This window comes from Pelophylax lessonae (assembly GCF_965119305.1).
Source record: "Pelophylax lessonae genome assembly, chromosome: 5".
Lineage (NCBI taxonomy): Eukaryota > Metazoa > Chordata > Amphibia > Anura > Ranidae > Pelophylax > Pelophylax lessonae.
In genome coordinates this window covers 314328234-314616591 of record NC_138772.1, presented here as the reverse complement: position 1 = coordinate 314616591, position 288358 = coordinate 314328234, and the positions used below count along the sequence as shown (strand labels likewise).

Below are 288358 nucleotides of genomic sequence, written 5' to 3'. Positions count from 1 at the left end.
GTATCGCCATACTTAGGAGGAATAGCAGAATGTATTTTGGGGTGCAAGTTTTGCTATGTACATGCGATGTGTTAGAAATATTGCATAAATGGACAGCTTTGTGTAAAAAAAATGTGTTTTCATTTTCTTTCCACATTTTCCAAAAACTTGTGGAAAAAAATGACATATTCAAAAGACTCATTATGCCTCAAAAATTATACGTTGGGCTGTTTGCTTTCCAAAATTGGGTCATTTTATGGGGGTTTCCATTGTCCTGGTGCTCCAGGGCCTTCAAAAGTGCGATAGGTTGTCAGGAAATGATATGTGTAATTTGTGCTCCTAGAATGCCGGACGCTGCTACTTGGATGTTAGGCCTCCGTATGTGGCCAGGCTGTGAAAAAGTCTCACACATGTGGTATCACCATACTCAGGAGGAGTAGTAGAATGTGTTTTGGGGTGTAGTTGCAAGTATACATGTGCTGTGTGACAGAAATAACCTGTTAATACGGCAATTTGTAAAAAAAATAAAAATAAAAAAAAAAATCTTCATTTTGCAAAGCATTGAGGGAAAAAATTACAACTTCAAAAAACTCACCATGCCCCTTATTAAATACCTTGGAATGTCTACTTTCCAAAAAGGGGTCATTTGGGGGGTATTTGTACTTTCCTGACTTTTTAGTGTCTCAAGAAATGAGATAGGCCTTCAGTACATCAGGTGTGATCAAGTGTGATCAATTTTCAATGATTCGCACCATAGCTTGTGGACTCTATAACTTTCACAAAGACCAAATAATATACACTTATTTGTTTTTTTTTTACCAAAGATAAGTAGCAGTATAAATTTTGGCCAAAATTTGTGAAGAAAAATGACTAATTTGCAAAATTTTATGACAGAAACAAAGAAAAATGCGTTTTTTCACGATATTTTCAGTCTTTTTTTATTTATAGCACAAAAAATAAAAAACCCAGTATTGATCAAATACCATCAAAAGAAAGCTCTATTTGTGTGAAAAAAAGGACACAATTTTTGTATGGGTACAGTGTTGCATGACTGAGTAATTCTCAGTCAAAGTGTGAGAGCGCTGAAAGCTGAAAATCGGTCTGGGCAGGAAGGGGGTGAAAGTGCACTGTAGGCAAGTGGTTAACCTAACTATGTAAGGTACGCTATTCAGCTGCAGCACTGATCTGTTTTGACAGCAACAGGGTTTGCTCTCCCGATACATAAATCTGTGACTCCAGCGTGATTTCACCACCGCAGTTAAAAAAATAAAAAAAGCATATATGCCAGCACATAGGGGATGGGGTGGACACACTGGGCAGATCTTTTTATTCACTTTTCTTGGCAGAGATTTCTTCATCCTCGTCGATCAATTTGAATGGAAAAAAAACTGTGCATGTATGCCCATCATTAGAAGTGGATGGCTGCAGGGCGGTATTCTAATGATGGGTATACCACCAATTGATACCAGTACGTTGCTGGACATTTGAGTGGTTATATCGGAATGATGCCTGCAGGTTTAGACATCTTGGAATTGTTGTTTTTCAGCCGGTGGTCGGTTTTCATGTAAAAGTAATCCTAGCGGCTAAAGCCTCGTACACACGCAACTAATTTCCACCGACCGGTCGTCTGTCTTTTGTCCATTTTGGTGTCTGTTGGTTGGAATGTGCTCTAGACCAGTGGTTCCCAACTCCGGTCCTCGGGACCCACCAACAGGCCAGGTTTGCAAGATAACTAAATTACATCACAGGTGATCTAATTTGCTGCTCAGTGATTGCAGTATTCTAGTCTGCATCCCCCAAGGTAATACTTAAAATCTGGCCTGTTAGTGGGTCCCGAGGACCGGAATTGAGAACCACTGCTCTAGACTGCACACAAATTTTCCTGCACGACAGAATTCTACTTCAGAAGTGATGTCATGTGTTGGATTGCTTTCTTTGTGTTCTTTCGTCTCTGAGCATGCCTAGTCTTTCTCATAAGATTTTTCCCCATCGAAATCTGTACTATTGAGACGAAAATCGGACGTTTTTTGACGGTCGACAAAAATTATGTAGCCTGCACACCAGGATTTTTTTGGCCGAGGAGTCGGTTGTCGGAAGCACCATACGAACAAGCCGAAAATCGGCAGATCGGTCATCGGACGAAATTTCCCGGCCGAATTTCTACTCATGTATACGGGGCTTAAGTAGACGCTGGCCTGCCTTTACAAGCAGTGGGAGGGGACATTCCAGCCCCCCCACCACCTTCCATGGTTTTCTCTGGCTCTCCTGTCCCACTGGGGAACCTGAGAATGCAGCCGGTGATTCTGCCAGCTGACCATAGAGCTGATCGAAGACCAGAACGGCTCCAGTCAACTCTATGGCCTAAGAAACCAAAAGCTACGAGCATTTCATTACTTCAGTTTCCCGGGATATAAACAGTGTCATTGGGAAAGCATCTTATCAGACCGATCTTGATGTGGTCAGATGCTTTAAGGGCAGAGGAGAGATCTAGAGTCAAACACCGAAGATCCCAATTTTTTTTTAAAAAAGAGTACCTGTCACTGCCTATTTCTATCATAGGGGACGTTTACATTCCCTGTGATAAAAAAAAGATGGAACAAAAAAATCTAAAGGGGCAGTGTAGCTTTTTTTTGCAGCTCATTTGTTTTGGAAAAAGAAAAGGAAAATTTGTATTTTTTTTATTTTTCACTTTTTCAAAACTTTGTGACAAAAAGCAAGCTCTGTAAAATACTCAACATGCCTCTCAGCAAATAGCCTGGAGTGTCTACTTTCTGTAAAGGGGTAGTTTGGAAGGGGGGGGGGGCGCTGTCTTGGCATTTCATGGCCTTCAAAACTGTGATAGGTTGTGTGGACTGAAATCAACAATTTGCGCCCTTAGCCTGAAGACAGTAATTGGTTTCCAGGGTCCTGTACGTGGCTAGACTGCAAAAAAGTCTCACACATGGTGTCCCTGTACTCAGGAGAAGCAGCAAAATGTATTTTGGGGTGTAATTCACATGTACCCATGGCATGTGAGAGCAATATAGCATTTAGATGACAACTTAAATCTTTTTAATTTTCCTGAAACTTGTAGCAAAGTATGAAATATTCCATGGACTCAACATGCCTCTCAGCATTTGGTTGGGGGGGGGGGGGGGGGTGCGCTATTTTAGCATTTCATGGACTCCTAAACTGTGATAGGTAGTGAGGAGTGAAATCAACAATTTCCGCTCTTAGCCTGAAGGTGGTGATTGGTTTTCGGGGTCCTGTACACGGCTAGACTGCCAAAAAGTCTCACACATGGGGAATCCCCATGTTCTCTTTCTGCTGATAGGTACCCTCAACCTTGAGAGGATCCTTTAGTGGTGCCAAAAGATAGTTTTATGTGCTACAAGGTCATCTTTTCCTTTATGGAGCCTCAGGGTCACATCATCCCCCAATGACCCCCTCAAGGAGGTGGCAGGTCTCTCTGAACCCTAGCTTCCCATAGTTGCACTGACAGCGGTCCTGCAGTCCTAAGTGTCCCGGGTGGAAGTGGTGAGTGGGCAAAGACCCAGGAGAAAGCGTCCCCTGCTCAGGCTATCTCATCTGAGTCTGATGCCGCCGTGGATGCGGCCCGTCCAGGGGGACTTAATATCACACCCCCTGATCCATGCGATAGTGAGGATGATTTCTCCATGGTCTTAGCATGGCTGTGGCACGCAGCATGTTTGCTATGGCTGGTTCGGCATCATGGCCCGTGTTTGCCTCACCCCTGGTGTCTCAGACCCTAACTGAATGGGCCAAGCTTTTGCGCCAGGGCCTGGAGAGGTGAGCAGGGCCCCGCTGCCTATGTTAATTTAGCGGACCAGTTGGTCCATAGGCTGCAGTTTTTGTGGTGTAGCTTTGGATACAGCTCTTGTACTGTCCAAACATGTTTCAGCAGTAGTGATTAGGCACGTGCTGTGGCTTAAGAATTGGTCCACAGACCAAGCCTCTAATAAAGCTCTCATTGATCTGCCCTTTAGAGGAGATCGCTTGTTTAGGGGTTCCCTGGATGACGACATTAAGGGTATCACGGGGGGGGACCTTCCTGCCACAGTCAAGGAAAGGGAAGGAGCCTCGCTACCGTCGGCAGCCTTCCTCCTCAGCCCATAGAAAATGATTTCATGCTTCTGAGACAGGAAATAGAGCTTTTAAATCTTACCTGGGAGGTTCCAAGCAACCTTGGTCTGGTAAGCCTAGAGCTAGCTTCCTGGGACCAGCAGACAAGATTCATTCAGCATGAAGGTCTGCCCTCATCCATTATTGGGTTGGGGGGAAATCTTCGCTGGTTTCCGGCCCCATGGACTTCTTTTGCGCGTCAAGGAGATCCGCAGAATGTTTCTTTTGGGGGTGCCCAGAAAGGGGGAAAAAGCTTGTCCTTTTTAGGTCCTCTTTAGGTCCTGAGTCTCCTTGTGCGTATTCAATTCCTGGAAACGTTCAGGTGATGTCTGAACTACCTAAGGTCCCCCTATCCCTGTCCAGGGAATTGATTTACCTAGATCCAATTCCATTTCTGACAAGGGTGGCCCTTCCTCTGCACAAGCTTCAGGGACCACAGGCCATGATTCACCAGCTGCTGTCACACAGCTAGTTCTCTATCATTTTGCATACAGGTTCTGAGTCTGATGGTATCCACCGTCAAGACAGTTCTGTTTGCACAGTCTTGCATGCAGCTTCTTTAGCAGGTTTGGCTCCACAGGAGAATACCGAAGTTTATGGCGAGGTTACAGGGTCCTCTGACAAATGCGGCAGGCATCCCAGGGCCACGGTAAGGCCAGTATCATCCTCTGCTAAGGCTTCTTCCGCAATCCCTACGAGGAATCAAGAGCGAGGATCTTCCAATCATCCTTGGAGGCTTCCTCTCAGAGAAGACAAGTTGTTTCAAGGGCTGATCTATCAACCTGCTTTACAGTTGCTGGTTTTAATGGCTTAGCTATTGAAAGCCAGATACTGAGGGATAAAGGTCTGTCTGGATCAGTGATCCCTACTATGGTGAAGGTGATGAAGTCTTCCAGCAAGATATACCATCGTACGTGGAAAGCGTACATTTCTTGATTTCTGGCAGTCAGCTCTCCGGCGGTAACGACCGATGCAGCTTGGGAGCCGCCTGATCGTTACCCTGGTGAACGGGAGGGGAGGCGGCTTTGATCGGGTCTCCAATGACTGACGTAACCCGGAGGTGGCGTCCATGACGTATTCAAAAATGCCATTTTCTGCGTTTTGAATACATGGAAGTTTAGTGGAGGGGTCTAGGGGCTTTTAGACCCTCGATCCCTCCATAAAGAGTACCTGTCACTGCATATTGCTGTCACAAGGGATGTTTACATTGCTTGTGACAGCAATAAAAGTGATCAGATTTTTTTTATTTTTTTTTTTTAAAAACCTGTTAAAATTAAATAAATTAAATAAAATAAATAGGAATAAAAAAAAAAATTAGTCGCCCTTAGCTCGCGCACGAAAGAAAACCTATATGGAAGTCGCGCCACAAATGAAATCGCTGTTCAAACCACACATGTGAGGTATCGCCAGAGCGTGAGCAATAATTAAAAAAAAAAGAGCTACACTCTCACTCTAAACTGGTAACCATTAGAAATTTTAAAGAGTCGCCTATGGAGATTTTTATTGACCGTAGTTTGTCACCATTCCGCGGGTGTGCGCAATTTTAAACCGTAACATGTTGGTTGACATCTTTCACAATATACAAAAAAATTGGGCTAACTTTACTGTTTTTATTTTTTTAAATGCAGTGAAATGTGATTTTTTCGCAATTTTTCCAAAAAAATGGCGTTTGAAAGACTGCTGCGCAAATACCACGTGACAAAAAATATTGCAATGACCGCCATTTTATTTTCCAGAGTCTTTGCTAAAAAAATATATATAATGTTTGGGGGTTTCAAGTAGTTTTCTAGCAAAAAATACTGATTTAAATTTGTATACAAAAAGTGTCAAAAATGGGCTTAGTGGTAAAGTGGTTAAAGGTCAGGTCCCACCTTTCCCTGTCACGGCGCATTCTACTCAGGCACTGAGTACTCCTTCGGTCATCAGGCTTCAATATCGCAAGTTTGCAAGGCAGCCACTTGGTTGTCCATGCATACCTTCACAAAATACTATAAGGTAGATACTTTGGCATTTGCGAATGCTTCTTTTGGCCGCAAAGTTTTGCAGGCTGCTGTTTAACCACTTACCGCCCGCCGTCATATGACGGCGGGTTGGTGCGGCTATTATCCTGGGCGGACGTCATATGACGTGACCCAGGAAATGCAGGGCGGGCGCGCCGCCGTGCACTGCCGGTGTCGGCGTGTCCCCGAGACACAGCCGGTCACCGGCAGGGGGGAAACAGCCAATAGGCATGGCTGTTTCCCACGTGATCGGCTGTGTTCCAATGACACAGCCGATCACAATGGAGGCGCCCACAAGATGAATGCGCATGCGCGATCGGGAGCGCGCAGCGCGGTCATGTCGGTGGCACTGTGTTCCGTAGGAACACAGCTGTCACCGGCAGTAGTAAACAGTCACTGACAGTGACTGTTTACTATGTGATCGGCTGTGAATCCATTCACAGCCGATCACAAAATGTAAACAAAGAGCAGTAACTGTTACTAGCTCTTCTCTCCTCATACAGTTTCCAGTATGAGGGGAGAAGAGCTAGAAATAGTGAGTTACTGCTCTGTACACCTGTAAAAAGTAAAAATCACAAAATAAAGGTCCCCACACAGTCCTCAGCCCCCCCAATGTCACCTGTCACCCAACAGTCACCTCATTAGTGCCCAGAAATTGACACCCATAACGTTCACATGTGAGCACAGCGATCGCGGGCAGAATCACTGCGATTCTGCCCGCGATCCGGAAATCATTGCAAATTGCGGGACGCCTGTGCGTTGCCCGTTTTTTGCAATAGCACCCCAAACGCTGTGCGATGTTGCCGCCATTTCCGCCTGCCGAATCGCGGTAACATCGCGCAAACAACGCATGACGCCCAAAAAGGTACAAGAGTTTCTTTGGGGCGTCATGCGTTGTTTGCGTGATGTTACCTCGATTCGGCAGGCGGAAATCGCAGCAACATCGCACAGCATTTGGGGTGCTATTGCAAAAAACGGACAACGCACAGGCGTCCCGCAATTTGCAATGATTTCTGGATCACGGGCAGAATCGCAGTGATTCTGCCCATGATCGCTACGCTCACATGTGGACATAGCCTAAAGTTCACCGGTCACCAGAGACTGCCATCAGTACCGCCGTGCACCATCGCCCGTCACCTGTCACCCATCAGTGACCATCGCCCGTCACCTGTCACCCATCAGTGACCATCGCCCGTCACCTGTCACCCCATCAATCACCGTCACCTGTCACCCCATCAGTCATCGTCATCTGTCACCCTATCAATCATCGTCACTTGACACCCCATCAGTGATCGTCACTTGTCACCCCATCAATCATCGTCACATGTCACCCCGTCAGTGATTGTCATCTGTCACCCCATCAATCGTCACTTGTCACCTCATCAATCATCGTCACCTGTCACCCCATCAGTCATCGTCACCTGTCACCCCATCAGTCATCGTCACCTGTCACCCCATCAGTCATCGTCACCTGTCACCCCATCAGTCATCGTCACCTGTCACCCCATCAGTCATCGTCACCTGTCACCCTATCAATCATCGTCACTTGACACCCCATCAGTGATCGTCACTTGTCACCCCATCAATCATCGTCACATGTCACCCCCGTCAGTGATTGTCATCTGTCACCCCATCAATCGTCACTTGTCACCTCATCAATCATCGTCACCTGTCACCTCATCAATCATCGTCACCTGTCACCCCATCAGTCATCGTCACCTGTCACCCCATCAGTCATCGTCACCTGTCACCCCATCAGTCATCGTCACCTGTCACCCCATCAGTCATTGTCACCTGTCACCCCATCAGTCATTGTCACCTGTCACCCCATCAGTCATTGTCACCTGTCACCCCATCAGTCATTGTCACCTGTCACCCCATCAGTCATTGTCACCTGTCACCCCATCAGTCATTGTCACCTGTCACCCCATCAGTCATTGTCACCTGTCACCCCATCAGTCATTGTCACCTGTCACCCCATCAGTCATCGTCACCTGTCACCCCATCAGTCATCGTCACCTGTTTGCCATATACATGCAATCACTTACTGACCGCCTAACGACTATATGCGTCGGCCATTAAAAGCTAAATACTGGGGTTATGGCAGCAGATAGCCCCCATAACCCCGGTATTTTTTTGAAACGGCGGGCGGTCGGCTTTCAGATAAGGGTGGTCCCAGTGGCGGATTCGCCGCGGAATTACCCTTACGGTGCAGGGGAAGAGGTGCCCCCCCCCCTCCCGCCGCGTCCCAGACGTTTTCCCAGCTTACCGGACCCGCCGGCAGCGGGGAAAACTATCCGGTCCCGGATCCTCAGAGACAGGAAGTCGAGTGAGGGCAAGATGGCCCTCACTCGACTCTATGGTCTTGGAGGACCGGAGCTACGTCAAAAGACGTTGCCTAGCCACCGGTTTAAAGGGCCGCTTTTTTTTTTTCCTCTTTCAACAATTTTTTTTTTTTTTTCTTTTTTAGTGTAGTTGTGAGGTGTGAGGTCTTTTTGACCCCAGATCTCACAATAAAGAGGACCTGTCATGCCTATTTCTATTACAAGGGATGTTTACATTCCTTGTAATAGGAATAAAAATGATCAAAACATTTTTTTTTTTAAACTGTGTAAAAATAAAAAAATAATAAATAAATAGGAAAAAAAAAAATTAAAGCGCCCTGTCCCCGTTAGCTCGCACGCAGAAGCAAACGCATACGCAAGTCCCGCCCACATATGTAAACGGTGTTCAAACCATACATGTGAGGTATCGCCGCGATCGTTAGAGCGAGAGCAATAATTTGAGCCCTAGACCTCCTCTGTAACTCTAAGCTAGTAACCTGCAGAAATTTTTAAAATGTTGCCTATGGGGATTTTTAAGTACCAATGTTTGGCGCCATTCTGTGAACATGCGTAATTTTGAAGCATGACATGTTGGGTATCTAATTACACGGCGTAACATTATCTTTCACTTAATGGAAAAAAATTGTGCTAAATTTACTGTTTTCTTATTTTTTAGTTCAAAAAAGTGAATTTTTTTCAAAAAAATCGCATTTGGAAGACTGCTGCGCAAATATGGTGTGATAAAAAATATTGCAACGATCTCCATTTTATTCTCTAGGGTCTCTGCTAAAAAAAAATATTTCTCTTACGTCCTCCGACAGTCGCCGCCTCTCCATATTCGTCACTATGGGGTTATTGACCTTTGCTCCGTAGGAGTAGCTAGGCAACAGAATATGTCAATATTAAAAGCTTTTAGCATATCCCACCCCCAGGGGGTGGTCCCCTCAGTCAATACCCTCCTGCTTCCTGTATCCATACCTCAGTTTCATTGTCTAGCTATCAGGAGTAGCAGGCTGTTTCTGTGCTGGGGCTTTTTGTCTCAGCCTTTATCTTTTTTCGATTTTATTTGAGTTTTTTCTCTCTCTTTATTTAGCTGTTACTTTTTTCAGCATTAGTTAGTTCTGATGAAGAGGATCGTGCGGGCTGGGTCTCGGGCTGGCCCCCCTGGTCGCAGGTTGTAGGCCAGTGGCTTCCCAGCCTGCCATCGAGCGTTCAGTCAGGTTTTTTCCTGGCATGTGTGAACGACCCATCCCTGTTCGCTGCAGGGATGCTGCGGTGAGGTGGCTACCTCACTGGACGTCATGCGGTTTCGCACCGCAGTTCTACTGCGTCCTGGCTGCGACTCTCCCTGTCTTTTGTGCAGCGGCTTGATCGCTTGGGCGGGCTCCCCACGCCGTTCGCAAGGTAAGTGTACTCTGTGTGGGGACCTGTCTGTTTAGTGGGTGTCAGTCTGGGACTGTGTAACCCTCCATTTCTGTACACACTATTGGGCTCCCTGTCTGGTTTGCTGCTTCTGTGGGCTGCAAGGAGGGGGGCCATCCTGCACTGTGCTGTGTTGCAAGCTGTGTATTTTCTCTGTGTGACAGGCTGTATGCTGTGGGGCATGATGTGAGACATGTTATGCATACATGCGGCGGCCACTGCTGCGGTCCGCCATTTTTTTATTAATTGCAATATGCTGGCCATTACTGTGTGAGGAGAGCGGCGTTTTTGGCGCCAAGCGCCGCCATTTTGGCGGCGATCGCTCAGACCACATGTCAGCGCTGCATGCTCTGCCTTTACAGTCCCCCACCGGCGGCCATGTTTGTGGAGCCTCCCATAGGCTTTATAGGAGCGGTCTGTATTACATCACTTCCTTTGCACTGAGACCAGCGATCGATGCAGCAGCCTGAGGGATCTCTCCAGGTTTACCTTCCTTATTCCTGTATTCCTTGCCTAAGTTTGTTGTACTTCTCCCTGTGGGGGTCGGTGTGTGCTGTGTGTGTGCGGTGGGCTATGCTGCCGCGCTCTTAAAGGGACAGTACCCCTTTTTTTCCTGCAAACTTCTGGGGCTTGGTTTCTCAGGAAAGCAAATTTCCTCCCACTTTACTGGGGGGCCAAGGGTCTGCTGCTTCCCCCCAGGGGGGCGATTTGGCTACCATTGTGGCTAATCTAGCTGCTCAGGTGCAGATGCTTGTGGCTGCTCAATCCACAAAACGGCCCAGAGTTTCAATTTCCTCTGATTCAGAGGGCGATGGTGATGGGGCTGCTATGGCTGGGGTTCCCTTATCGGGGTCCCGTTCGTCCCTGGTCTTTGTGGGGTCGGAAGGGGAGGCAGAGGTTGAAGGGGTTGATGATTCCCCCCCTGGCTTGTCTGAAGAGCTTGCAATCATGGATGAATTGGTTGCTTCTATCAAACAAACGCTGCATTTGCAGGATGAACCATGTCCTCCTGCCGTCCTGGCCTCTTATGGGACGCAGCGGAGACGCAAATCTTCGCAGGTTTTCCCTTGCACTGAGGATTTTCAGCGCGCTGTTAGTGAACAATGGCGCAATATAAAGAAGCCTTTTGCTGTGCCAAGTAGGTACAAGCTGCGTTATCCCTTCACACCCGCCACTGATGAACGTTGGTGTGTGCCGCCTCCGGTGGATCACGCGGGGGCGGTTTTGAATAAATCTACTGCGATTCCGGCGGAAGATACCCCGGTGTTCCGGGACCCCACGGACAGGAGACTGGAGTCTCTTGCCCGCCATACTTACTCGGTTACCAGTTCCATGCTAAAAGCTATTTTCTCTGTCGCTCATTGACAGACGTAGTCTTCTTGATTCACAAGAACTGGGTTATGTTGTCTCCGCAGGAGTAGGACTAGGCAGAAAGAAAATACGTTCTGGCGCCACCCTAGGGGCAGTCCCAGAGGGTATATCCTCCCTCTCTCTGCTACAAGGCATCAATTTTTTTCTGTCTAGTCAGGAGTAAGGACCTAAGTTCCTTGCTGGGATCTCTGGTCCTGGCAAGATTTTTTTAGAAAAAATATTTTTTTTAGGTAGTTTTCTCCAGTGTTTTTTCCTGTGAGATCTTCAAGCAAATATGCCGGACTGGGCGACACTAGTGGTCACCCCAGCCGGCCTACGAGCGCGCGCAGACCATTGCATTGCGCTTGGTCGGCCGCGACACATTCAAGTAAGTATGCGGGGCCGGGCGACGGGCTGGATGTTGAGATCCAGTGGTCACCCCGGTTTCTGCCTACGAGCGCGTGCAGACCAGAGCTCCGCGCTGGGTCGGCCGCGACGGAGTCCCATTGGAGGGACTGACCTTGCGAGTTAAAAGTCTCGCTTGGACGCCAGGAACCAGAGAGTCGAGGCGTCCGGAGTGGTCCACAACCCCCCACCCCGGTGGAGAGGGTATTGTGAAGAGAGGGTGCCTGTCGGTTCGGTATGGTGAGTAAACGTTCCCTTTTTTCCTCGTTATGAGGCAGTATGAATTTTGGGCCCCTCCATACATGGTCAGTATCTGTCTGACACTAAAAGTCCCCCTTGTAAATACAGCATGTGTTTGGTGGGAAGTGGACTTGGTTTGAGAGCTAACACTCTACCCAGCAGACTGTAGTATTGCAGCAGACATAGGAGGTATAATCCTACCTTAATTGTAGTGTACCTCCTGCAGATCGATAAACCGCCATTTAGCAGAGATGCAGGTGGATGTGCTGGGAAAAACGATTTCGGCAGTCCGCCGCCATTTTGCCGTAGACCGGGTGCATGAATGTCCTCAGGTCACGCCGGCCGCCATGTTTTTGGAGTCTATTGTCTCCTGTATGGGGGTGGCCATGTTTGATGAGCCCAGCTACCTCGTGGAGAGCTGGGAACGCCGGAAGGCGTACACAGGGGGCGGAGCCACGTCCTTCTACCCGGGAAAACTAACACAGCTCTTTCCAGTCTGTAAAAGACAGACGCTGACTGCAGTTGGTTGGAAACTTCTCTGCATCGGGTGGTGAGCCTTGAGGGTCCCTCTCTCTCTCTGTGGGGATCGAGAAGCAGGTACTCTGAGGGGCGCTATTGCGCTAGGGGGATACACATAAAAAAAAAAAGAGGTATTTTTTATTTAAAAAAAAAAAAAAAAAGAGAGATGTTTTTTTCTTTTTTACTGGCAAAGTGTCCTGGATTAACATGGACCCTGCCACTCATGTATCTCCACCAGATCCCTTCGAGGGGTCTGCAGGATCCTCCAGCACCCGACTGACAATTGAATCATTGTCGGCTATTATGGAAACTTTTGTGTCCCGGGTGGAAGTGGCTTGTCAGGGACAGGGCGCAAGCCCCCGCCTAACCCCATATTATCTGAAACTTCGGATTCAGAATCTGAGCCTATTTCTGCAGTTGCAGGTACCTCATCTGGGATTGGTGGCTCGGGTACTGTCTCTTCAGACAGTGAGGAGGATGTTTCGGCATCAGCCATAGCCCGAGAGGAAGCGTTGGTAAACGCACTCATTGTATCTGTTCAAGAAACCTTAAGATTACAGGGTACTCCATCAGAAATAGCTGAAACTGAAATCCCCTTTTGGGACTAAAAAACGCATCAAAGTGGCGAAGGTTTTTTCCATTGCCCAAATGTGGATCGCAAGATAGAAACTATGTCTCGCACCACGTTTTTCCTTGATTGGATCAGCTTTCAGACCAATAATTGCTATTGGGCTGGTTTTGCAGACTGTAACCGAATGGACCAAATGGTTACGCCGGGACTTAGAAGAGGTCCCCCAGGCGGTATCAGATTTGTTGGAACAGATGATACAGGGGTTACAGTTTTTGTGTGATGCGGCGTTAGACGCCACTCCATTTTTGGCGCGAGCAACAGTTTCAGCAGTGGTTCTCAGGCGTACACTGTGCCTAAAAGGTTGGTTAGCCGACCAAGGTTCCAAAAAAGCATTGGCTAATATCCCCTTTTTAGGAGAGCGTTTATTTGGAGCCAACTTAGATGAGATCATTAAGGATCTCACGGGTGGAAAGAGCACCTTTTTACCGCAAAATGCTAAGGGTAAAGGAACTCGTCAAAGACGAGGGCCTTCTTTCTCTGCTCACAAAAAGTTTTTTCGCCCCGCGGGTGAAAAAATTAAGTCCTCCAAAGCTCCTTCAGGAGGCTTCAGGGGACGTTGGTCGGGCAAGCAAAAGCCCGCCCCCTCCAGACCTGAAGATAAGTCGACCAAAGCCTGAAGGTGCGCCCCCACCCATAATTGGGGTGGGGGGACGTCTTCGCCGGTTCCCGGATCCATGGCTTTCCAGAATCCCGGACAAGTGGGTTTGCGAAATCATAAGATCAGGGTACAAGATCGAGTTTCGATCTCTCCCACCGGCGCGATTCTTCCCTTCCAATATCCGACTATCCCCGGATCGTTTAGAAGATCTGCGGAGAGCAGTCACGGATTTACTACAACAAGGAGTGGTAGTCCACGTTCCTTGGACAGAACGTTTTTTCTAGGGTTTTATTCAAACCTATTTACAATACTCAGGAAAGAGGGCAAAGTGTGTCCAATTCTGGACTTAAGGGCACTCAATTCCTTTCTCAACATAAGAAAATTCAAAATGGAATCCAGTAGCAGCCTTCCTCCATTCAGGGGATGTCCTAGCGTCCATAGAATCTAGGACGCCTATCTTCACATTCCCATTTTCGCAGGGAGAACCACTATCAGTTTGTGGCGTTACCTTTTGGTCTCGCCACGGCTCCTCGGGTCTTCACGAAGGTGTTGGCCCCAATGTTGGCACTACTGCGCCAAAGAGGCATATCGATTCTAGGTTACCTAGACGATCTCCTGCTTCATGCAGAGTCTCTTCAGACCCTGCTACAAAACCTAGAAATTACTATAATTTCTTTACAGGAATTCGGGTGGCTGGTGAACCAGCAAAAGTAATTTCTGGTTCCCACCCAGAGGCTCGAATATCTGGGTCTAATTCTAGACACGTTCAGGACAAGAGTTTTCCTTCCGGTAGGGAAACTCCGGAAGATTCAATCAGCAGTCCAGTTGTTACTATCCAACAGCTGGTCTTCCCTTCGGACTTGCATGAGGGTTCTGGGTTTGATGGTGGCTTCCTTCGAAGCAGTCCCATTTGCCCAGTCCCATACCCGAATTCTTCAGCAAGAGATTCTTCTCAGATGGAATCGGAATCCGGAATCTCTGGACTATCGGATCCGATTGAGCAAACAGACCAGAGAGTCTCTGGTCTGGTGGCTTCAGTCTCCGATACTCAGCCAGGGAAAGTCATTTCTGCCAATATATTGGACGATAGTGACCACGGATGCCAGCCTATCCGGATGGGGAGGAATTCTCGGTCTGTTATCCGTTCAGGGACTTTGGTCCCCGGAAGAATCCAGGTTACCGATAAATGTGTTGGAACTGAGAGCGATCAGACTTTGTCTGATTCACTGGACCGAGCAGCTCCAGGGCAGCCCGGTTCGGATCCAGTTGGACAACGCCACGGCCGTGGCTTATGTCAATCACCAGGGGGGCACCAAGAGTGTCCGAGCGGCCAAGGAAGTGGCTTGCATTCTTCGCTGGGCGGAACGATTTGTTCCAACTATCTCTGCGGTGTTCATTCCGGGGGTGGAAAATTGGCAGGCAGATTATCTCAGCCGTCAGACTCCGGATCAGGGGGAATGGTCCCTCCATCCAGAAGTTTTCCACCAGTTGTGCCTACGTTGGGGCACCCCGGATGTGGATCTGTTGGCATCACGATTCAACAGAAAAAGTACAGAGATTCGTGGCTCGCTCCCGCGATCCTCTAGCAGAGACCGCAGAAGCACTGGTCACCCCGTGGGGGCAATACCAGCTAATGTATGCCTTCCCTCCTCTTGGGTTACTGCCAAGACTTCTTCGCAGGATAGAGGAAGGAATTCCAGTAATCCTGGTAGCTCTGGACTGGCCTCGTCGAGCTTGATACGCCGACTTGGTCAGACTGGTGGCGGACGTCCCGTGGAGACTTCCTCTCAGGGAGGATCTACTGTCTCAGGGACCGATCTTCCATCCTGCTTTACGATCGCTGGTTTTTAAACGGCCTGGTTATTGAGACCCAGGTGCTGAAGGACAAGGGATTGTCAGCTTCAGTTATTCCTACTCTAGTTAAAACAAGGAAAGCGACTTCCAGAAAGATTAACATCGTACATGGAAGTCTTATATTGTGTGGTGTGAATCCCTTGGGTTCCATCTACATCTTTATTCGGTAGCCCGAATATTGGCTTTTCTGCAACAGGGAGTTGAGCAGAAGCTGGCCTTGAGTGTTATCAAGGGTCTGGTTTCAGCATTTGCTATCTTCTTTCAGAAGCCTTTGGCTACTTATTCCTTGGTGCGGAATTTCATACAGGGGGTGCGACACCTGGCTCCGCCAGTGCACGCGCCGTTACCATCCTGGGATCTTAATTTGGTGCTGTCGGTTCTTCAGACACCTCCCTTTGAAAATATCAGGGAGATTCCCTTGCTTACTTTATCCCAGAAGGTGGCCTTCTTGGTGGCTATCACTTCTGCACGCAGGGTGTCAGAACTGGCTGCATTATCCTGTTGTTTCCCAGATCTGGTGGTTCATAGGGATAAGGTTGTTCTTCGTCCGAATCCATCCTTCCTTCCTAAGGTGGTTTCAAAGTTTCATTGAATGAGGACAGTGTATTGTCCTTCCTATGTCCTTAGCCCGATCATCCTCGAGAATTTGCATGGCATTCCTTGGATGTAGTTCGGGCGATCAGGATATATTTGAATACTACGGATTCAATTTGTAAGACGGATTCACTGTTTGTGATCACGGATGGCCCTAAGAAGGGGTTGCCTGTTCTGCTGCGACCATCTTTAGATGGATCAGACAGACGGTGGTATAGGCTTATTTTATCTAAGGGTCGGGATCCCCCGTTCCCTGTTAAAGCGCATTCTACTCGGGCGCTTAGAGTTTCCTGGACCTTCCGCCATCAGGCGTCAGTGGTTCAGGTTTTCAAGGCGACTGTTTAGTCGTCGGTTCATACCTTTACAATATTGTATAAGGTTTATGTGATGGCATCGTCAGATGCCTCTTCTGGCCGCAAGGTTCCTGCAGGCCACTGTTTGAGGAGACTGTTGGTCTACCTCGAGGATTTGTGGGGTAGGTCTCATCTGTTTACTCGATGAGTCGTTTGATACTTCTGGTTGGCTCCGGTTGGGCCTTCTAGATTGGATTTTGATTTCTGTCAATCCCACCCCTCATTTGTGGCACTGCTTCTGGATGTCCCAGTTCTTGTGAATCAAGAAGACTACGTCTGTCAATGAGCGACAGAGAAAATCGGATTTTTGTAAGATCTTACCGTAAAATCCTTTTCTCTTAGCTCATTGACAGACGTAGTACCCGCCCCTCTATCATTGAGTTGGGTTGGGTTAAATTCTCTGTTGCTGCTTTGTGACAGAACTGATGCCTTGTAGCAGAGAGAGGGAGGATATACCCTCTGGGACTGCCCCTAGGGTGGAGCCAGAACGTTTTTTCTTTCTGCCTAGTCCTACTCCTGCGGAGACAACATAACCCAGTTCTTGTGAATCAAGAAGACTACGTCTATCAATGAGCTAAGAGAAAAGGATTTTACGGTAAGATCTTACAAAAATCCGATTTTTGCTTCCCTTATGGCAGCTCAGGCTGTCGCGGATTGGACGCAGGTGCTCAGGCGCGTCCTGGTGGCTGATTCTGCCCCGCCGACAACGTTGGCTATGGTGGATCAAATTCATTAGGGTGTCATGTATTTGTGTGATGCGGACTTAGATGTAATCCCTTTGGCTGCACGTGTGCACAGCGTGGCGGTGTTGACACGCCGCTTGATTTGGCTAAAATGTTGGTCTGTGGACCAATCTTCTCGCAAAACTTTAGCTAATCTACCTTATACGGGATCTCGCCTTTTTGGCGACTCCCTGGATACGCTGATAAAGGGGATCTCTGGGGGTAAGAGCACGCTCTTGCCCCAGTCTCACAAGGCTAAGGGTGCTCAAGGTAAGAAGCATGCTTCGTTTAGATCCTCTCAGGGGTCCTTTCGTGCCTTTCGGTCGCACTATAAGGGCAAACCCTTCAAAGGTCAAGGCTCCCAAAAGAAGCCGTGGACAGGTAAGCAGAAGTCCGGCCAGTCCGGGTCCGCTGTCCATAACAATGCGGCCTGAAGGGGCGCCCTCACCCAGTTCTGGGGTGGGGGGACGTTTGCTCGGTTTTCTTCAACCCTGGCTGGCCCGCGTTCGGGACAGGTGGGTTCAGGAGATCGTTCGGTCCGGTTACAAGATCGAGTTTCTCTCTCGACCGGCAAGCAGATTTTTTCCCTCAAATCTTCAACTGTCTCCGGAGCGTTTGCGAGATCTGCACCTGGCGGTGCGGGACCTGCGGGCTCAGGGAGTGGTGGTTCCGGTGCCTCATCGGGACAGATTTCGGGGGTTTTATTCAAATCTGTTCACTGTGCCCAGAAAGAAGGGCAAGGTACGTCCGATTCTGGACTTGAAAGCTCTGAACCGCTTTGTGCGGGTTCGCAAGTTCCGCATGGAATCCTTGCGCTCGGTGGTGGCTGCCCTGGTTCCGGGGGAATTCATGGCCTCCATCGACTTGAAGGATGCGTACCTTCACATCCCCATTTTCGAGGGTCACCAGAGGTACCTTCGATTCGCCATTGCGGAGGATCATTACCAATTCGTGGCGCTGCCTTTTGGTCTCGCTTCGGCTCCGCGGGTGTTCACCAAGGTGCTTGCACCGGTTCTGGCTTTGAGAGCCCAGGGTATCTCGGTCCTGGGGTATCTGGACGACATTCTGGTTCGGTCTGCGACCAGTCAGGGTCTGGTGAAGGACCTGTCCGTCACGATGCAAACTCTACAGGAGTTTGGTTGGACGATAAACTTCCCAAAATCGACGCTGTGCCCGTCGGTTCGTCTTCCCTACCTGGGAATGATCCTGGACTCTGTTCAGGCGAAGGTCTTCCTGCCGGAAGACAAGCTCAGGACACTTCAGGAAGAAGTCAGGTCCCTCCGGGACGTTCCGTGCTCATCCCTCCGGACGGGCATGAGGTGTCTAGGTTTGATGGTCTCGGCTTTCGAGGCGATTCCCTTTGCCCAGTTTCACACGAGGGGTCTCCAGGCGGAGATCCTGTCCAGGTGGGACGGGCATCCACAATCTCTGGATCTTCAGATCTCGTTGAGTCCTCGCACCAGAAGGGATCTTCTGTGGTGGCTACAGTCCCCGGCGGTGTCGGGGAGCAAGTCTTTTCGATTCCCTTTCGTGGACGGTGATCACCACGGATGCCAGCCTGTCGGGCTGGCGTGGTGTTCTGGGCGTTCTGCCCGCCCAGGGTACTTGGTCGGAGGGGGAATCCTCCCTTCCGATAAACATTCTGGAATTGCGGGCGATAAATCTCTGCCTTCGACGTTGGACGGACAGGCTTCAGGGCCGTCCGGTTCGGGTGCAGACGGACAATGCCACAGCGGTGGCCTACATAAACCACCAAGGGGGCACCAGGAGTGCCCGAGCGGCTCGGGAGGTGGCTGATATTCTGTCTTGGAACAAAATGAGGTTGAGGGATTGTAAGAGGTGCATGAAAGTCAGCCAGCCCCCAGTCTGATGTACTCACCCTCCAGTCTGTCACCAACCAAAAAAAACCCGTCTCTTGGTACAAAGAACAGGGGTTTAGTTGACACACATTTGCAAACGCATGTGAAAGCTGCAGAGCCACTTCACGGCACCCTGTTTAAATCTGCAGTCCTACACTCTTAATTTAGTGTCCTCACACTGGAGGCACATGGCCGCTAATGGGTGGATGGGGAACAGGTGAGAGGGAGACAGCCCAACCTCCCCCAACCCATCCCCATGCACGACTGGCTGTTGTCTCAAAAAGCTCAAATAATTAGGTTATAATATAACCATGGTGCAAACTGGAAAAGACCAGCTGAAAAGCATTACACCTCCATCCCCTTGGTGGATGCAGTATATGGATAGGAAGGGATTTTATGTATGGGGCATGGCCTGTAAAGCACACTGCCTTTGAAATCCCTAATTTCCTTTGGGACTTTATATGAGACAAGCAGGTCATGCTATTGGTCTCCATCCCTGTATACGGAAAACACTAGGGTCAAATCAAAACTGCATCCACCAAAAACGCACGAAAATCGCACGGTGGGACTTTAGATGAGGCACCAAGCTGTAAGCAAGGCGTCTCCATCCCTGGTTGCTTTAAACATATTGGACTAGGTGGGACTTTAGATGAGACCCAAGCTGGTGTTGCCCGGCGTCTCCATCCCTATAACGAGAAACAAAATGAGGTTGAGGGATTGTAAGAGGTGCATGAAAGTCAGCCAGCCCCCAGTCTGATGTACTCACCCTCCAGTCTGTCACCAACCAAATAAAACCTGTCTCTTGGTACAAAGAACAGGGGTTTAGTTGACACACATTTGCAAACGCATGTGAAAGCTGCAGAGCCACTTCACGGCACCCTGTTTAAATCTAAAGTCCTACACTCTTAATTTAGTGTCCTCACACTGGAGGCACATGGCCGCTAATGGGTGGATGGGGAACAGGTGAGAGGGAGACAGCCCAACCTCCCCCAACCCATCCCCATGCACGACTGGCTGTTGTCTCAAAAAGCTCAAATAATTAGGTTATAATATAACCATGGTGCATGATATTCTGTCTTGGGCCGAGGCGCACGTCCCGGCGATCACGGCGGTTCACTTTCCGGGGGTGGAGAACTGGCAGGCGGATTATCTGAGTCGCCAGACCTTGGACCAGGGGGAATGGTCGCTCCACCCGGATGTCTTCCAGATGTTGTGCGCGAAGTGGGGTCTCCCAGATGTGGACCTGTTCGCGTCTCGTCTGAACAACAAGGTGGGAAGGTTCATGGCAAGGACGCGCGAGCCTCGGGCAGACGCGTCGGACACGTTAGTGGCTCCGTGGCATCAGTATCGACTGATGTATGCATTCCCACCGATTCAGTTACTATCCAGGTTCCTTCGCAGGTTGTCCTCGGAACCGCTCACGGTGATTCTGGTGGCGCCAGACTGGCCTCGCTGGTCTTGGTACGCAGACCTCGTGAATCTGGCGGTCGACGCTCCATGGCGTCTGCCTCTTCGAGAAGATCTTCTGTCTCAAGGACCGATATTCCATCCTGCTTTACAGTCGCTGGCTTTGACGGCCTGGCTGTTGAAACCAAGGTCCTGAAGGATAGGGGTCCCCCCCCCGGAGGTCATTCATACCTTGATCAACGCTAGAAAGGCTTCTTCAGGGAAGGTTTACTACCGTACTTGGAAGGCCTATTTTGCCTGGTGTGAGTCTAGGGGGTTTTCCCCTCGCTCATACTCGGTGTCTAGGGTGTTGTCTTTCCTTTAAACGGGTGTGGACCAGCGTTTGGCGTTGGCCAAGATTAAGGGTCAGATTTCTGCGCTGGCCGTTCTTTTTCAACGCCCTGTGGCGTCTAATTCTTTGGTTAGCACTTTTGTTCAAGGGGTGCGACACCTGGTCCCTCCTAGGAGGGAGCCTTTGCCTCCATGGGACTTGAACCTCGTTCTGTCCGTGTTGCAACATGCTCCCTTTGAAAAGATCAGGGAGATCTCGTTGCTTCTGTTGTCCAAGAAGGTCGCTTTTTTGGTGGCGATCACTTCGGCTCGCAGAGTGTCAGAGCTGGCAGCCTTGTCCTGCAGGTCTCCCTACCTGGTGATTCACTTAGATAAGGTGGTCTTCCGACCTAACCCTTCTTTTCTTCCGAAAAGGATCTCGGAATTTCATCTCAATGAGGACATTGTCTTGCCTTCACTTTGCGCGAAGCCTAAGCATCCGAAGGAGGTGGATTTACATTCCTTGGATGTTGTTCGGGCGATCAGGGTTTACCTGTCAGCGACTAAATCTTTTCGCAAGACGGATTCTCTTTTTGTCCTTCCTGAGGGGCCTCGGAAGGGCTTGGCGGCGTCGGCTTCTACCATCGCCAAATGGATCAGACAGACTATTGAGCAGGCATATGCTTTGAAGGGAAAAGTTCCCCCTATGCCTGTGAAGGCGCACTCTACCAGATCTCTGAGTACGTCTTGGGCCTGTCATCATCGGGCCTCTGTGGCCCAGGTGTGTAAGGCGGCGACTTGGTCGTCCGTTCACACCTTCTCAAAGTTCTACAAAGTGGATGTTCAGGCATCGGCAGATGCTTCCTTTGGCCGCAAGGTTCTTAGTGCGGCAGTACCTTAGGGTCCCTTATTTTTGGGCCCTTGGCTGTTTGGGATGTTTTTATCCCTGGGTTATTTGTTTTTCCTGGGTTATTGCTCCTGTTGAGCAAAGTTTTTTCATGCTGCCCAGCTGGTTTCCTTCCTTTGGTAAGGTTCCTTTCTCTGATGTGGGTCCGGCGTTGCCTTAGGCGCGGCTGCGTTTCCCACCCCTCATGTATGCACTGCTTTGGGACGTCCCCATAGTGACGAATATGGAGAGGCGGCGACTATCGGTGGACGTAAGAGAAAACGGAATTTTTGTAAAATCTTACCTGTAAAATTCCTTTCTCTGAGTCCTCCGACAGTCGCCGCCCCCGCCCCTCTTTTGGGGTTTGTTTGTGTACTCTACTGCTATTCTACTGAAACTGAAGTATGGATACAGGAAGCAGGAGGGTATTGACTGAGGGGACCACCCCCTGGGGGTGGGATATGCTAAAAGCTTTTAATATTGACATATTTTGTTGCCTAGCTACTCCTACGGAGCAAAGGTCAATAACCCCATAGTGACGAATATGGAGAGGCGGCGACTGTCGGAGGACTCAGAGAAAGGAATTTTACAGGTAAGATTTTACAAAAATTCCGTTATAATGTTTGGGGGTTCCAAGTAGTTTTCTAGCAAAAAAAATGATTTTAGCTTGTAAACACCAAGTGTCAAAAATAGGCCCAGTCTTAAAGTGGATAAATGGACAACTTTGTGTAAAGCGCTACTTGGATGTTAGGCCTATGTATGTGGCCAGGCTGTGAAAAAGTGTTACACATGTGGTATCGCCATACTCAGGAGGAATAGCAGAATGTATTTTGGGGTGCAATTTTTGCTATGTACATGCTATGTGTTAGAAATATTGCATAAATGGACAGCTTTGTGTAAAAAAGTGTTTTCATTTTCTTTCCACATTTTCCAAAAACTTGTGGAAAAAAATGACATATTCAAAAGACTCATTATGCCTCAAAAATTATACGTTGGGCTGTTTTCTTTCCAAAATGGGGTCATTTTATGGGGGTTTCCATTGTCCTGGTGCTCCAGGGCCTTCAAAAGTGCGATAGGTTGTCAGGAAATGATATGTGTAATGTATGCTCCTAGAATGCCGGACGCTGCTACTTGGATGTTAGGCCTCTGTATGTGGCCAGGCTGTGAAAAAGTCTCACACATGTGGTATCGCCATACTCAGGAGGAGTAGTAGAATGTGTTTTGGGGTGTAGTTGCAAGTATACATGTGCTGTGTGAGAGAAATAACCTGTTAATACGGCAATTTGTAAAAAAAATCATTTTGCAAAGCATCGTGGGAAAAAAATTACAACTTCAAAAAACTCACCATGCCCCTTATTAAATACCTTGGAATGTCTACTTTCCAAAAAGGGGGTATTTGTACTTTCCTGACTTTTTAGTGTCTCAAGTACATCAGGTGTGATCAAGTGTGATCAATTTTCAATGATTCGCACCATAGCTTGTGGACTCTATAACTTTCACAAAGACCAAATAATATACACTTTTTTGGGTTATTTTTACCAAAGATAAGTAGCAGTATAAATTTTGGCCAAAAATTGTGAAGAAAAATTACTAATTTGCAAAATTTTATGACAGAAACAAAGAAAAATGCGTTTTTTTAAACGATATTTTCAGTCTTTTTTTATTTATAGCACAAAAAATAAAAAAACCAGTATTGATCAAATACCATCAAAAGAAAGCTCTATTTGTGTGAAAAAAAGGACACAATTTTTGTATGGGTACAGTGTTGCATGACTGAGTAATTCTCAGTCAAAGTGTGAGAGCGCTGAAAGCTGAAAATCGGTCTGGGCAGGAAGGGGGTGAAAGTGCACTGTAGGCAAGTGGTTAAAGAGGAGCTGTTCCCTCTTGAGGGGTGTTTTTTTCTTTAAAACTTTATTTTTCAAGACTCTTATATTTAGCCTTGGGTTATTTTCTCCACCCCTCATTTTCCTTTTGGCACTGCTTTTGGACGTCCCACTAGTTATGATTTATGGAGCGCTGTGTCCATCGAACGAAAGAGAAAATGGGATTTTTGTACTTACCGTAGAATCCATTTCTCTGAGTTCAACGGACATAGCACCCACCCTCTATGGAGTTCTGATACTTCTAATACTTCTAATACTGCTTGCTACTAAACTGATTACCTAGAGCAGAGAAGGTTATATACCAGCTGAGGACGGCCCATGGGCGTAGGCACGTGTTTTTTGTTCTGCCTAGTCCTACTCCTATAGGAGGCAATATAACCCACTAGTTATGATTTATGGAGCGCTGTGTCCGTCGAACTCAGAGGAATGGATTTTACGGTAAGTACAAAAATCCCATTTTACTGGTAGGTCAGAAATCCTATTTCTCTGTCGCTCAATGACAGACGCAGTCCTCTTTGATTAATATCAAATTGGGTTATACTGCCCTCTACAGGAGTAGGACACTAGGCAGAAGAAAACGTTCTGGCCACACCTTAGGGGCAGTCCCAGAGGGTATATCCTCTCTCTCTCTGCTACAGGATGTCAGTTTTTTTCTGTCTAGTCAGGAGTAAGGACCTAAGTTCCTTGCTGGGATCTTTGGTCCTGGCAAGATTTTTTAGAAAAACTTTTTCTTTTTTAGGCAGCTTTTTTTCTCCAGTTGTTCCTGTGAGATCTTCAAGCAATTATGCCGGATCTGGGCGACGGGCTGGATTTTGAGGTCCAGTGGTCACCCCAGTCAGCCTACAAGTGCGTGCAGATTCCAGCTCCGCGCTGGATCGGCGGTGACACATTTCAACAATTTTGCTTGAACCGGGACGCCAACGACCAGTTGGAAACTGAGTCGCGGCGTCCGTATTGGTCGACAGCCCCCCCACCTCAGGGAGAGGGGTTCTGTTAGGAGTGGGTGCCCGCCGGTTCCGGTATGGTGAGTAGTATGTTCCCCCTCTCCCCTGTCGGGTTTTGGGAATAGACACGGGCCCCTCTGTGGATGTTTGGACCCTCTTGATCCTGGGTCCCCCCTCTATCCTATAACATGTGTCACAGATCTCCCTCTTGAGTGTGATTTGGTGAATAAGAACCAGGAGGCTTGGTTTGGGAGCTGACTATCGGATAGTCACTGTAAAGAGACCATGACTGAGGTCAGGGGCTGGCATTACTATTTAGGATGGCCATGTAAGAGGGTGATATGATCCTACCTTATGCATAAGGTTGCAGTTACCTGGACTACCGCCATCCGCCGCTGCCATCCTCCCGCAGGCCGCACACCTCCCGCAGGCCGCACAGGCCGCTGCCTTCCTTCCGCAGGCCGCACGTTTTAGCAGGCCGCCGCCAGCTTTCCACAGGCGCAGGCCGCCGCCAGCTTTCCACAGGCGCAGGCCGCCGCCATCCTCCCGCAGGTCGCGCAGGGCCGCCATCTTGGCGTAGCCTCGTGTCTCCTGCATGGGGGCGGCCATTTTGGAGACACCCAGCTACCTCGAGGAGTAGCAGGGGCAGCGCTGGAAGGTGTGTAAAGGGGCGGAGCCGCCTCCTTTACCCGGGAAAACGATCCACAAGACTTCCTGTCTGTAAAGGACAGCGCTGAGAGCAGTTTGGTAGAAGCTTCTGTGCATCAGGTGGTGAGCCCTTGGGGTCTCTCTCTCTCTCTCTGTGGGGGTCCGAAGCAGGTAACACTGAGGGGCGCTGTTGCGCTGGGGGATTACAAAAAAAAAAGTTTTTTTCTTTTGCAATTTTTGTTTGCTGGCAAGTGTCTTGGATTAATCATGGACCCTGCCACACATGTATCCCCACCTGATCCCCTCGAGGTGGCCGCAGGACCCTCCAGTGCCCCACTTATGATTGATGCATTGTCAGCGGTTTTGGAGTCTTTTGTATCCCGGGTGGAGGTGGCCTGTCAGGGACGGGGGGCAAGAAAGCGACCCCCGCCTACCCCTATTTCATCTGACACTTCAGATACGGATTCTGAGCTTGTCACTGCAGCTGCAGGTCCCTCTTCTGGGGCTGCTGTCTCGGGTACGGTCTCCTCAGACAGTGAGGAGGACGTTTCTGCCTCCGCCATAGCACAAGAAGAAGCGTTGGTGGATGCACTAGTTGTGTCTGTCCGGGAAACCTTAAGTCTTGAGGTTACACCGGCAGAGGTAGCTGATACTGAAATTCCTTTTGGTACTAGCAAGCCTACCAAAATGGCGAAGGTTTTTCCCTTGCCCAAATGTTTTGGTAATCTAATTAAAGAAGAATGGGGTCATCCGAAACGAACCCCTGCTATTTCCAAACGCATTGCTAGGCGCTATCCGTTTGAGGAATCCCTCCTTAAAAAATGGACGGTATTACCAGTGGTGGACTCGCCGATTTCCAGACTAAATAAAGCCACTGTTATCCCGTTGGAGGACGCTCCGTCCTTTAGGGATCCGGTGGATCGTAAGGTGGAAGCGGAATCCCGCTCCATTTTTTCCCTGATAGGGTCAGCCTTTAGGCCAGTGGTTGCCATTGGTTTAGTTTCACAAACTTTGACAGAATGGACCAAATTGTTACGCCGTGACCTAGAGGGGAGAAGTATCCCCCCGGCAGTATCAGATTTGCTGGAGCAGAAGATACAAGGGCTACAGTTCATCTGTGACGCCGCCCTGGACGCCACTCCATTGTTGGGGCGTGCATCGGTTTCAGCAGTGGTCCTCAGACGCGTGTTGTGGTTAAAGTGCTGGTCGGCGGATCAAGGTTCCAAAAAAGCTTTGGCTAATCTCCCCTTTCAAGGGAATCGCCTGTTTTGGATGAGATTATAAAGGATCTCACTGGGGGCAAGAGCACTTTTTTGCCACAGACTGCTAAGGGTAAAGGACCTCGTAACAGACGAGGACCTTCCTTTTCCGCTCATAAAAAGTTTTTTCGTTCCGCTGGGGCGGGCGATAAGGCGAAGCCCTCCAAAGCCCCTGTAGGGGGTTTAAAAGGGCGCTGGTCGGGTAAACAAAAGTCCGGCTCAGCCAAACCTGAAGATAAGACCAATACAGCCTGAAGGTGCGCCCCCACCCATCTCTGGGGTGGGGGGACGTCTTCACCGGATCCATGGCTTTCCAGAATCCCGGACAAATGGGTTCGCGAGGTCATACGATCGGGATGCAAGATCGAGTTTCGATCACTTCCACCGGTGCGATTCTTCCCTTCCAATATTCGACTATCCCCGGATCGCTTAAAAGCAGTAATGGACTTGATGCAACAAGGAGTGGTAGTTCCCGTTCCTTGGACAGAACGTTTTCAGGGGTTCTATTCGAACCTGTTCACAATACCCAGGAAAGAGGGCAAGGTGCGTCCAATTCTGGACTTGAGAGCACTCAAGTGTTTTGTCCGGGTACAAAAATTCAAGATGGAGTCCATCTGAACAGTGGTGGCCTCTCTGCATCAGGGGGATTGCCTGGCGTCCATAGACATCAAGGATGCCTATCTTCATATCCCCATCTTCGCAGGACATCAGCATTTTCTTCGCTTTTCCCAAAGATCATCCCTGGTTCCCACCAGGAGACTGAACTATCTGGGCCTAACTTTGAATACATCCTTGGCAAGAGTGTTTCTCCTTGCGGAGAAACTCCAGAAGATTCAGTCAACGATTCGGATGTTGCTGTCCGTCAACTGGCCTTCCCTTCGGACTTGCATGAGGGTCCTGGGACTGATGGTGGCCTCCTTCGAGGCAGTACCGTTTGCCCAGTCTCATACCCGAATTCTCCAAAAAGAGATTCTTCTCAAATGGAATCGGAATCCCGATTCCCTGGACAATCGGATCCAGTTGAGCGAGCGGACCAGGGAGTCTCTGGTCTGGTGGCTTCGGTCTCCGATGCTCAGCCAGGGGAAGTCATTTCTTCCGATAGAATCCAGGTTACCGATAAATGTATTGGAACTGAGAGCAGTCAGACTTTGACTGATTTACTGGACCGTGCAGCTCCAGGGCAGCCCTCAGGGACCGATCTTCCATCCTGCTTTACAATCGCTGGCTTTAACGGCCTGGCTATTGAGACCCAGGTGCTGAAGGACAAGGGATTGTCAACTTCAGTTATTCCTACTCTAATTAGAGCAAGGAAAGCGACTTCCAGAAAAGCCTATCATCGCACATGGAAGTCTTATATTGCGTGGTGTGAATCCCTTTGATTTCCTCCACGTGCCTATTCGGTGACCCGAATCTTGGCTTTTCAAGAGACAAAATAATGCGCCAGTGCGTGCGCCTTTACGGATTCACTTTTTGTGATCACGGATGGCCCCAAAAAGGGGTTGCCTGCATCTGCCGCGACTATCTCCAGATGGATCAGACAGACGGTGGTACAGGCTTATTCTATTAAGGGTCGGAATCCTCCGTTCCCTGTTAGGGCGCACTCCACTCGGGCGCTTAGTGCTTCCTGGGCCTTCCGCCATCAGGCGTCAGTGGTCCAGGTTTGCAAGGCGGCTACCTGGTCGTCGGTTCATACCTTTACAAAATTTTATAAAGTTGATGTGATGGCATCGTCGGATGCCTCTTTTGGCCGCAAGGTTCTGCAGGCCGCAATTTGAGGAGACCGTTGGTCTACCTCGGGTTTTTTTCTGTTGGGTTTTCAGTTGAGTCTCATCCTTTTGTCTGATGAGCCTTTAAGATTTCTAGTCGGCACCGGTTGGGCCTTCTAGATTGGATTTTGATTTCCCTTATCCCACCCCTCATTTGTGGCACTGCTTTGGGACGTCCCAATTTGATATTAATCAAAGAGGACTGCGTCTGTCAATGAGCGACAGAGAAAAATTAATTTTTGTAAGATCTTACCGTAAAATCCTTTTCTCTTAAGCTCATTGACAGACGCAGTACCCGCCCCTCTATTTTTGAGTTGGGTTGGGTTAAATTCTCTGACACTGCTTTGTGACATAACTGACATCCTGTAGCAGAGAGAGAGAGGATATACCTTCTGGGAATGCCCCTAAGGTGTGGCCAGAACGTTTTCTTCTGCCTAGTGTCGTCCTCCTGTAGAGGGCAGTATAACCCAATTTGATATTAATCAAAGAGGACTGCGTCTGTCAATGAGCTTAAGAGAAAAGGATTTTACGGTAAGATCTTACAAAAACCCATTTTTTTCTGGTTGGCTTGTGCCTCATCCACTATCTGACTGTTGCCATCCTAAAGCTTAGAATGTGTTAAGGATTGTGTGTGTGGAAGATATAGATCCCATGGTAGGTTTCTATTGCAGAAACACCACTGGGGACTGGAAGAAATGGGTATTCTCTGCAGGGGACAAATTGCAAAAACACTTTTTTTTTTCTTCATTTAAAAAGGAAAGATTTATAACCTCTTACCAGCACCAGAAGTCAGACAGTAGTAATAACCTGACAAATGCTGCCCTCATTGTATTCTTACTGTCAGATCGTCAGACAAGAAGTGAGGTGAAATCTATACTACAGTAATCCCCCGCTACATCGCGGTTCAGTTTTTGCGGTCCCGGTAATTCGCGTTTTTTTTTGTAATGTTATTTTACTATATAAATCATTAATGAAATATTTTTGTGTTTTCCATAGCTCTTGCTCAGTCTCTTAGTATCTTTTATGTGTTTAAATGAGTTTCTATTGTTTTAAAAGTGTGTTTAAAGACCTTAAAATGCTTTTACACGTACAGTGACAGTAAAATAAACATGCCTACAATGCATTTTAATAGGGTTTTTCTATTTCGCGGAATTTCACTTTTCGCGGCTGGGTCCGGAACGTAACCCCTGCAATGGAGGGGGGTTTACTGTATACACAAAGTTTCCAGAACTCAGTCCTCTCAAAATACGAAGTAAGCTGTTTTATTGTTTAGTTTCATACATCTGTAAATATGAAGCCACACTGTCACTTTACGCTCAGCTGCAAAGTGTAGTCACTAGTCACTTATCAGAGCTTCCAAGCGTAAGTGTGTGTGTGTGATATATTGTGTTAACCCCTTGGAATTAACTGTTTTTCTGCATTAATTTTCCATTAAGTGTTATCTGATCCTCCTCTAAATCACAATAGACAAACACAATGTGCTTAGACATCTTTCCTACAGGTTGTAAAAAAAAAAAACCCCAAACATATTTTTTTTTATCTCAAGCCCTAGAGAATAAAATGATGTGTGTGTGTGTGTATATATATATGTATATATATATATATGTGTGTGTGTGTGTATATGTGTGTATGTATATGTGTGTATATATATATATATATATATATATATATTTATTTATTTTTTCCAACAATATTTGTGGAGTTATTTTCACATTGAAGACATTTGCCGGCTCTAAAAAAAAATATCTTAGTCATCGCTTCAGCGATGAACAAAATATCAACCTTTCCATCCAAGGATGTATGGGTACATCCTTTTGGAGTATGTAAAGTGGAACTTTATGTACAAAAAAAGGCAAAACCATTTTTATTTTAATACAGAAGAGACATGCTTTGTCTCTTCTGCAATAAAACGACCCACCCACCTGCCTGTCCGCCTCTGTACAGTGAGCTGCCGACGCGCAGTTCATTGTATAAATTCAGCAGTGCTGAAGCTAATTGCATTCCTGCATGGTAGTGATGTCCCTTTTGGCCCGGCTAATGAAAGCAGCCAGCGCTCAATACCCTGAAGTCAGCTGCTGGATGTCAACAGCCGGCAGGGAGCTCCAGAATGCTGCATTGCTGAAGCCAAAGTGTGTATAGTTATGCTTTAAGCTGATAACACAAGCAATTCTAACTTCTCAAGTCTTTATTTGACACACCTATTAAACATTCACATTTATTGGAGGAAAAAGTGAGCCCATAAACAAATTACTTCAATGAAAGCTAATTTGGGTCAATAGTTTGCACACCTAGAGTCCAATTATTGAAATGAGTTTGGAGGTGTGGTTTAGACCTACTTTCAAAAGGCACTCAAACATTTTATCCTGTTGGCGCCGAGCGCTCGCAAATATGTGGCATCTCGGCAGCCAGGCTTTGGCACCAAGTGGCCGCATATTTGCATGCAATAGCACCAACAGAGCTGTGCAGAGAGCCCGTGCCTTGCGTGGTCCTGGCAGCTCATGGAAAGCTCCCGATCCCTGCTTGCCATCAGTTTGCCGCCATGTGACAGCTAATTATGGTGGTCACATGGCAATAAGCCCTGCACCCTAGTAATCCAAACCCCTTAAAGGGTTGGCCAGAGCCACCTCCAAGGGGTTAAGATTGCTGTTCATAAGAAGCTTTTGCGGATGTGATCTATGCCTCTCAGAAGCTTTCTGAAGGCATACAATCAAGAATAGTTGATCTGCATAGTGCTGGAAAGGGATACAAAGCAATTTAAAGTCTTTAGACATTCATCAGTTGACAAATTGTCTATAAATGGAGACAATTTAATACTGTGGCTACTCTTCCTTGTAGGGGCTGGCAAGCCAAGATGATTCCCAAAGCACAACATCATTAATGAGGCAAAGAACAGCCCACCAGTAACAGCTAAAGGCTGGAAGACCTCACTGGAACTGGCAAACATACAGATCTACCATGATATAAAGTCTTCAAACAGGCAGAGTGTCCATGGTAGAATTCCACAGAGTAAACCAGTCCTTTAAAAAAAAAAAAAAACATTGCTGCGAACCTGAAATTTGATAAAGAGCACCTTGGCAACCCACTACTGGGAAAATGTTTTGTGGACTGATGAAACAAAAGTTGAATTGTTTTGGAAGAATACTCTGCACTATGTATGGCGCAAAAATTGCGCAGCTTACCAATATCAAAACCTTATACTAGTGGTGAAGGAAAGTGGCGGTATCATGATTTGGGCTTTCTTCGCTGCCTCAAGGCCTGAACCACTTGCCATCATCAAGAGGAAAGTGAATTCCCACGTTTACCAAAATATCCTACAGGATATGGTCAGGGGGACTATTCACCAACTGAAACTTAGTAGAAGTTGGGTGATGCATGATAGCAGGATAATGACTCCGCTTTAGTACACAATATAAAAAAAAAAACTGGGCGAACAATGGTCAGGCTTTCGTCAATGTTTTACAGCAAATCAAAACCGAGGATGGTACTAATTGTGCGAAAATTCTCAAACAACAAAGGCTTTTTTTTTTTTTTTTTACCTATTCTTGTTCATTGGTTTTAATCATGTGCAGTGTTTTGTGTCCGATTTTTCTCATATGAAAACAGTACACATCAAATGAACATGATTAGTTCTGGTGAAGTGCGAGAAAAATTTTGTAGTTTGTACCGTTTGGAAAATTTTTCTGAAAGTCTGAATCAGATGTTGAAAGTTGTGTACACACTATACCAAAATCGAACGATCGTTACTCGTATGCAATTTTTCTTCTGATTTTTCTCATAGTGTGTACCCCACTTAAGCATCAAGATTAATCCACCCCAGACTGGCTTCAGAAAAAGAAAATGCCCTTTTTAGAGGAAACCCATAGCGATGCTGTGGAATGACCTTGAGTGCTGTTCACACCAGATGCAAAAGAGGAATGGTCAAACATTCTCCTGAATGTTGTGCAGGTCTGATTCAGAGCTACTGAAAGCAAGCACTTGCCTGGAGTCTTCTGCCAAAGGAGGCTCAACCAGCTATTATCTCCAATGTATCACTTACTCTTCCCTCTATAACTTAATGTTAATAGGTGTGTTCAAAAAAAGATTTAAGAAATTAGAATTGTTTGTGTTAGCTTAAGCACAAGGATCAGATCACATTTTATTGCAAACTACTACCGAAACCAGGTAATTACAAAGGGTACATACTTTCTTTTTTTGCTACTGTAAATCTGTGTATATAATGCGCACAGGTATGCCCTAGGACAGTGATGGTGAACCTTGGCACCCCAGATGTTTTGAAACTACATTACCCATGATGCTCATGCACTCTGCAGTGTAGTTGAGCATCATGGGAAATGTAATTCTACAACATCTGGGGTGCCAAGGTTCGCCATCACTGCCCTAGGAGGTAGGTACTTAAATGTACAGCAACATAGCAGAAGCCCTTACTCCCTCATAGCCGCAAAAGACTCTCAATATGTTTCTGTGCAAGGTCCAGAAAAGCAAAAAAATGGCAGCTGCTTCGATCAGTTTAAAACTAGAAAACATTTAGTACAATATGCTGAACAAAGCAAATATATTTTTAAGTTTAGTCATGGAATGTAACAAACGTTTGACAGGTGTACAGTATTTAATATCTCTAAGGGTGCTGGCGCATGTACTGTGTGCAGGAGGCATGCATTTTTGTATGGGTTCCCCCCCCCCATGTACAGGCAGCCTATGGTATCGGGACACACACACAGAGGTTGCACACACAGCTGCATGTATAAATTTGCCAGGTTTGCAGGAGAGAGTGCTTGGCCTTAAACCTAGGCATTGTTTGTTCAGGGCCATGTCCCTACTCCTGTATGGCTGTCACATTTTGACACATGGCCGTTCATTCACTGTCTGCATCTGCCTCCATAAACTGCATGCAACTGGGAGCAGATGCAGGCGCCAACATGCAGTATGGGTGCTAGCACCCATCTGAAGAAGGCTAAAAGGAAATGGTTTTGGCTGGAGTGGGGCTTTTATGCAACAGGTAGCACCTTCTCATTGTTTAAATGTTTTGGTATAGTATGACATTCATATATTTACAGCAGAGTTTATAGAAGATTCAGTGAAGGTGTGAAGTCAAACTAATGTGTTTTGTATCATGGAAAAAAAAAAATTCTACATGTCATACAGAATTTGTTTCTAGTACTTGCTCCAGGATATATGAACAGAGAGAGCTGCTTCAGTCAAGAATAGTAGCCTGGATGCATTGGGTTATGTGCTTTGTTGTGACAGCAAGCCAGAGGTGTGTATTTTTGTGACAAGGAATGTTTCTGATGCACATGCTGATGCCTGGGACACACAGACCCATGATATAAAACAAGGGGGTTTCCAGGCTACCCTGATGTATTCATTGGTGACATAGTTTGCAGAGGGCCCCTGTACAAATTTGTACCCCACCTATCTCTATTAGCTTAAAATACAAATGCGTGGCCAAACATTTTGTGTGTGTATACATACATTAACCGCTTGCCAACCCACCACAGTACATATTGTGCCTGTACGACCTACAGTATAACATACCTGTATTTTGTGACTTTCTTCTGGTTTCAGGATTCACCCCTGCCCCGCCAGCTCTGCTGCAATTTAACACAGCGGGACTTTGTCAACACAGGGCTCTGGGCTGTGATTGGACACTGCTCACTAACAACACAGGGCTCTGTACAGAGAGAATGATCTGTTTCTCTGCCTGCTGTTACAAAGCGATCTTTAGTAAAAAGCAGTAAATAATACATACATTAACCACTTCAATACAGGGCCCTTTCACCCCCTTCCGCCCAGTTAAATTTTCAGTTTTCAGCGCTGTCACACTTTGAATGACAATTGCGCGGTCATGTTACACTGTACCCATATTACATTTTTAGCATTTTTGTTCACACAAATAGAGCTTTATTTCGATGGTATTTAATCACCGCTGGATTTTTTATTTCTTAAAAAGAAAAAAAGACAGAAAATTTTGAAAAAAAAAAAAGTTTTTCTTATTTTCGGTCGGTAAATTTTGAAAATAAGTACTGTAATTTTTCTCCACTGATGTGCGCTGATGAGGCAGGCACTGTGGGTACTGGTTGGCATTGGTTGGTGTGACTTATGGGCACTGTTTTTAATTTTCTGTAATCAGGGAATTGATGATCAGTGCCCTGATTACCTTTCCTAGACTCCCCTTTGAGGGGGAGTCTCTGATCGGCTCTCCTTGCCACACACTCTGACAGTGTGAGACGAGGAGAGCCAATAAACGGCACTTCCTCATTTACATGTGACCGGCTGTGATTGGACACAGCCAATCACATGGGTAACGAGCCACGTCTTTGGCTCTTTACCAATATCAGGGTCACGCCGTGTTCTAGCAACACGGCGTGGCCACAATCGCTGTACTGCACGCCTGAGAGGCTGTTCCGGGGCACCGTCCTATGATGTCGTCCCAGAACGAGAATCGCACCGCTCCACCGTGTGTGGGCGGCAAGTAGTTTAACATTGTTAGGCATACACTTAATGCCTTGATTACCCCGAGATGTTAACCTCTTCACAGCCAGTGTCATTAGTACAGTGACAGTATATAGTATTAGCACTGATCATTGTATTCGTGCCGCTGGAGATGTCAGTTAGCCAGTTCCCACAAAGTGTCAGATTGCCTGCTGCGCTATCACAGTCTATAAGTCGTTGATCAAAAAAAAAAATTATATACACCATTGTTTGCTATAACTTTCACACAAACCAAATAATATATGCATTGGGATATTTTTTTTTTTACCAAAGACTTAGCAGAATACATTTATATAGAAATTAGATTTATTTTTTTATTATTGGGTAGGTTTTATAGCAGAAAGTAAAGAATATTGTTTTTTTTCAACAGTTTCAGTCTTTTTTTTTTTTTTTGTTTACATAAAAAAAAAAACCCAGTGGTTTCAAATACCACCAAAAAAGAGCTCTTTGTGTGAAAAACAAAGAATATAAATTTCATTTGTGTACAATGTTGCATTACTGTGCAATTGCCAGTTAAAGTAACGCAGTGCCAAATAGCAAAAAAATTGTCATAAAGGGGGGTAAAATCTTCCTGCGCCCTAGTGGTTAAACAGACAAGTGATCATAGGACCTCTGTTTTCAGCTGCATAAAGGGCATAGGTTGCATTCTTATTTTGCAAACACGTGCAAAGCTGTGCTGTGTCTTTGGGCCATGTGCATGGGATAGCTCATGTACCTTTTTTGAGTGTCCGGCTTTTTGCATTTTTAATCACGTGTTTTTGCCACACCACAAACACCCACCTTTTTGGATGCAGGTAGGGTGCCATTAACAATGAATGGTAAGTGTGAATTAAACCTTAAAAGAGATGGGGGTAGAGACTTTGTAATGATATGGGGGGGGGGGGCAGGCAGAATAGCAGCAGCTTGTACTGAGCACAGTGCAGTGTAAAATGCAGGAGGGTATGGTATGTAAGCAGAGGCAGAGCAGTATACTGATCTTCCCAGTAAATGCAGTGCATCCAGAAAGTATTCACTACGCTTCACCTTTTCCACATTTTTTGTTACAGCCTTATTTTCTTCAAAATGCTACAAACAATACCCCATAATGACGATGTGAAAGAAGTTTGTTTTAAAATCTTTGCAAATTTATTAAAAATAAAAAAATAAAAAAAAAATCCCATGTGCATAGGTATTCAAAGACTTTGCCGTGACACTCAAAATTAAGCTCAGGTGCATTCTGTTTCCCACTGATCATCCATGAGATGTTTCTGCAACTTGATTGGAGTCCACCTGTAGTAAATTCAGTTGATTTGGAAAGGCACACACCTGTCTATATACGGTCCCACAGTTACCAGTGCATGTCAGATCACATACCAATCCATGAAGCCCAGGGAATTGTCTGTAGACCTCTGAGACAGAATTGTATTGAGACACAGATCTGGGGGAAGGGTACAGAAACATTTCTGCTGCATTGAAGGTCCCAGTGAACACAGTGGCCTCCATCATCCATAAATGGAAGAAGTTTGGAACCATCAGGGTTCCAGCTTAGAGCGGGGGGGGGGGGGGTGTGGGGAGAAGGGCCTTAGTCGGGGAAGTGACCAGGAACCCAATGGTCACTCTTAATAGAGCTCCAGCATTTCTCTGTAGAGAGAGGAGAACCTTCCAGAAGAACGACCATCTCTGCAGTACTCCACCAATTAGGCCTGTATGGTAGAGTGGCCAGATGGAAGCCACTCCTCAGTAAAAGGCACATGACAGTCTGCCTGGAGTTTGCCAAAAGGAACCTGAAGGGCTCAGTCCATGAGAAACAAATTCTCTTGTCTTATGAAACAAAGATTAAACTCTTTGGCCTAAATGGCAAGCATCATGTCTGGAGGAAATCAGGCACCGCTCATCACCTGGCCAATACCATCTCTACAGTTAAGCATGGTGGTGACAGCATCATGCTGTGGAGATGTTTTTCAGTGGCAGGAACTGGGAGACTAGTCAGGATTAAGGGAAAGATATAAGCAGCAATGTACAGAGACATCCTTGATGAAAACCTGCTTCAGAGCGCTCTGGACCTCAGACCAGGGCAAGGGTTCATCTTCCAACAGAACGACCCTAAGCACACAGCCAAGATAAAGGAGTGGCTACGGGACAACTCTGGGCTTTGGCTGGGCCACTCAAGGACATTCACAGACTTGAACCCAATTGAACTTCTCTGGAGAGATCTGAAAATGGCTGTGCACCGATGCTCCCCATCCAACCTGATAGAGCTTGAGAGGAACTACAAAGAAGAATGGGGGAAACTGCCCAAAAATAGATGTGCCTACAATTCCCATCATGCCTAGTCATGTTGGTAAATGTTAGGGTTTTACATTGCCTCATGGGACCTGTAGTTCCTCAACAGCTGAGATGTTCAAAGCTTGGGATATTTTTTATATAACCTAACCCTGCTTTAAACTTCTCCACAAGTTGATCCCTGACCTGTCTAGTGTGTTCCCTGGCCTTCATGATGCTGTTTGTTTACTAAGGTTCTCTAACAAACCTCTGAGGGCTTCACTGAACAGCTGTATTTATACTAAGATTTCTGAAGGCAATTGGTTCCACTAGATTTTTGAAAACCATTTATCATTTTTCTTCCACTTCACAATTATGTGCCACTTTGTGTTGGTCTGTCACATAAAATCCCAATAAAATACATTTACGTTTTTGGTTGTAACATGACAAAATGTGGAACATTCAAAGCAGTGTGTGTGTGTGATATATAATATATACTCCCAAAAGTGAGTACACCACTCACATTTTTGTAAATATTTTATTATGTCTTTTCATCTGACAACACTGAAGAAATTACACTTTGTTGCAATGTAAAGTAGTGAGTGTACAGCTTGTATAACAGTGTGATCAATTTTAACTATCTTCCCTTTCCCTGCTGAAGAAAAGTAGGCCCAAACCATGATGCTGCCACCACCATGTTTGACAGTGGGGATGGTGTGTTCAGGGTGACGAGCTGTGTTGCTTTTACGCCAAACATAACGTTTTGCATTGTTGCAAAAAGTTTGATTTTGGTTTCATCTGACCAGAGCACCTTCTTCCACATGTTTGGTGTGTCTCCCAGGTGGCTTGTGGCAAACCTTAAACGACACTTTTTATGGATATCTTTAAGAAATGGCTTTCTTCTTGCCACTCTTCCATAAAGGCCAGATTTGTGCAGTATACAACTGATTGTTGTCCTATGGACAGAGACTCCCACCTCAGCTGTAGATCTCTGCAGTTCATCCAGAGTGATCATGGGCTTCTTGGCTGCATCTCTGATCAGTCTTCTCCTTGTATGAGCTGAAAGTTTAGAGGGACGGCCAGGTCTTCGTAGATTTGCAGTGGTCTGATACTCCTTCCATTTCAATATTATCGCTTGCACAGTGCTCCTTGGGATGTTTAAAGCTTGGGAAATATTTTTGTATCCAAATCTGGCTTTAAACTTCTCCACAACAGTATCTCGGACCTGCCTGGTGTGTTGCTTGTTCTTCATGATGCTCTCTGCACTTTAAACGGACCTCTGAGACTATCACAGTGCAGGTGCATTTATACGGAGACTTGATTACACACAGGTGGATTCTATTTATCATCATTAGTCATTTAGGTCAACATTGGATCATTCAGAGATCCTCACTGAACTTCTGGAGAGAGTTTGCTGCACTGAAAGTAAAGGGGCTGAATAATTTTGCACGCCCAATTTTTCAGTTTTTTATTTGTTAACAAAGTTTGAAATAATCCAATAAATTTTGTTCCACTTCATGATTGTGTCCCACTTGTTGTTGATTACAGTTTTATATCTTTGTTTGAAACCTGAAATGTGGCAAACGGTCGAAAAGTTCAAGGGGGCTGAATACTTTCGCAAGGCACTGTGTGTGTGTGTGTGTGTATATATATATATATATATATATATATATATATAGTCAGATTCATAAATATTGGGACTTCGACACAATTCTAATCTTTTTGGCTCTATACATCACCACAATGGATTTGAAATGAAACAAACAAGATGTGCTTTAACTGCAGACTTTCAGCTTTAATTTGAGGGTATTTACATCCAAATCAGGCGAACAGTGTAGGAATTATAACAGTTTGTATATGTGCCTCCCACTTTTTAAGGGACCAAAAGTAATGGGACAGATTAACAATCATAAATCAAACTTTTACTTTTTAATACTTGATTGCAAATCCTTTGCAGTCAATTATAGCCTGAAGTCTGGAACGTATAGACATCAGCAGACGCTGGGTTTCATCCCTGGTGATGCTCTGCCAGGTCCAGTTCCTGCTTGTTTTTGGGGCATTTTCCCTTCAGTTATGTCTTCAGCAAGTGAAATGCATGCTCAATTGGATTCAGGTCAGGTGATTGACTTGGCCATTGCATTACATTCCACTTCTTTCCCTTAAAAAACTCTTTGGTTGCTTTCGCAGTATGCTTCGGGTCATTGTCCATCTGCATTGTGAAGCGCCGTCCAATGAGTTCTGAAGCATTTGGCAGAATATGAGCAGATAATATTGCCCGAAACACTTCAGAATTCATCCTGCTGCTTTTGTCAGCAGTCACATCATCAATAAATACAAGAGAACCATTTCCATTGGCAGCCATACATGCCCACGCCATGACACTACCACCACCATGCTTCACTGATGAGGTGGTATGCTTTTGGATCATGAGCAGTTCCTTTCCTTCTCCATACTCTTCTCTTCCCCTCACTCTGGTACAAGTTGATCTTGGTCTCATCTGTCCATATGATGTTGTTCCAGAACTGGGAAGGCTTTTTTAGATGTTGTTTGGCAAACTCTAATCTGGCCTTCCTGTTTTTGAGGCTCACCAATGGTTCACATCTTGTGGTGAACCCTCTGTATTCACTCTGGTGAAGTCTTCTCTTGATTGTTGACTTTGACACACATACACCTACATCCTGGAGAGTGTTCTTGATCTGGCCAACTGTTGTGAATGCTGTTTTCTGTGGGAGGCACATATACAAACTGTTGTAATTCCTACACCTTTCACCTGATTTGGATGTAAATACACCCAAATTAAAGCTGAAAGTCTGCAGTTAACCACCTACGTCACCAGACTCTCCCCTCTCTCAGCGGCGCGCGCACGCCGTTGGAGGCTCTCTCCCGCTGTATTCAGACACAGCGGGAGTCGGGCCAGGGGAGGAGAGGTGGTGATCATCGCCGCTCTTCCCCGATCGTCTGGGATCGAGTGAGGAAATCCGCCCGCTTTGTTTACACATCTCTCCTATGTGACAGACAGGGACAGATTACAGGATTCAGCATAGCTGAACCTGCGATCTGTGTCACACAACCCCCTCCCCCCACACACGTCAGTAAGCATGAGGCATACGTTTAACCCCTTGATCACCAATAGTTAACCCCTTCCCTGCCAGTGTCATTATTACAGTAACAGGGCATATTTATAGCACTGATTACTGTAGTAATGTCACTGGTACCCCCAAAAGTGTCAAATGTCAGGGGTCTGATCTGTCCGCCGCAATGTCGCAGTCCTGCAAAAAAATCGCAGATCGCCGCCATTACTAGTAAAAAAAAAATAAACAATAAAAATGACAAATCTTTCCCGTAGTTAGTAAACGCGATAACTTTTGCGCAAACCAATCAAAATACGCTTATTGTGATTTTTTTTTTTACCAAAATAATGTAGCAGAAAACAAATTGGCCTAAAATGTTTTATATAAGATTCCCCAAAAAAATTTTAATTTATCAGAATGTAAAAAATATTTTTTTTTTTTTCAAAATTGTTGCTTTTTTTCAAAAATAAAATTTTTTTTCTCTTTTTTTATTAATATCCCAAAAAATGAAAAGCGCAGAGGTGATCAAATACCACCAAAAGGTAGCTCTGTTTGTGGGAAAAAAGGATGTAAATTTCGTTTGGGTACAGGGTTGCATGACCGCGCAATTGTCAGTTAAAGTCGCGCAGTGCTAAGTTGCAAAAAGTGGCCTGGACATAAAGCAGGAAAATCCTCCGGTGGTAAAGTGGTTAAAGCACATCTTGTTTGTTTCATTTCGAATCCATTGTGGTGGTCTATAGAACCAAAAAGATTAGAATTGTGTCCCAATATTTATGGACCTGACTGTGTGTGTACACATACACCTTTTTCTTTTCGACTCTGAAATGTAGCAGAACAAATTTTAGGCTACATTTATGAAGACAGGTTATTCAAGTTCTTATATGTTTAAATTAAGAACAGCTTCACTATGGATTGTTTCACAGTGCATTCTAGGAGGTACGGGCTCTTAAAGTGGAGCTATACCCAAAAGTGGAAGCTCCACTTGTTTGCCAAACACAAATACAACCTCAAAACCCCTAGGCCCCCTTTACTCTCATTTATGGGAGATAAGAGATTCACACCAGCATTTACTTCTCCCAATAACTATAACTGGTGGGTACTAAACTCCCTAAACACACTGTACGCATTATCCCGGGGGTCCCAGTTTTGTACCCTTGCATACCTCCAAGAACAATACAATATTCCAAGAAGCTAATTTTACAAGTACCTCCACATCAGACACTTTTTCGAATCCCTATACACCTTAAACGCAAGACCTAAATCCTCCGTTTTTGAATCGATATGTCACAACTCCTCTAGAGATAGAGTAATATCGAGGCTATATGGCTACCTAAATGGACTATACCTACCTGAGAAATCCTCAGTCATGAGCCGATGGGAGACAGACATAGGACAAATGTTCTCCAAGGAGGAGTGGTCAGATAGGCTTTTGAACATGCATAAATGTACACGGTTCATGTCCCTGAAGGAAACGGTGGTGAAACTACACACAAGGTGGTACCTCACCCCAGACAAAATCCACAAGTTTTACCTGGGTGTGTCTGTGTCCGGATATCCTAAAAGTACCTATCAGGCACTATACGCCATACATTTTGGAGCTGTCCAGCCCTCAAACCAATATGGAAACAGGCAGCAAATAAAGTCGCACAAATAACAGGGACTCACATTGGCAGGGTTAGGTTAACATGTTTGCTCTTTGCCCCATTGCCAGAGGCACCAGCACCAACTCAAAAACGTGCACATATACTCTTTTGCTCAATCCTTTGGGCCATTGTCCTTAACTGGCGTTCAACGTCAGTCCCTTGGGTCCAAGTACTCCAAAGGATGGTGTCTATAAAGCTGATGGAGTGAATCTACCACACCATTTATGACACCATGTATATATTTGACTGTAAATGGGAGAATTGGACATCCTGTGGGATAGAGGATTACAATACCTAGGATATATTGCCGCATGGCAAAATAAAACTGCCAATTCAAACTAGGGATTACGTAACCCCCTATGGACATAAGTATTTGGGATTAGGCCTTTCTTTAACATTACCTGATCAGGCCTGCGCTTGGTGGTCTTTTTGTTTTCCCCTCCCACTTTTGTTTTTCCCTTCTCTCTCTATAAAGTTTAGTTGTGTAGGATGCACTCAGATACCATAAGGACACCTTACCTATCTGCAAGCGTAGACAAGCATAGTTTATATCGTACTATTGGAGAGTATGCTTTTTTTATATGTTATACTCTGCACTGTAATTTGAGGACTGGTTGAAATGTTAGCCCATACTCTATACAAATTGCCAAGTCTGTAACACAGTTGATATATGTAAACATACTGTATCCTGCTCACAAAAATTTACTGTACTAATTTTATAACTCAATAAAACATTTGTATTAAAAAAAAAAAAGACTGGTTTGACCGTTTTTAGAAATTGTTTAAAGCTGCAGATCAAAGCAGATAATTTTTTGTTATATTAGACTCCAAATTTGTTTGTGTCACAATTACATAACTTGTGTATATGAAGAACACTGCATTACCAGCCCAACAGAAGTGTGAAAACAAGTGTAGGATGGCCTCGGCCAGTACTGCTCCACAAACCACACCCCTCTGATGTTTCACTCCGCCCACCAGGGCTTAGTCATAGAGGTGGGAGCCAAGAGCAGGACATGTTATGCATCATCAGCTGCTGAAAACATAAAGTGTGTTAATAAAGTTTGTGAGGTGTGAGAATGGGAATGGGAATGTGTTATGTGAAGGAATACGTAGAATGAAGTAGGAATATAGTAAAAAGAAAATGAAAAAGGGAGAGCCCTTTTTCTGCACCCCAGTTCCTATGTTTTTGTGCATAGGTAGGAACTGGGGTGCAGAAAAATGGCAGCTGGTGCTCTAGACTAATGAGTCAAAATTTTAAATATTTGAAATATCTTCAGTGTAAAGAAGATTAAGGAGTCCTGAAAGTGATGGTTTGGCCCCCGCAGAGCCCTGATCTCAAAATCAAAACTGTCTGGGATTACATGAGGAGAGAGGTTAGTTCTCCAGGATGTTTGGAACAACCTACTGCCGCGTTCCATTAAAAACTGTGTGCAAGTGTACTTCGAAGAATTGATGCTGTTTTCAAGGCAAAGGGTGGTCACACCTAATAGTGATTTGACTTTCTCGTCTGTTCATTTACTTTCCATTTTGTTAATTGATAAAAAAAATAGAAAATTGCTGTAAATTAAGAATGCTTCCAAAATTAGAAATGGCAAGTTTATTTTTTTCACACCTGCCAAAGACTTTTGCACAGTACTGTATATACAGTATATAATCTGTTTTTTTTAACTCTTTTTATTGCAAAGTGTGCAAATACAGTTTACAAAGCAATTAATATTTAGTATCAATTACATAGGGATCTATAATCTCAGTTTTAGATGCAAAAAAAAAAACTTATGAAACAGTGCCATCTAGTGATCTAAAATGGGTATTAAAATATATCAGGGATAAAATATTGGATATTTATTTTTTGTTAGTAAAAAAAAAAGACATACATGACACATTTGTTGCAGAGTAGTCATCTGGGTTTCTCAGTAAAGAGGAGTCAGGGTTAGTGGGTAAGTCTTACCCCTAACATTAAAATCATTTTTAATGTCTGTGGGTTAAAAAAAGTGATGGAAAGAAGCAGGAGGGGTACAGTGGAAGTTTTAAATCCACCTAGAAAAGAGGATATTTATTTTTATTTATTTATTTATTTTCACTTGCAGTTGGGAGGACAGTAATATAGGTTGTTGAACTGCATTTTTTACCTAAGCTTCAGCAAAAAACGATACCTCCTTCAAGTGAATGAAAGTCACAGTTGCTACTTTTCAGAGGAACAGCAAGGTCTGCTACATGTGTAAACTTAGCATTAGTCCTAGTACACACGGGCCAAATGTCGGGCAGCATCGTGTGCTGTCGGCTTCTGTCGATCGGCGCTCTGACCAGAACACATCAGCACAGGAAGGGAGATTGCTGTACTAACATTGCATAGTTAGTACAGCGGCTCCTCCAGAGCTGTCCGTTTTTTTCTGTTCAACCCAGCAGGGCTGAAAAAAAAAAAAAAAAAAAAAAAAAAACTAATAGTGTGTACCAGGCTTTATTCATTTGTGATCTGTCTTGACTGCCTTACAGCAATGTGGCTATTGTGAATAAACTTAACCAAGAAGCATTTTGGAGTTAACTTGCTGTGTTCATTTATAACCTGAGCTGTTAGAATGAGTGGCAAGCACATCAAACAAGTTTGTGTTATTATACCTTCTGTCTGAGAAAGTGACCATTCGTCATGAAAAACATGATTGGCGTTTTAATAAATATCCTAATAAAAATAAGTCCATGTCTATTTAAAGTACAACTATAGGGAATTTTTTTTTTTTTACATTTTGGATCGAAGGGAGGGTTATATCCCTTGTCTAATTTATATATTTTTTTTTTTCTCGTCATCTCTGTCCCTTTGGGGAGATTTCCTTTCACTTCCTGTCTCATAGCCAAACAGGAAATAAGAGGAAATCCCTGCAAATTAAGGGAATTCCTTGGGGACCCTCTATTACTTTTCTGGGGCCAACCCAAAATTTGGAATTTTCTTTTATTTTCAATGATCAACACAGGCTGCAATAAAAACTAACAAGTGTTCTAATCCCTCTGCACTCTATCCAAAACTAAAGAAAAGTTTTGCCTTTAAAATCTTTAATTTCTTTATCGATTTTCATTTTTTTTTTTTGCACAATCACAGATATCAGGGGACTAAATTTACATAGGAGTGCCTCTGCTCTCATAGATATCATCCAAAACGTAAAGATCACATCACAAAGGACAAAGTGCAATGTTTTTGAGCTGCGCAGGACCCCTTCCTTCATCAAGCAGGTGATAAGGTGCACACTGTGCTACAAAAGTATTTAAAGTGCAATCCACCAATCAGAAACACAGAAAAGGTGACACCCTCTGTCCTCTGACATCAAAATACTGCCAAAAAAACTGAATAACACATCATATACAGTGTAAGGCATAATAACAGATCACTGTGCATCACATATAACCACCATAATGGCTAAGGAGAGTACGGAGGCCCGCCATATCAGGACCAGATTATGTCCTGTGTATGTCGATCGATGCATGTAGCTAGCGGGGCCCGGCGTCCCCACTGGCAAGGTAACCCCATTCTTGTCCAATTGCTGACAGCCTTGTTGCCCACGAGTGCGATAGTGGTAGGCATATTATAGCTCCCAACTGTCCCTGATTTGGAACAAAGTCCCTCTGTCCCCTTCATTTGTCCCTCATTTTGGTCTGATCTATATAGTTGTGTATAAAATGCACATTTTATCTTTCAATAAGTGTTTCCCAGTGCTAAACCTTTCATCCAATTTCTAAATTGCTGCATTTGTAAATTTTAAGAGCCAATATAGAGGAATAGTAGTGGTAAAAAAAAAAAAAAAAAAGCTCTTGTGGGTTTACTTAATCCATTATTTATTTATTTTTTTGTATAATTCTCTTAAGGGGGTGTGTCCTATGCCTACATACTTTTGCTAATAGGTGTCTCTCATTCCCATTTCAAAAAGTTGAGAGGTATGATATTATTGCTGCTGCTCTCTTCCCACCACCGAATGGATTTCCTGCATGCTTTGTGGCTTCTCCTCTGCTCATTTCTTTGGTTTACATTTGGCTTCTAAAGCCCCGTACACACGTACCGATCGTCAGCCGAAAAGCTTCGGCCGACGACCGATCTGCCGATTGTCGGCTTGTTAGTATGATACTTCCGACAGCCGTCAGCGCACATTCGGCCGAAAAGAATCTGTCTTGCAAGCATTAAAATTTTTGTATGCCGACACCAGAGCGGCCGATTGTTCGCCAGTCAGTACAGAATTCGGCCGACAGACCGCAGATTTGCAAGACTGGGCATGTTCAGAGAAGAAAAAACACACGGAAAGTTAACCATTACATGACATCACTGCTGTAGTCGGCGGACAAAATTCATGTGCTGTCTTTGCACTTTTCAACAGACACCGACAACCCGGGAACAAAAGACGGCCGATCGTCGGCCGACGATCGGTACGTGTGTACGGGGTTTAAGGACCACATATTTCATGGTACCTTGCTTGCTGCAAGCCGTGATTCCTATACTGGTTCCACCTCCTGTAGACAGGATTCCTATATTGGTTCCAGCCTCCTGGAGACAGTAGGTTCTGGGAAATGGGTGCCACAGCAGTGCACAGTCACAGGGCATAGTGAGTATGCGTCACAATTTAAGGAAGTGTGTGGGATTCTTCACAAAGTAAATTTCCAAACTTCAAGACTGTTCAAATTAATAGACGTAGGCTAGAGTTTATTGCATTTCAATGTGGAAATAAAAACTTCACATTAAATTTGAATTATAGTTACACTTTAAATCGATACCTAATGCCATCTCTTTTTCCAGGCAGTGTGGTAAACATTGCCCACTACCTAACATGTAATGCATGGTATGTGTGCATAAACACTTAACTAGCCCCTATTCACCACTGCTGGTTTTGGGTCCCTCAAGACCACTTCTCCAACTTCCATTTCAGTGAGAACTCACCCAAAGGGAACAACACAGTTGCCAGCAGCCAATCAGCTTGAGAAAGAGGAGGGGGGGGGGGCTGTAGCTTGCACAAGCTGTGTGTTGAATGAGCGCTTGTCCATTCAGCACTTGTCTCAGGTGTTAGTGCGCTTACGCAAGGGTGTCTTCAAAGAACCCTTCAATTGGAAGTAAACACCCTGAATCCAGAGATCATGGTCAGTACTGGAGAGACTAGCTGAAGCAGCCAGGGAGATTGTTTGAAATAAGAGCCAACATTATAGTTAAGTATTCACCTTAGGTGACTTTAATTTTAAAAAGGTTTCCCTTTTTATATCAATATCAATTACGATGACCGACATATTATGGAATGTGAAGGTAAGCATCCTTTGATGTGGGGATGCCATTACTGTAAGAATGGACTCCATTTGGAATTTCCATACCCGTACAAGCGGTTCAAAGCCTTGAGGCCCAGGATTGTACATAACTTGCCTTCCTTCCTGGGAACTGTAAACAGGTTTGACTAGAAACCTTAAAACTTTTTTTTATTTTGGAACCAGAACAATCACTCCTTGTAGTAGAAAGTGAGAGACCCCCCCAAAGGTAGTCTGGGGACAATCGCAGATTGGGAGGAAAACCCTCACTGGAGACAAGACCAAAACTCGATCTTGTAGCCAGACCGGATAAACTCGTAGACCCACCTGTCTTGAATCAGGGAGGTACATGGGTCTGGAAAAAAGCTCAGATGTCATTGTGTTGCAAGCAGTGACAGAAAAAAGACCCCATAACTCAAAAGTAGATGTTACGGTAAGTTTACAAAAATCCAGTTTTATCTATTGTTCGACAGACGCAGCTGTGCTTAATCATAAACTATAGGGATGTCCCAAAGCAGTAAAAACATGAGTGATAGGAACAAAAAACCTGAATGCCCCAATGGCCAAACGCAGCCCATCAGGTAAAACAAAGCTCAACCAGAAACTGGACCTACCCTGAAACAAGGAACCCTCAAAGAGAAACCAAAAAAGGGGCTTCTCTCAAACTGCAGCCTGCAAAACCTTGAGGCCAAAAGAAGCTTCCACTGATGCCAGCACATCTACCTTGTAGAATTTAGTAAAGGTATGCACAGACGACTAAGTTGCCGGCTTGCAAACTTGTAGCACCGACGCCTGATGGCGAAAAGCCCAGGAGGCACCCAGCGCTCTAGTAGAATGCACCTTTACTGGAAAATAATTAATCTGACCCTTCAGTAAAAATAGGCCTGTACCACCATCTGATCCATCTGGAAATGGTTGCAGCAGACGCAACCAGTCCCTTACGAGGTCCATCCGTAAGGACAAAAATAGCGTCTGATTTTCTGAAGGACGCAGTGGTCTCTAAAGCCCCGAACGATCGGCCGTCTTTTGTCCGGTGCTGTCCTGTCGGTTGAAAAGTACTAAAGGCTGCACACGAATTTTGTCGGCCAACAACAGCCGACTGCAGAAGTGATGTAATGTGATGGTTAACTTTCCGTGTGTTTTTTCTTCTCTGAGCGTGCCCAGTCTTGCTCATCTGCTGTTTGTCGGCCGAATTCTGTACTGACTGAGGAACAATCGGCCGTTCTGGTGTTGGCCAACAAAAATTTAAAGTCTGCACGCCCGATTCTGTTCGGCCGAAAAGTCGCAGTCGGTTGTCGGAAGCATCATACTAACAAGCCGACAATCGGCCGATCGGTCAGTGGCCAAATATTTACGGCCGACAATCGCTACGTGTGTACGGGTCTTAAGTAAACCCTGATAGCCAAACAAGGTCAGTCTGGAGCCACCAGAATGCTTTCCCCCCTCTATCCTGCGGTAGAATTTTCAACAGAGGAAATGCATAAATCAGCCGATACTGATCCCAAGGACCCACCAGGGCGTCTGTGGCGTCGGCCAGAGGATCTTGAGACCTGGCTAAAAATCTCTGCACCTTCGTGTTGAGACAGGAGGCAAGCAGATCGACCTCAGGGGTCCCCCACCTAACACGCAGTAGGCGATACACCTCCGGGTGTAGGGACCACTCCCCTTGATACAACACCTGCCTCAGGTAATCCGCCAGCCAGTTTTCCACACCTGGGATGTGTACAGTAGAGAGGGTTGGAACAAATCTTTCTGCCCAAGTCAATCTCAGCCACCTCCTTGGCCACCAGGGCACTCCTGGTGCCCCCCTGGTGATTGATGTAAGCCACAGCCGTGGCACTGTCTGGTTGAACCCGAGGCGGACAATCGCGTAGGCGAATCGTCTAATGACTCAAAGTTTGATCACTCTGAGTTCCAAAACATTGATCGAAAATTTTGACTCTTCCACTGTCCAGGTACCCTAAGGATAGAGCTTCCCCAGCACCCAGCCAGTCAGGCTGGCATCCGTGGTCACAACCGTCTACAACGACATAAGGAGAGACTTGCCGTGGCATAGTGCTAGAGACGTCATCAACCGCAACAGAGCAGACTTCGTGGTGTAGCTCAACCAAATTAGTTCAAGGACTTCGGATCCTTGTTCCACTTCACCAGAATCTCCCTCTGCAAGGGTCTTTTATGGAACTGAGCAAACGGAACCGCTTCAAAGGTTGACAACATCAGACCCAAGGCTCGCAAACTCTGAGGGAAGACAGCTTGTTGTCTAACAACGACTGAATCGCCCCCTGCAACTTTTGTAGCATGTCCGGGGAAAGAAAAACCTGGTGGGCAAGGTGAACAGGTTTGAATAAACCCCTGAAAGCATTCCAAAACAGGAACCGGCGCAATCACCCCTTGCACTCCTTTCAAATCCTTTAACCTGGCTGGGGACAATAGAAGATTGGACAGGAAGAACCTGTCCCATGGATGAGACCGGAATTAGATTTTGTATCCGAAACTGATCAATTCATGAACCCATTTGTCCTGAATCAAGGAAGTCCAGGGTTCCCAGAAGAATCAAACACGTTCCTCCACCCCAAACTCGTGTGAGAGCGCCCCTTCATGCAGACGAGGGCTTGTCTGCGGGTCCAGATTTGCCACCCTTGGACTTACTGGACCCATGGCTTCTTAGACCCTCCGAAGATCTAAACAGTTTAACTTTTTCCTGTGACCCGGAGGTGCGACAAAGACATTTATGAGCAGTAAAGGAAGGCGCGGCCCCTTGCCTTTAGAGGATTGGGGCAGATTAGTGCGCTTACCCCCCGTGATACCTTTGATCAACTCGTCCAGAGAGACTCCAAATAGCTTCTCCCCCATAAAAGGGAGATCTGCAACAGCTTTTTTAGAAGCCTGGTCAGCCGACCAGCATTTCAGCCATATCAGTCGTCTAATAGCAACCCCCCACGCTGCTGACGTCCTGGCCACCAATAAGGCCAAGTCGAGGGACGTATCACATAGGAACACCAGGACTTGGACCAACTGGTCTAACAGTTCCAGAACCGCAAGGGGAAGCTGTGTCGTTTCCAAGTTACTCTTTAGCAACTTCACCCATTCAGTAACAGTCTGTGCTATGAGACCGTTCAAAAAAATTAGCTTTTAACATGTGACCCGTTCCTACATGTACATGGCGGGATAAGGATTCCACCCATCTATCCACAGGATTCGAAAAGGTCGGCGACTCTTCCACCAACACCAGAGCCGCTTTATTCAACCTGGCCACCGGGGAATCTACCTTTGGTGGTACAGCCCACCTGGTATCCACCACCTCCGCAAGTGGCTAACGGCGTGCAAAAACACGTGGGCACCACCAGCATGTGCCTAATGCGTCGCCATTGTTTATCCACAATAGAGTGAAACAAGTCAGGACAAGGAAATACTTTACCGGATTTGCGATATTTGTGGGAGCCAAAAAACACCTGCGTACCTGAACGCTGTGGGGTCATCAGCCATTTTAAGAGTTTTCTGCACAGAAACGTTCTTGTGCGACAGCGAAGGGGGTCAGGTCGTCTTCACCGTCAGAATGTGAAGACACCGACCCCTCAGGGTGGTCTGCGTCTGCAGCAACCATATCTGTGTCAGAATCTGAAGATCCTGCAGATGGAGGGGAGGGCAGAGGACGTTTGCGGTTTGCAGCACCAGAACAAACCAACTGCACTTTTGATATCAGGCTTTGCAGAAAAAACGCAATCTCTTGCTACAACTGCAAGCCAGAGGGTCCTGCAGTCCATTCCAGGGGGTCTGCAGGTGATATTTTATCCTGGGACTCCCCGTTATTACTGCAGACCCCAAAAACCTGAGCAATGTCTAAATATAGCAGAACAGGAGCGGAAAACCTACAAGGGACCCCCAGAAACGTTGCCAGCCCAGAAAGAAACGTGCAGTCCTGGTCAGTGTCAAAACGAAAGTAAGACAGAAGAAACAGGAAGAAGAAGCAACTCTGCCTCAAGTAAAGAAACAAACATGCTGCATGCCAGTCCTGCCATCCTGCCACAAGAAAATGGCTGCTATACATTCTCAATGGTGAATTCCAGAAAATGGATGCCCATACAAACTAATGGGAACACAGAAGTCATGAACCACGGCAAAATGGCGGCCCCTCATGCACACCATGCGGTCTCTGGGACCCCCAAAAGGGGTCCCAGACCAAAAGGCAACCAAGGGTCCCCATTCAAGGACCCCCCCGCAAATATGTGCCGAAAACTGGCCGCATTACCTCTCCCCCCCACGGTGAAAACCCACAAGGGGGGAGCAAGGGGGTATGCCAGTTAGGCTTCCGGGGTGCCAGGGAACAAGGGGAGCCCCTAAGGTCCAACCATTCCAGGGAGGGGCCGTGCCCACCCTGCGACCTCTAGGGATAGTGGGGGGACATGGTACTCACCATACCGCGGTACCAGACGGGCGCCACTCCGAAACAGATCACCTCCCACCCGGGATGTGGGTGCTGTTAGCCAAGGGGAGGCTGCAACTCAAGGCGTTCCAGGTCGTCTGCTTCCCGATGAGATGATCCACCCGCAGGCTCGTCCCCATCCATCGGGGCACTGTTGTGGCAAGGCCTAGTACTGGACTATAACCTGCTCACGCTCGATGGCCAGGCTGGGAGACCTTAAGGATCTATATTATCCAGTGCGAAAACCACAGCCTCAGGAACTAACTAGAAAAATTTTAAAAAATCACAAACTTTCCCTGTTACAGCTAAGACCGAAGTCCCAGCAGGGAACAAGGTCCTGTCACTAGGCAGAACAAACTGAGTATAGCAGAGCCTGAGGGGGTATACCTGCTGGGCCAGCCCCTATAGGCGTAGACAAGTTTTTTCTGGCCTAGTGCTTATGCCTAGTGGGAGGCGCATAACCCTATCATTTATAATTAAGCAGAGCTGCGTCTGTTGATGAACGATAGAGAAAATTTAATTTCCATGTACTGTGGGAGAGCCGATCTAGTGAATGTAGAGTCCTGGATTTAGTAAAAATTTAAGAATCATATAGGGCAGACATGATTGTTGTATGCGAGATAGCGTTGCGCAATGCAGAACTGCTATTGATGAAATGACGAATATAAAATTACTAACACACATGAAGAACACATGAAGGCTAGAAGACTGCCTGAAAAATATATTCTGCTCTTCAATGCAGTATCAGTACAGAGAAGTCTGCAATAGTTAAAGAACTTGACTGCCCTTGGCAAAGAAAGATATATTACAATCTCAGAGGCCAAGTCACACACAGATCACAAGTTACCAGAACTGCATGAGACTACATCTCATTGCACAACATCTACCAGACACACTAAAAGATCTTCAAAATCATCCCACTCAAGATATTCCTTGCTTGGTGAACAACTGATAAAGGCTCCTATAGAGGTAAAGGAAACCAGCGTGCAAGCTGTCTGCAAAATGAAAGGCAGATTCTGCCCACAAGGCGGCAGACATGAAGGTAGAAACCGAAGCAGTGCAAAAGAAATGTGACTTCGCTACAACAAATGCAAGGTTAAGTGATGGCGCAAGCTATTACTTCAAACGAGTTAAACAATGCTAGTCTTGAAAATACAGAAGATCCAAAGCAATGCACTAAGGACTTTAAAGCTAGAGCAGCAGATTCTCAGTCAACTATGATGCTCCTGACAAGCTTGACATTACTTCAGAGCAACCACCTCTTGTGACTACTTATGAATTTGATGAAACCGCTCTTTCTTACTATCAAGCAGAACCTTCAGGCTATACCAGACCATCTGATCTACAGGTTACAGAAAGTCAATCAACTCAGGCGTCATCAGTCAAGCATAACCACTGCCACCTCATCAGGTTAGTGATCTCTCTCCTAACTGCAACATTGCTCTAGACTAGTCTTACCCTGCTATAACCTACACTTTGCTATGACCAGTAGAAATCCATGTACTGAATTTTCACAAGTAAAACTACGCTGGATTAAAATGGTTCTAAAGGCTGAAGGTTTTTTTACGCTCATGCATTCTATGCATGAAGGTAAAAACCATCAGTGTGCAACTTCCCCTCTTATACTTACCTGATTCCAATCTCGATGCAGCGGCTCTCCGGGTCTCTCAATCTTCACTGGCTGAGCCAGTTGACTCCAACTGCTGCCAATCACAGCCAGTGAGGAGGGAGTGGGGGGGGGGGCAGGGTCTTAGACACAGAGCACACATGACTCTCTCCCCCCCCCCCCCAGAGCAAGCAGCTTCCTCGGGGGGCACTCAGCACCGGGGAGGGGCAAGGAGAGACCTGAGCAGAGGATTGGGGCTGCTCTGTGCAAAACCATTGCACAGAGCAGGTAAATATGGCATTTTTTTTTTTTAAACCTTTAGTATTACTTTAAACTAACATGTCTTACTGGAGAGTTTAGCTGTCTGGAGAAGAACATATTTATTAAGTGATCATACTGGCCACATGGACTAAAGTATAATAAAAGGTACAGTATCTCACAAAAGTGAGTACACCCCTCACATTTTTGTAAATATTTTTTTTATATCTTTTCATGTGACAACACTGAAGAAATGCCACTTTGCTACACAATGTAAAGTAGTGAGTGTACAGCTTGTGTAACAGCGTAAATTTGCTGTCTCCTCAAAATGACTCAACACAGCCATTAAGGTCTAAACCGCTGGCAACAAAAGTGAGTACACCCCTAAGTGGAAATGTCGAAATTGGGCCCAATTTGATGCAGTGTGCGAGGTATAGTTTGAGCACTGACAGGCTGACCCCCACCCCTTCAAACTGCAGCAATGCTGGCAGCACTCATATGTTTATTTCCCAAAGACATCCTCTGGATAGGATGCTGAGCACGTGCACTCAACTAACTTTGGTCGACCATAGCGAGGTCTGTTCTGAATGGAACCTGTTGAGTTAAACCGCTGTATGGTCTATGCCACCATGCTGCAGCTGAGTTTCAGGGTCTTGACAATCTTCTTATAGCCTAGGCCATCTTTATGTAGAGCAACAATTCTTTTTTCAAATCCTCAGAGAGTTCTTTGCCATGAGGTGCCATGTTGAACTTCCAGTGACCAGTATGAGACAGAGCGATAATTACACTTTGCTAAAATGTAAAGTAGTGAGTGTTCAGCTTGTACAACAGTGTAAATTTGGTGTCCCCTCAAAATAACTCAACACACAGCCATTGTTGTCTAAACCGCTGGCAACAAAAGTGAGTACACCCCTACGTGAAAATGTCCAAATTGTGCCCAATTAGCCATTTTCCCTCCCCCCGGTGTCATGTGACTTGTTAGGGTTACAAGGTCTCAGGTGTGAATGTGGAGCAGGTTTGTTAAATTTGGTGTTTCTTCAGTTTTGTCACATGAAAAGATATAATAAAATATTTACAAAAATGTGAGGGGTTTACACACTTTTGTGAGATACTGTATGTTCATGAAAGAAAAGTGGAGTTTTTTAGGCCAAGTAATGAGATGATCAGAATATATGACAGTTTGTTTAAAAAAGCATATTTATTAAACAAAAGAATCTTTACCATAAAAAGGCATGTGATGACATGCTCTAAAGCCTAGTACACACGCAATGATTTTCCACCGACCGGTCGTCCGTCTTTTGTCCAGAGTGGTGTTTTGTTGGTTGGAATGTGCCTAGACTGCACTGGACTTTTGTCGACCGACAAAATTCTACTTCAGAAGTGATGTCATGTGTTGGTTTGCTTTCTTTGTGTTCTTTCTTCTCTGAGCATGCCCAGTCTTGCTCATAAGATTTTTCCCTGTCTAAATCTGTACTGACTGCAAGAAAATCAGCTGTGTTTTGACGGCGGGCAAAAATTTTATAGCCTGCACACCAGATTTTTTTCGGCCGAAAAGGCGGAGTCGGTTGTTGGAAGCATCATACTAACTAGCCAAAAATCGGCAGATCGGTCGGACGAAAATTTCCTGCCGAATTTCAAGGCGTGTGTACGAGGCTTTAGGACGTACATACATATACAAAAAAAACACAACAAAACACAAAGTATAAGAAAACCAAGTGGTGGGTCTCAGTATGAGATGATGGAGAATGGTCCCTGCAGAGCCAACGCATTTCACTTGGTTTTGCTTCCTCAGGGCTCAAGAGACCAAAAACCAACTAGTATTCCTTAGTGTGTAAAATCATTAGGTGGGCGGCGGTTACGTGAGCAGACACTGATCATGGGGCATGTGTTATCTTTAAGTGCAATTATACGTGGAAATGTACATATATCCGGATGTTGTATAATACCAAGTGTGGGGGCGCATGTGCATACATATATTAAGCACACCCTATGTTTTATGCATTAAAGTACCCCCACACAACCCTAATGGTAATATTAGATCAAATTCCAAGATTATTGTGTCCTTTCCACATAGGCAAGATAGTATATTTCATCCTCACTAGGGGTCCTAAGCTTTCACCAGGCAGATGCTTATAAAGGTATTAATTCCGAGCAGACCACCAGTCCCTCAATCAGAGGAGGGGGGAGGGGGGAAGAAAAGGACACCACAGGGAGTATCTGTAAGCTCCCTTCAGGAGACAGTCCTGTATGTGCCCGTGCCAGCTGCTCATCTGCCTTAATGCAAGCACTGGGCTGTCACAACCCAAATGCCTGAAATGCCAGGATGTTGACTAAGAGGAGATTCCTCTGACTTCCAAGCCCCCAACAGTCTGCAATGTTTGCAAGTGTCTGTGCCGACTGATCCCTCAAAAGGAGGTCATTCAAATATTCCACTATAGAGATACCTTGAGAGCAAAACGGAGCAAGAACAGGGGCTAGCAACTTTATGAAGACTGAAGGTGCATTGGACAGACCAAAGAGAAGGGCAACAAACTGGTAATTTGTGCGCACAGAAAGCGCAGGGAACCTGATGTAGGAAGATCAAGAGATGCAAGGAGATGTCCACAAAATGCCTGAATATCTCTTGACCTTGTAGAGTCTATGAGGAATTTTTGTACCCAGAGGCAGGTATTTAGAACCTATGTATCCAGAAAGGGGCAGATACCCCCTTTTGCTTAGGGATGGTGAACAGGTTTGAATTGAAACCCTAGAACCTCTCTTTCTGGAACAATGACCATGGGCTCTTGTGAGAGAAGCCAAGCCAGAGCTGTGGCGGTCTACAAATCTTGCAGAGATGCTGGCAAGTTTGGCAACACAAAGCATGGTGGAGGCAGAGACCGAAATTCCAGTATGTAACCTTGAACGTTCTGGACCCAAACGGCTGCAAAGGCCAAACTGACAAGTAGGATTGCCCCCTCACCGATAGGGGGACTTGTTTGCAGATTTGAGGGGCAGGGCCTTACAATGAAACAGAGTTCAAGGCTTTGCCTTGGAGGCCTGAGAGAAACAAAAATGGGATTTTTACTTACCGTAAAATCCATTTCTCTGATGTTCATAGACGAACACAGCTCCTTATCTTCTTGACCATTGGGTTATGCTGCCTTCTACAGGAGGACACTAGGCAGGAAAAAGCTTAACTATGCCTATAGGGCAGTCCCAGGGGGTATACTCACACTTTCAGTCATAGGCAGTGTCAGAAGAAAGCTAAATCCACAGAGAGGTGGGTGCTGTGTCCGTCAATGGACATCAGAGAAATTTATTTTGTTTGATAAGTCATAAATCCTATTTTCTGTTTCATTCATTGACAGACACAGCTCCTTATCTTCTTTACCATTGGGACGTCCCAAAGCAGTGTCAAACATGAGGGGTGGGAACAGCAAGAAAAAATTCCCAAAGCTAAACCATAGCCAACCAAGTAACATGAAGCTCAATCATAAACAACTGAAGCCCACCTGAAGGGAAAAAAAAAAAAGAACCATACACCCCCAAAGAGGACCAGGTCCCCTAAACAAAAACCTTGCAGCCAAAAGAAGCATTCGCAGATGCCAACACATTCATCCCATAAAACCTTGTAAAAGTATGCACAGACAACCAGATGGCTGCCTTGCAAACCTGCGTCACTGATCCCCAAAGGCGGGAGGCGCAGAAGGCACTAAGCGCCCCAGTAGAGGGCACCTTGATAGGGAAAGGAGGAACCTGACCCCTGATGGATAAAGCCTGAACTACTGTCTGTCTGATCCATCTGGACATGGTCGCAGAGAAAGTGGACAACCCTGTTTGAGGTCCGTCCATGAGAACAAATAGAGGGTCTGATTTCCGGAAAGACTCCGTAGCTGCTAGGTACATCCTAATTGCCCGGACCACATCCAAGGTATGCAAAGCAATTTCCTTTGGAGGTTTAGGCCTGGGACACAGGGAAGGCAACGCAATGTCTTCATTCAAATGAAAAACAGACAACCTTTGGAAGGAACGACAGACAGGGCAAAGAACCACCTTATCCCTGTGAATCACCAGATAAGGTGGACAGGATAACGCTGCCAGTCCCGACACCCTGCACACAGAAGTGATAGCCACACGAAAAGGCCACCTACTGGGACAGCGTAAGCAGGGGAATTTACCAAATATTTTCAAAGGGAGGCTTCTGTAGAGCTGAAAGCACCAAACTGAGATCCCAAGGCAGCAACAGAGCCAGTCCTGGAGGGACCATATATCAGACACCCTAAAGAAAGGTACGCACCAGGGAATGTGTAGCCAAAAGGTCAGAGGAAGAAGACCGCCATAGCCAACACCGGGCCCTTGATGGTACTCAAGGCCAACTTCTGTTCAACACTCCCCCCCCCCCCCCGATAAAGTTAGGTTAAGATCCAAGCCTCAGAGGAGTGAGGATGAACCCCAAGCGACTCACCATGCAATGTACATCTTCCTAGATCTCCTAGCTTTCAACAGTGTAGGAATCACTGATTCAGATAAACCCCTATCCTTCAGCACCTGGCGTTTAACAGCCAACCCGTCAAAGCCAGCAACTGTAAAGCAGGATGGAAGATCGATTCTTGGGACAGCAGATCCTCCCTGGGAGGAAGCTTTCCCAGGAACACACCAGATCGGTGTACCAAGCCTGACAAGGCCAGTCCGGAGCAACTATGATGACCGGAAATCTTACTGCCTCAATCCTACGTAGAGGTCCTGGCAGAAGTTCGAGAGGAGGAAAGGCGTAAATCAGCCGATACTGACCCCACTGGGCCACCAGCGCGTCTGATGTCCGCCAGAGAAATCCCTTAACCGAGTCCACACCGGGGGTGCCCCAGCAGAGACACAGCACAGCAGGGACAAAAAACATCTTATGAACTGAGAAGGAAGGCCCATGTCTGTGACGAGGTTCCTTGCCCTTAGTAGCCTGCGGAAGAAAAGTACTCTTCCACCCTATGAGACCTTAAATGATGTCATCCAGGGTAATTCCAATCAGGCGATCTCCTTGGAAAGGAAGATCAGTCAAGGCGTTTTCTGAAGTCTGATCCACAGACCAGCACTCGAGCCAAAGACACACTGAAGGACACTGCCAAAATAGAGGCGCAGGCCATCAGAGAGCCACATCCTAAGAGACATCACAGATAAACTGCAGCCCCTGGACCAGGTGTTCCGCCAGCTCAGCAAAGGCAGGGGTGAGCTGTTCCCTCTCCAGGTCACAGCATAATAGCTTAGCCCACTTTGTCAGAGTTTGCCACACTAGGGCAATGGTGAATACCTGCCTCATTGCTGAACCAGCCAGAGTGTACATATTGCGGGCCACAGCCTAAATCCCTAAAGGCCGGGAACTCTTCAACCAGACTCATGGTTGCCTTGTTCAATCTGGAAACCGGAGGGTCCACCACCGGTGGCACAGTCCACATCTTAAGAACGGACTCCTCATAGGAGTAATGCCTAGTAAAGCGCATAGGAACCCCACGCGGACGCTTTGGTCGTCCCCACTCTTTTGCGACAATTCTGTCAAAATAGGCAGGGAAAGCAAACACTTTTGCCGTTCTGGATGGCATGGGAGTACCAAAGGGTACCTGCAACTCCGTCAGCTGCATTCTCCATCTTTGGGGTCTCACGCAGAGATACAATCAGTGCATCCACCAGCGCCTTTTTGTGCGCGGATGTGGAGGAATCCTCACTATCAGGAGGATTCCAGGCGCGTGGTTGCAGACCCAGCAGGGTGATCCACGTCCGCATCGGCCGAATCATATTCTTGATCTCATGAGACAGAGGAGGCAGGGGAAGGGGGGCGCTTTTTGCTAGCCCGCCGCCTGAAGCCACCTCCACCTGGGACACCAGGACCGCTGTCAGTGCATGGGTGGACGGTTGGGACCCAGAGGGACCCACAGCCTCAGAGGGGGTAGTGTGCTTCAGGGACTCCATTAGAGAATAGGGAGACCCACACAAAAAAAAAAGTGCATAGCACCGCTAGGGACACCCCCACCGCGCTGATGGCACCACAGGGTCCAGCACAGAGCACTACCACTGCTATAGAGAAAACCCCACAAAAACACTCACCACCCCCGATCAGGCACTTACAGCAAACTGCACACCATGCGGCGATCAGGAAGAGAAAGATCCAGGAGTCAGCACTAGGGGATGAGGAGGGGCTCCCACCGCCAAAATCATACAGCTTCAAAAACACGGCCTTTGCTATTTACAATGAAAAAAAAAAAACAAGAAAATGGCCGCAGAGGCTACACAAACATGGCCGTCGATCTACAACACAAAAGGCTACAAGAAAATGGTGGCGCCAGCAGGAAGGGGGGCCCTGGCAGGAGCCCTCACCAGGTGCAGCCCCCTCCCAAAGGTTGATCATCCTGTTGTACGCTGCGCGCTCCCCCCCACCCCCATCGCCAGCTCGACACCCCAGACCAACCTAAAAGGTATGGCCACCCCATGGAAGGGATTGGGTGGGGTGTGGGCAGATTGGGAGGGTAACAAGTTTGCAGAGGACCACCGAGAATGGGGGGGCGCTGTGTGGGAAGGAGGGGAACCCGAGGGTCCAACTGTCCCAGGGAGTCCAGGAGGAACGCTGCGACTCAGGCCGAGGCCAGGTCGTATGCACCTTCGTGAGCCATTTAACTCGCAGACCAGGCCTCGCCCAGTGGGGCTATGTCCCGGCCGACTGGCCAGCTGAGGCCTGCGCATGCTCACTGGCCAGACTGGGGGGACCCTCTGGATCTAGATTATCCAGTCCATTGCCCAGTCCGGCAATTGATTCTCACAGGAACAAAATAACAAAAAGATAGGAAAAAATTCCATTTAAAAAGGAAAAAATTGGCAGGACCGAAAGAGCCCAGCAAGGAACTAATCCTTACTACTGACTAGGCAGAAAGAAAACTGAGTGCCTATGGCGGAGAGTGGGAGTATACCCCCGGGGACTGCCCTATAGGTAGTCAAGCTTTTTCCTGCCAAATGTCCTACTCCTGTAGTTGGCAGCATAACCCAATGTTCAAGAACATAAGGAGCTGTGTCCATCAATGAAGAAAAGGGAAAGGAAGTTTGTCAAAATTAGAGGGTCTACCATATGGTGGTTTTGCCTTTTTTGGGGGTAAAAAACACTCTTCCACAGTTACCTCCTTGAAAAGGCAAACCATGAATTAATTGAACAAAGAGGCTTTTCCCATCAAGATGAATATGCAAGAGGCATTCCGTGCACTGATGCTCCACCGACCCAATGTTTAAAAGAGCTAAAGGATCCTCTGCATGTATACCAAAAGGAGGCCCATTAGAGATATTTGGAGTATAATCTTAGCTAGCCTGACGACAGAGTAGGACTACAGTCATAAACTCCAGTAGATCGGAGGACAGAAGGATCCTTTAGGATAGATCCAGAGACATATCCTTGAACAAGACAGCTAAAATCTGGCACATTAACATTGCAGCAATAGCAGGGCCTGCAAGGGAAAAAAAAGGCCTTAGAATGGGTGTCCAGCCTTTTATCCCACAGGATCCTAAAACACCAGGATGTCCTCTACAGGAACAGTCAGAATCTTGCTAAGGGAAAGGAAGACAGACTTTAGCTGGATTAGACCAATCACTATACAAAACTAGTTACAAAAGCACAAAATTCATACCACTTTCACTAGTCTTTGCTCCTCCAGTGGATACATTCACGCTGTGGCTGATTAACCTGTTAACTAGTGATCGACCGATATCTTTTTTTACCGCGGATATCAATTTTTTTTTTTTTTTTTTAATGTCTACAGGTACTGTGGTGGAGGGATCTGGGGGTCTAAAAGACCCCAAACCCCTCCTCTGCACTTAAGCATTCAAAACTCCAAGTTTGGCTGTTTTGAATGCTGTAAGTTTTTTGAATTCGGCACTGCCAGTACCCGGAAGTGATGTCATCACTTCTGGGTACGCGGCAGCGCCGAATTCAAAGAAATGGAGACCTGGGTCAGACGGCGGTGGTGAAGGTAGGATTCCTGGGTCTCCCGGTGGGACAGGAGACCCGGGCGAGCCGCGGAAGGCAGAGGGAGGGGGGCGTCCCCTTCCCGCTCCTTAGAATGACAGTCGAGCAGCTTCTTAGCCGCATCGGTTGTCATTACTAGACAGCCGGCCGTCCACTATGGACACCGATGCCGGGGTAATGCCTCTTAGCTGCAGGTATTACCCCGGTACAAGCACTTTCCCTGAAATATCAGGAATATCCGTAAATACAAAGCCAATTCCGATATATCGGGGAAGGTCCATATCAACCCTCTATATATAGGCTTTGCCGATAATCGGTCAATCTCTACTGTTAACTACTTCAATGCCAGACACTTTCACCCCCTTCCTGCGAAGGCCAATTTTCAGCTGTCACATTTTGAATGACAATTGCACGGTCATGCAACACCTACACACAAAATACATTTTTATCATTTTTTTTTCACACAAATAGAGCTTTCGAGAACAGAAAAAAAAGACTGAAAATGTTTAAAACAAAAGTTTTCTTCATTGGTTATAACATTTTGCAAACAATCTTTCTTCATAAACTTAGGCCAAAATGTATACTGTATACATTTCTTTGGTAATAAAAAAAAAAAAAACCCCCATAGTGTATATTATTTAGTCTGTAGAAAAGAGTCCACAAACTAAGGTATTTACAGTATATCTAAGATATCCCCCAACTTACCCCTTTTTGGAAATAGTGCAAGGTATTTAGTAAAAGACATGGCGAGTTTTTTGAAGCTGTAAGCTTTATTCACAATTTTTTGGAAAATGAACATTTTTTTTTTTACCACTTCCCTACCGGCGCACTGTAAAATGACACCGGCAGGGATGCTTCCTTCTCGACGCTCTCCCGTGCCCCCAGGGGCGCGCAGCATTGCCATCAGGGATGATGCGTGCCCCTCAGCCCATCCCCGATCGGTGTAAAGAGCCAATAAAAAATGTCTCTTTCACAATGTGTACTATCACAGCCGGCCACATGCACTGTCCTCATGCACGCCGCTTGTGACCGCCCCCAGGGGCACGCAGAGTGGCAATCGGGGATGGAGAGTGTCACTCAAACCGTCAATCCCCGATCAGGGTAAAAAGCCAATGAAATTGGCAAGCGCAGCATAACCCATCCCTCAAATGAATATTTAACGCTGTGTCCGTCAACGAACCAAAGAGAAAACTTATGAGCCGAGGAGGGGGATGACGACGAGATTCCTTGCCCTTAGCAGCCTGCGGAAGAAAAGTACTCCTCCCCCTGTGAGACCTTAAATTATGTCACCCAGGGTAGCCCCAAACAGACGATCTCCTTGAAAAGAAGATCAGTCAAGGCTTTTTTTTTTTTTTTTTTTTAGAAATCTGGTCCACAGACCAGCATTTGAGCCAAAAGACACGCTGAAGGACCACTGCTGAAACAGAGCCAAGCTGCTAGGGGAGCCACATCCAAAGAGGCATCACAGAAACTGCAGCCCCTGGACCAGGTGGTCCGCCAACTCAGCAAAGGTAGGGGGAGCTGTTCTCCCTCCAGGTCACGGCGTAAAAGCTTAGCCCACTCGGTCAGAGTTTGCTACACCAGAGCAATGGTGAATACCGGCCTCAGTGCCGAACCAGCCAGAGTGTACTTATTGCGGGCCACAGCCTCCGCCTTCCTGTCAGCAAGATCCTTAAAGGTCAGGGACCAGAATCATGGTTGCCTTGTTCAATCCGGAAACCGGAGGGTCCACCACCGGTGGAACAGTCCACTTCTTAATAAGGGACTCCTCATAAGGGTAACGCCTAGAAAACCGCTTAGGGACCCCCAAGGGGACGCTTTGGTCATCCCCACTCTTTAGCCACAATTCTGTCAAAATAGGCAGGGAAAAGGAACACCTTTTCCGCTCTGGATGTCTTGCGCCTCACTTGCAGCCGCATCCTCCAATTTCAGGGTCTTATGCACAGAAACAACCAGTGCGTCCCCCAGGGCCTTGCGCGGTTGCAGATGAATCCTCATTATCAGAGGATTCCCGAAAGCCACCTCCACCCAGGACACTAAGGACTCCAGGACCGTCGTCAGTGCATCGATGGATGGTTTGGACCAGGAGGGCCCCGCAGCCTCAGAGAGGAACACAAAGCACCAAACGCTTCTCTGGAGAGAGGGAGAGAACTCCACCAGACTCCCCACGCAGCAGAAACAGTCACCTGCAGCCATTAGGATAATCTGCACTCCACGAGCGGCGATTAGGAAGTGAAAGGATCCAGGAGTCAGCACCAGGCTCCCACCACAAAAATCACAGGGCTCCACTTTCATGGCCGGCGCTACTTTTAATGGTAAACCACAGCAAAATAGCCACCGGACTACAAAAACATGGCCGCTGCGCATAGAAAGACATGAGCTACAGCAAAATGGCGGTACCACAAGGTTCCAGGGACCCAGGAGGGATGCCTAGGCCTCAAGGACAGGCCCAGGCAGGATGGGGGCCCTGGCAGAAGCCCCCATAAGGTACAAAAACCCCCCGGACAGCCGATCACCCAGTCACCAGGGGCACACCCCCTGACCCCCCATCGCCATTATAGTGCCCTGATCACCACACACAGACCCAGCATATGTGGAGGGGAAGTAGGATGAAAGGGGGGTGCCTGCGGGAAGGAGGGGAACCCGGGGGTCCTACCGTCCCAAGCAGGGGCCGACGTCCACCCCAAAACCCTCCAGTGGGAGAGGGGGGGGGAACAGCTATTCACCTTACCAAGAACCAGGCGGGCACTGCTCCAGACAGAACCCTATGCTATCGAAATGGGGGGGGGGGGCTGTCTGCCAGAAGGAACGCTGCTACTTAGGTTGTATGCGACCTCGCGAGGCGTTTACTCCGCAGGCCAGTCCCTGTCCAGTGGGGCTATGTCGCAGCCTGCGTGCGCTCGCTGGCCAGACTGGGGTGACCACTGGATCTAGAATATTCAGCCAGTCGCCCAGTCTGGCAGTTGATTGTAGGTCTTACGGGGAAAAAAACAGGAGAAAAAATTTCTACCCAAAAAGAAAAAAAACTTGCCAGGACCAGAGATCCCAGCAAGGAACTAGGTCCTTACTCCTGACTAGGCAGGGAAAAAACTTGAGTACCTACAGCAGAGAGGGAGTATACCCCCTGGGATTGCCCATAGGTGTAGCCAGATACTTTCTGCCTAGTGTCCTACTCCTGTAGTGGGTAGTGTTCGTCAATGAACAAAAGAGAAATCCCATTTTCGCTTTTGTTCGACAGACATAGCGCTCCATTAATGACTACAGGGACGTCCAAAAGCAGTGCCAATAGGAAAATGAGGGGTGGGGAAAATGCCCAAGGCTAAACATAAGAGCCCTAGCCGGGTCACAGGAGCCCCATCTGAAATAAAAATTTGAAGAAAAACACCCCTCAAGAGGGAACAGCCCCTCTTAAGCAGCAGCCTGCAAAACCTTGCGGCCAAAAGTAGCATCCACAGATTCACTAAGTTCTACTAAGTAGATATTTTTGTAAGTATGCACTGACGACCAAGTGGCAGCCCTGCAAACTTGAGATATTGACACGTGATGACGGAAGGCCCTAGAAGTACTAAGCGCCTGAGTAGAATGCGTCGTGACAGGGAAAGGAGGAACCTGATCAGGCAGGCCCTTGAATTGCTGGTGTACTCAAGGCTACCCCTGTCCTAATGGTCAGGGGTTAATACTATCCATTACCCTTGAATAGTGTTTGGAATGTATCTGGGGATTGCCTGCCTCATACTAACAGTGGGTCAGACTAAGTATTTGTCATCACCACTGGTGCAGAGTCAGAGGGATTTTCCTAATATAAGCGTATTAAGCTGTAGGTGTACTGACACCCTGAAGATGAATGGAATGTAGTTTTGATGCACACACTTATGGTCATTTCAACTTGAGCCTCTTATCCTGGTCACCTTAGCTGGTCTGCCCGTCAGCATATTTGTTAGTCATGGTCTCTGTCGCAGTGGGAAATATCAGTCTGTCTTGGTCTCTCTGGCCTTGAGGAAGCCTTGCTGCGAAACGCGTCGGCTTGCTGGGGACCCTTAGACCGCACTACCTAGAGACCATACCATCTTTTAATACAAAGTATCGGCATTAACATATGTGTATTTCTACACGTGTCTTCTTTTATATGTCCCAATGGAGTATATGTCTGTATGATATACATTTATTATATTTTTTTTGTTCAATAAAGATGTACTTTTTTATAATTGTGCGATACCTGTGATCTTCCTCTTTCCACTGGCCTTTGCAAAAGCCCCATCTTTTTTTCTTTGGTTGTGTGTCATATTTAGGGGTATGGGCCCGGTATGGTAAATTGTTAGTATCTTTAATAGAATAGGCCACAATCTGTCTAGAGATGGTAGTGGAAGAAGCGACCAACCCTTTCCTTGGTACTTGCGTAAACACAAAAAGAAAGTCTAACCTCTGAAAGGACTGGCTGCCAGGTACACTTGAATCGCCCGCACCACATCCAAGGTATGTAGAGCAAATTCCTTGGGATGAGCCGGCTTGGGACACAAGGTAGGAAACCTTGTCCTCATTCAAGTGGACGTCAGAGACAACTTTGGACAGGAATGACAGACAGGGACGAAGAACCACTTTATCTCTATGAACCACTAAATAGGGAATACGACAGGATAATGCCCCCAATTCCGAAACCCTATGGGCCGAGGTAATAGCCACCAAGAATGCCACCTTTTTGGGATAATGTAGGCAAGGGAATCTTCCAAATATTGTCAAATGAAGGTTTCTGGAGATCCAAGAGCACCAAGTTTCAATACCACGGCGGTAAAAGAGACCGTACAGGTGGAGCCATATATCGAACACCCTGAATGAAGGTACAAACTAAAAAGTGTGTGACTAGGGGTCACTGAAAGATTACCAAAGCAGACACCTGGCCCTGGTACTCAAGGCCAACTTCCGCTCAACACCCACCCCATTGAAGAAAAGCCAAGATCCGAGCCACAGAAAAGCAGCGAGGATGAGCACCAATCGGCTCACACCAAGAAATGTACGCTTTCCACGTATGGTGGTATATTTTGCTAGAAGCCGACTTCCTCGCCTTAAACCTAGTAGGGATCACTGATCCAGACAAACCACCATCCCTCAGTACCTGGCTTTCAATAGCCAAGCCATTAAAACCAGCGAATGTAAAGCAGGATGGTAGATCAGCCCTTGGGGCAAATGGTCCTCTCTGATAGAAGCCCCCAAGGGACATTTACGACCACTAGAATGATTGGAAGACCCTTGCCCTTGATTTTTTGCAGGAACCGCAGCTTGAGCCAAGGATGATACTGGCCTTACGATGCCCCCAGAACTTCTGGGACATCTACCAGAAGAACCAGTGACCGCGGTATCCTCCTGTGGAGCTGAACCTGCTGAAGGAGCTGCATACAGGACTGTGGAAACAGAACTGTATTGATGGTGATCACCACTAGACCCAGAACCTGTATGTTAGTTGGAAGAGAAGACTGACAGCAGCTGACGAATCATGGCCTGTGGTTTCCGAAGTTTAACAAGATGACTCAATTTCCTGGGCGGGGAAAGGAGGGACCTTGGGTAGTTCAGACGTCTCCTGAACCTTTGCAGGAATTATATCCGCACAATGAGACTCAGGGCCTAAAAACCCAGAAAAGGACAAACTCTGCCCCCCTACCTTGGTACCCCCAAAAGGATCATTTTGTAGATCCCCTTGACGCTCATGAAGGAGGTCCACGAGGCCGGAAACGAGCGAAGATGTTCCCCCACCCCAGTTATGGGTGAGGAAAGACCTTCATGGCTGAAGGGGTCTTGTCTGCAAGTTCAGAACAGCCAGCTCTAGGCTTACCAGACCCCGGGGAAGACTTGGAACATCTATTTCCCTAATCTGCAATCCCAGAAGCACAACATTTTCTATGAGCTGATAAGGAGGGCCCACATTTGCAAAGAGGCCCTTTCCCTTTCCTAGGCTGTGGCAGGAAGGTACTCTTCCCCCCGTGAGACACTTAATGTCATCCAGAGTAGGCGATCACCTTGAAAGGGCAGATCAATGAAGGTTTTCTTGAAGGCTTGGTCTGCAGACCAATTCTTAAGGCACAGCACGCGCCTAATCACCACTACTGAAATGGAGAGTTTGGACAGTACTGGAGCCTCATCCAAAGATGCATCACATAAGAACGGCAGCCCCTGGACCAACTGGTCCACCAGATCATCGTAAGCAGAGGGAACCTGCTCATTACCCAGACCCTGATGCAAAAGCTTGGCCCATTCAATTAGGGTCAGACACATCAGGACTGAGGCCAAGGCTGGTTGCAATGCCGAACACGCCATAGTAAACATGATGCGCGCCACAGCCTCGGTTTTCCTGTCAGCTGGGTCTTTGAAGGATAGGGATTCCTCTATTAGATTGCTTTATTCAACCTGGAAACCGGAGGGTGCACCACTGGTGGACTAGTCCACCTTTTTAAAACGGATTCCTCAAAGTACCGTACTGAGAAACGTTTGGGGACCACAAAGGGTTGCTTTGGTTGCCCACACTTTTTTTTTTTTTAGAAAAAACTGTCAAAATAAGGGAGAGAAGGAAACACCTTAGCTGTTTGAGGTGAAGTGTGTACCAAAAAGGACAGCCAGGTCCATGGCCAAATCCTCCATTTTTTAAGTCTCACGCACTGCAGCAATAGGTGTGTTCAGCAGCGTTTTCTCGTTCGCTGCTGGAGGAGTCATCCACACTATCAGACGGATCGGGGGGGCATGATATCAAGTCCTACTGGACGTGCTACGTCCATGGCACCACCAGGCTCAGAATCCGATGAGACAGACTGAGCAGAAGGCTGGAGGATGTTTCCTCCAGGACCTTTGCCCACACACCTCTTCCACCCAGGACACCAAGGGTTGTAGGACTGCCGTCCGCGCAACAGTGGGGAGCTGAGGTTCCGAGGGACCCGGCACCTCCATGAGGGGTTCAGTGGGGGAGATGTGACCCTGAAGCTCCAAAGGATAAGGCAGACCCCCGCAACACAAAATAGTTTTTGGCACTACTATGGATCCCCCACACTCAGGGCACCTATTAGGGACCCCCAAGGACTCACCACTACCAGCTGGAGTAGCGCGGAAATTCAGACCCAGTAACTTCCATAAGTGCCATCAAGTTCATATATCCCAGGAAGAAAGAGGAATAGCCCAGGCACCACTGTGCGGCACCGACCGTCTCCAGCGTCACAGGGAAAACGACCACCGAGACGCCTCGACTACACAAACATGGCTGCCGGCCACGCGGAACGCTAGATACAGACTGTCAGGAGTCTCCCTGTGCCCTGCGCACAGGGACCCCAAGGTACTGCACTTCATACTGCTTACAGCAGTACATACACCCAGGGGACTCTGCTGTACCTAGGCAGAGTCGCGTAACGGTACGTCACTTGCCTGGGAGGAGCTAGGGGGTGAGCGGGGAAGCTGGCGCATGTGTCAGACGGCTCCGATTGTCGCCTGACACACTCGATCTCTCCCCGCTGACAGGGGACAGCTGAAGTAAAGACAGCCGTCTGTCCTTCTGCCTGCAATGATCATAGAGACCATGCGATCCTGCTATACAGGATCGCATGTCTGATCATTTCACAAGCCCAACCCCTCCACAGTTAGAATCAGTCCCCTAGGATTACATTTAACCCCTTGATCACCAACAGGGTTAACCCCTTCCCTGCCAGTGTCATGATTACAGTAACAGTGCATATTTTTAGCACCGATTACTGTAGTAATGTCACTGGTACCCCCAAAAGTGTCAAAAATGTCAGTTAGGGGTCCGATCTGTCCGCCGCAATGTCGCAGTCCCGCAAAAAAAAAAAAAATAAAAAAAAAATCGCAGATCGCCATTACTAGTAAAAAAAAAAAAAATAAAAGTGACAAATCTTTCCCACAGTTTGTAAACGTGATAACTTTTGCGCAAACCAATCAAAATACGCTTATTGCTATTTTTTTTTTTTTACCAAAAATATGTAGCAGAAAACAAATTGGCCTAAAATGTTAAAACATTTTGATTTTTACATTTTTTTTGAGAATGTTATATAGCAGAATGTGAAAAATATATATATTTTTTTTTCCAAAATTGTCACTTTGTTTATAGAGAAAAAAAAAAAAAAAAAAAAAAAAAAAAAATCGCACAGGTAATCAAATACCACCAAAAGAAAGCTCTATTTGTGGGGGAAAAAAGGGCGTCAATTTGATTTGGGTACAGCGTCGCACGACTGCGCAATTGTCCGTTAAAATAACGCAGTGCCGAATTGCAAAATAGGGTCTGGTCATTAAGGGGGAAAGTCCTCAGGTCTGAAAAAAGGATAAACAAAGTATTGAGCCGTACAAACATCTTATCAGGATGTTTGCCGTCACTGTAAAGGAAAACTGAAAACAGCTGGTGCAGCTATTAAGGGAACGTTTATAAATGTACTCCTGTGGCCCAAAAGAGATATACCCAAAAAAAAAAAAAAAATAAGTGATCATCGCTGCGACACATGTTCAGGAAGCTCCCGATCGCAAATATGCATTAGGAGCTTACCGATCCCCGCCAGCTACTGTGCTGGGAGTGTGGAAAGAATACGCTCAGCATGGTAAATTGTTTACACGGGGCCGCATACATGTGGCTGCTTGGATTTAAGGCACACCCACCGAGTGGCCACATATATGTTTACTGTCTGCGCCAAGGTCCTTAAAAAAAAAAAAAAATGTTCATTACCCTTGTGATCATTAATCAATTTGTGGAGTAGACCTGCAGGTAGGCATTTTGGATACAATCCTGAAGAGAGCACAAGTAAAAAGATCAGCCAATTCAGGCTTCTCTGGTTTAGAGGGTCAAACTTTTTTCTGTAATTGGTTAGATGCGACACCCGAAAGAACACGTATGTGGCGTTTTTCACGTTTTGAGCAGGTTTATCACATCCACACGCCTGTGGCACAACTAGTGTATTTAAAGGAAGGCCTGCTTGTTTATTGTGGATGTTAATTCATATTGTTACATAGTCTGGTTGAAAAAAAAAAAAAGACAAAAGTCAATCTCGTTCAAACAATAAGAGGGAAAAGGAAAAACCAAACATTTTTTTTTTTATTTTACAATCCTATATACACAATCCCATACCCACAGCTGATCCAGAGGAAGGCAAAAACCGCCAGCAAAGTATGATCCAATTTGCTCCAGCAGGGGAAAAATTCCTTGCTGATCCCCCAAGAGGCAAATCCGATATTCCCTGGATCAACTTAACCTATAAATGTTAGTATCCAGTTATGTTATGTATATTTAGGAAATAATCCAGGCCTTTTTTTAAAGCAATCATAGTTGTGTGGACTCTTTTTGTAGTGCTTTTGTTATGCACTTTTGAATTGTTTCAGGTCAGTAAAGCCAAAGAAATGCCGCTCTAGGTGAGTGACCGACTCTCACACGTTGTGAACAGGAACCCAGGGTGCTGCACAGCTCATCTGTGAGATTCAGACATGTAAAGATCCAGAATATTGCTGCACTCTTTGGTAACTTTATTGAAGTATTGAAATCACATCAAAGGTATGACACGAACATAAAAGGCAACGCGTTTCACGCTAAAGTCAGCGCTTACACAAACCTCATGTGGTTTGAGTAAGCCCTGACTTTAGCATGAAACGCGTTGCCTTTTATGTTCCTTTCATACCTGTGATGTGATTTTAATACTTCAATAACGTTACCAAGGAGTGCAGCGATATTTTGGATTTTTACATGTTTCTGAATTCCACTATGTAATTTTTCTTTTGCCCAATTTGGATAGTAGTACTTTTTTTTTATTCTATGTGGACAATATGGGCAATGATATGTAAAGCTGTGCTATCAGCTTTTGTTGATTTTTCCCAGAAGCTTGGTCTCACCCTTTATTTAAATTCAGACTGCTATGCCTTTTTGCATCTAGGCCGTGTCTTTTAAAACATGTAAAGCAATACTGCACATTTTACTAACAGGCAACTATGGACACTAAATATCTTTACTGCAGTCTCAATGTTTACAAATTGAACAGTTTTTTCAACACATATCAATGGTCAATTTCATTCCACATCAGTACACTGATGGCTAATTACTCATTTAAAGTAAACATTTTAAATGACAAGCACACAGTCAAATGCAAAATTTAAAACATTTACAGTATACTGTATGCAAACTGTTTTACCTGAAAGGGAAGTTGTAATAGTCCCAGATCTTCCTGCAGATTACACAAGCTAAATACAGCTTAGTCTAGGATCCACCCCAGCCCATGACATTAGAAGAGCCGATGCATGCCAATGTTCAACCCTTAAAGTATGCTCAAGCTGAGCCAAGTACTAAGAGTAGAGCCCTGATTTCCCTCGATCAGTGGTCTCCAAACTGCAGCCTGTGGCCTGGATATGGTCCTTTGCATGCCTTTATCCGGTTGGGGCACTATATCTTCCACTGACACCAACAATGGGGCACTATTCCTTCCACTGACACCAAAGATGGAGCACTATTCATCCCACTGACACCATAGTTGGGGCACTATTCTTCCCACTGATACCAATGATGAGGCACTAATCCCCCCACTAATACCAACTATGGGGCACTACTACCAATCATAGGGCGCCATTTCTTCCACTGATACCAATGGGGTACTATTCCCCCAACTAATACCAATAATGGGGCACCAGTTCTCCCACTGACACTAACAATGGAAATTATTCCTTTCACCTATACCAATTATGAGGCACAGTTCCTCCTCGTACTGCCCACGTCATTTTTTTCACCCCTTCTGATCAAGTCTGAGGCATTTTCTACACCCAGTGGTCACAATATGGCCCTCCTAAAGTCTGAAGGACAGTAAACTAGGCCTTTGACTAAAAAGTTTGGGGACCCCAGCCCTAGTGTTGACTATCCCTCTGCCACTCTGCTGTTGAGGATTACAGAGCCAAGGCCAATATGAAGAGACACTTGTAATGATTTTTCATGCAGTACATAACTTTTTTTTTTTTTTTTTTTTAATACATTTGCCTGACATTTAGCTTTAAAGCCCTACATTGTGACTCCCCCACCCACACCCCCAAGTCTGACCGGTTACAGATCAACTTTCAAATATAAATGAATAGGAAACGTGCACAAAATGCTTTTCTGTTTTTTTATTGCTGTTAATTCAAGGAAATAAGTTTGCATAAAATTCAAAATCTGTTCTAGAAATATAAGTAACCTTTCCAGTACATAATTGAAATATCAAAGAATATGGTAAACATACAAATAAAGAGAAGGTAACACCTCACTCTTGAAGTATTGTAGAATCCTCCTATCTCCTTTTTGCTGCTTTAACCCTTGCTGCTTAGTCTAACCGAAGAGGAATCTTGCACTACACCTTCACTGTGTTCAATCATATCCAAAATAATTAGATCAAATAAAATATTTATAAGATTTTCTTCTTCCTCTTAAATTAAAGCTTTTTTGTGAATTTTTTTAATGTCATCTATACATTTTGCCTTCCTCAAACATCATATTTTGATGCAGTATAGCTGGGGAGGACAAAATAGTTTAAATCAAGATATCATCTATATATATATTTTTTTTTTTTTTCAAGTTTTGAAATTCATGAAGCAACTTCTTGTAATAAGATTTTGCAGTTTAAAAAAAGTTCTCTATGGTCTTAGTTACCATATTTCCATTTTAAATGTTTTTATTAAGCCTACATTTACCTGTTCTGAAAGAATGTAATTCGGACCTAAAAAAAAAAAAAAAAAAAAATACGCATCTGAAAAAATAAAATAAAAATAAAACAACTTCTCCAGCGAATGGAAGTTAGAGGAATGCGCAAAAGGAAAAAAACAGTAATATAATGCTGGTAAATGGCTGCTGTTTGACACAGAATACACACCTATCTCCCAGATAACCTCAGTGCACAAAGGTATGTCAAGCATTACCTGGAATCAAGAAATTGTAGTGCATATATTGGCTTTTTTAAAAAATATATATATAAAATGTAAAACAGCAGCAAATGTCTAAGATGACATGACACTGACTATAAGGGCAAGGACAGATTAGTGTCTTTGCACACTGAATTTCTTCAGTGAAGACCACAATGTTTCCTCACATTAAAGAAAAAAAACAGTACTGTGAGAAACATGAAGGCTGCCATTACTGACCTCACCTTCTGAAATTGCTAGTAACCTGCTGTTCATGCTGATTCAATGGCTTCATAACCTTTTATTACAGACTTGTAACACTATGCAGATCAGGAATTCTGACTATACTCCAACTTTCATATCTCCATGATAGTTCTGGGACATTTAAAACACATGGAAACCAGAAACAGCCAGGCAACTGGCATTTTAGGAAGGCAGCTCCTATTTTTCGATCACTACAGGTTTCCTTTAATCTGATCATTGCTTTAGCAGTTAAATGGGCATACATGGGAAAACACCATACACCATCATAAAAGTGTGTGTGTGTTAACTAAGAAGTGGCATTTAGCTTTTGTTGTAAATATCTCTTTTGTGATAGGGCAGGGTAGTTTCCCACACATACTGATAGAACAATTTTCAGACTAACATGGACCATGCAAGTAGCGGTTTTCAGTTTAGACAACTGACACATATAAAAATACCACCTTAAACCACCCTTAAAGAACACAAAAATAATCATCTTCACATTATGAGATATGTTCAGTGGTAGATTTTATGAACAGAACAATTAAATAGTTAACTCTGTGCTACTCTTGCCAATTAACAAGAATAGTCTTCAAAATAAATGACTGAAACTTCTCATACTTAAATACTGTAATACGTCTTAAGCGTTAAAAATAAATTAGGCTTGGATATGCCTTGCAGAGGCACCACTGTGTTCTGCCACAAGGATAACCCATAGCCTGACTGCATAGACAGAACATTTCTGTCTAAATTCAACAGCAGTCAGATAAGTTTAAAGAAAACCTATAACATAGGTTATTTTGTTTTCTAGAAAATAAAAATACTTATCAATCAAACGTCAAACTGTTGCAGTTAACATAACAGCAGATGCAAAGGGGGGATCTCTGCATCAACAAGATAACTTGTTATGAGATGTCTTCCAAGTCGTCATCTGAAACTAAATATTCAGATATTTCTCTAGCTTTTGACTTGGAGGTGTTAGCGCTTACATTTTATAGGCATGGTTTTACCCAATACATAAAACTCAGAAGGGCGAAGAGAACGTATGTTCAATACAATTGCAAAATCAAACTTTTTTTTGTCTTCCTGTTACACACACCAAACCTCTGCTGTGACTTTTGAGTCTACAGCTGAGAGCTTTACATAATCATACACTGTGCGACAGACAGAAGATGCACCACAGATTCAAAGATAAGTCACAGGAATAAACAAAGTAACAGGTCATTGAAATTTCGGGAACATTTACATTTTTGCAAAAGATTAGGTTTCCTCTTCATCTCGGTTTCCACCACACTGTAGATCCAACCATCCTAGGCATGTTTTTTAGCCACTGTTCTTCATGTAAGGCTTTGGCCTGTTTAAACAGGTATGCTATATACACTTCTTCAGTTCGAGGTACACAATTCATGGCACAGTAATGGGCTTCTTTTCATCTTGAAGTTGTAAACATTCTAGCTCCTAAACCCATCATGAAAAGGAAAGTGAATTTTCCATATGGTAACGTTACAAGAAGATTCAACGTACATGAAATAAAATTTTGTGGACTGGTGTCAGTCAGCAGAATCCAAAGAATCATGAGAGGGATTAGGGAGAGGTGCATACCTCAGCCTGAAAGTGCCTAAAACAGGAAAGAGAACTTCTGAGTCAATGTTTACAAACTAGAAAAAGTTCAACAAAATATTTATGGGGTAAAGAAGCACAAAATCAAAAAGGCACTTTTTCAGTGGGTGATTTGAGCATCACACAGTTGCTATAGTAATACATGTTGGGACCCATTAAACAACTTAAATAAATGGCTTACTTCTTAAGGGGGAGAGGGGGGGGGGGCAGTTTTTTACATCCCCAAATATTCTCTTAATTTCTTCATTTGGCTACACAAGTTACACATTATAAATTTGCAATACAACAGACAGACATGGAGTTACAGAGGCACAGGAGTTTTAAATTATTAGACACACAAAATACAAAACAAATACAGAGGGACTTTACTAGCTTTGTTTTCGGTTTTAGCCAATGGTCAGAAGGATTCATTAGAATGATCTACACCATTGCAGCCAGCAAAGTGGGAAAACTGGGGACACGCGTACGCACATACACACACGCACACACACACATCCACACACACCTGAATACCAATCATGTTGGAACAGAAGAAACAAGAAAATTTAGAAACAAGTCCTCTGGGAAGAATCACGATTACCTTGCTGATTGGCCTCCATAGGTGGTTGCTTACAGTCCTGTGCATAATGACCAGCTACCCCACAGTTAAAGCATGAGATATTGCCATTTTTCTTAGCCACTGATCCATTAGTGTTGCCTACTACATTGGTTGCTGGGTAGATTGGGTACAACCTAGCAAACCCTGCCATCTGCTGCATGCCATAGTTGGCCTGGCCACCAAGCACAGGTTCATGCATTAGTCCATTGGTATAGGGAGGCTGATGCAGGAAGACAGGATAGTGTGTTCCATTGCTCTGGTGTGCTTGATTGAGGTAGGTGCTATTGCAGATTGATGGTATAGGAAAGGGAAATGGAACTCGAGTGAACATCTGTCCAGGGATTGGGTTAGGATAATAGTAACTGCCCATCGGTACTCCACAACCACATCTACGTCCACAAGAGCCACATGTCCCAGTGCTCATTTGCTGTGGTGATAAAAGCGTCCCATTTGTGCTAGTATTTCCAGCTGCAGCACTAATGAAAGAAGTGCTATCACTCTGTGCAGTACTGTGTGTCAATGCAGGGCTTGGACTAGGTGCAGGACCAGGGCTATGGGTAGGAACAGTAAGAGGAACGGCAGATTGCACCTGACCCATACCATTATTAGTTGGCTGAGCAGCATTCAGCACATTGGTGTTAGGTGTAGGTAACACTCCACTTGGAAGTGATGGTCCAGAAAGAGGGTACGGGACAGTTGAAGGTGCTGGGGTCAAGTTAGTGCCTGAAAGAACCAACTTCACATTGGTAGCAGGAGATGCAATCCCCAAATTTCCATCCAGATGAGGCACTACCTGATTAAGACTTGCTACTTGTGAAATAGGTTTACTGAGAGGTTCTGAAGCAGTCACAGGAGAAGCTGTAAAGCCTCCATGGTTGTGAATTGAAATAAATCCAGCATTGGCAGTTCCCAAACCCATATTAGTCTGTGTTGATCCATTAACCGTACAGGCCTCCGCTGACCCCTGAGTAGGTACTTTTAGCCTTTGAACTGGCATTTGCAAAGCGGGGCTGCTGGGCGAACAGTTCCTTGGAAGAAAAGTGGAAGGGACAGGCATTGGGGATGTCAGTATATCAATGCACTTCCCTGGTTCCCCTATGGCAGAGGCTACAGTGGCAACACCAATACCAAGGGAACTCTGGTGAATCAGCTCCCTTACAGGGGGCACAGAAACTGGGCTAACTATCATACCCAGAGTTTTTCCTTCTGTCGGAAGTGGATGCCCAGGCTCCATCTTCTCTACGTTAGTTGGCATCATGCAGTGCAATGTAGGCAAAAGAGAAAACTGTGTAAAGTTGCGACTATTCAAGGATTCATCAATACTTTCATTACTAGTAAGGTGGTCAGATAACTTGGCTGATGATGTATTTACTGCTGAAAAAGTTCGGAATCCAGGAACATGTTTGCCAGAATCCTCTGAATTGCTGTCTGTGTCTGTTAAATGAAAAATATCAAAACCAAAATTAAACTGGGAAAAGTTGATAATAGGATTATTAAACTAAAAAATTTTGCAGTTATAGATTTTAGAAACAAAGTAAAGATACTACGAGAGTTACCAAACAAATCAAAAGTGAAGTAATTTTTTTTTTACCTTTGATCTTAAACCTCAGCTGATCTTAAAGTAAACCTGGAGTGATGGCACCTCTAATCATCATGCGCTTATTTTCGATTAATTTGGGTCTGTGACATGATTACTTTAAATAAGTAAGATGTGGTGCGCTGGGAGTCGGACCTGAACACCAAATTTACGGAAGCCCAAAAATAAAAGATCCTCCATTTTGCACAAAAATCATCAATCGCCACTAAGGTACAAGAAACTGGCTACAAGATCCTCACGAGGTGGTAAAGGGTGCCCTCAATTTTACATATTTTTTTCCCCACAAGTCTCAAACAAATGTTGGCGTTGTGATCTTGATCAGGGGACCATGTACCATATTTTTTGGGAATGTCCACAAATTAAACCATTCTGGTGAGCAGTGACCGACACCATCAACCACTTAACCAATGTAGACTTCGTAGACGACCCTGCGGAATGCCTGCTCCATCTCACTCAAAGGCCAATAAAAAAGTATAAGGCATCCCTGACTATCCAGCTCTGAAAACGCAGACAAGGTGTGTATACCCCTTTGCTGGGGGATCAGCTGTTCCACCCATGAGGTCTCTTTGGTTCTCCAAGGTTAATGAATTTAGGGACATGGAGGATATGTCAGCCACTCTATACAATCGTGATGGCCTCTTCCATGACAAATGGGGACCATGGCAACACTTTACCCTTACTGATGACTACCTACGGGAAATTTTGCAACCTGGCTGAGGGATGGGGGAACACGTTGGGCTGGGTCCGGGGAGCCTTCACACACTTTTTTCCCTGTCTTTCATCCCTCTCCCCATTTCCCTTGCATTTCTTTCTTCATACCCTGTGCATTATCACTAGAAGATCGTCCTTGAATATCATATACAGTACCTACGTTACTTGAGAACTTTATGATCACTACATCCCCAATTTTATAACCTATATTGACCAATAACTCTTTTTCTAAAGGGGTTCTGCCCGCCGGTTGACACGTTTGTCGTCGGCCAACTTAATACTTCAATTGTCATGTTTATTGTTCTTGTAAATGGCATCTCTGTGAGGTGTACACTATCAAACTCTATACTCCCTAAACAAATATATTTAATGTTTCCTGCCAAATCTTTGTGCTCTGCGGTTAACCAAAGAAGTTATTCCTTAAAGTGGAGTTCCACCCATTTTAGTCACTTTAGATGTATGTAATCCCCTTTAAAACGACTTTTACCAATGGAAAGTTTTTTTTTTTTTTGTTGCTAGTAAATACCTGATTTTCTGCTTTATTTATCCTCTTCTCACTTCCGGGTCCGGTCGGCGATTACGTCATTCGGCGATTCGCAGTGTGTGCTGGGATTTATCTCAGGGCATGAAATCTCGCATTATTACACAGGAGATGAGCTGTACTGTGTGCTCTGTCCTCCTCTCAGTGTAGCTGTATGTATGTAGTGTATTGAGGCCGTGCTCCGCCCCGCCTCCTCTCAGTGAGCGAGGACTGAAAGCATTATATCCTCACTGAGCTCACTGAGAGGACGCGGGGCAGAGGCGGGGTGGAGCACAGCCTCAATACACTACATACATACAGCTCACTGAGAGGAGGCGGGGCAGAGCACGCAGTGCAGCTCATCTCCTGTGTAATAATGCAAGATTTCATGCCATCCCAGCACACACTGCGAATCGCTGAATGACGTAATCGCCGACCAGACCCGGAAGTGAGAAGGATAAATAAAGCAGAAAATCAGAAACTAGCAAAAAAAAAAAAAAAAAAAACTTTCCATTGGTAAAAGTCGTTTTAAAGGGGATTACATACATCTATGTAATCCAATTAAAAATGGGTGGAACTCCACTTTAAACTGTACTGTGTCATCTTTTATGTTTTGTATTGCAACCTTTGACTAAATAAAGAAATTATATATATATATATATATATATATATAAAAAAAAAAAAAGATGGGCTCTGAATTTCTAAACTTTTAGATACCCTGGGTGAATGATTACCTCTTAGTGTTGTTGTGGATGGAACAAAAAGTCCATAATGGCAGTTTATACACCTCAACCATACATTAAAATAATGATGTTCCAAAATGACTGTTCTCAAGCAGTTTTTTCCATTCTGTGCATAATTAGGTACAGTCAGCAGCATTTGCTAACCGGCAAGAGGCTGCAGCTGACATCTTAAAAGGGTTCTAAAGGCACATTTAAAAAAAAAAAAAAAAAAAAAAAAAAAATTGATTTTTGTCTTACCGTAAAATCCTTTTCTCTGATGTTAATTGACAGACACAGCTGCATATCTTTATTAGACGGATGGGTTATGCTGCGCTAACTAGGAGTAGGACACTAGTTGGAAATGGGTTAACAAGACATAACTACGCCCACAGGGCAGTCACAGGTGGTATATTCCCACTTCCTGTTGCAGGATCTAAGTTTAGTAACAAGCAAAGCAGTGTCAGAAGAATACAGAACAACTCCACAGAGGGGTGGGTGCTGTGTCTGTCAATGAACATCAGAGAAAAGGATTTTATGGTAAGACAAAAATCGAGTTCTTTCGTTCATTACCGGACACAGCTTCATATCTTCATTAGACGGCTGGGACATCCCAAAGGAGGGTCAGTATGAGGGGTGGGGAACACCGCTATAGACACATTCCCAAAAGAAAGGGCTAAACTCAGCCAATCAGGTAAAACCGCAGCTCAATCATGAACTGGAGCCCACTCACCAGAAAAAAAACACCCTCAAGAGGCAGAGGACTCTGCCAGAGCAGCCTGAAAAACTTTGTGGCCAAAGGCAGCATCAGCAGATGCAATAACATCCACCTAGTATAACTTGGTGAACGTGTGTACAGATGCCCAAGGTGGTCGCTTTCCAAACTTGGACCACTGACGCCTGATGCCGAAAGGACCAGGAGGCACAAAGTGCCTTTGTGAAATGCGCCTGAACAGGGAAAGGAGGGACCTGACCCTTAATTGAATAGGCCTGCACCACCGTTTGCCTGATCCATCTGTAAAATAGTCACTGTAGATGCAGCCTGCCCCTTACAAGGGCTATCCGTGAGAATAAACAAGGAATCTGATATCGCTAATGGCTCGAACCACATCCAAAGAATGCAAAGCAACCTCTTTTGGATGCTTTAGCTTAGGAGAAAGGCAACACAATGTCTTAATTTAAGTGAAACCCCGAAACGACCTTAGGAAGGAATGACTGACAGGGACGTAGCGCCACTTTGTCCCTGTGAACCACCAGGTAAGGCGACCGACAGCACAACGCAACCAGTTCAGACATCCTGCGTGCAGCGGTAATAGCTACCAGAGAAGCCACTTCCTGTGACAAGGTAGGCAAAGGAATATCACCAATATTCTCAAAGTGTGGTCTTTGAAGGACCGACAGCACCAGGTTAAGGTCTCATGAAGGCACCAGGGATCGCACCGGCGGGGCCAGGTGGCAAACCCCCTGCCCAAAATAATTTGCAGCCAACAGCCTTTGGAAAAAGATCGCCAAAGCTCAAGTCTGGCCCATAATGGTACCCAGAGCCAAACGCTGATCAACACCTCTCTGGAGGAACTCCAGTAGACGCGATACCTAAAAGGAATGGGGGGGGGGGAACCCCCTTAGACTCACGCCAAGTAATATACACTTTCCAAACTCAATAGTAAATCTTCCGAGAAGTAGATTTCCTAGCTTTTAACAAAGTAGGAATTACTGATTCCAACAACCCCCTCTCCAACACCTGGCTTTTAATATCCACGCCGTTAAAGCCAACGACCGTTAAGCAGGATGGAAGATCGGTCCTTGGAACAGAAGATCTTCACTGAGAGAAAGCCGCCAAGGGGCATCGGCTACTAGTCTTACCAGGCTCAAGAGGCCAGTCTGGAGCCACCAGAATCACTGGAACCCCTTCTGCCTCGATTCTGCGCAGAAGTCTCGGCAGAAGTTGTATTGGAGGAAAGGCATAAAATCAGACGATACCAACCCCCAAGGAGCCACCAGAGTGTCTGCGACATCTGCCAGAGGATCCAGAGACCTTGCGATGAATCTCAGAACCCTCCGGTTGAACTGAGAAGCCAACAGGTCCAAATCGGGGGTCCCCCACCAAAGTGAGTTGTAGGAACACTTCTGGGTGAAGGGACCATTCGGCCGGGTCCTAGAACCTGACTGAGGTAGTCCGTCTGCCAATTTTCCACCCCTGGAATGTGCAAGGCAGGGAGCGCTGGAACAAACAGTTCTGCCCACCTTAGAATGCTGACCACTAGGGGGGATGTATGCCCCCACCGTGGCATTGTCCGATTGATTCCTCATCGGACACCCCTGCAGACGATCCATCCACTGGGACAGACACAACCTGATCGCTCAAATTTCCAGGATGTTGATTGGAAGACTGGATTCCTCCCTGGAGCAGAACCCCTGGGCCGCAGCTGTGCCCAGGACCCCTCCTCACCCGGACCGGCTGGTGTCCGTGGTAACCATTGTCCAGAACAGGGGAAGAAAGGATTTTCCTTGACGAATCGCTGGGGACTGGAGCCACGGGGAGCGGAGCAACCAAAGTAGAGATCCTCTTGCACCCCGACTCAACAGGATCAATGTGTCCAGAGACTGGGAATCCTTGTCCCATTTGGTTAGAATCTCTTTTTGAAAGAGTCTGGTATGGAACTGTGCGAATGGAATAGCCTCAAAGGAGGAAACCATCAGGCCCAGCACTTGCATTCAAGTCCTGAGAGACGACTGGCAGTTGGACAGTAAAAGCTGAATCACATGTTGCAATTTTAAGAGCTTCATTTCTGGGAGGAACACCCGCGCTGAGGCTAAATCCAGAGCCAGCCCCAGGAAGTCCAACTTGGTAGACGGAATCAAGGCTGACTTTCAAAAATTATGAGTCCAGCCGAACTCCTGCAGAGTTTTCCCAGTGATGTCCAGATCCTCCTGCATTACAGAAGACTATTCCACCCTCAGAAGATCATCCAGGTACCCCAGTACCGAAATCCCCCGCTGTCTGAGCAAGGCTAGCACTGGGGCTAACATTTTCGTGAAGTGGAGCGGAAGCGAGACCAAAGGGCAACGCCACAAACTGATAGTGCTCCTCGCCTATGGCAAAACGTAGAAAACTTTGATGCCAGACGTGGATCGGGACATGAAGGTAAGCGTCCTTGATGTCGATGGAGGCCAGAAAGTCCCCTTGATGAAGAGAAGCCACTACCGTACGGAACGATTCCATTCTGAATTTCTAAACCTGCACAAAGTGGTTCAGGGCCTTGAGATTCAGGATTGGTCGAACCTTCCCCTCCTTCCTGGGTACCGTGAAAAGGTTTGAATAAAACCCCTGAAACCGTTCCCGACAGTGGAATCGGGACTATTACCCCTTGCAACCACATTTCCTGCACCGCTCCTAGAAGGCCTTGAAGCCGATCGGTGGAGCCTCAGATTGGAGGGGAAGAATCTTGCCCTGGGCAAGGATCGAAATTCGATTTTGTAACCTGATTGAATCAACTCGAGCACCCACTTGTCCCAGAAAACCGAGTTCCATGGGTCCAGAAAGAACTGAAGATGTCCCTCCACCCCTACAAACGGATGAGGGCATCCGTTCAGGCAGAAGAGGTGTTGTCCGCGGAGCCGGAAGACCACCCCAGGGTCTCTTGAAACTCCCTGAGAAAGGACGAGAAGATTGACCCTTTGTTCTGCGACCACGCGGGACGAAAAGGCCGCTTGTGAGCAGAAAAAAACAGGAACACGCTTGCAGCAGGGCTCTCCGCTTTTAGAAACCTGTGGAAGCAAGGTGCTTTTGCTTCCTATGAGCCCATTATTGATTTCTTAAATTAAGGCTCCAAACAGACGGTCCCCTACAAAAGGAAGATCTGTCAGAACCTTCTTGGCAGCTTGGTCCGCAGATCAACATTTTCACAATATCATGCGGCGTCAAGTCACCGGCGTCACTGACGCTCTGCAGGCCAACGGGGCTGCATCACAAATGTATTGCAACCCCTGTATCAACTGGTCCACCAACTCCACCATTTCATAAAAGATGCGGACCCTCCTTCAAATCCTGGTGTAAGAGTTTTGCCCATTCCGTCAGGGTCGGAGAGACCAACATTATGGCAAACACTGGTCTTAGGACAGAACCCGCCAAAGTGAAAAGATGCACCCGCATTGTCCTCCATCTTTAAAGTTTCTCACACTGAAACAATCAGTGCTTCAACCAGCGCTTTCTCGTGCGCAGAGGAATCATCCTCACTATCCGAGATGCGTGGACGCAGACCCTGTGGGATGACTAACTTTCGCAGCGGCCATTTCAGCTTCAGAGTCTGAGAAGGAGGATGAGGGAGGTGAAGGCGGAGGGTGTTTTTTGCAAGACCAGGTCCACTTTATTCACTAACAACTATAAAACATGGCTGAGTGAGACCCCCAAGGATCCCCCGACAGTGGGTCTGGAGGGGAGATGAGTTCTGCAGGCTACATAAACTCTGTTACAGTGCCCCAAAAAAATCTATGTATATCTGCAAGTATACAGCTATAAGTTGAAGTACCCCACAATACAGACACCCGTGGGAAAAAATGTTCCAGCACCACTGCCTGCGAGTTACAGAGCGGTAAATACTCCCATGAAATGGGAGAGAAAGAGCGCCAGCCGCAGCACGCCGATCCAGGAAACGTCAGAGCCACCAGTAGAGGTCGCCACCCCCTCAATGATCGTCGTGGCTACAGCAAAATGGCAGTCACCCGCAAAACGGCCGCTGACCCCGGGAACATGGCGCACACACATGTCCCACTCGCGGGCCAGTCCCTCTATGGGACCCGGTCACGGCCGACCTAGCGTGGAGCTAAGGCCTGCAGGCGCTGGCTGGCCAGACTGGGAAGACCATAAGGATCTAGGATACCCAGTGCATCACCCAGTTGAAGTTCTCACATGCACAACTTGATTGTAGAAAAAAAAAAAACACTATAAAAAGAAATTGTGTGTTTAAAAAGGATGCCAGGACCAAAGATTGCAGCAGGGAGCTAGGTCCTTACTCCTGACTAGGCAGGGGAAAAAAAAAACTGAGATCCTGGAACAGGAAGTGGGAGTATACCACCCCGGAATGCCCCGTGGGCATAGTGAAGTTTTGTTACTTTTTGTTAACCCTTTTCCGCCTAGTGTCCGACCCCCTAGGAAGCGCAGCACTACCCATCCGTCTAATGAACATATGAAGCAGTGTATGTCAATAAATGAAAGAGAAACAAATAAAAAACATGCTATACCTACCTGCTCTGTGCAAAAAGTATTGCAGAGTGCTACCTCACCTCCTCTTCTAGAGCACCCCCCCTTCTCAGAGTGCACCCTCAGCAAGCCGTGTGCTGAGGGGGCACCTGTGCGGGCACGCTCCCTAGCCAGGCTGTGTTCATCAATAGACAACATGCCATGTTCCCCGTTCCGTTCAAACTGGATTTGACTGACAGCCTATGGTTCCCGCTGCTGCTTGTGTCATCTATGAGAAGAGGAAGAGTGGGGGGGTGGGAGGGACCGAGAAGTTGGACATTTGTTACCTTAATGCAGGGAATGCATCAAAAGTAAAAACTGGATGTTTGTTAGAACTTACCGTAAAATCCTTTTCTCTGAAGTTCGACAGATGCAGCTCCATCTAGTCAGAGACTATAGGGTTATGCTCCTACTATCAGAAATAGGCACTAGGCAGGAAAAAAAGCTTAACTACACCTAAGGGGGCTGTACCTGCAGGCATAACACCACACACACTGCTTCAAACAAACTGTTTAGTTGCAAGCAGTGTTTAGAATAGAAAAAACACATTCACTCAGAAGTAGACAGGCGGGTGCTGCGTCTGTCGAACTTCAGAGAAAATAATTTTACGGTAAATTCTTGCAAAAATCCAGTTTTCTATCTTGTTCATCGACAGACGCAGCTCCATCTAGTCAGACTATAGGGATGTCCCAAAGCAGTATATTCATGAGGGGTGGGAAGACAACGCAAACGGAAACGTAACTCCCGAAAGGCTAAACTTAGCTAACCAGGTAACAGAGCTCAACCAGGAACAACTGGATCTCACCCAAAAAACACAACACACCCTCAAAGAGAAACAAACAAAAAAAAAAAACAGTTCTCTTGAAACAGCAGCCTGCAAAACCTTGCGGCCAAAGGAAGCATCTGAAGATGCCAACACATCTACTTTGTAGAATTTCGTAAACGTATGCACAGGACCACTAAGGTGCCACCTTGCAGACTTTCAGCACCGACGCCTGAAGGTGAAAAACCAAAGAGGCACTCAGCGCTCTTGTAGAATGCGCCTTCACCTGGAAAGGAGGAACCCTTCAGCCTGAACTACTGTCTGCCTGATCCATCTGGATATGGTCCCCGCAGACGCAGCCAATTCCTTACAAGATCCTTCGGTAAGGATAAAAAGAGCATCCGATTTTCTAAAAGACTATGTGGTCTTCAGATAGACCCTGATCGCCCGAACCACATCCAAAGTGTGCAACGCAAATTCCTTAGAATGTTTGCACTTAGGGCAGAGTAAAGGCAACACAATGTCTTCATTCAGATGAAAATCAGAAACAACCTTAGGAAGAAATGACTGATTAGGTTGAAGTACCACTTTATCCCCGTGTATCACCAGATAAGGCGAGTGTCAGCACAACGCCGCCAGTTCAGATACTCTGCGAGCAGAAGCGATAGCCACCAAGAAGGCAACCTTCTGGGACAGCGAAAGCAGAGAAAAATCCCGAATGTTCTCAAAAGAAGGGTTTTGAAGAACAGATAATACATTTTTCCACCCAGGCCAGAAACTCGGCCACCTCTTTGGCTGTCAAGACACTCTTGGTGCCCCCCTGGTGATTGATGTAAGCCACAGCCGTGGCGTTGTCTGATTGAATCTAAGCCGGACAACCTTGCAGACAAGTCGTCCAATGGCTCAGACAAAGCCTTATTGCTCTGAGCGCCAAAACCTTTAAAAATCGGTAGCTTTGACTCTTCCATTGTCCAGGTACCCTGGGCACAGAGCTTCCCCAGCACTCCGCCCCAGCTCGATAGGCTGGCGTCCTGGTCATCACCGTCCAAAACAAAGGAAGGAATTGCCCTGGCATAGTGCTTGAGACTGGATCCACCGTAACAGAGCAGACCTTGTGTTGTGGCTTAACGGAATAAAAGAGTCCAAGGACTTTGGATCCTTGTCCCATTTGACAAGAATCTCCCTTTGCAAAGGTCTGGTATGGAACTGAGCAAACGGAACCGTCTCAAAGGTTGAAACTATCAGACCCAAGGCCCACGTGAAAACTCAGAGGACAGATTGTTCGCCAACAACTGAATTGCCTCCTGCAACTTTTGAAGCTTGCCCATGGGAAGAAACACCTTGGCCAAGGCTAAATCCAGAGTAAAGCCCAGATAATCTAGTCTCAAGACAGGTGTCAGCGCGAATCTCTTGAAACTGAGGTTCCAAACAAAATCCTGCAGAGTTCTGATAGTGACCGTCAGATCCCCCAACAAGACTGAAGGAGAGTCCACTCTCAACAGGAGATTGTCTAGATAACCCAGTACCGCAATCCACCGCTGGCACACCAATGCCAATACCGGAGCTAAGACCTTGGTAAACACTCTGGGAGCCGAGGTGAGACCAAAGGGTAACGCCACAAATTGATAATGCACCTCTGCGACCATAAAGCAAAGAAACCGTTGGTATCCAGCGTAAATGGGGATATGTAGATATGCATCCTTGAAATCTATGGAAGCTAAGAAGTCTCCCTGGTGCAGCAACGCCACCACCGCGCAGTTTCCATCCGAAACTTCTGTACCCCCATGAAGCGGTTCAGGGCCTTGAGATCAAAACACTTAGGCACCACTAACATGTGCTTAATGCGCCACCATTGTTCATCCACAATAGAATGAAACAATTCTGGGCAAGGGTTTACGGGATTTGCGGGAGCCAAAAGACATGCATACCCAGCGCTGTGGGTTCATCAGCCAATTTTAAAGTTTCCCGCACTGGAAACTATTAGAGCTTCCACTCCTCTTCACTGTCAGAATGCGACAACACCGACCCCTCAGTGTGGCCTGCGTCTGCGGCGGCCATGTCTATCTCAGAGTCTAAAGACCCTGCTGATGGAGGTGAGGGCTGAGGGCGTTTGCGGCTGGCAGCTCTAGCAATAACAAAATCTACCTTAGACATCAAATTTTGCAAAAAAGCTGCAATCTCTGGCTGAGACTGTGAACCAGAAGGTCTCGCAATTGCTCCCAGGGGGTCTGCAGGTGAAATATTATCCTGGGACTCCATGTTAAAACTTTTTAAAATAATTGGGCAGTGTCTCTATAAGACCGCCAAAAATGCGGTCCCACCCATATAAGTGCGGGCTCACAATGCCCGATTATAAGATAATAGCAGAATGAATTTAGAAAAACCCACAGGCAACCCCAGGAAAACGTTACCAGACCACAGAGGAGACTGCCAGCACAATCTGTGCAAAAACTAAACTGACTGCACAGGAAGAGAAAACTCCGCCTCTATATTTAAAACAACCATGCCGCATGCCTGTCCAGCCTATGGACCTCAGGAAAATGGCTGCTCATACATTCTCAATGGGGAATTATAGAAAATGCCTGCCCATATAAACTAATGGGAATATAAAAATCATGATCCACAGCAAAATGGCGGCCCCAACGGTGCGCCATGCGGTCACCAGGGCCCCCAAACGGGGGCCCAGAACAACAGGCATCAGAAGGTCCCTGCCCAAGGGCCCACACAGAAGAAGTTCCCCCCCCCCTCAACTAAGCGCCACAACAGCCGCATTATTACCCCCCCCACGGGGAAAACCTGCTAGGGGTTGGGGAATGCCGAGGGATACACAGGACTAGTGCTCCAAGGTGTCAGGGGAACCGAGGGAGCCCCAAAGGTCCGACTATTCCAGGCAAGGGCCCATGCCCACCCCGAGACTGCCAGGGGTTTGGGGGGGGGGGGGATTTACTCACCATACCACGGTACCATTCTAAAACAGATCACCTCCCACCTGGGATGGAGGTGCTGTCAGCCAAAGGAAAGCTGCGTTCCAGGTCGTGTGCGTCCCAGTGAGACGGTCCACTCGTAGGCTCGTCCCCATCTGACGGGGCACTGTCGTGGCGAGGCCTAGTTCTGGACTATAACCTGCTCGCTGGCCAGGCTGGGAGACCTTAAGGCTCTAGATTATCCAGTGCAAAAGCTCAGCCGGTTGTTGCTTGTTGTTCCTCTGGATCTTGGTCCTCCGGAACTAACTAGTGAAAATAAAAAAATCACAAACTTTCCTATAATAGCTAAGATCGAAGTCCCAGCAGGAAGCTAGGTCCTAGTCCTTAAACTAGGCAGAAACAAACTGTTTGAGGATAGCAGGGTGTGTGGGGTTATGCCTGCAGGGACAGCCCCCATAGGTGTGGTTAAGCTTTTTTCCTGCCTAGTGCCTATTCCTGATAGGAGGAGCATAACCCTATAGTCTCAGATAGGTGGAGCTGCGTCTGTCGAACGATAGAATAAAAAATGTTTTGACTTTAGAACCACTTCAAGATGCTTTTATGTATTCGAGGAACAGTTATTTTGAGGTCATAAGAAAAGAAATTTTAAACCGGTGCACCCTATTGATTGTGTTAGGAAGGAGTGCTATCGACGCAAGTGTGGCTAGGTTAGAAAAAAAATCATGACTAGTCACTAAGACTAGACAGATAAATGTTTAATAGGTTTTAAAAAAAATTGGATTTTTGACTTACCGTAAAATCCATTATGTTCCTTGACAGACACAGCTCTTAATAAATCTTAACCATTGGGTTATACTGCCTCCTACAGTAGGCAGGAAAAAGCTTGACTACGCCTATGGGCAGTCCCAGGGGGTATACACCCACTCTCAGCTATAGGCACTTAGTTTTGTTATAAGAAGTGTCAGAAGAAAACCAACTCCACCGAGGGGTGGGTGCTGTGCCTGTCAACGAACATCAGAGAAATGGATTTTAAGGTAAGTCAAAAACCCCATTTTCTCTTTCGTTCATTGACTGACACAGCTCCTGATTCCTCTTAACCATCGGAACGTTCCAAAGCAGTGTCAAATATGAGGGGTGGGAAAACAGCAGAAAAAAATTCCCAAGGCTAACCATAGCCAACCAGGTAACATGGAGCTCAACCATACACCCTCAAAGAGGACCAGTTCCTCTAAACAGCAGCCAGCAAAACCTTGCGACCAAAAGAAGCATCCACAGATGCCAACACATCCACTTTACAAAAAACTGTGTAAAAAGTGTGCACCGACAACAAGGTGGCCGCCTTGCAAACCTGCGTCACCGACGCTGGATGGTAGAAAGCCCAGGAGACACTAAGCGCCTTAGTAGAGTACACCTTGACAGGGAAAGGAGGAAACTGACCCCAGATGCAATAGGCCCTAAACCACTGTCTGATCCATCTGGGTATGGTCGCAAAAGAAGTAGACAACCCTTTGTAAGGTCCGTCTGTGAGCACTAATAGAGAGTCTGATTTCCTAAAAGTCTCCGCAGCTGTCAGGTACACCCTAATTGCCCGAACTACATCCAAGGCATGCAAGGCAAGTTCCTTCGGATGTTTAGGCCTGGGACACCTTGGGAAGGCAACACAAATGTCCTCAGTCAAATGAAAATCAGAGACCACCATAGGAAGGAATGATGGACAGAGGCAAAGCACCATCCTATCCTTGGTAATCACCAAAAGGTGGACAGGATAACACCGCCAGTTCAGACACCCTGCGTGCAGAGGTGATAGCCACCAAAGAAGGCTACCTTCTGGGGCAGCGAAGCAGGGAAACCTGAATATTTTCAAGGGGAGGCTTCTGTAGAGCTGAAAGCACCACATTAAGATTCCAGGCCGGCAACGGAGCTCGCACTGGAGGAACCAAATGTCGGACACCCTGAAGAAAAGGTACGCACCAGGGAGTGTGTGGCCAGAGGTCTTTGGAAAAAGACCGCCAAAACCCGATATCTGGCCCTTGATGGTACTCAAGGTCAATTACTGTTCAACCTCTCAGTGAAGGAAGGTTAAGATCTGATCCACACCGAGAAGGAGCGAGGATGAACCCAAAGAGACTCACACCACGCAATGTATGTCTTCCACGTACGATGATGGATCTTCCTAGAAGTAGATTTCCTAGCTTTTAACAGTGTAGGAATCACAGACTCAGACAAACCTCCATCCTTCAGCACCTGGGGTTCAACAGCCAAGCCATCAAAGCTAGCGACTGTAAAACAGGATGGAAAATTGGTCCTTGAGACAGCAGATCCTCCCTGAGAGGAAGTCCCCAAGGAGCATTGGCGACCAGCCATACCAGATCGGCATACCAAGACCAGGCGAGGCCAGTCTGGAGCCACTAGAATGACCAGAATCTCTTCTGTCTTGATCCTGCACAGGAGTCGTGGCAGAAGTTTGAGAGGCTGGAACGAATCGGGTCAGCCCACCTTAGAATGCTGGCTACGTACCAAGCTGTCAGGACACTTCTTGTGCCCCCTTGGTGACTGATCTAGACCACGGCGGTGGCATTGTCCGAATTCCTACCGCACCTCCCTGAAGACAAATTGTCCAATAAGCCAGACCAAGTCTGACCGCTCAGAGTTCCAGTACATTAATCGGCAGTCCGGGCTCTGCCAGAGTCAGGACCCCTTGAACACGTCTGTGCTGAGGACGCCTTCCAACCCAGACAGGCTGGCATTTGGGGTGACAACCATCTAGTACAGGAGGAGAAAGGATTTTCCCCGTCTAAGTGCCGGAGAACTAAGCCACCTCAACAGACAGTGTCACGATCCTCTGCTGACTCAAATAATGCTGGGGGCCAACAATCTTATGAAGTCCTGAGGAATGGAGGCAAGACCAAGGTCAACGTAACAAACTGATAATACTCCCCGCCCACGGCAAAACTGAGGAAGCACTGGTGGCACATACTAGAATGTGCAGGTAGGCGTCCTTCATGTCACTACCGTGTGAATGGATTCCATGCGGAACTTCTGTACTCGCATTTTAGCGCCTTGAGGTCCAGAATTGGACATACATTGCCTTCCGTCCTGGGGATTTTCACATAAGGTTTATGTCACTTAAGTGACGGACCCTTGCTTCACACCATTTTGGTTTGTTTTTATATTTTTGTCATTTGTTTGATCAAGAGTACATACAGTGCCTTGCGAAAGTATTCGGCCCCCTTGAACTTTTCGACCTTTTGCCACATTTCAGGCTTCAAAGATATAAAACTGTAATTTTTTGTGAAGAATCAACAAGTGGGACACAATTATGAAGTGGAACGAAATTTATTGGATATTCCAAACTTTTTTAACAAATAAAAAACTGAAAAATTGGGCGTGCAAAATTATTCAGCCCCCTTAAGTTATTACTTTGTAGCGCCACCTTTTGCTGCGATTACAGCTGTAAGTCGCTTGGGGTATGTCTATCAGTTTTGCACATCGAGAGACTGAAATTTTTGCCCATTCCTCCTTGCAAAACAGCTCGAACTCAGTGAGGTTGGATGGAGAGCATTTGTGAACAGCAGTTTTCAGTTCTTTCCACAGATTCTCGATTGGATTCAGGTCTGGACTTTGACTTGGCCATTCTAACACCTGGATATGTTTATTTGTGAACCATTCCATTGTAGATTTTGCTTTATGTTTTGGATCATTGTCTTGTTGGAAGACAAATCTCCGTCCCAGTCTCAAGTCTTTTGCAGACTCCATTGGGTTTTCTTCCAGAATGGTCCTGTATTTGGCTCCATCCATCTTCCCATCAATTTTAACCATCTTCCCTGTCCCTGCTGAAGAAAAGCAGGCCCAAACCATGATGCTGCCACCACCATGTTCGACAGTGGGGATGGTGTGTTCAGGGTGATGAGCTGTGTTGCTTTTACGCCAAACATAACGTTTTGCATTTTTGCCAAAAAGTTAGATTTTGGTTTCATCTGACCAGAGCACCTTCTTTCACATGTTTGGTGTGTCCCCCAGGTGGCTTGTGGCAAACTTTAAACAACACTTTTTATGGATATCTTTAAGAAATGGCTTTCTTCTTGCCACTCTTCCATAAAGGCCAGATTTGTGCAGTATACGACTGATTGTTGTCCTATGGACAGTCTCCCACCTCAGCTGTAGATCTCTGCAGTTCATCCAGAGTGATCATGGGCCTCTTGGCTGCATCTCTGATCAGTCTTCTCCTTGTATGAGCTGAAAGTTTAGAGGGACGGCCAGGTCTTCGTAGATTTGCAGTGGTCTGATACTCCTTCCATTTCAATATTATCGCTGGCACGGTGCTATTTGGGATGTTTAAAGCTTGGGAAATCTTTTTGTATCCCAATCCGGCTTTAAACTTCTCCACAACAGTATCTCGGACCTACCTGGTGTGTTCCTTGTTCTTCATGATTCTCTCTGCGCTTTAAACGGACCTCTGAGACTATCACAGTGCAGGTGCATTTATACGGAGACTTGATTACACACAGGTGGATTCCATTTATCATCATTAGTCATTTAAGTCAACATTGGATCATTCAGAGATCCTGACTGAACTTCTGGAGAGAGTTTGCTGCACTGAAAGTAAAGGGGCTGAATAATTTTGCATGCCCAATTTTTCAGTTTTTTATTTGTTAAAGTTTGAAATATCCAATAAATTTTGTTCCACTTCATGATTGTGTCCCACTTGTTGATTCTTCACAAAAAATTACAGTTTTATATCTTTATGTTTGAAGCCTGAAATGTGGCAAAAGGTTGAAAAGTTCAAAGGGGGCGAATACTTTCGCAAGGCACTGTATTAGTTTAGCGCACCTGCTTTTTCACTTCATCACATTCACAGGGAGGTGCCAAGCTGACCAAATGGCCTAGCAGGCCGCTGCCCAAATTTGTGGAGGTCCAGCCGCAAGCGCATGGATCTTCAGCCCAAGAAAGATGCAGATGCCCAAGAAAGAGCGAGGGATTCAGTTAACCCCCCCCCCCCCCCAAGGCACCCAACTCGGCTGCATGGCCTAGTAGGCCGCAAAGCCATAGCCTAAATCTTTGTGGGCACCCAGCCACTTGAACACAAGCCCCAGCGGAGCCAACCACCCAGGGGCAGTGAAGGGGAAGGCAGATGCCCAAACCGGAGCCAGTGGTCTCCAGCCACCCTCACAGGTGCCACCTCACAAAGTTTCAAACATAGGCCGCAAAGCCGCAGCCTAAATTTTAGGCCGGATCCGGCTGCGTGAGGCGCGTACCCACGGATGTTAAACCATCCACTTCCCAAGCACAACAACCGCCACAAGGAACCCAGAGAACATCCCTGCCCTAGTCAACAACTCCCAGGATGGCAGGGAACCCTGCTTAACCCCCAGTTGCGTACCAAGAAAACCCTGTCACCTTATAACTTAGTGGGCCCACCTGTCCTGTACCAGGGAGGTCCATGGATCCGTAACCAGCGAAGATGCCCGCCCCAGAAACGGGGGAGGGCACCCCCTGCATTCAGAGGTAGCCTTGTCCACAGGTCTGGAAGAGCCCGCTCATGGCTTGCTGGTGGAGGCCCTGACTTTTGATCCCTTTAGCAGCAACTCCAACCAGCCCCTCTTAAGATCATGTGGCAAAAGCCAGCTCATAACCTCACCCAGGGAGGAGGGGGGGGGGGGGTGTTCCGAAAGATCCACAGTGATCATCAAAATTTTAGAGGGGCTGGGGGGGGGGGGGAGGAGGGGAACCCAGGGGTCCCACGTCCACCCCAAAACCCTCCAGGGGCATCGCTCCAGACAGGACACCGCTCCATTGTAATGTGGGTGCTGTCGGCCAGGAGGAAACGCTGCGACTCAGGCCGAAAGCCAAGTCGCATGCGCCCTCGCGAGACGTTTAACTAGCAGGCCAGCTCCCCTAATGCGGAGCTGCGGTCTGCAAACGCTCACTGGTCAGACTGGGGGGACCCTAAGGATCTAGATGATCCAGTTCGTCACCCAGTGCGGCACTTGATTGTAGAGCACGGGAACAAAAATAATAAAAAAAAGGAGGAAGAGAAATTCCATTTAAAAAGAAAAAATTGCCAGGACCAGTATACCCCCTTGGAATGCCGATAGGCGTAGTCAAGCTTTTTCCTGCCTAGTGTCCTACTCCTGTAGGGGACAGTATAACCCAATGGTTAAGAAGAATCAGGAGCTGTGTCCGTCAATGAACAAAAAAGAAATATATAATTTTTAAAATGCCTTTCTTAGCTTAAAGAAATTAGGGTTGTCAGTTCAAATCCCAGCCACAGCAATACCTGTCTGGAGTTTGCATTATCTCCCTGTGCCTGCTTTGGTTTCCTCCAGGTACTCCAGTTTCCTCCCACATTCCAAAGACATGCTGGTAGGTTACCTGGCTCCTGTCTAAATTGGCCTTGTACAATATGTGTATGTATAGGTTAGGGACCTTAGATTGTAAGCTCCTTGAGGGCAAAGACTAAGGTGAATGTATAATACAGTAAAACCTTGGTTTGAGAGTAACTTGGTTTGAGAGCGCTTTGCAAGACCAGCAAATATTTTAAATAAATTTTGACTTGATATACAAGGGATGTCTTGATATACAAGTAGCCTTTAATGTCACAACTGAGTATAAAAGAGAAGAGAGGTCCCTCTAAGTGTAGCAATATTGTTACATTTAATGAAGGTTCAATATTTAGCAGCTCACATGGTTGATGATTAAAACAGGAACATCTAAGTATGCAGGCATCCGGGGTAAAGCTGTCCATATAGACCATCCTCCACACTGCCATCTTCATCACACCCTTCCACGCTGCGCTCCACGAGCGATTCAAAGTCTCGCTTTCAGATCACTCTACTGCAGGGTAGTCTTCCCAATCACAATTACAGACTGACATCTGTGAGAGCCAGTGGTTCAGAGGATGGTCTATGTGGACAGCTTTACCCCGGATGCCTGCATACTTAGATGTGCCTGTTTAATCATCAACCATGTAAGTTGCTAAATGTTGTACCTTCATTAAATGTCCCCATACTGCTGCACTTAGAGGTACCTCTCTTCTCTTTTATACTCTGTAGCTCCTGCTGGATTTTGCTTCTAATCCCCTGGTGGAGGCGCCATTTGTGGATGGACATTTTATGATGACACAACCTATCACATTGCTATAATCTTTGTATATAGACTATAAACTGAAGGATTTATGAATAAATGGTTGTGGAACGAATCATTCGAGTTTCCATCATTTCTTATGGGAAAATTTGCTTTGATATAAGAGTGCTTTGGATGCCAAGCATGTTTCCGGAATTGTGCTCGCAATCCAAGGTTACATACTGTATATGTAAAGCACTGCATAAATTGTCAGCACTATATAACTACCTATAATAAATAATATTTAAAATTTGTTTAAAAGTGCAGATTTAGAGAGGTGTCAAATAGGAGAAGAAAAGGATACAAAGAAATAAAATGAACATTCCAAAAGGAAGCGATTAAAAGACGAAAGAACAACCCAACCTATCGAGTGAACTGAATTCATTACCTAAATACAGGTATGAAAACACTGAGGGCTGCATACAATCAAGGTCTGATTTGAAGGATGATACAGAAGACGAATTTGGCAATAAAAGATACAATAAAGTTCACGTCTACTGTGGCTGTCTGTACCATTCATCAAAAGAAAACTTGTGGGTTGCAAGCTTCAGAGCGTTTAAAACTGGGCGCCTATAGGTAATTGTTGTTAGATCAGTCATACTACTAAAATCATCAGCAATCACTAGCCATTGGTGAACATAAAGCAACTGGACACACAAATTTAGAGCATGATGCGATTAGTGGTTAATTGTTCCTAGATGCTACACTTCACTGTTTCTTCTGCATAACAATCACTAACAGATTATTAGTAGCAAGATTGTACTAACAAAACTGCCTGTGTTTCAATCATTAATACCGTAACAATATGCTAACAAAAAATGTACACAAAAAAATGGCATTTTCAACATTGACCCCTAAGTCTGCAATATAAGTTCTAAACCTGACTGTACTCCAGTATTACACTGAATCAATTTTCCCATGCATACAAGCCACCCCTTTTGGTGCCAACCTCTTTCTTTCTCTTCTTCACTTTCAAAGCTCTCCCTCCTGTTATGGCGGGGGCTAGGTGGGGAACTGTAACTCTCAGAAGAGGTCTCTCCACACGTTTCATGCCCTGACCCAACTTCCAGTGTTGGATCTAAAAACAAGAGACAGAGAAATGTTCTTTCAAATATTGTTGCCTACAGAATAGCTATAAATTGAATAGAATAAGAACTAGAAGAAAAAAAAAAAAGCTATCATTGAAGTTGGATTTGAATTACTGATAACTGACAACTGATTTTGAATTACTGATAACTAAAATTGCGTGAAAATCTAACTACAGTCAGTTCCCGGGTTACAGACATCTGACCTACAATCGACTCCTATTTACAAACGGAGGGAGACAACAGGAAGTGAGAGGAAATCTACCTCTAGGAAGGGAAATTCATTCCTGTAAGAGATCTCATGGGAAAAAGGTGTCTCCGCTAAAGCTTTTTCACCAATCCTTGTATGCACAACAACCCAAAATTTTCAAAATCCCATTGTTATAGGGACAGAAAGTGAGGTGAAATCTGAACAGGCGCACAGACAGCAAAACAAACATTACAGGGGTGGTAACCCTTCCCTATGCTATCCAAAAAATGTAAAAAAAAAAATTTTTGGGCTGGAGCTACACTTATAAAATGTACCTGTTCTGACTTACAAATTCAACTTAACAAACCTACAGACCCTATCTTGTTCGTAACCCGGGGACCTCCTGTATAGTAATTAACAAAGGGGAACTTCTATGCTGTATCTGTCAAGAGCAGATTGGTGATGCATGAGGAGATGAGAGTAGTGTAAAAATGACATCCATCTACATTGTCTCAGCTATTGTGCCTGAAAGAAGTGGCTGAGATACAGTATCTAATGGAATTTGAGGGCTGTGCAATTTCTTTAGGGGGTGTTTCACACTGCTGAGCTGCAGTTTGGCAACGTAGGTGTACCCATGGTTTTCCATACTCCATTAAATCCCACATTGACGCGTTGTCTGAAAGCGCACCAAAAGTCCTGTATGCTGCATCTTAACATGATGGAATGTCTATGGGAAACCACGGGTTAACCAAACGAAAATCGCAGGTACACCTGCGCTAGCAGCCAAAGCACAGCACAGCAGTGTGATAATGCTCTTAATGTTAGATTTCCCTTTTATGTATCCAAACATTTGCTTAGAGTAGACAGAAGCAAAGAAGAGCAAGTCCCCCAATCTGCCCAAACTTCAATCAAAACCTAAACAGCAATATTTGTTTATGCTTATAAACAAAAATACATTTCCAGTTACTGCATCAAGTTTACTGAAAGCTCTAAGAATGCTTTCAAAAATAGAAGTGTCAATAGTTTATTTTTATAAATTAAGGCTGTGGTAAACTCCATAAAAAAAAAAGAAGAAAAACAAAACTCCTGCAAGGCAATGTTATAATGTTCTAGTATGCATTATGTAAAACTTCCCTTAAAACAAAGCCCTGCAGTGGCGCGTTGTAGCCGCTGACAGGGCTTCCATCTTCACCTGGTCTTCCTTCTGGGTTTGTGGGCTCCAGTTCTTTTGCGATAATGTCACTCCCATGCATGCGTGCGGGGGTCGCTGTTAATGGCACAGGGCTCTGAAGGAACGGCACAGGTATTCCGCGCCTTCAGAATACATGCAAGTGAGGTCACTGGCAGCTTCACAAATAAATATCTCCTAAACAAAGCACATTTAGGAGATATTTACTGTACCTATAGGTAGGCCTTAATATAGGCTTACCTATAAGTAAAAATTACTGAAGTAAATTTGCTCCAACTTTAAAAAAATGGAAAGTAAACGAACAGAAAAGAAATCCAAATCAAATCACCTTTTGCCTTGAAAACAGCATTGATTCTTATAGGTATACTGGCACAGTTTTGAAGGAACTAACCACAGATCTTCTGTAGATGTAGGCTACCTCAAATCCTTCGGTTTCTTCATGTAATCCCAGACAAACTCAGTGTTGAGATCAAAGCTCTGTGGGGGCCAAACTCACTTCCAGGACGACTACTTGTTCCTACGCTGAAGATTCTTAATGACATTGGCTGTATATTTAAGGCTGTTGTCCTGATGCAGAATAAATTTGGAGCCAATCATATGCCTCCCTGATGGTATGGCACGATGGAGAAGTATCTGCCTGTATTTCTCAGCATAGAGGACACCGCTGATCCTGACCAAATCTCCAACTCTTTTTGCAGCAATGCAGCCCCAAACTTGCAAGGAACCTCCACCATGCTTCACTGTTGCCTGCAGACACTCATTGTACAGTATCTAACAAAGGTGAGTACACCCCAAACATTTTTTAAATACATTTTTATAGCTTTTCATGTGACAACACTGAAGAAATGACACTTTGCTGCAATGTTATGTAGTAAATGTGCAGCTTGTATAACAGTGCAAATTTGCTGTCCCCTCAAAATAACTCCACACACAGCCATTAACGTCTAAACCGATGGCAACAAAAGTGAGTACACCCCTAAGTGAACAGGTCCAAATTGGGCCCAATTAGCCATTTGCCCCCCCCCCCAGGGTCTCTGCTTAAAAAAAAAAAAAAAAAACACATACTTTCTAAGTAATTTTCTAGCAAAAAGTACTGGTTTTAACTTGTAAGCAACAAATGCATGGTTTTTAAGTGGTTAAACTGACTTAATTTACAGACCGAAGTCCATCCCTGTGATCTAAAGAAAGGAAAATTATACGTTTGTTTTTCTCTCTTTCTGTGCTAAGCAAGGTTGTGATAAACTTTGGCTGTTTCTCTCCCCCCCCCCCCCCCCCCCTTTTGACAGCTCTTTGCAGAGAACTGATCTGCACTGTTACACGATTTGTGGAAATGATAGATTAAGATCGTGAAGGGGGTTAAAACGAGATTGTGATTTTGTAATGATTATTCGTGCAGCTCTAATGCCATACCATCAGGGCGGTGTGCGATAGGCCCAGAAGTGATTCTGCAGGACAACAACCCCAAACAAAGAGGTTTGGCCTCCAGTGCCCTAATCTCATCATCGAGCCTGTCTGGGATTACATATGGAGACAAAGATTTGAGGCAGCCTACATCCAAAGATCTGTGGTAAGTTCTCCAAGATGTTTGGAACAACCTACCTGCCAAACTCCTTCAAAAACCGTGTGCAAGTGTAACTAGAAGAATTGATGCTGATTTGAGGCCAAAAAGGTAGTCACAGCAAATATTGATTTGATTTTTCTTCTGTTTGCTCACTTTCCATTTAGTAAACTGATAAAAATAAATAATTAAAAAATATATTTTCGAAAGCATTTAGTTTACAGCATTTCTTCACACCTGCCTAAAACTTGTGCACAGTACTGTATATGTTTTTGAGAATATATATATATATATATATATATATATATATATATATATATATATATATATATATATATACATACATATATACATACTGTATATATACACGTATACATACAGTGCCTTGCGAAAGTATTCGACCCCCTTGAACTTTGCGACCTTTTGCCACATTTCAGGCTTCAAAACAAAGATATAAAACTGTAATTTTTTGTGAAGAATCAACAAGTGGGACACAGTCATGAAGTGGAACAAAATTTATTGGATATTTCAAATTTTGTTAACAAATAAAAAAACTGAAAAATTGGGCGTGCAAAATTATTCAGCTCCTTTACTTTCAGTGCAGCAAACTCTCTCCAGAAGTTCAGTGAGGATCTCTGAATGATCCAATGTTGACCTAAATGACTAAGGATGATAAATAGAATCCACCTGTGTGTAATCAAGTCTCCGTATAAATGCACCTGCACTGTGATAGTCTCAGAGGTCTGTTTAAAGCGCAGAGAGCATCATGAAGAACAAGGTACACACCAGGCAGGTCCGAGATACTGTTGTGGAGAAGTTTAAAGCCGGATTTGGATACAAAAAGATTTCCCAAGCTTTAAACATCCCAAGGAGCACTGTGCAAGCGATAATATTGAAATGGGAGTATCAGACCACTGCAAATCTACGAAGACCTGGCTGTCTTTCTAAACTTTCAGCTCATACAAGGAGAAGACTGATCAGAGATGCAGCCAAGAGGCCCATGATCACCCTGGATGAACTGCAGAGATCTACAGCTGAGGTGGGAGACTCTGTCCATAGGACAACAATCAGTCGTATACTGCACAAATCTGGCCTTTATGGAAGAGTGGCAAGAAGAAAGCCATTTCTTAAAGATATCCATAAAAAGTGTCGTTTAACGTTTGCCACAAGCCACCTGGGAGACACACCAAACATGTAGAAGAAGGTGCTCTGGTCCGATAAAACCAAAATCAAACTTTTTGGCAACAATGCAAAATGTTATGTTTGACGTAAAAGCAACACAGCTCATCACCCTGAGAACACCATCCCCACTGTCAAACATGGTGGTGGCAGCATCATGGTTTGGGCCTGCTTTTCTTCAGCAGGGACAGAGAAGATGGTTAAAATTGATGGGAAGATGGATGGAGCCAAATACAGGACCATTCTGGAAGAAAACCTGATGGAGTCTGCAAAAGACCTGAGACTGGGACGGAGATTTGTCTTCCAACAAGACAATGATCCAAAACAAAGCAAAATCTACAATGGAATGGTTAACAAATAAACATATCCAGGTGTTAGAATGGCCAAGTCAAAGTCCAGACCTGAATCCAATCGAGAATCTGTGGAAAGAACTGAAAACTGCTGTTCACAAACGCTCTCCATCCAACCTCATTGAGTTTGAGCCGTTTTGCAAGGAGGAATGGGCAAAAATTTCAGTCTCTCGATGTGCAAAACCGATAGAGACATACCCCAAGCGACTTACAGCTGTAATCGCAGCAAAAGGTGGCGCTATAAAGTATTAACTTAAGGGGGCTGAATAATTTTGCACGCCCAATTTTTTCAGTTTATTTGTTAAAAAAAGTTTGAAATATCCAATAAATTTTGTTCCACTTCACGATTGTGTCCCACTTGTTGATTCTTCACAAAAAATTACAGTTTTATATCTTTATGTTTGAAGCCTGAAATGTGGCAAAAGGTCGAAAAGTTCGAGGGGGCCGAATACTTTCCCAAAGCACTGTGTGTATGTACATACACATACAAATATACATGCACACATATACACACAGTATCTCACAAAAGTGAGTACACCCCTCACATTTTTGTTAATATTTTATTATATCTTCATGTGACAACACTGAAGAAGTTACACTTTGCTACAATGTAAAGTAGTGAGTGTACAGCTTGTATAACGGTGTCAATTTGCTGTCCCCTCAAAATAACTCAACACACAGCCATTAATGTCTAAACCGCCGGCAACAAAAGTGAGTACACCCCTAAGGGAAAATGTCCAAATTGGGCCCAAAGGGTCAATATTTTGTGGGGCCACCATTATTTTCCAGCCCCTCTTGCACATGGTGTTCACCGGAGCTTCACAGGTTGCCACTGCAGTCCTCTTCCACTCCTCCAGGACGACATCACAGATCTGGTGAATGTTCGAGACCTTGCACTCCTCCACCTTCCGTTTGAGGATGCCCCACAGATGCTCAATAGGATATCAATACTGTGTCTTGCCTACAGTCAAGCATGGTGGGAGTGTCATGGTCTGGGGCTGCATGAGTGCTGCCAGCACAGTTCATTGAGGGAACCATGAATGCCAACATGTACTGTGACATACTGAAGCATAGCATGATCCCCTCTCTTTCGGAGACTGGGCCGCAGGGCAGTATTCCAACATAACGACTCCAAGACGACCACTGCCTTGCTAAAGAAGCTGAAGGTCAAGGTTATGGACTGGCTAAGTATGTCTCCAGACGTAAACCCTACCTAGCATCTGTGGGGCATCCTCAAAACAGAAAGTGGGAGGAGCACAAGGTCTCCAACATCCACCATCTCCATGATGTTGCCATGGAGTAGTGGAAGAGGACTCCAGTGGCAACATGTGAAGCTCTGGTGAACTCCACGACCAAGAGGGTTAAGGCAGTGCTGAAAAATAATGGTGATCACACAAAATATTGACACTTTGGGCACAATTTGGACATTTTCACTTAGGAGTGTACTCACTTTAGTTGCGAGCGGTTTAGACTATAATGGCTGTGTGTTGAGTTAATTTGAGGGGACAGCAAATTGACACTGTTATACGAGCTGTACACTCACTACTTTACATTGTAGCAAAGTGTAATTTCTTTTGTGTTGTCACATGAAAAGGTATAATAAAATATTTACAAAATTGTGAAGGGTGTACTCACTTTTGTGAGATACTGTCTATTTATTATATGCCACATATGGTACGTGGAAGCGTAAATACATTGGTGGTGTTTATTATATTCCTGGAATTAGTTTGTTGGCATCCGTAAAAGTTTGTATTGTAAACCTTTTTGTTAACCGTATTGGATTCCGGAGGATTAGCAACCAACATTATGTTTATATTGGATTTCCTGCTGGCTTCTTACTTGCAAGGCAGAGTCAATTATCTGTTTACTGTTATCATGGTAACGTTTTTGCCTCCACAAGTTAAGACCGCATTCACACTGCAGCGGCACGACTTCTGCACGACTTAGGGGGCGACCTGTGAAGTCCCGTGCACCGCGACTTCGGCGCGACTTGCACGGACTTCATATAATGAATGTCTATGCAAGTCGCTCTGAGATCGCCCCGAAGTAGTACAGGACCCTTTTTTAAGCCGGAGCGACTTGTGTTGCTCCTATTAGAACGGGTCCTGTAGCACTGCATGGACCGCGACTTGTCAGCCTGACAAGTCGCGGTAGTGTGAAGGGAGCCCAAGAGTCTTTACCTATCTTTGATTAAGTCTGCAAGGATGCAATGCATCAGGTGGGCAGGATGGTATTAGGATCTGCTTGCTGGTTTACAATAGCAGTACTTAGACTGGTTTTAGGATATCCTTGTGTGCATTGTTTACATGTGAGTGGATTACTAAGGATTAATTAATTTATTTTAACATGGTATGCACTATGAAGCTTTCCATGTGAGCATCTAAACCCTGTGTGGGCGATAAGAACTGTGGAGTTGATCTCTTAAAGCGATGAGACCTATTTACCAGTGAGGTCCACCACTGGAGGTGAGGGCACATCTTTTAATGTACACTTGTGTGACAAGTAGAGAAGATTTCACAGGATTGCTAAACTACCATTATATTTGTGTTCAATGAATGGAGGTTTTGCTGTGATTCACATAAGAGTGTGGGTCTTTTTTTTGGACTGACACTTTCTTTGCATTAAGCAAGTTTTTCTTCATACACATTTATTTACTGATTTATAGGTTTATTCACTGCATTTACCTATAAAGTAAGGATTGATTGTTTTGGACTGATACGATTACACATTGGATGTGTTTGCACATTGAAATATTAAAATTGCATGTTTATTATAGTAGTTTGAGCGCTTTACTATTTTTCATTGCTCATTCTATTTTCGTTATTGTGACTGCACATTTTAGTGGGGGCTGCTCCACTGGGTTTTCTTTCCATGAATTTTTTTTTTTTTTTTTTTAATGGTAGCAGATATTTAATTATTTTTCTTAATGATTATGAGCTGCTAATCTACTGCCCAATTTGCCATTATAATCAGGCTGCTGCTAAAATCACTGCATCTGTAGATACAGCTGGGTGTTCTCTTGTAAATACAGCGGGGGAAATACATTTTTGATTCCCTGCAGATTTTTTAAATTTGTCCACTTACAAAGAAATGAAGGGTCTATAATTTTTATCATAGGTGTATTTTGATAAAGACAGAATATCTACCAAGAATCCAGAAAAAACACATGATACAAATGTTATAAACCGAGTTGCAGTTCATTGAGTAAAATAAGTATTTGATCCCCAAGCAAAACATCACTTCGTACTTGGTGGAGAAACCCTTGTTGGCAAGCAGAGGTAAGACATTTCTTGTAGTTGGTGACCAGCTTTTCACACATCTCTGGAGGGATTTTGGTCCACTCTTCTTTACAGATCGTCTCTAAATCCTTAAGGTTTTTTGGCTGTCTCTTGACAACTCGAAGTTTCAGCTCCCTCCATAAATTTTCTATAGGATTAAGGTCTGGAGACCGACTAGGAGACTGACTAGGTCACTCTATGACCTTAACGTGTTTCTTCTTGAGCCACTCCTTTGTTGCCATGGCGTATGTGTTGGGTCATTGTCATGCTGGAATATACATCCAGGACCATGTTCAGTGTTAAGGCTGACACAAGAAGGTTCTCATCCAAGATTTTACAATACATGGCCTCGTCCATTGGCCCCTCAGTGCGGCAGTAGGCCTGTACCTTTAGCAGAGAAACAGCCTCACAGCATCAGGTTTCCACCTCAGTGCTTGACTGCAGGGATGGTGTTCTTAGGGACAGTCAGCATTTTTCTTCCTCCAAACATGGCGAGTCGAGCTAATGCCAAAGAGCTCAATTTTGGTCTCATCTAACCACAGCACTTTCTCCCAATCCCTCTCTTAATCATTTAGATGTTCACATGCAAGAGTGTACATGTGCCTTCCTGAGGAGGGGGACTCTCCATGTTTGGAGGAAGAAAAATGCTGACTATGATCCTAACACCACCATACCTACAGTTAAGCACAGAGGTGGAAACATGTTGCTTTGGGGCTATTTCTCTGCTAAAGGTACAGACCGACTGTGCCGCATTTGAGGGGCAAATGGATGGGGCCATATATTGTAAAATCTTGCATGAGAACCTTCTTCCCTGAGCCAAAACACTGAAGATGGGTCATAGAAGGGTCCTTCTGCAAGAAAATGACCCAAACCATACTGCCAAGGCAACAAAGGAGTGGCTAAAGAAGAGGGACATTAAGGTTATTGAGTGGCCTAGCCAGAGAGAGCTGAAACTTCAAGTTGTCAAGCGACAGCCAAGAAACTTTAAGGATTTAGAGAAGATCCGTAAAAAAGAGTGGACCAAAATCCCTCCTGAGAGGTGTGCAAACCTGGTCTCTAACTAAAAGAAACATCCTAGCTCTGTGCTTGCCAACAAGGGTTTCTCCACCAAGTCATGTTTTGCTTGGGGATCAAATACTTATTTTACTCCCTGAACTGCAACTCAAATTATAACATTTGTATCATGTGCTTTTTTCTGGATTTTTGGTTGCATTTCGGTCTATCATTTAAAATACACCTATGATTAAAAAAAAACAAAAAAAAAAAAAACAACAAAAAAAAAAAACAACATTATAGACCCGTCATTTCTGTCTAAGTGGGCAAATTCACAAAATCTGCAGGGGATCAAATAATGGGATTTTTGACTTACCCTAAAATCTCTTTCTCTGATGTTCATTGACGGACACAGCTCCTGATCTTCTTAACCATTGGGTTATACTTCCCCCCTACAGAAGTAGGACACTATGGGCTGTCCCAGGGGGTATACGTCCTCTCTCTGCTATAGGTTCTCAGTTTAGTTAAAAGCAGTGTCAGAAGAATTACAACTCCACAGAGGGGTGGGTGCTGTGTCCATCAATGAACATCAGAGAAATGGATTTTACGGTAAGTCAAAAATCCCATTTTCCCTTTCATTCATTGACGGACACAGCTCTTGATCTTAACCGTTGGGACGTCCCAAAGCAGAGGGGTGGGAACAGCGAAAAACTGGATTTTTGACTTACCGTAAAATCCTTTTCTCTTAAGTTCACTGATGGACGCAGTTCTCGCCGATTCATATCAGTAGGGTAAATACTGCCCCCTACAGGAGTAGGACACTAGGCAGAAAAAAGTTCTGGCTACGCCTATGCACAGTCCTGGAGGGTACACCCTCTCTTCCTGCATAGGATGCCAGTTTTGTATCAAAGCAGTGTCAGAAAAGTAACACCAACCCAACTCAAAATAGAGGGGCGGGTACTGTGTCCCGTCAATGAACTTGAAAAAAGGATTTTACGGTAAGTCAAAAATCCAGTTTTCTCTATCGTTCATTGACGGACGCAGTTCTCTCTGACTCATATCAGTAGGGACGTCCCAAAGCAGTGCCATAAAATGAGGGGTGGGAACAGCAGAAAAGAACAAGTCCCCAAGACCAAACAAACATAGCCGACAGGCAACATAGGACTCCACAGCACAAAAGATGAGGCCCACCTGAAAACAAACACCCTCAAGGAAGGCCAAAAGCCCCCCAAGCAGCCGCCAGCAAAAAACCTTGCGCCCAAAAAGAGGCATCTGCAGATGCCAGCACATCCACCTTATAAAACGTGGTAAAGGTGTGAGCAGACTACCAGGAAGCCGACTTGCAACCTAGAGCACAGATGTACACAAGGCGAAAAGCCCAGGAAGCACTAGGTGCCCGAGTAGAATGTGCCGAAACAGGGAAAGGTAGGACCTGATCCCTAATTGAATAAACCTGCATCACCGTCTGTCCGATCCATCTGGGAATAGACGCAGCAGACGCAGGCAGTCCCGTTCACGGGCCATCCGTAAGTAAAGAGAGCGAGCCTGACTCACGAAAAGACTCGGTAGTTACCAAGTACACCATGAGTGCCCACACTCTAAACAGAGTAAGCAATGCACATTCCTTAGGATGTGAGGGCTCAGGACACAAGATGGGAATACAATGTCCTCGTGCAAGTGAACACCAGAAACAACCTTTGGAGGGAAGGACGGATTAGGACGAAGTACTACTTGGCCCCATGATCAACATATAGGGAGGACGACAGGACAATGTTGCCAGTGCCGACACCTCCACGCAGAGCGACCGCAACCAAGAAGGCCACCTTCTGTAATAAGGTAGGCAGGGGATACCCTCGAATACTCGCAAACAGGGGGTCTAAAAGAACCGACTGCACCAAATCAAGGTCCCCAGTGGGTGACGGAGGTCGCACTGGAAGCACCAAGTGTCGCCCCTGGAAGAAGTCACGCACCAGGGCACAGGCGGCCAACGGCCTTCGGAAGAAATTTGCCAAAACGGAAACCCAACCCGACAGTACTCAAGGCCAACTTGTGATCAACTCCCCATTGAAGGAGGCCAAGATCCGGGCCACCAAGAGCGAGGGGGAGCCCACGCAATATATGACTATCTCGTATGATGAATAAAAAAAAAAAAATCACCCTAGAAGTTGATTCCTACGTTTCAAGCAGGGTGGGAAACACTGAGGCAGCCAAACTCCCATCCTTCAGCACCTGGCATTAAACAGCCAATTCTGCAAAGTCAGCGACCGCAAAGTCGGACGGGAGATGGGCCCTGGAGACAATAACTCCTCCCTGAGAGGAATTCTCCAAGGAGCATCTGCGGCCAGCCTGACCAGGCCAGCATACAAAGCTCTGCAAGGCCCATCCGGAGTCACGAGAAAGACCAGAATCCCTTCCGCCCCAATCCTGCAAAAAATTCTTGGTAGCAACTTGGGAGGAGGAAAGGCAGACCGCAGCTGAGACTGACCTTGGCCCATCCGTGAGCACACACGACCATGCCGGCGGCAGCCGTGCGCAGGTGACCATGCTAAACTCCATGGCATCGTTCAAGTTGAACCTAGCAAATGTTCTTGCCCATGACAGAACCCATGGTGCCACCATTGCACCCGCCAGAGGGTTCGGGAGCGACAAACCACAGCACTACCCTGTAGATGCGATGCCAACAGGTCCACGCCTGAAGTGCCCCCACCGAAGGCACAACTGCAGAAACCCCTCCGGATGAAGGGACCATTACCCTGCATCCAAGGCCTGTCACCTGAGGCAATCCTCCCGCCAAGGTTTCCACACCTGAAAAGGGAACAGCGGAAGAGCAGGAACAAGGCGCAGTGCCCAACGAAGAATTGACACATCCAAAGCCGCAAGGACACCCTTGGTGAATGACATAAGCCATGGTCATGGCGTAGTTGATTGAACATGCACCGGGCAGCTGCCTGATCCAGTGAACCAGGCAAAGCCGGATCGCTCTCAGCCCCAGGTCATTGATCGGTAACCTGGATCCTCCAGGGACCATGCCCTGGAAGCAGAGAATCTGCCGAGGACTCCTTCCCACCCAGACAGGCTCGCATCTGTGTTGATAAGTGTTCAGGAAAAAGGGGAGGAAGGATTCCAGCTCAAGACTCCCTGGTCAGCCAGCTCAGCCAGATCCGAAAGTCCTGAGAGTTTGGATTCTAGTCCCAATCGAGAAGGATTGCCTTCTGGGGGATCTCCCAGAGGGATTGAGCGAACAGGACCATCTCGAAAGACTGCACCATCAGTCTCAGAACTCGCATACAGGTCCGAAGGGACGACCATGTGCGGGACATGAACCGCAGTCTGCAGTTCCAAGAGTCTTTTCCCCGGAGGGAGAAAACACCCTGACTGAGGGCTAGTCCAGTCAGGCCCAGATAGTCCAGTCTCATGAAAGGGACCATGGATGACTTCTGAAGGTTCAGAACCCACCTGAACTCCTCCAGAGTCCTCGTGATGACTTCCAAATCCATTTGTCAGCACCGTAGGAGACTCCGCATGGAGAAGCAGATCGGCCAGGAACCCCGGACCGATACGCCCTGCTGCCGAAACACCACCAGGACCGGAGTCACACCTTTGTGAAAACCCTAGTAGCATAAGCTAGACCCAAGGGCAACGCCACAAACCAATAGAGATCCTTCCCCATGGCAAAAAACCGAGAACCCGTAGGTGTCCCGAACATAACAGGATGTGAAGGTAGGCAGCTTGATGTCTATGGAGGGCCAGGAATCCCCCTGATGCAGGGAGGCCACCGCCGTGCAAACCGATATCAATTTGAATTTTTTATTTGCACTGAACCATCAAAGGACCAGTTTGTCCAGCTTGTTGAACCAGAGCCTGAACTGCCCCACTGAGCGCAAGTAAGCGATCCGAGAACAGCCGTACATTGGAAGGGGAAAAAAACCTTACCGGAAATAAACGGATCGGGACTCGATTTTGCAACTGGACCGCATGACCTCCTGAACCCAGCAGCCTGGGATCCGGGCCAGCCGCAGGTTCTCGACCGGCAAGGACCCCCACCCCCTAGATGGGTGAGGAAGCACCTTCAGGCCGAGTAGGCCTAGTCCGCAGGTCTGGAAAAAAAGGATCTCATGTTCTCCAGACCAGAGTAATTTGGAACCTCACGCAGATGTCTGGAAGGACTTCGCCACATCCAACGCCCCCCGAGGAACGAAGAAACTGTTTGCGAGGCGAAAGGGAAGAACCCTAACTGTGACAAAGGCACTTACCTTTGTTAGCCTGTGGAAGAAAACACTTCCCCCCCCCCGTGAGACCCTTATATAACGTCATCTAGGGCAGTGCCAAACAGGCGATCCCCCTGAACAGGGAGATCCATTAAGACTGTTGTAGAAGTTTGATCCGCAGATCAACACTACGGTCACGTAGACGCTGGACAACCACCACGGAAAACAACAAGGTGACCCATACAAGGGAGCCTCGACCAGTGCGGCATCGCAAAAAAACTGCAGCCCCTGCGCCAGCTGGTCCAACAGCTCACCAAGGACAAGAGGGACATACCCCACACCAAGTCACTGTGGTAGAACTCTGTCCAACAGGCAGAGTCTGCGTGGCAAGGGAAAAAATAAACACTGTTCCAAGTGCAGAATACACCGGGGAGTAAAGATTGCAGGCCACAGCCCGCGCCATCCTATCCCCCAAGTCCTTACAGGACGGGGATTCCTCCACTGGAACAACGGCAAACACCCATTCAGCTAGAGACCGTACGTCCACCAAAGGCGGAACAGTCCTCTGTACCAGAGACTCCCCAAAAGGACAACGTCCAACGGCCGCTTAGACACCCCAGGGTAACGTCTCAGGATGGTCCCCTGCTACATGAGCAGCCAGCAAAAAGGCAGCTCCAGATGACATGTGGGTGGCAGATGCCACCTACGCCCCAGGCGCAGCTGCGACCCCCAAATCGCAGGGTGTCATGCACCGAAACAGCCAGTGCATCCAGCAGCGCCTGTTGCGGCAGGGGAGGTAGAAATGTAATCCTCATAATCGGATTAGACAGGGTGCGAGGTAACAGACCCAGGAGGGAGGCCCCACATCTGAGGCGGCTGAGCAAGACTCAGACTCTGAGACATCAGATGAGGCAGGGGTAGGCAGAGAAACGTTTCAGTGCACCTACCACCTTCACCCGGGCCCAAATGTTTCCCGAACTGCGGAAACGGCATCGACGGACAGTGGAGATCCGGAAGGCCCTGCGGCCTCTGTGAGGGGGTCAGTTGGGAACAAATGGCCTGCAGGGTCCATACTGAACCGGGAAACCCACCAGCAACTCTAAAGCGGCACCACATCGCTACAGCACCCCCTGAAGGTCAGGCACGCACTAACAGATCCCCACAGGGAGGGACCACCCTCATGACATACTATCCTCCAGGCACTCCCACCGGACTCCACAGCAAACAATTCACAGCAAGATGGCCGCCACCATAGAAGCAGACAGAGGCTACAACAAAATGTTAACCCCGCGCGGGAATCTGGGCCCAAAGGGGACCCCTCCCCCCCCCCAAACGCCCATACACAGCAGAAACCCCCAAGGCACCCCCCTCCCTGCAGGATCGGTCAAGCACCGCAGACGGCCCACTCCCCCAGCCCCCCCCCCCCCCATGCGGCCTCGACACTAGGCCCTAGCCTCAGGTAGGCCCAAACAATGGGAGGGGGTAAAGGGGGTGGTGGAGAGGAGGGGGGTCACAACAGGACAGAGGGAACCCTGGAGTGTGAGGGTCTGACCATCCCAGAGAGAGGGCCCGCGTCCACCCCAAAATCCGCCAGGGAGGGGGGGGGGCGTTTACTCATCATACCAGGAACACAGGCAGGCGCCATCTCATGACAGGACCCCACGCCACTGGAGTAGGGGGGCTGTCGGTCAAATAGGAATGCTGCGACATCAGTCTAGACCCTGTCGTGTGCGTCCTGGCGAGACATTTTACTCGCGGGGCCAGTCCCTGTACAGTGGGACTATGTCGCGGCCGACCCAGCGCGGAGCTAAGGCCTGCATGTGCTTGATGGCCAGACTGGGGTGACCACTGGATATGGGGGTCCAGGCTGTCGCCCAGTCCAGCCTAATTGCTAGAAGACCTCCGGGACTGTCCATAGGCGTAGCCAGAACTTTTTTCTGCCTAGTGTCCTACTCCTGTAGGGTGCAGTATTACCCTACTGATATGAATCAGAGAGAACTGCGTCCGTCAATGAACGATAGAGAAAATAGATTCCCAGGGATAAACTATAGCCAACCAGGCAACCAGGAGCTCAACAACTGGGGCCCACCTGAAAAGAACATACAAACTCAGAGGATCAGGTCCCCTAAACAGCAGCCTGCAAACCAAAAGGAGCGACCGCAGATGCCAACACATCCACTTTATAGAACTTTGTGAAAGTGTGTACCGACGACCAGGTGGCCGCCTTGCAAACCTGCGTCACTGACCCCTGATGATGGAAGGCCTAGGAGGCACTAAGCGCTCGAGTAGAATGCGCCTTGATAGGGAAAGGAGGAACCTGACACTTGGATAGTGAGTGTGATTTCCTAACAGACTCCGTAGCTGCCAGGTACGCCCTAATTGCCCGGACCACATCCAAGGCATGCAAAGCAATTTCCTTTGGATGTTTTGGCCTGGGACACAGGGAAGGAAACACAATGTCTTCATTCAAATGAAAATCAGACAACCTTTGAAAGGAACGACGGACAAGGGCGAAAAACCACCTTATCTCTGCTAACCACCAAAAGGTGGACAGGATAACGCTGCCAATTCCAACACCCTGCGTGCAGAGGTGATAGCCACCAAAAAGGCCACCTTTTGGGACAGCGTAAGCAGGGGAATCTCCTGAATAATCTCAAAAGGGAGGCTTCTGGAGGACCGAGAGCACCAAACTGAGGTCCCAAGGTGGTAACGGAGACCACACTGGAGGAGCCAAGTGCCAAACTCCCTGAAGAAAATTAGGGAGTGTGTGGCCAAGGGCCGTAGAAAGAAAACCGCTAAGGCCAACACCTGGCCCTTGATAGAACTCAAGGCCAGCTTCTGCTCAATCCCCCGTTGAAAGTAGGTTGAGATTCGAGCCACCAAAAAAGAACGAGGATGAATCCCAAGAGACTCACTGCGCAATGTAAGTCTTCCATGTACGATGGTAAATCTTCCTAGAAGTAGATTTCCTAGCTTTTAACAGCGTTGGAATAACCGACTAAGACAAACCTCTTTCCATCAGCCCCGACCAAGCCGTCAAAGCCAGCGACTGTAAAGCAGGATGGAAGATCTGTGGGACGGCAGATCCTCCCTGAGAGGAAGCTTTCAAGGAACGTCAGCGACCAGCCGCACCAGGTAGACGTACAAAGCCCGGCGACGCCAGTCCGGGGCCAAGATGACCGGAATCTCTTCTGCCTCGATCCTGCGTAGAAGTCTTGGCAGAAGCTTGAGAGGAGGAAAGGCATAAATCGGTCGATACTGACTCCATGGTGCCACCAATGTGTCTGTGGCACACGCCAGAGGATCCCGTGACAGAGCCGCAAACCTCTGCACCTTTTTGTTAAGCCAGTACTCCAACAGATCCATCTCGCAAATGCCCCACAGGAAACGCAACTGATGAAACCCCTTTTCGGATGAAGGGACCACTCCCCTTGGTCCAACGCCTACTGACTGAGGTAATCAGCATTGTCCGATTGAATGCGCACTGGACATCCCTGAAGACCATCCGTTTAATGGTTCAGGCACAGTCTGATCGCTTAGAGTTCCAAGACTTTGATTGGTAGTCTGGACTCTTCCAGTGTCCTGATCCCCTGAGCAGAATTTTTGCCAAGGACGCCTTCCCAGCCGGACAGGCTGGTATCTGCAGTGCCCACTGACCAATACAAGGGAGGAAGGATTTCCCAAGTCGAAGGGTGAAGCCACCATATCAAGGACTCTATGTCCTGACTGAAGTCTTGTCCCATTTGGCCAGAATCATCTTTTGCCGGGGCCTCGTATGGAACTGTGCAAAAGGAACCGCCTCGAAGGTAAACACCATCAGGCCAAGCACTAGCATGAAAGTCTGGAGGGATGACCATCTGCTGGACAGCAGGAGACGAATCGCAGCCTGAAGTTTCTGGAGCTTGTCCAGAAGGAGGAGCCCTCTGGCTAAGGTCGAGTTCAGATTCAAACCGAGATAGTCCAGCTTTGTGGACGGAAGTAGAGCAGACTTCTGAAAATTCAGAATCTAGCCGAACTCCCTCAGAGTTCACATGGTTTTCCACCAGAGCATTAGGAGACACTGCTCACAGAAGTTCGTTAAAGTAGCCCAGTACCACGATCCCCCCATTAGCGTAACAATGCTAGCACTAGGGCTAACACTTTTGTGAAGACACGGGGAGTGGAGGCGAGACCAAAGGGTAACGCCACAAACTGATAATGTTCCTATCCCACGGCAAAGCAGAGAAAGCGATGGTGACCGGCGCATATTGGAATGTAAAGGTAAAGATCCTTGATGTCGATAGAAGAAAATCTCCCTGATGCAGGGATGCCCCCACTGTGCGAATGGACTCCTTTCTGAACTTCTGTACCCACACAAAGCAGTTCAGCGCCTTGAGGTCCAGGACTGGACGCACCTTGAATTCCTTCCTGGTATTGGGGGGGGGGATCCCACCGCCAAAGTCACCGTCCAGGCCCTGCTATTTTCAATAGCAAACCATTGTAAAATGCCCGGACTACACAAACATGGCCGCCGTGCATTGAACACACAGGCTACAGCAAATTGGCGGCACCACCAGGCTGCCAGCAACACAGAGGGGATCCCTAGGCCTCAGAAAATGGGACAGGCAGGAAGCCCCCCCCCACAGCCAATTGCCCCGTCACACACCCCCTGCCCCCCGTAGCCAGCACAGCACCCTGTCCACGCCACAGGTGGTGGACCAGTCCACCCCCACAGCCCCAGTAGAGGAGGGGGGATGGGGGGCTGTGTCAGTCAATGAACAAAAGAGAAATTATTTTCCCCACTGTATGGCTGGGAATAGGCTAGTAGGCTGGAAAGATCATTGGATAAAGCAATCTACTAAATAACTGACTGTACGGTCTCTCAATTTAAAGAAAAAGCAGTACTCTCAAGGTGGACTCTCAAGGCCCTCATATAAAGTGTTCATAGCAAAGGAGGTGAATACTTATGCAATTAAGACTTTTTAGGTTTGTATCTGAAAGTATTTTTGAAAACCCATGTTGATTATTTTTTTCCCCATTCTATTTGTAGTGTGGAGGTTAAGAGTCAGGTTGGGTATGACAAGTGCAAAAATTATACAGTAAAAGCTGTTGGTGTGTTGCAATTTATGGTTATGAGAGGTTTGTGCCAAATATAAAATATATTAATTCTCATAAGCTTACAATAAATGCACCAGATAACTTTCTGTCTAGGTTAAGCTGGATAAAGTTTTATTAGAATTGTTTTTAGCACGTAATTGTCTACTACTGAGCTTTTCTACTGGGCGCCATTTTAAAGCTTATTGTCTGTTTAATATTTTCAAAAGAAAAGATTCCAGATTTTGACAAAGTCAACGGCCCGCACAAGACCGCAATGCTGAGAACATTCCAAAAGGAGGGACATCTCTGCTGATGGTAAGCCTATATCTCTAATATTACACACATAGGGATTCAAAAAGCAGCCAATATGTACAAGTCACTTCAGTACACATGTGCTGTCCAATATTTAATATTTAAATGTTATTACACACGTGTGTGTGTATATAATATATATATATATATATATATATATATATATATATATATATATATATATATAAAAAAAACAGAATTTTTGTAGAATCTTACCGTAAAATTCCTTTCTCCGAGTTCTGACAGTCGCCGCCCACTCATTCAGTCTTCACCAATGGGTATTGACCTCTTATCCATAGGAGCAAGCTAGGCATAAGACGTGTTAAAAACAAAGTAATTTACATAGACACACCTATGGGGGCTGTCCTAATGGTTCAATACCCCCCTGCTATCAGCCATCTCAACTCAGTTTGGTAGCAAGCAGTTAGATTCCAAAGAACCCCAAATAGAGGGGCGGCGACTGTCAGAGGACTCAGAGAAAGGAATTTTACGGTAAGATTTTACAAAAATTCAGTTTTCTCTGACAGTCGCCGCCCACTCATTCAGTCTTCACCAATGGGATGTCCCAAAGCAGTGTAGACATGAGGGGTGGGAAAACTTAACCGTCACAAAGGCAACGCAGCACCCACGTCAGAGAAAGGAACCTTACGTGAACAGAAAGGTTTCCTCTGGGCAACAGAAAAGCTCAACTGGAGCAACAACCCAGGAAAGCAAATAAACAAGGTGGAAAACAACCCCAACAGCCAGGGACCCGCAAAACTAGGGTCCCCTTAAGGTACTGCTGCACACAGAACTTTGCGGCCAAATGAGGCATCTGCCGATGCCAGAACATCAAGTTTGTAGAATTTTGAAAAGGTGTGCACTGACGACCAAGTCGCAGCCTTGCACACCTGGGCCACCGAAGCTTGATGCCGGAAGGCCCAGGACGCACTCACCGCTCTGGTAGAGTGCGCCTTGACAGGGAAGGGCGGTACCCGCTCCTTAATCGGGTAGGCCTGTACAATCGTCTGTCTGAACCATTTTAAAATGGTCGCCGCAAACGCAGCCACACCCTTCCGAGGTCCCTCAGGAAGGACAAAAAGAGAATCCGACTTCCAAAAGAATTCAGTGGACGACAGGTAAACCCTGATCGCCCTGACAACATCCAAGGAATGTAAGGCAAACTCCTTAGGATGTTTTGGATTCGCACAAAGCGAAGGCAAAACAATGTCCTCATTAAAGTGGAGTTGCACCCATTTTTAATAAATTGGATTACATAGATGTATGTAATCCACTTTAATTTAAAACTACTTTTACCAATGGAAAGTTTTTTTTTTTTTAATAGTAAATACCTTATTTTCTGCTTTATTTATCCTCTCCTCACTTCCGGGTCTGGTCGGCGATTACGTCATTCGGCGATTCGCAGTGTGTGCTGGGATGGCATGAAATCTCGCTTTATTACACAGGAGATGAGCTGCACTGCGTGTTCTGCCCCGCCTCCGCCCCCTCTCAGTGAGGATATAATGCTTTCACTCCTCGCTCACTGAGAGGAGGCAGGGCAGAGCACGGCCTCAATACACTACATACATACAAGCTCACTGAGAGGAGGCGGGGCGGAGGCGGGCCGGAGCACGGCCTCAATACACTACATACATACAGCTCACTGAGAGGAGGCGGGGCAGAACACGCAGTACAGCTCATCTGTGTAATAATGCGAGATTTCATGCCCTGAGATACATCCCAGCGCACACTGCGAATTGCCGAATGACGTAATCGCCAACCGGACCCGGAAGTGAGAAGACGATAAATAAAGCAGAAAATCAGGTATTTACTATCAAAAAAAAAATAAATAAAAAAACTTTCCATTAGTAAAAGTCGTTTTAAAGGGGATTACATACATCTAAAGTGACTAAAATGGGTGGAACTCCACTTTAAGGTGGAATTCAGAAACCACCTTTGGAAGAAAGGACTGGTTAGGTCGCAAGACCACCTTATCCTTATGAACCACCAGATAAGGGGAACGGCAGGACAAGGCCGCCAACTCCGACACTCTGCGGGCAGAAGTGATCGCCACTAGAAAAGCAACCTTTTTTGACAGCAGAGGCAAGGAAATGTGCCTGATGTTTTCAAAGGGAGGACATTGCAAAACGGACAGAACCAAGTTCAAGTCCCATGGAGGTAGAGGCGCCCTCCGAGGAGGGGCCAAATGACGCACACCTTGAATAAAGGTGCGAATCAAAGAGTTAGACGCCAAGGAGCGCTGAAAAAGGACGGCCAGTGCAGACAACTGGCCCTTAATCGTGGTCAACGCAAGGCGCTGGTCCACACCAGTTTGTAGGAAGGCTAACACCCTCGCCACCGAATAAGAGCGAGGAGGGAAGCCCCTGGATTCACACCAGGCAAAATAAGCCTTCCAGGTACGGTAATAGATCTTACGAGACGAGGCTTTTCTAGGCTTGAGCAGAGTAGGAATAACCTCTGAGGAGAGACCCCTGTCCCTCAGGACATGGCTTTCAACAGCCACGCCGTTAAAGCCAGCGACTGTAAAGCAGGATGGAAGATCGGTCCCTGCGACAGCAGATCGTCTCGTAACGAGAGTTGAATGATGTCCGCGTACCAAGACCAGCGCGGCCAGTCTGGTGCCACCAGAATCACCAACTTCGGTTCCGAGACCAACCTGCGAAGGAACCTGAACAACTGAATCGGAGGAAAGGCATATATCAGACGATACCGGTGCCAAGGCACCACTAGCGCATCCGAGGCGTCTGCCAGAGGATCGCGCGTTCTTGCCACGAACCTTCCCATCTTGTTGTTTAGCTGGGACACGAACAGATCCACATCCGGGGATACCCATTTCGCACACAGCATTTGAAACACCTCCGGGTGTAGGGACCATTCCCCCTGGTCCAGGGTCTGGCGGCTCAGATAATCGGCCTGCCAATTCTCCACACCCGGAATGTGAACTGCCAAAATGCCCAAGACAGAATACCGGTCACTTCCTGGGCCGCCCGGGCACTCCTGGTGCCCCCTTGGTGATTGATGTAAGCCACCGCTGTGGCATTGTCCGTCTGCACCCGTACAGGGCGACCCTGAAGACGATCCGACCAATGGAGCAGGCACAGCCAGATCGCTCTCAATTCCAAGATGTTTATCGGCAGGGAGGATTCCTCCACCGACCAAGTGCCCTGGGCAAACAGATTGCCCAGAACACCACCCCAGCCCGACAGGCTGGCATCCGTGGTAATCACCGTCCACAGCAACGGCCGGAAGGACTTCCCTTCCGTTACGGCCGGGGACTGGAGCCACCACAGAAGTTCCACTCTGGTTTGGCGACTCAGACACCCTCAGGTCCAAGGACTGAGGTAGCCTCTCCCATCTGGCCAGTATCTCCGCCTGGAGAGATCGCGTGTGAAATTGTGCAAACGGTATCGCCTCGAAGGCTGACACCATCAACCCCAGGGATCGCATACAGGTCCTGAGTGACGAGGAATCGTTGTCCCTGAGGGACCTGACCCCTGATTTGGTTTAAAGGAAGAGCCCCGCTTACCGCGGAAGAACTTACCCCTAGGATTCTGGGGAAGCAGAGTTCCCCCAGTGACACCTTTAACCAATTCATCCAGGGATTCCCCAAAAAGACGATTCCCCGCATAAGGGATGTCAGACACCATCTTCCTGGAAGTCTGGTCAGCCGACCAGCTTTTTAACCAAATCAAGCGACGGTTAAGTACCGCGACCCCCGACAGGCGAGCCACCAACGGGGCCTCATCCAAGGCCGCATCACACAGATACATGACCCCTTGATGAATCAGGTCCACCATCTCCAAGGTAGTAGGGGGGGGGGGCAGAATCAGCCACGAGGGTGCGTCTGAGCACCTTAGCCCAATCTGCCACTGCCTGAGCCACCATGACGGAGGCGAAAATAGGTTTCAGCATGGAACCCACCACCATATAGGAATGGCGGGCAAGGGATTCCAGCCTCCTATCCGTAGGGTCCCGGAACACCGGAGAATCCGCAGTGGGTACCAGAGTGGCCCTGTTCAATCTGGAAACAGTGTGATCCACTTTAGGAGCCACAGACCAGCGCGAATCCGTAGGAGACGCAAACGGACTTGAAACCGTTTACGCACCACAAAATTGCGCTCCAAATTGCGCCATTGTTCATTCACAGTTTCGTGGAACTCAGCGGGGCAAGGAAACACCTGCGCCGCCTTACGGCATCTGCGGGTACCAAAAGAGGACCGCTTGTGCGGAGGATTGGGCTCATCCTCTAAATGTAGTGTATCCTTAATAGCAGTAATCAGCACAGCCATAGCTGCGCGTTCTTTGGCCGTCCCAGGAGGGGAATCATTCCCCTCCTCATCCTCCCCCTCCCCTTCAGACTGGGAAGAACGAGACCCCTCAAGGGGCACACTGTCTACGGCAACCATATCAGAATCTGAATCAGAAGAAAGAGAAAGCCTAGGCCTTTTCTTAGTATCCCGTTCAGCCATCAAAAGATTCACTTTGGACGCTAAAGTCGCAAGTGCAGCAGTCAGAGCAGAAGATCGAGAGGAACCTGAATCATCCACTAAGGCTGGGGGAAATTTGCTGTCCTGGGACTCCATAAAGAAAATTTTTTTTTTTTTTTTTTTTTTTTTTTAGTACTGGCCCTTTAAGCAACAGCGATCCCACCGCAGTACACCGCTATGAAGGACTATGCAAACAGACCCCACAAGTAGGAATGAGCTGACAGCTAGAGATATTCCCCACAAAAAACAGCAAAGACAGACCCCACAAGTGTTACCACACGCCTTCCGATCTCCACTGCAGAGAAAAAGGAAGTGATGTCACCGCTTGAGGCTGAACTAGGAAAAAACAGGCTAAGGAAAAATGGTTGCCCATAGAAAGTAATGGGAGGCCCTGGGAAAATGGCCGCCGACATGTGCACAGGTCGTTCGCGAGGCCAGGGCATACACATAACCTGCTAAACGCTCAATGGCGGGCTGGGACTCCATAAGGCCCTCTGTCCTGGAACACCAGGACGACCAGTGCGGCTCCCAGCTCCGCAACGCAGTCGTCATCCGAAGAATCGACTAACTAAATGCTGAAAAATAAACAGCTAGTAGTGTAAGAAAACACACTTGAGAAAATAAAATCATAAAACAGAAGAAAAGGCTGAGACTGTAGCCCCAGCACAGGGATAGCCTATCTTACTCCTAACTAGGCAGAAGACAAACTGAGTTGGGGTGGCTGATAGCAGGAGGGTATTGGACCATTAGGACAGCCCCCATAGGTGTGCCTATGTAAATTACTTTGTTTTTAACAAGTCTTATGCCTAGCTTGCTCCTATGGATAAGAGGTCAATACCCATTGGTGAAGACTGAATGAGTGGGCGGCGACTGTCAGAGGACGTAAGAGAAATATATTTATTTATTTTTTTATTCACTCTAGAAAGATTTTTCTTCACTTCCTCTCCCAGTAATAATGCTGTTAGCAAGACAGAAAATCTCTTAGTGACGTTTTGGTAAAGCTAGAACCTCGGATAGCTTTTTTTTTTTTTTTGCTTCCTGTGTCCCCACTGGAGATTTCCCCCTTAACTCCTGTCATAGTGCCACAATCATCAGTACAGGACATCTCCAGAAAGGGAAACGGAGAAAAGAAAAAAAAATGGTGGTCAAATTTCTAAGAAAAAAAAAAAAATAGGTGGTACATTTTATTAGTATATATGTAATTCTACTATAGCACTATTGTTAGATTTCACAAAATCAATACACTTACCCTTCAAAGAAGCAACCCGAAAGTTCTGAGATGATTTAATCCCATTTGCTCTGCATGATGACCGACCATCAACTTTCTGATTATTTCTATTTAAAGCACAAGTTTTAAGTTAGAACGCACAGAGAGGCAAATCATGAATATATATATATTTTATATAATATACATATATTTTTTTTTTTTTGCCTACAAACTAGACATGTAATAATTGACAAAAGCTGACTGGGAAAAAAAAAATCATTACACCTGAGCTTTACAATGAGCATAGCTAGTCAGGTACAAAAAAGGAATTTAAAGATTCTCTCTAGAAAGTACCGTTGCCCCTCCACATTACATAAAATAAGAGGTCCACAACTGTCTCCAAAATAATAGACTTGACCGCTGAGCTCAATCTCATTATGAGAAGGGAAGAAGAGATTACCAAAATGCAAGACAGAAGTACCAACCTTTAAACAACCTTGAGTTTTCCATCCACTCCTTTATTACTTACCTCTCTTAATACAAAAACCAACGACCGTGGTTTTTGAGGCCCCACTGAACTGGGCTTCTTTCCGTTGGGCCGCATAGTTGCATATCTCCCTTTGTGCTGGGCGCGCTCCTAGCAGAGACTAGAGTCTCACCAAGAGTCACCTCTTATTGCCTATCACAGATATCACTGTGAAGCCCGCCTCTGTGTTTTCTGTTTTGGTGAATGGATGAGACAGATACATTGTATTTTTTTCTGTCCTTGCAAAGGTCGAAAAAAAAAAATAAGGCACGTGTAGAAGAAAAAAAATGAAATAAAAATAAAAAAATACTTCGATCAAGGCTTGATCTAGGTCAACCCGCAGGGTTAGTGTATGGGTCAGGGTCAAAGGTCAGTACTTAAGATGTGTCTTTTTTAACAACAAAAATAAGTTTTAGGCCCCTTTCACACGAGCAGTGTGCCCGGCTGGGATCGATCCGCTGAGCAGGCGGAAAACAGCTCTGTCTCCGCTCTGTGTGCAGAGATAAAGCTGTCAGAGCCTCGCTCTCCTCTATGGGAGATCGGATGATAATGGACCGCCTGTCCATTTTCATCTGATCTTATCCGATCCTCCGGACAGATGGAAAAACTGGACTTACCATATAATCCTTTTCTCTTAAGTTCATTGACTGACGCAGTCTCTGATGCATATCAGTAGGGTTATACTGCCCCCTACAGGAGTAGGACACTAGGCAGAAAAAAAGGTTCTGGCTACGCCTATGGGCAGTACCAGGAGGTATACCCTCTCACTGTACAGGATGTCCGTTTTGTATCAAAGCAGTGTCAGAGAAATAATACCAACCCAACTCAAAATAGAGGGGCGGGTACTGCGTTCGTCAATGAACTTAAGAGAAGGATTTTACGGTATGTCAAAAATCCAGTTCTATCGTTCATTGACGGAAGCAGTCTCTGATGCATATCAGTAGGGACGTCCCAAAGCAGTGCCAAAAAATGAGGGGTGGGAACAGCAGAAAAAAAAACAAGTCTCATAGGCTAAACATAGCCAACACAGGACTCATCAGAACAACAAGATGAGGCCCACCTGAAACAGTAAACACCCTCAAGAAAGGCCAAAAAGCCCCCTAAACAGCAGCCTGCATAACTTTGTGGCCAAAAGAGGCATCTGCAGATGCCAGCACACCCACCTTATAAAATTTGGTAAAGGTGTGAACAGACGACCAGGTAGCAGCCTTGCAAACCTGAAGCACAGATGCCTAATGGCAAAAGGCCCAGGAAGCACTGAGCGCCTGAGTAGAATGCGCCTTAACAGGGAAAGGTGGAACCTGACCCTTAATTGAATAAGCCTGCACAACTGTCTGTCTGATCCATCTCAAAATAGTCACAGCAGACGCAGGCAGCCCTTTCTTTGGACCATCCGTGAGTACAAAGAGCGAATCTGACTTTTGAAAAGACTCCGTAGTTGCCAAGTACACCCTGATGGCCCGAACCACATCCAGAGTATGCAGTGCGAGTTCCTTAGGATGTTTTGGCTTAGGACACAGGTAACACAATGTCCTCGTTTAAGTGAAAGCTGGAAACCACCTTCGGAAGGAAGGACGGATCCGGACAATTACCACTTTATCCCTGTGAACCACTAGATAGGGAGGACAGGACAAGGCCGCCAGTTCCGACACCCTGCACGCAGAAGGAATAGTCATCAAGAAGGCCACCTTCTGGGATAAGGTAAGCAGGGGAATCTCCCGAATATTTTCAAAAGGACCAACAGGCACCAATTTAAGGTCCCAAGGTGGCAACGGAGATAGCACCGGAGGTACCAAGTGTCGCACCCCCTGGATGAAGTTACGCACCAGGGAATGGGTGACCAATGGCCTTTGGAAGAAAATTGCCAAGGCCGAAACCTGACCCTTGATATTACTCAAGGCCAACTTTTGATCAACTCCCTGTTGAAGGAAAGCCAAGATCCGTGCCACCGGGTAAGGGTGAGGGGGAGCCCCAAGAGACTCACACCACGCAATATACAACTTCCATGTACCATGATAAATCTTTGGCGAAGCCCCTTTCCTCGCTTTAAGCAGAGTGGGAGTCACTAAAGCAGACAATGCCCCGTCCTTCAGCACCTGGCTTTCAACAGCCAAGCCATCAAAGCCAGCGACCGTGAAGCAGGATGGAAGATTGGCCCTTGAGACAGTAAATCCTACCTGAGAGGAAGTCTCCAAGCCTGACCAGGTCGGCGTACCAAGCTCAGAGAGCCCAGTCCGGAGCCACAAGAATGACCAGAATCCCATTCACCTTGATCCTGCGGAGAAGTTTTGGCAGCAACTTGAGAGGAGGAAAGGCATACATCAGCTGATACTGACCCCACGGGGCCACCAGCAGGTCAGCGGCATCTGCCAGAGGGTCCCGGGAGCGGGCCACTAACCTCTGCACTTTTCTGTTGATCCGAGAAGCCAACAGATCTACCAATGAAGGCAAACTGCTGGAACACCTCCGGATGGAGGGACATTCCCCTGCATCCAAGGCCAGTCGACTGAGGTAACCCACCTGCCAATTTTCCACTCCTGGAATGTGAACAGCGGAGAAAGCTCGAACAAAGCATTCTGCCCAATGAAGGATGCCTGCCACTTCCGAGGCCGCAAGGACACTTTTGGTGCCCCTTGGTGATTGACATAAGCCACAGCCGAGGCATTGTCCGATTGAATGCGCACTGGACAACCCTGCAGGTACTCTGTTCAGTGGACTAGGCAAAGCCGGATCCCTCTCAGCTCCAGAACACTGGTATCCAGGATAGTCACAGGTCCGAAAACCGGCAAAGACATCCCCCCATCGCAGATACGGGGGAGGGTGCACCTTCAGGCCGAGGTGGTCTTGTCCGCAGGTCTGGAGAAAGCAGACTTTTGTTTGTCAGACCAAGGTCGCTTGGAACCGCCCGAGGGAGCCTTGAAGGACTATGCCTTATCGACTGACCCCGAGGGTCGGAAAAAACTTCTTGAGTGCTGAAAAAGAGGGACCCCGTCTGCGAAGAGGGTCCTTACCCTTGTTAGCCTGTGGAGGAAAGGTACTCTTCCCCCCTGTGAGACCCTTAGTGATGTCATCCGGGGTAGCTCCAAACAGGCGATCTTCTTGAAAAGGCAGATCAGTCAAGGCCTTCTTTGAAGTCTGATCCGCTGACCAGAACTTTAGCCAAAGTATACGCCGGAGGACCACCACCGGAACCTGACAGTCGCTCTACTGTGGAAGCAGTGTCCAGCGCGGCATCGCAAACAAATTGCAGCCCCTGCACAAGCTGGTACAACCGCTCCTCAAAAGGCAGGAGGGAGACTATTTCCCTCCAACTCACGGCGTAGTAATTTAGCCCATTCAGTCAATGTTTGCGTGACAAGGGCAACCATAAACACCGGTCTTCGTGCAGATCCTGCCAGGGAGTACATATTGTGGGCCACATACTCCGCCTTCCTATCCTCCAGATCCTTTAAGGACAGGGAATCCTCCATTGAAATCACGGTAGCTTTATTCAGCCTGGAGACCGGAGGGTCCACTGTAGGTGGCACAGTCCACTTCTTTAGCAGGGACTCCTCAAAAGGTTAGCCCTAGCAATCCGCTTAGGCACCCCAGAGGAACACTTTGGGCGGTCCCTGTCTTTTTTGAGTATGGCGTCAACATACGCGGGAAAGGGAAAAACCTTTGCCGCTCTGGATGGCTTGTGAGTGCCAAATGTAACATGCACCTCAGTCGCATTCTCCATTTTTAGGGTCTCATGCACAGAGAGTAGTGCATCCACCAGCGCCTTATCTTGTGCGGCAGTGGAGGTAGAAATATCATCCTCACTATCAGAGGAGACAAGGCGCGAGATAGCGGACCCGCCAGGGAGACCTGTATCTGCGGTGGCTGAATCAGACTCAGAACCTGAGACATCAGATGAGGCAGGAGTAGGCAGAGGGAGTTTCTTAGCACCTCGCCCTTTAAAGGCCACCTCTACCCGGAACACAATAGCTTCCAGGACCGCCAAAATTGCATCTGTAGAAAGCTAGGGTCTGGAGGGCCCTGCGGCCTCCCCGAGGGGGTCAGGTGGGGACACAAGATCATGTTGCACCAGGGGAACCCGTCAGCTAAGGCCAAAAACAGTAACAAAAAAAGCTTTCTTTTCCCCAAAAAAGTCCCACCGCGCTACAGCGCCCCCCCAGAGGTTAGGCAGCACGTTGGAGACCCCCAGCAGAGAGAGAGACCCCCAGACTCACAGAACCCATATGCAGCAGGATGCCCAGAATGTCTGTGCAGCACGTGTCAGCAGCAGCTCGATCCAAAAAAGGAAGGATCTGAGAAACCGCGCAGGGTTTGTCTGGCGCCGGCGGTGCACCCAGCCCCCGGGAGTAGGCCCAATAGCCCCCAGTGTGAGGAGGAGGGGGGGGGAGCAGTAGAAGAGGGTCCTCCAGGGGAAGAGGAGGGAATATTTACCCACCGTACCGGAATAGGTGGGTGCCATCTCCTGACCGAACCCCTCTCTGCCAAAGAGTGGGGGGCTGTCAGCCGAATAGGAACGCTGCGACTCGGGGAAAAGACCCGCCGTATGCAACCTGGCGAGACATTAAATTTGCGGGGCCAGTCCCCGTCCAGTGGGACTATGTCGCAGTCGACCCAGTGCGGAGCGAAGGTCTGCACGTGCGCTGGCAAGCTGGGGTGACCACTGGATCTATACAACATCCAGCCCGTCGCCCAGATCTGGCATAGTTGCTTTTAGATCTCGCAGGAAAAAAATCCGGAGAAAAAGCGAACAAAAAAATGATCTAGAAAAAAAACTTTGCCAGGACCAGAGATCCCAGCAAGGAACTAGGTCCTTACTCCTAACTCTAATAAAAATAAAATGTGCAGCGCTAAAATCAATATACAATTTGAGATGCTGAAAAGCTTCAAAATAATATAAAGAAAAAGGGGGGTAGTGTCCACATGAATAGTCCCAATAACAGGTGCAGAGATGTGAATCCACGTGCAAAAAATAGGCTTTCTTCCAGTGACACCAAGGAAAGTGTGAGAAGGGGACACCTTTGTGCTCAGGTATAACAAGCAGCTTACTGAAACTCCGTGGCTGCTCAACTTAATGAGACAGCCTCTCCCAGCTAGTAATAAACCAGTAGGTCGACTGATGTCAAACTCAGGTGCTTCCAAATATCCCAAAGCAGACAGCCTTTTCCGGTAGGTTGTTATACCAATCACATAAGTATATAACACGCTTGGAGCTTCTCATTTACTCCATCAAGTGTAGAGCCATATGTAGAGAGAAATAAAGGCCCATAGCGTAATCCCGTAAACCAATAGGCAAATTTATTAAAAAAACTACTTACAATTTAAAAGACAAAGACAGGCATGTAGTTGTGCTGGTCATGGATCTAACCGCGGCGTCCCGCAGGTCTCCAAATCAGCATATAGTAAAACAGCCGGCTCCGTTGGGGGGCGTGTGGACGTTGCGTCTGGAGTCGCCAACGTTTCGTCATAAGAAAGACTTCTTCTGGGCCTTACTCTCCTAACTAGGCAGATTAAAACTGACATCCTATGCAGGGAGAGGGTATACCCCCTGGGACTGCCCATAGGCATAGCCAGAACTTTTTTTTTCTGCCTAGTGTCCTACTCCTGTAGGGGGCAGTATAACCCTACTGATATGCATCAGAGACTGCATCCGTCAATGAACGATCGAGAAATAGGGTTTCCATCCGTCCTGTTATCATGGACCGGATCGGATAGGCGCCCTGATTTCACGGACCGGATCGGATAGCAGCAGATGTCAGCTGAGAGGTCTCCGCTGACATCCGCTGCTCCAAAGATCAGGTCCGCCTGAAAAACCGGCAGGCTGACCGGATCGGAAAGCCTGTGTGAAAGGGGCCCTACCGTTGAGAAAAGAAGGATTCACGCTACTGGCAAACTGCAAACCACCCTCAGATTCCACAACAACAAACAAATAGAAACAATGCAGAAGTAACCTAAGAGAACTGCAGCAGTAATAAACTTTGACTATAAAAAAAAAAAAGCAACAAAAAGGCACTACCTTTCCGTGTTTTCCCGACGTACCAAGTGTGAGCTGCATTTTTCCAATGTACGCTGTTGAGAAAACAAAAGAGTTTTTAAAAGAGGTTTTGTCCAAAATCAGACTACAATGAAGAACTTCACCACTACAGATTATAACTAATAAAGCATGTAACAATTAGGACAGACAAAAGGAAAGGAGCTTGACATAATATTTTAATAAAGCACAAAATAACTTTCCCCAGCTAATGCAATCATTTGGAAAATATCAAGAGTGACCTAATCCAGCACGGTCACATACCTGTGTACAGAAGGGCAGTATGTCAACACAGAAACAGCGGCCTACATGATTTCTCAGAAAAGGCTTACTTTAAGAATATGTACAGCCAAAGCACTTTTATTGGTTTTGAATACAGTAGAAAGACCCAAAACCCCTGTACGTTTGTAAAGGAGTCATCGTAGTCTGCAAGCATAACTTCAAAGCTTAACTGACATAAGCAGTGCCAAGTTTAGAAATGTGCAGACCGTCTGTAAAGACTAAAAGTTACTAGACAGGATTCTCCGAAAAGCCCTCAGCCTGTTGAGACGTTTCCACTGTATTTCCTATTGCAACTGGTCTCCTCTACTTTTTTAGCCCAAACCAGATAAAGTCTTTGCTCCTTCTAAATATTTTGCCCAACAATAGTCTATTGAGGAGGGGTTCCTAAAGAACTTGTCTGTCCCAATTGTGGACAAAATCATTCCCTGTCTCAACAACACTATCTGTTCTTGTAGAGGACATCTCTGCGTTTAAAGACCAGGTGGGGAAACAGAAGCTCTTACTCTGCCTTGCAGGCTATGGTCTGCAACCTGCCATGTCCATTTACTTGACTTTGGCAGTCTGGTCCAAGGTCAGGTCTTGGAATTCTGGTTCTAGCCTTATGGATCCTTCTGTCCTCCAGCATCTGGAGCTCATGTCTATGGTCCTACTCTACATTGGCAGGCGAGCAGATATTATACACTAAATATTCAGAATGGCCCTGATTTTGGTATACATGTGGAGATCCTTTAAACCAAATGTTAGTCTGCTGAGCATCATTGGAAGGCACACACATCATGTATGCCCTTTGATGGGGAATGACTATGGCAATTCCCTGGACAACTTAAGTCACGGGGTGACTTGCTGGCGCAGTACCCTTTTGCCACATGGAAACACTGCCCCCGGAGGCTAATAAATTTCCTTTTGTTTATCTTAGGCCTTCAAGTCAAAAACAAAACCCTGAACCCCAAAGTCCTCCAAAGCCGCGAGCAAGTACTCCTCACAACGAAGGGACGCCTTCAGAGTAGGGGGGGCGCCAATTGGATTCTGTGGTCATCTGGGTTCAGAACTTGGGGCTTAATGTTGGCCTCCTACAAGACAGTCCAATATACCCAATTCCACTCCCGACCATTGAAACTCAACATTCTGACAGTGTGAAAAAGGAGGGCACAATCTTTGGATTATCACATTGAAGAAAGCTCAGCTCCATATTGTGAAACCCCGGGGAATTTGAATATCCTTTCATTGTCTAACCTATCATCTGCAAGGTAATCCGACCAGGATTCACTTGAACAATGCCACAGTAGTGGCCTACATCAACCATTAGGAAAGAAACAGAAAAAAGGGGGGTGGCTCTGATTCTGGCCTGGACAGATCTTCACAATCCAGCCTTGTCCGCCATGCACATTTCAGGCATGGAAAACTGGCAGGCAGACATCATTCCACATCATTTGGATGCCAAAGAATAGTCTGCCTAAGCCGAGGCATTTTAAGACCTCTGTCGCAGGTGGGGAATGTCAGGCAATGATCCCCTGGCCTCCAGGTTCAACAAAGTGAGGTTTGTCTCTAGCCTTTGGATTAGTGGGATCTGTTCTATGCCTCTTTTAAAACCCATTCCTTGCCTGTTTTGTATGATAGAGAGGGAAATGTAATAATTCTCACTGCACTAAACTGGCCCAAAAGGGCATGCTACTCGAACCCAGTCAGGCTGCTGGCAGACTCTCTGTATGCTTTCCGAAATTATCTAGAGCTTTTGATCTGAGGGCCGATTTATCATCCACCTTCCCAGTTACAGGCTTTAAACGGCCTTGGCTATTAAATCCAAGGCCCTAAAAAAACATAGCGTATTCAATTTGGTTATCTCAATGCTCTTTAAAGTTAGGAAATCTGCTTCTGGCAAAGTTTACCATCAAATTTTTTTTTTCTTTGTGTAAGGCAAGGAAATTTCATGTGAAAAAAATTCTCCACGAGATCAATCCTGTTTTTTGCCAGGCTGGTCTGTACCAATGTTTGGCTTAAGGCACCATCAAGGGTCGAGTCTCCTCCTTCTCTATTCTTTTTAGAGACCACTTGCCTGTCACTCCTTCATGCAGATGTGTTCAACACCGTTATACCCATGCCTTCCCTAGTGGGAGCTCAACCTGGTTTTTAGGTCTTTGGAACCTATTCAAGAGATTCTCTTGTCTTCTCTTACTTGCCATGTTGTTTTTCTTGTAGCCATCATTTCTGTGAAGTGAATCTCTCAGTTGGCAGTCTGGATCTAGAACATACCCCTTCTTGTGCTAAAGAAAGACCAGGCTGCTTTGAGGCCCAATACTCAATTTCTTTTCAGGGTGGTTTCTTCCCTTCATGTTAATCAGTAAAATGTTCCACCATCTCTCTGTCCTATTATGAAACATTCAAGGGAGATTTACCACCATTGTCTGGATGTAGTACACGTTTTTTAGGTCTCTCTCCGCTATAGCTACCTTTAGGCAGTTTAACTGTTTATAGTGCCTGAAAGACCCCCACAGGGGACAGCCTCCTTCTCATTCCACTATCACCAGGTGGATTTGACAGCTCATCACTCAAGCTTATGATCTCAAGGGCAAGTTTCTTGTTATAGCACACTCCTCTATATCATTTATTGCTTCCTCAGGTTTAGAGCATCAGTCATCTGTTGCTGAGATTTGCAAAGCTGCCACCTGGTCCTTTGTTCATACTTTCATTAAAATTTTACCAGGTGTATGTTTGGACCTCAGTTGATGCAAGGTTCAGCTGTAAGGTTCTTTAGGCAGCTCTGTAGGCTCGGTTGAGCCACAACTGTTAACCACTTAACGACCGCCCAACGACTATTTATGTCGGCAGTTTAAACCTAAATACCGGTGTTATGGCAGCATATAGCTGCCATAACCCTGGTATTTTTTTTAAACTGTGTGCGGTCGGCTTTATTTATTTATTTCAGGTACTTATATAGCGCTGTCAATTTACGCAGCGCTTTACATATACATTACACATTCACATCAGTCCCTGCCCTCAAGGAGCATACAAATCTAAGGTCCCTAACTCACATTCATACATAGTAGGGCCAATTTGTTTTTTTTTTTGTTTTTTATACAGCATCCAATTAACCTACCAGCATGTCTTTGGAGTACCCGGAGGAAACCCACACAGGCAGAGGGAGAACATGCAAACTCCAGGCAGGTAGTGTCGAGGTTGGGATTCGAACCAGCGACCCCCTTGCTGCTAGGTGAAAGTGCTAACCACTACACCACTGTGCCGCCCAGTATTCCCACCGTTTCCGAGATGGGTGGTCCCGGCGGCGGATTCACCGTGGGATCACCCTTCTGGGGCGGCGGAAGAGGTGCCCCCCCCCCCCCTCCCGCCGTGTCCCGGTACTTTTCCCCGCTTACCGGACCCGACAGCGGGGAAAACAATTCGGTCCCGAATCCTCACAGACAGGATGTCGAGTGAGGGCAAGCTTGCCCTTGCTCGACTCTATGGTCTTGGAGGACCGAAGCGACAGCAAACGTCGTTGCCTAGCAACCGGTTTAAAGGCCCCATATTTTTTTTTTTTCTTTTCATTTGACTATTTTTTATTTTTTTTCTTCATCTTTTAGTGTACTTGTGAGATCTAAGGACTTTTTGACCCCAGATCTCACAAAAAAAAGAGGTCCTGTCGCGCCTATTTCTATTACAAGGAATGTTTACACTCCTTGTAATAGGAATAAAAATGATCAAAATTAAAAAAAAAAAAAAAAAAAGGTGTTAAAAAAAAAAAAAAAATGTAATCGCCCTGTCCCCGTTAGCTTGCGCGCAGAAGCGAACGAATACGGAAACCCCGCCCACATATGTAAACGGTATTTAAACCACACATGTGAGGTATCGCCGCGATCGTTAGAGTGAGAGCAATAATTTGAGCCTGTAGAATATTTTTAAAATGTCACCTATGGGATTTTTAAGTACCAAAATTTGTTGCCATTCCGTGAGCGTGCGCAATTTTAAAGACATGTTGGGTATCTATTTACCCGGCGTAACATTTTTCACATGGAAAAAAAATTGGGCTAACTTTACTGGATTCTTATTTTTTAATTAAAAAAAGGTAATTTTTTCCAAACAAATTGCGTTTGGAAGACCGCTGCGCAAATACGGTGTGATAAAAAATATTGCAATAATCTTCATTTTATCCTCTAGGGTCTCTGAAAAAAAAAAAATATATAATGTTTGGGGGTTTTAAGCAGTTTTCTAGCAAAAAAAAAAAAACGGAATTTTTGTAAAATTCCTTTCTCTGAGTCCTCCGACAGTCGCCATCTTCATATTCGTCACAATGGGTATTAGACTTTGCTCCGAAGGAGTAGCTAGGCAACAGAATAGGTTAACATTAAAGCTTTTAACATATCCCACCCACAGGGGGTGGTTCCCCTCAGTCAATACCCTCCTACTTCCTGCATCCATATCTCAGTTTCAGTGGAATAGCAGTAGAGTATACAACCAAACCCCAAAAGAGGGGCGGGGGCGGCGACTGTTGGAGGACTCAGAGAAAGGAATTTTACAGGTAAGATTTTACAAAAATTCCGTTTCCTCTTACGTCCTCCGACAGTCTCCGCCATCTTCATATTCGTCACAATGGGGACGTCCCAAAGCAGTGCAAACATGAGGGGTGGGAAACGCAGCCGCGACGTAAGGCAACGCAGTCTCCACATCAAAGAAAGGCACCTTACCAAAGGAAGGAAACCAGCTGGGCAACATGTAAAAAACTTGCTCAACAGGAGCAACAACCCAGGAAAAGCAAATAACCCAGGGATAAAAAACATATCCCAAACAGCCAGGGGTCCAAAACAAGGGACCCTAAGGAACTGCCGCACTAAGAACCTTGCGGCCAAAGGAAGCATCTGCCGATGCCTGAACATCCACTCTGTAGAATTTTGTGAAAGTGTGTACGGTCGACCAGGTCGCCGCCTTACACACCTGGGCTACAGAAGCCCCATGCCGACAGGCTCAAGACGTACTCAAAGATCTAGTAGAGTGCGCCTTCACAGGCATAGGGGGAACTTTTCCCTGCAAAGCATATGCCTGTTCAATGGTCTGTCTGATCCATTTGGCGATGGTAGAAGCCGACGCCGCCATGCCCTTCCGAGGACCTTCCGGAAGAACAAACAAAGAATCCGTCTTGCGAAAAAGACTCAGTCGATTTAAGGTAAACCCTTATCGCCCGAACAACATCCAAAGAGTGCAACCTCACCTCCTTCTGATGTTTAGGCTTCGCGCAAAGCGAAGGCAAGACAACATCCTCATTGAGATGAAATTCCGAAACTCGCTTCGGAAGAAAAGAAGGATTAGGTCGCAAGACCACCTTATCCAAGTGAATGACCAGATACGGAGACTTGCAGGACAAAGCCGCCAGCTCCGACACTCTGCGAGCCGAAGTGATCGCCACCAAAAAGGCGACCTTTTTGGACAACATCGACAACGAGATCTCCCTGATCTGTTCAAAAGGAGCACGTTGTAACACAGATAGAACGAGATTCAAGTCCCAAGGAGGCAGAGGTTCCCTCCTAGGAGGGACCAGATGCCGCACCCCTTGAACAAAAGTGCCAACCAAGGAGTTAGAAGCCACAGGACGTTGAAAAAGAACGGCCAGCGCAGACACCTGACCCTTGATCGTAGCCAGCGCCAAACGCTGATCGACACCTGTTTGAAGGAAGGACAACACTCGAGAAACCGAGTATGTGCGAGGCGAAAACTCCCTGGACTCACACCAGGCAAAATAGGCCTTCCAAGTACGGTAATAGACCTTCCCTGAGGAAGATTTCCTCGCGTTGATCAAAGTGTGAATGACCTCAGGGGAGAGACCCCTATCCTTCAGGACCTCGGTCTCAACAGCCAGGCCGTCAAAGCCAGCGACTGTAAAGCAGGATGGAATATCGGCCCTTGAGACAGGAGATCGTCTCGAAGAGGTAGACGCCATGGGGCGTCGACCGCCAGATTCACGAGGTCTGCGTACCAGGACCGGCGAGGCCAGTCCGGTGCCACAAGAATCACCATGCCGCGTTCCGAGTGCAACCTGCGAAGGAACCTGGACAGCAACTGAATCGGTGGAAACGCATACATCAGTCTGTACTGATGCCCGGGACCACCAACGCGTCTGATGCGTCTGCCCGAGGGTCGCGCGTCCTTGCCACGAACCTTCTCACCTTGTTGTTCAGACGAGACGCGAACAGGTCCACATCTGGAAGACCCCACTTCGCGCACAACATCTGGAAGACAGCTGGGTGGAGAGACCATTCCCCCTGATCCAGGGCCTGGCGACTCAGATAGTCCGCCTGCCAGTTCTCCACCCCCGGAATGTGAACTGCCGTTATCGCCGGGACATAAGTCTCGGCCCAAGACAGAATGTCGGCCACTTCCCGAGCCGCTCGGGCACTCCTGGTGCCCCCTTGGTGGTTGATGTAGGCCACCGCCGTGGCATTGTCCGTCTGCACCCAAACCGGACAGCCCTGCAGCCGGTCCGTCCAGCGACGAAGGCAGAGATTTATCGCACGCAATTCCAGAATGTTGATCGGAAGGGAGGACTCCCCCTCCGACCAAGTTCCCTGGGCGGACAGAACACCCAGAACACCACCCCAGCCCGACAGGCTGGCATCCGTGGTGATCACTGTCCATGAGATAGGACGAAAGGACTTGCCCCCCGATACCATCGGGGACTGGAGCCACCACAGAAGATCCCTCAACGAAGCGATGGCTCAACGAAATCTGAAGATCCAGAGATTGAGGTCGCCCGTCCCACCTGGACAGGATCTCTGCTTGGAGACCCCGCGTGTGAAACTGGGCGAAGGGAATCGCCTCGAAGGCCGAGACCATCAATCCCAGACATCTCATGCACGTCCGCAGAGACGAGTGCGGAACGTCCCTGGGGGACCCGACTTCCTCTTGAAGAGTCCTGAGTTTGTCTTCCGGTAGGAAGACCTTCGCCTGGACCGAGTCCAGGATCATCCCCAGGTAGGGAAGACGAACCGACGGACTCAGCGTCGACTTTGGAAAATTTATCGTCCAACCAAACTCCTGCAGAGTTTGCATCGTGACGGACAGGTCCTTTTCCAGACCCTGGCTGGTTGCAGACCGCAACAGAATGTCGTCCAGATACCCCAGGACAGAGATGCCCTGGGCTCTCAACAAAGCCAGAACGGGTACAAGCACCTTGGTGAAAACCCGTGAAGCCGAGACCAAAAGGTAACGCCACGAATTGGTAATGATCCTCCGCAATGGCGAATCGAAGGTACCTCTGATGACCCTCAAAAATCGGGACGTGAAGGTACGCATCCTTCAAATCGATGGAGGCCATGAATTCCCCCGGACCCAGGGCAGCCACCACCGACCGCAGGGATTCCATGCAGAACTTGCGAACCCGCACAAAGCGGTTCAGAGCCTTTAAGTCCAGAATTGGACGAACCTTGCCCTCCTTCCTGGGCACGGTGAACAGATTCGAATAAAACCCCCGAAATCTGTCCCGATGAGGCACCGGAACCACCACTCCCTGAGCCCTCAGGTCCCGCACCGCTAGGTGCAGATCCCGCAAACGCTCCGGAGACAGTTGAAGATTCGAGGGAAAGAATCTGCTCTCCGGCCGAGAGAGAAACTCGATCTTGTAGCCAGATAGAACGATTTCCTGAACCCACCGGTCCCGCACGCGGGCCAGCCAGGGTTGAAGAAAACCGAGCAAGCGTCCCCCCACCCCAGAACTGGGTGAGGGCGCCCCTTCAGGCCACATTGTTATGGGCAGCAGGTCCGGACTGACCGGACTTTTGTTTGCCAGACCACGGCTTCTTTTGGGAGCCTTGGCCCTTGAACGGTTTGCCCTTGTAGTGCGACCGAAAGGCACGAAAGGACCCCTGAGAAGGCCGAAAATTAGTATGCTTCTTACCAGGAGCCCCCTTAGCCTTGGGGAAGTGGGGCAAGAGAGTGCTCTTTTGAAAAATTCTTTTTATTGTTTTATAACAAGAAAAAAAATACAGACAGTGACAAACACCAGTCCCTAACATGGCGGGACGGCACAACAACCCTTCCCAACCCACCCCTCCCACCCTCCCAACCCTGGCAGCTTACCTATAGAACCGAGTAAAGCATAGGGGGCCGGGGGCGGCCGGGACAGCATAACCCGTCCAGACCACCCCCCCCAGGCCCAGGGGTACAGGACAACAAAAAAAAAAAAAAAAAAAACACACATGACAACTGGATCAGAACACAAAGTTACAGGTCAGAAATAGCAGAGGTTTCCTGACTGAAAGAAAAGAACAAGTGAGTGCGGGCCCAAATAAACCATAAGATACAGACACTTCCCATTCACAATTAGCCCGCCGTCTCGGTGGATTCCACCCATGCCTTCCACACCTTTTCGAACTTCCGGAGACAACCACGGGACTCGTAAGTGGCCTTATACAGAGGTAAAACAGCGTTCACCAGCCCCTTCCAGAAGGGTATCGAAGGGGGTGACACTTTCTTCCAGTGTAGTAGGATGGCCTTCTTGGCATAAAACAGTAGTATAATCAACAGCGTCCTATGAGCCACCGAGGGGACCACCTCCTCCACCAGGCCCAGGAGACAGACGCTCTGGGTCAGCGGAACCGGAGTCATAAGCACCCTTCCAAGGCAGGAGACGACCTCCGACCAGTAGCGCCGAACCAGAGCACAGTCCCAAAATACATGTCGGGCATCCGCTGGGGCAGCCGAACATCGCCAACACTCAGCGGACACCGACGGAAAGATCCTGGCCAGGCGGGCAGGCGTATAATACACTCTGTGGAGAAATTTAAATTGGATGAACTTATCTCTAGCCGCCACCAGGTGTTTAAAGGGATCTGTCCACAGGTCATCCCAGTCGTCCCCCTGCAAGTCAGGAATATCCTCTGTCCAGCGCTGCTTGCAGCGCACAATCCCCGGAGGGGTGAGGCGGAACAGTTCCTTGTAGACAGTAGACAGTGTTTTACTAAGGTCAGGGTTAGTCAACATCAATTCCAGGTCCGACGGCACTGGCTCGATCCGGAGATCTGCAAACTGACTCTGGAAAGCGTGCCGCAGCTGTAAGAAACGGAAGAAATAAGTCGTGGGTAAGTCATGTCGGGAACGTAAGGTGTCAAAGGGGACCAGTGCACCCTCGGTGGTAACGTCCCCCAACGTCTTTATACCAACAGCAGCCCATACCCCAGGGTCCGGGAGGTGGTAAAAATGGGGAAGTCTGGGATTCATCCACAAGGGGGCAGAAGGTGAGAAACCAAGGTAACTAGGGCACGCCAGCTTCACCGTCTGGCCCCACGCCTTGATCGTAGCCTTCATGGAGTCAGTCAACGGCAGATCGGTGCTCACCCCTCGAAATAATGCCAGGCGTAAACTCTCATAGGACCCCAGGTGTGCAGCCTCCAGAACCGTAGCCGAATCCTCCGCATCCGCCCTCAACCAACGTCTCGCAAATACCATCTGCCCAGCTAGGTAATATTTATGCCAATCAGGAAGAGCAAGCCCACCACTGGCCTTGGGCTCCTGGAGGGCCCGCAGGCCTATCCTAGGGGGCCCAGGAGACCACAAAAAGGATCCGATGATGCCATCCAACTTGCGAAAAAAGGCTCGAGGGACCCAGGTAGGGGAGTGCCTCAAAAAATACAATACCACGGGAAGAAACTTCATCTTCAATAAGGCAATACGCCCAAGCAACGAGAGCGGGAGCCTCCTCCACACCTGTACCAGCTGTTGTAGCCTAGGCACAAGCGGGAGGAGATTCAGGGAGTAATAATCCCCCGGGCACCGCGTGACTTTAACCCCCAGGTACGTGAAGGAGTCCACCCAACATAGGGGAGGATCAGCAGGGGAGACCGCCACCGGTGCCCCAGTAAGGGATAGGACGGAAGATTTCCCCCAATTCACCCGGAGCCCGGAGTAGGAGTCGAAAGTGTCCAGGATGCGTAAAACCGCCCGTAGGGAGGGACCTGAGTCCCTAAGGAAGAGCAGCATATCGTCAGCATACAGAGCCACGCATTCCCTAATGGATCCCACCTGAATGGCATCAAAGGCATTGGAGGTCCTGAGAGCGGTGGCCACCGGTTCAATCGTGAGGGCAAACAAAAAGGGAGAGAGGGGGCAACCCTGCCGGGTACCCCGCCCCACCCCAAAGTACTCAGATTTGGCCAGACCCAGCCGAATGGCCGTACGAGGAGAGGAGTATAGTAGTTTAACCCACAGCCGGAACGTAGGGCCGAAGCCCATCAGCTCCAGCACTTTATGCATGTACGACCAGTCGACCGAGTCAAAAGCCTTTTCAATATCGATAGAGACCACAATCCGCTGCGGATAGTCAGCAGCGGGTAGCTGAAGATGGGTAAAGAGGCGTCTGATATTGGTATCCACTGACTTCCCTGGCATAAAACCCGTCTGGTCCGGGTCAACCAATGTATGGACGACCCCCGCCAGTCGGGACGCCAGGATTTTGGAAAGGACCTTCAGATCTGCATTTAGAAGGGCTATAGGCCTGTAGGAGGAGCACTCCACGGGGTCCTTACCTGGTTTCAGCAACAACACCATGGTGGCATCGAGCATGGAAGGGGGAAGAGCTTTCTCCTCCAAACAATATTGAAATAGACTACTAAGGCGTGGAGCCAGCTGCTCAGCAAATGATTTATAAAAATCTGCGGGGAACCCATCCGGACCCGGGGCCTTATGCGGAGGAAATGCGGCAATAGCCTTCTCCACCTCCAAAGGGGTAATAGGGGCGTCCAGAAGGGCGCTGTCGTCAGCAGTCAGTATGGGGAGGTCGAGACCTTGAAGGAGCAATTCCATGGCAGTTTGGTCGTAGTCAGTGGCAGGGGTATACAAGGTCTCAAAGTACCTCCTGAACTCAGCCAGTATGTCCGCGGGGTCCGTCAAGAGGTCACCCCCCGAGCTCCTGAGAAGCGGAACATTAATCGGGGCCTTTTGATCCGCCACCAGCCTCGCCAAAAGCTTGCCGTTCTTGTCCCCCTGCGCAAACACCGAAGCCCGCACATGTGAGGCCTCGGTGTGGGCGAGGTCAGAGAAGTGGAGAGAGAGAGAGCGCGCCGCGCCTCCATTAAAGAAATGTAAGTGGAATCAGAGGCCGACTCCGCATGTTCTCTCGCCCGCTCTCTCTCCTCCTCCTGTAGGGACACAATCGTACTGTTATGATCCTTCCTAGCAGACTTAATACCGGCTATACATTCACCCCTGGCCACCGCCTTAAATGCCTCCCACACCATCCCAGGTTCCGCAGAACCCTCGTTGCTCTCCCAATATGTCCGAATAACCTTCTCCAGCCGGGAGGTAATCTGCTCATTTTGGAGACATCCAGAGGACAGCCTCCAGCCCCGCTCTCTAGCCTCCACCTGGAGGTGCACTGTCAAGAGAAGCGGGTTATGATCAGACACCCCCCCGGCCAGATAGTCAGCAGTGGAAAGGAGGGATTGCAGACGAGCGTTCCCAAAAGCTAGGTCAATGCGGGCCGCAGAACGATGCGAGGCGGAAAGATGAGAATAACACCGATCATCAGGATGCTTCCAACGCCAGAGTTCCACCAGGCCCAAAGCAGATGCCCAGGCCAAGAGGTCAAGCGAGGCCGGCCGACTGGAGTTGGAAGTATCCAACCCACCATCCAGAATGGCATTAAAATCCCCCATCAAGAGCACTGGCAATGAAACATGATCAGAAAGTTTGTTCATAAGGTCATACAGTAGTTGCACCCTAAAGGGTGGAGGCACATAGACATTAATCAGAAGCAGTTTGAGAGAATATAAAGTAACGACTAAAGCCACATAGCGTCCCTCCGGGTCGGAGACCACCTGGTGGATGGAGCAAGGAATCGCTTTACTAATCAGGATCGTGACCCCCCGTGCATAGGTGGAATGAGTGGCGTGAAACGCCTTTTGTATCCAGGGTTTTCTAAGTGCCCGGACCAAACTACCATCCAGGTGAGTCTCCTGAAGGAGGAACACGTGTGGTCTGTGTTGCTTAAGATATTGAAATACAGCAGCCCGCTTATACTTGCTATTAAGCCCCCTCACATTCCATGAGAGGAATCTATAAACATCAGCCATGGGGGGCATGTAGAAAAGGAAAAATAAAAATAAAAGGGGGATGAAAAAAACAGTCAGGGATGGCCAGGAAGTCCACAATCCAGTTGTCCGAGTCACATTCAGTGCACCACAGAGACCAACAGGCCCCGAGGATCCATATAGTCAGGAGGAGGTAAAGCTGCCCAGAAAAAAACTGCCCAAATGCCCTTGTACCAGCAACATCAAACAAGCCAGGGAGTCCTGGCAAAACCCAGCTGGCACGGGCCTGAAGCCCCAAACTTCCCAACATGAGAGTCAGTGAACGCTGTGCAGTGCAAACAAAGTTCGACAGGAACCAAATGAGTGTAGTAGAGACTCCAGCGGAGCCCCCGGGCAGTCAGGAGCACATGAGACCAAAAAAGGGATACAAAACGGGGGGGGAAAAAAGAAAAAAGGAAAACCTTGCACAAAGGGACATCAGCACTCCAGGAAGCAGGGGACAGATCCGTGAAGAAGAGCAGTCCGCAGCCGGGAATCAGCGAATACCGTCCATCCACTCTGAGACCTCTTGAGGGGATTCAAAAAATTTCACGGAGCCGTTAAATTGAACCCGGAGCCTGCTGGGGTACAGCATGCTATATTTAATTTCCTTATCTCGGAGACGTTTACGGACTTCCGTGAACGACCGGCGTTTCCTCTGGGTTTCAGCCGAAAAGTCAGGGAAGAGCATGATCCGGGTATTCTCAAAGTGTAGGTCTTGATGCTTCCGGGCCTCGGCCAGGAGCATGTCCCGATCCCGATAGTTCAGGAATTTGACCAGGAAGGGCCGTGGCGGGGCCCCCGGCGGCCTAGCGCCCAGGGGAACGCGATGGGCTCGCTCCACAACATATGTGGGGGGGAGATCCGTGAGGGCGAGCAGATCCTTAAAGAATTGTTCCGCAAATATGGCCGGTTTAGACCCCTCCACCCCTTCAGGGAGCCCCACCACTCTCACATTATTGCGGCGTTGGCGGTCTTCAGCATCGTCCGCACGGTGCTGCAGGGACTTGACCAGGCCCTGGAGTTCCGCAAGTTGGGCGGCATGAGTGGTCGTGCTGTCCTCCACGTTGGAGATGCGGCCCTCCGCAGTAGCAATGCGGCCCCTCACCTTATCAAGGTCGTGGCGTATCAGGGTGCACTCCGAGGCCAGATGGTCGATCCGCACCATGAGGGAGGCCTTGCAGTCATCGATGGCCGCCAGGATCGGAGCTGTAATGGCCCGCTGGTCTGCCTCCTGCTGTGTGACAGAGGACTGGGACGTAGCCGGCTGCACCTGAGGAGAACCGTCCGCCCGCTGCTCCGGCTCCATGGTCACACTCTCCCTCGAGGCGCGCTGCGGTGTGTGCAATGGCGCCAAGATGGCGGAGGCGGAGCTCTGTGCCTGGCCGCGAGCGGAGCGGGTCTGGCGTTGATCCTTCCGGGTCTTACCGGGAGTGCCGGAGGCCGATGTAGGCATCCCCAGGATGAGCAGATGTTCCCCCACCGAACAGGAGCGGTTACAAGCCCGGGAAAACGGTCAGGAAGGATTAATGGCAGGATAGAACCAGGAGCTCCGCCGAGACACGTCCTGTCTTGCTCACATCCGGACACGCCCCCCCGCAAGAGAGTGCTCTTGCCGCCCGTGATCCCCTTTATCAACGTATCCAAGGATTCCCCAAAAAGGCAAGATCCATCATAAGGCAGATTGGCTACGGTCTTGCGCGAAGACTAGTCCACAGACCAACACTTTAACCAAACCAGGCGGCGAGACAACACCGCCACGCTTTGTACACGTGCAGCCAACGGCACTAAATCCAAGTCCGCATCACACAGATACATGACACCCTGATGGATTTGATCCACCATATCCAATGTCGCCGGTGAGGCCGAATCAGCCACCAAGACGCGCCTAAGCACCTGCGTCCAACTTGCGACAGCCTGGGCTGCCATAAGAGAGGCAAACAGAGCTTTTAGCATCGAACCCGTAACAGAATAAGTATGACGGGCAAGAGACTCCATTCTCCTATCCGTGGCATCTCGGAACACCGGAGTATCCTCTGCGGGAATCGCAGTGGATTTATTCAAAACCGCAATCGCGTGATCCACCGGGGGTGGCACACACCACCGTTCATCAGTGGCAGGCGTGAAAGGATAACGCAGCGTGAACCTACTTGGCACAGCAAAAGGTTTGCGTAAATTGCGCCATTGTTCCTTAACAGTGCGCTGAAAATATTCAGTGCAGGGAAAGACCTGCGATGTCTTGCGTCTTTTCTGCATCCCATAAGCCGCCAGGGCAGCAGGAGGACACAGTTCATCCTGCAAACGCAGCGTTTGTTTTATAGAAGCAACCAATTCATCCATGATTGCAAGCTCTTCAGGCGAGCCAGGGGGAGAATTATCAACCCCTTCAACCTCAGCCTCCACCTCGGACCCCACGAGATCCAGGGAGGAACGGGACCCCGACAAGGAGACCCCAGCCATAGCAGCCCCATCACCCTCACCCTCAGAATCAGAGGAAGTAGAAACTCTGGGTCTTTTAGTGGATTGAGCAGCCACCAGCATCTGCACCTGAGCAGCAAGGTTAGCCACTACTTCAGCTAAATCCCCCCCTGGGGGGGAAACAGCAGACCCCTGGCTTCCCAACAAGGTGGCAGGAAATTTGCCCTCCTGAGAATCCATTGCCCCAAAAGAATATGCCGGAGAAGAAAGGATTAACTGCCCCTTTAACAAGCGCGGCGAGCGCAGCCCACCGCACACACACACACAAGCACAATGAGACCCCCACAGGGATAAAAACTGAACACAGGCAATGGAGATAGGAAGAACAGAGGATAAAACCTGAAGAGACCACTGCTGCCGCCTTGATCGGTGCACCCAGGAAAGAGGAAGTGATGAAATCAGGGCGCTCTATTAAAGCCTATGGAAGGCTACAAGAAAATGGCCGCCCGCAGTGAAAACATGCGGCCGGAGCGATCGCAGCCAAAATGGCGCCGAAACCGCCGCTCCCCCACTACTGTGAGAACCGCAGTATAACACTACACATGTAAAAAACATGGCGGATCGCCGCAGTGATCGCTGTATTGTGCCCAAACATGAAACATCATGCCCCACAGCACACAGCCTGTCACACATCCCACAGTCTGACACAGACAGTGCCGCACAGCCCCCCCCTTGCAGCCCACAGCGTGCAGCTAGAGCGATAGGGAGCTAAACAGTGTGAACAGAGGCAGGTTACACAGTCCCAGACTGACACCCCCCCAACAGACAGGTCCCCACATAGATACACTTACCTCCTAATGGCGTGGGGAACCCGCACAGGCGAACAAGCCGCTGCACATGTGGCAGGGAGAGTCGCATCCGGGACGCAAAAAATCAGGGTTAAGAAACCGCACAGCGTCCAGTGAGGTAGCCACTGGACGAATCATCCCTGCACCGAACAGGGATGGGTCGTTCACTGTGCCAGGAGCGGTACCTGGCTGAACGCTCGATGGCAGGCTGGGAAGCCACTGACCCACAACCTGCGACCAGGGGGATCAGCCCGAGACCCAGCCCACACGAATCCTCTTCATCAGAAGAACTAACTAATGCTGACAAAAAAGAACAGCTAAGTAAAGAGAGAGAAAAAACTCAAACAAAATATCAAAAAAGAAGAGAAAGGCTGAGGCAAAATGCCCCAGCATAGAGAGATCCAGCTACTCCTGACAAGCTAGACATTGAAACTGAGATATGGATGCAGGAAGTAGGAGGGTATTGACTGAGGGGACCACCCCCTGTGGGTGGGATATGTTAAAAGCTTTAATGTGAACATATTCTGTTGCCTAGCTACTCCTTCGGAGCAAAGTCTAATACCCATTGTGACGAATATGAAGATGGCGGCGACTGTCGGAGGACGTAAGAGAAAAAAAGATTTAAACTTGTAAACACCGAGTGTGAAAAATAGGCCTGAGTCTTAAGTGGTTAACCCGTTAGTTTTTGTAGGCCTTTGTTTGAGCTGTTGCCCACCTTTAATTTGGATTGCTTTTAGACATCCCAATGTATCCGATTATTTCAATGTGTGTCCCTAAACCACTTGCCAACCATAGGCTGTCGTTATACCGAAATGTCTGTAGCTGCATGCATTAAAATTCTCATCTACTGGTTACCTGTAATGCAGAAGTGATTTGAGTGACTTAACAGCCACTTGATCACTTCTGCAGGCAGTGGAAGGGGGTCCCACTGCTCCGCCTCTCCTGGGAGTGCTCCGACCAGTGGAGACAGCTGCACAAAACAGAGGAACCAACGTTGTTCCTCCTCCTCTGTGACCCCAGGAAAAGACGGATTTAAAGGATTTAATTACTTCCAGTACCACCTTTGCTTACCTGGCCGCTAGGCGATCAGACTCAGACCGATGTCTCTGAACGGCTGCATTGGAGGCCAGTGGAGAGATTTGAAAGATGCCTATAAGACATCTATGAAGAGGACATGTCACAACCCATGCTGTTAACAAGAAATGTTGTTCATGCCTTGTGATACCAATAAAGTTAAAAGAAAAAAATAGGAAACCGTGCAAAACAGTGCTTCTCACCCTTTTTCCAGTCTGGGCACCCTTGAAAAGTATTTTCAGTTTCGAGGCACCCCTGTCCAAAGCTTGATATATGTTACTGCATGTCGCGTAATGTGCGCAAAATCATACTTGTTCCCAACAAGCAGACAAATGCTCTGTTCTGTAGGGTTGCCATTAATGTCTAATGGTACCCCACACATTGGCAAACGCAGGTTGTTTTTGGTGCAGTGCAATTTTAGGGTTGGCTGCCCTACACAATCCAGCAGCACAGGTGTGAACCAAGGACTTGTTCACATCTGAGGTTGGAGGGCGGTTAAACCATGTGGTTGAGCTGTTTTTACCACCTCCAAATGCTCCCCCTTTAGCTGCAGAGGCAGCAGCTGGGGGTGTGTACACATGCTGGGGATGCAGCTGGAAGTACACCCCCAGGTAAAAAAGGCTGTACTGCAACCACCGACAACATTGCACACAGTTCTGGTGTGATGATGCTGCATTTATGGGGTTGGTGGTGAGGTGGTGACATATTGCCTCTTTACTGCCTGCCAAATGCCTCTTAAAAGTGCTCTGAGCATTGATTGCTTTTCAGAAGAGCGGAAGTCCTTGCGATTACGACGAACAAGCCCAAAAGAGCAGTTCTGATTGTATAGGAACAGGGGGTTAGGACTAAAAAGTAACATACATACACACACACACACGTGTGTATATACACACGCACAAACATGTATACAGCTCTTTAAAAAGTTGCAATACAGTACCTTCCCTCACACAGCTGGGTACTACACTGTAGGGGGAGGCAGAGAGGCCCCCCCCCCCTTTGCTAAATCTGAGCTCCAAGTGCCGATGTACAGTTCAGCTGGGGATGGGAAGCTCGGTCTCATCTGAGAGCCTCTCTCTACCAGGATACCACAGCACCCCTGAGGACCTTTGGTGGCAACCCAGTTAAGAATGGCTGGTGTAAAAAATAATTAAAGATAAAATAAAAAAAAAAAAAAAAAGTGCCCCTCGCTTTAAACGATGATTGCACCACATTATGAGGTTTTATCGCAAATGTCAGAGCGAGAGCACTAATTATAGCAACAGATCTCCTCTACCTCTAAACTGGTAACCTACAAAAATGTTTAAAGCAACGCCTATGGCACTTTTTTAAGTACCGTAGTTTGGCACCATTCTGCGGGCATACGCAATTTTAAAGCGTGACATGTTTGGTATCCATTTACTCGGCGTAACATTATATATTTTACATTTTACCAAAAAGTTGGGTATTCTAATGTGTTTGTGTGCAATAAAATTCATTAAAGAATATTTTTTCTAAAAAAAAAAATTGCAATTGAAAAATCACTGTGCAAATAAAGTGTGACATAATAAAATTTGCAAAACCTACCATTTTATTCTATAGGGCCGCTGTTAAAAAAAAATCTATACTGTAGATATAAATATATGATATATATATATATATATATATATATGTCAGAATTGGCCCGATTGGCAAGTGGTTAATGTAGGATTAGGAAAATAAGTTTTTTGACTTACTGAAAAATCCTTTTCTGAAGTACAAAAGAGGACACAGATCCCTCTCCCCCTGTGCTCTCATGATACACTCCGTGCTACAAAACTGAGGCTTGCTGGTGTTAGGTGGGGTTATACTAGGCTGTTCTTTTCAGCTTTATCAGTGTTTAATCTCCTGAAAGCAGCATAACTCAAATTACCTGAATACTTCCTTCTGCGTCCCTTAATATACTTCAAGGGTATAGTAAGTAAAAAAAAAAAAAATCTTATTTCACTGTTTGGTAAGAACACTTGAATGTTTATAACCTGGCCGTAGGTTCCCTTTAAGCTCGGATACTGATCATTACTGCTCTTACCTGGTGTCTATCATTTATATAGCGCAAAGGATGCTGAGGGTCCATACAATCATTCTTCCTCCAGTCTGTTCCGTTTTGTTCAGGGCGAGAGATGTGAACAGCATCACCGGATGAGCTTTTCACAGCAACATAACTGTTAGAAGTAAACAAAGAAATAATGCAGCAGTCATTCTGAGATAATAAACACTCAGTGCTATTTTTTCAAGTATTATAACATAGTATTGACACACAAACATCGAAGTAAACACAATTATTTGAGATAGAGGAATTTAGACTTGACCTGTGAATTCAGTATCTTGGAGTACAGTACAGGAAACAGGCAGAGTATTCATACACCATTGGTTATTGGCCATTGGCAAAGCTTTAGAGCGGGGGTACCCAACCATCGGGCCGGGGTCTGGTACCAGGCTGTGGCCTCCCTGCAGCTGGGCCGCGAGTGTGGTGGGCCGGCAGGCCAGCAGAGAGATAACCTCTCTCACCACTCGCCCTGCATCACCACAGTTCCACCCTCACTGTGCAGCCGGGGGCAGCAGAGAGATATTACCTCACCTCTCACTGCCCGTCCTCACTCACTCTGGGACCCAGCAAATGCGCATGTGCTGAAAAGCTGAGGAAGACACTGCCCAAAGCCTTTTTCTCTGCGGTCACTGTTGCCTGCCACCAAATTGCCATAACATTTAAAAAGTGACAAGCTGCATCTGGTATTTTTTGGTGGCAGGTAACAGTGGGAACCTTCAGCTAGTGGCAGGTTAGTGACCATCCGCATTTCTGGTGGCAGGTGACCCAGGCAAGTGACAATCCGCAATTGGTGGCAGGTGACCTGGCAAGTGACAATCCACATCTGGTGGCAGGCGACCTGGCAAGTGACAATCCACATCTGGTGGCAGGCGACCTGGCAAGTGACAATCCAAATCTGGCGGCAGGCGACCTGGCAAGTGACAATCCACATCTGGTGGCAGGCGACCTGGCAAGTGACAATCCACATCTGGTGGCAGGCGACCTGGCAAGTGACAATCCACATCTGGTGGCAGGCGACCTGGCAAGTGACAATCCACATCTGGTGGCAGGCGACCTGGCAAGTGACAATCCACATCTAGTGGCAGGCGACCTGGCAAGTGACAATCCACATCTAGTGGCAGGCGACCTGGCAAGTGACAATCCACATCTAGTGGCAGGCAACAAGCTGCATTTGGTGGCAGGTGACGTAGCAAGTAACAAGCTGCGTCTGGTGGCAGGCAAAGTAGCAAGTGACACTTTCAGGGCTCCCACTGATTCTGTATTATGGGGAGTTCAACTTTTTCATTTTATATTACAATGTAACAAAAGAAATAATGTGCTTCAATTATCCTGACACCATATCAACCATAGTGCCGTGATGATTGAAGCACCAACACCAGCCATTTCCCCGACAGAGCAACAGCGGAAAAAAAAAAACATCTGGACTGAAGCCACTCCTCAGTAAAAGGCACATGACCACCTGCCTGGAGTTCCCTGAAAGACTCTCAGAGCATAAGAAACAATTGTCTGGTCTGATGAAACAAAGATTGAACTCTTTGGCCTGAATAGTAAGCGTCATGTCTGGAGGAAACCAGGCACCGCTCATCACCTGGCCAATACCATCCCTACAGTGAAGTATGGTGGCGGCAGCATCATGGTGTGGGGATGATTTTCAGTGGCAGGAACTGGGAGACTAGTCAGGATCAAGGGAAAGATAAAAGCAGCAATGTGCAGAGACTTCCTTGATGAAATCTTGCTCCAGAGCGCTCTGGACCTCTGGGGGCGAAGGTTCATCTTTCAACAGGATAACAACCCTAAGTACACAGCCAGGGTAACAAAGGAGTGGCTATGGGACAACCCTGTGAATGTCCTTGAGAGGCCAAGCTAGAGCCCAGACTTGAACCCAATTGAACATCTCTGGAAAGATCTAAAAATGGCTATTAACCGACGCTCCCCATCCAACCCCATGGAGCTTGAGAGGTCCTTCAAAAGAAGAATGGGTGAAACTGCACAAAAATAGATGTGCCAAGCTTGTAGCATCATACTCAAAAGAAAAAACTTGAGGCTGTAATTGATGCCAAAAGGTGCTTTAACAAAGTATGGAGCAATGGCTGTAAATACTTGCGTACATTCTATTTTTTTCATTCTATTTTTAATAAATTTGAAAAGATTTCAAACAAACTTCTTTCACATTGTCATTATGGAGTATTGTTTGTAGAATTTTGAGGAAAACAATTGAATCCATTTTGGAATAAGGCTGAGACATAACAAAATGTGTAAAAAGTGAAACGCTGTGAATACTTTCCGGATGCACGGTATATGCCACAGTTGTGACATTGTCTGACTGCACCCTGACTGATTGTCACTTCAGAAAGGACGGTGTCCAGTGCTTCAGGGGCAAAGGGACTGCTCTGTGCCCCAAGATGTTGATGGGGAGCTTGAATTTCCCCATTGGTCATGTTCCTTGGACTGTTATTGATTGGAACACTCCTCCCTAGTCTAAGAGACAAGCATCTGTTGTGACAACTTTCCAGTGATAAGGAAGGAGGACCTCCCCACTGCTGGGGCGGTGATCCATCAAAATTGGAAATTACTTGATTGGCTGGACAGGAGCATGGGTAAATCTAGAGAAGGAGCCTACTTTTTTCAGGTTGACAGGATGTTAAATTGGAAAAATTCTTGAATGGAATTGGGCGAACCTCGAAGGAGGCTACCATTAAGGCCTAGAACTCATGAAAAATTTCAGTGCGAGGTTTCCTGGATCCTATTTTTCAAGCATGTGTTCTTAAAAGAACTCTTTCTGCTAGAAAGCCTTTTGCTTCGAATGTGTCCAGGACCAGACACAAGCATTCCTGGTGAAGGGAAGGCTGGAGAGCAGACTTGTTTAAATAGGACACTGCCTGGAGCAGCTGAATTGACCTGTGGACATTTTCTGATTGCTAAAAGGCAAATGAGTCCTTTAGAAGAAAGTTGTCTAGATAGCCTGCGACTTCGATGCTTCTGTGAACACTCTAGAAGCAAAGCAAAGGCTGAAGGGCAGTGCGACAAACAGAAAATGGAAACATGCTGATAGGCATCTTGGGACGTCCACAGATGTAATGTACTCCCCATGTCTCGGAGAGGAAAATATTGACCTTGCAGATTCTATGCAAAAAAGTCCAGAATAGTATAAATACTCCTGTTGGACTATGGTACAGTAAACAGGTTTGAGACTAATCCTTTACACCTGTCACGTGATGGTACTGCCCCAACTCCTCTCTCGGACAAGAGATGTTCTAGGAATTCTGCAAATCTAACTATCCTTTAGTAGTTTTTGGTTTATTTGAAAGAAGTGGAGAGAGGGTAGAGTTTTGAACACTGTTTTGAACCCCTTTGAAATGACCAATTGAACTCGCAAGTTCAAGGGATGTCTATGACCCAGAGAAAGGCAAACTGTAAAAGACCTCCCCTCACTCTGAGTGAGAGCACCCCTTCATTGTGAGGAGGACTTTGGTGAAGGCTTGATGGCTTTTGTAGGACAACCCTTGTGCTGAATGGAAGAGCTTTACTTGAAGTATGGTTAGAGTGGACAGGTGCTTTGTGGAGCATGAGGCAATTGCTAGAATTGCTTTGTAAAAGGCTAAAATATTAGGACTTTAAATACCCCTCCAGTGATCACACAGATACAATCATATATAAATGAAAATACAAAACTTTTTCTACACCAATAAAATGTATAAAAACACATTGTGTATCATAGCTTGCATATTAATACTAACAAACACTGTCAACTGCAAACATGGCTATTGGTCGAGATCGAAAACTTAGGTCCACGCGTTTTACATTTTAAGCTCATTAGTCAGCTATTATCATGTGCTCCCTTGCTTTTATTTTCTTCATATTTCCTGTAGAGCTCTATCCCAGGGCTGGTCACTCTCCCATACTCAGGTGAGACTAACATATGGGTTTCCACCATTACATCTTCAAATAGAATTTGGTATAGCTGAAATATTACATATGGATGAAATCTTTCCTTAAAAAGGTATATCTATATTCTTTTTTTTTTTTTCTCTTCCTCCACCCCTAGCTTCTTTATGGGGCCAGCTATTATGTATTTTTAAACCTAATGATTATGGTGAACAAATGTAACCATGTTCCTTGATGATTTGTAAATTATACATGTGTTTTTCTGTCCTTAATTTTTTTTTCCCTTTGGTCATGTGTACTTATATGAGAGAAATGAGGTCCTGAAGAAGCGGTGATCTCTGTGAAAAAGAGTTGACCTATGTTTTCTCTCTCGACCAATAGCCATGCAGGTTTGCAGTGGACAATGATTGTTGGTATTAATATGCAAGCTATGATACACAGTATGTGTTTTTATACATTTTATTGGTAGAAATAAAGTTTTGTATTTTCTTTTATATAGGATTGTATCTGTGTGATCACTTGAGGGGCATTTAAAGTCCTACTTACCCTTTTTTGCTATTTGATATGATACCCTCCACTGACACACACTTCTATTCAGAACCTCCCCCACACACATCCAACAAAATACTTCTGATAAAAGCAAGAACCAGAAACACAGGGTCATGTTGGTCCATCATTGCCCTAACCCATTTAGCTGCAGTTTGATATACGGAAAAGACAATTTTCTATCTGTAGAGTCTATGAAAGATGGAAAATCAACAGATTATGTGAGATATTTGTTTAGGACAGAGGGCAGTGTCAACTACAGAAATAGTCCACTTCTTTGCAAACTTTTTTTCCACTGAGTTCAGGAAAGATTCTGTGGAGAGAGAAAATCTTTTCCTTAGTGATCCTTCTACCCTTAGTGCCTTCTTCAGAACCCTTTCCTTAGTCTGTTAATGAACTGAGAAGATTTTTCAGGTTTCTTTGTACCCAAAGAGGCACAGAGTCCTGGGGAAGAGTCAGGCTGCACAATGCCAAGTATTTGGGAGACAGAGGCAATGAGCATTTCAATGTTAGAAAGCATTATGTGTGACTCTCCCTCTTTAATATTGTGACAGTCTGGAAAGATATATTTTCTGCAGCTTCCTCCAATACTGCCTCAAAATACTCCTAAACTCCTACTCCTTTCTGTCTGTATCCTCTAGGACTGGAAAACTGGACTAGGGTTGAGAAATGGGAGTAGGAAAAGAGGCGTGGCATTTTTGAGCCCTGGACAAAGATGGGTGTATCAAGGATGTAAAACTGTCAGAGGAAAGGTGGCAGATGCAGAGAATTCTACTTGAGTCAAATAGACTGCTTGTTGCATGCCTGAATTAGAGAATTTGATGCTGAGATTGGTGTTCGGACCCGGCTCTTGCTCAAAAGGGATGCATTGTCACTGAGTTTTAGCACCTTGCAGGCTTTGGCAGACTAAATATTCACCTACGATTTTGGCAGTGACTCCCTTTCGTCTGGTCTGTTCAACAGCTACAAGTGAGGGTATTTCCCTGTGAGGTACTCACAGAATAGTGTACAGAGAGTAGTAGAGTATGTGTGTCCATAAGGACTATGCGGTAACTCAGGTGTAGATGGTCCAGTAACAAATCCTTGTGGCAAAAGGGCAGTAGAAAGTGCCTGATTGCCTTATAAGGTCTCTAGGCAAAAGTAAAAGGTAAAGTGTGCAGCCAGTGGAGTGATGAAACACTAAGCCATCCACCTGAGTGGGTTGAGTTTTAGTGCCAAGTTTGGATAGTTGACTACAAGGTGAACACATCCCAAATATAGACCTGTTACAATAGCAGTCAGATTTCACGTGACCTTGTCTTACCTGTCCATGAAGCTGGACTGTATATAGAGTCTAGGCTTCACCCATCATGGTGATCAAAACTCCTCCATCCCGAAGGACTGGATTCACTAGTGATAGACCATGGCCCTGGACCTGTATAGCATCCTGCTTTGCAGCACGTGCCCGTAGCATTATTACAGGCTGTCCCGACAGAGTGGGGTCTGAGTATGGCTCCCAAGGTTTTACAGAGGATGTGCTGATCTGAATACACTACTTAGAAGACAGTGAAATGATGACTGAAGATATTATTCAAACATATGATAAAGATAAAATGTAAAACGAATTAAGTTAAGGGTGAAAATATCCCTGAAGGTGAAAAGATCGATCATTATGATCTAGAAGGTGCCAAAGGGGCTTGTCCTCTAAAGCTTTGCCAGTGTCAAATCACCTGAAGGTACATGGCTTTTGCCTACAGTGGTTAAATACTCTGCCTGTGTCCTGTACTATACAAGATTTATATTTTATTGTTGCTACTAGAATGGGAATTTATAGATCATATTATCTTCCAAAAAAGAAGTGAACTTACTTTGTAACCAGACTTTTTCCTGATTTTTTGTAGCCTGTAGTGTGGTGCACACCATCTAACAAAAAAGAAACATGTTACAGCAAACATACAAGCTGAATTCTCACCAAACATTTACAGAATGTACAACACAGGCAATAATTGTTTAAACCTGTACATCCAAATATGAGCTTTGGTTGTACACTACCTACCAATATAGGACAATCATTGATAACCACCTGTCTACCAAGGTACATTTATAAACATCTGAGTAGACAAGGTTTTAAAACAAAAGAAATTCACATAGCAGCTTTGGACTTGGTATTGTTTTGTTCAGCCACCTCCCGGCTCTCATGTAAAAGTGATCTGGCTGGCAGTAGAGTAACCCCATAATTTGTAGAGTACTTTTAAGTGCCACCCCCACTGGTTCCTGGGCTATTCTGCTCCTCTGAGACCTCAGTAAATAGTGTCAGGACATTTTCAGGAATACAATTTCAGTATACACCATATTTCTTGTTCAATTTGTTAATTGAAACATAAAAGAAGGAACATCCCATTGGAAACATCAGTACAGGATATCAGTCAGCAAAGGGGTATAAAGACAATGTATAATAATCTGATGATTACACCATTCCGGCTTAGGAAAGAATGTAGACACTAACTTTCATACACTTATTGGGATATGTTTTTAACCAAAGTAAAAATTATTGGTTTCCAAAATTTCCGTTCCTTTTTAATTTATATAAAAAGAATTTTAAAAACCCAATATATATATATATATATATATATATATATATATATATATATATATACATACACACACACACATTATATATATATATACATATACACACACACACATATATATATATATATATATATATACACATACATATACACACACACACACACATATATATATATATATATATATATATATATATATATATACACATACATATATATACATATATATATATATATATATATATATATATATATATATATATATACACACATACATACATACATACATACATACACACATTATATATATATATATATATATATATATATATATATATATATATATATATATAGCGGCAAGGTGGCTCTCCTGCGCATATTGGTCCAAATTGATGAAGACTTTAGATTTTTTACATTTTTTTTTAATTGGATAGGTTTAATAGCAGAAAGTAAAAAAAAATATATATATATATATATTTTTTTTTTTTTTTTTCAAAATTGTCAGTCTTTTTGTTTATAGCGCAAAAAAAATAAAAAAAAAATAAAAAAAACGCAGAAGTTTTCAAATACCACCGAAAGAAAGCTCTATTTGTGGGAAAGAAAGGACATACATTTTTGCAGTATCACAAAAAATGGCCTGGTCATGAAGGGGATAAAACCTTTCGGAGCTGAAGTTGTTAAAATAAATAGGAAAAAAGTTAACAGCAACCGTGTCACCCCACATGCACACACACTGATGCAACACACGCAAAGGGAGCACAAATGAATGTAAGCCACAATTGAACATTACATGTTGGGTATCTACTCAGATGCCAGAATGAGAGCAAAAATTCTAGGGCCATCAACATGATCTGTAAAGGCTTTCAAATCGTTGCTAGAGCACACATTTTTGGTACCATCGTTTTTTCGACCTTTTACCAGTGAGCACAGTTGGAAGGCTTGACAAGTTTGGTATTTTTGATATTTTTTTTTACTCCATTAATGAATTTTGGTATCTATTTACTTAAAATATAAAAGATGGTGTTGTATTATCAAAAAAGTTGGTACTATATTGTGTTTGTGCACAGTATAAGTCATGTTAACTTGGGTCTTCCTGAAATTATAGATTTGATAAACAGTTGAAGAAACATGGTGCGACAAAATAAAAAATAAATAAATAGCAACTACCACTATATTTTTTCCACAGAGCCTTTGCTGTCAGACAATATACAACTCTTTGGGGGCTTTAAATTATTTTCTAGCAATAAAAAACGTTTATTTGCTAGATTTTAGTGTGAAAAATTAAAACATTTTCCAGTTATGAAAATTAAACAAAGTCCCCGCAAATGATTCTGTAAAATGTTAGACTTCACCCAAAACAAACTTGCAACTTCCTTTATCGGCAAGCAGTGCAAATAGTTGGATTTTTGTCTTACCGTAAAATCCTTTTCTCTGATGTTCATTGACGGGCACAGTCTCTTATCTTCATATCAGTAGGGTTATACTGCCCCCTACAGGAGTAGGACACTAGGCAGAAAAAAAGTTCTGGCTATGCCAATGGGCAGTCCCAGGGGGTATCAGGGGGTATACCAGGGGTACGCAAATGTAGACTTGAAAGGTCCACTTACCATTTTTCATTCAGTCCGAGAACCGGAAAAGTGACCGTCAAATTCCAAATACAGAACGCCAACAACAAAAAAAGGCATTCCCCAAAACTTTTGAACTATAGACAAAAAAATTACCTAACAAATACACAACCAATATGTGAAATATGACAATGTTTGATCCATAGATGGGAGAGAATGCAAACAGAATTTTGTGTCTTTTAGCTATTCTTCCCGTCAGCCGGATTCATAATTTCAGCCATTGTGCAGGCAATGATGGAAAAAATATATAATGTGCACGTAAAATAAATCTATAATTTTAACATATTATATGAAAATAATTCTTTAAAAATGCAGTGAGACTTAATTTTTATGGTTTACAGTAGTACAAACTATTTTTGCTGTATATTTTCAGTGGATATGCAGGTGAAATACATTCATCTTTTAAAAACATTTCTGTAGTTCTGTATAGTTAAAATTATAGATTTATTTTACGTGCAAGCCTTCAGCATTCCCGCACTTGTCTTCCCAGTTGCTGTAGAGAAGAGACACCTTTCACTCGGAAGACACCTCAGAGCACTTTCTAATAGAAGAGTAGGGGAGCTTAGGCGCGAGGAGGAATAAGTTCATCCTCCGCTGTGAATGCTGGGCGGCAGGCGTGTGACGTCACTGGTTGCTAGACGCCAGGCGGATGGTGATCAAGCAACCAGTGATCTGGAAAAGAAACAAGCAGCTGCTTCGGCGGTCCAGATTTAAGCGCATCTGGGTCCGGACACGGCCCGGAGTAAGCTTATTGAGGACCTTGGGGTATACCCTCGCTCCCTGTTATAGGATGTCAATTTTGTATCAAAGCAGTGTCAGATAAAATAATACCAACCCGACTCAAATAGAGGGGCGGGTACTGCGTCTGTCAACCATCAGAGAAAAGGATTTTACGGTAAGACAAAAATCCAATTTTTTTTCTATCGTTCATTTACCGACGCAGTCTCTGATCTTCATATCAGTAGGGAATGTTCCAAAGCGCTGCCATAAAAACGAGGGGTGGGAACAGCAGAAAAAAATGTCCCCAAGGCTAAACCATAGCCAACAAGGCAACATAGGACTCATCAGCACAAGATGAGACCCACCTGAAAAACATTAACCACTTTACCACTAGAGGATTTTGCTGTCTTACGTCTGGGCCACTTTTTGCGATTCGGCGCTGTGCGAATTTAACTGACAATTGTGTGGTCGTGCGACGCCATACCCAAAGGAAATTTACGTCCTTTTTTTCCCCACAAACAGAGCTTTCTTTTGGTGGTATTTGATCACCTGTGCGATTTTTACTTTTTGCGCTATAAACAAAAAAAGAGCATACATTTTATAAAAACAATATTTTTCACATTTTTTTTATATGAAATTCCCCAAAAAAAATGTAAAAATCAAAATTTTTTTAAATTTTTGGCCAATTTGTTTTCTGCTACCTATGTTTGGTAAAAAAATTCACAATAAGCGTATTTTGATTGGTTTGCGCAAAAGTTATTGCGTTTACTAACAAAGGGAAAGATTTCTGTCATTTTTGGTGTTTTTTTTTTTTTTTAACGCGTAATGGCGGCGATCTGCGATTTTTTTTGCGGGACTGCGACATTGCGGCGGACAGATCGGACCCTTGACTGACATTTTTGACACTTTTGGGGGTACCAGTGACATTACTGCAGTAATCAGTGCTATATATATGCACTGTTACTGTAAAAATGACACTGGCAGGGAAGGGGTTAATTTTATTGGAGAGGGAGGGGTTAATGTATGCCTGGTGCTTACCGACGTGTGTGGGGGGAGGTGACTATGTGACACAAGGACAGATCCAGGGTTCAACTATGCTGAACCCTGCAATCTGACCCTGCCTGTCACTTGGGAGATCCGCCCGCTTGTGTTTACACATTTGCCGCAGTACTATTACCGTACACAGACGGCAAGTGGTTAAACACCCTCAAGGGAGACTAAAACACCCTTAAAACGGCAGCCTGCAAAACTTTACGGCCAAAAGGAGGCATCTGCAGATGCCAGCACATCCACCTTGTAAAACTTCGTGAAAGTGTAGCCACCAGGTAGCCGCCTTGCAAACATTAAGCGCAGATGCCTGATGGCAAAAAGCCCAGGAAGCACCAAGCGCCCGAGTAGAATGCGCCTTAACAGGGAAAGGTGGAACCTGACCCTTAAATGAATAAGCCTGCACCACTGTCCGTCTGATCCATCTGGAAATAGTTGCAGCAGACAAAGGTAGGCAGCCCTTTCTTTGGACCATCCGTGAGTACAAAGAGCGAATCTGACTTTTGAAGACTCAGTAGTCGCCAAGTATACCCTGATCGCCCGAACGACATCCAAGGTATGTAAAGCAATTTCCCTAGGATGTCTTGGCTTAGGACACAAAGAGGGTAACACGATGTCCTCATTTAAGTGAAAACTGGAAACAACCTTCGGAAGGAAGGACGGATCCGAACGAAGCACCACTTTTCCCTGTGAACCACCAGATAGGGAGACCGACAGGACAACGCCGCCAGTTCCGACACCCTGCGCGCAGAAGTAATAGCCACCAAGAAGGCCACCTTCTGGGATAAGTTAAGCAGGGGAATATCCTGAATACTTTCAAAAGGAGGTTTCTGGAGAACCGACAGCACCAAATTAAGGTCCCAAGGTGGCAGCGGAGGTCTCATCGGAGGTGCCAAGTGTCGCACCCCCTGGATAAAGCTACATACCAGGGAATGGGAGGCTAATGGACTTTGGAAGAAAATTGCCAAGGCCGAGACCTGACCCTTGACAGTACTCGAGGCAAATTTCTGATCAACTCCCTGTTGCAGGAAAGCCAAGATCCGAGCCCCCAAGTAGGAGCGAGGGGGAACCCCAAGGGACTCACACCACATAATATAGGACTTCCACATACTATGAGAGATCTTCCTAGAAGACACTTTTCCCACTTTAAGCAGAGTGGGAATCACTGAATCAGACAATCCCGTCCTTCAGCACCTGGCTTTCAACAGCCAAGCCGTCAAAGCCAGCGACCGTAAAGCAGGATGGAAGATTGGCCCTTGAGACAGTAAATCCTCCCTGAGAGGAAGTCTCCAAGGAGCGTCTGCAACTAGCCTGACCAGGTCGGCGTACCAAGCTCAGAGAGCCCAGTCTGGAGCCACAAGAATGACCGTAATCCCTTCCACCTCGATCCTGCGAAGAAGTCTTGGCAGCAACTCGAGAGGAGGAAAGGCATACATCAGCTGATACTGACCCCACGGGGCCACCAGCGCGTCTGCGGCATCTGCCAGAGGGTCCTGGGAGCGGGCCACAAACCTCTGCACTTTTTTGATCCGAGACGCCAACAGATCTACATCTGGAGTGCCCCAACGAAAGCACAACTACTGGAATACCTCCGAATGAAGGGACAATTCCCCTGCATCCAAGGCCTGTCGACTGAGGTAATCCGCCTGACAATTGTCCACTCCTGGAATGTGAACAGCCGAGAGAGCTAGGACAAAGCGTTCCTACCATCGAAGGATGCCTGCCACTTCCAAGGCCGCAAGGATACTTTTGGTGCCCTCTTGATTGGCATAAGCCACGGCCGTGGAATTATCCAATTGAATGCGCACTAGACAACCCTGCAGGTGCTCGGTCCAGTGGACTAGGCAAAGCCTGATCGCTCTCAGCTCCAGAACATTGATCGGTAACCTGGATTCTTCCAGGGACTAGACTCCTTGAGCGGACAACCTGCCGAGAACCCCTCCCCACCCAGACAGACTGGCATCCGTGGTGACAATCATCCAATATATAGGGAGGAAGGATTTCCCTTGCTTGAGCATCAGGGACGAAACCACCATATCAGGGACTCCCCTGGTCATCTGGCTCAGCTGGATCTGATTGTCCAGGGAATTTGAATTCTTGTTCCATTTGAGAAGGATTTCCTTCTGGAGGACCTTCGTGTGGAATTGAGCGAAGGGGACCGCCTCGGAAGGACGACACCTTCAGTCCCAGAACTCTCATACAGGTCCGAAAGTACGACCATTTGCTGGGCAACAACAGCTGAACCGCAGTCTGGAGTTTTTCCAGAGGAAGAAACGCCCTGGCTGAGTGAGGATGAGTCCAAAGTCAGGCCCAGATAGTTCAGTCTCCAGGGACAACTTCTGAAGATTCAGAATCCACCCGAACTCCTCCAAGGTTCTCATAGTGCTCTGCAAATTTGTTACCAGCACTGCGGGAGACTCCGCATGGAGAAGCAGATCATCCAGGTAACCCAGGACCGTAATCCCCCACTGCCGTAACAGCGCCAGGACCAGAGCCAACAGCTGAGGAGCAGAGGCGAGACCAATAGGTAACGCCACAAACCGATAGTGATCCTCTCCCACTGCAAAACAGAGAAACCGTTGTGTCCTGCACAGATTGGGATGTTAAGGTAGGCATCTTAGATGTCTATGGAGGACAGGAAATACCCCTGATGTAGGGAAGCCACCACCGTGCAGACAGATTCCATCTTGAATTTTTGAACTCGCACAAAGCAATTCAGTGCCTTCAGGTCCAGGATTGAACGCACCTTGCCTTCCTTCCTGGGGACTGTGAACAGGTTTGAATAAAAGCCCTGAAAATGTTCTGCACACGGATCCGGAACTATTACGCCCTGTTGTACACGGTCCTGTACTGCCCCAGAGAGCGCCAGTAAGCAATCCGGGGACAGTCTCACGATGGAAGGGAAAAACTCGATCTTGTAACCGGACCGTATGACCTTGTGAACCCATTTGTCTGGTATCCGGGATAGCCACAGGTCCGGGAACCGGTAAAGACATCCCCCCACCCTAGATATGGATGAGGGTGCACCTTCAGGTTTAAAGAGGTCTTGTCCTAAGGTCTGGAGAAACTCGATTTTTGCTTGCCAGACCAGGGTCGCTTGGAACCACCCAAGGGAGTCTTGAAGGGCTTTGCCTTATTGACTGACCCTGGGGGACGAAAAAATTTCTTGTGTGCTGAAAAGGAGGGACCCGTCTGCGACAAGGGTCCTTACCCTTGTTAGCCTGTGGGAGAAAGGTACTCTTTACCCTTGTTAGCCTGTGGGAGAAAGGTACTCTTTACCCCCTGTGAGACCTTTGATAGCCCCAAACAGGCAATCTCCTTGAAAAGGTAGATCAGTCAAGGCCTTTTTTGAGGTCTGATCTGCAGACGAGCACTTTAGCCAAAGTATACGCCGGAGGACCACTGCCGAAACAGACAGCTCAATATGGGAGCAGTATCCAGCGCAGCATCGCAAACAAATTGCTGCCCCTGCACCAGCTGGTTCAACAGCTCCTCAAAGGCAGGAGGAAGAGGTTTCCCCTCCAGGTCATGGCATAGTAACTTAGCCCATTCAGTCAATGTTTGCGAGACCAGGGCAACCGTAAATACCGGTCTTAGTGCAGACGCGCCATGGAGTACATATTGTGGGCCACAGACTCCTTTCTATCTGCCTGATCCTTCAAGGACAGTGAATCCTCCACTGGGATCATGGTAGCTTTATTCAGTCTTGAGACCGGAGGGTCCACTGTAAGTGGCACAGTCCACTTCTTTATAAAGGGACTCCTTCAAAAGGGTAGCGTCTAGCAATCTGCTTAAGCACCCCAGGGGAACGCTTTGGGCGGTCCCATTCTTTTTTTGAGCATGTTGTCAAAATACGTGGGAGGGGGAAAAACCTTTGCCTCTCTGGATGGCTTGAGAGTGCCGAACGTAACCTGCACCTCAGTCGCAATCGCAGCTGCGTCCTCCATTTTTAGAGGTTCACGCACAGATACAACCAGTGCGTCCACCAGCGCCTTTTCTTGGCGGAGGTAGAAATGTCTTCCTCACTGTCAGAGGAGACAGGGCTTGAGGTAGTAGACCCGGCAAGGAGACCCACGTCTGCGGTGGCTGAGTCAGACTCAGAGTTTGAGACATCAGATGAGGCAGGGGTAGGCGGAGGCCGTTTTTTGGCACCTCGCACATTAATGGCCTCCTTCACCAGGGACAGAAACGATTCCAGGATCGCCGACAGTGCATCTAGTGTCAGCTAGGAATGCAGAGAGCCGTGCGGCCTCCTTGAGGGGTTTAGGTGGGGATACATGTTCTGCAGGGTCATGTTGCACCAGGGGAACCCGCCAGCAAAAAGTTGAAAAACAATTAAAAGAAAAAAAAAAAAAAAAAAAAAAAAAAACGTCCCACCGCGCTACAGTGCCCCCAAGAGGTCAGGCAGAGTGCACTGAAGACCCCCAGCAGAGAGAGAGAGAGAGAGAGAGAAAAAGAGAGAGAGAGAGAGAGAGAGAGACCCCCAGACTCACCACCCTACACCAAAGATGCACCAGGAAGCCCAGAATGTCTGCACAGCATGTGTCAGCAGCGATCTCGATCCAGAAATAAAGTTCTGAAAATCAGCTCCAGGGTATAGGGAGGGGCTCCACCCAGAAAAACACACCCAGGAACTCCCATCAGTTATGAGAAAACCACTGCAAAATGGCGCCGGGCGTACCAATATGGCCTCCAAATCATGCAGCACACATTGGCTACAAGAAAATGGCAGCCCGCGAAGCGACTGAGGACACCCCCAGCCTCATGGATGGGATAGATTGGAAGGTGGACCCTGGAGTGACAGGTAGGAATCCCCCCCCCCCCCGTGCGCACGATCGATCGTCAGTCGCCACACCCCCCCAGCCCACCACCTGCGGCCTAAAGCTCAGTCTCAGCTCCTGGGAGTAGTTACAAATGTCCCAATAGCCCCTAGTAGTGAGGGGGTGGGGGGGGGGGCAGTTAGGTGGGGGTGCCTGAAAGGACAGAGGGGAACCCGGGGTAGTGAGGGTCCGACCGTCCTAGGCAGGGGCTTGCGTCCACCCCAAAACCCGCCAAGAGGGGGTGAACATTTATTCACCATACCGGAAAAGGCGGGCGTCCTCTCCTGAGAGAACCCCTCTCTGCCGAAGTGGGGGGGCTGTCGGCCAAATAGGAACGCTGTGACCCAGGCCTAGACCCGGTCTTATGCGACTTGGCGAGATGTTTAACTTGCGGGGCCAGTCCCTGCCTGGAGGGACTATGTTGCACCTGACCTAGGGCGGAGCTGGGGTCTGCGCACACTCACTGTCCGGCTGGGGTGACCACTGGATCTATATATCCAGCCCGTCCCCCAGATCCAGCTTAGTTGCTTGTAGCTCTCCCAGGAAAAAAAAGAGAACAATAAAAAACTATCTAGAAGAAAAAAAAAAAAAAAAAAACTTTTGCCAGGACCAGCGATCCCAGCAAGGAATTAGGTCCTTACTACTGTTCTGACTGGGCAGATTAAAACGGACATCCTATAGCAGGGAGAGAGGGTATACCCCCTGGGACTGCCCATAGGCGTAGCCAGAACATTTTTCTGCCTAGTGTACTACTCCTGTAAGGGGCAGTATAACCCTACTGATATGAAGATCAGAGATGTGGCTGTCAATGAACGACAGAAAAAAGAGAATTTAGTCTTCAAACATGTGATAAGTCTTATATAAAATAAACCGTTGATTCTTTTAAATCTAGAAATCTTACCTTCCTCTTGACTAGAAGTCTCTGAGCTATCTTCAGATGTCTTACAATACTTTGAGCCTGCCGGCAAATGACCTGGTAACAAAACAGGAAAAAACACTGTTGAGGCCATACATTATTACATTTACAAATCGATGACAGTCCTAAGTATATAGCTAAATGTGCATTTACTCAAATATATCCCAACCCACTATCTAAGAAATCATCTAGATCCACTGTGTCAGAAAACTTGAAATGTTGGCAGTAGCATATATGTTGGGATGGGTCATTGGACACAGACATATAGCTATAGCATGCAGGTACCTTGTATGCATTTACATTAAAGTTTACAGAACTGACATTGAGTACACCAGAGCTACTATATTATGGCGCTTTTCCACTGCATGGAACCGTACCGGTTCGGCACGCTTTTGTGCTTTTCCACTGCTGATACCGCATTGTATAGGGTCGGAACGGTTCGGTATAGGTTTGCTTTTCCACTGCATGGAACCGAACGGTACGGCTCTGAAAAAACAGTACCTACTCGATTGTGGTTCCAACAGGTACCAAACTGGTACCATATCCAACAATCCTTTGCATGCAGTCACTACTAGCCACTGATTGGTCAGAGAATCCCACCCACCCCGTTGTTATCCCACCCACTTAACTTATTACTACTTTAGTGGAAAAGCAAACCTATACCGTACCGTACCGACCCGTTCCGACACTATACCATGCGGTACCAGCAGTGGAAAAGCAGACCGGGCCAAGCAGGGCCGAGTAGAGCCGGTACGAGCCGGTACAGTGGAAAAGTGCCATTAGTAACCCAAAACAAGCAGAACAGCCAGAGTTAACGTAATATAGCCCTTTTTGCTACCATAGCCATTTTTTACATTTCTTGCACAAGCTTAAAAAATCATTTTAGGCCTGAGGTTTGCATAAAACCCCCAAAACATTTTCTGAAAGCAGACATCCTAAAGCACGTGTCAAACACAAGCCCCGCGGGCCAAATCTGCCTCAGCAGCACAAGGTAAGGGGTGCACTGTGACCCTTGACATCTGATGTAAGGGGGGTGGGATGCTCTGGACATCTACTCTAGTCTTACAGATACAACCGGCTCTTTGAGTGCAACCAGAATGCCGATGAAGCCTGCAATGAGATGGACTTGGACATACCTTCCCTAGAGAATAAAATCTTATGTTACCCAATATTACCGCAAATACAAAATTTCAGTAAAAAAATACACCAGTTAATTTTTAGGGCACACAAATGCAACAAATTCAAATGATATAAATGCCCAATAAAAAACATAAATAAATAAAAATAAAAAAGGAGGATACCCAACATGTCAAACCATCAATTTTTCATGCACACTTGAAAAAGAAGCAAACTTCAGTACCCTATATTTCCCATAGGCGACTCTTTAAAAGACGGTGTATTTGAACTTCCACCCTGTGCACTGACTGTCAGGTTGCCAATGTATCTGTATAGCATGGATCACTAGAGTAAAATTTGGCACCTGGGATGACATCAAATAGCAGTCTCTTTATTGAAAAATCACATGAACACAACTGTAAGACAACATATTTCAGCTGTCAGGCCTTAATCATGGCCATAATTAAGTGCTGACAGCCAAAACGCGTTGGCGGTTTTACAGCGGTTATTCATGTTATTTCAATAAAGGGAGACTGCTTTTTGATGTTATCCCAAGTGCTGACTTTTCTTCTAGTGATCCAGATTTTTTAACAGCCCCCTACAGGTCATCAGTTTAGTGTTACGGAGGTGGTCTAGTGCTAAATATATTGTTCTCTATTCAGCGCATGCGGAGATGTGCAACGTGTATTGCATTCAACGTTTACGTGCGTAGGTGCCTCTAACAGTGGTGCACAATGGGCACATGAAAAGCTGTAGGTGACCACGTTGTTCAGGTTCCAAGCCCTCTATGCCATTCTGTCATAAGGGACATCGCTGCAGTGACCTCCCCCCTCCCTTCACCCTCAGTTTATACAATCCAGAAATTCTTTGTTGTATGTCAAACACCGCTTATCAGTACTGTGATAGGATTAGAAGACTCTAACCCCAATACATGTGACCTCATAAAAACATCAGACTTGCAAGCCTACGTAACTAGAGTTTTAACTACCTGCCTGGTCTCAGTCTTATCAGTCAGTTACCATTAATAAATAGCTCCGTTGATGGAATAGCCAATACACACTCCTGAATGACTGGTTATTAGCAAAGACTCAAAAACTTCAATGCATTTCATAACTTCTGAAAGAACAACAATACAGCCAGAATAAGGTTATATTTAGCTCTATCAGTTAATAGGTAGTATCTTGAAAACAAACACCCCTACGCTAGGAGGTACCAGAGTGGACTAGGCCCCCACACCCCATATTTATATCCTTTTAACAGGTAATTGCATGCTGGACAATAACATACAAGTTAGCAGACCAACATGTAGGTTGTCAAAGATATACTTCTAGAAGAAGTATTTGGCACATGGTCATAAACACAGTGACATCCCAGCAGTAACTCAGTAGACCATATCATTGGTCAGATCATTTCTGTCAACAGCCTCCTCACCAACTAGAAAAGGAGGTTGCCCTTGCATTTAATGGCTTTCGTTTACCACTTCCAGGCCGCACGCCTCAGTTTTACGTCAGTACTTTGACGTTAAATACAGGTGCTATGGGAGCAGATAGCTAGCTGCCATAACCCCAATATTTTCTTACACATTAAAGTGGCCCCAGCGGCGGATTCACCACGGAATCACTTTTACGGGGGGAGACGTGCCCCCCATCCCCGGTCTTTTTTCCCCGCTTATGGGAGCTGTTGGTAGAGGGGAAAACGATCCAGTCCATTGCAGTCCCAGGCAGGAAGTCGAGTGAGGGCCTTGGAGGACTGGAGTGACATAAGTCGCTTCCGCCCACCGGCCTTAAAGGGCCCATTTTTTTTTTGTGCTTTTAAGGATAGATGTGAGATCTTTAAAAAACAAAGGATTCCTGCGAGCTACCTGTCCCTGTTAGATTCTTAAAATGCCGCAAACACTTCACTTCTCATAAAAAGTGTAAAAATCTAAAATCTATAAAATTGTGCTGCGCAGATTAAAAATCTATATGATAAATACTCTTAATAAATGAATGCATAAGCTTGTACCAGCTTATGCATTAATTTCTTAAGAGTATTTATCATATAGATTTTTAATCTGCGAAACACAATTTTATAGATGTGAGATCTGATGTCTTTTTGACCCCCGAAGGCTCGAGTGTGAAATCAGAGAGAGACCAGTTTGATTTGTGGAAAAAAAGACCTTTGCTTGGACTGTGTTTAGAATGAGGTGCAAGTATTCCAGGCAAGTGGAAGGAAGGAATGCCTATTTTTTTAAAACATGATTACGCAATTGAAGGTCTGAAACACCTGAATAGTCTTGCTGATGTTTTCAGATCGGTGGACAGAAGAGGAGTCCTTCAGAAGGAGGTTGTCTAGCTACCCTGTGACCTGGATGCCTTGAGTTCTTAAGAGGGCAAGAAGGGGTGCAAAAACATTTGTGAACACCCTGGAAGTCAATGAAAAGCAAAAAGGGCAGTGTGACAAACTGAAAGGGTTTGTCTCCTACTGTGAAGTGCAGAAAACGCTGAGAAGATAAGCAAAAAAGAATGCAGGTAAGCATCTTGGGTGTCTATGGACGTTAGGCTTCAGCAGTCCAAGCTTTTTCCATAAGCAGTTACAGCGGGTGTTGAAGGTGTCTGGGAGTGAGAAATCCACTATAGACTCTTAAGCTGGATACACACTATCCAACTTTTGTGGTTAGATTTCCTTCAGATTTACCTTTTCTATGTAGTGCAAGGGCCTGCCAGATTGCATACAAATTGAAAGTGTTTAGGTTTGACCTCATATTATATGGTTTTGGTAAGTCTAAACAAAAAGTCTTCAGAAAATCTTATAGTGTGTATGGCCCATTACACTGCTTCTACAATTCCCCTCAATAGCTGTGTCCTATAGAAGAGGCATTTCACTCTCTGACTCTGGTAGAGAAAGAAAAGGATGGAGAAGTAGTCTGGTGCTTTTGAGCTCTGGACAGTGATGGCTGTAATAAAGCTCTTGGTTGTCCGAGAAATTTGGACATGGTTGCACAAAACACCATAAAAAATACATTTATAAACACATAGTGATGGACGAAAATCTGCCGGGGCGGTTTGAGAACGTCAGACGCAAATTTTCTCAAAAGTCCGCAAACCGCAAGTTTGCGGCAGGCCCAATTGACTTTAATGGGAACCGAACTTTAAAAACTTTTAGGTCATATTTGCAGTCACAAAAGACGTACTAGCTGTGCACAAATAGTCCCAGCACATGGACAAGGTCAAAACAGAAGTATTGCAATTGGAAAAGTTGCCCTAAAATTTTTATTTTTTACAGCAAAAAAAAAAAAAAAAAAAGATTTTTTTTTCATAAATCAGCCAGAACTGACAGCAGCCAGTAAATACATGTCAAATACATATAGGGTCCATTCACACATTTGTAAAATGGGTCCGCATCCATTCCACAATTTGGCGGAACCTTTACAGACCCATTGATTTTCAATTCCAGTCTGAAAAATGAGGCATTCACAGAATAAAGAAGTGTCGGCCATTCCAGGCCCCAAAAATTAGCCCACATGCCTTTACTTGACAGCTAAGAACGTTGTATTCTGTGGCTGAAGGTACATTAGGCATTCACAGGATACAGAAGTGTCGGCCAGTATAGGCCCCAAAAATTAGCCCACGTGGGTTTACCTGACAGCAAAGAACGTAGTATTTGGTGGCTGGAGGTAAATTAGGCATTCACAGAAAAAAAAAAAAAAATTGTCAGCCCTGAAAGGCCCCAAAATGTTGCCATTCAATGGACATGAAATGCCTTTTATGCCGCTGTATTTAGCGAAGACAAGGACCAGGAATTGGTGTGGGTGGATGGTGGTCTGGCGGATATTTGTGACCTGGCATTTCAATGAAATATGGTCTACTGGTCCCATGTGTTGAATTCCTCAGAGATCCATGCCTCATTTATTTTTATAAATGTGAGGTAGTCTACACTGTCATGAGCTAGGCGAGTGCGCTTATCGATCATGATCCCCCCTGCTGCGCTGAACGTCCTTTCGGACAGGACACTAGATGGGGGGCAAGCCAACATTTCCATTGCAAATTGTGCAAGCTCCGGCCGAAGGTCAAGCCTGCCCACCCAATAGTTTAGGGGTTCATCACTCCTCAGAGCGTCCACATCGGCCATTAACCCAATGTAGTCAGACACCTGACAGTCTAGGTGCTGGACCCGGAGTGCAGCTGTCGATGGTTCGGCTGAAAGAAGGATCTCATATCTGAAGTGACCAAGACATCTTCAAACCATCCTCTTCTTGCAGGCGCTGTTGGATTGCTACCCGCAACTGTCTCTCCGTGACTGGAAATTGCTCTGCCAGCGCACGCAAAAGCAGAATGCAGCATTTCCCGCAGCAAGGCCTGGAAGTGCTGCATTCTGACCGCCCTCTGTGATTGTGGTAACATTTCTGCCATTTTTTGTTTGTACCGGGGGTCTAAGTACGTTGCCACCCAGTACTGGTCCTTGGCTTTTATGCTTTTTATACGGGGGTCCCCCTTAAAACACTGGAGCATGAAGGCCCCCATTCGCACTAAACTGGAAGCGGTGTAGTGGCCTGCTTCCAGCTCATCATCCAGGATAAGGTCGTCCTCGTTCTCCTCCCCCATCCACAGATAACACCAGGGATCCCAGAAAGGTTTAAAGCATGCTCTTCTTGCTCCTCCTCATCCCCCCCAGCACCACCCTCCTCTGACTCCTCTTTAGACTCCTGCTGTTGACTTGTCTCAGATGGAGTAGCACCCACTGGGAATTTATCCAACATTGCGACTTCCTCATCTTCCTGCTTCGACGGCTTGATCAATGACATGATGCAATGCAGGCTCCAGAGAAGGCGTAAGGTACGATGTCACTGATGGTGCCCTGGCCGTGACTGACCAGTTTGGTGATCTCATCGAATGGCCGCAGAAGTCTGCATGCGTCCCGCATGGAGCAGCCACTGGCGAGGTGAAAAAAAACCCCAAGCGCCCGAGAACCTGTCCTGCCGCACAGTTCGTACATGTAGTCATTAACTGAACGTTTCTGCTGGAGCAGCCTATCAAGCATATGCAACGTTGAGTTCCATCGCGACTGGCAGTCACAAATAAGACACCTGACGGGCAGGTTGTGTCGCCGCTGAATGTCAGCAAGGCGAGCCATGGCTGTGTAAGATCTTCTGAAATGGCCCGAGATTTTCCTGGCCTGCCGCAAGACGTCCTGGACCCCAGGGTATTTGGCAACGAATCGCTGCACCACCAAGTTCAGGACGTGTGCCATGCATGGCACGTGTGTTATTTTGCCCTATTTCAGCGCGGCACAGTTGTCGCACACCACTTTACCAACTGTCAAATTCATTTGATGGCTTTCAAATTAAGCGGTGTCAGCCACTGATCTGCCTGTGAACGCTAAGCTGAAAGGAGTGCAGGACCAGTGTGGCTCTTGGCTTCCAGGCACAACAGACACAGCAACATCTCACCTGACATGTGGAATAGGTTCTGGGGATCTTGGGCGGCGCAGCAGAAGAGACGATGGCAGCGGAAAAGGAGGAGTCAGCCGAGGAGGGGAGCGAAGATGGAGGAGGAGGAGAAGAAGAGGCAGGCCTGCATGCAATCTACACGGGTGCCACGGGTTACATGCTCGACGGCCGTCAGAAGGTTCACCCAATGCGCAGTAATCATGATATACCTTCCCTGCCCCTGTTTGCTAGACCATGTGTCTGTCGTCAGATGTATCTTAGCACCAACACTGTGTGCCAGAGATATATTCACTTGCCGCTGAACATGGCCATACAGCTCTGGAATGGCCTTCTTCTAGAAATATTTCCTGCCTGGGACCTTCCATTGTGGTGTTCCAATGGGCAAATAATTTCCGAAAGGCCTCCGAGTCCACCAGTTGATATGGCAGTAGTTGGCGGGCTATCAGTTCCGACAAGCCAGCAGTCAAACGTTGGGCAAGAGGGTTATCCGGCGTCATCATTTTATTCCGCTCCAACATTTGGGCCATGGAAGTCTGCCTTTTTCCAGAACAACATGACGACAGCATCATGGAAGGTGGAATGGAGGACAAATGTGAGGAGAGAGAAGGAGAAGAGGCTGGACGGTGAGAGCCTGGAGTGTGGCTTTGTGGGTTCAGACGGTGATGCTCCCACTGGGCTCGGTGATGGGAGTTCAGGTGCCTTAAGGCGGTCGTCCCTAGGTGAGTGTTGGGCTTACCGCGACTTATGCGTTGACTGCAAAGGCTGCAGATAGCAACACTGTTGTCAGCAACGGACACATTAAAAAAAAGCCCACACTGCGGAGCCATGTGCCGGCTTCCTGAGTGCTCCAGATGTGACTGTACATGGTTGATGGCTCGCTCCTGATACATTTGCAGTCTGCTTTGTACCTCTTGTGCAATGCAAGTTCTGCCTGCCTCTCCTCCCTATCTCCCAAAACTGGCTGCATTATAACTTCTAACCCAGTGCTGGCTCTTCTTCACTTAGGCATAGAAAACCACACATATCGCTTCCACGCCTGGATCACACACTTAATAGCAACCCAGCTTTTAATCCTGAGAAAATGGAACCACCCCCCCCCCAACCCTGCAGGAAGTCATCTTCTTGCTACAAACCACAAATTAGAACGATCTATAGCCATCAATGCTCTCTCCCTAAAGAAACTTGACCATCAATGGGAATTCTGTAACTCAGAGTAGCCAACTTCTATCTATGCTCACGGGATACTCTCACGTGTGGGCTGGAGACCCAATAGGGCAGCCTACACGTGAGGGACTCCTGCTCCCTCTCTATTTCCCCCTTACCACATCTATACTCGGGTTGGTCAGTTAAATAGATTGTTTCTGAGTACCTCACCTCCAACCCATCCTATGAAAGTAAAATATGTTTCACTGCTATCTGTACACTATGTTATTTCTGCATATTGCGTAAATGTCTTATTATGTTTTGACGAATCCCCCCCCCCCATACCTTGTATTGTATTGCACTACTATGCTACCTACGTTACCGTTTTACCGTTGTTTGTTATACCTTGCAAAATTCAATAAAAATTATTTAAAAAAAAAAAAAACAACGATATTATTTCAATCTTGCTGCAACAAGGGCAAGTCGTATCTTAAGCAATTATATCCCTCATTTAGATATCCCCTCTACAAACCACAGTTAAGGCCTGGTTCACACTGGTGTGTGACATGGTCTCGGACTTGTGAGAGCATGACATGTCAAATTGAATGTCTCCCTATGACAGCCGTCTTAACTTATCTGACAAGTCACTGACTTTAGAAAAGGTTCCTTCGCTACTTTGGTCTGACTTTGATACTATATGTAAAACAGTTTGAAACGTTTGTATCTAATAAAGCTTGATATTTGGGTAGGGTATGCTGCTCTGTGGGGTGTTTTCAATCCATTATCCGTATACATTTTACGGAATTATTATGGACACCTATCCAGATAGTTTTGGGATAAGCCCCCCCAACCCTTAAGATCTGGGAGATATTTTTATTAATAATCTACTGGAGATTACTCATGGATTACTTACCAGTACCTTTATTTTATTTAACAAACTATGTGATATACAGTATATGTATGACGACGTTTATGAGTAGCAAAGCATACACTAGCTTGTGTCATATTACGAGTGATCATATTCCACATGTTCAGTGTAATTGCCACCCAGTCCAAAATAGATCAGCCACAGCAACTTGGAATACAGAGAAGCTGCACTAAGCAAGTATAACCATTCTTTTTTTTTTTTTTTTTTTTGTACTTACTGGGATGTCCAGTTTCTATCCGGTTATTATGGAAGAACTTGCACACTCTCTGATTCTGCAGGAGCGCCTGGGACGGGGATGAAAATATTTGCCTAAAAAGGAAAAAAAAAAAAGAAAAAAATTCACTTATCTGTAAATTCTCATCTAGAAAATACCATACAGAACACAAGACATATTCATAGAACATAGACTATCATGCGCAGCAAAAAGGGGAAAAGGGAGGAAGAAACTACTTGCCTGCCACCAAGGCAGATTTGGAGATCCACCATATTGTCTGACTGGATAGACGCATAGAACAATCCAGAAAGTAGGATGTTGAGTTGAAGTGACCTGGCATGAAACTGGGCTAAGGAAGCTGCTTTTGAAGGAGGCCATCATTATGCCCAGGACTTTCATGCAGAAACAAAATAGGGTGGGGGGCTGGTGCCATTTGTAATTCCCAACGTGTGGAACACTAAAAAGGGACAATTACCCTGTGACATGAATATCTGGGTCTTCAGAAGGGCAAGCAATTTGTTAATGCTCTGGGTGCAGAGGAGAGACTGAAATTGGAAGTGTTTTTCTCTCACAGCAGAACACTAAGGGCTGATGTGAGGGGAGGATAGGAAGGGTAGATGGGCATCTTGTATGTATATGGATGCCAGAAGCAATGACAGATCTAACCAATTCTATAGACCAAAACACAAATTCCCCTAAGGAGTGGGACTTTAAATGGCAATGACCAGGACTTGAGTAGTAGATATATTTAAATATTTTTATTAACAAATTTATACAAAATCACGTTGCAAAAAGACATGATATAACAAACAAACACTTAAAAACAAGTGGCCATAAGTTACGTCTCCAGGGCTGGAGGTGGCTGAGATTTCCAAAAGGGACCATCTCCACCTTTTGGAAATCTCAGCCACCTCCAGCCCTGGAGACGTAACTTATGGCCACTTGTTTTTAAGTGTTTGTTTATTATATCATGTCTTTTTGCAAACACTTAAAAACAAGTGGCCATAAGTTACGTCTCCAGGGCTGGAGGTGGCTGAGATTTCCAAAAGGTGGAGATGGTCCCTTTTGGAAATCTCAGCCACCTCCAGCCCTGGAGACGTAACTTATGGCCACTTGTTTTTAAGTGTTTGTTTATTATATCATGTCTTTTTGCAACGTGATTTTGTATAAATTTGTTAATAAAAATATTTAAATATATCTACTACTCAAGTCCTGGTCATTGCCATTTAAAGTCCCACTCCTTAGGGGAATTTGTGTTTTGGTCTATTAACAAGGGATGCTGGCAATCTCCAAGATAACCACTGAATCCGATTCCTTTCAACCAATTCTATAAGGAAATTTGGTACACAAAAAACTCCTGTTTTTTTTTAAAGTTCAAAATGGGGAATGGCACCATTTGGTTTGGGAACGGTGAATAGATAATGATAAAAAAAAAAACCTTCAATCCTTTTAGCTGAACAGGTAAAACCACTTCCTGTGACTGAAGTTGGTGTAAGGCAGTATGTAAACCCACTTGTTTTAGACAGGAAATGAGGGTGCTAATCACCAACAGGAACCAGCGCAATGGGAGGTTTAAATTAGTGATAAATAAAAATTCATATAAATAATTCATAAAGTGCAGGAAAAAAAATCCAGGTTGCCCCAGTGTGAACGGGGGCTAAATCCACTGAATTGCTGTTATATTCCGTGCATAAAAGTACAGTAGGCTAGGAAATAGTTTTGTGGCAGCATCCAATTTCTCATTGTCTATCAGACTCAGTACTTGTATATCAGACTCAGCTTCAAATATTGAGCAGGTCAAAACTGTCTGCAACAAAAGTTGAACCCTGGGAACAAAAGGGCCTCACTTTGTCACAATACCAAACCATATGTATAAACAAGCCCTCTGCAGTATTACATTAATAACATGTGGAATTCTCGCTCTTCCTCGTCTTGAACAAGCTCAACGAGGTACAGTATGTTTGGTGGAGATAGCGCATTTGAATCATCATATCTTTGGATGAGATAACTGCGGCTAAAATCGGTATCACGGACTTGCATCCATGACTGGTCAGATAAACCAGGAAGGACCTCCAGCCAACATTTCCATGCGCATTTACCTCTGTCCTCTCCATAAAAAGTAGTAATATTAAGATATTCGCTTAGCATGATCTGGAGATTGTAACAATTGTTCTACCCTAGTGGTTTGCAGGGAATTTATTTTCCTTAATTATGGAAGATTCTCAGTATGTTTGGCTTTTCATAGTGTCACATGGGGTAGGATTCTAATAATGGGTAAAGAATCCTTTTACTTGACACATTGTATTTATATATAGAAATATCTGTTTATTATTCAGGATGAGCCCAAAGGCTTCCCCTTTCCTCTGCACATATCCACAGTATGGCTTACTCTTGAGTTCTGTGGGGGTTATTTAGGCTCTAAAAGGTGGGGCTGATATTTTGTAGGTACAGTATCTCACAAAAGTGAGTACACCCCTCACATTCTTGTAAATATTTTATTATATCTTTTCATGTGACAACACTGAAGAAATTACACTTTGCTACAATGTAAAGTAGTGAGTGTACAGCTTGTATAACAGTGTATATTTGCGGTCCCCTCAAAATAACAAACAGCCATTAATGTCTAAACCGCTGACAACCAAAGTGAGTACATCCCTAAGTGAAAATGTCCAAACTGGGCCCAGTGTCAATATTTTGTGTGGCTACCATTATTTTCCAGCACTGCCTTAACACTCTTGGGCATGGAGTTCACCAGAGATTCACAGGTTTTCCATTGGAGTCCTCTTCCACTCCTCAATGACGACATCATGGAGTTGGTGGATGTTAGAGACCTTGCCCTCCTAAACCTTCCGTTTGAGGATGCCCCACAGATGCGCAATAGGGTTTAGGTCTGGAGACATGCTTGGCCAGTCCATCACCTTTACCCTCAGCTTCTTTAGCAAGGCAGTGGTTGTCTTGGAGGCGTGTTTTGGGTGGTTATGTTGGAATACTGCCCTGCGGCCCCAGTCTCAAGGTCATCATGGTTTCCTCAATGAACTGTAGCTCCCCAGGGCAAGCAGCACTCATGCTGCCCCAGATCATGACACTCCCATCACCATGCTTGACCCAGCGGTTTAGACATTAATGGCTGTGTGGAGTTATTTTGAGGGGACAGCAAATTTACACTGTTATACAAGTTGTACACTCGCTACTTTACATTGCAGCAAAGTGTTATTTCTTCAGTGTTGTCACATGAGAAGATATAATAAAATATTTACAAGAATGTGAGGGGTGTACTCACTTTTGTGAGATACTGTATGTATGCCAACTATGTATAGTGGATTGTAATTTTGGGTTGGAGAAGAATTTTTTCTACCTGTTGATCAGGCTAGTTAAGTCTCATATTTCAACTTTCTTTAACAGACCAAGCTGTCCAGCAAGTTAGAGAGCTAAGGCAAAATCATTTAACACTGACAGGGGTGCTTACAATGGTCATCTTTTGTTCATTTATGTCAAACCTTTATCCCAAAAGAAAAAAAAAAAAAAAAAAATGTTGCCTTAAGTGCCTAAAAAGTGTTAGTAGTTCAGCTTTAATGTGTCCATCAAGTTTCTCTAAATCTGCTAGTACATCTAACACTACCCTCTCCCCAAACTGACAATGCTGCTGTCCAAAGGCGTATGTCGCTCCTCCATCCAGAGTGGAAACACCCTAAAGGCTCGTACACACTTGACGAAAATCGGACGAAATATCCTCCGATTTTTCTCTCTCATGCTCAGCGGTCATAACCGTTTTTAGTTGACAGTGCATAATGTTTACGAAATTTCTCGTCCGATTGTTTATTTTTTTTTGAGAGATTTGTTCCTAGACTTCCAGTTTTGTCAGCAACTTCAGATCATGCGCGGTCTTTCATATCCGATTTTTCGCAGACGTACTACATACACATTAAACAAAAATTGGTCGTCTGGGGACAGACGATAAAAATGTTGGTGTTTGTCCCCACGTTTTTTTTTTCGTTGAAAATGTCGGCATCGGCTGCTGAAAGTGGTGTACACACTAGCCGAAAATCATACGATTTTACCTCGGACGGGAATTTTCGGCAGATTTTCTACTAGTGTGTACCTTACTTAAGACGGAAGTGTGTTACTTCACCTAAACCTAATGAAGTGCCCAAATGGAAGGATTGGTAAGCTGCAGTAATACATTTGTTTTTAGGTTTATTAATGCTTTAGAAAAGAGAAAATACTCAAATCAAAAGGCAGTTCCAAGAAAAAAAAATCACAAAAGGACAAAAAGGGGGCAGGTACATAGGAAAATCTAAATACACAGTATAAAGCAAAAGGACAATCAGAGAGACATTGAACAACAGCCTAGGTAGACTGTTTTCTCAACAGTAGGTCGTCCAAATAACCCACAATGAGGATTGTCTGGTTGAAGTATAACTTCTGAAACCATTTTGCCACAGGAACTGGGCCAATGACACCATTAATGTAGAACAACTCAAAGCATTATACACTATACAGTATTACCAAAAGTACTGGGACACCTGTCTTTACATGCACATGAACTTTAATGGCATCTCAGTCTTAGTCCGTAAGGGCTCAATATTGAGTTGGCCCACCCTTTGCAGCTATAACAGCTTCAACTCTTCTGGGAAGGCTGTCCACAAGATTTAGGAGTGAGTCTAGGGGAATGTTTGACAAGAAGAGCATTTGTGAGGTCAGGTACGGATGTTGGAGAAAAGCCCTGGCTCACAGTCTCTGCTCCAATTCACCCCAAAGGTGTTCTATTGGGTTGTGGTCAGGACCATGTGCAGGCCAGTCAAGGTCCTCCACGTTTTTATGGACTTTGCTTTGTGAAGTGGTAAAAATCATTTGGTGGAGGGGGGATTATGGTGTGGGGTTGTTTTTCAGGGGTTGGGCTTGGCCCCTTAGTTCCAATGAAGAGAACTCTTAAGGAGTCAGCATACGAAGACATTTTGGGCAATTTAATGCTTCCAACTTTGTGGGAACAGTTTGGGGTGGCCCCTCCTGTGCCAACATAACCACCAATACAGATAACAAGCCAAGGTGTTTCAAGAAGGTCAACCCTGCCAAAGTGTAAAGCTTCAGCCAACTGCTCATATGCTCTTATAAAAAATCACTGCCACAGGGGGTCACCTAAGGGGTTTTGACAATTTGGATCACAACAAAAACAGGGCAAGCAGAAAAGTCCGTCAGGGAGAACGGAGTTATAAACTGAGTTTCCAACCACTGATCAGTGGGGTCCTTAAATAAAGAACATCCTCTACCATAATAGCCTACTTGTTAAGAGGAGTGTCTGATGTATGAGCAGTGGTAGACCATTGTTCAACAAAGCCTTTCCAAAAAGGAAAAACTCTTGCAAGCGTTTGGATGGTGTCAGAGGCATGCATTTTCAATCCGGATACAAAAAGACTTTGAATAATGAGTGCAATGGGAACATCTTTGCAGTATCATGGGCTCTAAAAGCCCCCAATTCGAAGACAGTAGACTGATCCTCCAGTTTTTGAGTGGTGTGCACTTCATTAATAAGAGCTGAAAGGGTTTAATAATTCTAATGTAATAGCTGTGACTCTTTAGGAATCTCATCAGGTAGAGTTTGGAGTGACCTAGAATCAGATAAAGTTACTGTGACTGATGGCTTAGAAGCCATGGGCAGATCAGTCACAGAATCTGTGGCAACCCCAATGGACAAGGCAGGTGACTGCCACACTGACAAGACCGAGGACTCTGAAGTAGGAGGGCTGCATTAGGTTTGGGCTCCCGCAGGACCCCCGGGACCCAATGCAAATCTTGCGGGAGCGGGCGGTTTTACCTCTGCTGCAGGGGGGAGTGGGCGGTCAAAAATTTTTGCAGAGACCCACGGGGAATGGTGCAATTTGGTGTAACGTATTTTCCGGTGTATAAGAAGACTTTTTTTTTTTTTTTTTTATTGTAAAAGATACCCCAAAAATCGGGGGTCGTCTTATAAGCCAGGTACTGTAGCTTAAGCTGGTTACAGAACATCCCTATTAAAAATGTTAGCCCGCTGGATGTGTATACAGTACCTTTGGCAACTTACAGAACGTCCCTGTGCTGTAATGCTCTATGTACCTTGCTGAGCCAATCACGGCAAGCGGTGTATTCTATTAATGCATACAAAGCCTGCTCGGATTGGCTGAGTCAGAGAGGCGGGCTTATACAACCTTTGCCAATCCGAGTAGGCTTTGTATGCAATAATAGAATACACAGCTTGCCGTGATTGGCTCAGCTTGGTACATAGAGTATTACAGCACAGGGACATTCTCTGTGAGTAGCCTAACTTACTGTATACATCCAGTGGGCTAAACTATTAATAAAAGAGAAGTTCTGTATGTAGCAGAAGCTACAGTACATATTAGAGCACATCCAGCGGGGCTAAAATATTTAATAGGGACGTGATGGCTCCACTGAGGTTATGAAATGGTGTTGCCTCAGAAGAGGGGGTAGTCTTATATGGCGAGTATAGGGCAAAACCGCAGGAGTGGACAAAGATTGCGGGTGCAGGCGGGAGTGGAACACAAACATTGCGGGTGCGGGCGGTCCTGGTCATACATTCAGCGGGCGCGGGTTTAATAAAACAGCCCCATGAAGGGCTCTACTCTGAAGCTATATTCAAACATGATCGCGGACAGAGTCTCAGATTCCACTCAATGAATTCAAATGGCTGCAAAATGAGAGATGCGTTTGCGATGCCATTACTTCCGACACCCAAATCACGGCACGGTTTTGCTGAAACGATCATGCATTAAATTGCGCTGCAATCATGACAAAGCACGATGTCGTCCCCCATGTTCCTTTTTGAGCGAAAAGCACCGCGTGTTGCGATTGCAGTTCAATTCACTGCACAACAATCACGGCACAATTGGCGTGCCATCAGAAGTAATGGCACTGCAAACATGTCACGCATTTTGTAGTTATTTGAATCACGGCAATTCCGCCTGCGATCATGTGTGAATGCAGTTTGAGGGATGGATGGCCAGAGGTCATCAGTATGCATGAAGTAGGAACAAACAAACAGAGGATCAGCGTTCCACCCTGCTCTTTTACAGGCAGAAGCAGCAGCTGGGAGATGCTTCCTCTAAGCTGTGGTGCAGAGGAAAGGGCACAGAGCATGCACATGTAGACACTTCTTCGCCCCGTTTATGGTGTCAGTGCACATCCCTTTACGCAGAAAAAAAAATAGCCACCTGTGGAAATGAAGCAGCGCCTGATGCTCTCTAAACCAGCCTACCCAGCAAGCGAGTCCCCAAAAACAAAACAAGCGCTGATGAAACACCAGCAGCTCTGGACCTGAAAAGCACTCTGTGGCTTACTGGTTACCAAAACGGAGTCTGGAAAGCGTTACAAGGAACCCAATGCTTGAAGATCCCTTTCAGCCTATGCCCACAATTCCAGTAGGGTCTAGATGCAGCACTCCAAAATCCAGGTAGAGGGCACCCGCCTCTAGATAGCTTCACTTGCAGAAACTAGCTCTAGCATTCACAGAGAAGTGTATAGCGTCAAAGAAAAATTGTAGAATAAAAACCAAATGCTATCAAATTTTGGTTAGTCATCCCAGCAGATGAGAAGAAAGGACATTCATTATAAAGGACACCATGAAAAAGGGAAGTATGCTGGTACCAGAAATGGCTTTAACTTGGAAAGGCATACAACTTTTTTTTGCCAGTGTCCAATCTTTTGTAGGCAGCAGTATAAGCCGAAAGTGTGTCCCTCAAATGGACAATAAAGAAAGCTTGAGAGAAGTCGTTTTTTTTTACCAGATGTTCGGTGCATTTAAAAACATTTTGCCAGATTCCAACAGAAAAAGCCAACATTGTATGCTTTTATTAAACAAAAATGTATTTAAAACACTACAACAAAAGCAGTTTTGCAAAATCTAAAATATATGGTATAACATTAAAATGTTCAAAACAGGTACAGGTCTGGTGCAGAATCAGACTTGATGCGTCTTTAACCAAAAGCAGAAACAAGGCACAATCCAAAAACTTTAGAAACTAAATATGGATTACTTTGGAGTATAGTATGAGATAACTTTGTAAATAACTCTCTACTATTCATAACATTTACACATGAGAAAACATACACATACATTCAGAAGCAATAACTTACTGTACTATAGGCTCCAAATCTGAATAGTGATGCTCCTCTCTCCTTTTCCCTAGGTGTAGGGCATCTATTATAGTCTTATCAATATGTTCATTGGACAGCTCCTTTGGAAGCTGGTGGGAAAGTTACAACATTACTGTGGTTACTATAATTCCAAAGATGATCAACTATGCAACATCACAGTGACCCAAAGCATAGGCATACAAAAAAAAAAAAAAAAAAAAACTCTGTAATTAAAAAAATAAATAAAATTTTTTTTAATACTCTTAGGCCCCTTTCACACGGAGCGGAACGTATCGCAATCCACTACGGTACTTTTTTTTTTTTTTTTTCACGGACACGGATGACATTTGTGTCATCCAGTCCGTATGTCTGCATGTCATCCCATCCGTTTGCGTATGATATACAGACATAATGCAGGTCTATGTGATTGTGGATGTCAACGGATGACACCGCTGACATCCGATTTTGTGTCCTTTCTTAAAACGGAAGAAAAAATAGGGTTCTGTTCCGTTCCATAAAACGGAACAGAACTGAAAGGACGCAAAATCGGATGTCAGCAGATGGTCATCCGCAATCCCATTGACATGCATTATGTCCATATATCACCCTCAAACGGATGGGGTGATATACGGACATACGGAACGCCCGTGTGAAAGGAGCCATAAAGATGTACATGACCCAAAACAAAACTGCATAAACAAATGGGTCAAAATCTCTCTGAATTGGTACTCAAACCTAAATAGTATCTAAAAGATTTTTTTGTATAGGGCATTTCCAACAAAGAAAATGCCAATAATTATTAAAACAAAGTCTAGGTTCACACCTGTGCTCCTGTATTTATTTTTTGGTGCGTTTTGCCACGTTTCTGATTTGGTTTTATGCATTTATGGGGGGGTTTGGAGCAGGAGGAGAAGGATTGTTAAACCCAAAACACTATCAAAAACGCACCAAAAAAAGCATGTGCATGCAATTTTCACGCACCCCTATTAAAGTCTATGGGGTCAAAATCACACCTTCCTGCACCAAAGTACCTACACCTCTTCCAAAAAATGCACTGCAGGAAAATGCACAGATTTGAACAGTAGACATGCGAATCCGGACAAATTTTTGGTTAACCGGAGATCCGGAATGGAGGGGTTGCTGCCTCGTTCCCCTCGTTCTTGCTTTACAATCCATACCAGACCAAAAGGGGGATTTGGGGGAGGGGGGCCCACTTTTTTTCCCAGAATTTTCTATTGCCAGTATGGTTTTGCTGACAGCTGATAAGTCATGAGTTGTTAAGAGACAGTTGGCTTCATTGCCTGCTGCTAAACAACCAGCTATTTACACAAAATTCAAATTTGCTGATCATTTTTCAACTGATTCAAATTGGATTTGTTGATAAAATTTGGAATTCATTAGAAAATTAATAAATGAAACAATTTGCTGAAAACCTAGTAACTGCCAGCGTATGGTTTGAGCACTGACAGGCTGACCACCACCCCTTCAACCTGTGCAGCAATGCTGGCAGCACTTATACAGCTATTTCCCAAAGACAACCTCTGGATGTGACCTTGAGCAGATGCACTTAACTTCTTTGGTAGAACAGGTCTCGCCATGGTCGGAGTGTAACCTGTCTTAAACCGCTGTATGGTCTTGGCCACCGTGCTGCAGCTCAGTTTCAGGGTCTTGGCACTCTTCTTATAGCCTAGGCCATTTTTATGCAGAGCAACAATTCTTTTTTTCAGATGCTCAGAGTTCTTTGCCATGGGGTGCCATGCTGAACTTCCAGTGACCAGTATGGGAGAGAGCTATAACACCAAATTTACCACACCTGCTCCCCCCATTCACACCTAAGACCTTGTAACACTAACGAGTCACATGACACCGTGGAGGGAAAATGGCTAATTGGGCCCAATTTGGACATTTTCACTTAGGGGTGTACTCACTTTTGTTGCCGGTGGTTTAAACAATGGCTGTGTATTATTTTGAGGGGAAATTTACACGGTTATACAATATGCACACTCACTACCTTACATTGTAGCAAAGTGTAATTTCTTCAGTGTTGTCACATGAAAAAGGTATAATAAAATATTTACAAAAATGGGAGCGGTGTACTCCCTTTTGTGAGATACTGTAGGCAAGTCAAAATTCCTTTTATCTTAATTGTACAGAACAGGGAACAGGACTTTTATTCTAAGACCAGGGTAATAACCGGAGGGTTAAGCCACAACAAAACGGAACTTTCAGCAACTTCACAAGAAAATAAGGCTTATGAACCCAAACAAAAAAAAAGTCCATTGGCAGACGCAGCATCATCTTCATGAGGTGTATGAGTTATGCTGCCACCTGCAGGAGTAGTCTAGGCAGTACCTTAGTACAAAGTTTTACATATACACGCCTACAGGGCTGTCCCTCCAGACATAACCCTCACACACACAGCCCAGCACATCAGTTTAGTTGCAAGCAGTGAAGACAAAAAAAAAACATCCCCAAATCAGAGGGACGGGTGCTGCATCTGTCAATGGACTTCTTACCGTAAAAAAATTTTTCTCTGATCTTACAAAAATCTTATTTTCTCTATCGTCCATTGACAGACGCAGCCTCATCTTCATGAGCTGTATGGGACGTCCCAAAGCGGTATAGGCATGAGGGGTGGGAAGAACGCAACCAAAAGTAACGTAAACTCCAAAGGGTGAACTTAGCCAACTGGCTAACATGAAGCTCAACCAAAACAGGAGCTCACCCAGGTAAAAGACCCCTAAAAGAATAAGAAAAAAAAAAACAAACACTTATGAAACAGCAGCCTGCAAAACCTTGCGGCCAAAAGAGGCATCCGAAGAAGCCCACAAATCCACCTTGTAAAATTTAGTAAAGGTGTGCACAGACGACCAAGTCGCTGCCTTACAAATCTGTACAGCCGAGGCCTGATGGCAAAAAGTCCAAGAGGCACTCGGCGCTCTAGTAGAATGCGCCTTCACAGGGAAAGAAGGAACCTTACCTTTGAGTGAATAAGCCTGAACAACCGTCTGCCTGATCCATCTTGAGATGGTCGCAGCGGACGCAGCCAATGCTTAGGACATAAGGAAGGCAACACGATGTCTTCACTAAGATGAAAACCCAACACCACCTTAGGGAGAAAAGACTGATTAGGCTGGAGGACCACTTTATCCCTGTGGACCACCAAAGGCGGCAAATGACAGGACAGCGCCGCCAACTCTGCAAGCAGAAGCAATAGGCACCAGGAAGGCAACCTTCTGCGACAAGGAAAGCAGAGAAATCTCCCTAATATTCTCAAAAGGAGGCTTTTGAAGAACAGACAAAACCAGATTGAGATCCCACGGAGGTAGGGATCTCCTTGGAGGAACCAGATGACGCACCCCCTGAATAAAAGTGCGGATCAAGGCATTAGCAGCCAACGGACGTTGGAAGTAGATGGCCAAGGCCAACACCTGACCCTTGATAGTGCCCAACGCCAAGTGCTGCTCAACGCCTTTCTGCAAAAAAAAGGCTAAAACCCTAGCTAGAGAACAAGCGGGGGTGCAGCTGCAGCGATTCACACCATGAAATGTACAATTTCCATGTACGATAAAAGATCTTCCTAGATGTCGACTTCCTGGCCTTCTAAAGGGTAGGAATCACCGAGTCAGAGGCCTCTATCCCTCAACACCTTGCTTCCAATAGCCAAGCCAGTAAAGCCACCGACCGCAAAGCAGGATGGTAGATCGGTCCACGAGATAGTAGATCTTCCCGCAGAGAAGTCTCCATGGAGGATCCACTATAATTTTTACCAGTTTTGCGTACCAAGACCATCAAGGCCAGTCTGGTGGCACCCGAAGTACCGGAATGCCTTCCATCGCCACCCGGCAAAGAAACCTCGGCAGGAGTACGAGCGGGGGGAAGGCATAGATCAGGCGATACTGGCTCCAAGGAGCCACCAGAGCATCTGTGGCATCGGCCAGAGGATCCCAAGACCTGGCCACAAACCGCTGAACTTTCCTGTTGAGGCGGGACACAAACAGATCCACGTCCAGGGTCCCCCACGGGACACAGGAGATGAAACACCTCTGGATGAAGGGACCATTCCCTTGATCCAACACCCGATGACTCAGGTAATCCGCCTGCCAATTCTCCACACCCAGAATGAGAACTGCTCAAACACTGGCTTCCGCCCAAACCAGAATCTCGGCCACCTCCCTGGCCGCCAGAGCACTCTTGGTGTCCCCTTGATTGACGTAAGCCACGGTCATGGCATTGTCCGACTGAATCTGAACCGGAGAGCCACGTAGCAGACTCATCCAGTGAAGCAGGCAGAGCTTGATCGCTCTCAGTTACAGAAAATTGATAGGCAGGAAGTGCCCTGGGCACAGAGCTTCCCCAGCACTCCACCACAGCCCGACAGGCTGGCTTCCGTGGTGATTACCGTCCAAAACATCGGTAGGAAGGATTTGCCCTGGCATAGGAGAGGAGACTGGGGCCAACAAGAGAGAGTCGACTTGGAGAGATGGCGCAACCAAATCTTCAGGTCCAATGACTGGGGATCCCTGTTCCATTTTGCCAGAATCTCCTTCTGCAACAATCTCGAATGAGACTGAGTAAACGGGACAGCTTCTTAGGCCGAGACCATCAGACCCAGGGCCCTCATGCAGACCCGTAAGGAGGACTGATCAATCTCCATCAGCAACCAGACTGCCCTGTGCAACTTCTAAAGCTTGTCCAAGAGGAGGAAGACCCTTGCCAGAGTAGAGTCAAGGATCAGCCCCAGATAAGTAACCCGCACAGATGGTGTCAGAGCAGATTTTGAAACTGATGGTCCACCCGAACTCTTGAAGGGTCTGAATTGTGATAGAGACGCTGCCCAGCAGATCCGAGTGGGAAACTGCTCGCAACAGGATATCGTCCAGAATCCCAGATATCCCACAATTGAGATACCCCGCTGACGTAACAAGGCCAGCAAGGGGGCTAGGACCTTGGTAAAAACTCTGGGAGCCGAGGCAAGACCAAAGGGTAACGCTACAAATTGAAAGTGCTCCTTTGCCATCGCAGGAAACGCTGATGTCCCTCGAAAGTAGGGATGTGGAGATACGCATCTTTGATATCGATGGAGGCCAGAAAATCCACTGATTCAAGGATGCCACCGCTGACTGAATGGACTCCATTCGAAACTTCTGCACCTACACAAAGCGGTTCAAAGCCTTGAGGTCCAGGATTGGATGCACCTTGCCCTCCTTTTTGGGCACCTTGAACAGGTTTGAATAGAAACCTCAAAAGCGTTCCTGCGGCGGAACTGGCACATTCACCCCTTGAGCCAGATCATCTTGCACAGCCTCCCGCAGATCATGCAAACGCTCCGGAGACAGGTGAAGATTCGACTGAAAAAAACAGTCCCCTGGCCGGGACCAGAATTCGATCTTGTACCCGGAACAAATCAGTTTGCGAACCCAATCGTACTGAATGAAGGAAATCCAGGGCCCTGGAAAGAAGCGCAGACATCCCCACCCCTGAGATGGGTGAGGGTGCCCCTTCATGCTGAAGAGGACTTGTCTGCAGCATCGGACTGATTGGCCTTGGGCTTGCCCCAATGCTTTTTAGCCCCTCCAGAACAGCTTACCTTTTTCTTGCGTCCCTGAGGCACAAAAAAAAAAAATGTTTGTGAGCAGAAAAAGGAGGGACCCCGCTTAGTACGGGGTGTCTTACGTTTAGAATATTGAGGAAGAAGAGTACTCTTCCCGCCAGTCAAGCCCTTGATCAACTCATCCAAAGAGTCGCTAAACAAACGCTCTCCCAGAAAAGGGAGATCTGCAAGGGTTCTTTTAGGAGCCTGGTCAGCCCACCAGCTCTTCAGCCAAACCATGCGTCTCATGGCAATTCCCAAAGCCGAAACCGTGGCCACCAGGGGAGCAACATCCATAAACACATCACACTGGAATATCAGGGCTTGGATTACCTGGTACAATAGTTCCAGCTATTCTGGGGGAACAGTTGCAGGGTCCATAGACCCCCTCAAACCCCTAATCCATTCCGTCACCGTCTGAGACTAAAACAAACAGACACAAACACTGGTTTCAAAATGGAACCCGCCAGCACGTGAAGATGATGGGAAAGGAATTCCACCCCGCCTGTCCAACGGATCCATAAAGACTGGAGAATCTTCCACAGGCACAAGGGTAGATTTGTTTAATCTGGAGACAGGATGGTTCACTTTAGGAGGCCCCGTCCAGCGGTTGGAAACCTTTTCAGCAAAAGGGTACCAGCGTTTAGAGCGTTTTGGCACTACTAACACATGCTTAACGCACCGCCATTGATCATTCACAATATCGTGAAAAGTGTCGGGACAAGAGAAAACCTTGCCAGATTTGTGAGACTTTGGGGAGCCAAAAGCCACCCGTGTCCCTGCCTGTGTGGGCTCAGTCAGTCAATTGCAAAGTTTCCCATACCAAAATAATCAGGGCTTCCTCTAAAGCGCATTCCCACACAGCAACCAATGAGGACAGGTGCTCTTCACCATCTGACAGCGAGAACCGCAACCCCTCAGGTAGGGGAGCATCCAGGGAAACCTCATCAGCCTCTGAATCAGAGGACACCCCCAAAGCTGGAGAAGGCAGCAGCCGTTTCCAGCTATCAACCTTTTTCATGACTAAATCAACTTTTGGTTGCCAGGCTTTTCAGAGCGGCTGATATCGCGGCCAGTGACTGCAATCCGGACTGTCCGGGAATTGCACAGGATGAGTCTGAGGGTGACTTCACAGTACTCCATTTTGCAAGTTACAAAAAACGGAGTACTGTCGTTATAAGAGCGGTGATCGCGGTTCCCACCACCGATCGTGGCGGTCTGCCAAGTCCCCCTATAAACTATACTAAAGGCAGAGATATGTCCGCAAGGACCCTAGTACTGTACCACCTCAGAGAAAAGACCTCCTGAACGTTCCCAACAACATGGAGAAAGACAGGAAATAGAGCACAAAATGTAAGGTTACGCTGCACAGTGCAATGGGGAAAATTCTACATTGCCCACACTTAAGATGACGGCGCCCACGGCTTGCCATGCGGCCTGGGACTGACACTATGAAGGCCTTAAGGATCAACAACAGGAACCAGCAACTCCAAAGATACCCTGCCACCCCCCTCCCAGGGTGCCAGGCGCCCCAGACACATAGCACAAACTGATGTGCTGGGCTGTGTGTGTGAGGGTTAGGTCTGCAGGAGCAGCCCCGTGGGCATGTATATGTAAAACTTTGTACTAAGGTACTGCCTAGACTACGCCTGCAGGTGGCAGCATAACCCATACAGCTCATGAAGAGGAGGCTGCATCTGTCAATGGACGAGAGAGAAACACTAATGACAGCTTGAAGCGTTTTGTGGCCGAAGCTCATATCAACTGAGCCCTGAACACCTACCTGGTAAGAACTTGTAAAATGTGTATACTGCAGACCAGATGGTGGCCTTGAAAATCTGGGAAGCAGGTACTTGATGTTGAAAAGCCAAAGAAACAGCAGCCCTGGTGAATTAGGCTCTGATAGAAAAGAGGAACTCTATCCCTAAAGGTGTATGCCCTAGAAATTAGTTGCCTGATCCGCCTAGCAATTCTGTATCAAGTCTTGATTAGGGTTTGCAAGGCAAGAGGTTTCTAGAATAAAATGGATAAAGCAGAAACCTGTCCCTGGATGGTATTCAAGGCCAGACACTGGTCAAGACCAGGCTGAAGAAAGGACAAAAATTTGAGTTATAGATTTCTTGGGACTCCACTTCCTTTCCTCGCACCAGGCGAAGTAAAGTCTTTCATGTGCAATGGTAAATTTTACAGGAGTTTGCTCTGAGTAAGGTAGGAATAACAAATATATTAAAAAGGAAACCTCTATCCTTTAGAATTTGGGTTTCAACAACTACAGTTGGGCAAAAAAGTATTTAGTCAGCCACCAATTGTGCAAGTTCTCCCACTTAAAAATATGAAAGGCCTGCAATTTTGATCATAGGTATACTTCAACTATGAGAGACAAAATGAGAAAAAAAATCCAGAAAAATCCCATTGTCTGATTTTTAAAGAATTTATTTGCAAATTATGGTGGAAAAAATAAGTATTTGGTCAATAACAAAAAGTTCATCTCAAAACTTTGTTATATACCATTTGTTGGCAATGACAGAGGTCAAACAATTTCTGTAAGTCTTCACAAGGTTTTCACACACTGTTGCTGGTATTTTGGCCCATTCCTCCATGCAGATCTCCTCTAGAGCAGTGATGTTTTGGGGCTGTCGCTGGGCAACACAGACTTTCAACTCCCTCCAAAGGTTTTCTATGGGGTTGAAATCTGGGGACTGCCTAGGCCACTGCAGGACCTTGAAATGCTTCTTACGAAACCACTCCTTCATATCCCGGGCGGTGTGTTTGGGATCATTGTCATGCTGAAAGACGCAGTCACGTTTCCTCTTCAATGCCCTTCCTGATGAAAGGAGGTTTTCACTCAAAATCTCACGATACATGGCCCCATTCATTCTTTCCTTTGCACGTATCAGTCGTCCTGGTCCCTTTGCAGAAAAACAGCCCCGAAGCATGAGGTTTCCACCCCCATGCTTCACAGAAGGTATGGTGCTCTATGGATGCAACTCAGCATTCTCTCCTCCAAACACGACGAGTTGAGTTTTTACCAAAAAATTCTACTTTGGTTTCATCTGACCATATGACATTCTCCCAATCCTCTTCTGGATCATCCAAATGCCCTCTAGCAAACTTCAGACGGGCCTGGACATGTACTGGCTTAAGCAGGGGGACACGTCTTGCACTGCAGGATTTGAGTCCCTGGCGGCGTAGTGTGTTACTGATGGTAGCCTTTGTTAATTTGGTCCGAGATCTCTGCAGGTCATTCACTAGGCCCCCCCCCCCCCCCCCCGTGTGGTTCTGGGATTTTTGCTCACCGTTCTTGTGATCATTTTGACCCCACGGGGTGAGATCTTGCGTGGAGCCCCAGATCGAAGGAGATCATCAGTGGTCTTGTATGTCTTCCATTTTCTAATAATTGCTCCCACAGTTGATTTCTTCACACCAAGCTAGGGCTGAACGATAGTCGATGTGATATCAACTATCGTTCTGTGGGCGATATGCATATCGCCGAAGACACGATATTTAGCATTAGGCAGGGAGAAGTCGGGACTCGGGGGGAGGAGGACTCACAGTGCTGGCAGCCGACACATCCGTTTTGCTTTCGGCTGTGATCGGCACTCCGCCCCTCCAGCCCGATGCAATCCAGCCCTCCCAGCTCTGCCTCTAGTCTCCAGCCGACCATTACTCCGCCCTGCTCCGCCCATTGTCTCTCCTGGCTGCATCGGGGGTGCGCACGGGGGCGGGATCAGGCTGTAATGTTTTGTAAATGGATTCAATGGAGAGACAATGGGCGGAGCAGGGCAGAGCAGGGCGGAGTAATGGTCGGCTGGAGACTAGAGGCAGAGCTGGGAGGGCTGGATTGCATCGGGCTGGAGGGGCGGAGTTCCGATCACAGCCGAAAGCAAGGGGAAACTCGTTTCTTTGGGGAAACCGATAGACAACACCAGATCTCTGTCCAGGGGGGGGGGCAGGGGGGTTCGGGGGTGTGTGTGTTCCCCCGGCTGATCAGCTGACACCGGGCACACCGCACACACATCGCTTCCTTCCAGCTGTGCAGTGTCATGTAAGCTGAGCGCTGTTTGCTTTAGTCAGTCACCTTACCCTGTGAGAGCACAAAGCCCATTCTTCTCATTATTACTGTTCCTTCATGGTGTACACAGGCTCTGGTCATGTCGGGCTGTGTTCTTCTACCTCCTACCACCACTGCGAGTCCCGACTCTGCCTAATCCACACTGTCAGTGTCTTCTGCATTCCACCTAGAGAAATATCGCGATATATATAGTTGAAAACCAAATATCGCAATGTACTTTTTTTCCCAATATCGTGCAGCCCTACACCAAGCTGCTTGCATATTTCAGATTCAGTGGAGATTTGAATGTGACTATTTGAGGTTGTGGACAGGTGTCTTTTATACTGATAAGTTCAAACATGTGCCATTAATACAGGGAATGAGTGGAGGAAAGAGGAGCCTCTTAAAGAAGTTACAGGTCAGTGAGAGCCAGAAATCTTGCTTGTTTGTAGGTGACCAAATACTTATTTTACAGAGGAATTTACCAATTAATTCATTAGAAATCCTACAGTGATATATTGGATTCTTTCCCCCCATTCTGTCTCTCATAGTTGAAGTGTACCTATGATGAAAATTACAGGCCTCATCTTTTTAAGTGGGAGAACTTGCACGATTGGTGGCTGACTAAATACATTTTTGCCCAACTGTATATCTTTAAAGCCAGCAACTAAAAAGCAGGATGGATCAAGAGGCCCTGCACCAATAGCTCTGGTCTGTTTGGAAGAGGCCAAGGCTTGGTTACCAGAAGTTTGAATATGTCTGTGTAACACGTGCTTCAGGGACAATTTGGTGAGATGAGACATCCCCTTTTCTCCTCTGTTCTGATCCCTGGGTTTTTACAATTTTGTTCAGTTAAGATTGGAGACTAGATTGTCCACATCTTTTCCCCAGCTTTGACCAAGATTTCCAGTTCTAGGACATTGATGGGGAGTTTTGAATCCTGTCCAGGTCCCCAAACAGGGAGTTGTAATCACCACCCCATCCTGTAGGGCTGACATCAGTTGTCCTCGTCACCACCTTCAAGGGCATGGGAAAATCTTCCCAAATCTAGAGCAGATCCACAAAGTCAGGGAGAGCTTTGTCCGAATTTGCTAGTTTAATGTCAGGAGTATGTTGGATTAACAAGGTTTGGAGTGAAACTGGGCAAAGGGGACTGCCTCAGAAGGAGGCTACTATCAAGCCCAGATCCCTGATGCAAACTGAGGGGTGGCGTTTTGACCCGAGTCTTCGTGTGGGACCATAAGGAAGCAACCTTCTCTTGGTGAAAAAAATATTACTTAGGATGTATCGAATATTAGATTCAGGTACTGCAGATGGAGTGAGGGCTGGGGAGCAGCCTTTGGAAAGTTGATCAAATCAAAGATTTGCAAAAACTGAATAAGCTAAGGAGTCTTTCAGTAGGAGATTATCCAGGTAACCTGTGACATGAATGTCCTGTGTTCATAGGAGAACCAGAAGCTGGGCAAGCAGTTTTGTGAACACTCGGGGTGCAGAGGAGAGTCCGAATGCTAGTGCTACAAATTGAAAGTGTTAGTCTTGGAATGCAAAACAAAAAGCGTTGATGTGAAAGATGGGGGTGTTTAGATAGGCATCCCCCATATGTCTATTTATGACAGAAATTCCCATTGTTTTAGTAAAAGCAAAAACAGATCATGGAGATTTTATCCAGAATTTTGGTACACAAAGAAATCTGTTTAGAGATTTTAGGTTATATGGTGTGGTCTGGGGGGCCTTAGCAAGTTTTTTGCCAGTGCCCATTCATCTGACAGTAGAATACAAGTCATGTGTCCTGTCTGATTTAAAGCAGTCATTCACCCAACTGAAGTTGTCCTCTCTTGCCTCCATACCCCTTTTCTCTCTTTGCAATAGACTTTATTTAAGCACTTCATTTGTGCTGCAAAACAGCACTTCTGCTCTTTTTGCTTAGGGAAGACGGTCACTGCTCCAGCACATGCGCACATGTGCCACAGGGCTCAGATCCCTAGAGAGCCCTGCAGCACATCTGCACATTTACTGGGGTACCCGCTATCTGGCCATGGGCTGGTTTTGCTATGTAAAGGCCGCTAATAGGGAAACTGGAAACCTCCCGTTTTTGCATGTGCAAATCATTTAAATCTGGACACACACCAAAAAGGTGGCACTCGAGGGGGCAGAGCCACTTAACAAGGAGGACTGAAGATCCACTTTAAGATACATTTTACAGGATGCTGTGGGTGACACCACTACATTCAATGATAACACCCAACACTTCTATCACAACAGGATAAATCCTTAAATCTTTGTAGCATTGAGTCCTTGGCTTCAAAACGGAATTGTTTAGTAACAACCAAGCAATTCATTTTAGGAGGATGTCAGCAATGAAAGCTTGTGCATTTCTTTCCCTCAAATATAGGCCAGATCAACAAGTGTTCGTAATTTTGCTTTGTGAGGACATATGATTATTTTTACAACATCAGAAAATGGGCAATACCGTTAACAGGAATTCCACCAACTCCCGATATGACTTGGTTACTGAAGTTTTGGAGTTATCGGACCAGGTCACCTAAAACAAAATGAAAACAGATATGCTTAACCAATTTGGTACCAGATGTGTTTCCATTCTGGAGGCTTGTCAGTTCTGTTCCTTCAAACTTTTGTCATCTAACATTCTATAAACATTTTTTGTTCAGGACAGCAGAGAATTTATTTGCTCAAAGCAGCTTTGCTGCTTCTGTCTCCTCTATTCCTAAAGAACAGCACTTATGCTGGAACATGTAGTTTCGTTGCTTCATCTTGCAAGGCTCTGCTGGTGACGGTTATCCCAAAAGACTTGTATTCAAGACTGATTAGGCACCCGCTGTTGATTCAATTAGCTAGACACCCAGCTAGACAATCTCCCTTTCAAATTAGGTGCCTCATTCCTTCAGGTATTGCCTGAGCAACAATTAGTGTCCCTAGCACCAGGTCCCCCAGTAACTTGGGAGTCTTCTCCAGAAGGAAACTTCTCAAACGCCCCGATTCTTCCTAGTGTCTGACTTTCCGAGAGGATTTTGAGTGACCCCCTAGTGCTTCCTTCCCTCGCTGTCTTTTCAAGAAGAGTCCTAGTGTCCTACTTTCTGAGACTCCCAGTGTTCCTGTAGGGGACTCTTGCCTACTCTAACTCTTAGCTCCTAGTAACTGCCAGCTAAGCTGAATAAGAAAATGGCAATCTGGGAATCGTCTGAAACTAAACACATTCACCTTCAGCAGCTGGGAAGAAGACAAGGCCGTTCTTTAGACTCTGTCTCTGCCCTTTCAAGGGCCCTCATCTTGGCTGTGCAGGCAGGTTGGGTTTTCCCCAATCGGTATCAATAAGTATCATTCTTTTTCTAGAATCCTTGACCACACCTAAAAGTATCCTGTGTAACTGCATTCACTATGACTTAATAAAATGTTTACTCCTGTGTTCCTGTAAGCTACTTCTGTACACCCTGGAGCCTAGCACCCCAATGCTGCGAGTATCTCCTATTTGCATTCCTACCTGCCTGTAGGGCCAGCACCTCAGTGGTGGACTGCACTGCTGCCATTCCTCCAAGTTCAGTTTTCCATGCTTTCTCAGATCCTTGTCTGTGCATCCCTTGTACCTGCATGGGTGCACTCTCCAAGCACACTACCATCTACTGTACAGGCTGCATTAAAAGGTCCACAATCCTTAATCATTTGTGACAGTCCTCTTCATGACAAAATTGCATTTTCCAGTAAGAACGCTCTGATAAAACATGACCATTTTGCACACAATCCTAAAGCATTCCAATTAAAATCATCATCTGAACAAGGCCACAATACAGAATGACAAAATATAAAATGAATGACTGATCAATTGTTTAGATATATTACAGCTGAAATGCTGGACCAAGCCATAGTTTCCCAGACACTGACTGATTTACTAAAGGAGTTGGAAATGTTTACACTAAATTATGTGAAGATTAAAATCAATTAGCCAATCATGTGAAAAGAAACTCCATATTTAGTTTTTTTCCATCTGCATATGATGGAACAATTGAGGTGAATATCCCAAAAAATCTATTTTATGAGCATTTCTCAAATCCTTTAATAAATCAGCTTCATTGTGTTAATTTTAGTCCCTACATCATCTCACTTATACCCAGCATGGCAGTTGTGGAAGCTGAAGTAAAAATAAATTGCTTCGTAACTCTTTCTCAGGTTTCCTATGATATTACTTATGCTACTTAATGTCAGTGTCCAATTAAATCCTCTTTCCTCAGCGTTGATCCTACTCACTTCTCATCCTGATAAATAGGGGGGCTGAGGGGTTGTGGCTCCCACTCAGATCTGTTCACATAACGACTTTGCTTCCTGGCATGTGGTTGCAACATTTCAATGTGGAATACCCATTGAGTTTGGGAGCATGTGAAACATTACACCTATATTTATTGTAACATGCTCCAGCATGAAGATGCCTATTACGATGTGTAGTTTTGCTGTCATGGTTTGTCAAGCAGGTGGTGCCAACCTACAGCTAGAATTTAGGCCCAATCAGCAGGAATTAAACAAAATTCTAGCCATATATGGCCACTTTAAAAGAACACTTCATTTTGATTTAGAAGATTTCTTCTGTTGCATCTGTAGGCCGGAAATGCAGGGTAATTTCCCTAAAAGTATATAGACTACTCAAACCAGTATTAAACCAAAAAGCAAAAAATATTGAAGCTTGCTATTTTTTTTTTATTTTTATAGATTTTTTTTTTATAGATGTAATGGCTGCATTCATTTTCTTAGGCTTGCTTTCCTCCAATTTTTTTTTTTTTTTTTTTTAAAAAAGAACATTTTCAGTTTTCAAAAGAAAGTTTTTAAAGGAGATGGGACAGACCATTTACAAAGACTAGGAAAAAGGAAAATACATGTAAATCATCATGTGGAAAATGATACACCCACCTCAAAAGTGTATTCCGAATTCTTTTCAGCTCTCCTCCGCTGCACATATTTAAAACTGATGTTCTCGATGTGCACTGCTGTAGATGCAAAACAAAAAAAATTAGGAAATTTAGTGCATTCTACAAATACCATTTTTTTTTTAACATATTTCAGTGATGTCTTAGGGTCCTTTCACAAGGCCGCTCCGCTGCTTAAGTCCGCTGCGGGACTTTTTTTTTTTTTTTTCACGGAGCGGATGACATTTGTGTCATCCGCTCAGTGTGCCCGCATATCATCCCATCCGTTTGCGGATGATATGCAGACATAATGCAAGTATATGGCATTGCGGATGTCAGCGGATGACACCGCTGACATCCGATTTTCCTTCCTTTCCGTTTTTTACACGGATGAAAAAATAGGGTTCTGTTCCATTCGAAAAAACGGAACAGAACTGAAAGGAGGAAAATCGGATGTCAGCGGATGGTATTCCGCTGACATCCGCAATGCTTTTCACTTACATTATGTCCGCAAATCATCCGCAAACGGATGGGATGATTTGCGGACACACAGAGCGGCCGTGTGAAAGGACCCTTACTTTTAAGGTTATAGCTTTTAGACGTTAACTTGGATTTGGATATGGCCCAAAAACAGCCTCAAAACTGCCTTTATAGCCTACAAATAATATTAGACTCACGTTTCAGGTAGATTCTTCACATCACCATTAGGTGTACCACACAACTAGTTGAGCCCAGCTTGCTCATATTTGTGCATTGCAGTCACATGCCAATCTTCCTAATAAACCTTAAAAAGCACCAACATGGCTGTATACAATAAAAATGGGAATTTTGACACCGTAAAAAACAGTTCTCTAAAGTTCATTGACAGACATAGTTCCTGATCTTCATAACCATTGGGTTATACTGCCACCTACAGGAGAACGACAATCTGAATAACTGTCTGTCTAATCCATCTGGAAACGGTCACAGAGGAAGCGAACAACCCTTTCAGGGGCCCATCCGTGAGCAGAAATAGGGAGTCTGACTTCCTAAAAAAAAATAAAAAACTCCGTAGCTGCCAAGTACACCCTAATTGCCCGGACCACACGGCCAGGCATGCAAGGCAATTCCCTTTGGATGTTTAGGCCTGGGACATAGGGAAGGCAACATATTGTCTCCGATTTTTATTTGAATGAAGACAATGTAAGGAAGGGAATCTCCCGAAGATTCTCAAAACGGGCCTCCTGGAGGATAGAAAGCACCAAATTGAGGTTCAAGGTGGCAACAGAGCCCGCACTGGAGGAACCAAAATGTCAGACACCCTGAAGAAAGGTATACACCAGGGAGTGTGTGGCCAAGGGTCGTTGGAAGAAGACTGCCAAAAGCTAACACCTAGCCCTTGATGGTACTCGAGGCCAATTTCTGTTCAACACCCCGTTGAAGGAAGGTCAAGATCCAAGCCACGAGAAGGCGCGAGTATGAACGCCAAGAGTCCCCTTTCCCCCTGTGAGACCCTTAATTATTTCATCAAGGGTAGCTTCAAACAGGGGATCTCCTTGAAAGGGAAGATCAGTCAAGGCCTTTTTAGAAGTCTGGTCTGCAGATCAGCATTTGGGCCAAAAAACACACTGAAGGACCACTGCTGAAACAGAGAGCCAGGCCACTAGGGAAGCCGCATCCAGAGAGGCATCACAGATAAACCGTTGCCCCTGGGCAAGTAGGTCCGTAAGCTCAGCAAAAGGCAGGAGGGAGCGGTTCTCCCTCCAGGTCATGGCGTAAAACCTTAGCCCACTCGGTCAGAGTTTGCGACACCAGGGCAATGGTGAATACCGGCCTCAGTGCAGAACCAGCCAGAGTGTACATATTGCAGGCCACGGCCTTCCTGTCAGCTGAATTCTTAAAGGCCAGGGACTCTTCAACCGGAATCATGGTTGCCCTGTTCAATCTGGAACCCGGAGGGTCCACCACCCGCGGAACAGTCCACTTCTTAATAAGGAACTCTTCAAAAGGGGTAACCCCTAGGAAAAAAAAAAATCGCCCTAAGGGGACGCTTTGGTCGTCCCCACTCATTAGTGACAATTCTGCCAAAATAGGCGGGGAAAAGAAACACCTTTGCCGCTCTGGATGGCTTGTGAGTGCCAAAGAGAACCTGCGTCTGTCGCAGATGTATCCTCCATCTTCAAGGTCTCATGCACTGATACCATCAATGCTTCCACCTATCCTTTTTTTTGTGTGTGGTTGCAGATGTGGAGGAATCATGCTCACTATCAGAGGATTCCAGGTGCGTGGTCACAGACCCAGCAGGGTGACCCACGTCCGTGGCAGCCAAATCAGATTCAGGATCGGATGAGACAGACAAGGCAGGGGGCGCTTTTTGCTAGCCCGTGGCCCAAAAGCCACCTACACCTGGGACACAAAGCACTCCAGGACTCCAGGATAAGTGCATCGATGGATGGTTGGGAGTCGGGACCCGGAGGGCCCTGCAGCCTCAGGTGGGGGAGGTTTGCTCCAAAGACTCCATGAGTCACCAGGGGGACCCCACAAAAAGTGTAAAACCAGTGGATAAGAAAAACCCCCACCACGCTGGAAGCACCCCCCTGGTCGCCAGGCACAAGCACCAAGCGATCCTCAGCAGAGAGGGAGAGAACCCCACCAGACTCGCCACCCAGCAGAAAAAGGGAAACCTGCAGCCACAAGGATAATCTGTGCAGCGATCAGGAAGTAAAAAAAGATCCATGGGTCAGCACCATGGGATAAGGAGGGGCTCCCACTGCCAAAATAGCCACCCACAGGGCTCCACTGTCAAGACCACCGCTATTTTTAATGGCAAACCACCGCAAAATGGCCGCCAGACTACACAAACATGGCCACCATGCAAAGAAACACAGGCTACAGCAAAATGGCAGCACCACCAGGCATCTCTGGGCCTAAAGGACACACCCAGGCAGAACAGGCCCCCCCCCCCCACAATCGCCGGCATTGCCCCCTGCCCCCACCTCAGGAGGTGGACCAGACCACCTACACAGCCCCAGCATAAGTGGAGGAGGGAGGTAGGATGGGGACAGATGAAAGGGGGTATCTGATTGGAAGGCGAGGAACCCAGGGGTCCGACTGTCCCAAGGAGGGGCCAACGTCCACCCGAAAACCCTCCATGGGGAGAGGGGGGGGCAGCTGCTCACCATATCAGGAACCAGGTGGGCACCACTCCAGACAGAGCCTCATTAAAATTGAGGGGCTGGGGGCCAAGAGGAACGCTGCGACTCGGGCCGAGACCTGGTTGTATGCAACCTCGTGAGGGCATTTAACTCGCAGGTCAGCCCAGTGAAGCCATGTCGTGGGCGACCTAGGGCAGAGCTGAGGTTTGCACGCACTCGTTGGCCGGACTGGGCGACATGATGGATAATCTAGATCTAGTGGCCACCCAAGTCTGGCCAGCGAGTGCGTGCAGACCTCAGCTCTGCGCTAGGTCGCCCACGACATTGCTTCACTGGACGGGGGCTAACCTGCAAGTTAAATGCCCTCGCAAGGCAGTTGATTGTAGATCTCCCAGGAAAAACCAGGAGAAAAAAGTTCTATCTAAAAAGAAAAAAAATTGCCAGGACCAGAACCAGGAACATAAGTTTTGCTTATTTTGTTACGCATTTGTGGTTGCACCCAGCACCAGGGTGGGAATTTCACTTCCATTTTTTGCTGCATTGTCAGGATTGTTTTGTTGGATATTTTTAAACAGGCATATTAATTGTGTGACATATTAATGTTTACACCCAGCACATTATTGGGTATTTTACCTGGATTTTTGCGTTTGCATTATCAGGACTCTCTTATGTTGTGTATTTTATATAGAAGTTGGTCATTATTCATATATTTTGTGTTTACACTTTAAAGCACCTATTCTCATTGGTTAGCGCACCTGATATATACACTTATAGTGGGGATTAACACTTTGTATAAAACATAAGTACATAAGAAAAAAGTCTGCTGCAGAAGCAAAATATCTCTAGTATAAGAATCCAAAATGAACCCTTTATCTGGGGGGGGGGGGGGGGCATAGTGGTTGAGATTCTCATAACGGCATCAAGATTACTGACAACCATTAAAAATAGTAATTGAATAATAAACTAGCAGTTAGACAATAAAACCTGTATTAACGAACAATGACCAGCCCATGTAGCTTTACTGCTACAGCCGCTCTGCGCAGAATCACGTATATATACGCGTGATTCTGCATTTCAAGGTAGGGGGCACTGTGATTTATCGAAGCACATGCTGATCACAGGGTCCCAGCCAGTGGTTGTCCACTGGCACTCAGTGTTCAGCTCAGAGTCTCACAACAGCTCTGAGTGTAAACAGCACAGAGCTGTGTTCAGTGACAGGGGATCTAGTTGGCAGATCGCCATTACTAGTATAAAAGATTTTTTTTAAATGCCAATATACATTCCATAGCTTGTAGATGCTATAAAAAAAACTTTTCTAACCAAAGACGTAGCAGAATACATTTTGGCTAAAACTCATCAGAAGATTTGGTTTAATTCATCAGAAGATTTGATTTGTTTAATGCATCAGAAGATTTGATTTGTTTTTTTGGATATGTTTTATAGCAGAAAGTTAAACAGTGTTTTTCTTTTACACAATAAAAAAATCCAGGAGGTGATTAAATATCACCAAAAGAAAGCTCGATTTGCGTGGCAAAAAAAAAAAAAAAAAAAGATATATACATTTAGTTTAGTACAGCCTTGCACGACCATGCAATTGTTAAAAGGAAAGACAAGGAAAATAAATGCAAGAACAAGTTTTACAACTGGCGGAATTTACTGGCACATTACATAAGACTATGTAATATATAAAAATTGTATTTGTACATAAAAGGCACTAACAAAGTGTTCAAAAAAACAGACAACTTAAAAACAATGCATGTGACATTGTAGTTTAGAAGTGTGCCCCATATACCACCTCCGGGACAGTAATAGGATACAAATTGCATGACCCAATGAAGGTGTCTGTATATTGGGTCTCCTCCGCTGGTCAACACATTTTGCTATAGTGCGTAGCTTCCTCAATACCATAAGTGGAGGGTGTCACATCAGCAACAACGGCGGAGAACATCAGACTAAACACTGGATCTACAAATGCACTACATCTGAATAGGTATAAAGTTCCTAATACATGTATACTCTCACTGCTGGCCCCTTAAATCCCCTACGGTCATATGATAGGGTGCAATAAGCAAGTGGATAAATCAGCCAAACCTGGGTATGCATAGAATCTTTGCAGAAGATATAAAGGCGAATCAGCCTATTTCAAAGGAGCCAGGCTCCAAGAAATCCACTGGAGAAATCCCTAGGTTGCATTGTTCACAGAGTGGAAGCTGTCTTTGGTGCAGGGTTGGACAAGATGCAAGATATGGTGTGGTTATATGTACCTTATTCATTTTACCAGGTCATATTTTCGTATGCCTTTTAGAGCTGCACAATCGATAAAAAAAAAATCCTGATCTCGATTCAGCAATTTTTTTGTATAATGTAAAAATAGAATTTTTGTAAGAACTTACCGTAAAATTCTTTTCTCCGAGTCCTGACAGCCGCCGCCTGATGGTATTAGCCTTCACTAATGGGTAATGGCACACACTGCAGGAGCAGGCTAGGCAGATAATTGATCAGGTTAATACAAAAAACTTATACCTCAGCACACCACTAGGGGGCCATCCCTAAGCCATTATCCAGAACCCAATCTGATATTAACTCAGTTTGTAGCAAGCAGTACCGGAAGGCAACCCCAGATCCAAAAACCAGAGGGGCGGGGGCGGCGACTGTCAGAGGACTCAGAGAAAATAATTTTACGGTAAGTTCTTCCAAAAATTCTATTTTCTCTTACGTCCTCTGACAGTCGCCGCCTGATGGTATTAGCCTTCACTAATGGGACGTCCCAAAGTAGTGCAGGTATGAGGGGTGGGAAACGCAACGCAACCAATTTAGAAGGCAACGCAAATAGCCGAGCCAGTTACAACCTGAGCCCACAGGAAATAACTGGAACAAACCCAGAAAAGAACACCCCATAAGGAGGGACAGTAAAAATAATGTCCCCTTGAACAACTGCTGCACTCAAAGGAGGAAACACAGGCGCCACTCTTGAGTGAACTTGAGATTTATTGGATAAATTCAATGGAAAAAGGGGTATTTATCACCTTTGTGAGTACCCCTTTTTCCATTGATTTTATCCAATAAATCTCAAGTTACTTCACTCAGAGAGGCGCCTGTGTTTCCTCCCTAGTTGGCTACAAGCAATCTTCTACTTGTCACGAGAGCTGCCTCAGGAGTGCACCTTGGGATTTTTCATTGACTTCCTTTATGGACTTTCTTATGGACCTTTTATACATGGACTTATGCATTATCTTTTTAATTTCTATTGACAACTTTCCACATTGGTTGTTGTGTTTTTAGTGACACTTGTGAAGTCCCCGGTGATACTTCCATTCCCCGTTGTGCGCCAGCTGTTTTTATTTTTAACTGCCGCACTCGAACCTGTGCGGCCAAAAGGAAGCATTCGAAGATGCCAAAACAGCAAGTTTGGAAAACTTTCGAAAATGTGCACGGACGACCAGGTCGCCACCTTGCACACCTGAGCCATAGACGCCTGATGGCGAAAAGCCCAAGAGGCACTAACGGCTCGAGTAGAAGTGGGCCTTTACCGGGAAAGGAGGAACCTGACCCGTGATGGAAAAGGCCTAAACAATAGTCTGTCTGATTCACACAAAAATGGTCGCCGCGGAGGCGGCCGATCCCTTCCGAGGTCCCTCAGGAAGAAGAAATAGAAATTCAGACTGCCGAATCGACTCTGTGGCAGACAGGTAGACCTTGACCACCCGGAGCACATCCAGAGAATGCAAGGCAAACTCATTAGGATGCAAGGATCATGCACACAACATTTCCTTCATTGAGGTGGGAAAAAAAAAAAAACACAGTGGAAAGAAAAGACTGAGTCGGTCGCAGAACTACCTTATCTCTATGAAGTACCAGATAGATAAGAAGAAAGGCAGGACAAGGCCGCCAATGCAGACACACTGCGAACCGGCGTGATAGCCACCAGAAAGGCAACTTTCTGTGACAACACAAGACAGAGAAATCTCTGATGTTCTCGAAGGGAGGTTTGTTGTAACACTGACAAAACCCAATTTAGGTCCCAGGGAAGCAAGAGAGCTCTCCTCGGGGGAGCCAAATGCCGCACCTCTTGAATGAAGGTGCAGACCCAAGAAGGCAACACCAAAGGTCATTGAAAAAAAAAAAAAGGACGGCCAAGGCCGACAACTGACCCTTGACCGTAGTCAGCACCATATGCTGATCCACACCCTTCTGCAGGAAGGCCAAGACCTTCGCCACCGAGAACGAACGAGGGTGAAACCCATGCACTTCGCACCAAGCGATATACGCTCTCCAGGTGCGGTGAGAAAACTTCCTAGAAGTGGCTTTGCGAACCTTTAACAAGGTAAGGATGACCGCCTGAGGAAGACCTCTATCCCTCAGGACCTGGCCTTCAACAGCCATGCTGATAAAGCCAGAGACTGTAAAACAGAATGGAAGATCGGTCCTTGAGACAGAAGATAGTCTTGCAGCGAAAGCCGCCAGCGAGGTTCGACGACCATCCGAACGACGTCCACGTACCAGGACCAGCGAGGCCCATCCGGGGCCAACAGAATGACTGACATCCGTTCCAACGCAAACCTGCGGAGGGACCTTGACAAAAGTTAAATCGGAGGAAAAGCATACAGTAGCCGACAGCGGTGCCAAGGCACCAACGCGCCCGAGGCGTCTGCCAGAGGAACGCGAGTCCTGGCCACGAACCTTACCATCTCTTTGTGGAGACGGGACGCAAACAAATCCACGCCTGGGATCCCCCACCGGGCGCACAGGAGGTGAACCACCTCTGGATGTAGGGACCATTCCCCTTGGTCCAAAGTCTGGCGACTCAGATAGTCCGCCTGCCAGTGTTCCACACCCAGAATGAGAACGGCTGAGAACGCAGATACATGCGATTCGGCCCAGGGCAGAATCTCGGCCACTCCTCGTGCCCCCTTGGTGATTGACATAAGCCACAGCCGTGGCATTGTCCGTCTGTACCCGCCCTGGACACCCCTGAAGCTGAGGTGACCACCGGAACAGACAAAGCTTGATCGCTCGGAGCTCCAAGACGGTAGCGAAGTCTCCCCCGCCGACCACGTCCCCTGGGCGCAAAGCGTGACCAGAAATCCTCCCCAGCCCGACAGGCTGGCATCCGCGGTGACAATCGTCCATAACAAAGGTCGGACGGACCCCGACCCAGTGTCAAGGACTGCGGCCGGAGCCACCACAGGAGATTTTACTGCACCGGATGACAAGGAAATACTCCTTTTCAAGGACTGAGGTGTCCTGTCCCACCTGCCCAGGATCTGCGCTTGCAGAGACCTGGTGTGAAATTAAAGAAGTCCCCTGGCCTCAACGAGGCCATCACGGACCGGATGGATTCTATCCTGAACTTCCCGCACAAGGCGATTCAGGGACTACAAGTTCAGAATCGGACGCAGCGTGCCCTCTTTCCTGGGCAACATGAACAGGTTAGAGTAAAAAAACGTGAAACCAGTCCCGAAAGGAACGGGTACAATGACTCCTTGGGCAAGCAAATCGTGCACAGCCACCATGCGATCTCTGAGACAATCAGGGGACAGCTGGAGAATGGACAGAACCTGTCTGCGGGGCGAGATCGAAACTCGATCTTGTACACTGAACGAATCAGTTCGTGAACCCACCTGTCCTGAATGCCGGACGACCAGGGTTCCTGAAAAGAAAGCAGACGTCCCACCATGAGAACGGGGAGGGCGTCCCTTCGGGGAGGGCGTCCCTTCGGGGAGGGCGTCCCTTCAGGGAGAGGTAGACTGGGCCGCCGAACCAGACTGACCAGCTTTTGGCTAACCCAACTACGGCTTCTCGCAGCAACCGGAAAGCCGGAAGGGCTTACCCTTCTCCTGCGTCCCAAAGGCACAAAAAGCAATCAGGTGGAGTCTTGGGAGGACCCCCTCCGCGTGCGGGGGGGGGGGCTTACCCTTGGTGACCTAGGGCAGCCAAGTACTCTTACCTCCCGTGAGCCCCTTAAACAACTCAACTAGAGTTACCCCAAAAAGGCGAGCCCCTTCATAGGGGTCCTCAGACACCGTCTTTTAGGACGCGTGGTCAACCGACCCGTGCTAACCAGGTAATGGGGTGAATCGCAATCCCCACCGCCGACAACCGGGCAACTAACGGAGCCACGTCCAAGGCCGCGTCGCACAAGGAACTTAGCAGTGTGGATGAGCTGAACCTGCTGCGAAGCCCCTTGCATCATGTCACGAGCATCTGAGCGGCCATCACTGAGGAAAAACACAGGTTTCAACAGGAAAACCCGCCACCAGATAAATGTGGCGGGCAAGCGCTTCCTCACGCCTATCAACCGGATCCCTGAATACCGGGAAATCCTCTACTGGCAGCAAGGTGGACTTATTCAGCCTAGACACAGTGTGACCCCATGCTTGGGGACACCGTCCAACGTTCGTCTACCGCCTCCAAAAAACGGAGAGCGGATGGAAAAAATGCTTAGCCACCACCAACATGTGCTAAATGTGCCGCCACTGGCCATTCACAAGCTTGTGAAAATCCTCCAGGCAGGAAAAAAGCCTGACCCGACTTCTGGGGTCTGCGGAACCGGGACAAATTGGACCGCTTACTTGACTGAGCTGGCTCATCGTTAAGATTGAGATTTTCAGTTATGACGGCAATGAGAGCATCCAACGTAGTGCGTTCCCACGCTACCGAGGAAGATTCCCCCCCGCTCTTCTCTCTCAGGAGGACTGGGACTCCTCAGGGGGACCATTGTCCATGGCAACCAATTCGGGCTCAGAGTCAGAGGACTGGGAGGGCACAAGCCTTTTTTATGAAGGAGCGTGCCGACATCAGCAGATTTACCTGGGACGCTAAAGTCGCCAGAGATGCAGATATGGGGGCCATGGGAGAGGACTCAGGTGTACCCGAAGCCCCCACCAAGTCTGCGGGGATTATCCTGGGAGTCAATTTTTGCCTTAAAATGAAAAAGGGACGCTGGCCCTTTAAAAATCGGCAATTCCCGCGGACACCCCCCGCCCCAAGACCCCAAGAGCAGCACCCCATACAGCTCCCCCAGCGGGAGCAGGGAGGGAAGGAAAGCCCACAACCGGCCAGGAGGGGGATCCTACAGAGACCACCAGCCCTGCTATCCCCCAAGAGTGGGCCCGCAACCACACAAACGTCCCCAGGGACAAGGGGGTATCAGTACTCACCAGTCCAGAAGCGGGCACCACTCAGATACGGGAGACCTCCCACCCTAAGTGGGGATGCCGTCAGCCATGGAGGGACGCTGGCAACACGTGGTCGATACGGGTTGAGACATCCTCAGCGCATCGCAGCTCCGCAGGCTTATCCCCATATGGAGGGACACTTGTCGTTGCGAGGCCTGGGGGTACCAGTAACCTGCGACGCTCGTTGGCAGGCTGGGACTCCATAAGGATCTATAATACCCAGTTCGTGGCCCCAGCTCTGCAGTCACTTGTAGTCCTCCAGGAAAGGAATCCCTGACTAACTAGTGATAGTGAGAGAATATAAAAATCTATTGTGTAAAGAAAAAAAAGACAAATTCAAAAAAAAAAAAAAAACTAAGAAAACCGAGACTCTAGGTCTCAGCGGGGGAAGACCTAGCTCTACTCCTGATGCCAGGCAGCTTCAAACTGAGGTAATATCAGATTGGGCTCTGGATAATGGCTGAGGGATGGCCCCCTAGTGGTATGCTGAGGTATAACAGTTTTTTTGTATTAACCTGATCATCAATTATCTGCCTAGCCTGCTCCTGCAGAGTGCGCCATTACCCATTAGTGAAGGCTAGTACCATCGGGCGGCGACTGTCAGAGGACGTAAGAGAAATATGACGTTACACCGAGAATCGTGATTTTTATTCTAAGCAAAAATAAAATGCGATTCTCATTTTATCGTGCAGCGCTCCATTTTTTTGTAAATTTACTCTGTACAATTAAACTTTGATAAACATTTTTATACTATTTGGTACTTCGTTCTATGCCTTTCAAGTCCCATATAGAGGGGGAAAGCTTGTTTTTCTGTTATTTCTAGGGATATGGCAATAAAAGCAGATAATCAAACCCTCCCCTTTCTTGCTCTCTGTCAGTTAAAGTAGTGCAGTACCGCATAGAAAAAAATTGCCTAATCATAAAACGAGGGGTAAATCTTTAGGAGGGTAAGTGGTTAAGTCCGCATAGCCTCAAAAGTACCAGATGGTAACGTATCAAATGCATACACAAGTAATACTGCAAAATAGGCAACCTGCAACATGTATAAAATATGGCTATACACCTGTAAGAAAAATATGTTGCAGGGCAAGGACAGACACTACATAAATACAGTAAAATAAAAACTATTATACTATATACACAAAGTCATGAAAGTGGTATAACATTGGAGTACGGGAAGAGACTACTCAAAAAGTCCAACACATAACATAAAAATGACATATGCCATGAACAATGGACATATGGTTGTAAATATAAAATTGCTACAATACTACACACCAAGTGCAGCAATGCAAAGATACATTCCATAAAAATGCCCTAACCCATTGGAGTAGCAGGCCATCTAATTATCTACCAAGAAAGCTATGAAGAAATAGACAATGTGGTATTAGACAGATACCACAAGAGAGCTCAAGTTAAGACAAATCCAAGGTGGTTTAAAGGTTACATGATTACACAAGTGCTGTAGAGAAAGCACAAGAGACAAGTGGTGTGTTGGGCGCTTGTGCCGATGGATAGGACCCGCACTGAGCTGTAGATGGAATGGAGGGATGTTGATCCTAATGTGGCAAAATCCGATGTTGGTTCCTGAAGGCAGCACTGTGAGCAGGCAGAAGCCGGAATCCCGCTGGCACATATGTAATTAGAAAGGACAGGTGCCACTCAGTAATACAACCACGATTTATTTAACAACAATATAGCACACTTACATGTAGGTAATGTGTGGGCTTCTCCTGTTATTCTCTCAACCCCGTGGCATGGCGCTCTCTTCCTCACAGCCGAACCAGCAGCCGGGAGATAACGCCGCCTCGATAGAGTCCAATGGGGGAGCAGGATCAGTCCAGCAACAGCGGTGAGCCGCTTGTCCACCTATGATGACGTAACGCGTTTCGGAGCATGCGCACAACGCTCCTTCCTCAGACCCTGGTGCTGTAAACATGACAGCAATAAAAGTGATTTTTTTTTTTTTTTAAATAAAATAAAAAAAATAGGGAACATTTTTTTTTAAAGCGCTCGCACATCAAAGAACACGCATATGCAAGTTGTGCCGGCAAACGTAAACGGTGTTCAAACCAGGCAGGATTATACAAAGGGAAAAAATTACACAGCACAAGCGCTGTATAACATGATTTTAAAGAACAGAATCAATATTTTTTTTAGGATTACAGCCACTTTAACTTCTTCATGCCTGCGCTATAGCTGAAAGACGGCTACAGCACGGACCTAAATTGCCAGGAGGGCGTCCATTTACATCCTCCCGTGCAGCAAGTACACGAGACTTGACTGATCACAGATCGGACTAAGGGGCCGATACCCGGCCCCTTACCATGTGATCAGCTGTCAGCCAATGACAGCTGATCACGTGACATAAACAGCAGCCGGTGATCAGCTTTTTTTTCCCTCCTCACACGGTCAGCATAAAGAGAAATAAAGGCCGATCGCTGGCTGCTGTCAGAGGGACACCGGTCCCCAAAGAGGAAAAGCAATTGTGCCCACCAGCGCCACCTACCAGTGCAGGTCAGTGCCACCTATCAATGGCCACCAGTGCTGCCCATCCGTGAAACCCTATCAGTGCCCATCCATGCTGCCCAATCAGTGCCACCTCATCAGCGCACATAAATGGAGAAAAATTACCTGTTTGCAAAATTTTATACCAAACTATAAACTTAATTTTTTTTTTTTTTCTTCAAAATTTTCGGTCTTTTTTTGTTTAAGCAAAAAATAAAGACCACAGTAGTGATTAAATACCACCCAAAATAAAGCTCCATTTGTTTGAAAAAAAAAATAACATTTTCATTTTGGTACAGTGTTGCATGACTGCGCAATTGTCATTCAAAGTGTGACAGTGCTGAAAGCTGAAAATTGGCCTGGGCAGGAAGGGAGTTTAAATGCCCAGTAGGTAAGTGGTTAAGTATAAGAAGTCAGAGGTTTGTCACTCCTGCCTACACAGTGTAACTGGCAACACTTATGCAATCAAAAAATATTACATACGTTTCTTAATCCTCTATCAGAAAATATACCTAGGAAACCCTGCAAGAGGTTAATATTGCGATATAGGAAAACTTACACCATTGTTAGGCTAGAATCTAGATGTTAAAAGATTTCTGTCAACATCCAACAAAAGTCATGCAGGAGAACACTAATGCAAAACACTTTGTTGACAGAAGCCCCCGTTGCTGCATTACCACACCTGAATGCCATCAAAAAAAGGTCTTTACTGTGTAGTTAAAAAAAAAAATAAATAAATAAAAAACGGGATATTTGACTTACCATAAAATCCATTTCTCTGATGTTCATTGGACACAGCTCCTGATATTCTTCTTAACCAATGTGTTACACTGTGCCCTACAGGAGTAGGACACTAGGCTTAAAAAAGTCTGGCTATGCCTTTGGGCAGTCCCAGGGGTTCCACAGAAGGGTGGGTGTCCGTCAATGAACATCAGAGAAATGGATTTTACGGTAAGTCAAAAATTCAATTTTCTCTTTCGTTCATTGACGAACACAGCTCCTGATATTCTTAACCATTGGGACGTCCCAAAGCAGTGTTAAACATGAGGGGTGGGAACAGCAAAAAATTCCCAAGGCTAAAAACAGTAGCCAACTGGGCAACAGGGGCTTAACCAAAACAACTGGAGCAAAAAAACAAAAAGCAATAAACCCTTTAAAGAGGACCAATTCCTCTAAACAGCAGCCTGCAAACCCTTGCGGCCAAAAGAGGCATATGCAGATGCCAAATCTACTTTATAGAACTTTGTGGAAGTGTGCACCGACGACCAGGTGGCCGCCTTGCAAACCAGTGTCACTGACGCCCGATGACAGAAGGCCCAGGAGGCACTGAGCGCCCAAGTAGAATGTGCCTTGATAGGGAAAGTAGAACCTGACGCTTGATGGAATAGGCCCGAATCACCGTCTGTCCAACCCATCTAAGAATGGTCGTAGAGGAAGCGGACAACCCTGCCCGAGACCCATCTGTAAGCACAAATAGTGATTCTGGCTTCTAAAAGACTCCATAGCTGCCAGGCACACCCTAATTGCCCGAACCACATCCAAGGCACTTACCTTAGGATGTTTTGGCCTGGGACACAGGGAAGGCAACACAATGTCTTCATTTAAACATATCCGAGACAACCTTTAGAAGGAATGACAGACAGGGGCGAAGAACCACCTTATCTCTGTGAACCACTAAGTAGGATAAATGACAGGATAACGCCGCCAGTCAACACAAGGTCTTCATTCCCACCTTCTGAGAGCGTAAACAAGGGAATCTCCCAAAGAATCTCAAAAGGTAAACTTTTGGAGGACCGAAAGCACCACATTGAGGTCCAAAGGCTGCAATGGAGACCGCACTGGAGGAACCAAATGGCGAACACCCTGAAGAAAGATTTCCACCAGGGAGGGTGTGGCCAAGGATCGTTGAAAGATGACCGACAAAGCAGACACCTGGCCTTTGATGGTACTCAAGGCCACGTTCTGTTTAACCCCCCGTGAAGGAATGTCAAGATCCTAACCACCGAGAAAGAGGATAAACCCCAAAGGACTCCCTCTACGCGAGGTACGTCTTCCATACGATGCTAGATCTTCCTAGAAGTATATTTCCTAGCTTTACTAGCGTTGGAATCACCAATTCAGACCCTTGGGACAGCAAATCCTCCCTGAGAGGAAGCTTCCAAGGAACATCGGTGATCTGCTGCCCAGATTGGCGTACCAAGCCCGGCGAGGCCAGTCCAGGGTCACTAAGATAACCGGAAACCCTTCTGCGTCGATCCTTCGTAGAAGTCTTGGCAGAAGCTTAAGAGGAGGGAAGGCATAAATCAGACAATACTGACCGAAAGGGGCCACCAGCGCGTGTTTGGAGGTCAGTGGAGAGGATCCCGTGACCGTGCCATGAACCTCTGCACCTTTCTGAGCTGAGACGTCAACAGATCCACCTCGGGGGTGCCCCACTGGAAACACAACTGATGAAACACCTCCAGATGAAGGGACCATTTCCCTTGGTCCAACGCCTGCCAACTGAGGTAATCCGCCTGCCAGTTTTTCAATTCGGGAAGGTGTATGGCGGAGAGGGCTGGAACGAACGAACGTTCTGCCCACCTGAGAATTGCTGGCTACCTCCAGAGCCGCCAGGACACTTCTTGTGCCCCCTTGGTGATTGACATAAGCCACGGCTGTGGCATTGTCTGATTGAATGTGCACTGGACATACTTGGAGATAAACCGTCCAATGCTCCAGGCACAGTCTGATCACTTGGAGCTACAGGATATTGATCGGTAGCCTGGACTCATCCAGGGTTTAGATTCCCTGTGCACAATTTCTGTTGAGAACGCCTCCCCACCCCGACAGGTTGGCATCCATGGTGACAACCGTCCAATACAAGGGGAGGAAGGATTTGCCCTGCCAGAGAATGAGCAACCAGATCAGAACCAGACCCTTTTGCACCCCGGCTCAGCTGAATTTGGTTGTCCAGAGAATGCAGAGTCTTGTCCCATTTGATCAGAATCTCCCTTGCAAGGACCTTGCATGGAACCGTGCAAACGGGACCGCCTTGAAGGTAGACCTCATCAGGCCCAGCACTCACATGCAAGTCCCGAGGAGTGACCACCTGCCCCCACCCCTGGAGGTGTACCAGACCACCTACATGTACAGCCCCAGCATTAGTGGAGGGGGGGTAGGATGGGGGGAGCCTAATGGGAAGGAGGTGAACCCGGGGTCCAACCATCCCATAGAGGAGCCCAAGTCCACCTCGAAACCCTCCAGGGGGGGGAGGGGGGAACAGCTACTCACCATACCAGGAACCAGGTGGGCATCTCTCAAGACAGAACCCCTCGCCATCTAAATGGGGGGGGGGGGGGGGCTGTCGGCCAGTAGGATTGCTGTGACTTGAGCCGAGACCCAGTCATATGCAACCTCGCAGGCCAGCCCCCATCCAGTGGGGCTATATTGCTGCTGACCTAGCGCGGAGCTGTGGTCTGCACGCAGCACGCAGCACTCACTTGTCAGATTGGAGTGACCACTGGATTTCAATTATCCAGCCCGTTGCCCATTTCAGGAGTTGATTGTAAATCTCACAGGAAAAACCAGGAGAAAAAAAAAATATCTAAAAGAAAAAAAAATGTTGCCAGAACCAGAGATCCCAGCAAGGAACTAGGTCCTTACACCTGACTAGGCCGGGAAAAAAAAAAAAAAAAACTGGGTACCTACCACAGAGAGGGAGTATACACCCTTGGACTGCCCAAAGGCATAGCCAGACATTTTTTCTGCCTAGTGTCCTACTCCTGTAGGGGGCAGTATAACCCAATGGTTAAGAATATCAGTAGCTGCATCCCTCAATGAACGAAGATAAATATATACTAATATTCTTTAAAACAAGAAACGCAAAATGTCCCTACACAAATACATGCAGCAGTAATCTAACAGGGACCCTCCCACTATAAGGTAAGAAAAATACTACATCAAGCATTTACAGTACACAATGCATAATACCAATGAAGAGGTGTAAGCAATCAGTACAAATTTCCCTTCGTAATATGTGATGGAACCTGCTCTAAAATGGACAAGAATGGAATTCTCCCAAGCAATAGAAGGTTTGAATCTCGGAAGGTTCAGCAGGCCGAGATTCAAACCGTGTATAGGCAGTTGATCAATCAACTTGGGTTATAACCAGCATGTCGGGATTTATCTGCAATTATCATTAGTGACTGATATAGCAATCACTGTAAATGACTCGGCAGGAGGGACTCCCACATCAACACAGTCAGTTTTGATGGCAGAATCAAGCCAATTTTTTTTTTTCAGGAAAGAAAATTTGCTCCATGTATGGCCACTCTTAGAGGCCATGAAAAATATAATGTATATGCGAGGCCTAAGCTATAAATTCTAACCCAGCAAAACCTCCAATTTGGGAGCACTTGAGTTTTCAGGTAGCAGTAAGCAGAGGTGAAAAACAGCAGTGGGACGAGAAATAAAACCCTGTACCAGAACAACCCAAGATCCTGGCAAGAGTCTAAGCATAAGAGTCCCATGCAGAAATAATGCGACTCCACATGCAAAAAACCTGCTGAGTAGCACAAAATGGCTACTAGACATCAGAGAGAGAGATGAGGGCGCACCGGTGGTGTTGGATGGCTGGTCCCGAGTAGCGGTGGGGGGGGGGCGGCACTTTAGGCACTTATGAGAGGAGAAGTAACTCTAAAAGATCATGTAAAAGAGAGAAAGGCGTCTCTAAGTGCAATATTAAAAAGATTATAGAGCACAGGGGGTTAAAAACACTTACAGGATTGTGGTTAAAAGGAGACATATCACAGAAAAGTTCTCATGCAAGTCACTTGTCCTTCGTCTTATCTGCGGGGGAGAGTGGAGTGAGCTGTCCGGCAGCTTTCAGATTCCTGGAAGATGTGTATTAGCAAGGAGGCGGTCCGGGTTCTGGAACCACGCTGGAATGCATGCGGCCTATGTGGCGTCAGATGAGGGCAGTGGGCGGTAACGCGTTTCGGAGCATGCGCAGCTCCTTCTACAGACCTACACCCATATTCAAGACGAATGCGGATCAATTACCCCCGAGACGTCCATATGACTGTCCAATCTACCTGCTTCCAGATGCCCTTATTCCCTATGGATGCATATTCCCTCTCTCAGAAGCTGAGCTCACACACCTTGAGTATTTCTCTGACAGCCTCTCCAAAGGCTTCATCAGACCTTCCACATCCCCAGCAGGAGCAGGCATATTCTTTCTTGGTAAGAATGGAGGTCTTCGCCCATGCATTGATTACTGTGCCCTGAAACCCATCACTTTTAAGAATCAATATCCCCTACCTCGGATACCTGAGCTCCTAGATAGATTAAGGAAAGGGAAAATATTCTTGAAATTAGATCTACAAGGAGCATATAACCTGGTCTGTATCTGTAAAGGAGATGAGTGGAAGATGGCATTCAGGACACGTTACGGACACTTTTTGAATACCTCATCATGCCCTTCGGGCTCTGCAATGCTCCGACCATATTCCAACACTTCCTGAATGAGTTCTGGGATTCTTTCATTGTAATACATCTAGGCGACATCCTGGTCTTCTCCTGCTGAACACAACGAGCACATGAGGCAGGTGCTTTTTCCGTCTCTGTGAACACAAGTTTCTGAATCGGAGAAAACTGGATTTTGACTTACCGTAAAATCCTTTTCTCTGAAGTTCATTGACAGACGCAGCTCCAAATTCTTGACCATCGAGTTATGCTGCCCACTACAGGAGTAGGACACTAGGCAGGAAAATCTTTACCATGCCTATCGGGCATTCCCTGCAGGCATACACCCACTCACTCTTGCTATAGGATTCAGTTTTGTTGCAAGCAGTGTTTAGAAGAAAAAAACCCCCACTCAGAAATAGAGGGGCTGGTGCTGCGTCTCGAACTTCAGAGGAAAGTATTTTACGGTAACTCAAAAAATCCAGTTCTCTCTATCGTTCATTGACAAACGCAGCTCCACATTCTTCTTTACCATTGGGATGTCCAAAAGCAGTATTTACATGAGGGGAGGGAAAGCAACGCAGAAAGGAACGCAATTCGCAAAAAGGCTAAACTTAGCCAACCAGTGAACATGGAGCTCATCAGGAACAACTGGAGCTCACCTAGAAAAAAAAACAATACACCCTCAGAGAGAATATTTTCTCTTTTACACAGCAGCCTGCAAAACCTTGCGGCCAAAAGAAGCATCCGAAGATGCCAACACATCTATTCTGTAGAACTTTGTGAACATGTGCACAGACGACCAAGTTGCCACCTTGCAAGCTTGCATTACTGACACCTGATAGCGAAAAGTCCAAGAGGCACTCAAGCGCCCTAGTAGAATGCGCCTTCACAGGGAACGTTGGAACCTGACCCTTCAGTGAATAAGCCTGTACCACAGTCTGCCTGATCCATCTGGATATGGTAGTGGCAGACGCAGCCAATCCCTTTCAAGGTCCGCCTATGAGGACAAAGTCTGATTTCCAGAAAGATCCAACAGCCGCCAGGTAAACCCTAATTGCCTGAACCACCACTGGTTACTGTGCCGCCTCTGACCCAGAAACAAGGATTGTGGTACCACAACAAACATCTGTATGTACCACCCTCACTTCAGTCCAAGGTAATTAGCCAGTTCCATGATACCCTCTCAGCGGGCCATGGAGGAGTTAACCAGACACTTGAAAACATTATCCATTATTTTTGGTGGCCTATCAAGACGGACATCAGGGATTACGTCCTCTCGTGTGATGTATGTGCCCGGTCAAAGACCCCAAAGATCAAACCAGTGGGCCTTCTATAACCTCCGGCAGTTCCTCAAGGGCCATGGACCGACATAACCATGGACTTTGAGGATCTACCCCTATCACACAAACATGGCACATTTCACTCCTTCCATAGGACTCCCTCCCATATGCCACCAAGTCCGCCTCCTTGTTTCTGCAAAACACTTTGCAGAACATAATTTAACATATTGCCCCAAACCATAATCACTGATCGAGGTTCTCAATTCACCTCCCGTTTCTGGTCCCATGTTTGGCGTCACCTAAAGATTCAACGCGGATTGTCTTCAGCTTATCCTCCGACGTCTGGCCAAACAGAACATACCAACCAGAGGTTAGAACAATACGGTCAATGTTTCACCACGCATCTTCAAGACGATTGGCTAGCTCTGCTTCCCACAGCAGAGTTCTCCTATAACAACAAGCACCACTCCAGCAAGGGGACACCTTTTTATGCCAACTATGGTTACCATCCCATGTGCTTTCCTGAGCAGCCTTGTCCTAATACAGTGCCCGATGTAGCCTCACGTCTGAACAAACTCAGACAAAAAGGCATGTGTTGCAACAAGCCCTGAAAATAGCACGACAACGCTACAAAAGGATATGCAGACGGGAAAAGGTTCCCAGAACCCACCTATGTGCCAGGGGACAAAGTCTGGCTATCCACACAGCATATGCATCTGTCCTGCCCCTCACGGAAGTTGGGACCAAGCTACATAGAGCCTTTTCTGTAACAAAGACCATATCTCCACTGGCTGGCTGTCTAGATCTCCCTTTCACTCAATGGTTACACTTAATTTTCCTTGTATCCCTCCTAAAACCATGGAAACCCAACAGATTTCCTTCCCGTATTGGTGCTCGACCCACTCCTGTGGTTGTAGAGTGCTCTGAAGAATATGAAGTCCAGGAGATCCTCGACTCCAGACGTCGTAGGGGAAATCTGGGAGTATCTCATCCACTGGAAGGGATATGGCCCAGAGAAACGGATCCTGGAAGCCGGCCAGGAATGTCCACACGCGCCTGCCAAGGTTAAAGTTTTCCACAGAAGACACCCTGGTCGGCCAACCCTATTTCGTGCCCTGAGGTCACGTCTAGGGTGGGGGCTCTGTCACAGCACTGCCGTGTACTCACCCACTCCTAGGCACCGCAGCGTCCTCGCGGCAGAGTCACAGCACAGGCCGCTCTCAGAGACCTCTCTCCCTGTCGCCGCCGTGCCACCACAGACCCTTCGGGACCCTTTGCCCCCTTCCAGGTGCTCTTGAGGTTCGTGATAGTAAGGGAGTGCTGTTCCACTGCAATTGGGTTCCGTCACTCCTGCAAAGGCCCAGGAGGGTTGTGGCATAGGGATGGATTAGAGGACCCACACTTTTAGGCCGTTGGTGGATTTCTAGTGGTATTCCATAAAATGTTGGGGGGACGCTGTGGTCCTCTCTGCCGCCCTCGATGAACAAACGGTGCTCCTCAAACGCTTGCGTAAGGTGCGTATAGTTCTGCCCACGTAATGGAGGCCACAGGGGCAAGACAAACAACAGACTACATATTCTGTGGAGCAGGTGTCAAACTCTTGGATTTTGTATACCTTCCCTTTCACTATGAATTCTTTTTGTCCATGGTGGACAAAAATACACGGGATGCAGAGAGGTTTCCGATCTTGTGTTTTTAACCTCTTGTGCTCTATAATAAACCTTTCAATATTGCACTTTGAGGCTCCTTTCTCTCTTTCCCCTACTACACTACAGACCCTACAAGATATGCAAAATACAACTTAAAAACCTTAGCCCACAGAAAAAAAGAAAAAAAAACACGACTTGTGCTGAAGACTAGACCTACTCAGAGACAGATCTCCATCCCATTGAACATGTATGGCAAGGATCTGTGAATCTAGCTGCACACAGCTATGTATAGGAGGATTATATAGCCTGATCCCGAAGGGAAACTGGCTAACAGGATCCTCCTGAAAAGCTGAGAAGTTGGAGAGAATGCAGCCTTCCCAGCTGTGTAGCGGGAACACAAGGTTCTGGGAGGCAGGTGGAGGCAAAATTTCTGCCAAATGAGTTGTGTTAACAGTCTGGAAGTTATGCCAAGTGTGGGAAGACAGGCCAAAAACCTGTGGGAGCAGCCTCACCCAGGTAACCGCTAATACAGGGCATGACAAAACCCAGGCGCCAGATAGCCATGGAAACCAGAAATTGCATCCTGGCAGCTGGGCTTTTGTCAGTCATTTACAGGCATGAGCGGCTCCTATTGTGCAACGCCCCAAACATGCAATTCAGGGCACTGGGGAGCTGGTTGCCAACCGCAGGGTTGGCTAGTTCTGGGAGTCTATTGACGTCCTCCCAAAACTCACTGCCCTGCGCACAGCGCTGTGATCGTTGTGTCCTTCATACACAGCTGATCACAGATTGAGGTAAAGGGCCCTTTACCATGTGATTGTGTCCAATCACAGCTGATCACATTGTAAACAGACTTGCCGGTTATCGATAGTCTTTTCCTTACCTGGCGTGAGGAAAGGAGAGATGGCAACCAGCAATTTTTTTTTATTTCAGTTCATCTTTATTTTGATTTCTTATTTTTTTCCCACATACAAACTTTTCATGCAATACATAAAAACAACATTTAACGATACTGTGAATTTCTTCCCGCCCCCAACCACCCCCCCACCAATCAGAAATTTTGACAGGCACATTTACACTAATTATCACAGCAGCCCCATCGGTACTGCCCATTAGTGAGGAAAAATTACTTATTTGGAAAAAAACAAGATAAGGAATAAAATGTTTCTTTTTTCAAAACGTTGTCTTGTTTAACAAAAAACAAAAACCCCGGTGGTGATTAAATACCACCAAAAGAAAGCGCTGTCTCAAAAAAATTATAATTGTTTCATTTGGGTACAGTGTTGCATGATCTCCAAATTGTCAAAGTGCGACAGCACTGAAAGCTGAAAACTGGCCTTGGCAGGAAAAGGAAAGTGCTCAGTAGACATCGGGCACGCCCTGTTGATCACAGATTGAAGTAAAGGGCAATTACTGTGGCCCTTTACCATGTGATTAGCTGGGTCCAATCACAGCTGATTACATTGCAAACAGACCTGTTACAGCTTGAAAAAAGGAGGGCCGGTAACCAGCAATTCTGACAGGTACATTTACACTGATTACACTGGTCAATAAAAAATAAATCTTTGGCCTGGAATTTTGCAGCTGTTTTAGACTAATTTCAAGGTTCTGATTCCAAATCTGATCTCACATTTGCTCTATCACATCTCATTTTTAGGCTATCGGCATACCCCATTTTCACTGATTTTACCCGAAATTAACTCTTTGTCACTTATATTACAAGTTTTTGTGAGTCAGTGACTGCTTTCGTGTTAAAATATGGTGCTGTATTTTTAGAATAGTGTGTTTAAAATATCATTTTATGTAGATATCCACATTTAATATTTTTCTTCCTCTGAGCGTGATCTAACAATGGCTACAACATCCGAAAGAAGAGAATGCAGTAATGATCCAGATATATCTTCTGCTACATCTGTGGCTGCTTCAGTTTTCAGGATCAAAAGGCACAACCTCAATACCTTTGTCAAGACGGTTGATCTTGCCTACTTTGGAGTACGACTTGAAGACCAAGACAAAAATTGGGCTCCTCACAAAGTGTGTAAAACCTGTGTTAAAACTTTGTGATCATGGTATAAAGGAAAGAATGCTAAGCTGAAGTTTGGTGTGCCAATGGTTTGGAGAGAACCTACAAACCATATGGATAACTGCTACTTCTGCCTTGTCCATGTAAAAGGTTTCAATAAGAAAAACAAACACTTACTATACCCAGATATCCCATTTGCCAGACGACCAGTTGAGAACCGTGAGGAAATACCTGTGCCTGTATTTACAGAGCTACCAGAGATTGATGTTGAATCCCTCAGTTTACCTGCTTCTAGAGATGGTGATAATGCTCAGATCGAATATACGCCATCTGATGTAGATTATGATAAAATTGCTCTGATTAGTCAGCCTGAATTGAATGATCTTGTAAGACATTTGTATTTGCCAAAGCAGTCTGCTGAATTGTTGGCTTCCACGCTGCAAGAGAAAGGACTTCTCAGATCTGGCACTAGTGTCTCCTTTTATCGTAACAAGAGAAGCAGCACTGCGAAAGTACTTCCATTCACTTGATCAACTTCCTTTTTGTAATGATGTTGAAGGGCTTCTTCTCAACATGGGACTGCCCGCATAGGATTCAAGTGAATGGAGACTTTTTATTGATATCACACGCCATTCATCGTGAGCGGAGTGTCATTCTGACAGGCATACATAGCGCACTGTGCTCAGTGCCTATTCAGGTAATTTTATACTTGTATATCAATAAAGCATAATTTGGGGGATTAGGCACTATGTACAGATCTCTTCTTTTTTATGGCTGAAGGGAATTTCTGTGGATTGGAGGTTGCTTGCCCTATCAGGAAGTGGTCTGGTAATACACAGAGAGTCCCCTGATGTAGGATCTGCGGTCTCACGTGATATGCCATCTGGATCAGGACTATGCTGAGCTTTGAGACAGTGTTAAAGCCATATTAGCCCGTCTGGTGAAACGGGGGCTATTAATGAGGTGAGGAGATTGTGTGACTGGGTGTTGGATACACTAAGCGGAGCACATTTGCCATTGTTGTGCATGATCACACTTCTTCACATTGGGACTTTCTATTTCCATTTAATTATATGTAGTTTTATATATGTATATTTAGAAATTAAGGTAACAGCCAGCCTTTCCCCTGCAAAAAAATGAAGCTTAGAATCAGCCTCCAGTGCCTGGAAATTACTTCACCCCTAGCGGGGATATTGTCCATGCATCATCCTGTCAAAGAGGAAAAAAACAGCCACAAAACCAAATGCAGCTACCAAATGAGCCCCCAGGAAAAAAGTACCCTACAGTGCACACACCCAGACATCCGGACTGGGAACCCACACAGCCTGTGCTGGTCCCTGTTAAGAGGATGTGGCGCCTAAAGACATGGTCATCACCAAGCACAGAGAGAAAGGAAACAAAGCAATCTCATTCCTGTACCTAGGAGGAGTCCTGGAGGGCAATCTAGCAGAGAACCCTTCCTGCTCAGGGAGCCAGGTAGGTAAAGGTGGGAGTGGAAAAAAAGAGAAAAAAAAAAAAAAGGGGGAGAAAGAGGCCTCCCTCACCTAGGATTCAGGTGACGCATCTCCTCCAGCCAGAGGAAATACAATAAAACTGACCCAATTCAGGAAAAAGGACTTCCTTTTAAATTACTTTTGGTGATGTGTTCCCTGTTCCTCTTGGAGGTCTAGATCTCACGAGCTGTCCTCAAAGACAATTTGGGGAAAAAGAAAAAAAAAAAGTGACCAGCCTAATATAACCCCTCACACTCCCAACATGCCTTTTGTTTTGTTTCTCTTTTTTTAAGGGCACATGATTCATAGACTATGGGGCCATCCAAAAACAGTCCAACTGAAAAGTGGGCAGAAAATTGGGAGCTGCATGAAGCTCAAACAGCTGCCTTAAGGACCATATGCCTGAAGCCGGCAGCAGAACATCCAAATGGTAAAACTTAGCAAATGTGTAAAACAGAAGACCAAGAAATTAAGTAGTGGTTTTTCCCCCCTTTGTGAGGGCAGTCAGGAGAAAGGATATTCTTGATGCATTCAAATGGCCATTTTTAAAGAGTCGAGAGAGCCAAATTCAAATCCCACAGAGTGATGGGAAAACACATGATACCTTCTATACAAAAAGGACTTAAAGTCCAACTCCAGTAAAGCTAAAAATTCTCCCTTACGGTTTTAGTTACCTAAACCTCTACTCCCCCAAATCCCAATGGTAGACTGTCCATCATTACATACTATGCAGGCATATCCTGCATTAGTCTTGATGTCAGAGGACCTCAGCCTGCCGGAGCATAGGGGAGAAGATACTGCAGGGACTGGTCCAGCAGCCCAGAGTAGCCTGCAGAAGAAAAGAATTGGGTAAGTAAAAGTGCTTTACAAGTATTCTAGATCAGCCTTTTTCAACCAAGGTGCCCAGGCACCCTGGGCTGCTTTCAGATGTGCATTGGGAAAAATGCCTAAAAATTGTCCAAAAAATTGTATACAAGCCAGCAAATGGATCAACTAAAAATTGTCCAAAAAATTGTATACAAGCCAGCAATGGATCAACTCAACTGGAAAAAAAGCCACAAGTTATTAATGTGCAATATATTACAATCTAACCGTTAGCGTCCTAACAGTCAAGGTCATTAGTTGATAAAGAAAATGTTGGGCACCTGCACTGCGACCTTGTTTGCCCCCCCCCCCTCCCTCCCCATCAGCCCTGGAGCCCCATTAACCGAGTGAGGGAGAGAAACAGAGGCAGAACATTAAAATACTAGTCAGTACCAGTGTGCAAAGGTATATTTGCTTTAGAAGATTATATCATCTCTAATATTGGATGTCCTACGCGTGGGGCTGTTTACCGCATTTTAGAATGGGGTACCTCAAAATTGTGCAGAATTTTAAATGGTGCCTTAACTGGAAAAAGGTTGAGAAACACTGCTCTAGATCCAAACAAACAAGCAGTCAATTCTTACAATGTGGGCATTTCCCCACTGCAATGATACATTTGTAGGTTTCCTGGAGTTCATCTTTAGTCAAGGAATGAGAAGATAGCAGTCTTTAGAAAAAGATAGCAAGTGCCAAGAGTATCCCCTGAAAAAGCACTCAGGGCTAAATGTTAATCAAGGCCCTTCAAAACATTCAGGACTTTTTCCACAAAATATTTTCTGGATAAAAATGTATTTCCTTGCACGTGCGATGGTAGACTTTGCTGGAAAGACCCCTGTCCCTCAAACCCTGGATATTTATGACCTTGCGATCCAAGATGGGGCGGATGTCCCCATTTTGATATTTTATACTACATGCCCCAATTTGATGTATTAAAAAGGTTGGAGTAAAATCCCTAAAACATTTAGCTACATGAACCTGGAAATAAACCCTTGCAAGCATTAAAGTCTGTTAATCTGTCCTGTGACATAGGAAGGGGACTAAGAACAGAACAGTTTTCAACGCCAAAAAAAAAAAAACCTACCCTACACAGGTATTTGAGATGCGGTCTATGCAGGTGTCCACAAAGACTAAAGATTCTCCCCCCCCCCCCTATAGAAAGACTTGTCTAAGGATTTGTCTGCAGATTTAGGGGATTAAGCAGTTCAGAGTTGGTAAAATGGGCTCCTGCCTTGGGTCTGGCCTTAAAAGTGAAAGCCTGAGGGGAACGCAATACATTTTGACCTTGGAGGGGGGTGGAAGCAAGTCTACACAGAAGAGGTCTAGACTTTTACTGTTGGGTTCGACAACGGGTTAGACAAATACTTTTATGGTGCCCATACACTTGATGAAAAATCATTTGAAAATCTGTCATTTGGACAGTTTGTTCGTTTTTCATCCAGTTAATGGGCCAAATAAAAAATCTGTGACATTTTTCAGATAAGAAAATTGAAGGAAATGTTTTGAAAACTTCTGCTGAACAGACAAATTGAAAAGGATTCTCGGCCATTAAAAATGTACCTTAGTTAGTACTGCACATATGTGACCCAGAAGCAAAAAACTGATTCATTTATGTCCACTGAAAAATTCATTGATCGAAATTTGGTCAATATGGTTTGCTCTCACGTCCATGTGTTTGTTTTTTGAAAATGCACTCAAACCATTTTTTGACTGGTGTAGGACTTACATTACAGCATTGCATTACATTACATTAGGACTTGCAGCGACATCCTTGATGAGGGTGGTAAAGGTAGCTCTGAAAAGGCATCCCTTGAAGGGAATGCACAGCAAATAATTTTTACATGCCTGCTGCACAGGCAAACAAAGAGTTCTCTGCTTGTTCAAAGATGGGAGAGGCCCACACTGGAAATAACATGAAAGTGGTTCACTAACCCATCTAACCCACTAACCCATATAACACAATAAAATAGATTGATGGCATGAGCTGGATCAAAGCTGGATCAATTCTCATGAGTTTAGTGAATTCCTGTAATGTTGTCCATGTCGTTTTGCAGGACTGAGCTGACTTTCCCCAGTATATGTACTGCTGGCAGTCGGCAAGTGGTTAAACACATTTATCCATAACCAATTTATATCCAATAGTTGACTTGTACCCTTCTGAGTAGGCACCAAATGCTACCTTGCTATCAATTGGACATCTGAGCCCCACAGATTACACCTGGAAAGCATTTCTCCTAATGTAATCTGCAGGGCTGAGCTGCCAGTTTGACAGTTGATACCAGTCTGTTGATCATGAGCAAATTCATAAAAAAAAAAAAAAAAGAAGAAGGAGATAGTGGCACATTTATACTAAATTTGTAGTTTTAGGAAACACAGCCACCTCAAAACTCAATTGCACAGCAGCAACCGCACTTAAAATGGAAGTAAACCCTCCTATGGTTTTCAGCAAAGAAAACTCCCATCTTGGCCTCTATTTAACCTTCAACTGCCATAATGCTGCACATTTGATCCGTTAGGACACCAGCCATTGGATGTTTTGATAGTTTGTTTGAGAGCACAACCAATGTGACAGTTACATTCCCGTAACATACATCTAACTGGTTTTTAAAACAGCTAAATCAATGGGTTTACTTCCGCTTTAATAATTTGGATGATGGACGATTGGGGAGATTCCACTGTGATCCTGAATGGTGGACAAAGTTGGGAGAACAAATCTCTAATAAGAAAACAGATCACACTTCTAAAAAAAAAAAAAAAATCGATTTACTGTTGTACTCATAATACTATACATACCTTCTTGTTGGAGGCTATGAGATGTCGTATTAACTCCGTTGTAAGTACCTAAACTGCCATCTACAACATGTCTCTCATGATTTGGCAAATACTCCTGTACATTTCCCTAAAAAGAAAAAGGAGAAAAGAAAGAAATAAGTAAATTACAAATATCTAATAACAGATACCTAAAATGCAATCTATCATATACTAACGTGATGCTTAAATTAGGCCTAGCATCAGAAACCTTTTTCTTGTAAATCCTAGTGCCTGTGCAGTCACCGGCAATGTACAAAAGCATCCGACACAGATCAGCCCTTGCTAAAGCCTCTCGGCATGCAACTTGCTACAGTTACAATGTAGCACTTTGATCATTGGTGTAACTGTCGGTTCACACTAGTACGACTTGTCAGGCGACGTGGTCAGCCTGACAAGTCGCACACCGACGCGGTCCATTGTGTGGTACAGGAACGGTTCTAATAAGTCGCTCCGACTTAAAAAAAGGTTCCTGTACTACTTCGGGGTGACCTCGGAGCGACTTGCATAGACATTCATTTTATGAAGTCCGTGCAAGTCGTGCCAAAAGTCGCGGTGCACACGACTTCACAGGTCGCGCCGCTTCAGTGTGAAGCGGCATTGAAAGAGACACCTGTGTGAAGCAGATTGATGACATCTTCTAAACCTAGACAAATTCACTTGATGGGGGCTCAAAAACTATTTGGTAATGTAAATGATTATTTTTTTTTAATTTTTTTTTTTTTTTTAGAAAGAACTACTGTCCGGTATAAGTAAAAAAAAAATAATAATAATAATAAATAAATAATAATAATAATAATAATAATAATAATAAATAATAATAATAATATTATATATATATATATTTATATTTTCTGTTCTACTAAAGTGCATTCTCTTCCGTTATGCTTGGAGTGTTGCCTGAATAGGTAATATTTCATAAAAAAATAAATCCAACACACACTAAGTTGGTCAGGTCACATAGGGTGCCATTTAACTGTCAATTATATATATATAATAAAAATTGTTGCATGAAGAAATACCTGGAGAGTTTGTTGGTGTAGGATGAGGTTATGAAAAAAGAGGTTTTTCAAAAGGAATGTAATGTTTTGTAGATGTACGATGAACATAAAAAAGTCTACACATACACACCCCTGTTAAAATTTTAAGTTTCTGTGATTTTAAAAAAAAAAAGAGAACAAAAAATAATTTCCACCTTTAAATGTGACATATAAACTGTACAATTCAATTTAAAAAAAAAAAAACACCTGAATTTTTTTTTTTGGAGGGGTTGCATAAGCGTGCACACCCTCATATCTAGGGATGTAGAAGTGTTCAGAATTAGGCCCCTTTCACACATACGGTCTGTTCAGTTCAGTCACGTCAAAATGTATTAGTTTTCCATCCATTTTTCGTCCGTTTTCATCCAGATCTGTTTTTGATGGATAAAAATAGGGCACTCATCTGTTCCAAAAAACAGACATTGACGGAAGCGGATGTTAACGGATGATCATCCGTTTTTCCATAGAGATGAATTGATGTCCGTTTTACATCCGTCAACGAATGGATGAAAAATGGACAAACGGACCGTATGTGTGAAAGGGGCCTTAAGCAATCACATTCAAATTTATGTTAAATAGGAGTCAGTATACACCTGCCATCATTTGAAATGCCTCTGATTCAGGCCCCTTTCACACATACAGTTCAGTTCTTCAGTTCAGTTACGTCAAAATGTATCCGTTTGTCGTCTGTTTGTCGTCCGTTCAAAAAAACGGACATTGACGGAAGCGGATGAAAATGGATGTTAACGGATGATCATCCGTTTTTACATAGAGATACATTGATGTCCGTTTTTCATCCGTCAACGGATGGATGAAAAACGGACAAAAGGACAGCATGTGTGAAAGGGGCCTACTAGGAAGTAAAGCCGTAACTTGTACCTATAGGCAAGCCTATGACAAGGCTTACCTATAGGTACTGTAAATATCTCCTAAACATGTGCCGTTTAGGGGATATTTACTTTGAACGCAGCCAGTGATATCACTGGCGCATGCATTCGGAAGGAAAAGCCGCCCGTGCCGTTCCTTCAGAGCCCTGTGCCGTGAACGGCGGCTCCCGTGCTCATGAGCGGGGGTGACAATTCCGGCTCCAGACAATCAGATGGCTGGACGAAAACCAAGAAGGAAGACTGGTTAACATGTTGGCCATGTAGGTGTTGAACTGCAGGGGCTTAGTTTTAAGGTAAGTATTTCATAATGAGCTAGTATGTGATGCATACTAGCTAATTATGCCTTCGCCTTTAGGTTTTTTTTTTTTTTTGGAAAGTTTACAATCTATTTAACCCCAAATAAAGTTCAGCTGTTCTAGTAGGTTGTTCTTGACATTTTCTTATTCACATTCTTCAGCAAAAGCCATGGTCCGCAGAGAGGTTTCTAAACACGCTGTAAAGCGGGTTGTCTTGCATTTGAAAATAAGCAGAAGAGAATGCAGGCTAAAAATGGTAATGAAAACTGTGACACATTTTAGAAACACGCAGCAAAGCATATGTTTTCTGTGCGGGTTGCTTAGTGGCAGCTAGGGGGCGAGCGTGCGCCGCCGGCGGCCCGCTCCCACCCCTGATCGTCAGCGGGGAAGCTGATGTGTGTGTGTCAGACGGCTCCTATTGCCGCCTGACACCTGCGATCTTTCCCCGCTGAGAGAGAAGAACGGTCAGCTGTTGTAAACACAGCTAACCGTTGTTCTCCCTGGAAATGTCAGAGCCCAGGTGATCCTTCTATATAGGATCACAGGTCACTGTGATCATTTCACAAGCCACGCCCCCCCACAGTTAGAATCACTCCCCTAGGCTCACATTTAACCCCTTGATCACCCACAGGATTAACCCCTTCCCTGCCAGTATCATTACAGTAACAGTGCATATTTTTAACACTGATTACTGTAGTATTGTCACTGGTACCCCCAAAAGTGTCAAAAATGTCAGTTACGGGGTCCGATCTGTACGTCGCAAAAAAAAAAAAAAAAAAAAAAAAAAAAAAAAAAAAAAAAAAAGATTACAAATCTTTCCCATAGTTAGTAGACGCGATAACTTTGCACAAACCAATCAAAATGCGCTTCTTGCGATTTTTTTTACCAAAAGGTCATATAGCAGAATGTGAAAAATATTGTTTTATTTTCAAAATTGATGCTCAGGTGATCAACTACCACCAAAACAAAGCTCTATTTGGGGGGGGGGACGTCAATTTTATTTGGGTACAGCGTCGCACGACCGCGCAACTGTCCGTTAAAGTAACGCAGTGCCAAATCGCAAAATAGGGCCTGGTCATTAAGGGGGCAAATCCTTCCGGTCCTAAAGTGGTTAACAGGGGTGTGTAGACTTTTTATATCTACTATACATGTAAAATAAATTAGCTTGGAGTGTTAGCGTTTTATAAACAATTTTAATGCGATTAATATCTCTATAGATTGATATTTCTCCATATATTTTTTGATTAAAATTAAAGCTAAACTCCAACTTTCTTTTCACTATAACTGAATGCAATGATCAATCCCAGTATAGATCATACCTCTGTACCATGTTGCCAAGTTGTCTGCAGATCCCCTGATATTCTGAGTTTATAGACTGTGTCCCTTCCACAGCCACTTTCTGCAATGACCAATCTAAAACACACCCCTCTGTAGTCTGCAAATGATGAAACTTCCTTCACAACTCCTATGGTGGGTGGGATCGCATACATCCCAATTAGCATTCAGTCCTGCCCCGTCCCACCTACAGAAAGAGTCCAAACCTTGCAAATCCCACCTCACAGCATTATTCAGAAAAGAAAGCCTTACATGTACACACATATACAGCCTGCAGTGAGAGATAGATGTGCTAATTCTGGGAAGGATTGAATAAACAAGCCCTGGGTCACACTAGCACCACATAAAAGTCACATAACTTCCAGCACAACTATTACAGACTATCACGATCGCACAAAGAATTAGTGCTTTTTCTTGCAAGTTTCCCTGTGCTCAGAAATGAACAGATGTAAATGAATGTTAACGTTTTCGAAATGCACAGCAAAGTACACACTTTCTGTGCAGGTTGCAGCTCACCTGGAAATGCGCAGATGCGAATGCAGCCTAAATGGTAACGCAATTGTGACACACAAAAAATTTGCTTTTAGAATCTTTTATTTTCTGGCTAAATTTCCACTTCCTGTTAGTTCCCTCTTCACTGCGAAGAGGAATGGAGTGTGGGTGCATAGAACAATTCAATTTCTCCCCCCTTTTTCCACACATGGAGGCCCAGAAACACCCACAGTAACCCTTAGACCCCGCCCACATCAACTCCCACAGCTGGTACAAGTGACTCCTATAGCCTGCCCTGAAACTATAGAGGCTCAAAGGATGATGGGACATGTAGTATCAGACTGGGTAAAAGGAAGGAAACAGGAAGTCAGAGAACTTAGAAATTCAGCCAGAAGGACGAGTGACATCACAGAAACCTGCTTTGCACAGCTAAATTAGGCAAGTTACAGATAAACTGGGGTTGTGATTAAATTTACATGCACAATGCAGCTGTTTTTGGGGAGCGAAAGCTGGAGTTCTTCTTTAAGGTCATCATTAAATCAATGAAATCATTGTAGATGGTTGTGTTACCATTCTTTTAGACTGACTAACATGATAGCTTTTATTTCCATTCAACAGAGTGGAAAAAATGAAACCATGTATGACCCAAAATTAACAGTGTGTTCTGTAAGTTCTTAGCTCTGTTATGTCACAGGAGGATTCCCTGTTCTCAGAGACAGATGGAATGCAGTAGGATTCTGGCACAGGCCAGCTAGACAAGTCAGCGGCAGATGTTACAGCACATTCCTTGCACAGCCACTCTGCTAGCATAAGTAAAACTTCAGCCACCTAGATCTTTACAACACTGAACACAAAAAGGTAAAAATAGCATAACTACACACTGAAATCATGAAAAAGCATAGCCTAAACTTTAATGCAACACTTTGGGTGGGAAAAAAAAAACTACAGATCTCCTCTGTTGGTACAAGGACGTTTACAATAAAATATATTGATAAAATATAAATACAGTTGGGCAAAGTATTTAGTCAGCCACCAATTGTGCAAGTTCTCCCACTTAAAAAGATGAGAGGCCTGTAATTTTCATCATAGGTACACTTCAACTATGAGAGACAGAATGGGGGGAAAGAATCCAGTATATCACATTGTAGGATTTCTAATGAATTGGTAAATTCCTCAGTAAAATAAGTATTTGGTCACCTACAAACAAGCAAGATTGCTGGCTCTCACAGACCTGTAACTTCTTCAACCCCTTAACAACTGCCCACCGCAGATATACTGCGGCAGGCAGCCGCTGCTGGGCAAAGAGACGTATCGGTACGTCACTCGCCCACGAGCCTCTGGGGGGGGGGGGGCGCGCCGCCGGAGGCGCCACTCATTCCCTGACCTCCCTGCGCGATTGACCGGCGGCTCTGATCAGAGCCACCGGCCACTCGCGATCTCCCGCTGGAGGGGGAGAAAGGCAGACTGCTGATGTAAACACAGCCGTCTGTCATTCTCCCTGATGTAACTGCAGAGACTATACGATCCTGCTATGCATCACATCACAAGCCACGCCCCCCACAGTTAAAATCACGCCCCTAGGGATACATTTAACCCACTGATCACTAAGTTAGCCCCTTCCCTGCCAGTGTCATTTTTACAGTAACAGTGCATATGTATAGCACTGATTACTGTAGTAATGTCACTGGTACCCCCAAAAGTGTCAAAATATGTCAGTCAAGGGTCCGATCTGTCCACCGCAATGTCGCAGTCCCGCAAAAAAAAAAAAAAAAAAAAAAAAAAAAAAAAAAAAAAAAAAAAAAAACGCAGATCGCCGCCATTACTAGTTAACAATACAAATTACACATCTTTCCCATAGTTCGTAAAACGCAATAACTTTTGCGCAAACCAATCAAAATACGCTTATTGCGATTTTTTACCAAAAATATGTAACCGAAAACAAATTGGCCTAAAATGTTAAAAAATTTTGATTTTAAAATTTTTTTGGGGAATTTCATATAAAAAAAAATTTTAAAAATATTTTTTCAAAATTGTTGCTCTTTTTTTGTTTATAGCGCAAAAAGTCAAAATCGCACAGGTGATCAAATACCACCAAAAGAAAGCTCTGTGTGGGGAAAAAAAAAAAAAAGGACGCCAATTTCATTTGGGTACAGTGTCGCACGACCGCGCAATTGTCCGTTACAGTCACGTAGTGTCGAATCGCAAAATAGGCCCTGGTCTTTGAGCAGCCAAATCCCCCGGGGCTTAAGTGGTTAAGAGGCTCCTCTGTCCTCCACTCGTTACCTGTATTAATGGCACCTGTTTGAACTGGTTATCAATATAAAAGACACCTGTCAACAACCTCAAACAGTCACACTCCAAACTCCACTATGGCCAAGACCAAAGAGCTGTCGAAGGACACCAGAAACAAAAAAAAGGCAGACCTGCACCAGGCTGGGAAGACTGAATCTGCAATAGGCAAGCCGCTTGGTGTGAAGAAATAAACTATGGGAGCAGTTATTAGAAAATGGAAGACATACAAGACCCCTGACAATCTACCTCGACCAGGGGCTCCACGCGAGATCTCACCCCGTGAGGTCAAAATAAGAAGGGTGAGCAAAAATTTCAGAACCACACGGGGGGACCTAGTGAATGACCTGCAGAGAGCTGGGACCAAAGTAACAAAGGCTACCATCAGTAACACACTACGCCGCCAGGGACTCAAATCCTGCAGTGCCAGACGTGTCCCCCTGCTTCAGTCAGTACATGTCCAGGCCTGTCTGAAGTTTGCTAGAGAGCATGTGGATGATCCAGAAGAGGATTGGGAGAATGTCATATGGTTAGATGAAACCAAAGTAAAACTTTTTGGTAAAAACTCAACTTGTGTTTGGAGGAGAAAGAATGCTGAGTTGCATCCAAAGAACACCATACCTACTGTGAAGCATGGGGGTGGAGACCTCATGCTTTGGGGCTGTTTTTCTGCAAAGGGACCAGGACGACTGATCCATGCAAAGGAAAGAATGAATGGGGCCATGTATCGTGAAAACCTCCTTCCATCAGCAAGTGCATTGAAGATGAAACGTGGCTGGGTCTTTCAGCATGACAATGATCCCAAACACACCTCCTGGGAAACGGAGTGGCTTCGTAAGAAGCATTTCAAGGTCCTGGAGTGGCCTAGGCAGTCTCCAGATCTCAACCCCATAGAAAACCTTTGGAGGGAGTTGAAAGTGTGTTGCCCAGCGACAGCCCCAAAACATCACTGCTCTAGAGGAGATCTGCATGGAGGAATGGGCCAAAATACCAGCAACAGTATGTGAAAACCTTGTGAAGACTTACAGAAAACGTTTGGCCTCTGTCATTGCCAACAAAGGCTATATAACAAAGTATTGAGATTAGGGATGCACCGAAATGAAATTCTTGGCCGAAGCCGAAGAATAATAAAATGTTTGGCCGAAGGCCGAATACCGAACGCGGTGTTTCACATTTTTTCCATTTATTTTGCCAATTTTTTGTCCTCTCTCTTGTCCTCTCGTGTCTCTCTCTCTCTTGTCCTCTCACTCTCTCTCTCTTGTCCTCTCATGTCTCTCTCTCTCCCTAAATGTTACTGTAGGGAATGGGATTCAGTGCACACTGCAGCCTTGTACCATAGGGTTAATGTTAGTGACACTGTAGGGATTGGGAAGGATGCTGGGAATGGAAATCAGGAAGCATGCAGGCAGCCTTGTAAATTTTAGTTGCAGATACAGGGCACTGGGCAGGTCAGGGTTAATGTGGAAACATCAATTACTCAGTGACAGTCAGTCAGTGTCAGTGTGGACTCGATCAGATTATACAGTCTCTCATAGTGGTGGTAGTAGGAGGCTGGAGGTGGACTAGTAGTAGCCTGGAAAGGAGCACAGCCGCATACATATACATTACTCACTCGTGCACTGCAGCCCGCCCCACACATTCAGTGAGTCTTACTCTCCTCCCTAGTTTTTTCAATGGCACATTCAGGAAGCCAATCACGCCGTGAGTAGCGGCACAGCGGAACCAATCAGGTGTGCAGGCACGCGTGATTGGTTCGCTGTGCAGCTAATCACGGCGTGATTGGCTTCCTGAATGTGCCATTGAAAAAACTAGGGAGGAGAGTTAAGGCCCGTACACACGTACCGATCGTCGGCATACAAACGTCGGCGGACGAAAGATCTGCCGATTGTACGCGTGTTAGTATGGTGCCTCCGACAGCTGTCTGCGCACAATCCGCGGACAAAAGTCTTTCTTGCAAACATGAAAATTTTTGTCTGCGGACACCAGAACGGACGATTGTTCCCCTTTCAGTACAGAATTCGGCCGACAGACCGCAGATTTGCAAGACTGGGCATGCTCAGAAAATTAAAAACACAGGGAAAGTTAACCATTACATGACATCACTTCTGCAGTCAGCTGAAGTCTGCAGACAAAATTCTTGTGCTGTCCTTGTGCTGTCTTTGCACTTTTCAACAGACACCGACATCCCGGGGAGAAAAGACAAACATTTGTATGCCGACGATCGGTACGTGTGTACGGGGCTTAAGACTCACTGAATGTGTGGGGCGGGCTGCAGTGCACGAGTGAGTAATGTAATGTATGCTCACCGCTGAAGTGTCCCGGCTTCACGGAAGTCTGTGAGTCCTCCTCCGAGTCCCTTCCCCCTGTAAATATCGTGACCTCGGCGATATGAATATCGCCTATGGCCACAGAACGATAGTCGATATCATATCGACTATCGTTCAGCCCTATTATTCGGCACAAAATTATTCGGCCTTTTGACTTATTCGGCCGCCGAACATTCGGTGCATCCCTAATTGAGATGAACTTTTATTATTGACCAAATACTTAATTTTCCACCATAATTTGCAAATAAATTCTTTAGAAATCAGACAATGATTTTCTGGATTTTTTTTTTCTAATTTTGTCTCTCATAGTTGGAAGTATACCTATGATGAAAATTACAGGCCTCTCATATTTTTAAGTTTGAGAAATTGCACCACAATTGGTGGCTGACTAAATAATTTTTTGCCCAACTGTATATTAAATATTAATCAATATATAAATATATTGATACCAATTACCATGAATAAAAGATCTGCCCAGAGCTCTCATTTAAGTTCCAATAGGCTCCAGTTCACAAAGCTGAAACTCAAGAAGTGTCTTTATTTTAGCCATGTGATTGAAATTTGCAATAAATTTCATTGGACTCTGAAGCGGAGGAAAAAAAAAAAAAAAAAATGGGATTTTTGACTAAAATCCATTTATCTGATCTTCATTGATGGACACAGCACCCACCCCTCTGTGGAATTGTAATTATTCTGACACTGCTTGTAACAAAACTATATATTATATATATATATATATATATATATATATTATATATATATCTATATATATCTATCAGAGAGAGGGAGTATACCCTCTAGCCCATAGGCGTAGCCAGACTTTTTTTTCTGCCTAGTGTCCTACTCCTGTAGGGGGCAGTATGATCCAATAGTCAAGAATGACAGGAGTGGTGTCAATGAACATCAGAGAAATGGATTTTACGGTAAATCAAAAATCCCATTATTCTCTTTCATTCACTGAGGGACATAGCTCCTGATCTCCTTAATCATTGGGGCGTCCCAAAGCAGTGTTTATTATGAGGGGCGGGAACAGCGAAAAAAAATAAATCCCCGAGGCTAAACTGTAGCCAATCAGGTAAACAGGAGCTCAACCAAAACAACTTGAGCCCACCTGAAAAAAAAAACAATACACCCTCTAAGAGGACCAGGTCCTCTAAACCGCAACCTGCAAAACCTTGCGGCCAAAAGAAGCATGTGCAGATGCCAACACATCCACTTTATAGAACCTTGTGAAAGTAGGAACAGGCCCCTTGATGGAATAGGCCAAAATCACCGTCTGTCTGATCTTTTTGGAAATGGTCGCATGGGAAGCAGACAACCTTTTTCGAGGCCCATCCGTAAGCACAAAAATATGGAGTCTGACTTCCTAAAAGACTCTAGCTGCCAGGTACACCCCAATTGCCTGGACCACATCCAAGGCATGCAAAGAAATTACCTTCAGATGTTTTGGCCTGGGGCACAGGGAAGGCAAAACAATGTCTTCATTCAAATGAAAATCAGAGTCAGCCATTGGAAGGAACTGACAGGGGCGAAAAACCACCTTCTCTCTGGAAACCACCAAGTATGGTGAACGACAAGCATTTGACAGTACTCAAGGCCACTTTTCTGAGCCACTGAAAAGGAGGGACGATTAACCCCAAGAGACTCACACCACGGTATGTACGTCTTCCACATACGATGGTAGATCTTCCTAGAAGTAGATTTCCTAGCTTTAAACAGCGTTGGAATCACCGACTCAGATAAACCTCTATTTTTTAGAACCTGCCATTCAAAAGCCAAGCCGTCAAAGCAAGCGACTGTAAAGCAGGATGGAAGATTGGTCCTTGGGACAGCAGATCCTCCCTGAGAGGAAGCTTCAAAGCAACATCGGCAACCAGATCAGGGTATCAACCCGCGGCGAGGCCAGTCAGGGGGCCACCAAGATGACCGGAATCCCTTCTGCCTCAATCCTGCGAAGGAAACTTAGCAGGAGCTTGAGAGGGGGGGGGGGAGCGTAAATCAGACAATACTGACCCCCACTGGGCTACCAGCGCGTAGGATCCCGTGACCGTGACACAAACCTCTGCACGTTTCTGTTGAGCTGAGACCCCAACAGATCCATGAGCTGAGACCCCAACAGACCCACTTCCCTTGCTCCAACACCTGCACTGAGGTATTCCACCTGCCAGTTTTCCACTGCCCGCAATGTGTATGGCAGAGAGGGCTGGAACAAACCGTTCAGGGACGGGCACATATTGGAATGTGAAGGTAGGCGTCCTTGATGTCGACAGAGGCAAGAAAATCCCCTGACGCAGGGATGCTACCACCAAGCGAATGGATTCCATTCTGAACCTCTGCACCTTGAGGTCCAGGATTGGAAGCACCTTGCCTTCCTTCCTGGGAACTGTAAACAGTTTTGAGTAAATACCCTTGAATCGTTCCGAAGTCGGAAGTGGAACAATCACCCCTTGAAGTAACAGGTCTTGCACTACTCCAAAAAGACCCTGTAAGCGGTCCAGGGAGAGGCACAAGTTGGAAGCAAAGAACCTTTCCGAAAGATAACAAAACTCGATCTTGTAGCCGGACCATATGACTTTGTGGACCCACTTGTCTTGTACCAGAGAGGTCCACGGGTCCGGAAACCAAAAACGAGTGATGACGCACCTTCATACTGAAGGAGAATTGTCCATGGGTCTGGAAAAGCCCGCTTTCGACTTGCCAGACCAAGTTCGCTTGGATCCACAAGAGGCGGTCCTGAAAAGGTTTTGATCCCGTCAGTTGACCCTGAGGGACAAAAAAACCTAGGAGCCGAGAAAGATGGCCCACAACTACGATGAAGGTCCTTGCCCTTAGCCTGTGAAGAAAGGTACTCCCCCCCCCCCCCCCCACGAGACCCTAATGTCATCCAGGGTAGCTCCAAACAGGCGATCTCCTTGAAAGCAAAGATCCGTTAAGGCCTTTTTAGAAGTCTGGTCCGCAGACCAGCATTTGAGCCAAAAAAGTACACCGAAGGACCACTGCCAAAACAGACAGCCCAGTAACTAGGGAGGCCACATCCAAAGAGGCATCACAGATAAACTGCAGCCCCTGGACCATCTGGTACGCCAGCTCAGCAAAGGTAGGGGGGGAGCTGCTCCTCCTCCAGGCCATGGCGTAAAAGCTTAGCCCACTTGGTCAGAGTTTGCGACACCAGGGCAGTGGTGAATACCGGCCTCAGTGATGAACAACACTGTACATATTGCGGACCACAGCCTCCGCCTTCCTGTCAGCTGGGTCCTTAAAGGCCAGGTACTTCAACCGGAATCATGGTTGCCTTGTTCAATCTGGAAACCGGAGTGTCCACCACTGGTGGAAAAGGCCACTTTTTAAGAAGGGACTCCTCATAGGAGTACCGCATAGTAAATTGCTTAGGGATCCCAAAGGGGATGTTTTGGTCATTCCCACTCCTTAGCGACGATTCTGTAAAAATAGGAGGGGAAAAGGAAACCCCTTTGCTGCTCTGGATTGCTTGTGAGTGTCAAAGATCTCACAGGGAAAAGAAAAAAAGCAAGGAACTAGGTCCTTACACCTGACTAGGCAGAATAAAGTACCTATAGCAGAGAGGTAGTATACCCCCATGGGACTGCCCATAGGTGTAGCCAGACTTTTTTCTTCTGCCTAGTGTCCTACTCCTGTAGGGTGCAGTATAACCCAATGGTTAAGAAGATCAGGAGCTGTGTAGAAATTTTTTTTTTTTTTTTAAAAGCATGATTATCCTGGTGTGTGAAGTGAACTTACGGCGGAACTTTACCCATACCAACTTGATAAAAAGTAATGTTCAATGAACATACAGTTGGGTCCATAAATGTTGGGACATCGACACAATTCTGATCTTTTTGGCTCTATACACCACCACAATGGATTTGAAATGAAACAAACAAGATGTGCTTTACCTGCAGACTTTCAGCTTTAATTTGAGGGTATTTACATCCAATCAGGTGAACGGTGTAGGAAACAGTTTGTATATGTGCCTCCCACTTTTTAAGGGACCAAAAGTATATTCCACATTAATACATATGCTACCAAAATGAGTGTGTGCTTTAAATTGCCTCCAGCATTGCTCCTGTTTATTATTGCTGGGGGCTGCCATTTTGCTAAAGCCCAGAGCAGCAGTAAATCATAAAGCGAAACTAAAACTAAACCCATCGATTTAACAGTTTCATAAAAACAGTTACATTCCTGGAATGCCAGGATTGTTAACAGTCACATTTGCTTGTGTCCACAACCAAACTGTCAAACCATCAAATGGCTGGTGTCATAACTGATCACACGTGCAGCACCATGGCTGTTGCAGATTAAACAGAAGCAGCTTCCTTGGCTTTAAAGGATAGAAGGGTTCAATTTCACTTTAAGGCAGTCTCTTAAGGTAAAAACCCTTTTATAGTACCTCTATAGCCCGATCTATCGCTGTGCACATCTACAGCAGCTCTTCTCCCCTCTCACAGGCATGGCTGAGAACAATGACAGCCATTGGGGTGGGATGTAAGGGGTTGGAGCTAGGAACAGTGGCAAGGGACCCCAGAAGAGGAAGATCAGAGCTGCTCTGTGGAAAACCATTGCATTGAAGCTTTACAAATACGTTAAAAGACAAAATTATAACTAATTATAAAAAATACATGTAGTAGGGGTCCTAGAACATTAGGTGCAATGTTTAGCAAGGCATCCTCCCATTGGCACACAGTTCCAGCTAGCAAGAAGACAGCGACTTTGCATCTGGAGGCAAGCACCAGAACCAGGAATACAGAGACGGACACGCCTCACCTCCCTCTGGCATTTGTTGTGCCCTTTGCTTGCCGTAAGAAAGTGCTGGGAGCCAGGGACAGGAGCTACAAGGCAAAAGCAGTCATCTCCCTGCAAGCCGCAGTGTTGGGCTTCTGTGCACGAAAAGGAGGGTGCTCTGTCCAACATCACATCTAGTGTTTTAGGCCTAGAAAGATGGGACAAAGTACTACATGTACTTTTTGCCCCATCATGAAGTAAAAATAAATAAAATCGTGACAATTCTTTTAGATCTGGGGTTCAGAACCTTGCCATTAAAGCCAACAAAATGGTGTACTAACCATTGGAACAAAAAGGTCCAGACAACGCAGGAAGGCCCATGAAGAATCTGCCAGGAGCTCAAGCATGTTTGAGTAGCATGATTTCCTAGACCAATTCTGTGTGATGTATAAAAGAGTCCTTAACCTCAACCCTGCATAGAAGTCGAGAAATAATCTGGAGGGGCAGAAAGGTGTAGATCAGAGTGAATTGATTCCATGGTGCCACTAGAGCATCCATCCCAAAGATCTAAGGTTCCTTAATTTAGCATAAAACCTATCCAGTTTTATGTTGAATTGGATGCCAGAAGATCACCATCTGGTGTCCCCAATTTGTGGCAAAGGGTTTGATGGAGAGCACATGCCCTCTGATCCAGATGCTGACAACTGAGAAAGTTTGCCTGTCAACTTTCCATGCCCGGAATGTGGAGAGCATACAGGGCCAGAAAAGGTAGTTTTACCCAAGAGAGAATCAAGGCCACTTCTTGTTAACTGGCATGACTTCTGGTGCCTTCCTTGATGCTTAATAAAGGCCACAGCCATAGCATTGTCTGCCTGGATTCTTTATGGCCATTAAGCAAGAGGTTGTCTAAGTACCGAATGATTCCCTTGAGCAAAGAGCAGGAGCAGGGGCAGGGACAGGGACAAGCAACTTAGTAAAAACCCTGAACAGGCAAAAAAGAAGGGCACAGATAGCGTTAATTGGTAGGAAAGATGGGTGTGTGCAAATAAACATCCCGAATGCCTACTGAAGTTAGAAAGTCTCCCAGTAGAAGGGATGTAATAACTCATCAGGTGGTTTTCATGCAGGACTTCTAACTCTAGGAACAAGAGGAGTCTGTAGATTCAGAATGGGCTGGATTTCATTTTTTTGTTTTAGACCGGTGAAGAGATTTGAGTAAAAGCTTGGCAACTTGTGAATGAGTGAGGAGCAATGGGACATGTAGTCCTGGGCAGGAGAAGAAAGGGAGTGATTCCAAAGACAGATTTTCTGGCTTGCTTAAGGGGCACTCTATACTATACTGCAGCTTGCTATGAGGTCACTCTGAAGGCAGGAGGAGCCAGGTCGCCTGCCATAGAGTAACTGTGGACCCGTTCTAATAGGAGCGACACAAGTCGCTCTGACTTAGAAAAAGGGTCCGGAGCTTCTTTGGGGCGACCTGGAGCGACCTGCATTGACTTCAATGATATGAAGTCCGTGCCGGCCGCTCCGAGGTCACAGTGCAAGCTGCGCACCGCGACTTCACAGGTCGCCACCGAAAGTCGGGTCGCCCCAGTGTGAACGGGGTCTTAACCCCACTAAGAAAATTGAATGAACGCTTGTTTTTTTGGTGTCAATTTCTGTTTATTATTGTATGCAAAACACATAAAAGCACCTTGCCACACAGGGCAGAAATAAACAATAGATACATTTTCCCTGTCGAGGATCACCGCCCTGTAAGCAACTCCACCTGCCCGGATGCAAGTCCCCTTGAGGGGGTAAGAATAACTAAATTAATAATATATACAGTGAAACATTTTGCAGCTTCTGAAATAATAATGCAATTAGTCACACATTTATGTACCTATTATGTAATAACCAGGTCTAAATAAATCCCCAGCACTTAAGAGAAAATTTTTAAAGCAAGGTGTAACTATTAATCATCATCTTCCATCCAGTCTCTGCCCGAGTACCCATTACATCAAACTTCTTTTGGCAGCCCCTGCTCAAATATGTAGCTTTATAGAACAGAGTCAAATCATTTAGCAGTGTGAACCGACCCCTAATAGTACATATATCTTGTGTTATTCTTAGAGTGGATTTGATTTTTTGTTCCCCAACCATATATCCGGTTAGTCAGGGCTATGTGCATTGAAAACTGCAAGGTCCAGCAGCTTTTGCGGCTGTCAGCTTGTAATTTTCAATGAACTACCACAACACTGTGGAGCACCGTGGTAGTTCAATCATGATTCCTGTCAGATTGTATCTGCTGGGATGTACGGGATGTGCGGGCCAGCAGATACACTGGCAGATCTGCTGAAGACCTGCATGGTACAAGCGATCTGCTGATCGCTGGTGCAATTCTTTACAGGCTCCAAAAAAAATTTAAGAAAAAATACATGCACATTTTTTTACCTCCGAAAAAATGTGCATTTATTTAAGACGTGATAAGCCTAAAGATAGTGTAAATATCTCCTAGAAATGCACCGTTTAGGAGATATTTACTGTACATGCAGCCTGTGAAATTACTGGCGCATGTGCTCTGAAGGAACGGCCTTGCATGCAGTATCTTCAGAGCCCTGTGCCGTGATCAGTGGCTCCCACACGTATGCGGGAGTACAGCAGTTTACAACTGCTTTAAAAGGTCTGCTGAGCCTTTTTATACCTACCCTTGACTTCAAATAAACTCATTAGCCTCCAAAATCTGTTTCCAGAGTGTATTTGTTTATGGACACAGTTCTCTCCAACGGCATCTTGTTACTGCTGTGTATATCAAGGCTGGACAAGTTCCAGTTACTAGAATAGAAAAAGATTCTTTGTGACCAAGACTTAGGCTTCCCCACTCAGATCTACTTGTCAAACTTGAGACCAGGACCAGCTTCAATTGTGCTCTTCGTCATGTGCCCAACTTCCCAAGCATAGGAATAGCCAGGTCCCACTTTACACCAGTTGCCTAAAAGGTTTTTTGAGTGAGTGAGGGAGCTTCGTGGTTAATTAACTACTATGTCCAGCCACTCTAATGCCCGTGTCTCAATGGAAATTTTTCTGCTGCCAAGAATTCCCCAGCAGCAAAATCACAGCTTTTGTATAACTAAGGCTCTATAATAAGGCTTGCCTGTAGGTACAGTAAATAGCTCCTAAACTTGCAGTGTTTAGGAGCTATTCGCACTACATGCAGCCAGTGATGTCAATGACATAAGCGCTATGAAGGTCTAGTATACCGTGCTGGACCTTCAGAGCTATGTTTGGCATGCGCAGGAGAGACGCCCCCATGGCCCCGGACACTCATACAGCCGGAGCCCGCAAACTTGAAAAGGAAGACAGTGGGAAGATGGAAGCCCTGTCAGCGGTGAGCTGAAGAGCTTTGTTTTGTTTTCAGTCTAACCTTACAAGATCACAAAGTGAGGCTTTACGCAATTTGTTTACCAACACAGACATTGTCGTGAAACCCTCCGACAAGGGGGGCAATGTTGTCGTGATGGACAGTTCTCAGTATGAGAGAATGTGCGAGAGAATATTGTCCAACTCCGACTGGTATTCTGTTATATCCTCGGAGTTGGCCAATACTCTCTCAGCCAGATACAATACCCTTATCTTGGAGGCGTACCAACAGAATATTATTAATCATGATGAATATCTCTTTCTTAGGACGGATTGGCCCATTACACCTACGTTCTATGCGCACCCTAAGGTTCACAAGAACCTTGGGGATCCACCAGGGCGCCCCATCGTATCGGGTGTAGGTTCACAGACTGAGCATGCAAGCCAGTTGGTGGATAGTCACATTAGGCCTCTTGTTGAAATTCTGCCTTCATATCTTAAGGATACATTGGATCTCCTTCGGGCAGTTGAGGGAGTACTGGTCCCGACAAATGCAATATTGGTAGCAATAGATATTGAGGCCCTCTATTCGAGTATCCCCCATGGGAGGGGTATCGAAGTGGTGTCCTCATTTCTATATGAACAGGATGAATCCCTTTGGCCAATGATTGACTTTGTGGTTCTGCTCTTGGATCGTATACTCCGTCTAATGTTTTCATCTTTAAGGGAACCACCTACCTCCAGGTGCAGGGCGTGACGATGGGGACTTCGTGTGCCCTGTCATACGTGACCCTGTACCTGGGGGGGGTGGGAAAGGTCCATCTTTCATGATGACGCCTTGACTATATACCTGCGCCATGTTTTATTATGGCGCAGGTATACAGACGACGTGTTCGTCATTTGGACAGGGAGCATCCAGGAGTTACAGGAATTTATGAATGTTTTATCGGTGAACTCTTTTAATCTTAAGTTCACGATGGAATATAATATGGATAGTATTCCGGTTTCTGGATACTCGCTTATTTATAGATCAAGACCGGATACTCAGAACCACGTTATATCGCAAGGAGACCTCGGGGAACACCATCCTGCATTTTAATAGCAGTCACCCCAGATCCCTAGTTAGGAGTATCCCCTACGGCCAATACCTTTCGCTTGCGCAGAAATTGCGCAAGGGAGGCAGACTTCGAACTGGAGGCCAAAGCACTGAGGGATAGGTTAAAAGCAAGAGGCTATAGTAAAAACGTCCTGCGGAAGGCATACAATAAGGCGAAATTAAAATCCAGGGAAGAACTGATCTTTAATTTTAATAAGGGAAGGAAGACTGCCAATGAAGGCACGACGAAGTTGGTCACTACCTACCATAGCCATCATACTGTAATAAGATCTATTATCTCACAGAACTGGCACTTCCTGACAGAGGACAAAACTGTCTCAAAATATGTACGGCATTACCCAGAGATAGTATATCGGAAGTCAAGGTCACTGAAAGACTCCATGGTCCACAGTCACTACGATGAAACGCGGGGTGTAGGTGACCACCATCGGTGGGGTACCTATCCCTGCGGACGTTGTGACGTGTGTCCATGGATCCTGGAGGGACCCACATGCAGACTCCCCAATGGATCTGAGCATAGATTGAGGGGTTTTGCGAATTGCGAGACAGAGGCGGTTGTATACATTGCCTTTTGTACATGTGGATCCTTCTATGTCGGGAAGACGAAACGCCCTTTGTCTTCCCGCATTGGAGACCACCTGTACTACTTGGAGGTAGGGTTGGTGTATACCCCCATATGTAAACATGTGGGGGTATATCACAATTTCAACCCAGAAGTGATTAAGTTCTTCGTGCTGGAGGTAATTAAACCAAATGCCCGAGGGGGGAACATCGACCAGAAAGTCCTCCAGTGTGAGGAGAGATGGATTTATGACCTGCGGGCTACCCAGCCCCCAGGACTGAATTCCTCCATCTCTTATCAACCTTTCCTCACTTAATTGGAGATTAGTAACTGGTTCATGTATATACCCTCCTCTCGTTTTATATCCATACCCCCCTTCTTTAAAGCATTCCTATACCCTCTCTGCAGGAGGACATTTGTCCTCCTTTAAGAAATCCTCTCATCCAATCGATCAATAGCGGCATATGCGATGCTGATACTTAGGGTTCCTTTAAACACTGTGTTTGTTTCGTGAATTTTGAAGAATATAGTTGATGTTTATTATGAATTTTGCCTTTTTTTTTCTCCTCTTTAATGATTTAGGGATATATCTAATCAATCAGGTTATGTGGTTTTTCTGACATATTTTGCATTCTTGAAGCACCCCGGGGATATATTTTTCTCCCCTGGATTGCTTCAGGGGGTAGGATTGTGCGGTGGACAGGGGGATTCCACGTTACTGCTGGTGCATGGGGTTTGGCCTCAGGCCACTTGAGGGGTGCGGCGGGATGTCCCCGTTAATGATGGGATGTTCGGGGCGCAAAGCCCGGTAAGTGCGGGTGTCCTCTGGCCATCCACTTCCGGGTCGGCCTTCGGCCGATGGGGATGGGGATGGGGAGCGCGGTGCGTGATGACGTCACGCGCGGCGCATCCATCCCTTAGCGCCCGCACCGGAAGTGATTTGATCTCTTCCGGTGGAGTCCGGCCTTCTTTAGGAGGGGGCGTGCACAGCCAGGTCAGGGTGTCTTAGCCTCCGTCCGTGGTTGGCGCGCATCTCAACAGGTATGTGGGGAATGGAGGTAATAGCTCAGGGGCTCTTTTGTTGTTCGGTAATTGACTATGGTGCTTGTGTAATCGCACTTCTGGGCCCAGGCTAGTACACCTATGCTTACCTTTTCAATTTATTTCTCTCTGGGTGATTATTAAGAGGGCTACACTTATTCCTTCCCTCTTGTTCTTTTTCCCTCTCATTCCTCTTTCTCTCCCCCCTGACCTTGGTGGTTGGTTAACTTGATGTCTCTGATTTTGCTGCTGCATTTTCAAAATCTGTTCTGTCTATTTTATGCATGCTGCCCCCTCTCCTCTTGGGGTGATCTACAGTGCACCTTATAGAGATGGGAGGGGGGCTGGGATACCATGCTGGCTTTTTGATAGGGGGTGTTTTCCCTTTCCTGAGTTCAAGTCTATTGGATGGGGCATGCTTTCTGAGGTGGTATATATCCTCTCTATCTAATGTCTTTTCCCTCATCACGGAATGTCTGATGCAGCTTGCAAATCTGCCGAGTGAGCTATTGTTATACTCTAATAAGGGGGAGGAGGGTAAGCTTAGGGAAACATGAGGCCCATGACGGTATATATATGGTATATATATACGCTTTTTGTCTTTCAGAGCCCACGGAGCTACCCCAATTAGGGGATACTTTATTCCTTTCTCTGGATAGCCCTCGTGTTCCCCCGAGGTCTTCAGTCTTGCACTTGATCTCCTCTGGAATAAGGGGCGGGGCTCGACACCCCATCTTTTGGGACGATTCCTCTTACCCCTCTTTTGGGGGCTGGAGGTGCTCCGTCTGCACTTCTCTGGGCGCGAGTGCCAGATAGTGCATCGGGTTATACGTGGAACCCCTGGTCACCAACAATCATCCCCAATCTCTTTTTTCATGTGGTGAGCATTTATTATATATATTTGATGCAGTAGAGCAATGTTTCACAGTATATATTTTTGTACTGTAATATCACGATGTTGTTATATGTGTAAACTCAATGCTACATTTTTTCTGTGATAGTCCACCCAGGACTGGCGATGGTCTTTGAAAAAGCCCATCCAAGGGCGAAACGCGTCAGACCTGTCCCAGGGCACATGTGAGAATTATCGGAACTGTTGTACGGAATGTACTATGGAAAATGTTGTTCCTTTTTTAAATGTTTGTCTATTTTATATTGATGAATTGCAAATTTAATAAATTATGTTTTTTCAATATGTGAAGTGATTGTGTCATGCTCACCCATCAGGAGCCTTCCTCAACATATCCACAAATTTTATTCCCAGGTACCAGTATCCTTTGCCCTCAGAGGTAATGGATCAGAGTCCTTGGCTTTCTTATCTGTCTAATAGGATTGGAGGTCTCCTGTAGGATTAAATCACACCCACTAAGACTACTTTTTCTCGCATATCAAGCTCCTAAACTTGCAGTGTTTAGGAGCTATTCGCACTACATGCAGCCAGTGATGTCAATGACATAAGCGCTATGAAGGTCTAGTATACCGTGCTGGACCTTCAGAGCTATGTTTGGCATGCGCAGGAGAGACGCCACCATGGCCCCGGACACTCATACAGCCGGAGCCCGCAAACTTGAAAAGGAAGACAGTGGGAAGATGGAAGCCCTGTCAGCGGTGAGCTGAAGAGCTTTGTTCTAAGGGAAGTATTTAATACTGTGATATTGACCATTACATCACCAAGGACACCCACTATAGCAATGGATTATGGGGAGTGTGAGGACTGTATATATAGTTGCCTAGATAAAGATGGGGGATTAATTGTACATGGATGCTATGATGGAGAAGTAGAGTAAGATAAAAAAAAAAAGTCTACATACCCCTGTTAAAATGTCAGGTTTCTGTGATGTAAAAATTTGCGTTCTGAAATAACAGGAACACAGGAGCCCTGTTTTAATCAGTGACAGATGAACGATGTGCCATGTTTACAATGGCACACCACCTTCTGTCAGTCCCTGCAGTGATTGCCAGCTTCCCGGTGGCCATCGCAACCGCCGGACCCGTTGTTTAGCTGCAGGGCTAGAGAGCTGGCATGCGATCGGCGGTGCATACGCCAGAGACCCGCGAGTCGACGTACCCATACGGCGGTTTGTGCAGGAGAGCCAGCCTGCTGCAGTATATCTGTGGCGGCTGGTCTTTAAGTGGTTAATGTGACCTATAAACTGTACAACTAGGTATTTTCTGACATTTTCCTAGTCGCATCCTACAGCGAAAGCCATGGTCCGCAGCGAGCTTCCAAAGCATCAGAGGGATCTCATTGTTAAAAAGTATCAGTCAGGAGAAGGGTACAAAAGAATTTCCAAGGCATTAAGATATACCATGGAACACAGTGAGGACAGTCATCAAGTGGAGAAAATATGGCACAACAGTGACATTACCAAGAACCGGATGTCCCTCCAAAACTGATGAAAAGACTAGAAGAAAACTGGTCAGGGAGACTGCCAAGAGACCTACAGCAACATTAAAGGAGCTGCAGGAGAATCTGGCAAGTACTGGCTGTGTAGTACATTTGACAACAATCTCCCGTAGTCATCATAAGTCGTCTGGGCTATGGGGTAGAGTGGCAAGACAGAAGCCTTTTCTCTCTAAGACAGCCAGGCCCAGCTAAAGTTTGCAAAAAGACATCTGAAGTCTCCCAAGAGCATAGGAGAAAATGTGTTATGGTCCGATGAAAAAAAGGTTGAACTTTTTGGCCATAATTCCAAAAGATATGTTTGGCACAAAAACACTGCACATCACCAAAAGAACACCGTACCCAAAGCGAAGCATGGTGACTTTCAACGACCCAAAGCATACATTCAAATAAACAAAGAAATGTTCTCACCAGAAGAAGAATAACGTTTTGGAATTGTCCAGCCAGAGCCCAGACCTGAATCCGATTAAAAACCTGTAGGGTGATCTTGTGCACATGAGATGCCCTTGAAAACTGACTGATTTTCCAGAAGGATTTGGCACCTGCCCACACTGCCAAAAGTACCAATACCTGGTTTATTGATCATAGTATCACAGTGCTTCATTGGCCAGAAAACTCATCTTACCTAAACTTCATAGAGACTGTGGGGTATTGCCAAGAATAAGAGGATATACACCAGACCCAAAAATGGATGAGCTGAAGGCCATTATCAAAGAAATCTGGGCTTTCATAACACCTTAGCAGTGCCACAGGCCGAACGCCTCCGCGCCACGCTGCATTGATGCAGTAATTCATGCAAAAGGAGCCCCAACCAAGTAGTGCATGCTATACCGGACATACTTTTCAGTAAGCCAACATTTCTGTATTAGAAGTATTTTTTTTTTTTGGTCCTATGTAATATTCTAATTTTCTGAGATACTGAATTTTGGGTTTTCACTAGCTGTAAGCCATAATCATCAAAATTAAAAGAAAAACAAAATGCTTGAAATTTATCACTGTGTGGAACGCATCTATAGAAAATATACGAGTTTCACTTTTTGAATTGAATTACTGAAAAATGAACTTTTTGATATTCTAATTTTATGGGATGCACCTGTATATGTGTAAAGCGCTATGTAAATTGACGGCGCTATATAAATACCTGTAATAAAAAGATTTTCAGCTAACGCTAGTCATGTGATCTGGCACCCCCCTTTTTTTAGCCAGCGGTGACTGCAAGAAAGAGGAGAGGGTGCCAACAACAGATGGACCATTGATGCCTATGGGCGACGTAAGCATTCCCAACCATTGTAGGGCACTCTCTTTTCACTGCAGCCACCGCTGGTTGACACGCCACGTCACCATAGGTGTCAGAAGTGAGGATGGAATATTTTAGATTTAGCCTAGAAATTCTACTTTAAGGGCCAGTTCACACATCCTCATGTTTTCATGCAGTCCCTCACATTCCAGTTTTGACAGCCCATTCATTTGAAACAGAGGAAAAAGTAATTTTGGAAGCACATAATTTGTATATACTATACTTCCCATATCACTTCTGCATGTAGAACATCTAAACACAGGAGCGGCTGTGTGAAGGAAGCCTAAGGCATCTGGCATTTATTTTTAAGCCTCTAAAAGCAGCTTCAGGTTATTGAATGTGCATATGCACATTGTGTCATTTAGAGGCATATTTGAGACCAGCATTCAGGGGCATAAAAAAAAAAAAAAAAAAAAAGCCTGCGTTCAGAGAGTTTTCCAGCGTAATTTATGCGTGTGCATAAGCACAGCTAAACACCCCTATAAAAGAGAGCCTATGCACCTAAATTCTAGTGGCTATAATAAATGAATATTTTAGAGAAAATAATCCGTATACAGGAATACGCACAAACACATTGCATTAGAGGCCTTTTTTCTGCCAACGTATGGAAGCATATTCAGTGCATTTGTTCATTTGTCTGTGTGCATGAGAATTTAAAATGAATGTAAACCCTTCCTTCGCATCCTACGTGAAGTTATCTCAGAATGCCACTAAACTATTCTATGTGCACGTCTCTCATAGAAAACAATGTATTTTCAGGTGCCATGCAGATCTATGCCTTTCGGATCGCATCAGTGTAAGCCAGGACTAAGGCTCCATTCACACCTGGGCGTTTCGGGATTGCTACAATTCTGCCCCCGATCTCAAAATGCACTACAATCGCAAAACGCAGGATCAGATGCCATTATTTTCAATGGCACCTCAAACGCAGTGCGGTTCTGTCGCGGCTGTTGCGTGATTTATCGTGCCGCTAATCTCATCACGTGAAGCTCGTCCCTAAAAAAAGGAGCAGGAGCTTCTTTGGGGTGACAACCTTCACCAGATGTGATCAAGTTACTGAAAATAACGGTACCTGAACCGACGTTTTGCGATTGTAGTGCATTTTGGGGTCGTGGGCAGAAGCGCAATGATTCTGCCGCAATCACAAAATGCCCAGGTGTGAATGGAGCCTCACGGAGCGGACATCTGGGCTTGCTTTTGCTGCTCAGAGTGCACTTGTACTAAGCACCCAAGTGCTTCCGTCGTTTTGACAGGTACCCGCTCCCACTTCCAAGCAAATGTGCAGTGGCAATTTGAGCTGAAAGTTCCCCCCTTCACCAGCAGCCTCCTGTTGAGCATATGCAGCTGTGGGTTCCCAGCATGGGGTCCGGGCATCCCTGTTCACCAGTTCCAAGTGCGAATCAGATCCACATTTTTACCTGAATACGCAGCTGAAACAGACCACAAGACGCACAGGACCCTTTTTCAATGCAGACTGCAGCTGCTCCGTACCTGTGTGAACTGGCTCTATTAAGAGCCAGCCACAATCCACTGTCATGCGAATTGGATGGGAGAAAACCCACAACCAATCTGCATAGGTGTGAACCCGCCTAAGAGAGTGACATTCTCCTTTTCAGATGAGCACCCAATCAGTGCTTGTCACACTGCAAGCTATCTCCCCTCCCTGCTAGTCCTCATGTGCGGTGCTGGAGGTGAGCAGGAGATAAAACAGTGCAAAACCTTATTTAAATTCAGTATTATTTAAAAAAAAATAATAATCCGAAGTAGATCACGAGGGACAAGTAGATTGAGACCCCCCTTTATTCCCATGGACAAGTCGTTTTTTCAAAAAATTCCCCTATCCCTGAAACTTGCCTGCTCTGTGCCATGATTTGGCACAGAGCAGCCCTGAACCTCCTCATCTCGTGTCCCCCGCTGCGCTCCTGGCTCCTCCTTCCTGCTGAGTGCCCACTATAGCAAGCCGCTTTGCTGGTTTAAGGTTGGGCTTAGGCAAGTCTACGGGGGGAGCTGCACTCAAGAGAATGCATTAAAGCAGAACTTTGCCCATAACAACTTGATAAAAAAATAATGTTCTTTAGCAAGGCCACATGAATTATTAAGCTGCCAAAACTAGTGTGCTGTAAATTGCCTCCAACATTTCTTCTGTTTCATCCTGCTGGAGGCTGCCATTCTACTGAAGCCCAGAGCTCCTGAGCAGCAGTATATCATAAGTGGAACTAAACTCACTGATTTAACGGTTTCAAAAACAGGTACATTCTTGGAATGCCGGGATTGCTAACTGTCACATTTGCTTGTGCTCGCAACCAAATTGTCAAACCATCAAATGGCTGGTAATCATAACTGATAAAATGTACAGCAACATGGCAGCTTGAGATCAAACAGAAGCTTCTTTCTTGGCTGTAAATAGGAGGTTAATTCCACTTTAAGGCTGTCAGCAGATCGGCCTCTACAAACTCGGCACAGTGACAAAAAATGGAGAGCAACTGAGCATGTGCAAAGCAGGATGAGACAATGTATTACTGGAATTTAAACGGTATAGACAACTATTTTTAATGTTTTAGGCTAGGTTCACATATGTCCGGCTGCGGTTTGCAGTTGGTTTTTAAAAGGAGTCCGGTGCAGTTTTGTTCACCGGTTCAGCTGCAAATGTTTACTTTAATTTGCACCTGAACCGGAGCTAAAAATCGTACACGACTCTTAAAAAAAAAAAAAAAAATAATAATAAATGCACATTTTTTTGCAGATAAAACTGTGAAATGAAAGGTCTAAATGACGTGGCCGATAGGGCGGAGCCACGCAGTTTTTCAAACAGTGGCAGCTAATACAGGGAACTTCTCCCAGTACTGCTGCCACGCAGGGGGGAGGGGTCAGCTGCAGCATTGGGAACCTTACATGTTCCACTCTAAAACATGTAACATGTTCCCAAAGGTAAACCTATCTTTTAACCCCTTAAGCCCCGGAGGATTTGGCTGCTAAAGGACCAGGGGTTTTTTTGCGATTTTTTACTGCGTGACTTTAACGGACAATTGCGCGGTCGTGCGACGCTGTACCTAAACGAATTTGACGTCCTTTTTTTCCCACAAACAGAGCTTTCTTTTGGTGGTATTTGATCACCTGTGCGATTTTTTGATCACGCGCTATAAACAAAAAAAAAAAAAGAGCGTAAATTTTGCAAAAATAACAATATTTTTCACATTTTTTTATATGAAATTCCCCAAAAAAAAAGTAAAAATCAAAATTTTTTAACATTTTTCGGCCAATTTGTTTTATGCTACCTATGTTTGGTAAAAAAAAAAAAAAAAAAAAAAAAAAAAAATCGCAAAAAGCGTATTTTGATTGGTTTGCGCAAAAGTTATCGCGTTTACTAACAAAGGGAAAGATTTTTGTCATTTTTGGTGTTTTTTTTTTTAACACGTAATGGCGGCGATCTGCGATTTTTTTTTCGGTACTGCGACATTGCAGCGGACAGATCGGACCCTTGACTGACATTTTTGACACTTTTGGGGGTACCAGTGACATTACTGCAGTAATCAGTGCTATACATATGCACTGTTACTGCAAAAATGACACTGGCAGGGAAGGGGTTAACTTTATTGGACAGGGAGGGGTTAAGTGTGTCCTAGGGGCGTGATTCTAACTGTGCAGGGACATTCCTATTGGTGTAAAAGCAAAGATCAACCGTTCTACATAGTAGAACGGACAGATCTTCACTTTTACACAGGGAGAACTGACAGGCAGCTTGTTTACACAAGCCGCTCTGTCTTTCTCCCTTCACAGGAGCGATCGCAGTGTGACTGGCGGACATCGAGTCCGCCGGTCACACGCACTGACTTGTCTGTGAACGACAAGCGGCGGGCGCGCGCCCGCCCGCGATAGGCTCGCAAGTCAGTGACAGGCGAGTGACGTACCGATACGTCACTCTGCCTGGCCGGGGCTGACCGCCGCAGTATATAGTCGTGCGGCGGTCGGCAACCGGTTAAAAAAGGACTGCGGCTGCCCTGAACATGTGTAAATCGGCTCCATTGCAAGCCAGTCTGGTTCACATGCAAGTGGAATCGGATGCAGTTCCAATTCGCATATATGTGAACAGAGCCTTGCATAGCTATACCTGCAAAAGGGATCAGCCAGTCAGTATCTCTCTGGCTCTGCCACCCTCTGAGTGCTGGGCTATGGAGGGGGCGGGAGTGGGAGCGGCCGGCTCAAGCTTTCAGCGGCTTACTGAGAGGCTGAACCAGGTGCCGGTCCAGGCCTGTGGGCACACCCCAACCATATGGTCGCAATCTTTCCTGAGCCAGGACCTGCTCTGTGACATCAGCCAACAGCGGGCTTTAGCCCACCTTCTGCTGAAAATGGGTCACGAGTGCAGAACGAAATGCACTTCTGTGATCCACAGAAGTACAGCCAAACAAGCATTGGCTGTACTTCTTTATTTTCTGATTAAAGTGGCTCTTTAAAGCAGAATTAAACCTACCCATTTACCAGTTTTAAAAAACAGTTACGTTTGTCATTTGCTTGTGTTATCAACCAAACGGTCAAACCATGAACTGGCTGGTGTCATAATTGATCACATGTGCAGCACCATGGCCATTGCAGATCAAACAGAAGCCAAGATGGCAGCCTCCTTGGCTAAAATGAATAGAAGTGTTTAGTATCACTTAAAAAAGGTAAAAAAAAAAAAAAAAAAAAAAAAAAAAAAAAAAAAAAACAAACCTTCAGCTTTTAGAACCACTTTAAAAGATACAGAATTCCAACAGCTGAAGAGCCGGTTCACACTTGTCAGGTTGACAAGTCGCGCTCCCTCGTGGTCCATTGACCGCTACAGGACCCGTTCTAATAGGAGCGACACAAGTCGCTCCGACTTAGAAAAGGGTCCTGTACTACTTCAGGGCGACCTCGGAGCGACTTGCATAGACTTCCATTATGTGAAGTCCCTGCAAGTCGCTCCGAAGTCGTGGTGCATAGTAATGCACAAGTCGCCCCCGAAGTAGTAAGGAGTCGTGTCGCCTTAGTATGAATCGACTCTTAAAAGCCTCAATACTAAAAGGCAGGTGTGCTGGGCTTTTAGTCCAAATGTGTGGCCAGGGTGAGGCTAATGCCTAGTACACACGATGATAAAATTGGATGAAAAATATCACTTTAAAAGCGATCGTACGATAATGTGATCGTTCATACACAGCTTTCTAGAGCCCATAATGACAGTTTATCCAAAAGGACAGACAGAAATTTCTCGAACGATACTAGGTTGTAAAAGTTTTTGTTTAAACAGCACAGTAATTGCACAAAAACGGAAGACCACGCAAGCTCGAAAATGAAATAATACATCACAACACAACATAATTTCCCAATTTTTATTCTGTAGTACAAGATTTTTCATAACTTTAGTAACCTTTGGGGGGGGGGGGGGTGTGTCAATAACTTTACACACAGAGCAGTGTGAACTGCCTGAAAGTGAGATACAATGCGGGAAGACGCACTGAAATTGAACTGGTCCCAGCATCGCACAAGTGTAAATAGTGACTTAAAAAAGTAAACTCCTGTGCATAATTTGTACCTATAGGTAAGGCTATAAAAACGCTTACCTATAAGTACTGGAAATATCCCCTAAATGTGCACAGTTTAGGAGAGGTTTACATTACATGCAGCCAATGACGTCATTGGCACATGCGCTCTGAAAGAACGGCCACCCATGCCGCTCCTTCAGATACCTGTGCCATGAATAACGGCTGCCCCAAGAAAGTGCAGGAGTGATGTCATTGCGGCTCCGCCCTTTTACACTGCCGGAGTTTGCAGACCCGAGAGACAGACCAGGTGAAGATGAATTCTGCACCCAGCGATTAGATCGCACCGCTGGAGGGCTTCATTTTCAGGTAAGTTTTACATAATGTGCTATTATGCAATGCATACTAGCACATTATACCTTTACCCTGCAAGTCCTAAAAAAAAAACCCCAACAGGCAGTTTACAACCGCTTTAAGGCTTGTACACACTAAGAAAAATCAGGTGAGATTTTTTGTCCAAAGAACTTTCTGAACAAAAATTTCTGAAGGGAAGAGCTCAAAATTGTTCTTGTATGGGAAGAGAACGAACGATTTTCGCTAAAAGTGTAGTTTTCGTACGATAAAAATCAGAAACGAAAGACAGCGCATAATCAGAAAAAAAAAAAAAAAGCCTCTGACATATGAGAATTTTAATACGAATATCCTTTTATTTATTTCCGGTTTGCTGTGAAACAATGAGGAATATGAGACGATCTTTCGTCTGATTTTCTTATAGTGTGTACCACACTTTTTATGAAAATCGTACGGGAAAATTTTTCGTGCTTGTCCAATCGGGTGAACTGTCGTGATGGGCTCTCTAAAGCGGTGTACTAACAATCAGATTATCGTACAATCGATTTGAACGTGGTATATTTTGTATGTTTTCCTGATAGTGTGTAGGAGCCTTTAACAGAAGATTACCAAACTGATAAGAGGCATGGAAGAGCTCAGCTATGATGTAGCTAAATGTATTCTCTCTTGGGAAGAGGAGATTAAGGGGGATATGACCAACATGTATAAATACATAAGGGGTCCATATAGTGAAATTGGTGTTGAGTTATTCACTTAAAGCGGTTGTAAACCCTAGAAACAAAAAAAAAAAAAAAAAACCTGCAAGACAAAGGCATAATGGGCTAGTATGCATCGCATACTAGCCCATTATGTGTAACTTACCTTAGAATGAAGCCCCGACACGGACCCCCGGACATCGCTGCGGGCGCTGCCATGATCCCTCGTTGTCTCTTCCGGGTTCGGCGGCTCCGGCGCGGTGATTGGCCGGAAGAGACGGCTCCAGCGCGATGATTGGCCGGAGCCGCGATGATGTCACTCCCGCGCATGCGCGTGGGAGTGATTTTTCCGGCAAGCTCCCGGCAAGATAATTGAAGTTCCCCCCGGACCTTCAGAGCGCTCGCGCGAGCGGCTGCATGCACTGTAAATATCTCCTAAACCATGCCGGTTTAGGAGATATTATTTGTACCTACAGGTAAGCCTTACTATAGGCTTACCTGTAGGTAAAAGTGTCAAAAAGCGGGATACTACTGCTTTAAGGCCCCTTTCACACATGCGGTCCGTTCAGTTCAGTCACGTCAAAATGTATCAGTTTTTCATTCGATGAAAAACGGACCATTTGTTCGTTTACATCCGCTTGTTGTCTGATCCGTTTTTTTGACGGATGAAAAATAGGGCATTCTTCCATTCCAAAAAACGGACATTGACGGAAGCGGATGAAAACGGATGATCATCCGTTGTCATCCGTTTTTCCATAGAGATGCATTGATGTCGGTTTTTCATCTGTCAACAGATGGATGAAAAACGAACGGACCCTATGTGTGAAAGGGGCCTTAAGATGAACACAGAGGACAAGGGGGAACTCTTTATGTCTAGAGGAAGAGATTTTGTCTCCAAATACGGAAAGGTTTCTTCTGGCGATTGAAGAATTTTTTTTATTGCCAATACTGATATTTTGGTCATCGCATATCGGTATTGGCCGATATTTTCAGACATTTAAAAAAATATATATTTTTTTTTTACAAGTACTGTTGTGGAGGGATCTGGGGGTCTAAAAGACCCCCAAACCCCTCTGCACTTAAAAGCATTCAAAACGCCAAGTTTGGCTGTTTTATATGCTGTCATTTTTTTTAATTTGGCGCCGAGTACCCGGAAGTGATTTCATGACATCACTTCCGGGTTTTTACATGGAGACCCGATCAGAGCCGAATGAAGCTTTGATCGGGTCTTCTCTTCGGCAGCGTGCAGGTAGGATGCATGGGTCCCGGTGGGACGGGAGACCCGGGGCGAGACGCGGAAGGCCACTCCTTATGACAGCCGAGCGGCTTCTGAGTCGCATTGGTTGTCATTACAAGACAGCCGACCATCGGCTATGGATGCTGGTACCGGGGTGATGCCTCTAGCTGCAGGCATCACTCCGGTACAAGCACTTTCCCGAAATATCAGTAACCTCAGGGGGATAATCGGTCGATCTCTAGTTTCTTCATCGGAGCTGTGAAAATGTGGAAAAGACTCCCTCCACAGGTGGTTCTGGCAACCTCACTAGATTGCTTTAAAAAAAAGGTCTGGATTTTTTCCTGGGTGTACATAATATAAATGATTGGTTGATTTGATTATTCCTTGAAGATTTTCTCACAGTTATATGATTTATGGTTTAGGACTGTGTACTTTGGGACTTTGTTTGATCACACAGTTATACTTCAGCACTATGATTTACACCATTGATCGATTTGGGATATCTATATATTTTTCAAGTATTTTGGAGATATATATCTTGTTTTCAGTATTTCACAATGATTCACAGATACTTTGTTTTTGAATTATGAGAATGGTTTATATACAGATGTAATTTGATCATGTTGAATTAGCGCCGATCATATTCACCATACACAAAATATAAATGGGTACTAATATTTATAGGTAAAGTTGATCCAAGGAAATATCCGATTACCTCTCGGGGGATCAGGAAGGATTTTTTTCCCCTGCTGTAGCAAATTGGATCATGCTTTGCTGGGGTTTTTCACCTTCCTGTGGATCAACTGCGGGTATAGGATTATGTATATGGGATTGTATGGTTGGGTTTTCATAAGGCTTCATTCACACGGTCCGCCTCCGTAGGCGGATCCGTGCTTCTCAGCAGAGGATCGATACACTGATCCCCCTTAAGCAGGCAGGTGACAGCTCCCGCTCCACTCTGTGTGCGGAGAGGGAGGTGTCAGAGCCCCATGCATCTCTAGGGGGGAACCAGATGAGAGCAGACCCCTGTCCGCTCTCATCCGATCCCCTGGACAGATGGAAAATAGGGTTTCCATCCGTCCGGATTTCACAGCCAGGATCGGATGCGGATGGACATGTCTCCGCTGACATCCGCTGCCCCATAGAGATGCATGGGGGATCTGTCAGTTTTTTAGGCGGATCTGATCGGATCACTCGTGTGAAAGGACCCTTACTGTTTTTTATTGGTTGAGATAGATGGACTTGTGTCTTTTTTTTTCAAACTGACTATGTAACTATATGTGGAGGATGAGCAGCTTATGGCAGCTCTGATCACGTGCACTTTGACAGGAGCCGGTGTAAGGCCTAATGCACACACCGTGTGTGGGAGGGAATGCAGGGGGCGCCCAGTGCTCTCCATAGTAACCATCCCCCTCCCAATTACCTCCGATCGGCTCTTCCTGCCGATGGCCTCCTTCAGCTGGTCCAGACGCTCCCGTAGGGTGACCCTCTGGTGGAAGGAGAAGGCCGGGTGGAGGGACGCCATAGTAAAGAGTAGCAGCAATTCCTCCCGAGAAGCCGCCAGCTCAACCGGCTTGCGCTCTCCGTCCTCCCAGCCCCCCAGCAGTCGCTCCATCCCCATGGCTGGCAATAGGAGGAGGCGGTAAAGGCGGCCGGCCACCTCCCGGTTCTCAGAGCCGAGCAGCGTCAGGTAGACGATGAGCCTGGAGCGGGCGGTTCGGTCACTGAGATCCCCCAGCCCCGGCTCTCCGGCCAGCCCATTGGCTTTGCTCTCACAGTCCCGCAGGTAATGGCAGTCTTTCCGGGCCAGGTCCTCCAGACACGAGCCTAGGAAGCGCAGTTCCAGCGGATTACACAAGTCCAACAAGCCGCAGGCGAACTCCAACCTCTGAGCCGGGCCCAGCGACTGTACGAACCACTCGTACACCGACTCCCGCTGGAGCGGCCCGCTAGGACGGGAACACATCCCCCGCTCTTCCTCGTCCTCCTCTTCTTCTTCATCCGACGCCTTGTACGCGCTACTTTTCCTCGGCGGCAGCTTCATCTTCAGCATTCTCGGCGCGTCTAGCCGAGCGGCATGCAAAGTCTCAGGCCCGCACAGCCGTTGCCATGGTCCGGGCTGAGTTAGCGAGTGAGAGAAGCGGGCGCTGGGCGTGTGAGGGGAGGGACCACAGGCGACTTCCAGAACGCTCGTTCCCTTTCCCCGGGTTCCACTGCTCGAGTCGTGACGTCTCAGCATTGTGACGTCAGCGGCGCGCAGCACGGGAAAGCCTGGCTCGTGATTGGCTGAGCGCGGGATCCCCGCCACCTCCTCTCTGAGGAGAGCGCCGTCGGTTAGGGTTCTGTGCTGGGCGACATGTTACATGAAGGAGATAGATGGATGGATGGACGTGGTCGCCGCTGGGAATATACGCATAAGCTTATCCTGCACTTGCAGTATGCTTTATATGGAACCGCCCTCCAAAAATGGATAAAACTGAACACTAGGGCACATAGGTGTGAGCAGCCTATTGCTTTAGGGCAGTGATGGCAAACCTTGGCACCCCAGGGATTTTGGAACTATATTTCCCATGATGCTCAATTCCACTGCAGTAGCATGATGGGAAACGTAGTTCCAAAACATCTGGGGTGCCAAGGTTCGCCATTACGGCATTTCTACCCATGCTCCTCCCTGTGTGTGGCGTGCTTTGCCTGGTCTGCCCACCTTATGCGCCCTCTGCTCCCGTGGGAGGCACCGGGGGTCAGATTTTACCTCCAGTGCCAGGTGCAGTCATAGTTGACATGTAAGTTTTGGGAATTTGGGGGCCCTTTTTTTCCCTTTCTTCCCCTTTCCAGTTTCTATCAATCTTCATTGACGTTATTTACTTATACTCATATATATATTTTTATAGACCCATATTATACAACTACTCCTGAGGAAGTGGCAATACTAGTCCATGAAATGCGTTGAGTCTGCTGTTGTTATGATTTCATTCAATCAATCTGTTACTTTTTCATATTCTACCATGCTGGTTGTTATGCACCTGGATTTGGGGACCACGTACCAGCTCTGCCATTACATCGGTTTTACATATTTTTTTATTTTTTTTTGAAAATATTTTTATTGAAGTATAAAAGTACAAACAGTCAACAATAGAAAACAGGTGTATCAAAACACATTTGCGTACAAAAACGGCATTGAAAACAAGGAGAGCACAGGACAACTATCCAATGCGGTTTTACATATTGTATGTTATGTTTGTATGCTATATGTGCCAAAAAATGTGTTGCTATTGTCCTGACAGTCGTGTCGTGTCTCTCATATAAAGTCCCAACACTTATTTATTTTTCATGGCATTAGGGTGTGCACCCTAAAGCTCGAACACATATGTCTTTCTCTAGACCAGGGATCTTCAAACTATGGCCCTCCAGTTATTGCAGAACTACACATCCCAGGAGGCGTAAAACTCTGACATTCACAGGCAAGACTAGGCATGATGGGATTTGTAGTTCCTGAACAACTGGAGGGCCAAAGTTTGAAGACCCCTGCTCCAGACATGCTCTGTGGTGAGCAGCTTCCTGTTCATTCACAAATGAAAGCATGGTGAAAATGAGAAGACAACCATCACTGAGGTAAGCAAAACCGGTGCTGTGGGTGCTGGCCACGGCTCACCACCGCTGCAACAGTAGAAATCAGCCCCACACCACCAGCTACTAGGAAAATGAATCCTTTATTAACATACCTCATAGGTACATGAGATATGCGTTTCACACTTTCAAAGTGCTTGTTCACCAGAAGTTTACTATGCTTCAGTTAAAGCAGAGCTCCACCCAAAAGGGGAAGTTATGCTTTAAGCACTCCTCCCCCACCAAAATATGCCACATTTGGCATGTCATTTTTTGGGTGGGGGACAGGTACCTAGTTTTGCGCTAGGCGGCTTGATCGGAAGTTCTCCTCTCCCCCTCACTCCTTGCAATCTTCTGGGACATGTCATTTTCCCTCCCCGGTGTCATGTGACTCCTTAGTGTTACAAGGTCTTAGATGTGAATCGGGAGCAGGTGTGTTAGATTTGGTGTTATCTCTCTTATTTTCTAATACTGGTCACTGGAAGTTCAACATGGCAACTCATGGCAAAGAACTCTCTGAAGATCTGAAAAAAGAATTGTTGCTCAACATAAAGATGGCCTAGGCTATAAGAAGATTGCCAAGACCCTGAAACTGAGCTGCAGCACAGTGGCCAAGACAATACAGCGGTTTAACAGGATAGGTTCCACTCGGAACAGGCCTCGCCATGGTCGACCAAAGAAGTTGAGTGCACGTGCTCAGCGTCATATCCAGAGATTGTCTTTGGCAAATACACGTATGAGTGCTGCCAGCATTGCTGCAGAGGTTGAAGGGTGGGGGGTCAGCCTGTCAGTGCTCAGACCATACACCGCACACTGCATCAAATTAGTCTGAATGGCTGTCGTCCCAGAAGGAAGCCTCTTCTAAAGATGATATACAAGAAAGCCCGCAAACAGTTTGCTGAAGACAAGCACACTAAGGACATGGATTACTGGAACCATGTCCTGTGGTCTGACGTGACCAAGATAAACTTATTTGGTTTAGATGGTGTCAAACGTGTGTGGCGGCAACCATTAGGCAGGGAGAAGTCAGGATGGCTCACAGTGGTTGTAGCAGAGCACAGCCCGACATCCGTCCCACACGTTCAGTCTGCCTGCCTGCAGCTAGCCTAGTTCTCCAGCTGATGGTAATATGATCCTAGAGTGAAGAGCTCAGCTCCTCCCTTTAACCAATCAGTGGCTCTCAGCACACTGACACTGAAGAACTGGAAACAAGCTTGTATTGTAACAGTTCAAAGTAAAGAGTCGAGTCAGTACGTGTGGGACTGGACGGATGTCATGTCAGGCTTTGTTCGTCTACCTCCTGCCACCACTGAGTCCCCACTGTGCCTAATCCACACTGACTGTTACTGTCAATCCCTACAATAACATTAACCCTGGCCTGCCCTGGCTGTATGGTGCAATCTGCAATTACAATCAGAAGAAGGCTGCGCTGCTGCAATACTTCCATGATTTCCTCTCAATATCGCAATATATATCGTTGAAAAAAAAATATCGCAATGTACTTTTTTTTTTACAATATCGTGCAGCCCTATACTGTGACATACTAAAGCAGAGCATGATCCCCTCCATTTGGAGACTGGGCCCCAGGCCAGTATTCCAACATAACAACCCCAAACAGACCTCCAAGACAACCACTAAAGAAGCTGAGGGTAAAGGTGATGGAATGGCCAAGCAAGTCTCCAGACCTAAACCCTATTTAGCATCTGTGGGGCATCCTAAAACAAAAGTTAGAGGAGCGCAAGGTCTCTAACATTCACCAGCTCCATGATGTCATCATGGAGGACTGGAAGAGGACTCCAGTGGCAACCTATGAAGCTCTGGTGAACTCAATGCCAAAATAAGGATGCAGATACTGTAAGTTGCGACTAAAGCAGGGTACACACTATCAGAAGATCAGACGACTGATCGTTCGATTTTCGTGTAGGTGCGTGTCATCAGGTTGGTCGAGAATGTTACTAACTTGTCCGAAATTTGTCATCCGACACAGAAAAAAACTTGAGCTACATGCTTGCGTAGTATAAGAAAAAGTGAAATAGCTTACATGACCCGTGCAGCCAACATCCAGTGACTATGTTTAGGCGTTTTTTCTGGATCAACGTTTCGAGACTGCGACAAATTGTTGCTATATCAACTGCACTTCATGGCAAATAACACAGCAAAAATGGTCGCAACTCGGATGGCAGTATGATCGACCAAACAGAATTTTATCAACGTCTGAGAAATAGAACTCTGAACCTGCTTTCATGTAAAGAGAATGTCGAACAGCTTAACTTTGTTTTTGTGGGGGATTAGGTCTTTGCAGTTGGAGAACATTTGCTCAAACCCTATCCGATGCGTAACATCACCCCTGAGCAAAACATTTTTAATTATCAGCTCTCCAGGGCATGCAGAGTGGTGGAGAATGCATTTGGGATCATGGCCAACAGGTTCAGAATATTCTTAACCTCTATAAACCTGGCCTTTTACAAGGTAGACAATATTGTACTGTGCTGCTGCATCCTGCACAATTACCTACACAGGCATGCAGACAGATACATCACCTCACTACCATTTGAGAAGGAGCCAGGGAGTAGCGTAGTGCCAGAAGCCCATTATCCCTTTGAGATGTTTATGCCTATTGGTATTTCCCATACTAGTTTGCCCTCCCAAAGCACAAGGGCAAACAGAAATAATACGAGAATTATTTTCTAGGAAAAGGGGCAGTGGATTAGCAGGCAGATGTATAGGTGACCTCAAAAATGGGCGTAAGGTCTATTTGGTTATGTCACACATGCACATTAATGTGTTCTATGTTAATTTGCTGGCATTAAAGTCTTACCTTTTTTTTTTTAGAAAAACTTGAGTTTGCATGCATGGGAGCCAATCAGCTTCTAACTTCAATTTGGTGAACTAATCTGTGGCTTTCAAACCTGTAAGCTGATTGGTTTCTATGCATAGTTCCATACAATTTGTACTCTACGCATAAGGCTGTGTTGAACATACCAATCTGCACCCCATTTTTAAGTATGAATTTGTACTTTGTTGCAATGAAATGACAGCATTCTTAAATAAGCAAGAACAGACACACAAAGTTTGTTTCATATTTTTTTATATTTAACTTAGCTAACATTAGCAATATTTTTTTTTTGGGAACAAAGGTTTTTCAAGTATAAGTGTACATTATACAGTACAAAGTAAAAAATCTATTTTTCAAAACATTACTATACAAATCTAGTACATTTTGGGAAATGTGCAAAAGCAAACCTTTAAGTTTTTTTTTTTACATTACCGGACTTTTTTACAAAGTCTAGACAAACAAAGTACCCCGCCATGTTCAAGAATGTGCTTGCTCAGATTTGTTGTTCAAGCCTCCCTGATATATGGGCAAAGTAAAAATAGGAGCTGGCAACTCGATGACTCCACAAATATTTTTAGGCAACATCATATAAAACAGGAACCAAGCTTGTGCGTTTCGGCTATTTCAGACTTCCTCATGTACGGAAGACTGCAAGTAACTAAACCCCTTGGTTTGCTCCAGTTTAACATGATGTAGCCAATAAAGAATATTAGGAGGAGTAATCGATTTGCTGGCTCATTTCTATAATTTGAAGAAAACTGCAAAACTACATTAAACTCTAAATGTTTCAAGTATTACAAATATTTGTGTAAAAATGGGCAAAGGTTATTAAAGTTTAAAGCATACAAACCGATGTACAATGTAACTAAAAACATTAACCCTTTCACTGCTAGTTCCATACGGCGTACAGACCTACAGCACTGCTTGCAGCTGGCCAGGTTCTTACGCCGTATGGACCTTATTTCTTCCCCTGCTGAAAAGCTCATGATCACTTCAAGGCCCCCCTATGCTGCCGCTTCCCTGTCCCCTGCCTCTCCACCTCCCGCCTGTTCTCTTTCACTTATAACTGTTCCCCCCACTCTCCTTTCCTATCCCCTTCATCCCCCTTCTTTTCCCCAGCACTAACCCCCCCCCCCCACACACACACCTGATCTGACCCCCCCCCCCTGCAACAGATCCCTGCAGCTACCTGTAGAAGCTGGCATCCCTCCACTGCCACCAGCTTCAGGTGCGGCAGAGGCTTAGAGGGGATCACAGTATGTCCACCCACCAGTCCAATCACCCCTCTGAACCAGCCCCCGCACCCTGGATCCGTCCCTGTTTCAAGCGGCATCCCTCCCACCACCTCAAGCTGCTGACCAGCACTCCGGCGAGCTGTCAGGCTGAGGGGGGATAGGTGTGGGTGAAGCTGGGGACACAGGCAGCGGTCACTCAGCTGATCATAGTAAACTGAGTGTTTACTATGTCAGACTGTCAGTTTATGAATGGATAAGGAGTCTCTATACAGACTCCTTATTTCATTCATGTAAAGTGGTGCAGTCTGTCTCAAAAAGAGATATGGGGGTCTGTTTAGACCTTTGATATCTCACTAAAGATTCTCGCCCCCCCCCCCCCCCCCAAAAAATATATATATAGAAAATAATGTAGTGCGCTCAACAAGAATAAGAAATGCAAATAAATTCACATCTAAATAATCCAAATTGTTGGTGATTCCCACATTATATGAAAAACCTTTAAATTAAGGTGTAATGAAAAAATAGTGTACAAATAAACAGGCATGTTATCCATAACACATATAGGATGAGTAAAGTCCTCAGATCATTCACACTGATCCCAAAACAGCCAAAGAATGAACTTCAATGAATTAGGAGATCTTCAATCCAGTCATTACTGAATCAATATATCCTTATATGTGAAGTAGAGGGAGTAGCCTCTTACCAGATAACTTTGCAATGTGGACCTTAATCGTGAACAAGCACTTTCCACACGTGAATAAAGTGAAAGATCACCCAAGTGTTAGTGCAAACTTCTTACCAGAAGTATGAAGAGGGTAGACATGAACCAATGTTGATGTATGGATGTGCCCGGTGAAAGGTGTCCATTGGGGCTCCAATACGTGGACTTAGGGATTCCTCCACTACACCTTATCCAACTCGCAAATGTGGATGGTAATATTATTCTCTAGTGTAGCTCCCCCATGGTGGAAAAAATATAAGGTGCCAATAGTGCATTATCCTTTAAAAAACTTTATTAAAAATAAAAACACACTTACATGGCAGAGGAGGAACTAAGCACAAACAATCGTTCCAAGATGCAAAAACGTGGCCACCTGTAGTGTGGACTCTGTGGCGTGGTGTGACGGCATGGCTGCTCCCCCTAAAGCTTTTCTCCTTACCAGGCGTCAGCTGGGGCCGGTATATATATATATATATATATATATATATACATATATATATATAACTGTAAAAAAGTAAAAAAAAAAACACGGAGCGGACTCTGTCAAGCAGATCCGCCTGCTCAGGGTGGGATCTCTCTGCTGATCCCCACTGAGCATGCGGATGACAGGTCCACGTCCGTTCCGCTGATGCAGAACCGACAGGGACACAGCCCACTGTTATCTATGGGGCGGTCACATGGAAACAGACCACCTGTCCATTTCCATCCGATCCAATCTGCTAGATGGATGGGGAATGGGATCCCCATCTGTCTGTTTTTAGTGGTCTGGATTGGATAAGATGCAGGCAGGTGTAAAAGGACACATGTCCACTTACATCAGCCTCTCCATAAAACACAGTGGGTGGTCCGATTTGGCCTGCTTGAAAAACAGACAGGCAGACCCGATTGGTCTGCTTGTGTGAAAGGGGCCTAACACCTTGTTCACACCGGGCATACACAGCGTACCTTTACAGGGATGCACAGGTGTTCAGTGCAGGCAGTCTCATTGATGTCATTTAGGATGTAGCAACTGCATGAACAGAACGTTGCTCCAAATTTGACATCCATGTAGGTCCGTGTGCATGTCCCTGAGCTCACACTGCATGCATTTGGGGTCATGCACCCACACGTACAAGGATGTCAGATTGGGAACAGCATAGTTATTCCCAATCTAAGAGCTATGCCTGTGCAGCCATTGCATCCCAATTGACATAAATGGGACTGCCTGTACAGAGATGCACAGAACACCTGTGCATCCCCGTGCAGGTAAACATTGCCCTCCATGGGCATACACTTTAGTATGCCACATGTGAACAATGCTTTAGTAGTAATTTAGCAGGAATTTTTGTTGCACTATTAATGATTTTAGTGTTTTTTTTTACAGTTTTGCGTACGTTCAGTTTTCACCATTTCACAAAAGGGTACAATTTAAAATGTACAAATATTTGTTATTTATTAACTCAATACAGTTTTAACTTTTATATTTAGTAGGCATTTTGTAATTGTTTCTATGTATGAATCCACTATTAATGATTTTAGTGTATTTTTAGCGAAAATATTGGTTTGATAAACATTTGCGCAAATATCGCAGTGCCTTAAAAATCAGTAGAACCTTCTTTTTATTCTACTGGCCATGTGCTTTCAGAAAATATATGGTTATATTTGTTATTTATTAACTCAATACAGGTTTAGCTTTTATATTTAGAATGAATTTAGCAGGGATTTTGTAAAATTTGCAAGTTTGTATCTGCTAATAATAATTTTAGTGCATTTTTAGCAAAAAAAATTTTGGCAAATATCACAGGACCTTAAAAATCAGTAGCACCTTCCATTTATTCTACTGGCCCTTTGCTTTTAGAAAATGTATAGTTTCGGGGTCTTTTAAAAACTCTGAAAGCTGAAAGTGAAAAATGAAAACCTCCAGATTTTTAGAGAAATTTGGTTATTTATAGTTTTGTTTAATTCAGTTTTCTCCATTTCGCAAAAAGATGCAATTGAAATTTTATAAATAGTTAATTGTTAACTCAATACAGGTTACATTTTTATATTTAGAAGGAGTTTAGCAGGAATTTTGTAAAATTTGCTGTGTTTGTATCTGCTAATAATAATTTTAATTTATTTTTTTGCGAAAATATTGTTTGTTAAACATTTGCGCAAATATCGTGGGGCCTTAAGGCCCCATGCACACGGGGCGTTAGAAAAAACGTACGTCAAAGTTAGTTCTGACGCCGGAAAAAGCAGCTGTAAAAACGTGCTTTCAGTAGCTTTTTCCATTGGCGTTATTGCACGTTTTGCCACGTTGCTTTTAGCAGCGTTTTTTTTTCTTCCATTCAAAATCAATGGTTCCCTATGGGAGCCTATTGATTTGAATGGAGGTCGCACCGCAACACCGCAAGTCGGATCCGACTTGCGGGGCGACTTGCGCTGTGAGAATCTTGAGGGGGAACTCCACGCCAAAATGGGAAAAAAACGGCGTGGGGGTCCGCCCCCAGGGTTCCAAAGCAGGCCCTTCGGGTCTGTTATGGAATTTGAGGGTAGCCCCATGCCGAAAAAACGGCGTGGGGTCCCCCCCAAAATCCATACCAGACCCTTATCCGAGCATGCAGCCCGGCAGGCCAGGAAAGGGGAGGGGACGAGCGAGCGGCCCCACCCCCCCTGGACCACACCAGGCCACATGCCCTCAACATGGGGGGGTGTTGGTGCTTTGGGGCAGGGGGAGCTCTGCACCCCCCACCTCAAAGCACCTTGCCCCCATGTTGATGAGGACAAGGGCCTCATCCCCACAACCCTGGCCGGTGGTTGTGGGGGTCTGCGGGCAGGGGGCTCATCGGAATCTGGAAGCCCCCTTTAACAAGGGGGCACCCCAGATCCCGGACCCCCTCCCTATGTGAATGGGTATGGGGTACACTGTACCCCTACCCATTCACCCCATAAAAGGCAGTGTATGGAAATAACGACAGGAGACGTTTTGGAAAGTTTATTAAAAATCTTCATCCGACTCTTCTTGTCTTCTCCTCTCCGGGGTCTTCTCCGGGGTCTTCTGCTTTTTTGCTGTCCGCCCTTCTTGTCTTCTCCTCTCCGGGGTCTTCTGCTCTTTTGCTGTCCCCCTCTTCTTGTGTTCTTCTCTCCGGGGTCTTCTGCTGTCCCCTCTTCTGCTGTCCTCTCTTCTTTTCTTCTCCTCTCCGGTCTTCTGCTCTTTTGCTGTCGGCTGTCTTCTTCCTCCGGTCCTCCTCCGACGACGTCTCCGCTGATTATGCCTATCTCCGGTCTCTTCAGCTTATTATATAGCCATTAGGGGCGTGGCCCCGATGACGTCATCTGGAGGCCCCGCCCCCTCATGTCACATATGACGTCATCTGTGACATATGAAACATGTGCACATATTTTGTAGGTAGGTATACTTAAAAGATAAGAGAAAAGATGGCCACAGTGCCGTGAGTCGGTGGGCGCCACAATGATCCACAACCGGTCCAATAAGACAACCCCAATGGAGATGTGTAGAAAAATTTTGCAAACCTGAGGTATAGGAAGATACAGAGAGAATAATGATTTAATAAGGTGAAAAAAAAAAAGTACAAAGAGAAAAATAGATAATGGTGTAAGCAGTACCCACAATACCTGTAGTATATAGGTAGATGCATGGCAAGAGGTCATGCAGGGATAGAAGGTAGTTGTCAGCCCAGTATGCTGAATATGCGTTATGATATGGACATCTGATGTGAAATGGAGTAAAGGCCAAAGAAAAAAGAAAAGAAGAAGGAAAGTTGCCATGTAAAAATATGTTAAACCAAATAATTAAGGTAAATATAGTATCATGGAAAGGTAGCTCTAGTATAGCCCAAATAGTTGAGCAATAAAAGTGGAGCACATGGCATGGCAGCGAAAGGGTTAAAACATGGTTTTGGTTTAATTTTCGCTAAAATATCGATCACCATGATAACTCTGTTTTGGATATCATGTAGGTTTTCTTTAATTTTCTCTAATTCATTATTGCATACCAAGAGCTCACTGATAAGCATCTGGGCACTTGCACTGCTGAAGGCAGTTTGGTCTTCCACAACCTCCAGATCACCTAAGAAATATGAAAACAAACCATGTATTATAAATATGCATGAATCTATTCATTTCAAGAAACTGTGGTCTTAAACATGATCTGTTCTCGTGACACTTTTTAGAACTTCACACAGTATTTCCTTCACATCAGCATCAACATCCTCTTCAGGGTGTATAGTGGGTTGAGTTTCTGGATCTTCATGAGGTGCCGGGGTACTGATGTCCACAGACAGCTCAGATGTTCCTCTTCAGCAGAAGACCGGAGAGGAGAAGACAAGAAGATTGGACAGCAGAAGGGCGGACAGCAGAAGACCCTCGGAGAGGAGAAGACAGCAGAAGACCCCCGGAGAGGAGAAGACAAGAAGGGCGGAAAGCAAAAGAGCAGAAGACCCTCGGAGAGAAGACAGCAGAAGACCCCCAGAGAGGAGAAGACAGCAGAAGACCCCCGGAGAGGAGAAGACAAGAAGGGCGGACAGCAAAAGAGCAGAAGACCCTCGGAGAGGAGAAGACCCCCGGAGAGGACAAGAGCCGGATGAAGATTTTTAATAAATTTTCCAAAACGTCTCCTGTCGTTATTTCCATACACTGCATTTTATGGGGTGAATGAGTAGGGGTACAGTGTACCCCATACCCATTCACATAGGGAGGGGGTCCGGGATCGGGAGCCCCCTTGTTAAAGGGGGCTTCCAGATTCCGATGAGCCCCCTGCCCGCAGACCCCCACAACCACCGGCCAGGGTTGTGGGGATGAGGCCCTTGTCCTCATCAACATGGGGGCAAGGTGCTTTGAGGTGCGGGGTGCAGAGCCCCCCCTGCCCCAAAGCACCCACACCCCCCCCCCATGTTGAGGGCGTGTGGCCTGGTATGATCCAGGGGGGGTGGGGCCGCTCGCTCGTCCCCTCCCCTTTCCTGGCATGCCGGACTGCATGCTCGGATAAGGGTCTGGTATGGATTTTGGGGGGGACCCCACGCCGTTTTTTTCGGCGCGGGGCTACCCTCAAATTCCATACCAGACCCGAAGGGCCTGGTTTGGAACCTGGGGGGGGAACCCCACGCCGTTTTTTTCCCCATTTTGGCGTGGAGTTCCCCCTCAAGATTCTCACAGTGCAGGTCGCACCGCAAGTCGGATCACCCTGATCCGACCTGCGGTGTGACTTCCATTCAAATCAATAGGGAACCATTGATTTTGAATGGAAGAAAAAAACGTATAACGTGGCTTAACGCACGTTAAGCAACGTTATGGAGCCTTTAGCAGCGTCAGACGTTTTTTGCAGCTTGACGCTGGAGCTCCTGAACCCACAGTTCCTGGGTTTTTTTTGGAGCTGTAAAACGCCTATGCCACTTGGAGCTCCTAAAAGCTCTATGTGTGCATGAGGCCATAGAATAACATGGATGGGCGTTCTGCAGCTGCAAAAAAAACGTCTGACGCTGCTAACAGCAGCTGTAAAAACGTCCAGTGTGCATGAGGCCTAAACATTGTTTACAAGTGTCTTACAGTTGGCTGCATTGGTTGATATCCCAGCTGGCTACATGTTTTTTGGCCTTTAAAAAACATGAATACTTACCTGTTCTGTGCAAGTTTGAGACACAGAGATACCCCTAGTCCCTTATTCTGAGGTCCCACGCTGGTGTTCCTGCTTCCCCTAATACCTGCTGAGTGTCCCCTACTGCCACTGAATATAGTTGACATGTCAGTACCTAGGAAGACATATACAAAAAGCTCCCGGAATTATGTTGCATACAAATAGGCCGTAAAAAATGGCACAAACTAAAGGGAATATAAAACAGGCAAACAAGACATAAATATCATTGTGCATCTGCGGAAAACGTAGTATTACAGTGTTCAGTCAAATCTACGTTGAGTGTCGTGCAAAAGATTCCAGAATTCATGAAAATTAAACATATTGCAGTGAAAACAAGTAGAACAGTGAGCACATGGCCCAGCAAGAAAGCAACAAGATCAGAACAAATACTTAGTTTTCCTTAGAACTTTCTTCCTATACTGGTCTTCCTCTCTCTATTTAAGGTCTGACCATCGTTTTCTCAACTGTTCCTTGTTTCTTCAGACCCCAAACTCCCTGTGAAGACTTCTCAGAACTTTCTCCATGATCTTGTCCTTTCGTGCATTTGGCTTTCTGTAAGGTCCATGCTTCCCATCATAGTCTGTCTTAGATAAGATGTCCACCATCTCCACCATTTCTTAAAATGTCATCATTGTGGCCTTCTTCCTCCTCCTGGCTCCGGAAGACGTTGACTCCTGCTTTCCTTCACTGCTGCTTTCACCACACACCTGCTGTCTCTTCACCGTTTTCTCTTTCCCCCACTGCCTCGAAAGAGAAGAGACAGGGAATACACTAAGAAGGAAGAGGCATGTACTACAACGTATAACAAACCCAGAAGCAAACATTTGTGCGGAATAATGTTTTGTTTCCCCAGAAAGTTATCGTTTTTTGTGGCTCACATTGATATGAAGAAACACAGACACGTGTTTGAAATTTCATTCCTGGAAAGGCACCAAAACCAAATGTCTACGCATGTTTTGAAGTGCAACAGTTTATTCAGCCTAATACATAATGTGTCCACGTTTTATTATTATATATTTTGCTTAAAAATAACATGCTGGATCAGACACTTTAGTTTACTGAACATCGAACACAAATGGAATAATCGGGCGATCTGCAGACATTTCGGTCGGTCTTCAATGTGTCTATGCATGCTTCTATTGGGAACGTTCACACCACAGCTACAGCGCGCAGACAGGGGTTCTACGCATGCTCAGTGTACAAAACATGGAAAGATCTTTCTTGGAGATGATAGCACAGAGAAATTGTGACAAAACCTCCAGCCAAGAAACCCCTGAAAAACCAAAAGCCTAGAGAAAGCAACTGTGAGGGGAGTCACTTTGGTTCGGGGGCTCGTGGAACCCATCTTACCTTAGAGAGGTTCGGAAATCCCTGTCTCAGTTCCCCAGATTCCTTATGTGTAAGACACCCTGTATCTATTAGGGGCACAGGGTGACCGAGAAAATGATGGACGACTACTTAATGGACACTGAGAATATGGTTTGGATTTTTTCACATGGGACAGTAATGTTTATCCACATTATCCCTCAAGAAATTTATGATACATTAACTCCACTGTATCAGAATCATGGAACATTGTATGAGCTTTGCATCATAGACTATTGTAGGTAGGAGCCAGACAGTCTGCTACTAGGGTCTCCTGCTATTGTCTGAAGCTGTCCTGTGTTTATACTTAGGATAATGTGTATTGTACTTTTGTTGAGTTTGATGCTGGCAAGTCTGACCTGGAATGAGATCCCTGATTGTCCAGGTGGTTAGTTTATTTAACTTTTTGTTTAACTATTGTATTTATATTCCTGTGTGCAGCTTGTATTGTTGGTATAATATGATCAGGAGGGGGATATCCTGCTGTGGGATATATATTCTGTGTGAATTTGGCAAATAAAAGGTCTAGTTTTATATAAGCTATTGTTAGCTGGTCTTGTATATTGCGGCTATAATATCTGATATCAATGTTCAAGACTGGAGGAAGTGGTATACTGATGGAAGCACTCAAGTACAATGTGGGTCAGTTCCCTCACAGCAACTACAACATTTTTGACACATGCTTCATCATCTCTCCCAAAAAAAAAAAAAAACACAAATTGGATTCCTTTAGCCTCCTAACTGCAAACAAGTTAAGAAAAATGCCTGAAGACCAACTGCAAAGGGCTGAGTGTCTTCTCCTGTAGGCTCTAAACAAAGGAGTCAGAGGTGAAACTAATGCAAATAACTACCTTGCAGAGTACCAACCTCTACCTCCACCACAACTTCTACTACAGGCAGCACAGCATCATGCCACTCAGTGGCAACAATATCAAGCACCAGAGCGCACACAGGCTTTTTTTTTTTGAGAGTTTCAAGTTGAACCTTTTTCATGCCTGTTTATACATTTTAATGCATGCAGGTTATATGGTAATTCTTAGTTGTACCAAAAAATGAAAAACACTAGTTAGATGAGCTAATTAGGCAAAAAAAAAAAATTATATATATTATATTAGAAGACACAATTAATTATTGGCAGTATGATTTTAGGATTACATAAAAATAACATGGTGAATATGGATAATCAAAATCTACAACATTTTAAATGTATATTGGCCACAATTTAAAATACTGTAAGAAGAGAAGATACAAAACAATATTATTACATTAAAAGGAATATGTTATTGCCTATCATTAGATGGATTATTGTCACATTAAAAAAAAATGCTATTATTCCGTTTTAAAGAAAAACTTTTAATAGACATGAGACTAAAGTTTTTTCTGGAATACAATTTCTAGTTTTCCTGGGCAACTTCTTCCAGGTTGTTTCGGGTCGTTCGTGGCTTCCAATTATGCAAATTTTTTATACGTTTTATTCTGTGCGATAACTATACACATTTCATGAAAATCAGACATTGTGTTTATGGACAAAAAAAATGTACTAGCTTGCAACTCAGGTTTTTTGAAAAAAATTAAGTAGTTTGGTGCGCTAAACTACAATTGTATCACTATTAAGTGATATGGACCACAAATGTAACAACATGTGATACTGATGATACAATATGACAAATATTGTGACAGTGGTGCTTCCCACAGACAATAAAAAATTGTGACTGTGAAATACTCCTAAGCCCCCGTTCACACTGGGGCGACCTGGTCGCCTGACAGGTCGCCGTAGGTCGCCTTCAATGTTATGAAGTCCGTGCCGGCCGCTCCGAGGTCGCGGGGCGAGCAGCGCGCCGCGACCTATGAGGACCTATGAGGTCACCCGGCAAAGTAGCTTCACCCCAGTGTGAACGGGGCCTTAGAGGTATGATGAAAACCAATAAATATGATAACACAATATATACTGTTAACACAATTTAAAATGGTGACTCTAGTGGTTCCCATTAACAATAAGTGAATATAAATGTGCAATACCCCAAAATGGGTGTGATGAGAGTCCAGTAAGTGGTGTCTCTAAATTAAAGTCCAAAACCCCAAGATTCTGGATGGACAAAAAACATTGATGACTTCAGGTGATGAAATAACATTAAATGGTGAGTATTCCAAGCAAAACCGTGTCTGATTCCTATGTCGTGAATCCCACCACCTTCAGGATTTACTTCTTACCAGCAGGTAGGAATATAAGGGCAAAACAGCCACCCCAAAAGTGATGACTCCCTGTGTAGTGAGAGGGATAGTGCGTTTCTCCGCACCTCGTGGAAGAGATATCAAAATAGCCTCTTACCAGATAGATGCCGTTCTGAAGCATATACAGTGGGTACGGAAAGTATTCAGACCCCGTTAAATTTTTCACTCTTTGTTATATTGCAGCCATTTGCTAAAATCATTTAAGTTCATTCTTCTTCCTCATGAATGTACACATAGCACCCCATACTGACAGAAAAACACAGAATTGTTGACATTGTTGCAGATTTATTAAAAAAAAAAAACTGAAATATCACATGGTCCTAAGTATTCAGACCCTTTGCTCAGTATTTAGTAGAAGCCCCCTTTTGATCTAATACAGCCAGGAGTCTTTTTGGGAAAGATGCAACAAGTCTTTCACACCTGGATTTGGGGATCTTCTGCCATTCCTCCTTGCAGATCCTCTCCAGTTCTGTCAGGTTGGATGGTAAACGTTGGTGGACAGCCATTTTTAGGTCTCTCCAGAGATGCTCAATTGGGTTTAAGTCAGGGCTCTGGCTGGGCCATTCAAGAACAGTCACGGAGTTGTTGTGAAGCCACTCCTTCGTTATTTTAGCTGTGTGCTTAGGGTCATTGTCTTGTTGGAAGGTAAACCTTCGGCCCAGTCTGAGGTCCAGAGCACTCTGGAGAAGGTTTTTGTCCAGGATATCCCTGTACTTGGCCACATTCATCTTTCCCTCGATTGCAGCCAGTCGTCCTGTCCCTGCAGCTGAAAAACTCTCCCACAGCATGATGCTGCCACCACCACGCTTCACTGTTGGGACTGTATTGGACAGGTGATGAGCAGTGCCTGGTTTTCTCCACACATACCGTTTAGAATTAAGGCCAAAAAGTTCTATTTTGGTCTCATCAGACCAGAGAATCTTATTTCTCACCATCTTGGAGTCCTTCAGGTGTTTTTTTAGCAAACTCCATGCGGGCTTTCATGTGTCTTACACTGAGGAGAGGCTTCCGTCGGGCCACTCTGCCATAAAGCCCCGACTGGTGGAGGGCTGCAGTGATGGTTGACTTTCTACAACTTTCTCCCATCTCCTGACTGCATCTCTGGAGCTCAGCCACAGTGATCTTTGGGTTCTTCTTTGCCTCTCTCACCAAGGCTCATCTCCCCCGATAGCTCAGTTTGGCCGGACGGCCAGCTCTAGGAAGGGTTCTGGTCGTCCCAAACGTCTTCCATTTGAGGATTATGGAGGCCACTGTGCTCTTAGGAACCTTAAGTGCAGCAGAAATCTTTTTGTAACCTTGGCCAGATCTGTGCCTTGCCACAATTCTGTCTCTGAGCTCTTCAGGCAGTTCCTTTTGACCTCATGATTCTCATTTGCTCTGACATGCATTGTGATCTGGAAGGTCTTATATAGACAGGTGTGTGGCTTTCCTAATCAAGTCCAATCAGTATAATCAAACACAGCTGGACTCAAATGAAGGTGTAGAACCATCTCAAGGATGATCAGAAGAAATGGAAAGCACCTGAGTTAAATATATGAGTGTCACAGCAAAGGGTCTGAATACTTAGGACCATGTGATATTTCAGTTTTTCTTTTTTAATAAATCTGCAACAATGTCAACAATTCTGTGTTTTTCTGTCAGTATTGGGTGCTATGTGTACATTCATGAGGAAGAAGAATGAACCTAAATGATTTTAGCAAATAGCTGCAATATAACAAAGAGTGAAAAATTTAAGGGGGTCTGAATACTTTCCGTACCCACTGTATCTGCCCCTTTAAGGGCCTCCCCCCATCTGTCACAATGGGTCAACGCTTGGGTCACTTGTGGATGATCTCTTATGGCCTTCTATGCTCCTTTAACTTGGTCCCCAGGTGTTTTCGTGTACAATAGAACAAAGGACAGCCAATGGTGTATTACCCCAAAAAACTTTAATAAAGTAAAAAGTGTTGCACTTACATAGTCACCGCAAGATAAGGCTGATACAGTGTAAATGTCCGCGGCTGCCTGCAGTGCAGACCGCGGAAGTAGTTCATGACAGCGCAGCGCCTCCTCTCTGACACGTTTCCTCCCTACACGGGCATCAACTGAGATAGGTTTTTTTGTCGTCCGAATTTTTGTCGGAAGCACCAAACTACGATCAGAAATTCAACCGATCGGGCTTTAGACAGTACATTTTGCACAATTTTCTGATCGCTCCTTTAAGTTAGACATATCCATAAACATTTATTTTGTTTGGCACCTGTGGGCTGAATGAGAGATAAGAATAGATTTCTCCATCCACACCAACAATGTGGATCGAGGAATCCCCCCTGCTGGCTTTTGTATTCTTTAAGCTGCTGTTCTCTTAGCTGCCAGAATACCTGAACCATAGGAAGCCACTTCCTATGGTGGCTCGATCCTGCAGGCTGCGCTGTGTGTGTTTATAGATGTACACAGTGCAGCTCCACCACACGCACCCTCAAAAATGGATTTAATTGACAGCAGCAGGAACCACTGTCTCTCAAAGTCCAGTGATGTGGAAAAAAGGGAGCAGCCCTGCTGCTCTCGGGCACAGCTCTGGATTGAGATCAGGTTGAGGTAAGCATTTGGGGAGGAGTTGACATTAGAAGTTTTTTTTTTACCTTAATACAGAGAATGCATTACGGTGAAAACCTTCAGCATTTACAACAATGAAATAATCAACAAACAATCAACAATTATTTTACCTTTTCTAACATGAATGCAATTTAGAATATGTTGGCTAATAGTCCTTACTGCACTTTAATCTGTCCCTCCTAAATAGGTTTGAATGATTAGTACCTCTGGGGAACATTTTTTTTTCTTTAGAAAGATGGCAATTATTTCTGAACAATGCAGTGATACTTCTCCGTTGGTTGTTTTGCTACTTTAAATTCACTTGGGATATTACGTAGATCATTGTGGTGTATATTTAAATTTATTTGAGGAACAGGGTTATCATTACCATGTGAGGAGGATGCTGCAGGTATTAAAATGCAGCTTCTAAAAATCAGGTTGTAGGTGGTAATGTTATTCCTAATTTAATTTGGGAACAGCCATTACTGAACTGTGATTACTGCAGTAAGCCTGAAACTGACTATAGGTTACAGCTTGGCATTCATACACATCATTTGCAGATGATGAATCATTGATTTTTTTAGGGGTTTGCCATTCATTCCTTTAGAGCAGTGATGGCAAATCTTGGCACCCCAGATGTTTTGAAACTACATTTCTCATGATGCTCATGCACACTGCTGTGTAGTTGAGCATCATGGTAAATGTAGTACCAAAACATCTGGGGTGCCAAGGTTCGCCATCAGTGCTTTAGAGGGTCTGCTGCGCTTGCTCACCACTACACACTTTTGACCCCTAAGAATTTTAGCTAGGGTTGCACCATTACCAGATTTTAATCGGTGAATACGAATAGCAATACTTTTGTTCACATATTCGCCGATACCAAGTACCGATACCTTTGTGGTTCAATTTGAGCCCATACTTAACTAAATGGGCTCAAATAGCACTCCAAAGAATCCTATGCAATTTGTACAGGAATGCAGTGTGATTCCTGTCTGAATCACATGCGGCTTCCCGCACCGCTCTTTGTGAACCCAGACTTGTCCTAGTGATTTCAGCCTGGGTTCACACAGGAGTAGTACAGGAAAGTGCATGCGATTCAGACACAATGGGCTTGAATTGCACTGCAAAGGTATCAGTTTCGGGTATCAGAGCATTTTCCCGACTAGGAGTACTCATGGAAATACTCAGTATAGACACCACCCCAATTTCAGCCGCAATTTCTTAAAGCATAATGCCTGGAATGTTAACTCTCACACTTGTTGCTTTTGCTCTCAACCAAACTCTCAAACCATCAAATGGCTAGAGTCATAACTGATCATGTGCAGAATCATGGCAGTTGCAGAGCAAACAGAGGCCAAGATGGCTGCTTCCTTGGCTGAAAAGGTTAGGAGGGTTTAGTTTTGCTTTAGGTATTTGCATTCACCGTCCCCATCCACTGCAGATTAACTCTGTAAGAAACTGATGAAAACAAATCTAGGCAGCTTTTAATGGGTTTATATTATTTTTATAATTTAGCCCTCAGATGATTGCATCCCAGTATGGAATTTTTCAGGGATATGCAAAAATATGTGTAGGGGAGTGTAAGATACAGTGTTATCTACTTTGAGAATCTCCAGTTGTGTACCCCCTTAAACTGTCACAAGATGTCTCCTCGCTCAGGTAATGTTTGTATATTGGGCAGTCACTGGGATAGAAGCCCTTTAAAGTGATAATAAACCTAGCCTCAGATAATACACAGTGATGAGTTACATTTCGCTACATAAACTGTAGATGATTATCTACAGCGTCCAGGGGATCTGATGTCACTCAGCACAGACTTCAGCGTAATCTGAGTGGAGTGGACACACCTCTCTCTACACAGTCTCATGCACATCCAAGGCTGTTAATCACCTGCTGTACTGTAGATTAGAGGTGCACATCTTCACTGGTCTCGATTCGATTTGATTATCAACCTCAACCTGATTTGATTTTGAATCAACCTCAATGTCTCAGCAGGGAGGATTCCTCCATCCACCTCACTTGTGTGAAGGAAGAATCGTTTCTTTTTTTTTTTTTAGCCTGTTGTCTAATCAAAACAAATAAGTCATTTATAGGGGTTGATTCTAGCATATGCGCCCCTTCCATCTGCTGTCTGGGCCCTCCTCTGTGCCCCTTTCCCCTGCAGCAAATGCCAGTGGGAGAGGAGAAGAGAGAAGGGAAGGGGATGTTTCAGGATGTAGAGCAGGGAAATGAGGCTGGTAAATATGTCATTTACTGGCCCCTTCCTTTCCTGAATGAACATAGCGAGTATCAATCGGTACCAATCACTCCTGTGTCCATTCATAACTGAAGCATAGTGAACTGTGTTTTTCTCTTTACTATGCTTCAATTTGTGAATTAGCAGGAAGCTTCAGAGTACTTCCTATTCATCAATCTGTGCAGCTGAGGCTACTGAGAAAGGGGCTGAAATATCTGTTCTCGGTCACTTTTGGCCCGGGGGGGGGGGGGGGGGTCTTTCAGGTAGGCTGCTTGGAGCCCTGCGACCCTGGCAACTGTCTAGGCTTGTTTTGTCAGAAGGGAATTATCACTCAGTCTGGGTGCAGATTGCAGTCTGCAATTTAGTGATGCCTGCTGTATGATATAGCAAATGTTCTTGCATATGTTATTACATTGGTATTGCACATGTCGTTGCAATTTTTCACACACTTTTTTAATGCCACTGCGAATGTCATTGCAAAGGGATTACTACAAGCATTGTGCAGTGTTTGGTTGTACCGTATGCAAAGACATATGCTCTGTTAAATTTTTTGTATGTGAATGCAATTCCTGTTTAAAAAGTTTATTTTCTGTACATGCTTCCTCTTAGTGGGGTTGTGATTTTACTGTATGCATCCTGTAAAGTTTTAGGTGTTAGGCCCCCTACTGTAGTCTTGTAGTCTTACTGTAGCTATATCTCAACCTTATAGGAATATATGAGGACACACCTTATATTAGCAAGGAGGAAGTTTGGAAAGTGCATGATAAAGTGGTATACACTTAGAGAATCCAGTATCCATATATCCAGTGAAGTTAATAGCCTCAGATTATACACATAGATAAAACAAATCCTACATAGATTTTACTCGTTTATCTGCAGTCTTCTCTATCCTACATCCCTTCAAATAGGCAGAACAGTGTTTACATTTTTCTTAATCTGTAAGGAGCACAGAGGGGTGGAGGCGCGGGGGCTGAGAACCTACAGTTACAGTGTGTGAGAGCTGATTGGAGGAAAGGAACACACCCCCTTTAACACAGCAGAAGAACTGTATTCTGAACAGACAAGAATCCCCCCCCCCCCCCGACACAAATTGTATCTCATGTGTTGGGAAAACTTCTAAGAAGCGGCTCATACTGATAACAGAGGAACAGAGCACCAAAGGAAAATGGCATTTAGAGCTTTGGAGAGAGATAAGTAAACACTACAGATATATGTCCTTTGCTCAGATTCCATGACTGGAAAAAAAAAAAGGTTTTCATGCTTTATGCTCAGCTCAACAGCAGGTGACAAGGACCTTACATGTCTGGTAAGATCAACAGGTATTTTCTGTACTTCCAAAAAAAGAAAACTAATATAGCAGTGAGGGTGAAACTTGGCAACCCAGATGTTTTGGAACTACATTTCCCATGATGCTCAACTACACTGCAGAGTGTATGAGCATCATGGGAAATGTAGTTCCAAAACATCTGGGGTGCCAAGGTTTGCCATCACTGTAATATAGCCACAACATCTAAGGACTAGTAAACTGCAATGTATTACATTCCTGACAGATTCCATGGCAGCATACATTTGGGTTGCCCCTGCCCTCGCTCCTACCTCATAGGACCCCACTCCCATAAATTTTCAGGGGCCACATTCCTTTTTTGTCCTCCTCACTTATAGGACCATTTTTGAATTAAGTTTTCCTACATTTTGGAAGTATCGGCGGCCAGGTCTAATGCAGGACAGCCGTGCGGATGTCAAGAGCGTCCTGTGGTATCCAGAAGTCTTCCAGGATGGCTCAAGTGGCCACTGACTCACCAGTTATCATGTGGTGGCCGCTTGCTTTGCCTTAGAGCCCTGCTATTAAGTGTGCCAACACAGATACAGCAGCTGAATTATGCCTTTGGGGTCTGGGTTGCCCTGCGAAAGCATCTACTGCCTTGTGGAAGAGGTCTAGGCTATAGGAGTAAATTTGGCTTGAGGTCAACAGAAGAGACCAGATGCCATGACGGCTGTTATGGGGTATCTCCACTTATGTTAAAAAAATAAATAACCAAAATTAAAACATATAGAGATGACTATGCTCTCTATGTGATCAATGTGCTTTGCAGCATTTTATCAAAGTTTGGTGCATTCACCTACCTGTGTCTTATTTCTCTCCTGAACAGATAACTGTTTGTTTAAGCAAGGTTAGCTTTCTGTATTGCAGGGTCTGTTTCATTGATCACCTGCTGGAGTCGGTGCTCTGATGTGAGAAGCTGTAGTGTCAGTATTCCTTTAGCAGTGGGTAACCCCTTGGGGTTTTTTTCTCCCCTAGCAAATAGAAACAACTGTTACATTGTCTTTTGTTTTTTGACAGCTTAGGAAACTTCAGCAGCTGCGATTTGAATTGGGAAGGTTTTTTAATAAATTACTACCTGGCCTTTTTCTTTAACAATGTGGAGTTCTCCCTTAGACCTATTTTAGCTGGGATTTATTTCTTACACTCTAAACCAGTCTGTTACAACTCTCCCTGAGGATTCTCTTCTTTGAGAATGTCAAGCTTTTTCCTTGCAGGACCAGTTTATTTATTTTTTTCTTCCATAAAACCTGACCAATTTAACCCTCTTTAAACAATTCCTAAAAGGAAGATGCAAATTAGGAGGATCTATAAGCAGGTTTTTGTACCTCATTTTTGTAAGGCTGTTAGGATGCCTAAAATGTAAGACCCTGCAGAGGTACATGCAATGCAAGTATTTTTATCACTTCCAAAGGAGTGTGTTGCCTTTTTTCCCTATGAGGTTTAAGGTAGAAGCTCATTCTAAAAGATGGTGCAAATTGAGCAGAAGGAAAGAGCAGCAGAATGTTTTAGTGGTCAGCACCTTGCAGTACTGGGTTGCTCAGTTCAAACCCCAAACAGAACAGTTCTACATGCACTGCAGTATGTCAGATTAGGCACTTATGAGGAAGAGGTTTTCCAGCATAATTAGTCACCTATTTGGTTAACGTGGCCTTCATGAGCTTAACCATATGCATGGAGTTGCTATTGGAGATTGCTATGTCCTTCAGGGGTATACATTATCATCATGAATTGGTGTGTCCTTGGGGGGTGTAGCTTCTTCTGGTGGTAACTTTATGTATTGGTCTTGTCCCTAGGGGGTATATCTGTCTGCAGTTGCAGCCTGTGAACCTGCCTTGACCCTTGCCTCTATTCCAATGCAATGGAAGTTGGGATGAACAATATTAACCACTTGCCGGTCAGCCGCCGTAGTTTTACGGCAGCAGGTCCGCTCTGTCCCACAAAATAATGTACCTGTACGTCGCTTCCCGGGATTGCTAGTGGGGGCACACGCACCCATTAGCCACAGGGGAAGCTGATCAGTGGGTCCAGCAGCCGCGATTGCCGCCGGGTGGCCACGATCGCTCCCCATAGAGAGCGGTGGTCTACCATTGTAAACACGGCAGACCGCTGTTCTGTCAGTTATGAACACATGGATTCTATTTAGGAACACAAGTCTCTGTGTTCATGCAGCAAGCCCATCCCCCACACAGTTAGAAAGCACCCCTAGGGACACATTTAACCCTTTGATCGCCCCTGGTGTTACCCCTTCACTGTCAGTGTCATTAGTATAGTAACAGTGCATATTTTTAGCCCTGATTACTGTAGTAATGTCACTGGTCCCCCCAAAAGTGTCAATAATGTCAGTTAGGTGTCCGATCTGTCCGCCGCAATGTCGCAGTCCCGCTAAAAGTCGCCGATCGTCACCATTACTAGTAAAGAAAAATAAAAATGACATAAATTTCCCCCTAGTTTGTAGTCGCGATACCTTTTGCGCAAACCAATCAATATACACTTATTAGGATTTAATTTTACTAAAAATATGTAGCAGAAAACAAAATAGCCTAAAATGATGAAAACATTTAATTTTTAAATGTTTTTATTGGGAATATTATAAAGCAGAAAGTAAAAAATATTGTTGTCTTTCTTTTTCAGAATTGTCTCTCTTTTTTTTGTTTTTCGCACAAGTGATCAAATACCACCAAAACAAATATCAAATTTGTGGGAAAAAGGACATAAATGTCGTATCGCAAAAAATGGTCTGATCATTAAGGGGGTAAATCCTTCCGGTCCAGAAGTGGTTACTTCTATCCTAAAGAATAATTCTGACAAGTGGGACAATTTCGTCTATATTGCGAGAGTTTAAACAGTCCTATTCAAGCGTTAGCTTAATTTGATAGCAAATAGCTGCATTTAGTCTGGCCTCTTGCCTCGGAGTAAATGTCTGCCAAATGAAAGAAGACTGCAGTTCAAGAGTCAGTGTCTAACTCCAAAGAGGTTTGCTCCTGCAGTTCCTTGGAGTCCAGAAGGAACTGAAGAGAGAAAGAGAATCCTCAACCCAGTAGTCAGCAAAGAGCTCCACCTCTGGGGGAAAGGTTGCTTACTGGTCTTTTTCAGATTGTGCCACCCATACATATTTCATGGGTACCTGGTTGCTCCTCTTCTGATAGGAGGGTACAGCTTAGGTCTCGGATGGTTGGACCGTCAGGAAAAACACTTCAGGCCATGTTAGACAATCAGTCACCTTCAAGCCTCTAACTGTGCCAGAAGGAATCCTTTGCTCCAACAACAATAGATGAGTTCTTCTAGTCAACATCATCCTTATCGTCTCTAGTAGTAGGGACAACAATTCCAGCAGATGTGATTTTAAGATGAGTACTATTGTTGCTCAGACAGATGCCTATTTCCAACTCCCAGAGCTGTTTTCTCTGACGTACTTCTGTTTCTTTGTAGGTCGAGGCGTTGTGCTGCATACATGTCTGCTGGTTGGATTCTCGATGCACTCCTTCTCTAGACAGGGATCCCTGTCAAGAATTCAGAGGAAGTTCTCCGAACCCTGCAAGAGATTGGCTGGCTAGTCTTTCAAAAATGGGTTATCTGACTCATATGCAACTCCTTGTGTATCCGGGAGCCTAATTCATTACGGTTCAGGAAACATTGTTTTTGCAACTAGAGCATACTGGTGGTATGATGCTGGGTAATCCTGGCTTTCCTCTCTTCACCTGTCAGCGTCTTAATGCCTTATGATAAGGACCAACCCTATTTTGAGTTTGGCTCAATGGAAAAGGCCTCCTGTCCTGAAAGGGTCTTTTTTTTCCCAATGTTGATCATGCACCCAGCTGTTCATGTCTCACAAACAGGCAGATAAAGCCTTGGGTGCTGGCAAAGTATTAAATCTTCTGTGCTACAGAGCTATAGCTAGTGGAACTCCCCTTTTGGGAAGATGTTTTGCCAGTGGAACTCCCCTGTCGAGAAGTTGTTTTGTCAGTGGAACCCCTCTATCGGGAAGTTGTTTTGCCGGGTTGTTTTGAACATTCTTGTTTTCTGGCAGGCTCTTTTATGCTCCCTTTGCCTTTTGTCACCTGACAGCAGGCTTTTTAGTCTTGAGGCTGAACAACATCACAGTGATGTCCTACATCAGGGGGCAGGTCAGAAACTGCAGGGTCAGTCCACTGAGAAGAGGTAGAGGTGACTGTGCTTTGGGTGGAGTAGAATCTCTCTAACATCTAATTTGAGTCTACATTCAGAACTTCTGGGACAAATCCATATTCTGTGGCCCAATTGGGCAACAAGTCGTTCCTACATCCAGGTTCCTCCAAGTGGATTTCATCTCTGGACAAGATTTCAAACTTAGATCTGCTAGCATCTCCTTAATATTACAAGCTGGAAAGCTTTTTCCTAGGGGCCTGGGCCAAGCCCTGGGTGCGGATGCTGTGACAGATCAGGAAAGGTCTCACAAGCCATATGCTTTCCCTCCAGTCAGATCCATGTACAGTTTTTTTGGGGTCTGTTGCTAAAGACCGTGGCAATTATTGCAGTAATTCCTCATTGGCCATACAGGCCTGGGTTCCTGCTTTTGATACAGGTTAGCAGATTCAAGTCCTTTCTCTTGGATAAGATCTTCTGTCGCAGGGTGCAATATTGCACTCTTGTTCATCTCTTCCAGTTTCTCATAGGAAGAGACTGATCAGACTTGGTTGTTGTTTCTCTAAGCTAAAATCTATACATCCTACAAAAGGATTTGAATACAGCTTGGTAAATTTGGGCTGCTTTGTTTTTTTGTTTCAGTCCTCTGGTCAGGAACATTCTGGACTTCAACTGATCTTAAGCTCTCTTAAAGGGCAGATCTCTGCAGTCCCCTTCATATCCAATGTATCATGGGTGGACTATCCCTTACTCATCCAATACTTTAATGGGGGGCTGCATCTGAGACTCAAAGGAGAGCCAAGAAGCGGGTAGTCTGCTGAAGCCGGGCGTCTGCCGAAGTCAGGTTGTCTGCTGAAGCCGGGTCAAGAGCCAGGAGAGTCGTCAGCCAAGCCAGGTCATACACAGAGAATAGAAGACTGCTAGCAGAGATGCACCCTGGAGCACAAACACAAGGGCAAGGACTGCCACCCATCAGGTGATAGATATAGACAGGTGTGCAGCATCATCACTGTGCGACAACCAGGCAGCAGGCAAGTGATGATGCAATCAGAGTTTATAAGAGGCAGCAGTCCAAGATGGCTACCAACAGGAGGGCAAGGTAAGACCTTGACACTGGGTAGGAGTTACAACTTGCTCTGGACTTCCTTGGCTGCTCCAAATGAGATTTTCAGTCCAGCTTGGGTAAAGAGCTATAAATACATGCACTCTAAGGGCTATCTCATCAGCCATGAAGTTTTGCCAAGATCAAAGCTTTAGGCTAGGAAGGATCCTTTGGTGACTTTACAGCTCCAGGTGGGAACACCTCCAGTCCAGTTGGAGTAAGGATTGAGCCATGATGTCAATCTCTCTAAGGGCTATAAGTTTGCCAGAATCAGGGTCTTAAGGACCCTTTGGCAATTTGCTTCTCCAGATGGGATCTCTTTCAGTCCAGCATTGAGTAAAAGGCTCAGTCATATAGGCAGCTTTGCTAAGGGTTTTTTATTCCTCAGTCAGAAGGTTTACCGGGATCTGGGCCTTGTTTTTTTTTTTGGGGGGGGGAGTGGGTACCTAGTTTTCACAGGTATCCGGTCCTACCTCCGCTCAGGCCTCCTTTCTTCTCCTTCTTCCTCCCTGCAATCTTCTGGGACATGTCACAGGTCCCAGAAGGTTACCTGGCCATTTGGGATGCGCAACGTGACTCGCGCATGCGCAATGTGCCCCCAGCTGTGAAGCCGCAAGCTGTCACACCTGGTGCCCACACTAGTGATGCCAGCGCCGGGGAGAGCCAAAGGAGAAAACCTGAGGCTTTAGGTGGGCGCATCGCTGGATTGTGGGACAGGTGAGTATGTGTTTATTAAAAGTCAGTGCGATTCCCGTGACTTGCAATGGCATCCCAAACGCAGCATCTAAAGCTTCTTTTGGGTGACAGGCATCCGGCAATTCTGTTTGCGTGATTTTACTGTGATTTGTCAGACGACAATCGCGGCAAAATCGCACCGCGTCTGGGGTGCCATTGCAAGTCATAGGAATTGCACAGGCGTCACTCGATTTTCAATGATTCGAGATCGCAGACAGAATCGTGGCGATTCTGCCTGCCATCCGATACGCCAGTATGTGAATACAGCCTCTCTAAAATAATGTGTGCTGAAAGTGTGTACGTGACTGCCTCACAGACTAGTGTTTTAGTTTTCCTGTATTTATTTGTTGGTGTGATGGTACATATTTTGAAAGTGTAACTTTTTTTTTTTTATTCTTTTATTGCAGTTTTCATTACAATACAGAAACATAAAACACATACACGTGTAAGAACAGCCTGACAACCAGACTAAACATGACAAACAAGACCTCAACACAAGGCCAGCAGTATAGCTCAAAGGCTAATGTATAGCTGTGATAACAGTAAGTCCATTACATCTTTAACGCCAGCATGACATGTTATAGAATGACTTTACTTACTCCCAATTCTGATAACTGTCTTCTGGTTTTAAAGCGGAGTTCTGGGCAAAAAAAAAAAATTTGAGATAAAAATACCCCTAGGACAGTCAGGGCTAATGCATTTAAGCAACGATAGCCTCTGAACTGTCCCCTGTTTAACTTACCTGTAAGAAGGAAAACTTACCTTGAAAATGTCTTGTCCTGCGCTGCCATCTCCGGTGTGGGCAGCTGAAGCCGGAGCGTCCCTCTTTGTGTCCTCTTCCATGATGTCAGAGTCCCAGAATTCCCTGCTCGTCACTTCCGGGGCAGGCGCGCCATCCCGCAGCTGGTTCTGCGCATGCGCAGAAGCTGTTCAGCGGGGAATGACGCGCATCCACCGGAAGTGACAAGTGACACCGGTGCAGGCGCATTGCCTCCTGGGATTGATGACGCTCATCTCCCAGGAGTCAATGCAAAGGAGGGAGTGACGTTGGGGGCCGTGGCCGCAGAGGGAAGAAGTGGAAGGAAGGTAAGTTAATTTTCATAAAAAATCAGGTTAGTGAAACAAAAAAAAATATAACTGTTCAATTCTTTTTCAGGTTGTTTAATGTACAAGAAACTGCAAAGTGGAAAAATAGCCCGGAACTCCGCTTTAAAGTATAACTTTGAAAGTGTTTCTTCTGACCATTAGAATGTATCACCCTCTTACCCCTTAGAGGCTATTAAGGACCCTGAGAGGCTAGGTGGGATGACATTTCTTTTTTCTATTTTTTCATATTTTATTTACCCAGAAAAACAGTTTCCATGTCAGCAAGACAATAATAGTAAGTGATACACCAGTATACAGAATATAAGTATAGCTAGGAGAAGCTATCCAGACACAAGAAGGGTTTAGCAAATTCTCAGACAGTGTAAACCCAATATAAATCTCTCTGTTCCCTCATGGGAAGCCTAAAATGGTGTAGAACTATTTGCAGTGAAAATAAAAAAAAAAACATTTTTTTTTATTTTTTTAAAAATAGAAATAAAGATAGAAAAGAAAGACAAGACAAGAAAGTGGTGAAGGAGGGAAAAAGGAAGGAAGGAAGAAAGGGGTGGGATTGGGGGGGGGGGTTATAAATAAACAAATAAACTGTTGTTGTGTCCCAGCGGGGGGTACCACGGATCATACTTTTGATTAGCAGCCTATACATCAAAAAGAGCTTTCCCCTATTCAGAGTAAACAAACATATTCCACAATGTGCAGTTTTTAGAATACAGTGCACGCTCATGCTGTGCCGTGAGGACTAGATCCCCATTTTATTTACTTCTTCCACTTTGTTAAGCCAGAAACCAATGGTCAGTGGTTGCGGACAATTCCAAGTAAGAGGAATGCAAGATTTAGCAGCTTTGAGGAAGTGATGAATTCTAGATCGTTTGTAAATTTTAGCTGGGATGTTGGAAACATGAAGAAGAAAAAAGGCCGGATCATCTGGGATCTCATAATCTGTAAATTTTTGAACAATCCTCCGGACCTCTCTCCAAAAATGATCAAGTTTGAGGTGGGCTGACATTTCACCGCAGGATAGAGTCCTTGACTCTTAGTGGATTTTTTAAATTTATTTGCCACCATAAACTCAGAGAGAGGGTTATAGCTCAGGACATCAAGAGATCACGGCGGGCATCAGGAAAATCATTCTTACAGCCTTCACAAGTAATAGATCAGACCAGAATCCTGTGATTCTTGAGCAATTGACTGTAAAGGAAATGCAACAACCACTCTCTATGTGAGACAACAGACTCCTTGTGAAGCCCAGGCTAAATTCCAGCCTCTAAGGCACCTCCAGCCAAAGCTTCTCCCTGGTGCCTCTTTCCTAGGATTGGCTGCACTGTAAACCCCCCCCCAGAAAGGCAGTGGAAGCCTAGGTTTTTAGGCCCCCTTCACACAGGCGGATGTTCTGCCGCTGGTAAAAGCATGTTTTTGTTGATCCCAGGATTCCAAGCACAATGATCATTTGCGGTGTACATTACGATTACTTGCGTTTACATGCGGGTGCGTTTAGCTGCGGTTGAACAGGTTTTTTTTTGGTCCCTTGACTACCCATAGTGCATTTCTGCCCACCCATTTCTTGTGTCTTTATTCAGGTGCCTGTTTCTTTGTTCAGTGCTTCAAGAGCATACTTAACAAGGGGATTGACCAGTGCATTCCAAAGGGAAATAAATTTAAAAGAGCAAAACTAAACCCTGGGTGTCTAAACTCCAACATAAAAATGCATATTAGTGCTAAAGAAAAGGGCTTCAAAAAATACAAGACTGAGGGGTCATTGGCAGCATTTAAGCATTACAAAGAGTGTAATAAGAAATGTAAAAACGGAATCAGGGCGGCTAAAATAGAACACGAGAGACATATAGCGGAGGAGAGTAAAAATAACCCCAAGAAGTTCTTTAAGTATATAAACAGTAAGAAAGCGAGGCCAGAACACATTGGCCCCATTAAAGATGACAAAGGAAATATGGCCACTGAGGACAGAGAAAAGGCGGGAAGTGTTAAATAATTTCTTCTCTTCAGTCTTCACAAAAGAATCGGGGGGCAACATGAACCTAGCTTGTAAGGCAGAACTAAACAACACACCTCAGGAAATACCGCCATGGCTAACAGAAGATAGACTTAAAACTAAACTAGAGAAACTTAAAATAAATAAATCACCGGGACCGGATGGCTTGCACCCAAGGGTTCTTAAAGAGCTCAGCCAGGTGATTGCCAGACCATTATTCTTGATCTTTAAGGATAGTTTACAGATGGGTATGGTGCCAGCTGATTGGAAAAAAGCCAACGTGGTACCAATATTTTAAAAGGGGCCAAGATGTATCCCGGGTAACTATAGGCCGGTCAGCCTAACATCTGTAGTCTGCAAGATTTTGGAGGGGATGTTAAGAGACCACATACAAGACTTTAGTAATGAAAACTGTATTATTAGTAGTAATCAGCATGGATTCATGAAAAATCGTTCTTGCCAAACCAATCTATTAACCTTCTACGATGAAGTGAGCTGCCACCTAGATAAAGGAAAGCCTGTGGATGTGGTGTATCTGGACTTTGCAAAGGCCTTTGACACCGTTCCCCACAAACGCTTACTGTACAAACTAAGGAAGGTAGGTATGGACCATAAGGTGAGTACCTGGATAGAGAACTGGCTCCAGGGGAGAGTCCAGAGGGTGATGATTAATGGGGAGTACTCGGATTGGGCGGGTGTGGAAAGTGGGGTCCCCCAGGGTTCTGTCCTGGGGCCAATCCTGTTTAATTTATTCAAAAATGATCTTGAAGAGGGGATATCTAGTACAATCTCAGTATTTGCGGATGATACTAAACTAAGCTTGCCAATATCTTCTATGCAGGATGTGGAAACCTTACAAGCGGACCTGAACAAAATAACGGGGTGGGCAACTACATGGCAGATGAGGTTTAATGTTGAAAAATGTAAAGTAATGCACTTGGGGGCCAAAAACCAGAAAGCAAGCTACTCACTAGGGGGGGAACCTCTGGGTGAGTCTAGGATGGAAAAAGACTTGGGGGTACTGGTAGACAACAGGCTTGGCAGTGGCATGCAATGCCAAGCCGCTGCAAGCAAAGCCAACAGAATACTGGGATGTATAAAAAAGGGGATTCACTCCAGAAATAAAGAGATTATTCTCCCACTCTACAAGACTCTGGTCCGGCCACATCTGGAGTATGCTGTCCAGTTCTGGGCACCGGTCCTCAGGAAGGATGTGCTGGAATTGGAAAGAGTCCAGAGAAGGGCAACAAAAATAATTAGGGGAATGGAGGACATCAGCTATGAGGAAAGACTACAAGCACTGAACCTATTCTCTCTGGAGAAGAGACGCTTGAGAGGGGATATGATATCAATGTACAAATTCTGTACTGCGACCCTAGCATAAGGAACAAACTATTCAGAGAAAGGAGATACAATAAGACACGTGGCCACTCACTAAAACTAGAGGAAAGGCGGTTTAACCTTAAAATGCGTAAGGGGTTCTTCACTGTAAGAGCGGTAAGGATGTGGAATTCTCTTCCACAAGCAGTCGTATCAGCAGGGAGCATTGATAGTTTCAAAAACTATTAGATGGGCACCTTAGAGACCACAACATACAGGGGTATACAATATACGGTTAAAAGCAAACACACACACACATCATAGGTTGAACTGGATGGACTGATGTCTTTTTTCAACCTCACTAACTATGTAACTATGTAACTATGTATTCAGTGAGAGAACTTCAACCTTTGTTGAAGTGTGATCATTGAATATGGATTACGGAAGACATCTGATTGCAATGCTCATTTTGCTGCTTATGAGGATGAAAAGGAGGAGACTGATGGATCTGATTCAGCAGAGGAGACGTCGTCTCTCCTGGGTACATCCCTTGACCTCCCAGCGTCCATCTATTGGCTACTTTGCCCTCATGTTTGGAGAACTGCATACTCACAAGACAAGTTCTACAATTTTACTAGGATGTCAGTAGCAACCTTTGATCAGTTACTAGACCTTGTAACAGGACGTCTGAACCGAAGGCACACCAACATGAGAAGAAGCATTAGTGTGGAAGAATGGCTGTTAGTGACTTTAAGGTAGGTTTTTAATATGTTGAACAGATGCTTAAACAATATGCGTAATTATCTATCTTCAGATTTCTCATTTTTTTCAATTATTTAATTGCAGATACCTTGCCACTGGTGCCAGTTTCACCTCCCTACACCATCATTTTTTAACGGGATTTTCAAATGGGGCAACAATTGTGCATGACACTTGTCTTATCTTGTGGGAAGAACTGAAAAACTCAGTTATGCCAGAACCAACATCCAATGTGTGGGAAGAAATAGCTAATGAGTTTTGGGAGAAAACTAACTTCCCAAATTGCATTGGGGCATTAGATGGTAAACATGTTCATCTCATCAAGTCACCTAATTCTGGTTTCCGCTTCTTTAGCTACAAAAAATATTTCTCAATTGTTCTGCTGGGACTCAGTGATGCCAACATGAAATTTATAGCGGTGGATGTTGGGGCCTATGGAAGTTCTGGAGATTTTAGAATATTTCGTAATTCTGTGATGGGTCAGCGTTTCCAATATGGGGAATTTGAAGTGCCACAATCAAGGCCTCTGCCTGGTGATGCTGGTCTGGATCTGCCTCTAGTAGTTGTAGCAGATGAGGCATTTGCTTTAAACACCTACCTCCTCAGGCCCTACACGAGGCATGGCTCTGATTCCAGGAAACACATTTTTAATTGTCGAATGAGTAGAGCGTGCCGCACAGTGGAGTGTGCTTTTGGAATATATACAAAGTACATCAAAATGACGTGTTTTATTAACATCAATGCACCTGGATGTTGAGCATGCAGTGAATGTAGTTTTGGCATGCTATGCTCTACATAACTTTTTAGACCCGGTTCACACTGATGCGAGTGCCGGGTTCGCATGTAATGTCGGAGCGCACTGCTCCGACATTACATGCGATCAGCTGTGCGGTGCGAGTTTAGCCATACAGTTTGTATGGCTAAATTCGCATCGCACCCGGTGCAAACACGCACAGGAGGCATTTTTGCAGCCGCATCAGGATCGGATCGCACAGCGGTTCACACTTGTGCGATCCCATCCTGTGCGAACTGCACGATCGCACTGCGATATGCGATCAAACTGGGGGTGTCGTTAAGATTACATTGACACCCCCAGCGTATCGCATATGGCAGTGTGAACTGCCGGGGGTGCGTGTGCGATGCGGGAAA

General features: G+C 45.7%; 1 protein-coding gene across 1 annotated transcript; it reads right to left on the bottom strand.

Moving 5' to 3' along the window:
• Positions 1-72805: 72805 nt before the first annotated feature.
• Positions 72806-254412, bottom strand: ZCCHC2 (zinc finger CCHC-type containing 2). The gene is made up of 14 exons (XM_082259718.1): positions 253761-254412; positions 221379-221484; positions 193016-193092; positions 190572-190643; positions 178458-178567; positions 170334-170425; positions 161487-161558; positions 151651-151705; positions 145355-145487; positions 126627-126679; positions 120130-120215; positions 95925-96053; positions 75363-76814; positions 72806-74780 (listed from the first exon to the last, which is right to left on the bottom strand). Exons 1-14 carry the CDS (start codon positions 254388-254390, stop codon positions 74713-74715), a joined length of 3135 nt encoding a protein of 1044 aa, XP_082115844.1. The 5' UTR covers positions 254391-254412; the 3' UTR covers positions 72806-74712.
• Between the last annotated feature and the right edge of the window lie 33946 nt (positions 254413-288358).

Bases quoted from the DNA above. Each gene is read 5' to 3' on its own strand.
- ZCCHC2 (XM_082259718.1), bottom strand. From the start codon at position 254,390: ATGCTGAAGATGAAGCTGCCGCCGAGGAAAAGTAGCGCGTACAAGGCG. The intron at 193,093-221,378 runs GTATGTATAGTA...TTGCATCTACAG, and splicing joins TCATAGCCTCCAACAAGAAG to CAGTGCACATCGAGAACATC. The intron at 161,559-170,333 runs GTAAGTACAAAA...TTTTGTTACCAG, and splicing joins GATAGAAACTGGACATCCCA to GTCATTTGCCGGCAGGCTCA.